We start from the raw sequence: 288358 nt of genomic DNA, 5'->3' as shown, positions 1-288358 counted from the left end.
CTTATTTTAAGACTCAGTACATGTTCCTCTTACATGCTTTCCTAGGCTCCATTAGATGGAGGTTTTTATGATGAGGTTAATACTTTATTCTTCCAGGATCTGAATCCCTAGTTTTATGATGAATAGGTTGAAGCAGTATTCTATGGAGAAAGGCTACTGTACAGAAGGGACCAAACAGATCCAAGAATTCCTTGGGGTACATATAGTCTTCTTTGTTACCAATAAGTACCCACAATGAACTTTTCGTTGTTCATTAAAACAAACCACACCAGCAGGTACAGCATCTCCTAGTTTGTTTATTTCCATTAAGACACCAAGGGGCCAGGGTTGTGGTTCAGTGAGTTAAGATGTCTCCATATTGGAGTTCTGATTTCAGTCCTGTCTGCTCTGCTTCTAATTCAGCTTCCTGCTAATGATTCTCTACCTCTCCCTGTGTCCCCCTCTCTCTCAATCTGTCTTTCAAATAAATAATTAAAAAAAAGAGGAAAATGACTAGGCATATTATTATCTTCCTTATTTATGAAACTCTTGGTCTAATTTTTGATGAAAGCATTCCTCTTTTCAACTCTAATACTTCCAAAAACATTGAAATCAGGATTGTTGGAAAGGAAAGTAAAAATCTCCTTTCTGATTATTACATGCAATTATGAAAAGGATGTCTCATGGTTTTACCTCTTCCTGACTGGTTGTGGGGACAAAATCACATATATTAGCCACTGGTTTCAGGTAAGTATCACCTACAGTAGGAATTTCCTTTAACCTCACAAAATGATACTTCCCACCATAGAATCTTCAGTAAACCATTCAACTATTTTACAGGATCATCTAATTCTTGGTGAAACCAATGGTGCGTTACTAGTTTGTTGGAATGTACTTCATTTTGTAGGATGTGTGAAGAACTTGAGTTCAGAGGCAATACCCTGTACATAATTTGCAATGGGCATTCTGCAACTAATGGAGATAATTGTAGAAATTACAGCTATACACTGACTATGATTTAACTTTGAAGAGAGAAATTGTTTCCCTCTCTATAATGAAAAGTATAGATTCTAATACCATGTTCCCTGACATCAAGTCTTTATTATACCTTGGCTCAAGGTTGGCTTCTGGTATTGCTACATAGTCTACTCTGTAGTAAATATTGCCAGATTAACATCAATGAGAGAAATCCCATGTTTTTATTTTTTAAGACTTCATATTTTCAGAACAGTTTTAAGTTCCAGAAAAATTGATCAGAAGATACAGAACTTTCCCAAAGATTTCCTGCCCCTATACACACATTGCCATTTCACCAGACTGTACACTCGTTAAAATTGAAGAACCTCCATTGAAACATCATCATCATCCATAGTACGTAGTTTACGCTAGTTTCATCTATTGGTGGTGAACATTATATAGGTTTACATAAAATTATGAAAGCATACATCCATAATATAGTATCATACAGAGTAGTTTCTCTAGCCTAAAAATTCTCTGTGCTTCACTTTTTCATCTTTTCCTTCCATCAACCACTTGCAAACAACTCTTGAGCTTTTACTATGTCCACAGTGTTACCTACCTGGGAAATCATATGTAATAGCTATATATTACTTAATAATATGCATTTCATATTCCCCCATGTTTATTTTATGGCATGATAGCTAATTTCATGTTTCCATTGAATAATGTTCCGTTATCTTGATTCCTATAGTATATTGTTCCATTCAACCCCTGAATGACATTTTTGTTGCTTCCAAATTTGAAAAAAATATGAAGAAAACAGCTATAAACCTATATTTTGTGGTAAACATAAGCTTGTTTGGGTAAATTTCAGGGAGTCAAATTGTTGAGTCATGTGGTAAGTGCACCAAAAAAAACCTTCCAAAATGGCTTCATCATTTTCCATTCTCATCAACAATCAATGAGAATCTACATTTTTGTTAGCATTTGGTGTTCTGACAATGGCCATATAAGTAGATAAGTCATGAATCTCATTGTTGCTTTAATTTGCATTTCCTTGAGTGCATATTCTGTGGAATATATGCTTACTTACCATCTGTGTATCTTTTTTAGTGAACTGAAATTTCATGTTTTTGAATCTGTGCCTCGCCTCATTCTTTGCCATCATGAGCACTTTATGCATGAATCCATTTTAATAAGCACAGTATTGGCTGGATATTCTTACTGATATCTGAAGGGTGTGTCCAACTGCTTATTATATATCTATTGGAGTGATAGCCTCTAATAAACTTTAAGGAAGCATTCAATCATCTTTATATGGTAACCCATCCTGAGAGATTCATCCAGATGCATTCTCTGGCTCTTTTTCTCTATTCTCATTCTTAGTCCCCAATCACCCACTCAGCCATTTATCCATGGACTGTTATGACTTTGAATTCTTATTCTCAACCCTCAGTACTCTTGCACACAAAAGATGTCCATAAATACTAAGAAGACATTTGCCTACTAAAAGAATTTTCCCTCAACTAAAGATCTGAAAATAATATGCAGTTTCTGGGGGATGAAGATTAGTCAGTGACTCAAGAAACATTGATTGTCATAACTAATATTTTTAGGAGAGAGTAAGGTCTTAAGATAAGCCTAAAATCCGGGGCCTGCACTGTGGCGCAGTGGATTAATACCCTGGCATGAAGCACCGACATCCCATATGAGAGCCGGTTCTAGTCCCGGCTGCTCCTCTTCTAATCCAGCTATCTGCTATGGCCTGGGAAAGCAGTAGAAGATGGCCCAAAACCTTGGGCCCCTGCATTGCACATGGGAGACCAGGAAGAAGCTCCTGGCTCCTGGCTTCAGATTGGCACAGTGCCAGCAGTTGCAGCCAATTGGGGAGTGAACCATCGGACGGAAGATCTCTTTCTCTCTCTCTGCCTCTGCCTCTCCTCTCTCTGTGTAACTCTTTCAAATAAATAAATAAATCTTAAAAAAAAAGATAAGCCTAAAATCCAACATAAGAAATTTGTAAAAGATCAATAAAAGAAATATGAATAAAGCAAAAACAATAAACAAAAACAGTGCAACTATTGAAAATATTGATTGTCTATGAAGTGAAACAATCCAATTAAAACACAATAAATTTAATGAAATGGCAATTCTATCTGGTAAAAAAAAAATGCCCCAAAACACACAAATATTTCCATACATGAAACACTCCATAAAGAAAAAAAATAAAAGTTCGTCTATACACCAACAATTTAGTAAGCTTAAATGCATGATTTTTGAAATTAGAAACCCTGGATTCATTTTTAATATCAGTGTTGTTTGATATTGTTATGAAAAGGGAGAAATTAATATCAGTACAAATTAGGAAGAAAATTATTTTATTAAGTATATATTTCTATACATTTATTAAGGACAAAAACTAACATAAAAAGATTTTAAAATCTATTCTGAAGTGTTAATGCTAATATTGTAATTATGTCAGCTATCCTTAAATTTCCTTGTATGTTCCACAAAATTCCATTCCATTCAGAATCTTCTTTTTCTTCACCTTAGTTTGCCTATTAGTTAGAATGTAAAGGCCTTGTTTGTAGCTTCAGAAAATAAAGTTACAATTCTTTCTTAAGTAAATTAAACTAAAGATGTGTAAAAATTACTATTAAATAAAAACATGCACATGGATATCTGAAGCTGAAAAATCTGATACTACAGTATCACTTTGAAACATAATGCAAAGAACATTTCAAAAGATAGTATACTTACAGATTTTACTATATATAATTTAAAGAATTTTTGTTATATTAAACAATTAAAACCTTACAAATTAAATATAAACCTTAAAATAATCTGTATAATCATTTGAATTATATTAATTCCTTAATCCCCTAACCACATAAATCATGAATATGTAATCATCAGTTCACAACAGTAAAAATAGACAGCAGGATAAGTAAAGCAGGCAAATAATGTAAATGAGAAACTCAAGACAGAAAAACATATGACTGAAGCTTTTATAAGACTGTTGATTTCATTACTGAGCAAGTACATACAAATTATGGTAAGTGAAATTTCAGCTAATATTTATTGTCATGAAGTTTTAAAATACTAACTCTGTAATCATTATTTATATGTTGGGCTTATAAATTGCCATGGTTCCAAAAGGAATCTTGTTATTATAAATCAGTCTTAAAAATATGTTACAGGCAATTCCATATCTAGGAATTTACTCTAAGAAGATTATGAAGGATGTGAACACAGATTTAGCTACAAGAATATTCAGTTCTTGCATAGCTTTAAAAATAACTTGCATATTTTTATATATCCTATAAAGCAGAAATCATCCATGTCTCTGTGTCATATAATTTAGATAAGAAAAAATATCTACAGGAAAACATGCAAAATATATATCTAATTGAAGCACACATTTCTGAATATCTTTTCCATTTTATAAGAAATTCAAATTTTTTCCACTCTGTTTTTCTACGAACCCACTCCCCCCCCCCACACATACACTCATACACAATCACACAGAAAGGATATTTCAAAAAGTTCATAGGAAAGTTGAATTCAAATATAAGTTCATTTTATTATCAAAATTGTTGAAATCCAGGTGTATTTCTTATCAATACATATTTTCCATGAATTTTGGTAAGCCCCTCATATGTATAAAATCTCATTAAAAATTTGTTCATATATGCAAAGGCATAGGTGATTACATACAAATACTTATACAGAAATATATACATCTGTTCAATACACGAAGTTGCATACATATGTAACTTAGTGAAAAAAGTATTAATTACAGAGATATGAATTAATAAAATTAAATTGGAAGCATATTTTTCAACACTGTAAGAAAATAGACCAGGTGCTGTGGCAGAGCGAGTAAAGCTGCCTCCTGACACCAGCATCCCATATGGGTGCTGGAGTAGCTGGGTCCCTGGTATTCATGCAGAAGACCTGGATTGAATTCGGAGCTCTTGGTCTCAATCTGGTCCTGCCCTGGTTTTTGTGGACATTTGAGAAGTGAGCCAACTGATGGGATAGCTCGCTCATCTGTCTTCAATTCTCTCTGTTTCTGACATTCAAATAAAATAGATAAATTAATTGAAAATGTGAAAAAAATTAAAGTATGTGATATGTGTAAAATTATTTATTTGAACAGAATTTATTTTCCTATTTTTTCACTATTTATACAATGGACACTTTAGGAGAACAAATGTCCTACTAGAAGAGATTTTTTATTTGTGCAATTATGAATATATATATATATATACACATCATAAAATACTACACACAGTAAACTATCATAAAAATATATTTGGGACCAGAGTTATGTTGGGTGCAGTGGGTTAAACAGCTTCTATTTTTTTTAGGATTTTATTTATATATTTTAAAGGTAAAGTTACAGACAGTGAGAGAGAGAGAGACAGAGAGAGGGGTCTCCAATCCACTGGTTCATTCTTCAGATGGCTGCAATAACCGGAGCTGTGCCAATCTGAAGCCAGGAGCCAGGAACTTCTTTTTGGTCTCCCACGCAGGTCCAGGGGGCTAAACACTTGGACCATCTTCTACTGCTTTCCCAGGCCATAGCAGAGAGAGAGATTTCAAAAGGAGCATCCAGAATTAGAATCTTTGTTCATATGGGATGGCGGCACTGCAGAGGAAGAATTAACCTACTGAGCAACAGCATGGGCCTCTAGCAGCTGCTCTTATGCCTGACATTGACAAAGCATATCAGAGGACTGGTTGGAGTCCTGCTGATCCACTTATTATCCAGCTTCCTGTCACTATGCCTGAGAAGACAGCAGAGGATGTCTAAGCCCTTGGGCCTCTGCCACCCAAAGGGAAAACAGCTTGGCCCAGACCTAGTTGTTGTGGCTATTTGGGGATGAATTAATATAGAAAATCTCTCTCTCTCACCTTGGTTTTCAAACAAATAGCTAAAAATCATTAACAAAAGAAAAAATGCATGAGTCTGTGTGTGTGTGTGTGTGTGTGTTAGAGTAGTTAGAAACCTACCAGATTTTTTTTTACTGTATCTCAATGATGTAAAAGAAGGGAATGCTTTTTTATTATAATATCACAACTACTTTGCAATGTAATCTAATATTTCATCCTTGTTTAAAATATTTCATGATAACTAAGTAGGGACCAAAGAGAGTTCATTAAGTCAAGCAATAAATGCCCAGGTGCAATGGATCTCCATATCACAACTAAATCATGTATAAAGTACATGAATGTTAATTCAACTCAGTACTGAAAAGGCATTGTATATGCAAGAGGAAAGGTACTGTGTAATAGAAAATTAAGTCAAATGAACAGTGCTTTAACCATTGGAAAGGACGTGAAGACAGAGATCAGAATTTACCTAAGAACTTACCTGGCTTGCACCTTGCAGTAGAGGAGACATTTATGCAGAAACTGTATTCGGCCCTAAAACAATAAAGATAATATAGAACCATACAATTTTAAAATAGAAAGATTGGGGGCAGGCATTGTTGAACACTGGGTTAAGCCACACTGTACAGCACTGGCATCCCGTACGGATACCCATTCAAATCCTGGCTGCTTCACTTCCTATCCAGATAGGAAAACATGTGCCTGGGAAAACAGCAGAGCATGACCCAAATACTTGAACCCCCGAGTCCATATGGGATATCTAGAACAACCTCCTGGCTCCTGGCTTTAGCCTGGCAAAGCCTGACAGCTGTGGCCATCCGGAGAGTGAACCAGCAGATGGACAGTGTCTCTGTCTCTCCTCCTCTTTCTCTGTAACTCTTTACCTTTCAAATAAATAAATAAATCTTTAGAAAATATCCTCTAATATCACATATAACTTCCCTGTTTTTCTACAATAAGAATAAGAAACTCTAAAGTGTAAAGTCATTGTTCCACAAACCTGGGAATTTGACCTTCCAAAGGGAGAGTAACTGAAGAAAACAAAGTTCTTTGCCATGAACTGTAGACTTGGTATATAAATAATGCCTAGAAAGGCTATCACCTACTGAGCTCTAGGAAAAAAGAACAACTAATGTATCCTCACTGAGCATCATTCACAAGCACAGCCACTGCACGTGGACTGATTAATTATTTCCAACAATTACTGTAGGAGTTAAATGCTATTTTCTCCATAATACCAAATCGAGTATACGGAAGCACAGAAAATTAAATACTTCACTTAAATGTTTATAGGTAGGAAATTGTGTTCCCAAGACTTGACTACAGAGCCCACACTTGCAAAGTAACAATTTTTCCAACATGAGGTAATATTTTACATTAAATTAAACATAAACAAATTAAGATTATGATGTTATATCATTATTATGTCTATCATTGCATCACACAGAGATCTTACTTCTATTCACACAGATGCAACACACCTATTTATACCCTACCCTGTGCAATTTTGTGATTTGAAGTTTGTCATGTAGAAATTAAGATGGTAGATAACATTTCTATGTAAAATCTCATTACAATTTGCCACATGCCATTTTTCCTTTTGTCTTTTTTTAAAATTAAAGTTAAATAAGAGTGAACTTTAAGTTCTGCTTTCCAATTAAATAAAGCCAAATGCCAACCCTAAAACCAGAACTTTGCCAAAAATGTTTTAAGATCTCTTTTGTTGGAGTTTGGAGAGCTCCAACTAAAATACAAATTAAAGAAATCCCCTTAAAAACATTCCATTTGCATAAAACAACTTTTAAAGAAGAATTATTGACTAGTTGCAGAGACATCAGCATGTGCCTGAAAAGTATATATTTGCTTTTTCCAGGCAGATTCTCAAAGTTCAGAATGAGTTCAGATAAATGAATGCCTGTCATTGAAACAGCTTCCTGGTGTCAGGCCTGGCTGTTTGGGGGACTGAGTAGGGGATCAAACTGTGAGACACATTGGGAGCCCTGCCAAATGAATGACATTTCCTGAGAACCTAGGAGGAATTTTAAGAAGTTTCCTTGTCCTTCCTTAACAGTTGGGTTAAAGGGTATTTTAAAAAGAAAAGGCACAGTCAACCTGCTGGGGATACTAGAGAGAAAAGCCAACATAGCTTTAAACTTAACTAAGCTGAAAATAGGCTTCATGGCCAGAAGTAATACATTCCCAGATTTTAGATGCTTTTATTTTTTGTCTTACTTTTCATTAGAAAGGAATGTAAATATTTTATATCTTGTGGAAATTCATATTTTTATTCACATGAATAAATATTTTATACAGCAAAAAGAATTGACTGGATTTGTTCTTATTTTCACCAGAAATATATGTACAGGAATGCAGTAGGGACTAAAATAATTTAAATAAAAATAATCATGAATGAAAATAATAGAAAATGAAGATGTAAAATAAGAGCAATGTATACATGACCTAGAGCTGTGATATATGACTGAGAAACTGAAGTTTCAGGTTTACTGTGTGGCCCAGCAATTGGGTCACAATTTGGGAAGCCTGCATCCCATGTGAATGCTTGGTCAGAGTTCTGAATTCTATGCTTCTGATCTACAGTCCTCCTACAGCGTATCCAGGGAGGAAACAGGTGATGTCTCATTTACTTAAGTCCCTTCTACCAATGTGGGAAGACCCAGATGGTGTTTCAATCTCTGGGAGTAAACCATTGAAGAGAAGATCTCTTTCTATTTTCTCTCACATCGGTCCCTTTTCCTTTCAAATAAAGTGAATGAATGAATGAATTAATTAATTAATATTTAAAAAATAAAACCAGGACCTGTGCTGTGGTGCAGCGGGTTAAAGCCCTGGCCTGAAGTGCCAAAATCCCATATGGGAGCTGGTTCTAGTCCCAGCTGCTCCTCTTCCGATCCAGCTCTCTTCTATGGCCTAGGATAGCAATAGAAGATGGCCCAGGTCCTTGGGCCCCTGCACCCACGTGGAAGACCTGGAGGAAGCTCCTGACTCCTGGCTTCGGATCGGCGCAGCTTGGGCCGTTGGAGCCATCTGGGGAGTGAACCAGCAGATGGAAGTCCTCTCTCTCTGTCTCTGCCTCTCTCTGTAACTCTGTCTTTCAAATCAATAAAATAAACCTTTAAAAAAATAAAAAATAAATAAAAAATAAAAGCACCGATGTTTCACAATGGCTGAGGCAAAAGTACCTACTTTATGCACACAAGTAAGACAGAGTCTCACTTGAACTTCCTGCATAAAGCTGACAGCCTAGAAGGAATTAATTTAACCAAAGTGCCAGAACAGAAGGAAGAGATCAATTCTTAAAAATTATAATGATTTGGGGATGACGCTGTGGCGCAGCAGGTAAAAGCCGCTGCCTGCAGTGCCAGCATCCCAGATGGGCACCTGTTCTAGTCCCGGCTGCTCCTATTCCAATCCAGCTCTCTGCTGTGGCCTGGAAAAGCAGTGGAAAATGGCCCAAGTCCTTGGGCCCTTGCACCTGCATGAGAGACCTGGAAGAATCTCCTGGCTCTTGGCTCTGGATTGGCGCAGCTCTGGCCATTGTAGCCACTCGGGGAGTGAACCAGCAGATGGAAGACCTCTCTCTCTCTACCTCTACTTCTCTATAACTCTGCCTTTCAAATAAATAAATAAATGTTAAAAAAAAGTTATAATGGTTTGTACTTTTCTAGATTTGAGAAAAAAAATTGAATCTTCATATGGAAAAAGCAAGCAATGGAACATGTTAAAAATAAAATATATAGTATGAAAGACTAAATGATGATATTATTAGTAACTAAGTATTCATTTATTTTCATTTTGTTTGAAAGACAGACAGTGAGAGAGACAGAGAGGAAGAGGGATCATCTATCTGATGGCTCACTCCCCAAATGCCTGCTACTGCCAGGGCTGGACTGGGCCAGCTCAAAAGCAGAAGCCCAGAATCCCATCCAAATCTTTCACATGAGTGGTTGGGACACAAGTAATTGAGCCGTCACCTTCTATCTCCCTGAATGCTCATCAGGAGGAAGCTAGATGACAAGTAGAGCCATCGGGACTTGAATCAGAGGCTCCAATATGGGATGCAGGCATCATACGTAGTAACTTAACTGCTGAGACAAATGAACACCTGAAATTATTCTATTTTACCTTTTCCAGATTATTATACATCAGACAAAACAAAAACAGAAATGCCTTTGAAACTGATCGGGGCTAGCATCTGTCCTATTAAACTGCTGCTTAGGATCCCTGAATCTCATTTGAAGTGTCTGGACAGGAGTCCGGACTCTGCTCCCAACACTATGTTCTTGCTTGGGCTGTGAAACAGCAGGTTATTGCTCCTGACTCTAGCTTTATGTTAATGCAGACCGTGGGAGGCAGTGGTGATTATTCAAGTAACAGGGTGTCTGCCACCCATCTGAGGGAGCAGGACTGAATTCCTGATTCCTGGCTTCACACCCTACCCCCCTTTCTTTCTCATTCTCCTCACTGTCGGTCTCTCAAATAGGTAAATAATTTTGAAGATCACCATATTCTTATATTATTTTATATTCTCTTCTCTTAGAGCATCTTGAACACAAAGAAGTGTATTGCTAAATCAGAAATTAAAGATCTATTCCACATGCATAAATAAAATTAAATAAAATGTTCAAGTGATTCGCATTTACTATATTATTTTTCTGAAAATGGTAAAAGGAAAAGTTTCTTTCTTATCTATCTATCTACCTAGCTATCTGTCTATCTATTTTTTCTCCATAAATCTATGTATATCATAAATTCTCAGCACCGTGTCAGTTTGTATTCGTCAATCCTTGTGTGCTACCTATGTCCAACAATGTGAAATCACTCTTCACATTCATTAACATCAAGATGAGTGCATTTCCTAAAGTCGATTGAAGTGCCTGTTGCTCCTGTTGTTGAGATTATTTTTCAAGTCTCATGGTAGCATCCTATCCTGTATCACTCTAATGAAGACTTTATTATCATTCCTCCTCCTCTCCTTCTCTTTGTATAGAATTCCAGAGCTTAGACTGTGTCTAGTATACTACATCACACATTCTGATCCTTTCACCTGCTTGTCACAATTAATGACAGCCTCCAGGTCTTTGCCATTTATACCGAGCATTTCCTGTAGTATTGTCTCCCAAATGATACACATAAGTAAATTATGGAATATATTATAAGATAATTGCCATGAGATAAAAATGCAAGCAGTAAAGATGAAAAAGGAGTTTGAAGGATGGGAGTAAACATGAAACATCACATCTTATAACAACCAAACAGGAAAGGCACAGAGTTAACAGATGTGCATTTACTCCCAAGAAGCTTAAACAATGACTCTACCCCTACTTCTCTTCAAATCTTGTGTTTTTTTTTTTTTAATTCAAAAATAAATTGCTACTCTCACAAAATAATTTGGTGGTTATTAATCCTGTTTGTGCTTTCTTGAATTTGGCTTTCCAGAGCAGACATTTTCTTGACTCAGCAAACTGGTTCCTGATAGTCCTCAGAGCCTGGTCAAAGCTCCCTACCCAACACTATGCTCTTGGGAACCCATCCCTGTATGATTTACTTAACAACTTCCATTTAGATCAAACTTTCTTACAGATCCCAGACTGTGAATGTTATATGTCCACATACAGGAAAGCCTGGATGAAATACAATTTAGGATGATGTAATAACGTCCCAGACATTGGAGAATTCTCACGAGGAATTGCATGCAGGCCCTCCGCCCCCAATTTGTCAGTGTTTCGATTATATACAATGATGCCAAAGCATTTAAAACTCATCCAACTCATCACTTACATTTATCTCTCTGCTCATTCATCTATCTCTGTAATCTTGGACAAATTAAAAAGCAGACATTCCTCTGAGCTATAGAGAACACACTAATAAAAATATGCTCTGACTTTAAACTAATAAAATGAACAAAGCACACTGTTTACTTTCGTGGGAAGGGGATTGCATAGAATTTTAAATTACTTTTAAATAAACTGAGTATAAACTGGAATCATAATCATTATATTGCAATGTATAGTATTTTAAGACCACTAAACATTTTGATTGATGTAATTAGGCATGTAATATCACAATTAAGAATGAGAAAGGGACAAAAAGAAGCTTAGAAACGTGCAAATAATTCTTTCAGTAATTTAATATTTGCTAAGAACCTATTATTTTCCATATACTTGTGTTTATTAATTAACAAATTATAAATGTATTGTAAACCTCAGTTATCACTTGAAGAAAAAATAAAATCTACTGATTTTGTATTGAAGAATACAAAATATAAATTTTCCATAAATAAACATAGTAACATAAAACACCTATTTTATAAGTAAATACATGCAGAATTGAACTGACTTTTGAAATCCTTGAAGTAATTTTTACTAGCAAGCCTTGGAATTTAGAATTCAGTTTTAACAGACTCCCAAATGAACAAAATAATTCACATTTAAAAAAAATAACTTGTCAATTAATTTGTCATTCTTGTCACCACACTGTGTTTGTGTCAACTAAATCACATGAAAGAATTATGTCCAAATTATATTTTGTCATTATAACAAGTTGATTCTGAAGTTTACTTGTGAAGCATTACCTATAATTATGTCTTGGAGTTTAGACAAAGAACAACTTTTTCATCAGCTTATTAGGAGTTCTGAGCACACCTGTGTGCTTGATCATAACTAATCAAGAGACGTGGGTTAAGACTTAAAACATAGGGGTGTACAATTTACATTTTGTAGCACTTTTCACCCCATATTCTAGTAACCGACCACTCTATTTTGCAATGATGGGGGAAGTGGAAGTACAAATTGTTCATGTGATTAAGGAAAAATAAAGGAGCAGAAATATAATCAGAAAGGGATATACTAATTGACTTAATTATAGTAATAATTTTATTCTGTGCATATATATCACAATATCATATTGTACATACTTTATCTATAGTAAACAGACACACAAGTCATTATCCTTCATTGTGGTTTTTGTGTATCTATGTGTTCTCTGCAATTTCCTTAGTTAATAGTCCCTTAATACAAAATATTACTAAATTTCTATATGAATTATACCAGAAAACATATTTAAATCTATTGTATACCAGAGCCAAAAAATGATGATGATAAATGTGGATAATACCCTTTCTACAATAATTTGAGTTTTGATGCTCCAATTGTACAACCACCATTCTCTTACCCTCCCTAAATTCATGATTGGGCAAAGGAATTAGGTGGTTTAATCCCATCTTTCACCAGATTGCCTAGAATTAGGTGTAGCAATGCTCTGTTTTCTGTATTTCTTCTGGAGACAGAATTGAGATAAAGTATTTGAAGGGATACAAATGGAATGGGTATAGGCAGACAGAAAGAGCAAGGCGCCCGGGTGGAGGCAAACCTGATTTCTTTAAATAATTATAGAAAAACAAATAAAAACTATGTCAGATGCTTATCCAGGCCAAATATTTGTGGAAAATTGGTAAAAGTTTACAATAATCTATTGTTGCTTGCTCATCCACAGTAGCTAGTTTCCTAGATGGTTATGTGCTTTCAGATTACTTCCTTTGATTCAAAATGGAAAGGAAATGGTGCCTAACATGTTTCACAAATTGTAATCGCCCTTTACTCTCCCAGATTACTGAGGTAGCACCCAGGACGCATACCAAGTTTAAGTGTCTGGAAAAAATGACCTCGTCTTAAAAGTGGTGCTGTGGTTGATTCCCCACATCATTTCTTTAATGCATCTCTTGAAGGCTTTTGCTTAAGTTAAATCTTACTCCAGCTACAAAAAGTACATTTATAAGCAACTTACCTTCTACTTCTCTTCAGGTGATATATTTCCAGCTATAGAAGCCCCCAAAATGTTCCCACAGCAAGCTCCAACTAAGTTTCTACTATTTACTGCTTCTGAACCCATAAGACATAGTGAAATATATTTAGGGTTATCACCTGTAGACATCACTGTCTTGTACATGTCACCATCTATTCTTTCTTAATCAGAAGTTTTAGCTGAAGCAGAAAAAGAAAATTTCAATGGAGTTGTGAATATTGAAAACAAAACAAACAAGCAAACAAATAAAGAAAAATTAGACCCCAGCTATTCCAATTCTGTCATGCAAAAAAAGTCAATTAGTAGGGTATGAGAGTGCAAATGTTTATATCCCTATGCTTATGCATGTTCATGTGCACCTCCATGGGTAAAAAATGCAGACATTTTGTGAAGAGAAGTAGCTTCTCCTAATGAAAAACGGAAAAGAATGCCATAAGTGAACTATCTCTTTTGCTTAGTTCGATAAGAGGCATGGATATGTATGTGTTTATGCAGTATCTATATCTAAAATCCTATGATTCAGAAACACAGCTTTATCATTCAATCTGTAACATTTTGGAAGATGAAAAGAAATACTCTTAATTATCAGGCTAAGAGAAGAGGGGTAAACCAGCAATCTTCATGGCACACATGATGTATGTGTGGACCCATACTCGCACACATCGCAAATAGCATGTAGGAGGGTATTTCAAAAGGTTCATGGGTGGAATTGAATGGGAGTGAAATGGAACTGAAAGATAACTTGATTTTTAATATAAAAATTTTGAAGTCCACACATAGTTGTTTCATAATTGACATTTGTCCAAAACATTTTTAAATTTTATCTATTTTCATTTTTTATTTGAAAGACAGAAATACAGAGACAGAAAGAAAGATAGACAGTCCCCTAGTTCATTTCCCTAAATTCCTGCAACAGCCAAGGCCAGTTCAGACCAAAGACAGGAAGCCAGAATTCTATCCAGTTCTCCCATGTGGGTAGCAGGGACCTAAGTACTTGAGCCACCACTGCTGCCTCCCATTGTGCAGAATAGCAAATAGTTGGATCAGAAGTGTATTATCCATAGACCACTGCTGTGGCTTAGGGGCTAAGCTGCCACCGGTGATACCGGCATTCCCTGTCAGAGTGCCTGTGTGAGTTGGGATACTGTGTCCTTCTGATCCAGCTATCCACTGACACTCCTGGAAAATCAGTAGATAATAGCTCAGCTGCTTAAAATTCTGCTGCCCAGGTGGGGCCCAGATGGAGTTTCTGGCTCCTGGATTTGGCCTGAAGACCCAGCTGTTATGGCCATTTGAAAAGTGAATTAGCAGATGGAAGATATTCTCTCTCTCTTTCTCTCTCTCTCTGTCACACTGCTTCTAAATATGCAAATACATCTTCAAAAAGAAAAAAAAAAAAAAAAACACTGAAGTAGCCACGTCTCAAACCAGGTACTTCAATATGTGATCCCAGCATCCCTGGGTATCAAATGCCCACCGCTTGCGCATTTTTTGTAAACCCTCTTCATTTGCATTAATTTTGAAAATTTTTGTCCGAAAATAAACTTAGCTTTCAATCAATTTTACACAATTTTTCAAGCATTTTCCGATTTGCATGGATTTGTGCTAATCCTTTCTATTTTCAGATGATTCTTTTAGGACAAACCATGTGTTATTTGCTGAATCAGGCATTTAGTCATTCTACTGAAGGCTGACAAAGGATAATGCTTGACCTGTCATGTCAGAACTCATATTTGTTATAAACTTGCTAGTAACACTACACAATCCAATATTTCTGATGAAGTAATAGCTGAATAAATCCAAGTAATTGAAAGCAATTATATTTATCGACTTTGTAGGTTCACAGTAATTCACAGTGGTTTGAGCTTCTACTACACATAGTTTGAAGTTTGTCTGTAAAAATGGGCATAACACTGAGACCTAAATTAGTGCCAATTTATTTATTTTATACAGTATTTTCTTTTAGGACACTTCACCTTTTTTCACAGTGTTAGTTCCCAAGGAAAAATAACATGCAGTATTTTGTTAGTTTGAAAGGAGTAGAAAGAGATGTTTGAACCTGTAGTTCTTGAAAAGTCTGTGTGGAACATATTGGACTTGAACAATTGGTCCTGAAAGAAAAAAAGTCACTGGAGCCAGTAAGAAGGGTAAAGTGGATTTGTGATCAATATAACCAGTAGTTAAACTTAACCTTCTCCTGATTATTTACCTTTTTCTAAGAAAGTGATATAAGGGAAAATGTAAAATAAGAAAATAATGCTATGCATATCAAAGAAAGTCTTACTTTACTCACAGGATTTATAACTAATTCTATTGCTGAATCTCCAATGCTTGTTCAGCTAAAAGTCTTCTTCAAATGTGTGTAAATTTGATCAATTCTACTGCTGAGTCTAACCTCAATTATTTTCATTTGCTATTATCTTGCACATATGCATTCCAAACATGTATTACACATATAGCCATATGTGCAGGCATATATACATATATTTACATATGAATGAATCTCTATATGCATACAATTGTATGTATCTACCATGCCCACACATACATATATAAAAGAAATAGTGGAGGTAAATAGAAAGCAAAATTGCTCTTGTCTTATTCTTACTTTGAGTTACTAAGGAGATAATCAGAAAATTATAATTTGCATTCATGTAACAAAAGAATTCAGACCTGATGTTTGTTGAAATTTGATAAACAGCTATTATTTGAGTTTAAAAATTCTTTTGCCATATCTCTCAATTTGATCCTTAAAAAACCCTTAACAATATTGCATATGGGGCACTAACTGGAATAAGCTTGCAAATATTTTAGATGAATCAGTGGTGAATGTGTAGTTCAATTGATGGATGACTGAGAAAAGAATTGCTCTTGTTGACCATTTTGTGAAGAATGTATCAGCATGCAATGATTGTTTGAACACCTGCTGGTTTTGTGGAGTGTACACGTTTGAAGTCTCTGCAGTTAGTGGCCTTCTTTGTCACAGCGTGTCCCTCCAGTCTGGAGTAGGGCTGTGCAGGCACAAGTTTATCAATAACTTATCAATATTCAATTTGTACTACTTCCAAATTTTAGAGATATAACTTAGAGATTTGCTTTCATTTGGTAGGTTCATTAACCAAACTGAGAAACTAGTGCCTTCTCTGTCTTTATTTTTTTCCAGTTTATTTGATCTCTATTTTGCAAATGATCCTGAATTGCTTCAGCATTCCTCCTTCCCTTTCTGGGAAGTGTACATCTGCTTCTGACATCTGTCTTCTATCTCCCTTTGTGGATTATGAAGTGATGCCAACTCCTTTTATCAACAAATTGCCCTTAGAAGCATTTAGAGGCCATAATGATTCTTTGATTTCCTTTGATTCTTTATGAATTTGCAAAATGACTCGATGCTTATATTAGCTTTGTTTGTCCTTTCCTTTTTCATATTTAATATTTATAGTTGGCAGGCCCAGATGGTGTACTTTGTTATGTCCTATAAAGTTACTATTTTTTTCATTCCTTAATTACAGTAATGTCAGTCTGTAATATCCCGAGCCTCCATTTCTAGTTGACATTGTAGATTTCACATTTGTTTAATTATTTATTGAACAGACTGTGTGTGTGACACTGTGAGATATGCAGTACTCTTTTCCTAATTTTGTTGCTTTTCTGAGATTGACTTTTTGCCATTGTCTTTATATGATACCTTCAATTAATTGTATTTTTAAGGAACTTAACAGATATTTAGATATAGTATCTCTTCATGAACAAAGCACAAGGGAATGATAAAAGATTGCAGCCAGAAACATTGTAGAAACATATACAAACATTGTTAAATAACCAGAAACATCCTTCCTTCTTATAATTTGGTAATTCAATAGAGAATAGATATATATTCCCATTTCAAATTTTATAAACTCTGTAGCTTTTCAAAATATACCTCATGCAACCTTATAGTTATAGTCCTCAATTATATAATGAATGATATCATTGATTTTTTTTCAAAATTTTATTTGCTTTTCTTAGAATCTATATATATTTTATTTGAAAGTCAGAGGGAAAGAGAGACAGATACAGAGAGATCTCCCATCTATCAGTTCACTGCTCAAATGTCTGCAACGGTTAGGCTGTGTCCAAGCTAAAGTTAGCAGCCCGAAACTTGATTGGACCTCCAAGTCGGTGGAAGAGACCCATGTACTTTGCCTTCACCTGCTGCCTCCCAGAATGTAAATTAGTAAAGCAGAGACTGTAATCCAGACACATCAATATGGAAATACCAGTGTCCCAAGTGGTGTTTTAACTGGAGTGTCAAACAAACACCTTTATTTATTTAGATTTTGATGCAGATTCATGCTTGATTACTCATAGGTAAGTTCTTAGAACATATTTTTTCTCTGAGACTTTTAGAAAATTTAAAGGAATTCACATGTCAATCTGTGAAGGTCTTTTCTAAAAATGATTTATCTCTAATCCTTTATCTTTAATCCTTTTTCTTTACATTTATTTATTTGAGAGGTAGAGTTACAGACAGAGAGAGAGAGAGACAGAGAGAGAAATCTGCCATCCACTGTTTCAGTCCCCAAATGGCTGAGATGGTCAAGGCTGGGACAATATGGAACCAGGAGCCAGGAGCTTCTTCGGGTCTCCCATGTGAGTGCAGCCTGCCAAGCACTTGGGCCATCTTCTACTTTCCCAAGCTGTTAGCATGGAGCTGGATGGGAAACAGGGCAGCCAGAACTGGAACCGCTGCCCAAATGGGATGCCAGTGCTGCAAGTGGAGGCTTAGCCTGCTATGCCACAGCACCGGCCCAAGTCCTCGTTTCTGAGTTATACTCTAAAGATGTACAATAGTTTTTAATTCTGAAACTCCATACAAAATTTTAAATGCTAACTTACAGATTTTATTACAATTAGCATTAATTTCTAGTATTCAGAAACACCAAAATGATTTCTCACTTTTAGTTTCTTCATTTAGGTAGAATTTTTAAAAAGAGAAAAGGAAAAGCATCATCCTTGAGCATTCTCAAAAATTCCCTGAGGGACAGACCTAGAAATAGAAGCCGCCTGTTCACGCAACAAGTCTGCTCTGGGTGAGGAAGTCCGTTCTTTGCCCTTGGTTTCCACATCAAACAAGATTACATAGATTTCTCAACTACTACACCTGACAGCCTCCGCTTTTTAAAAAAGACATCTGTAGTAACACTAGGGACTGCTTTTCTCACAACACAGTGAAAGCTTTCTACACATATCAGAGCTTACTATCTGATCTGTTATCTTTCACAATCATTTTATCATTTGTTTTCCTAATTTAAGTTAGACCAAAGGATATACAATATTCTAAAAGCATTACATGAAAGGAATGATTGCAATGGTGAAATATTTGCAAATTGGGATTTTGTTTTATTTTATTAAGCCATAATACATGTTATTAACATGGTTGACGGTAAGGACACATGATCATGGAATGATCACCTTATTCTGTGCATAAGTAATCTAATTTAAAATTAGAGAAGGTCTCAGGAAAGAAGGCACTGGAGACTAATCATAAAAGTGCATCTAATTAAACAGGAAAAGCTTTCACTTCTTTCACCAGTGTAAAAGACGGTCTACTTGTAACTAGCGCTGATCTTCTTACACTAACATTTGCCACATTTCTTCACCTTCTTCCTACTATTCCCTACATCCTATAAGATTCTGTGGAAAGTTTAAAATTTTACCTCTTGTATCATCAATCAATTTATAGAATGTAATGTTATGGAAGCAATTTTATAGACACTAATAAAATAAGTACATAAAGATGATCATTTTCAAGCTTTTGATTCATATATGATATCAGCTTTGACACTGTTTCCTGATTATTTTTGCACCTGATTGGCTAAGGTTGGAATAAACTCAACAGGCAGCTTAGGGCAGAACCTTCTCAAATATGAGAACTATTTTAATGCCTTCAACATCTCTGTGTAGGCTTTTCTGCATTTCACAGTACAAACAGAACATTTTTGTAATTAAATGGTGTAAGTTTTCACAACAAGGCAATTTACTTCTGCAGAAGGATTTTTGACTGTCTAAACCAAGGTAGCAAGCACACTGGGCAGGCAATCTGCCCTGTCTCTTACTTTTAATGTGCGGAGGGTTTCGGCTTTTCGTCTCACTGGCTGAGGCTCAGGTTTACAATCTACCCCGCTGCATCTAAGCCGAATGAGGATGTGACACTGAGTGGAGATTTCTGACAGCTAGCTTGTATATGTGGCGACACTCACATACAAAACAGGATGCAAAAATGGAACAGCAATTGCTCTGTGGTGTTAACATGGGACAGGCACTGACTTAGACAATTCTCAGAATTCTTTAACTTACATGATTTTTAGAGCTGGGACTTTTTCTTACAAGATAGATGAAAAGCTGCAATCTGAAATAGAATTACTTAGACTTATTCCTCCTACTTTCCCACCAAACCTGAAATTTATATAACATATGGTAAATGAGTTAAATAGAAGATTAGGAAAAGTGTTTAATGGGATAAAGAAAAGGAGACAAGAAATAATAATGACTTAGATTATCTTAGCAAAACATAAGTCTCACAAAATGTGTATTGATTCCGTTTTTGCCTTATCTTCCACTAAAAAGTCTTGACGTGTAATCAAGTCTTTCTCCTGTATACCTGTAATTTCTGGTACCTTTCTGACTCCTTGTGATATTTATAATATTCTGCCTCCTAGACACAGCACTGACTGCTATAGTGTAGGATTGTTTAACCTAGTCATGCTTATACTTTTAGATAATATGCTCAGAAATGTTGCTACAGCAAAGCAAGTGTATTGTGAAGGTGGAATAAGTTAAAAGGTTGAGTTGTATAAACTTCAATTTGAAAAAGAGAAATAAAATTATTTATTTATATGCCATGGCTGTTACTGGAAAACTTGTTTTGTTAATGTGATGAAAAATACCTCAAATTCTTCAAAGTGTCAAGATATTTGACCTTTATTGGCACATTTACCTTTGTTTGGGATAACTACTTCTCATTACTGCATGGTAATCAAAGTAGTACTCCATAGTAAGAAATTAGAAACCAAAAAATTTCTACCTAAATAGTGATTAGAAACATGCATTCACACACAGAGAGATAGGGAAAAGAAAACCTCATTGTAATATTGATGGCAGACAGAGACTCAAAGGCACATATATTGATATGTATGAGAAGCACATTTGTGTACTTTTCATATTTTCAGAGAGATAAAAGGCAGTGGATTAAGCTGCCACCTGTGACACTGGCATCCCATAACAGAGCAGTGGTTCTAGTCTAGGTTTCAATACTCCAGATCCAGCTCCCAGCAAATAAGTCCAAGAAGGCAGCAGAAGATGGTCAAGTGCTTGGGTCCATGCCACCCATGTGCAAGACCAGCATGGAGTTCCCGGCTCCTGGTTTTGGCTTGGCCCCACCCTGACCATTGCTGCCATTTGGAGAGTGAACCAGTGGAGGGAAGATCTATTCATTTCTTCCTTTCTCTCTCTCTCTCTCTCTCTCACTGTGACTTTCAAAAAATAAAATAAATTAAAAAAATAAAAGAAAAGAATTTCTAGACTCCAAGTAACTTCAATGGATTTCCAGGTGCCCTTGAACATTAATTTATTTGAGAACTACATCTGTCATTTCAATCTGCCTACTATTTGTTAACTATGGTTATTTTTTTGTCTAGTTCTTATTTTAACAAAAACAAGAAAATTTTTTTTCTTATGAATATTACCTGAAATGATAACCAGGTAGCATATTTCTTGAATTTAAATATGACAACATTTTATCCTTTGAAATTTATGAGGAAATACATATCTAATCTGAAAACACACAAAACTGATGTGATAATCAAGGCTTGAAATTAATCACTGAATAAGAAGTGTTTACAAACATAACACTGAAACAAAAAGCCGTAGTGGGTTGTGTATGTGTTTTATGAGTATCTTTGCTTTATCTTACATGCATGTTTATGTCTCTGTCATCCTTATTTGGCTTACTACAGATCTGAAATCTTCTGACAGGCTCAGTTTCATAAAAGATGTTCTCAAACATGCCCCTGTTGTATTTCTAGCTGTGAAATGTTTCAAATATCTTTTATCACAACATCTGTAAGAAAAATAGATAACTTTTGTCACAGTATCTGTAAGAAAAATAAATAAATGAACTTGCTTCTAAGAAAGTGTTTTCAATTTGTATTCATTTGAACAAAATTATGATAATTGCTACCATAAAATTCTTAGGAAAAATTTAACTTAATGGTAATTGAAATAGTGCTCCAAAGCAAGTATACAGAAATCAAAAAATTCGAAATTATTCTTCTTTTGAATGGGAGACATTCTATTGGGAGTGAGAACAATTCACTGAGGTGATGGCAGAGGACAGAAGTGCAGTGGGGCAAACAATTATGAAAAATAAGCCATATCATTTGAAACCATTGGATGTATATATGATCCTGTAAATCTTCTGAATGCAAAGTATTTAGTTACATAAAATAATAACATTACTAATAGTAGTCCTCAAATATCAACTCTGAGTCAACTGACAAAGGCTAAAAGTATATCCTTTTTTTTTTTTTTTTTTGACAGGCAGAGTTAGACAGTGAGAGAGAGAGACAGAGAGAACGGTCTTCCTTCGGTTGGTTCACCCACAAATGGCAGCCATGGCAAGCGTGCTGCGCCCATCCGAAGCGAGGAGCCAGGTGGCTCTTCCTGGTCCCCCTGTGCGGGTACAGGGCCGAAGCACTTGGGCCATCCTCCACTGCCTTCCCGGGCCACAGCAGAGAGCTGGACTGGAAGAGGAGCTATCGGGACAGAATCTGGCGCCCAGACCAGAACTAAAACCCAGGGTGCTGGCGCCGCATGCAGAGGATTTGTCTAGTGAGCCGCGGCACAGGCCGCTAAAAGTATATTCTGTGGAACTGTATTGGCTGGGTAATGGAATATTGTATAAATTCATGTATTATATTCAGATAAATAACTATAGCTCTAGACGTACTGGTAGCATCTTGCTGTTCTAGATTAATTACATAGACAAATATATATTTAGAAAATTTAGGTGCTGGCACCGTGGCTCAATTGGTTAATGCTTTGCCTGTGGTGCTGGCATCCCATACGGGCACTGGGTTCTAGTCCTGCGTGCTCCTCTTCCAGTCCAGCTCTCTGCTGTGGCCCAAGAAGGCAGTGGAGATGGCCCAAATGCTTGGGTGCGTGCACCCACGTAGGAGACCAGGAGGAAGCACCTGGCTCCTGGCTTCGGCAGTGCGCCAGCCGTGGCAGCCATTTGGGGAGTGAACCAATGGAAAGCAGACCTTTCTCTCTGTCTCTCCCTCTCACTTTCTGTAAACTCTACCTGCCAAATAAAAAAAAAGAAAAAGAAAAAAAATGAATTTAAATTTAGTATTTTAAACTTCTGTCATTGAGATCTATTATAGCAACCTGATTAATTATTAAGGTTTTTCTGAAAAACAGGTGTATACTGAATTAAATTTTAAATTATGATTTAACAAAAATAGTTCTCTGCCAGTTTACCTTACAATCTGATGTTATCAGGAAAGAGAAAGGAGAAAATTTGGACTCTAATGATTGACACAAACTATGTTTCTGAAAAAATTAAAGAAATAAAAGAAAGAAAGGAAGAAGAGGGGATTGAGGGAGAGAATGAGTTTCAAATTTCAAAATATTTTGAATCAAATTAAATATATCCTTTAATTCCATTCTTCATGAACTTTTTGTAGTGCCCTCATAATTTCTAACCCAAAATAAGTGGCCTGGGAAAGTGGAGGAATTGAAAAGGTGTGCTATGTAATATTGAAGTTGAGAAAGAATAAAATTAAGTGACTATCTAGAAACCATAGTCATGTCTGGACAATAATTGAATAGGCTACTACAAAGTTTGGAATGTACAGGGAGCAATGGTCAAGTGCAGGAACTCTGATATTTAAACCTGCACTACCATAAAGTAGCTGTGTGAATTTAAACAAGTTACTGAACCTTTTGGCTTCTGTTTCTTCATTTGTGTAATTGAAAATAAATAATTTGTCCTTGGACGATTAATAAATTTATTTAAATCAGCATAATACTTAGTAACAATAATGCTAGCACTTATTATTTCTAGTGACATAATCATAGTTTGATAAACTATACTTAATGATTTTCCATTAATTATAGGCCTTGTCATTAAAAATCATCTTTTAGTGGACTCTTTAAGGAAGCTTAATATGCAACCTAGATTTGGTTTTAACATAGCTCATGGTATTTGCATGATTCTAAAGCTATGCAAATTAAAAGCTGTTACATCATGGAGAAAGCAATCATTAACATAGATAATCTCATTGCTTATAAGAACTTATATTTAGGGTGTATAGTGTACTCTCACAACTTTTCTCAAATATAATATCAGAAAATAAGCATTAAAGGTGCAAGAATAAAGTTGATGACTCTATTAGTTACCATAATTTACTAAAGTATTTTAATTACTATGGAGTGAAGCTGCTCTTCTGGGACTATTTATTGTTTATATAAAAATGTCTGTGGTCAGCTATGGATAATATGCATTGCATCTAATCTATATGGAATACAAGTTTTATGCTATGAAAGTTGTTATGTTTCAGAAATAGAATCCATATGTGTATCAGATTTTCACTGACCTTGACTTCATTTTTGGAAGAAAATAATCACCTGAATCTTCCTGAGAAGACTTAATACAATGAATCAGAAGTGGGAGGATCCAGGAGGAATTAGAATCCAGATTATAATAATCACTGTTTACATCCTCTCAACTTTGTGACACAAAATTCAAGGACAAAAAAAATTAAGGCCAAGGATTAAAGCAGAAACAATGTGCCAAAAGTCGTAAAACGTATTCTCTGAAAGCTATTACAATCTATTTGATAGAAAACTGTAATTTAAATACACTGCATCTAGAGTATGTTTTACTCCTCCAAAAAATGAATTTATGAGGCAGTTTTAGACCATATGACCACTATTTGTAATTAAATTCCAAAATTATCTGGCTTTTTTAAAAGGGTAATTCTTCTAAAGCAAGTGTATTTTCTAAACGAAGAATGGAAATGCAGTTCTCTATTTTAATTTGTGAAACAAACAAATATGGGATAGTTTCTATTGAATATCATATTCTAGCAGGAAACTTTAAGAAACATCCCAGTTAACACTCTGCATGAGATCCTTTTTTTGTTAACAGAGGCATTTATAATTTTAACATTTATTTTGTTGTTTACAAATTGCAGAATGATTTTCATTGTTACATGTGAGTAAACTTTTGTTTTTGAAAAAAACCCCGACAGTCTCTGAAATATTCTTCTTTGAACTATTAATATCATGTCTTTTAGAGGAATATATTTAGAAACTGATGGTTCTGAATTTAATGACAACATTATATCTTATACTCCATAGGGGATCTCACCTATTTTGAGATTTTGGTTGCTAATAAAAAATACTACATTTAAATGTCAAAAGTCTCCAAATTATGATTTCACCATGAAATGAAACTATAATGTTAGCCACCTAATACAGTATTATACAGAACAATACTTCTTTTCTATTTCATATTAAATACAATTCTGATTATTAACTTTGTCTTATAAAGTTTATGAGATTGTTGGTCCAATTTCTTTCTCCTCATTACACAAAGTAAATCATTTGTATGTAATTGAAACTATTGAAAATGTAGTGCCATATCTACTACATTATGCCTAATTCTATTTTACTTTTAAAATTCACTCCTTTTTCCTGTGTGTTCCATTTTGTGGCTAGGAGATTGACATTCAGTCACTATTCATGATTTTCAAATTAGAATATTATCTTTGATTATCAAGCTTTTATGTTTTTGGGCTTATGGACATAATTAATTACCATTTTCTTATGTGAAAATGTAACAGATCTCCGCAAGTGAGATCCCAGTGGAAAGAACAGGTCATCAAAGAAGGAGGTACCTTTCTCTGAAGGGAGGAGAGAACTTCCACACTGACTACGACCTTGTCTAAATATGATCAGAGTCAGTGAACTCAAAAGGTTTCCATAGCCTTGGCAACTCATAACAAGAGCCTAGGGTGATTACTGAGGCCATAAACAAGAGTGTCAATTTGTTAAGTCAACAACAGGAGTCACTGTGCACTTACTCCTCATGTAGGATCTCTGTCCTTAATGTGCTGTACATTGTGATTTAATGCTATAACGAGTACTGAAACAGTATTTTTCACTTTGTGTTTCTATGTGGGTGCAAACTGTTGAAATCTTTACTTAATGTATGCTAAACTGATCTTCTGTATATAAAGAGAAACGAAAATGAATCTTGATGTGAATGGAAGGGGAGAGGGAGTAGGAAAGGGGAGGGTTGCGGGTAGGAGGGACGTTATGGGGGGGGGAAGCCATTGTAATCCATAAGCTGTACTTTGGAAATTTAAATTCATTAAATAAAAGTTAAAAAAAATTATAATGCTAATGGAAAAATTGTTTTTGAAAAAAAAATTAAATCATTAATCCCATGTTTCCCTGTTTCTAGAAAGAAGCACTAACATAAGTCACTAATCATAAAAGCACAAACTTCCACTTTAACTAGAACTTGACAAAAGAGACCTTTCTGTCTCTGCCTCTCTCTGTAGCTCTGCCTCTCAGATAAATAAAATCTTTAACAAATATAAATATAAAGTGATGGCATAATAATCAAAATAAATATAAAATTAATACTGAATATATGTAAATAATAAAATAAATAATAAAATAAATAACAATAATATTAATGACAGTGCATAATCCCTGCCAGTACAGATTAGGTAAAATTCAATCCCAGGCTGCCAACCAGCAGTTAGCACAGATGAGGGTGCTTATACTTTTGCTTACATTGTTATGTCTTCTTGGCACCTGCCTGGAGGCATCTGGGGACAAGGCTCAGCTTAATTAGAGGAGGAAACTCATACCCATTGGAAGTCAAAGAAGACAGATGGGAGGTCAAAGTTAAGGCAATGACAGGATATTTGGGAGGCTGGAATGGGCGGTGTGGTTATGTTTCTAACTTGTGCTGTGACCTTGGAGAAACAGTTCCTCATCAAAAAAAAAAAAAAAAAAAAAAAAAAATTGAAGGAGGCCACCAGTGAGTTTGCTATAGTTCATGGGCTACATCTAGTCTCCCATTTGTATTTGTAAATAAAGTTTTATTGGTACTCAGCCACACACACAGAAAAAGAGTCACTGCTTGTCTATTCCAAGAAAGAAACTTACAGAGGCTAAATATTTTTTAAAAGCTTTTTTTTTTTTTGAAGGGCAGAGCTATAGAGAAAGTGTTTGTATGTGGGTAGAGAGAGATTGATCTTCCCTTTGCTTGTTCACTCCACAAATGCCTGCAACGGCTGGTGCTGGGCCAGGTGGAATCCAGAAACCCGGAGCTTCATCCAGGTCTCCCACATGGGTGACAGGAGCACAAACAGCTGTGCCATCTTCCACTACTTTTTCAGGCCAATTAGCAGGAAGCTGGATGGGAACTGGAGCAGCTGGGGCACAAATCATTGCCCATACAGGATGCTATCATTGCAGGCCGTGTTTTAATCTGCTGTTAGAACACAGGCCCCAAAGTTAATCATTTTTAAAGAAGTTTTAAATCATTTTAAATATTTTTCTTGGATAGTAGATGCAATAATTGTAAGATTCCTCTGATATACACACATACACACAGAAACACGCATAAGCAATTTTCTGCAGTGATGTATATTAAATACAGTAATTAATTTATTATTTTCTTTGGTGCAACTAGGAATATTGAGAAATCAAGATCCTAAAACCTAAACTGAATTATTTATATGCAACTTAGAAGTTTGTTACCCAGGTGATGGTGTCATCTATGTTCAGTAGAATAATTTAGTCTTACTGTAATTTGTATAGCAATGTCAGTTTGTTTAATATTCAAATATGATGCCATGCACAGCTTGAAATACTATTTTTATAATTTCCCATCAGCCATTTCTAGATGTGACTTCATATTTTTGTACATAAGATTTAATCCTCCATTATTGAGTTTTAAATGAATAATTCATATAACTCTAAACTGTACTTTAAAAAGTATAACTGTATATGCATATAACTCAACATTATATATGTTTATATATATAAATGTTTATATATAGAGAGAGAAGATAAATAGACATTTAAAAGATTTAAAGCATGTGACAAGGTCAATAAAAGTCACCCTTATCTTTGACATATATGATAACTAAAAATAACATCAACAATAAAATGATACTCAATATATATAAAATCTAAAAGCAATAACCTCTTTTTGTCATTTTCATTGCCTTTACAAGTCTGGAACATCTGGGGATTCAACTGAAGAGCTAAGAAAGCTTTGAAAAACTCTGTTCTTATTAACACCTGATTTTTGACCTTGAGGTTCTCATCTGTTCCTTTGTATGAATTCTGTGCCAGATTCAGAGTATATTTCTAATATAATACTGACTTTGACATATTCTACTATAAAAGAACATTTTAAAAATTAGTCTCTTAAAAATAAAATACATGCTCCCAAGAATGATGTTAACAGTGTTATAATGGAAGCCATGAAATTGATGCTAAGCAAATTTTTGTATTAATTCCAGCAACAAAGTGTCACTTGCTGGTAAATTATTTTAAGAAATCTACATAAGGATGAATATAAGCCCACTGCAAAAAGTTTATTGAAAATAGAATTAAAAAGTAAATTTATTTGGCACAAAATTTGTTGAAATCCATACAAAGATTTTCTCAAAACATCAATTTTCCACTATCTTTCTGAGGCCTCCCCACCATGCTATTAATTGCAATTTGGTGTTGTCAAAATCTTATCACATAAGTGGCTCATCGTTTTCTGTGGTGTTCTCTTCTACAAATGGCCAAGTTCTCAAATTGGCAGGCAAGATAAATTGTGTAGTGTGTGAAAAATTAAATAATAGTTATACTTTTAGAGATCGATCCATTCCTATTAATTGCAGTTTCAGAAGAAACTCAACAATAGTCCAGCAATGATTTTACCTTATTTTCACGTGGAATCAGACATTTCCTTGACTTTGTTCTTTTCAATTTATTCAATTTGCTAGGGTTCATTTTTAATTAATTTTCTCAAAATTGGCCTTAATACACCAAATGCAACCCCAGTATGTTCTTCCCCTGAACTATATTCTTCATTTGAATCTTTTTACATTACATAACCCTGAGGTCTAAAAGTAGCTGAGGGCAAGATCTCAATCTAAACTTAGGGATTCAGTGGTTAATTTTTGAATGAATAAATATTAAATGACTATTTAATATGGCATATGAAGATAAAACATGGTCATTCTCAAATTCTTTGCTCTGACAAGTACCTAATAAGAGGTATTATGAATTGCTCAAAGGTTGCCTGGATACAGGTAGCACACTGCTAGAAAATACTTCTGGTTATCTTCCTTTTCAGCCTCTACTTTCAGCTGCTTTATTTAAAGCTTCTTAAATATGGTAAAGCTTTCCAAATATTTATTTGAGTATAAGAAAAACTATAAAAAGTTCAAATGTATCCCTATGCTCTTAAAGAGTCCACTCTAAAGACAAAATTCCCAATCAGGTATTTTCTTCAATTTAATAATTACTTCAACTCTTTCTACATAAAACATTTCCATTACCAAATATTTATTTGTGAGTGCTACCTACATACAAGTTTTTTTTTTTTTCCTATTGGAGCATAATTCTACCACTGTGAACTCTGCTGTAATTATAGCTGTTTTTAAACTTTCTCTTCACACACACACACACACACACACACACACACTCATATTAATCAACATGCAAGAGAGTTCCAAACAGAACATTTGCAGAAACCTGAAATTTTTCAAAAGCACAGGTGTTACTATGCTTCTTTAAGGTTTCTTCCTTTCATTACTTTATAAAGTCATTTAATTTTCAAGACAAATTTGGATAGCTCAATCTCTTTGCAAGTTCTGTGGATATATGGACTTGAGTCTGAGGTTTCTATCTATGCAGAGTATACACTGATGTCACTCCAACCTATTGTCACAAATACAGATAGAAGATAAAAACATCTTCTAACCTTTGGTGTGACAGATCAAATTTCCTTTTAAAGGCAAATTTTAAAACATTTATCAGAGTATTCAAAAATTGTATATTTGGTAGTAAGTAGTATTAACAGCCATTTGTTTTTTACTACCAAATGTAAAAACATTTTTAACCATCTAGGTTCTGCTTCTTTCTGCTTCTCTCATCTTCCCATCAATAATAATTCATCACATATCATATATGAAAATAATTATGGTTAGTAGTGTAGTATGTCTGTGATTATAAATGCAAAGTATTGCTATTGAAAAATTAAAGGAAAAAAGAAAGTAGGAGGGGGGTTGATGGAAAGAGAGAAGGAGGGAAGCATGGTTGTCTAAGAAATACATGAAATCTCTCTTTGTGATAATACAAATTTTTTAAAATAAAATTAAATGTTAATCAAGCATTAAAAAATGTACTCTCCTGTGTATTTTCACAATTACTAAACCTTTACCTGGATTGCTCATTCCCAGAGAGTCTGTGGCACCTATCCTTACTTCGTTGGAGTTCTACCCAAATATCAAAAAATCTTTCTATCAATTTATTTAAGTAGCATTTAAATAACATTACACAGCTTTACTTAATTAATGTCCTAAAGCTGGCTATAATTGGTTTACAGTCCACAAGTCTTGAAAATTTGATAAGATGTGATATTTGGCCTGCTTTGTTTCTATTTGATCCTTGATATTTAGATTGTGTAACTGGCAGACTGAAGTGCTCCACAAATACTTGTTATAATAATGAACAAATAGATAAATAAAGACCTAGAAAGAAAGGTATTATAATAAGTATTTAATTTTTTGAATTAACGTGTCTGAAGAACTTTTCATTGAAAACATATCATGATTTGGTGATTCTTGTGAAAGTCAAGTTTTAAAATAATTGATATTAGGAGTAAGTATTGAAAGCAGGATAAATCAGAGAGGATAGCTAATCAAATGTGATCTTAGTTGAGAGTAGCTATCTGTAGCATAACTGGCACCACAGATGTAACCTACCATCAAGGAAGGTGGTTCCTGTGCTACTGTGTCTTTCAGTCATTAGTTACAAGTTGGACCCCCAGGGAAGTGTTGATTTACTGGGAAAGTAGTTTCCTCTTTCTATGGGAGAATGTTCTTCCAAAAACCAGGATTAGGGAGCAGAATGAAGGATGAACTTGACTGACGCAGAGTATCTGGATGGAGTATTAACACACAATACAGGCAACTCCTAAGGTCTGCTTACTTCTCATGTTAAGTTTACTCCTGTCAGATTGAATTTAAGTAGAATTTAGTATACCATAATGTTGGTAAAGCATTAGGAGAGAAAAACTTACTTGGCATAGTTTTTTTCTCCTATTACTACATTTGGTTATAACTGACACTCAGCATCATCTATTCTACAGAATCTCCAACTTGGCTGATGTTTTGCTGTTCTACTTGGATTGCTTGATACATAATCCAGACCCTTATCCCTGAGGAGTATAATCTGCCATCCATCATGATATTATCACATAATGGAAGGAAAATATTAAAGACAAAAGGTGTCTTTAAAGACAGGAAGCCATGTAGAGATAGAAAACAAGAGGAAAGAGGGGGGGAAAGAAGAAGGAAGGAAAGAAAAGAAAGAAAGGAAGGAAGGGAAGGAGGAAGGGAGAACTAGTTTAGAAATAGTTATGGCAGTACTAAAGGATGGGTCAGCCTGCCTCATAATGTAGTAGTTGTTGCACCTGCCCATTATGCCCAGAATCATTTATTTCTGAAAAGTTTCAAAATATGGTGACTACTGTTCTACCTGCATGAGTAAATGTAAGTGACCAGCTGGCAGTTGTTGGTTTATGTTTAGTATACTCTTTGGTATATATCTGTCTAAAAGAACCCCAACATGAAAACTAGTACTCATATCCTGATAAAGTATAATGGAAAAAAGCCACTTGTAGCTCAATAGGTCACTGAAATCCAGTGGTTTTCTTTCTTTCCTTTTTTTGGAAAGGTCATATTTACCTCTACTCCTTGGTTATGTGTACTCTACCTAGCAGGCAAACAGTATCAATAATGGTACTTGAAGCATGTTTTTTGTTCTAAAGAATGATAACACATTATCTCAGGATCTCATTTCCACACAGCCATGTTAGCTGTGCTTTTAGTAGACTATTTACAGTGTTTATCAGGTGTCCTATCAGGAAGTTTCTATACGATGTAGTTTGTGATACAATCTGTATCATGTACCCACACCTTTGATCAGCAAAGCTGTTATGTCAGTATCTATGCCAATAGATCTAGCACTTTGAAAATAGAAAATGGTATTGGAAAAGACACTCTGATTAGAAGGGATAGAGCCTTAAGAGTAAAAAAAAGGAAACCGTTCTAGTCAGGATGAAACATTGTTTTTGACAAGAAGCATAATATCTGATAAAATAATCTCGACATCTAGTTCTTTGTTGGTTTCCTCAAGGTATAGCACCATAGTGGAAATACAGTGTTGATCTTATTGGTGACAGGTTGGACATTCTGCAGTGGCTGTAACTGATCGAGATTGGATGAGGAGGAACATTTGCTATGGGACTGAATCTTAGCCTCAAGTTCCGACACTTTATACACTATTTTAATAAGCCCAATATGCGCTCACTGGTGCCAGGAACTGGTTGACATCTTTTGCCTGAACAATTGTGTCCTTTTTTTATGTTCCATTAATTGAATGTTCTCTTGTGGGTATTAATGTATTAATAGATTATCACACTTGATGCCAATGGGTATGTAGACTTAGATGATTCTTCTTCAGGTCTTCTTTGCTCTTCCCATGTTCCTGTATATAATAGCCAAGACATATACCACTGCCAACAACTATAAATCTAACCCTACCTTGAGTGATTTCTTTTCAAATATAGTGGATAATCAGGAACTGTGTCCAAAGTTCTGCCCAACAGGAAGATTTCCCTTCATCACAGTCCTTCAATTCTGCCCCTAAGTGAGATGTAAGGCAGATCCTGCATGTTAAACTTGTACCCACATCTTTGCATACCACATCCTTTACACAAGTTGGAACTTTTTTTCTGTCAGCTGTTTTAATGGAACTCTTTATAGGGCCATGGATAAAAGAGAGTTAAAGAGCCTAAGTCAACTTTCTGTACAGCTTTCCTGTGCTTATGAGTCTTCTTAGCCAATTCTTTTTTTTTTTTTTTTTTTTTTTTTTTTTGACAGGCAGAGTGAACAGTGAGAGAGAGAAACAGAGAGAAAGGTCTTCCTTTACCGTTGGTTCACCCCCCCAATGGCTGCTGCGGCCAGCACGCTGCAGTCGATGCACCGCCCTGATCTGAAGCCAGGAGACAGATGCCTCTCCTGGCCTCCCATGGGGGTGCAGGGCCCAAGTACTTGGGCCATCCTCCACTGCACTCCCGGGCCACAGCAGAGAGCTGGACTGGAAGAGGAACAACCGGGACAGAATCTGGTGCCCCAACTGGGACTAGAACCCGGTGTGCCAGCACCGCAGGCCGAGAATTAGCCTAGTGAGCCGCAGCACTGGCCTTAGCCAGTTCTTACATGCACTATGCCCATGGTGTGATGGATAGACGTTGGGTCTACCAAATGTATGATTTACTAGTCTTACATGCCTGTATACCAGACTGTTTATCTTGGTTTTATGAAACCTAAGTTCCATAACTTCTGCTCTGGTCTTCAACTGTCTCCTCTGGGACCAGGAGATAAACACAGCTTTCAATTATTCCTAAGGAGACTCTTCCATACTTCCTGTCCCCTCCCTCCCCTTTCTTCCTCTCCCCTCCCTTCCTTTTCTTTCCCTCTCCTCCTTTCGCTCCCTTCCTTCCTCCCCTCTGCTCCCTCTTCCCCTCTCCTCCCTTTTCCCCTTCTCTCCCTCCTCCCCTCCCTCCCCTCCTGTCTGCTCCTTTCCTCTCCTCTCTTTTCTGCTTTCCTTTTCTCATCTCTCTTGTCCTTTCTACTCTTTAGGAGAAACAGACAGAAACATGGACAGACAGGATAGCAATTCACTGGTTCATTCCCCAAATGCACCTGACAGACTGGTATGGCAGAAATTGGGAGCCAAAACTCAATCCAGGTGTCCGCATGGGTCTCAGGGATCCAGTTACTTGAATCATTGCCACTGTCATCCAGAGTCTGTATTAGCAGGAAGATGGAATCAGGAATTGAGCCCTTGTGTTCTGTTCACTAGCATCCTAACCTCTGGGTCAAATACCTGCCCCCAAATTTCTGATTAATCAGCCTGAACTTGCCATGTTTCCTTATTGGGTTGCCAATGGTATGTGTCAACATCACCTAATTACATGATTTTCATAATTATTGTTTCCTCCTTATCTTTCAAAAGCTGGAAACATTGCACCAGCTAGTAAATCTTCCCAGGATACTTCAGATGAAATGTGACAATCACACTACTATAGCACTCTATGAACTAGAAAAATTTCACTATCATTAGAATGGGAAAAATAATCAAAACAGCAGCACTCATTTCAGCAAACTAACAAGTTTAGTCCTTTTGTGATGACGTACTGACTGTCCTCTGTGTAGTAATAACACAAGTTTTCTCCTTCTGTTTGTTTTTAAGCTGTCACACTATCTAGAGAACGCATTCCTTTGGAGCTGATAACCTCATTTGTACATTTACATTGATATTCAGGTATGGATTTTATAATGGCTATCAAGAACAAATTTGAACACAGTCTTATGTTTTCATCATTTTTGGATTTATTATAAGTTTAATTTCTTTTTTTGTTTTTGTCAGGCAGAGTTAGACAGGGAGAGAGAGAGAAAGGTCTTCCTTTTCAGTTGATTCACCCAAGTGGCTGCTATGGCCGGCACGCTGCACCGATCCGAAGCCAGGAACCAGGTGCTTCCTCCTGGTCTCCTATGCGGGTGCAGGGCCCAAGCACTTGGGCTATCCTCCATTGCCTTCCCAGGCCACAGCACAGAGCTGAACTGGAAGAGGAGCAACCAGGACAGAATCCGGCACCCCAACTGGGACTAGAACCCGGGATGCTGGCACCGCAGGCGGAGGATCAGCCTAGTGAACTGCGGTTCTAATGTACAGGAAAAAAGAAAATGGGATCCTTATGACAAAGTGTTATGCTTAATTGATTTTTGTTGGTAGAAAGTATTACAGATAACTGAATAATTCATGATAATTCTGCATATAACTGTTCAGTTATTACCAAGAATATTTTCTTCCATTATGTAAATATTATGTTTTTGTGAAAGTTAAATATAAAGATTTAATATTTAGGACTTTTTGCATTCTTATTCACTCAATATACTATAGCAGCTCATTTCTCATAAAATAAAACATTTATTATTAAACTAAAGATTTTAAGTCTGAGGGATGTATTTTTGCTGGTACTTCAACATCAATGCAACGTCACTATAGTGATATACTGTCCTGATAAATCAGTTCAGAGATATCATTGTGATGATATATTATGACTCCCATATACATCATCATGGTCATCATGATGTTTTATTAATATCATATATCACCAAAATGATAGGACTTTGATGATATAGAATTTCTTGGTAAAATAGTGATGACAAAAGTCATCGCTTTTGGAGAAATGTTTTATAACTTCATTCCTGAAAAGTTTATAAATATGTCATCCTACCCTGTTCCAAAAAAAGTACTTTCAGAAATAGAAACCATCTGTGATTCTTTTGGGGCACAAAGTTGAATTCTGCAGTGCAATATGAGCAAGACTTTCTTATTAGAACATACTCTCACATAGATTAATCTGAACTTTCCCCAGTTACCCTAAATTGAAATATTTTCCTGACCTCTCAGCTAATACTAGAATTATTTGTGTTATATGAGTAAATTGAAAGAAATCTCACAATTTGTTCACAGTCCAGTGGCTGTTCTAAAGCAAGTTCTCAGTATTTGTTTCAAAGATTATAGTTTTCAGGATATTCCCAATATAGATATTTGAAAACAAAAGAAAAATAATTCTTTTATCTTAGTGAATTATCATACAATATTATTTGCTTAAAATTTTCATTAAGTAGACAATTCTTTAACAGTATTAAATTCTATATCATTTTTTTAGAATCTAGAATTTCATTTAATTCATACAATAGAATTATTTGCTGATGAATGTATTTTTGTACCAAAGACTTTTTTTAGTAACATAGTTTTGCAATGAAAAAGGTTATCTATTTTTACATTTATAATAATATTATGTAAAAACAGAAATTCAAATATATTTATTATAAATGAATTAAATAAAAAGTATGGTGTGAATAACAATGATTATTATATAATTTAGAGAATTTATTATGTAATCCATTGATTAACATTATATTGTTAAAATGAGATAGGACTCAATCAATTTAATTACTGATTTTTCACTCCTATTGGGTGGTGAGGACTTGAGAAAAGTTTTTAAATTATTTAAGCTCCTCAGAGTTTATATTTATACATGAAATAATGAAAATGATATAAATAAAAATTCCATTAGCTTTTCATTCCTTTTAAAGAATTAAAAGTCTACTTTCCTACAAAAATATGGACTCATCGCCAATAGAACTATGAACTTTGTTAATTCCCTTCCCTGAAAGCCTCCAGAAAGATTAGTAATTATGGCTGTTATCATTTTAATTTTAGTCCTTGGCAACATTCTTGCTCAGTTTTATCAGAGCTAGAGAAGTTTTTTTTTTAATGCTAATTTCAATATATCTGTATCATCATATTTTATGGGAAATAAGTTTATTTTCTATGTCTTTTTTCATATTTTTTGCCAAATCATTCTATGTGTATATTTATATCATCCAGTATAGGAATGAATACATTTACCATATTATATCATAAGTGAAATCATTGCTAAAGCCAGGAGTAAGGTGGCTCCTCTGGGTTTTCCCACGTGGGTGTGGGAGCCTGAGCAGGGCCATCCTCCACCGCTTTCCCAGGCCATAGCAGAGAGCTGGATGGGAAGTGGATCAGCCAGGACATGAATCAGAGCCCATATGAGATGCTGACACTGCAGGTGGTGCCTTTACCCACGAAGCCAACAGTGCCGGCCCCTGGATACCATATTTTTTTAAATGTGCTGGAAATCTAAGTTTGTCAAATACCACAAGTTTTAAAAAATTTTATTTAAAGGTCCTAAAACTTTAATGGCTATTGGAATACCTGAAGACAAAAGTTTTTAAAAAGCACTCTTTGTTGAAATATTTATTTTCTGGCCGGTGCTGCGGCTCACTAGGCTAATCCTCTGCCTGCAGCGCCGGCACGCCGGGTTCTAGTCCCGGTGGGGGCGCTGGATTCTGTCCCGGTTTCTCCTCTTCCAGTCCAGCTCTCTGCTATGGCCCGGGAGTGCAGTGGAGGATGACCCAGGACCTTGGGCCCCGCACCCACATGGGAGACCAGGAGGAAGCACCTGGTTCCCAGCTTCGAATTGGCGCAGCGTGTCCAGCCGCAATGCGCCGGCCATAGCGGCCACTTGGGGGGTGAACCAACGGAAAAAGGAATACCTTTCTCTCTGTCTCTCTCTCTCTCACTAACTCTGTATGTCAAAAAATAAAAAAATAATAAAAAAATCAATGTTTAAAGAAATATTTATATTATTTTCATAATACTTAGATTTGCTTAAATGTTCTCTAACTTTGAGTTAAATAATTGAGGTGCAGGAAATAAACTTTGAAATCTATATTTTTCTAACAGTTGTCATTAAAGTAAATGATTATGCTATCTCTAAATAGCATGTAGTTTAGAAAAATGTGTATTAAATATTCTTCAAGTTTTTGGATATTGCATGTTTAAGGCATAAATAATTCACTAAAAATTGCCTCATGTTTCCATGTACATATTTGTCCCGTCCCGCGGGACAGCAACTGGGGCCGAGCACCTAGAAGGAGAAATGAAAGGGACAGGAGACACAAGGATGGCAGCAAGACAGGTGCCGATCAAGCTGCGACTTTATTTTTCAACCACACACTTATATATCATGGAGGCAGGGTATCGGGAGGGGGAAGGAGGAGGGGCTTATCTTGTAGCTGCAATGCTAATGCAAGTAGGGGAAAGGTTACAAGGCCTTAAGGCACAAGGTCACACAAGATTGCGTTATCAGTACTATCAGGTCTGGCCTGTCCAGCCCTGTCTCTCAACTAAGAGGTCACATGCTGCGTGGTCCCCGACATATCCCCCTTTCTTATCAATTAAACAGAAATGGCTACCGGTTAGGCCAAGCATGATGAGTGAGCAGTGCCTGTCTTAGGAATCGACCCGGGGCTCCATCACCTCTTACCCGTCATTGGATATCCTTGCCAGTCCCCAAGGACTCCTGTCTTAGGTGGGTGAGGTTCCGGGAAGGTGCCCGTCATTGGCTTACTGCTCATTTTATTGATAGGCCTGGGGCCCTTCCTGGGCTCCCGACTGGGGCAGCAGCAGACCGAAGGGGAGAGTCAGTTGTTGGAGGGACTGTGACCTCACTGGCCAGACTTCACCGGCCAGAGAGAGAGATAACGTTTTCCATGGGATCTTCCATGGCCAGACTTTGGTAATGTATTTGAATTGGTCTGGCTGCTAAATTATCTACTTGTTGTCTGATAAAGGTCATCAGCCTATTGAGGAGACAAGGACCTATAGATACCACAACAAGCAACCCAACAATGGGGCCTAAAAGCGGTAGCAAATAGGGAAGCAGTCCATTCCATCCAGTCCAAAAGGGATTTTCAGCCATGGCACGTCGACGACGCTCCAGATCTTCTTGAAGTGTCTTGATTTTATCACGAACAATGCCGGACTTGTTAGCATAAAAACAGCATTTTTCCTGTAAAGCCAAGCAAATACCTCCCCGTTCAGCAGTAAGCAAGTCTAAGCCTCTACGATTTTGTAGAACCACTTCCGCTAGGGAATCAATTTGATCTTGAAGGTCCTGAATGGTGGTGGATAGGGTCTGCACATCATTAATAAGTTGTTGGGACAATTCTCTATATTTGTGGACCGCGATTCCTAGTCCTGTGGATCCTGTAACCATAGCTGAGGAAATTCCCAATGTGGCTAATAAAGGAATAAACTGAATAGCTCGTTTTTGTCTCCCTGCAATATAATCAAGGGAGGGGATAGGAACAGGGGTATCTCCATTGATAATCTCTATATCAGGAAAAAGTATAGCATGCATGCAATTACCGGTCCAATTTGTTGGTAAAATGGTATAAGCTAAATTATCCCTACATACAAAAACGGTGGAATTAGGGGCATAAAGAGGGTAGTTTACTGTTACATTATTTGTACAGAAAGGAGCAAGGCCTACATCGATATCGAAGGGATTGTTGTTGGGAGGTTTATAAAGGCAAGTGATATTTTCCGTTGGGACAGGAAGAACGGGAAAGGGCTGCATAGGGGGGTGGCCCAAGAAACTATTGAACTCAAGGGTATTATTAATCGGTAGAAAAATGGCAAGAGGAAGGGGGGGTCCCTGGCGTAAACAGAGCCAGCAGTCTCTTGCAAGGTTTGGGGCAGAGAGATTAAGCAGTTTATGGGTGTTGTTAAGGATATCGATGGTATTGACATCCAAGTCTTTATTTCCTCTGGAATGAACTTTAGCCAGGGGGTGGTATTGGAGGGAAGGGTAAAGGCTTTCAAATACAGTTTCGAGTACCTTTTGTGTTTTTAATTTAGTAAGGGTATCCTGAGGGCCTCCACCGTCAGACACTCCCACAGGGGCTATAGGGTACCAGCAGGCTACTTGTCCCTTAGTGGGGCAGGAGGGGGAGCTGAAGCGTGAAGAGGACAACTCTCCTCCGAACGTTCCCTCATAATCTCCTGATATAACAGCAAACAGTAAACGCTGATTTCCCTTATTACAGGTTTGATACTGTGTATAACAGGAGGAGTACACGGAGTAATGGATAGTTTTATTGCACTCTGATGGGCACTGATCCCCAGTGCGGTAAGAGTCTAGCTTAGGTTTGGGAACACAGAACCATCGGGAACCCGGGACGGTCAGATAAGCAGTTTTATCTCCGCAGTCTTGTGTAAAATGCGGCTTTTGAGCGGGAACCCGGGACGGTCAGATAAGCAGTTTTATCTCCGCAGTCTTGTGTAAAATGCGGCTTTTGAGCGTGGGAAGGATACTATTATGCCCCCTGAGCAGGTACAAGGGTGATGCTGTTGAAGGTATTTTTGAATGCCCTGAGGGTTGTCAAGCCCTGCAAAGACTGGTGGAGCCCAATGGATGGTGTAGATTGCCATCATCAGGAGAGCAAGGCTGAGGGCCATTGTATTAGGGCCCTTTGGAGGGGTTAATCAGTGAGCCCTCAGGAAATGTAGCAGGGGAGGAGAGAATAGAGAGAAGATAAGATACTCAAATAGCAACAATGGCAACAATTCCAGCAATAATAAGGAGTCCTGTAATGAGTCCCAGTAGCGTCCAGCCAGGTCGTTTCATTCCTGTGGGTATAAAGAAAAGGCGTTCTCAGGGCCAAGTACAGGCTCTGGAACAACATCATTATTTGTAGGAATTGGTGGATTAACTTGTTTAATTAATCTTTCAGGTAGCCATCTTGGTGCCGATTGTTTTTGGTCCAGGATGCAGGCTGAGCCACGTCCCCAAACAAGTACTGGATCTGGGCCGTGCCAGCTACTGGTGAGGGGGTCTCGCCACATTACCATAGGCGGAGCCGTATCAGGGGAAGGGTGCCAATGACGGTCCGCAGCTGAATGATTATTATTATCCAAGGTCAGGAAGTTTAGCACAAAGAGCGCATGATTCAATCGGTCGCGGGGAGAGGCAAAAGACAAGGAAGTGGCTTCAAGCCGAGTGAGCCAAGTTTTTAGTGTTTGATGGGCTCTTTCAACGATTCCCTGTCCCTGTGGATTGTAGGGAATTCCTGTAATGTGGTTAATATGGAGCGCCTCACAAAATTGTTTAAACTTAGTGCTGACATAAGCAGGACCATTGTCTGTCTTAATCTTAACAGGTTTTCCCAGTACAGAAAGAGCTGTGATAAGGTGCGAGATAACATCCTTAGCAGCTTCTCCTGTGTGGGGGGAGGCAAAGACAAAGCCACTATAGGTGTCTATAGAGACATGGAGATACTTTAGTTTGCCAAATTTTGGGAAGTGTGTGACATCCATTTGCCACAGTTGATTAGGGAGAAGACCACGCGGATTGACTCCCAAATGCGGTACAGGTTGGCTTGTAACACATGAGGGGCATTTTTTGACTATTTCACGAGCCTGTTCTCGTGAAATTTTACAAAACAAACGGAGAGATTGAGCATTTAAGTGATGCAACCTATGCAAGTTTTGAGCTTCCTGTACTGATCCCACAATTATGGGGAAGGTAAGCCTTGTAGCAGCATCTGTCTGGGCATTACCTTCTGAGTTCTGAGCTTTCTGCACTGATCCCACAGTTGTGGGGAAGGTAAGCCTTGTAGCAGCATCTGTCTGGGCATTACCTTCTGAGTTCTGAGCTTCCTGCACTGATCCCACAGTTGTGGGGAAGGTAAGCCTTGTAGCAGCATCTGTCTGGGCATTACCTTCTGAGTTCTGAGCTTCCTGCACTGATCCCACAGTTGTGGGGAAGGTAAGCCTTGTAGCAGCATCTGCCTGGGCATTACCTTCTGAGAGTGACCCTGGTACTCAAAAAATGCCTTTAGATCCTTATTTTTAACCCGAACTCCTCGTGTCTTGAGGGCCTCCCTGAGACCTGAAATGAACATTTCCCGTGACAATAATGCCTGTCCCATGGCTGTCACTTACCTTGCGCCGTCTTCACTCCACAGCGTCGACCGATGCTGATGATCTCGGGTGGGCAGTTCCGAGCCGGTCGCACAATCACTTGGATCCAAGTTTTCCTCCTGGAAGGCGGCGTTCCTCCAATCTCACAGGCACTCGAACCCCAAGGGCCGCACTCGAGCCCCACGTTGGGCGCCAGTTGTCCCGTCCCGCGGGACAGCAACTGGGGCCGAGCACCTAGAAGGAGAAATGAAAGGGACAGGAGACACAAGGATGGCAGCAAGACAGGTGCCGATCAAGCTGCGACTTTATTTTTCAACCACACACTTATATATCATGGAGGCAGGGTATCGGGAGGGGGAAGGAGGAGGGGCTTATCTTGTAGCTGCAATGCTAATGCAAGTAGGGGAAAGGTTACAAGGCCTTAAGGCACAAGGTCACACAAGATTGCGTTATCAGTACTATCAGGTCTGGCCTGTCCAGCCCTGTCTCTCAACTAAGAGGTCACATGCTGCGTGGTCCCCGACACATATTTGTAAATTTGGCATCATTTATGTATGCTACATAACAGTTTACAATTCCAAGTGAAAATGCTTTTGTACATTTTTGCCAAAGGAGCTATGTCTTTAAGGATCATCACCTCAGTAGTAATATGCCTAACATAAAATGGAGAGAAATTGACTTAAAATTTAACCAAAGCAAAATCTATCCTATCTATTCACTGAACAAGGAGAGCTAAAATTTAGCTGGCCTTTGTGAATTTATATTGGACCCATCAGTTTAGTTCTAACTTAAGACTAGACCATTCAGGCTGGCATCGCGGCTCAATAGGCTAATCCTCTGCCTGTGGCACCAGCACGCCGGGTTCTAGTCCCGGTCGGGGTGCCAGATTCTGTCCTGGTTGCCCCTCTTTCAGTCCAGCTCTCTGCTGTGTCCAGGGAGTGCAGTGGAGGATGGCCCAAGTTCCTGGGCCCTGCACTTGCATGGGAGACCAGGAGAAGCACTTGGCTCCTGGCTTCGGATCAGTGCAGTGCGCCGGCTGACCATTGGGGGGTGAACCAACTGAAAAGGAAGACCTTTCTCTCTCTCTCTCTCTCTCTCTCACTGTCCACTCTGCCTGTCAAAAAACAAAAAAACAAAAAAACAAAACAAAACAAACAAACAAACAAAAAAAAACCAAAAGACTAGCCCATTCATATAAAACACTTGTTGATCTAGAGTTATACAATATCCATGGCTCTCAAACAATTGAAGAACTGCTTTCATTTGTTGAATCTATACTATATCCAGACATCATATTTTTGACATCATATCTTCATGCATTCATACACTTTTGCATTAGGCACCTTTCAATTCATTTTAAAATGTCATAAATTACAGATGTATTCTGTTATCAATATACTAATAAAAGTATACAGATGACCTAACATAGTGACCTGGAGAAGAGTTTCAAAATAAATATTTTACACTACACATATAAATTGACAATTTTAATGACCTACAGAATATTTTGAATAACTGCATTTCACAATTTTATGTACACTAGGATCAGCATTAGATAAAGGAAACATTTACACTATGGGCATTGTATTTTTGGTAAGAAAAATATTTTCTAACAAGAAATATTTTATTACCTCTAATTCATTAAAGATTTATTTATTGATTCATTTGACAGAAAGAGATTGAGGTAGGGACAGAGATGAGACAGAGACAGACAGACAAACACACACCGACAGAGACAGAGAGAGGGAGAGAGAGACGCTCACTCCTCAAATAGCTACAGCAGCCAGGGGTAGGCCAGGTCAAAGCTGGGAAAACTGGCATCTAGGAATTCCACTGGCTTCTCACAATGGTGATAAGGGCCCCAAGTACTTTTGCCATCTTCCAATGGCTTTCCAAACTCAATAGTAGGAAGCTGGATCAGAAGTGAAACAGCCAAGGGGATGTTTAACCCACTGCACCATAATACAAGACACTCAGGTATTTTTAATTACTACTTAGATAATTCCCCTCCCCAAAAAGAAAAAAGTGATTTACTAATCCACATCGATTTCTAAGTAAACTAGTTACCTAGAAAATAAACACTTGACATTTACACTTGACCAACACAATGGTCAAGAGTATCATCCTATTATAGTTTTAATGATCTGTGATTACTATAAAATGTACTGTATGTGGGTAAATGATCATTTTCCATTAAAATATTGTTTATAGTTGTTGTCTATAGTCCCACTAAACTAAGGTGTTATTATTTTTCCTGGTTAAACTTTGTACTTGATGAAGTACTAAGTGTTTTTGTTGTAATGTCATTTTGAAATATGTTATCTCAAAGACTAAAAAAAGCTGGCGCCGTGGCTCAATAGGCTAATCCTCCGCCTTACAGCGCCAGCACACCAGGTTCTAGTCCCTGTCGGGGCGCCGGATTCTGTCCCGGTTGCCCCTCTTCCAGGCCAGCTCTCTGCTGTGGCCAGAGAGTGCAGTGGAGGATGGCCCAAGTGCTTGGGCCCTGCACCCCGTGGGAGACAAGGAGAAGCACCTGGCTCCTGCCTTCGGATCAGCGCGAAGTGCTGGCCGCAGCACGCCGCCGGTGGCGGCCATTGGAGGGTGAACCAATGGCAAAAGGAAGACCTTTCTCTCTCTCTCTCTCTCACTGTCCACTCTGCCTGTCAAAACAAACAAACAAACAAACAAACAAAAAAACTAAAAAAAGAAACAAAAACAGAAGGGGAAAAAGAAAGAGCATGGGAAAGAGAGAGGGGAAGAAAGGGAGGAAGAGAAAACAGCAATGTTCTAAGAACTATGTCTTCAAATCACATTGGATATGTTAAAGAACAATCAAAATTAAAATTAAAAAGTATGAGAAAAGGTATGTAATGGTAACATTCTGCACTAAAAGTAATATTATTATTTCATTGTACCAAAATTAAGGTTATGGGAACAACTGGAATTTTATTTCCAGTTCTAGTACTTGAAGATAGATAAATACTCTTATTCTCTCAGTTGCATCTAGTTGACTCTCTGATTTTCTTGGATTCAGGTAATAGCTTCAAGAATTTACAATTATTTATTTATGACACGTACTAAAAGTATGAAAAATGACCCATTTACTAAGGAACAGAATCATTTTCCATAGCATCATTGATGGGAGGCCTTCACTGCCAAAGTCCCGGCAGGGTTTTCACAATTCTGTGCAGACAATCTGCCATCCCAATGATGATGAAAGGATGATGATAATAAAGCAAGATTAATACTTACAATTATCAATGAATTGTTTAGCCTGCTATATCATTGTTATTAGAAAAATAATTTGACAATTTTCTCTCATTGTATTAAACACAACTGTGAGTAATTTCCACACCTAATATCATTCTGTATTGGCTGACTAGCTAGCAAATATCCATGAAAATATCCATTAACTACACACATAAAATGCTGCCTTATAGGAGCAGGCATTTAGCCTAGCAGTTAAGTTGCCAGCATCTCACACTGGAGTGGTTACATTAAACTCCTGCCTCTGGCACCTGTCTCCAGCTTCCCTCCAAGGCAAACCCTGGGAAGCAGTGGTGACGGCTGATGTAATCGAGTTCCTACCTAGATTGAACTCTTGTTCCAACTCCCATCCTAGCTCTGGCCATTGCAGGCATTTGGGTAACAAATGAATGGGATCTCTCTCTTCCCCTCTCTTTCTCTCTCTCTCTCTCTCTCTGGCTCTCTCTCACTCATGCTCTTTGTGTGTGTGTTTGTGTGCATGTGCACCTTTCTCCGTCTTTCTGCCTCTCAAATAAATACTATATTATGCTGTTGATTCGGTGCAAGTTACTTCCTAATTTAGCCCTTTGAGAATTTGAGAGTTCATTAACTCCTTTCCTGGATTCTCTCTGGTAGCATGTGAAAACTTGTTAGAGAATCCATGAACATATTTTTTTTTTTACCATTTTCAGCCATCAAAAGCACTCTGACATTCACAACAAAAATACAAACATGTATTAATTTAGATTGTTTTTCTGTTACCCAGCCTATTTTTTAGAATAATATACATCAAAATGTGGATTAAACAACAAGGCAGCACCTAGATACATAATTTAGTGTTCACAAAAAGACTGTAAGATCTTTTCTTATAACATAAATGTCTTATAGACATCTACATTACCTGATACTAACATTCTGATAATAAATGTTATTGAACCTGAGAAAAATATCAAATATTTTCCTCCCTTATGATTTACTTTCCCCTCCATTTAATGCAGAGCCTTCTGATACTGAAGTATTAATTTGTCTATAAGACTCTGGATACCATATTCAGGTCTTAATACAAGGTTATTGATATCTCTGTTGGGTTGGTTTAAACTGACAAGCAAAGATTGGGTCAAATATTTAAGTAGGAGTAGTTTAATTCTGAGATTGTCCAAGGTAGAAAAAGTGAGAGGGGCCAGCACAGTGCCACAGTGGGTTAAAGTCCAAGCTTGAAGCGCCAGCCTTCGATATGGGCACCAGTTCTAGTACCGGCTGCTCCTCTTCCGATCCAGCTTTCTGCTATGGCCTGGGAAATTAGTAGAAGATGGCCCAAGTCCTTGGGCCCCTGCACCTGCGTGGGAGACCAGGAAGAAGCTCCTGGCTCTTGGTTTCAGATCAGTGCAGCTCTGGCTATTGTGGCCATCTGGGGAGTGAACCAGCGAATGGAAGATCTCTCTCTCTGTCTCTGCCTCTCTCTCTGTAACTCTCTTTCAAATAAATAAAATAAATCTTTAAAAAAAAAGAAAGAAAAAGTGAGACACTTGGCATAATGTGACAGAGAAAAATGCTTCGTTGCTACCCCTGAGAAACCTCCTGAAATTGTTCTCAGGAAAATCTGGAAAGTGGCCCTCTTATCAATGCTCTCTATTTTCTATGTACCTAGAGCTGTCTTCAAAGTTAACTCTTTGTACTTCAGGGCAATTCTTAGGTTTAGTCTTTTTTCTTTTTTTCTTTTTTTTTTTTTTCTTATTTTTTTTTTTTTTTTGACAGGCAGAGTGGACAGTGAGAGAGAGAGACAGAGAGAGAAAGGTCTTCCTTTGCCGTTGGTTCACCCTCCAATGGCCGCTGCTGCAGCCGGCACACCGCGCTGATCCGATGGCAGGAGCCAGGAGCCAGGTGCTTTTCCTGGTCTCCCATGAGGTGCAGGGCCCAAGCACCTGGGCCATCCTCCACTGCACTCCCTGGCCATAGCAGAGAGCTGGCCTGGAAGAGGGGCAACCGGGACAGAATCCGGCGCCCCAACCGGGACTAGAACCCGGTGTGCCGGCGCCGCAAGGTGGAGGATTAGCCTATTGAGCCACGGCGCCGGCTAGGTTTAGTCTTAATAGAAATAGTGAGTTGTTTTGGAGAAGTTGTTTGGAGATGAGAGATTAAATATTATTAAATAAATTATTAATTAATTATTAAATATTATGTGAGATTAAATATTATCAATATTAATTTAGTTTAATCTCTCACAAAACTCACACTTGTAGTGTGAGTGATATAGCTAGAGTTAAAGTGAGGATGAGACATCAGAGGTATTTGTAGTGGTATCTTTTAGGTTAATCACTGAACCTGAAATTTCCAAAGACTTTAACAGATGAAATTTAATTATAAATTAATAAATATGAAATATGAAAAATAGTAAGAACTCATTTAACCACCTATTTTTATAGCAAATGTGTAAGCACACACACACAAAATAACTAACTCAATATTTAAATGTTAGGAAAAAATCAAGATGAAAGAATTGTTTGCAGGACATTCGAAGCTAAGGAAGACTGTATGAGTATTTAGAAAAACAGTTAAAAAGTGAGGCATGAATTTTTTTAGATTATTTATTTATTTATAGAAAAGGAACAGATTTCATGTATTTGATATATACAGTTTTAAGAACATAATAATATGTCCCACTTACCATCCCTCCCTTGCATCCATCCTCCATCTCCCTTTCTTATTATTCTTGTGATGACATTTTCATTTTACTATATAATCACAAGTTTAATTCTCCACTAAAGAAAGAATTCAACAAGTCATATGTACAAAAGCTACTGTTCCTCAGGAATATACAAAAGGGCTTTCAACAATAATCACATCTCAAGATGTCAATTTTCGGGCTGGCACTGTGGCTTAGAAGGTAAAGCTATTGCTTGCACTGCAGACATCCCATATGGGCGCCATTAAGAGTCCTGGCAGCTTCACATATGATCCAACACCCTGCAAATGTGCCAAGGAAATCAGAGGAAGATGGCACAAGTCTTTGGGAGACCTGGATGAAGCTCCTGGCTCATGGCTCTGGCATGGTCCAGCCCTGGTAGCTGTGGCCATCTGGGGAGTGAACTAGCAGATGGATGACCTCTCTCTCTCTCTCTCTCTCTTTTATCTCCCCCCTCACCTCTCGGTAACTTTGCCTTTCAGCTAAATAATCTTTTTTTAAAAAAGTCAATTTCACTCATATATGTTACATTTTCATGTTTTGTTTTGTTGAATTGGTATATTCTTAATTTGTGCCTAAATCTATTTTTATGAAATTTTTATGTAGTTACTAGTTTTATATTTATTTGAAAGGCAAAGGGACAGAGAGACAGAAACACCCCTTGAATATCTTAAAGATTTCCTAATAACCTGTGATTTTAAGTTGTCTGATGGCTGTGCAGTAATTTTAAACAATTACAAAAATTTATTGGATCTAATTACATAGTGGCAGTAAATGATGGATGGAAACAAAGTAGAAATTCATAAGGATACACAATGTGGAAAAACATAATGGATAAGAGAAATCAACATATATGAGGAATTGGAAATTGAACAAATCAGTGGCTGTTGAATTTTGAGGCAGAGAAAGCATAAATGTAAGTTCACAAGACTTTAAACATGTGGCTGGCACCGTGGCTCACTAGGCTAATCCTCCGCCTGCGGCGCCGGCACCCCAGGTTCTAGTCCCCGTTGGGGCGCCGGATTCTGTCCCGGTTGCTCCTCTTCCAGTCCAGCTCTCTGCTGTGACCCGGTAGGGCAGTGGAGGATGGCCCAGGTCTTTGGGCTCTGCACCTGCATAGGAGACCAAGAGGAAGCACCTGGCTCCTAGCTTCGGATCGGCACAGCAATCCGGCCGTAGCGGCCATTTAGCGGGTGAACCAATGCAAAAGATCTTTCTCTCTGTCTCTCTCTCTCTCACTGTCTAACTCTGTCTATCAAAAAAAAAAAAAAAAAAAAAAAAAAAAACTTTAAACATGCAACAAGCCATTCAGTGATATGGAATTCTGGAAATGGTATGAGCTTGAAGTCGGGAAAGGGCGGCATCATGTAATTTGGAGAGGGAGATTTTCAACACAGATTACTTTATGAATTTTAAAAATTTAATTAGTTAATTAATTTGAAAGAGAGTTTGAGATAAAGGGAAAAATACATAACAGAAAGATCTATCTGCTGCTTATCTCCCCCAAATGCCCAAAATTAGACAGTTGATCCAGACTCTCATGTACATAGCAGGCACCAAATTATTTGAATCATCATCTCCTACCTCCCAGACACATTGGCAGGAAGCTGGATTGGAAATGCAGTAGCTGCGATTCTAACAAGTACTCCAATATGTGATGTGATTATGCCAAACCATGATGTAACCAATCATTATGCCTTCACAGCTTGGTAAGTTTTTATTTGGTGAAGTTAAATGTACAGATTTCTGTTTTTTATCCTGTGTGGAGAATAAACTACCCTTTCTCTTGCTTTTCAGGAGACTAGTTTGACCCCAGTGGTTTACCAATAGTCTCACTTAACAAGTAAACTGGATGTAGTGATTGCCGGTATTGTTTCAGAGGTTGAAGAAGGTCAAATAAAGTAACTTGGACATATTCATGGCCTTTCACTCATGGCTGCAAAAACACCTGCTGAGGTTCCAATTAAATCCATATTTCCTGCAGAAAGACATATCAGAGAATGATGCATTTTACCAATTAATGTTGTGTCTTATGGGCATAGGAAACTAAAACAGAGTCAGAGAAATGCTTGCTTTTGCTTTAAGCTTGCCTCTTGCTGATCTTCCGGTGGTTTCTGATATTAATGAAGAAAAGATATGGATGTGACTTGGTGTCTGTCATCATCTGGATAGCCCACATCTTTTAACTCCCTTCTTCCCATAAAAAGAGATATCTCAACAGGTACACAGAGTCATCTCAAGTTATTTTTTTAAAGATTTATTCATTTATTTGAAAGTCAGAGTTACACAGAGAGAGGAGAAGCGGAGAGAGAGAGAGAGAGAGAGAGATCCTCCACCAGATGGTTCACTCCCCAATTGGCCGCAACAGCCAGAACTGCACCTATGTGAAACCAAGAGCCACGAGCTTCTTCCTGGTCTCCCACACAGGTGCAGGGGCCCAAGGACTTGGGCCATCTTCTACTGCTTTCCCAGGCCATAGCAGAGAACTGGATTGGAAGAGGAGCAGCCGGGACTAGAACAAGAGCCATCTGGGATGCCAGCGCTTCAGGCCAGGGCGTTAACCCACTGTGCCACAGCGTTGGCACACATCTCAAGTTATTGTAACAGCACAAAATTACAATAAAATTCTTTTCTCCCTTTATGCGGAAAATGTCCTTCTTTCTAATTTTGTGACTTAGAAAATAGACAATAATATACCTATCTCTAATATATCTAAATAAAATTATGGAAGAGACACGGGGAAAATACAGTATTTCTTCAGAAGAGGTGTTATGAGTACTCTGGTATTTGTCTCCACAGTACTCCTAAAAAATCTTTAAATGCTGATGTATTATTGTTGGTGGCTAATGGTATAAAGATGGAGATTTGATCTAATTGTGGTGGCAGAGAAGGGAGGCCAGTGGGAGGCCTCTGGGTCATTGTAAATTGCACTTGGAGGCTGGATCCCAAGAGGGATTTTGTTATTTTGAATTTAAGTTTGGTCTACGTACTTTCTCTCCTTTCTGGCTCACCAGGGACTACACTGGCCATTACAGCCCTCCAGATTATAGAACTGCCCACTACCCAATCCCAACTGTAATCTCCAAAGTCTAAACTGAAATACATTTTCTTTCCCAAGTTTCTCCTTTCAGGTATTTTAGTTAAAGTAATAAAAAGCAGAATAATACAAAAGTGACCATCAGAAACACCTACAATGGATGATTTATAGTAATTTTCAGGTCACACCTGATAGGAACACTAGAAAAACTCTTTGCTCGTTCAACAGATAATAGATCAACCTTGGTTCTGAATGCTACAGCTTAGATGTATATTAGTGATGATGCCTTTCCTTGGTTTAACCCTATTTTCACAGATATATTACCATGAGAGGAAGTTTAAAGTCACTTGATAACATTAAGAATTTGCTTACTGGGGCCAGCATTGTGGCATTGCAGGTTAAAGCTGCTGCTTGCTTTGCAGACATCTCTTATAGGTATTAGACTGGGTCCCTGCTATTCCTCTTCCAATCCAAGTCTCTGTTAGTGTGCCTGGGAAAGCCAGAGAAGACACTCCAAGTGCTAAGGCCCCTAAACCCACTTGGGAGACCTGGAAGAAGCTGCTAGCTCCTGGCTTCAGTCTGGCCCAGCCTTGGCCACTGTGGTCATCTGGGGAGTAAATAAGAGGATGGAAGATCTCTCTGTCACTGTCCCTCCTCCATCTCTCTCTGACTCTGCCTTTCAAATAAATATAATATATCTTTAAAAAATTGCTTATTCTATTAGTTTTTAATTATTTTGTATGGAGTTTTAATTTCTATGAACGTCTCCAGCTTATTGTCTTTGCTTATTGCCATGTGCCAATAATTAAAGCAAATAATCTTCTCAACTCTTAGAACTCTTGAATAATACTGATTTTCCAAATTTTTGTTTAACCTAGCCTAATTTTCACTCATTTGCATTATCATAATTCTAAAAAATATGCTACATTGGAATGAACCATAGTATTCTTAAGACCAGCTTATCCTAAAATTCAATATTCTTTTGGAAGGGAGCAGGAAAGATACTTGAGATAGTCCTGAGAAATTCACTTTAATTTATATTAAAAGAAATGAATGGACTCACCATAGGCTACAGAATCCAAATGATAGACTCCAGCTAATGTTGGTGAAGGAGCCACAGATAGTATTGCTCTAATTACATTTTCTATTTTCTTTGTCTTCTATTTTGAAAACTAGTTTATTTTTCTTTGTTTAAGTAATGCACAGTACAAGAAATAACAACCACATGCCAATATTCCACATTTCCTTGAAATTTCCCAAAAACTTACTGGTGTAAAAGCACTCTGGTATAAAAGCTAATCCTGTGATAAATTTGATGATAATTGGAACTGCTTCTCCTGGTTATGCAGAGATATATTTTCTTCTCCAAAATAGTAAATACATGATTATCATGCAAATATAAAATACCCAAATGTCAAGGATTTTTATTCAACTCATTAGTTAATGAGAAAACCAATAAAATGTTAAAACTGTTTCACCTGAGAATCTAATGTATAGAAATTCCTATTTTCTAGTGGAAAATAATTAGTTTCATGGTTATTAACAGAAGCCATTTGCATTACCATCAGTTTTCTACATCATAACTTCAGTTCCTATGGGACTATAAATGGCCTTGTCATTAGTACGCCAGTAAATAGCACAGTTCTCTAGAATTCAATAATCTCTAGTGATTCTCCTAAACAAGGCACAGGAATTTGCTGAAAGGACGTTCATGTATTTCTTTGGTTCAAATATTGGCTTTTTATTTTCCCATAGATTATCCATTCTCCATGCCTCATTAGTCCATTAGTCTATCCCTTGAGTCTGAGGAACCTGGCACCTGACTGATTTCTTATTTTGGTGAATGTTTCTATGATCAACTTGGCAGAATTGATGCTTTTATTTTTATTCTTTTATTTTTTACAGGCAGAGTTAGTGCGAGAGAGAGACAGAGAGAAAGGTCTTCCTTTTCCATTGGTTCACCCCCTAAATGGTTGCCATGGCTGGTGCGTGGCGCTGATCTGAAGCCAGGAGCCAGGTGCTTCTCCTGGTCTCCCATGCAGGTGCAGGGCCCAACCACTTGGGCCATCCTCCACTGCCTTCCCAGGCCACAGCAGAGAGCTGGACTGGAAGAGGAGCAACCGGGACAGAATCCGGAGCCCCAACCAGTACTAGAATCCGTGGTGCCAGAGGAGCAGGCAGAGGATTAGCAAAGTGAGCAGTGGCGCAGGCCAATGCCTTTATTGATTGACCTCTAAGAATGATGATAATGACAACTTTACTAATATCTTCAATCTCTACATTGTTAATAATTTATACTAGTGGAATTCTTACAAAAAGACAGAATAGCTGGTTATTGGTAGACAAAGTACATTTGAACATGTTAAATATCAATGTCAATAAATAAAAATATGATAAATTGATATTTGCTGTTAAAATACCAAATATTATATGCATTTGCTTAATATCTACTAAAGTAATACTACATAATCAAATGAAGTGCTTTTCATGAACTATACATTCTTTAACTCTTGCTTATGCCAACTAATTTAATTTTCACCAAAATATATATTCTGTGATTATTAGCAGCATTTTAAAGATCAGTTTTCTAAACATGTCTGCATTTTTCTCTTTAAGTCCCAGCTATAATATGTCATAAATACAAGAACATATTTTCACTATCATGACAAGTAATTGAGAGATTACCTACAATGATATTTCTTACAGTTGAGAAATTTGAAAACAAAAGTTTGCCATGAATTCAGATTTTTTAAAAATATATTAAGGAAAATATGCTAAGTAGTAAAAAACGTGACACAGAAGTGCTGCTATATAGTGAATATAGCATCGTTGCTTTGTTTCTGAGCTACGAAATGAACTGTGTAACTGGAAAAAGTTTCATTAATGCTAAAGTCAAGAGAAAATCCTTGGATTTGATTGTTGACAGTGTGGATGAATATATGATACTGCTATTCTTAAAATATCTTAGAATGGATATACAATATTCAAACTTGTACCACCAGTCTTACTATGACTATCATAAAGAATGGTTGTCTTCCTTCTACTTATTATTTATATAGTCTGGAGTAGTCACATATTTTTATTTTTAAGTTATTATTTCAACTGTTTATATCAATTATTTTTTATTTGGACACTTAAAAATAAGGAACATATTAATACATTAGATTCTCAGGATCACAGCAAATACATGATAATTACTACATCACAATTATAAATTCTGATGTTAATGTGATATGAATATAAAGATTCAATGTGGTTCATAGATACAACTATAAGAATATAAATCACTATTTTATAAAAATAGTGTTTTAGGGTTACTTTTGGCATAATCAAAGATATTACAATAGGAACATCTACTTTTCCTCTTACAGAGTGGAAAAGATATTTAAACATGATTCTACAATATATTTAAAGGTCTAGCAAAGTAGCTATGTTTAAGTATTCAATCTATGATGTCCACATCTTGGCTCAAGTTCTTATTAACTCAGTTACTTAGTACAAGTTATTTAACCTTTTTAAGCCTCAAAATCCTCATCAGTAAAATAGGAACAATGATAGTTTTTAAATGAGAGGATTATTTAGGGAGTTAAATAAGATGATGAATTCCAAGAACTAGGTATAATGAATTTGTAAGCCCTCAGGGAATGACTGCACCATATTGTAAAACAATATTCCAAGCATAAATACAATCATTCATTCAAATGTTCCCTTTGTAACAGCAGTGATTTCTTTCACCTAGTCAATACTTAATTACTCTCCATCCTTTTCCCATTTTATCTCTTTCTAGCATGAGTAAATATGTTACTTGGTTCTCTGGTACATGAGTTTGTAATAAGTTAGGTTAATTTTTCAGTGGTAATTTAAACTCCAAGCATGGAGAAGCCCATTGGCTTTATGCCAATAAGTTGTAAATGCATGGCATATTTTTGAATGATGTTTTCTAAAGTCATGTATGGCAGTAGTTAACATATAGTGACTTAACAGAATTAATGTTATTATTGTATTTTAGTTCCAAGTACTTGGAACCATGAAATAGAATACTGACTGTGGCATTATTGAGAATAATGTCTTCATTTAGGAATCAAAATAAACTAAACTGAAGAGATGAAGCAGAGCAGGATTTATTGGTTTAAGAACTTAAACAACGCTATGGGAGATATAATGATAAAGCTATAAGGTGAATTCTTACATTAAGATAGGGAAAACCAAGAGATTGACATTCCAGATATTCTGATTTCTAAGTGAAGTCAAGGTAAAAGAAATAAACTGAAGACCCTTAGAAAACTAAAAGTTGGACCATTAGAAAATTAATTTTAAGTGGGAAATGATACATGTAATTTATCTTTTTTTTTAAAGAAGATTTTTATTTATTTATTTGACAGAGTTACAGACAGTGAGAGAGAGAGAGAGACAGAAATGAAAGGTTTTCTTCCGTTGGTTCACTCCCCAAATGGCCACAATGGAAGCCAGGAGCCAGGTGCTTCCTCCTGGTCTCCCATGCAGGTGCAGGGCCCAACCACTTGGGCCATCCTCCACTGCCTTCCCAGGCCACAGCAGAGAGCTGGATTGGAAGAGGAGCAACTGGGACTAGAACCTGGCGCCCATATGGGATGCCGGCACCGGAGGCAGAGGATTAACCAAGTGAGCCACAGTGTCGGCCCCTTAGCTTCTTGCCTTAACTCTTAAGTTTCTCTTTGTCCCACGATAGGGGTAAATGTGAAAAAAATATTTAAAAACAGTAGAGAAAATTGAAAGTGTATGTTGAGACTAAATTTCAGTTTCACTCCATAAGGAGATCTTGCAGTTTCCCCTAAAATCCAGAATGTGCTATCAGTATTCAAATACGAATATATTGTGAATCATGAATTTTTAGAAGTAACAAAGAACTCAGCTAGGTCCTCTCTTCTCTCCATAATGCCACAGTGCAAGTGGGTAGACTGTCTCCACATTTTGACATGATTCCTGTTCCAGTGGAATAATGTGTGATTACTTATTATTATGTTTGATGTTCAAAAGTAAGTCAGGGCAGGAAAGTGACTAATACCGGAAATGAATGGTTGGGTCAAGTGGCTATGTAGAAGAAATGACTGAGTAAATGATACATCTCAGCAGGAAAAAGACAAGACAATCATAACAGATGTGTGAGAAAGTGTAACACTACTTAATCTATTTTATCCAGAGGACAAAGAATAATGATTAAGTTCCCGTTTGTGATTTGACTTACATAACAGAATCAGACGGACTCAGATATTTCCTATTGTTCTGGCTATTACTTAAAACTTCTAGCTGTGCTTGGCATATGTGTAGCATATGAACATATGCTCTTTTTAGATTACATATTTTCCTCTCTGTTTTAGTTGTTATGTGTTCTATTTTGTTTTATGATGTTTTGGATGATATAGAATTTGTAAAGCCTCTATAAAAATGAATCATTACATATTCCATTTACTTGTACAATCTTCTTTTGAATTTATGTTGGTGTCACCAACCTTTATTAATTTGAAAACAACATATATTTTACTTTATAAAAATTTTCGTTGAAGCAGTCATAGTTATCTTTACTGGAAAGCTGTAGTATGAATGAAGCTATTTGCCAAATATTAAAGAAAGAACATTGAAGCACTGCTCACACTGCTCTTCCATTTCTAAACCTTTAGATGTTTGACCTTTGAAAATTTTGCTTCTAGCAGAAATTCATATATAATTCTCACTTTGAGGAATAATCTGGTTCTATAATTTCCTATCACTTTACCATTCTGATATTTCCATTTAAATTAAATTCTGATATTTTAAATAATAAAAATGCAATCAATGTTCAATTTTTGAACAGTATCAATTTTAGAAAGTTTCATAATATTGAACCTATATGACTTTTCTAACATTTTAAATCTTTATTTCTAGCATTTTCTCATCAATAATATAATAAATGTCTATGGCCTAATATCATTGAAGATAAAGTAAGAGGGCTTAATAGGCACTGTGCTCCTACTCATGAAGTTGAGAATCTAGTAAAGGAGTAAAACAATTCATTCATTTAATAATCTTTTTTACATTGTTTCCATTTGATTACAATTCATGAAACAGAATAAAGCAAAAGCAGAGACAAAGTGAATCCCAACCCTAACAAAATCACCTCAATAGAAGGGACATGTAAGAGAGAGAAGCCAACTAAAATATCAGTTTTTAAGATAATGATGATTTTTAAATAAATAAAACAGATGAAATGATAGCCATAAGTATAACCAAGTCATCAAAAAAGACCTATTTGAGAAAGTTAACTTTGAATAGATTATATCAAATATAAAGCCATGCAAAGGTCTTTGGGAAAGGGTTTTTTATGCTAGGCATAAAGAGTTATAGTTTCTGAAGTCACAAGAGAAAGTCTGTAATATGGAAAATCCTAGCAAAGGACAAAGAGACATAACTAACTGGGGCTTCAGAGACCATGGACAACTATGGCATTGATACTGATTCGAAGTGCTAAGGCATGAGTAAGGCCTAGCTTACACTTCGTCAGACCTCATGAATCTCACTTACCACAAGAAAGACACAAAAACAACAACATATGCCTTAAACATTAGTAAAACATATAAAACAGCACAACTGTGATAATTATACACACAGAGAGGAGTCAAATACAATTGCAGTTAGCTAACTTTTTTTAAAGAAATACTGATTAAGTAGTGAGAAAAGAGCAATCCATGACTGAACACATTTTAAGGTAAGCAGTTCTTGAGCTGTCTGTTAAAGGATGCACAGGAATTTATCAAATTGATTAAAGGAGAAAGATACTTCTGATACAGGAGATGCAATGCCACAGCGGGGTGAAAACATATCGAACATATTTTAATTTACACTCTGATATGCAGTCCAAGTAGTTGAGTCCCCGCAATTTATGTTGGAGACCCTGTTTGTGTTGTTGGCTTCAGTCTGGCCCAGTTGGAGGTATTGCCAATATTTGGGGATTGAACCAGTGGATGGAAATACCTTCCTGTGTGTCTCTCTATATTTGGCATTCAAATAAAATGAAAATAAATAAATATTGCTTTTAAAAAATCAATGTGATTATAAAATTAAAAAAAAATCAATGTGATTATAAACATTAGTGAGAAATACTTGAAAAAGATACAAACAACAATGAGAAACTAGAGATGCAAGCACTATACACCGTTTGTTAGGAAGGCACTTGTCCATCCTGGAGACACATTGAAAAATACTCACCTGTCTGACCATATTTTAAGTAGCAAAACTCAGAAATTCAGAAGCAATCAAATTTGAGGATTTTTGTAGAAAGCAAATTAAAAAAAAAAAGCAAAACCAGATAAAAAGGTAAAATAGTCCACACAGCTTAGGTTGTTTTTTATGTAGTCAGAGAGTATAAAGTGCTTAACATGAAATATGAGTGCAACTAGGGGTCCCAGGTGCACAGGAAAAAATTCTATCAGGAGGACAATGACATTATTATAGATCATAATCTTTCCTACCAAGGAAACAGAGTTTCAATGTCTTGAATCTAGCCAAAGGGAACAAACACAGAAGGAAAGAGGCACTGTTAGCAAAATCTGGTAGAAACACAGAATTAAAATATTTAAAGGTTCTGACACACATTATAAAACAGATTATGATTAGTTTAGACAAATGAATGTAAGGTGCAGAAATATTAACAGAAAATTGGAAAGTAAAAATTGCGCCTCAGCAAAAAAATTATAAAAGAATCAACAGAGAGCTGAATTTAGGAATCATTGAGAAAACCAACGCAAGCTATAAATATAAGTGCAGAAAATTTGAAATAGAAAACACATACAAAAATCAAGTACATAACCCTAAAGTTCATTTAGAAAACATAAATATCTCTTACAGTAAAATACACACATACACACACACACATGCACAAACGCACAATAATCATGCAATCTAAAAGGTCAAAAGATTTGTATATATAATTCACTGACAGGTTAATACAAAAGCTCTTTCATAGATGAAACTGTCTATTTTTACTAGGAACTGGAAGCAAACATCATCTATGAAATGCTACCACATATCCACCATATAGGCCAATAGAGAGAGTGACAGTGTCCATAGAGGGAATACATATTGATATCAGAATTTTTGGTGAATTTGGGAATATTCAAAAACTTGAAGATTCTTGTAACCTCTGTTGTGCTCCTAGAAATATACCATATAATGAAATGAATTGTTGTACTAGAATATGTATATGGGTGATTATAGCAGCTGTGTTCTTAACAGTCCAATGAAGTGTGGTATGTTTATAAAATTGTGCATTATATAGCAATGACTATTAACAAATTTGGAGAAGGGAATTTTTTTTTTTTTTTTTTTTTTTTTAAGAAGTCTTTGGGAGCCAGTGCTGTGACAGAGCAGGTTAAGCCACCACTTACTGATTCAAGTTCTGGTTGCTGCTCTTCTGATCCAGCTTCTTGCTAGTGTGCCTGGGGAGGCAGAAAATGATGACCCAATGGCTTTGATGCCTGCCAGTCCTGTGGGAGACTCAGAACAAGTTCCTGGTTTAGGCTTACCCAAGTCCTGGCTGTTGTGGCCATTTGGAGAGTGAACCAGTGAATGGAAGACTCTGTCCTCTCTCTCTCTCTCTCTCTCTCTCCGTAACTCCTTCACTCGCTTGGATGCTATGACATTCCAAAAAAGAAATAAATAAATCTTTTAATCAAAAGAGGAAAGAGGCCTTTTATCATGAGGGCTGATGTCCTATATCTCAAGATGTGTAATCTTTATGAGTTTTCATTTTATTAAAATATTTATTTATTTCTTTGAAAAGCAGAGTTGCAGTTCACTCCCCAAATGCCCACAAAGGTTAGGGCTGGGCCAAGCAGAAGCCAAGAGCCAGTAGCTTCATCTAAGTATCTCATGTAGGTGTATGGGATGAAGTACTTGGACCACCTTCCACTATTTTCCCAGGTGCATTAGCTGGGAGCTGGATTGGAAGTGGAGCAACTGGGACTTGAACTGGCACCAATATGGATAAGGGAATCATAGACTATAGCTTAACCTGCTACACCACAATGCCAGCCACTTCAATTTATTTTTGAAATACATACATACTATATGATATATTTATGATATGTAAATATTTTATTTATTTTATATTTATCTAAATCATATTATACTTGTGTATCTCATTTTTTCTTTCAGTTTCTTGATATTTTATTAAGGTTTCTTGACCTAAAATTTTGATCACTCATTTACATTTTACCAAAGCCATTTTTAAAATTTAGAATTTAAATCTTGACAAATTAATCTGGTCATTGTCCCCCCAAGGGAAGTATAGTTTTACCCATTAACGTAATAACATGTACATTACATGCATGTCCCTTTTAGTTCTTACTGAGTTTATGGTTAAATGAATTCAATCCAGCTTCCTTTTTATGAAGTTTTAAGTTTTAATCACATGAAAACAAATAAGTTACTAAATAAAAATCAGCCAAGTATCTGGAATATAATAGAATTTGTATCAGAAAGAGTACTGTCCTGAAGTTTTAAATCTCACTTTTGTATGTTGTCTGGCTTTTATTAGCCATGTAATCACAAAATGGTTTTCTAAATGCTGTTATTCTCAGTTTTCTCATCCATGAAATGGTGATAATAATAACTATGAAGAGTTATGTGTATTTAATGAAGCATGGGAAATGAAAGCTTCAGATTTGATGACAAATGATATCTATTAGCATACTTATATTTCAATAATACTAATTAAATTGTTCAAAATAATAATATTTTTCAAACTATGGGGTGTTTTGTTGACTATTCATAGGTATACATTTGCCCAAATATATTTCATTCTAGTTTACACTACTTAAAATGCAAATTCCATAATTCAAGATAAACCTCATTATGAATAATAATGTATATAATAAATACCCTGATTTTTTCTTATATTCATTTATTATGGTAGTATCCATTATTGTTGAACACAAAGAAGCTTAACCAAGCCTGTCTTGTTTTCAATTTGTATGGCAATTTCTGATGAAATTAGATTATAGAGTTGTGTGAAATAAATTCCTGCATTTAATACATTTATCTTTATAAGACCAGATGGTCAATTGAGCATTTTTAAGAATGATTTTAAATTTAAAACTTAAACCAAGTTCTTTCAGTATTATTTACAGATCATTCTCCATGCATCATAAATATTATTTCAAACTAAACTAAATAATACTTGTATTCACAAATTCATAAATAAAAATAGATGGGATATTGTATTATTTCACGGTATGTTGCATTCTCCTTCACTCTTTTTAAAATTTAAGCAGATTATTTCAACAAGTGAAAGTTTATCAAACCTTGCTTTAGCTGATATTTGATTGTGTCAGTTTATTTCCAGTAATGGTGACTGTCAGTTTTGTTGTTTGTAACTATTTTTTTTCTTTTTTTTTTTTTAATTTCAGGTCTCCTTTTAATAATGCAAACTCATCCAGAAGTCCCGGATACAGGACTCACAGTGTTGTGCTAACAGCAGGCCCATCTGCCCTCCGCAGGGGACATTTTCCTCCTGATGCCCTCTTTGGTTACAATGCAAATCCCGAGTGAGTTCGCGGTATTGAGGTTCCTCTCTGGTGCTGGAATTGAGACACCTGTTACCAGCCTTACCGCTCTGTAAGGTCAGCAGGATGTGCCAACCTGGTTGTCCCCCAGGCGTTGCAGATGGCGCTGGAGAGCCTCCTGCCTTGAAGTCCCACCGGTAGGATTCCTCTGAGTCAAAGCTGTGCACTACTCCCGTCCCTTCTTCCTCCAGTCTGCGGAGGATGTTGTAAACAGTATGGAAAGAAGTGTCTTGAGTAGAGTGTAGACAGCAATTCAGTAATTGCTCCTGTGGCCATGACCTCCTGATTGGAAAGCTTTAGTCTGGCTTCAAAAATCTTTCTCAAGTTCCTACAGTCTCCGTGAAAACCGCTGCAGCTGATGACTGCTCTATCTGTTAACGTGTAACATCCAGGGCTGTCCCTCGTGTGAACTGAAAATCCTTCGCTCAATAGTCGAGAATCAGAAACAACAGCGGAGAAATCTGCTATAGCAAGTGCCAATACGGTACATCCTTGAGGCTTAAGGCGTGAAGCCAGCTGCAATGGCCCAGGACACTGTGGGTGTCCACTCCCAGGTCTCTGCCTGGACCGTGTCCATGGCTGCCACAGCTGTACCGGGGTCCTGCTGTCCCAAACCCTGTTCCTCATTTTTAGGATTTTTATCTTCATTTATCTCATAATCATATCTTTCCTTTAAAATTTTACAAATGTGATTACATTTGTAGATTCAACTACAAAATGGATTTTAAATTGTGGAACAGAAACTCCATGGTGACATGCTTTTTTCTTTTCTTGACTCAAATAAATTGGCACTAAATGGATCTTTTGCTGATTGAATGAATGAATGAATGAATGTGTGTGTGTGTGTGTGTGTGTGTGTGTGTGTGACACTAGCAGATATGACAGAAGCAGAGTTGAGGCAGAAAATGTACTCTCAAATGGGTGAACAGACAATGCAAAAACACCGTTAGCTTAGTTACTTTAATATTCACTCTCCATAACACTGATTTTGAATGAGTTTTTGGAGTGAAAACAGCTTCATTCCTTAATAATAAATTTATTAATTGCACTCCTTATGAGTCCTGACAGCAGTCAGCTTTGTGGGTTTCTGATTCCATTCCAAGGGTTTGAGTGTCTCTGTGATTTATGTAATAGACAGCAGTGTCATGAGGAAAGACTTGTAGGATAAAACTTCTTAAAGACAGGGACACAGATGGCTGCCTGTGCAGTGTGTGGTGGGTGTTAATGAAAAAGCATTGAACAGAGCAGGAAGGGCAGCAAACAACCATGGAAAAGTGCCGGGAGCTCTTTAGAGACATGCTAGATAATATTTTGTTTCCTCCTGGAAATTCTCACATTTATTTTTCTTTTTAAATCACAAACATGCATAGCACTGTGCATGCAAAATTTATATTAAAGAATCAAAACAAACACCAGAAAAGGTGAATAAATAACAGGGATCTATCATGCATTTCAGCCATGCGTCTCTGTGCTAAGTAGAAGCTCACTAATAGAATTGCACTGCTGTATCTTAAACGCTATATTTTGAGTCGAGGCTCTTAAAACATCACAAAAGGCCTTACAAAATCTTATATATCATCATTTAGTTTTTCTACATCAGCTGTCGTCTAAAAATTATCAGCCCATAAAATGTTTATGCCCTAGATGCTCAAATGTTTAGTGATTCAGTGTGACCATATTCATTGAATAATCACGTGTACTACCCTCTTTGGATCCAATCTGTTCAATTTCTTCCATATTTTATCCCTTGTTTCTCACAAATGACAATTTATCACCTATTAGTGAAAAAAAAGAGAAATAGATTTAGTAGAAAGATGATTTGGTAAATTTTGTGTGAAACCATATTATATCATAGGCAAGGTATTTTCCGAACATCTTTCTAACACTTTTATATAATACCTCATAAATGGTAACCTTTAATTTGACAATTATAAAGGCTTTTGTTACACATTTCTCTAATGCAAGTCAGCTCTTCATGTCTCATCCAATATCCACTTACTTTATATAACATTTTATGTAACATTATTTTTACCTGTGCAGCCCCATTTTCTTTTAATCTATTTTTTTTTTCTGGGAATAAAAAGGGACAGGAAAGGAACAATTGATATTATATATAGCATTGTGTCCTTCCTGTACTAGAGACTCTGTGTAGACATTCTTTGATCACTTATCTAAGTGTGAGCTCCAAACTGAAGAAGAATGTACAAACAAGCAACATGTCGACTTTAAGCTCTCTGTCTTGGTTTCATTTACAGGAACCACAAAAGAGAAGCCCGTTGTGTACTTTTTACATTTGTTTTTAAACTTTCATTGGAGGGGTCGCCGACCGCAGAGGCCATTGGGGGGTGAACCAACGGAAAAGGAAGACCTTTCTCTCTGTCTCTCTCTCTCACTGTTCACTCTGCCTGTCAAAAAAAATTAATTAATTAAAAAAATTCACATAATCAAAATTATCTTTGTGTACCAGAAGCAGCAATTCCTCCAACTCCTGTTGCCATATTGCAGCACCCCTGCTTCCCTCGGCTTGTCTCTGTAAATGTGTAACTATCGCCAATGTGTCAATGAGTCACTACTTTGTTTTTTAAATAATTATTTGGGGTACATCTTTAACCAAACTAGTAACAAAGTGGTCTTTCCATTGATAAGTTGTTATCCAATAGTTTACAAAAGTATTATTTTTAGTCATTTTGTTACTTGTTTCTATTAACTAACGTTTCTGTCCATTACATCTGCTACAGTATGTCAGCGGCAATGTTAGAAGACAGAACATGATCCTCAGAGCCTGCACCCATCTGTTTAAGTATTCCATGAATGCATTCCTTTATACTGCATTTAACATGTTCCTGAATATACAATCTCCATTTAGTCAGTGGTTCCTGCAAATTTTGTCACAGGAACTATATTATTAATTTTTTTTTTTCGTAGAGAAAAGAGAAGATGGAAGGATTTTACGCCCAATAAAATCTGAGACACTGAGTTTGCTATGCTATCGTGCAGTGGATTTCAGTTAGAAAATACATAATGCATAAATCAATCATTTGTAGGTTAGAGCCAGTATGTATTTCTGAATGTTACGAATGATTTCTTCAAAAGTAAAAGTCTGATCAAATAATTAGCTTCTAACTCAGTTTCTAGTGGCCCCAACGCAATTAATACAATTTCATTGGGGAAAGGGATTTCATGGGGGTTTCAGTCCAACAATTCACTCTTTGGGCAGGGTATTACATTTTGCAGTAGTTATATTCTCTTTAATATTAAATGTTTTAAATAATTGTTTTAAATACATGCATATTTTATTTAAAAGTAAATCGGTTTATTCCATATCGTTAGTGATACCCCATCCTGTACAACAAATTACTCTTCTCTTAAGGATTAAACCATGCTGGCACCACAAAACCAATCGAGAGAAACACTCTTTTCAGATCTTAATAAGCTTCTGTCAGTTTCGATGAGCCATCTGCTTTTCGATCCTGCCAAATGAGACCCTTTTAGAAAGAATTAGTAAATTATTAATTCAATTTTATCTTTTCTAAAATCACTTGAAATTTTCACTTCATATATATACTGATGGATCTCCACGTTGATGCTAGTTTTGCTATCATTTACATTTTTAGAAAACTAAATTATTTTATTACATAACTATCATAAACTGTATTATTTTGTCAATCTGTGTTTATCTACTCTATACTCATTCCGTGAAAATATGTTTTGTTAGGGGGCCGGCGCTGTGGCACAGCAGGTTAAAGCCCTGGCCTGAAGCTCCAGCACCCCACATGGGCGCTGATTCTAGTCCTGGCTGCTCCTCTTCCGATCCAGCTCTCTGCTATGGCCTGGGATAACAGTAGACGATGGCCCAAGTCCTCGGGCCCTTGCACACACGTGGGAGACCTGGAAGAAGCTCCTGGCTCCTGGCTTCAGATAGGCACAGCTCCGGCCATGGTGGCCGTCTGGGGAATGAACCAGCAGATGAAAGACCTCTCTCTGTCTCTATCTCTCTGTAACTCTGCCTTTCAAATAAATAAAATAAATCTTAAAAAAAAAGAAAATATGTTTGTTAGGGGCTGGCGCTGTGGCACAGTGGGTTAAACCCCTGGCCTAAAGCTCTGGCATCCCATATGGGCCCTGGTTCGAGACCAGGCTGCTCCAATTCCCATCCAGCGCTGGGCTATGGCCTGGGAAAGCATGGCCCAAGTCCTTGGTCCTCTGCACCTGCCTGGGAGAACCAAAGAAGCTCCTGGCTCCTGGCTTCAGATTGGTGCAACTCAGGCCCTTGTGGCCAATTGGAGAATGAACCATTGGATGGAAGACCTCTCTCTCTCTCTCTCTCTCTCTGCCTCTCCTTTCTCTGTGTAACTCTGACTTACAAATAAATAAACAAATAAATCTTTAAAAATATATTTGTTAAACACATACTTTTTACATAAAATACATGTAGTTTCTGAAATGATTAAAATGTAATTCAGTCAGGGTAAGAGCCAAAGTTAATTAAAGGTTCTTGTATGATCTGATTCCCCTGAGATCTCTTGATCTCATCCAGCACCACATCCCAAGTTCCCGTCCAAATCTCCTGACTTCTTTCATCCTCCTTGAAAATGTGAAATATTCTTGAGCTTTAGCACATTTGCACTGGTTGCTTTCCTTTCCTAGGATGCTTCTCTGGATATCTGCACAGATAACTGCTTCGCCTAATGCATCTACTCATGCAAATGTCGATGAGACTCTCTTTGCCCACTCAATTGTTTATCACATCCTGTATACCAACTCCAGAGGAAATCATGTTCCTCCACTTTCTGATATCTTTCTCCTTTCCATTCCTATAACCATAACAAACATCAACTTCTAATATGCTAAAAATTTTACATGCTAATTATATTTATCGATTATTCTGTCTGTTTATTAGAATATACACTATACAAATATTGATAACTCTTTTTCTTCACTACATGTTCTAAGGATCTAGAAAAGTCTAACATTTACATGATAGTTACAAAATATAATGCAATTTTAATTTCATTTTTCATTTGGGATAAATTTTGTCAAATAACAACAAATGTTTAAAAAGTACTTTATTCTTCAATTTTAATAAAACATTTTATGTTCAAATAATCCAGAATTTATAATTCAGTCAAAAGTACCTGCGCATTAGTATTTTTATCTTATATTTTGAGGGAGAATATTTAGCTATGTACATCATTATTTGCTGCAAGAGTGCTCACATAATGCACATCTCATCCACTGAATAAATATGACTATTATTGGTTGTAACAACCACAATAAAGCAGACACACTGTAAAATGTCTGATTTCATTGAGTCAGTCTTTCCTAGTATGCCCTTCTAATGCAATGACAGCAGCATATCAAAGCTCTTGGTAACAGACAGATGGTTTAAGTTCCTTAGATGTTAGCAGCATTGCTAATTATCCTTATTAAATCTTTACACAACTTCCAGACAATATTACAGCTCAGTGAGCTTCCCCCAAAGCATTAGAATAACACAAAATCCTGGATGGAGGAATGAGAATTTACGATGGTAGGTAAAATGATCGAGTCCAACATTAGAGTACATGGATTTAACCCTTATCTCTGGTTTCAGACTCCAGCTTCCCACCAATACAGATAATGAGAGTTAGAGGTGATGGCACAGGAATTGTGTTCCTGCCTCCCACATAGAAGACCTAGATTGCATTCCTGAATCCGGGCTCTGTACAACCCCAGTCCCAGCTATACATATACATACATATATATACATATATATATATACACACATATATATATCCCACTTTCAATGATTCATGATGACTTTCAGAAATTCAGGATTCTTAGAAAAATTCACTACTAGGTCAGGAAATTTGTATTGGTAATTTTAGCATAGCTAATACATGTGTTAATATATAATACACATATATTTTACATAACTGTGTTTTAAAGATTTATTTATTTATTTTGAAAGAATTACAAGGAGAGAGGGATAGACACAGAGATATTTTCTTTTCACTGGTTTACTCCCCAGATACTTGCAACAGCCAATGCTGGGCAATTGAAGCCAGGATCTCGGAGCTCTTGGGTCTCTCACATTGGTGCCATAGATCCAAGAAGTTTGGACATGCGCCACTGCCTTTCCCAGGCCACTAGCAGGGATCTCGATTGGAAGTGGAACAACCAGGACACAAACCAGTACACACATAGTACGCCAGCTTTGCAAGCAGTAGCTTTACCTGCTGTGCCACAAGTTCTGCTTCTTTAATTATTGTTTATATCAATCTCAGAATCACAAAAGGAATATTTTTTCTTGAATTCTAGATGGAATATTGAGTGTATGAGGGCTTTCCCATTGCAATTTCATTTTTAATGTCTAATAACTGTTCATAAAGTCACAAAGAGTGGAAAGATACCTGTCAAAGCTTGAGATAGGTCTGGTATATCCTGGCACATTCTAACAGAGGAACGGGGTTTAAATTAAAATTCTGTTCTCTAAGAAATTCCTAAAAAACACACACATTTATCTTTGGACATTAAGCTCATGAATTTAGCCCTAATGCGGGAATGACGTAAAAGGATGAAGACTAATCAACTAAAAAATTAGGGATGCATTTACTTTTTACAAATTTTTATAAAATATTAGATAATTGTCAGATTGTATCTGATACCAAATGTCCCAATCTAATGATGCATTTGTTTTAAGAAACTTGAATTTCTGAAAATCTTGTGTTATGTTTTCATCTTTCTTGAATCTTTGAAAGTATAAAAATAAAAGAAGTTCTAGTATAATCGCTGTGGTTCGAAGTAGTAGGATATGGGCCAGCACCGCGGCTCACTAGGCTAATCCTCTGCCTTGCAGCGCCGGTGCACCGGGTTCTAATCCCGGTAGGGGCGCCGGATTCTGTCCCGGTTGCCTCTCTTCCAGGCCAGCTCTCTGCTGTGGCCAGGGAGTGCAGTGGAGGATGGCCCAAGTCCTTGGGCCCTGCACCCCATGGGAGACCAGGATAAGTACCTGGCTCCTGCCATTGGATCAGCGCGGTGTGCTGGCTGCAGTGCGCCAGCCGCAGCAGCCATTGGAGGGTGAATCAATGGCAAAGGAAGACCTTTCTCTCTGTCTCTCTCTCTCACTGTCCACTCTGCCTGTCAAAAAAAAAAAAAAAAAAAGTAGTAGGATATGAGGATTCATAGCTTCAGTTAGAGTACCCAACTTATATTATAAAAGGCAACACAGGGGCTGCCTCTGTGGCATAGAGGGTAAAGCCACAGTCTGCCGTGCGAGCATCCCATATGGGCACCAGTTCAAGTACCAGCTGCTCTACTTCCAATCCAGCTCTCTGCTATGGCTTGGGAAAGCAGCAGAAGAGGGCCCAAATCCTGCACCCACGTGGCAGACTTCAAAGAAGCTCTTGGCTCCTGCCTTTGGATCGACACAGCTCTGGCTGTTGCAGCTATCTGGGGAGTGAGCTAGCGGGTGGAAGTCCTCTGTCTCTCTCTCTCTCTCTCTCTCTCTCTCTCTCTCTGCTTCTGCCTCTGCCATCCTGCAACTTTTTTCAAATAAATAAATAAATCTTTTTTAAAAAAGACAATGGGCCGGCGCTGCGGCTCAATAGGCTAATCCTCCGCCTTGTGGCGCCGGCACACTGGGTTCTAGTCCCATCGGGGCGCCGGATTCTGTCCCGGTTGCTCCTCTTCCAGGCCAGCTCTCTGCTGTGGCCAGGGAGTGCAGTGGAGGATGGCTCAAGTGCTTGGGCCCTGCACCCCATGGGAGACCAGGAGAGGTACCTGGCTCCTGGTTTCGGATCAGCGCGGTGCGCTGGCCACAGCGCGCCGGCCGCAGCAGTCATTGGAGGGTGAACCAACGGCAAAGGAAGACCTTTCTCTCTTTCTCTCTCACTGTCCACTCTGCCTGTCAAAAAATAAATAAAAAATAAAAATGACAATATACTTCCTTGTTCTGTCTATAATCAAAGCTCTCTGGGTAATTTCCAATTATTGCAGACATTTATCTTAAATTGTTAATACATACCCACACATATACATAAACATACATATATGCAAAAATGGCATGCTTTATGTTTAAATAAATAACATACAGATATGCATGCAAATATAATATTTTATTGTAAAAAGCATAAATAATGTACACATACATTTGTTTTTCATACTGACACTATGTATCAATAGGCGATTGTAATTAAATGAAATGGATTTTGCTTCTTCATAGTTCATCCACATTAGATAAAAAAAAAATCTTGACATTTCTATTTAGAAAAAACTATTGGTCTTTTCTTGTTATAATAGTACATGGACATCAAAAACAAGAAAATTTTAGAATAAAAAGTTCATTATTTGAGCGCTGTTTTCTTCAGAAATATCATCATCAACATTGTGCTTCAGACCTCTTTATGTGTGTGTGCCTGTGTGCTTGTGTGTGTGTGTATTTAGCATTTATTTGAAAGGCAGAGAGACAGAGACAGACAGAAAGAGATCTTCAACACACTGGACCTCCTCAGATGCCTGCAGCAGCCAGAGTTGTGCCTGCATTCGGCCAGGACCCAGGACCTCAATCTGTCTCCCATGTGGGTGTCACATTAGCATGAAGCTGGATTGGAAGCAGAATCAATACTCAAAACCAGGCACTCCTCTGGGATGTTAGCAGGCATCTTACTGCTGAGCCAAATGAGTTCCCCCTTGATATTTATTTTTCTTTCAGTCTTTCTCCTGCAGTTGTTAACTATGTGAGTTCTGATAATAATTAAAAATGCTACAACTATGAACCTCTAATTATGGTAAGATCTTTCCATAGAATAATCCAATACATGTTCACTGATCAAACGCAAAGTAAATTTAAAGAAAAAATTCCTAACGTGTAGATGTAAAACTGCAGATTAAATTGGTTAGATTACCTGTGGTCATGTAACTAAACAATAATTTGACATATGAGGTGAGGCATTTGGTGTAGTATTTAATATGCCTGCAACCTATGTCAGAAGGCCTGGGATTGAGTCCTGGTTCTGCTCTTGACTCCAAATTCTTGCTAATGAAAACCCTAGGAAGAAGCTGTAATAGCTCAAGTAGCTGGGTTTCTGTCACCCACGTGAGTGACCTGGATTGAATTGCCAGCTCACAACTTCAGTCCCGCTGGCTGTTGCACACATTTGAGGAATGGACCAGCAGGAATTTTCTCTCTCTCTTCCCTCTCTCTCTGCCTGAATTACTCTGTCTGTGTCTCAAATGAATTAACTAAAAAAATAACAAAAGTCCTAAATAAATTGTTTGGCAAAAATCATGTAAAAAATCTTTCCTTCTAGAACCCTTGTTATGTTTTCACGTAGAATAAACATGTGTACAGGTCTATGTGTCACTACCTAATTCAAGCATGGTTTACCTGTGTCTGATTATTTTTCTTAGATTTATTTCAAAGTTATAACATTTGACTGCCTCAAGAAGTTGAGAACAAATTGTGTTCTCAACAAAAGATTATTTTTTGTTAAGCAAATACAGTTTAAGCTGTTTTTGATTCTTCATTCAAACAAGGAATCCATTATCCATTTTCAAAGACATTTAGTATAAATGTGTTAGTTGTGCATGATTTATGTTGGATCAAGGGAAAGCTTTAATCTACATAGTTTATTTTATTCTTTGTTGGACAATGATAACCATTTCCTGTTGTTAAAAGCACAACATTTTGTTTCTTTTTCTTAATGCAATTATCTTACATTCATTGGAGACAAGAAGCATAACTATTTGAAAACTCCATTATTTCTTTTGCTTTGTGCCTAAAGCATATAATGTAATCCATACAATAGAAAGGAATTACAGCACTAACTATCAAATATGCTTAACTGCAGATCATGGAATGAGTAAAAATGAGGAGAAATTACATATCCCTTTAAACAATAAAAACATTACATGACTATATTCCTATAAACATCTGATTAAACAGCAAAATTAAAATGACTATTACCATACCATGAACTGCTAGTTAGATTCAACACATCAAATTTTACATGTATTGTTGTGATGATTGGTTACATATAAAATAGATAAGATTTGCAGTTTTGTCACTCTTAAGTCATTTTCCAAATGTAGCCTTGATTGTACTTTTCAAGTTAAAAAAGGCCCGTTAAAAAAAGGGCCTTGAAAAGGAATAGGGAGTAAAGACTCACATCTTCCAATCAACATGTATTTGAAATCTATAATGTATTGCTTTCTTTATAATCAAAACAAAAATCTCACGTGTTTCATTTTATAAGCAATTGAGTTTATTTTGTAGTGCTGTTGGGTTACATTCAGTTTTGATTATGATATTTAATACCTGAAAAGAATGAGAAATATAAATGCTTAATTATACAAATTAAATGTTGTGTTTCTGGTCCAGATGGTATTAGAAGTCAACATTTGTGCCTCTGCAACTTTTGTTATATGCCCTATGACAAACCATAGCAATGACAGATAAAAGAACCATTCCTTAAAATTAACTTTAAAATATCATGTGCAAAGTGATTTCCTAGAAGAAACTCAGACAGAAAGCGGTGATAGAGAAGCTATGTTTCTTTGGGTTTTAGGTTTACACAATTTTAGCTAAAACATGAAGAACTTTCTTAACTACACAGGGAGACAAAAAGCTCCTCATAACTAATCAATTAAACCCAGATCATTATACACACACACACACACACACACAAAGGAACAGGGAGTAAAGACTCACTTCCTTAGGAAAGAATATATATGAATATATATATCATATATAATTGATATATGCATACATATTTATGATAATTATATATATATTATTGTATTGTATTGTGTTCTACCCTATTATGGTTGTCTAATACCATTGTCACCATACCATTCATAATCAAATGCCTGGCGATATAGTATTTATTGAATATCCAATATTTTGAAGGAGATTTTCAAATACTTCTCACTAATAACTTTCAATTAAAAATTTAAAATATGCATGAATTAGTTAATCTTCCTTCATTACAGAGATTTTCTGTTTAACCTTGGGATTACCGTGGATGTACTTGACATTCCAGCCATCAAGAAGAAAACAAAAACATGAAGGAGTAGATATAGAAAATTTTTGTGGAAATCTTATCATCTTCCACTTATAGTTCATTGACTAGAATCTGGCAAGAAGGGCACGAAAGGCAGGAAACTATCATGTAGAAAAATATCATAGCTCTCTACTACAGCCTGGGATAGTTGTAAAAAATGGCCTAAGTCTTTGGCCCCTGCTGTTGTGTGTGAGACCTGGAAGAAGCTCCTGGCTTTAATTTCAGCCCAGCTCCAGTGGTGATGGCCATTTGGGGAGTGAACCAAAGATAAAGACCTTTCTCTCTGTCTCTCCCATTGTCTGTCTGTCACTATACGTCTCAAATAAAAGCAAACATTAGATGTCCTGCTCAAAAATGCAATTGGAAGACTTTTATTTCCTAGAAAATTATGTAGATTCCTCAGAAACCTGAATATAACCCTACCGTTCGACCCAGCCATCCCACTCCTTGGAATTTACCCAAAGGAATTTAAATTGGCAAACAAAAAAGCGGTCTGCACCCTAATGTTTATTGCAGTACAATTCACAATAGCCAAGACCTGGAACCAACCTAAATGCCCATCAACGGTAGACTGGATAAAGAAATTATGGGATATGTACTCTTTAGAATACTATACCGCAGTAAGAAACAACGAAATCCAGCCATTTGCAACAAAATGGAGGCATCTGGAAAACGTCATGCTGAGTGAAATAAGCCAGTCCCAAAGGGACAAATACCATATGTTCTCCATGATCGGTGACAACTGACTGAACACCAAAAAGGAAACCTGTTGAAGTGAAAAGGACACTATGAGAAACGGTGACTTGATCAGTATAGCCCTGACTGTTAATGAACAACTTAATACATTATCCCTCTTAGTAGTTTTTTTGTATGTTCTACTTAATATGACTGGTTTAATTCTGTAATTAATACACAGTTATTCTTAAGTGTTGAAATTTAACTGAAATGTGATCCCTGTTAAACATAAGAGTGGGAATAAGAGAGGGAAGAGATGTACAATTTGGGACATGCTCAAGCTGACTTGCCCCAAATGGTAGAGTTAGAAACATACCAGGGGACTCCAATTTAATCCCATCAAGGTGGCATGTACCAATGCATCTCACTAGTCCAAGTGATCAATTTCAGTTCACAATTGATCATAACGAAAGGACTAAGAGTCGAAGGGAGCACATAAACAAGTCTAGCACCTGCTAATACTAACCAATAGAATAAAGAAAGGGGAGAGTGATCCAACATGGGAAGCGAGATACTCAGCAGACTCATGGAATGGTGGATGTCCTAAACAGCACTCTGGCCTCAGAATCGGCCCTAAAGGCATTCGGATCTGGCTGAAAAGCCCATGAGAGTATTTCAGGCATGGAAAGCCAAGACACTCTGGCAAAAAAACAAAACAAAACAAAACAAAACAAAACAACACCCTAACTAACTAAATGAAAGATCTCCATGAGTGAGATCCCAGTGGAAACAACAGGTCATCAAAGAAGGAGGTACCTTTTTCTGAAGGGAGGAGAGAACCTCCACTTTAACTATGACCTTGTCTAAACAAGATAAGAGTCGGAGAACTCAAGGGGCTTCCATAGCCTTGGAAACTCATGACTGGAGCATAGGGAGATTACTGATGCCATAAACAGGAGTGTCAATTTGTAAAGTCAACAACAGGAGTCACTGTGCACTTACTCCTCATGTAGGATCTCTGTCCTTAATGTGCTATACATTGAGACTTAATGCTATAACGAGTACTTAAACAGTATATTTCACTTTGTGTTTCTATGGGGGTGCAAACTGTTGAAATCTTTACTTAATGTATACTAAACTGATCTTCTATAAAAAAAAAAAAAAAGAAGAAGAAATTATCAATTCCCAACTTGACTCTCACTGGGATTAAACATGACAATAGGTCTGATCTGATTTCATCATCATTTAAAAAATCATCTATTATTTTTCACTTTATGTTTCTGTGTGGGGGCAAACTGTTGAAATCTTTACTTAATGTATGCTAAACTGATCTTCTGTATATAAAGGGAATCGAAAATGAATCATGATGTGAATGGAAGGGGAGAGGGAGTGGGAAAAGGGAGGGTTGCGTGTGGGAGGGACGTTATGGGGGGGAAGCCATTGTAATCCATAAGCCATACTTTGGAAATTTATATTCATTAAATAAAAGTTAAAGAAAAATAAAAAAAAATAAATGGTCCTATATGTGAGGTGATATTTTATGTAGAATGTTTGATGAAACATGTTGAGTGGTTGCTCTTATATTAGTATGACTCTCTGATATTTTTAATCAGGATAACTGCTTTTCCAATGTGTGGAGTTACTGAACTATACAATTAGATCTAGATGGCACAATTTATATTAAGAGGTAATGTGACATAATTGAGATTACCATAGACTTCAAAATTTGAGGAATCAAGCTAAAATGATAAGTAACTTTTAGAGAAAAAAAAATACTTAAGCCAGTGTCCTCAATTCCATCTGCACATAAAATTTAAATGTAGTTTATTTCTAAGTCAACCCGAATCAGAGATGGAATATTTTTAAGACTCCAGAAGTTTTTTTATTTTCTTTTCTGGTCATTACTCAGTTTTTAGGTTATTCTTAATTTTATTGCTTTCTGTTAGTACTTTAAGTTCTTGAAATTGTATAAATTCATGCAATATACACTTTTGTATCATACTTCTATCTATGGAATTAACTCATGTTATTCTTTACTCGGGATTTTAATCTTACTTGTATGTATGTGCTATTCCCCTACTTGAATATACTACTTTCCCCCATTTTCTTGTGAAAATTTTTCAGTTGTTTTAGTTTGGAAATACTGTGAATAAATCTTTTGTGAGTATTATTACACATGTGAGAATACTTCTAAATTGTTCATAGAAAATGAAATTTAAAATTTGTTAGTTTGGGTGCACAATATTTTGTAATTCATGCATATGAGTATCTTCAAAAAGTTTATGAAAAATACATATTATGAAAAACCTAAAAAAAGAAAATTATGTGTTATATGACAAGCTAAATATGTAACCAATTTTATAGAATTTAGAGCATAATAAAATTATTTAGTTAAATAATAATTTTAGGAAGTAATCTTTAAATTGCTTATATATTTACAGGCAGTAAATATACTTTTTTTTTTTTGACAGGCAGAGTGGACAGTGAGAGAGAGAGACAGAGAGAAAGGTCTTCCTTTGCCGTTGGTTCACCCTCCAATGGCCGCCGCAGCCGGCGCACTGCGCTGATCCGAAGGCAGGAGCCAGGTGCTTCTCCTGGTCTCCCATGGGGTGCAGGGCCCAAGCACTTGGGCCATCCTCCACTGCACTCCTGGGCCACAGCAGAGAGCTGGCCTGGAAGAGGGGTAACCGGGACAGAATCCTGCGCCCTTACCGGGACTAGAACCCGGGGGTGTGCCAGCGCCGCAAGGCGGAGGACTAGCCTAGTGTGCCGCGGCATCAGCCAGTAAATATACTTTTAAAAATATCTACCTAGGGACCAGTGTTGTGGTGTAATGAGTTAAGCTGGCACCTGCAGAGCTGACATCCCATGAGGGTGCCAGTTCAAGTCCTGGCTCCTGCACTTCCGAGATAACTCCCTGCTAATGAGCCTAGAAAAGCAGCAAAAATGGTCCAAGTCCTTTGGCCCCTGCTAGCCACATGGAAGACCTGGATGAATCCTGTTCCTGACTTTGGCTTACCCCAGCCCTGGTATTTGTGACCATCTAGGGAGTAAGCCAGTGGATGGAAAACCTCTGTCTATTCCTATCCCTCTCTCTCTCTATAACTCTGTCCTTCAAATAAATACAATAAAATTTTTAAAAAATCTACTTAATAATATGTTACTTGAACAATTGTTATTTGAATAATGTGATGCTATTTTTACACAAATTTTGCTAAGATTTTCTAAATAATGAAGGTCGTCAGTTTATTATTATGACATGAATTATCTTCTACATTCAGCTTATTGTTAAAGAACAAAAGGAAAATTTTCAATCCCGCAATTTAAAAAGTATTATACTGTCAGATTAGAAAATTACATTTTTATTCTATAATATGATTTAATATTGAATATATTTTTGTTATGTTTGTTTTGTTGCATGTATTAATCTGAAAGTCTTATTGTATCAGTTAAGATGACCTGAGAAACTACCATTAAGAAACGACCAGTGGATGTCAGCAAGATGAAAGACTAGTAGGTTCCAATCAATCATAAATAACTATACGCTGGTGAATACGACTGAGGGAGAGCTCCAGAGTATAGCAAAGAAATAAAAGAAACCGTGTGGGCCATGGAAAGTGAAGACGATTGCATAGGAAATAATAAAAACACCTCTATTCCTAACCCAAATTGCCTCTGTATCCCACTCCAAGGGCCAAACTATCACAGAGCTGCTCTGTCTCCCTGAGCTGCGTCACTGCTATCCCTTGTCACTAGAATCCTGGGTCACTCATTATCCCACCATTTCTGGGGTCCGAAGCCCACCTCCCAGACTGAAATTACCACTGTGTTGTGTCCCACTTCCAAGAGCCTATGTTTCAGCTACGTCAGGAAGGGCTGAGCTTCTACATAGCCGCATCGACCCCCGGGCTATATTCCTCTGAGCTCTTGCAGTTTGAGCCTTGTCATTGCTGAAGCCGTCATGATGCTATGAAAGGCAAGCCCATCCTAAGACATTACAGACTCTTGCCATTTCTGAGGGCTTACTGCCACTTCACATTCTGCCTGGGACCTGACATCCCGGGGGGTCAGAATCACCATTGTACAAAGCCCCAACAATCAGTGTCCTATTTAATCATCTCTACTGCATCCCACTCCTGAATGCTGAGCTGCTTTAAGACTCCTCCAACCGTAAGGCCAACCCTGGGATCTCACTGCCCCACTCTCTGTAGCATGAGATACCACAGGGCTGTGCCACTCTAAGGAAGCAAGTTGATTCTGTGCTGATTCCTGCCCTTACGTACTGAGTTGCTGCTTCATCAGAAATCCCTGTCAGTGCAGTCAACTGCATGGAGCCTGTACTATGCATGCTCATTTATTAGAACTTGAATGTTACAACTGTTTTTGACAGTTCCTGAATCTATAACCTGTGCTATGTTGACAACTTGAGTGCCTATGTCCTAGAATATGCCACTGTGGTTTTTGCATGGTATATTTGATCCAGTACAAAGAAAGACCACCTGTGGAGAAAAGGAAAAACAGGAAGAACCCAATGTGCTCTGACAATACTGCATGGTGAATTACAAAAGCCCATACTGCCATTGGTGCCACCATGATTGCAGCCTTGGACTCTAAAGTTTCTGCAATCATCACTGATAATGATCTCAGCTGACGGAACTGCACAGAGAATTCCTTGGAATCAGAGCCACCACACTTAACATACCACCAATATTCCACCTACTTGCAGATGGATTTTTTTTTTCATGGTTGTCAACCTTTAAGGCTTGAGAAAGGTGGCTACCCCATCAAATATGCCTAAAATAATGAAAAACTCTAAGAGTTGTGTAAAAGCTTGGAAACCTGACACCACTAAAGTTATAATTCTCCAACTCCTGTCTTCAAACAATTGGAAACCTATGAATTGTATGAAAATGAATTCAAAATAATTACTTTGAAACAGTTTATAGAATGTAAGAGCATATACATAAAGTACTCTCCTGTAATATCAGAAATGCAATAAGTGAACAAATGAGTTCAACCAAGAGATATAAATTATATAAAAAGAAACAAATAGAAATCCTGGAGATGAAAAATATTCTGTATGAAATGAAATACAATATAAATCTACAGCAGTACATTTGATCAAGCAGTACAAACTGTGAGCTTGAAGGCAGATTTTTAAATTATATAATCAGAGAAAACAGTTTGAGGAAGTCCTACAGGACATACAAGACACCAGCAAATGAACAAATTACATATTACAATATTTCCTAAAGGAGAATATAAAAAGAAAGAAAAAGGCAGAGAGATTATTTGGTTTATGCCTCAAAATTTCCAAAATTTTAAAATCCATATCCAGGTGGCACATATATCTCAAAACAAGGTGAACCCAAACAGAGCTTTGCCAAAACATGTCATAATTTCATAGTCAAATGATAAAGACAATGAAGGTATCCTGGAAGCAGCAATAGGAAAACAATGGTACAAAATACATGGAAATCTGGATAAGGTTATCAGAACTACAAAGGAGAAATCTTAGAAACCAAATAAGAATATAATGATAAATTTAAACTGTTAAAAGAAAATAATCAGTTGTTAGTTGATTTCTGTATGTAAGCTATTCTAACCGGGGTGAGGTGAAACCTCATTGTGGTTTTGCTTGGCATTTCCCTGATGGCTAGTGATCCTGAACATTTTTTCATGTGTCTGTTGGCTATTTGGATTTCCTCTTTTGAAAAATGTCTGTTTAGATCCTTGGCCCATCTCTTAAATGGGTTGTTTGTTTTGTTATTGTGGAGTTTCTTGATCTCTTTGTAGATTCTTGTTAATAAACCTTTATCGGTTGCATAATTTACAAATATTTTTTCCCATTCTGTCAGTTGCCTCTTCACTTTCCTGACTATTTCTTTTGCAGTACAGAAACTTCTCAATTTTGGTTTTGACTTCCTGTGCCTCTGGGGTCTTTTCCAAGAAATCTTTGCTTGTGCCTATATCTTGCAGGATTTCTCTGTTGTTCTCGAATAATTTGATGATGCTGGGTCATAGATTTAGATCTTTAATCCATGCTGAGTGGATTTTTGTGTAAGGTGTAAGGTAGGGGTCTTGCTTCATGCTTCAGCATGTGGAAATCAAGTTTTCCCAGCACCAACAACAGATGCTGGAGAGGATGTGGAGAAAAAGGGACAATAATCCACTCTTGGTGGGAATGCAAACTGGTAAAGCCACTATGGAAGACAGTTTGGAGATTCCTCAGAAACCTGAATATAGCCCTACCACATGACCCAGACATCCTACTCCTTGGAATTTACCCAAATGAAAATAAATTGGCAAATAAAAGAGCTGTTTGCAACTCAATGTTTATTGCAGTTCAATTCACAATAGCTAAGAAATGGAATCAACCTAAATGTCCTTCAACAGAAGACTGGATAAAGAAATTATGGGATATGTACTCTATAAAATACTTATAGCAGTAAAAAAAAAAATGAAATCCAGTCATTTGCAACAAAATGGAGGTATCTGGAAAACATCATGCTGAGTAAAATAAGCCAGTCCCAAAGGGACAAATATGATATCTTCTCCCTGATCAGTGACAACTAATGGAGCACCTAAAAGGAAACCAGTTGAAGTGAAATGGACACTATGAGAAAGAGTGATTTGATCGGCCCTTGTCCTGAGTGTCAATGAACAACTTAATACTTTATCCCTTTTAGTATTTTTTTGTTCTACTTAATACCATTGGTTGAACCCTTTAATTAACCCACAATTATTCTTAGGAATTTAAAATTAACTGAAAAGTGATCCCAGTTATAAATATAAGAGTGGGAATAAGAGAGGGAGGAAATGTACACTTCGACAAATGCTCACTCGGACTTACCCCTAATGGCAGAACTAGAAATGTGCCAGGGGATTCCAATTCAATCCCATCAAGGTGGCATATACCAATGCCATCTTGCTTGTTAAAGTGATCCATTTAAGTTTATAATTGATCAAAAAGATAGGATTAAGTGTCAAAGGGATTACATAAATAAGACCAGTGTCTGCAAATAATTGATAGAATTAAAAAGGAGAGAATGATCCCACATGGGAAGCAAGATACACAGCAGACTCATAGACTGGCAAATGCCCTATAGAGCACTGTGACCTAAGAGTCAGCCCTTAAGCCATTCTGGTCTGGTGTAAAAGCCCATGAAAGTTCACACCCAAGGAAAGCCAAGACACTGTGGCAAAAAAAAAAAAAAAAAAAAAAAAAACAAAAACCAACAAACAAAGACCTAAATCAAAGATCTCTGTGAGTGAGATCCCAGTGGAAAGAACAGGTCATCAAAGAAGGAGGTACCTTTCTCTGAAGGGAGGAGAGAACTTCCACTTTGACTATGGTCTTGTCTAAATAAAATTATAATTGGTGAACTCAAGAATCTTCCATAGCCTTGGCAGCTCATGACAAGAGCCTCAAGTGATTACTGATGTCATAAATAAGAGTGTCAATTGTAAAATCAACAACAGGATTCACTGTGCACCTGCTCCTCATGCAGGATCTCTGTCCTTAATGTGTTGTACTATGCAAATTAACAGTAAAACTACTATTCAAACAGTACTCTACTTTGTGTGTCTTTGTGGGTGCAGTCTGTTGAAATCTTTACTCAGTATATACTAAATTGATCTTCTGTATATAAAGATAATCAAGAATGAATCTTGATGAAAAATGAGATGGGAGAAGGAGTGGAAGATGGGATGGTTGTGGGTGGGAGGGAGGTTATAGGGAGAAAAGATGCTATAATTCAAAAGTTGTACTTTGGAAATTTATATTTATTAAATAAATGTTAAAAAAAAACTTTCAAGCCCAGTAAAAAATAATCAAAACAGTTTAAAATATTTTACTTGCCAATGTTCTTATTCAAACATGATAGAAAAATAAAATATTCCAAGAGAAAATTAAATCAATAATTAAGCAAAACAAAATAAATAAATAAATAACTTTATATATATGAATATATATGTGAATGACTTCAACTCCACCAGACTTTCATTTCAAAAATGCTAAAGGGAGGAGTGAGCATTGTGGCATTGCATATTAATCCACTGTTTAGGATATCTGCATCCCATGTTGAAGTGCCTAGGATTGAATCCTGTCTCCTCTTATAATCCAGGTTTCTACTAATTTGCCTGGGAGACAGTTGATGATGGGTCAAGCACTCAGGTCCCTGTCACCCATGTGGTAGACCCAACTGGAATTCCTGGCTCCTGGCTTCAGCTCCATCTACCTCCAGTTACTGCAGGCATTTGAGAAGAGTACCAGCAGATGGAAGATTGTTCCTTTGCTCTTTGTCTCTTCCTCTCTGTAACTCTTCCTTTCAAATAAAAAAGTTAATAAAACTTTGTTTAAAAGATATGAAAAGTTTTTTTCACACTGAAATGAAAGAATATTAATTACTAATGTGAAGACATATGAAAATACAAAAGTCCCTGGTAAACAAGAATATATATATGTATATATATAGTCAATTTTGAATACTTTAAGATTTTAATGATGTTGTATAAATCACTTTTAACCATGTAGTAAATATAAAATTCCAAAAGTATTAAAATGATTAAATCTATAACATTTTTAGCTGGAATAGATAATATAAATAGATTTTAAATTGTGGCATCAAAAAATAAAAAAAAAATCTGGGGGAATTTAAAAATATGAAAATTTTGTATGTAATCCAAATTAAATTGCTGTTAGCTTGAAATAAACTGTTGTAACAACAGTATGTTTGTGTAATCTTCATAACAAAAACAAATATCTATATAAGATACACAAAAATGTAGTGAAAGAAATCAAAACTTGCCACTACAATAAAAGCATAAATTCACGAAGGAATACTGCAAAAATAATAAAAGAACAAAGGCTGTACAGAACAATGAGAAATAATTAACAAAATAACAACAGGAAATCTTTGTCTATCAATAATTGCTTCGAATGTAAATTTAAATTGAATTTAAATTATCCCCTGATAAAGCACAGAATGACTGATTGGAAACAAAAAACAAACTCACAATTCATCTTTATCCTGACTTCATGAAACCCACTATTTCAGGAAAAATAATATTATATCACAAACAAGTTAAAATTTAAGGAGATGGAACCACATCAAGTACCTTTTTTTGATTAAAGTACTATAAAACTGAAAATTTGTAACTGGAGATGTGTGAAAATTCAACAATATACTCCTTACATATCAATGAGTCAAAGAAAAAATCAAAAGGGATATTTAATATTATCTAGATTGATGGGCATTTGGTGCAGTGGTTAAATCACTGCTTGGGACATCTACATTTCAAAACAGAGTGCCTGAGTTTGAGGCTTGGCTCCAGTCTCCATTCCAGTTCCCTGCTATCATTCACCCTGGGATGCAGCAGGTGAGAACTCAAATACATGAATACCTGCCACCCATGTAAGAGATCAGGACTGACTTCCCTCGGCTATGCCTGGCCCAGGTCTGGCCGTCCTAGCCAACTGGGGATGAACCACAATTTGGAAGACATCTATGTGTCACTCTCTATTTTTCTGCCTTTCAAATAAAACTAATTAATAAATCTTGAGGAAAACAAAAATGAAAATACTGCATATCAAAATCTAAGAGATACAACAATGATATAAAAATGGATAAATTACTAAATCATAAAAGAAGAAAGATCTCAAGTAAATCCAATATTATACTTCCCTGAATTAGAAAAAAGAAAACATACTAAAGTCAATGTTAGAAGGCAGAAGGAAATAATAAAGATCAGAACATAAATAAATGAGAGAAAAACAAAATTAGGAAAATTTAAAGATGGTTTCACTTGCCTATACTAAGGGAGAAGAAAAAGTAGATAAAAACCCCAATAAGTAATGTCATAAATGAATGTAAAAACATTAAAACTTAACCCTCAAAAATGAAACAGAACATAATACCCTATTATGAACAATTATTTACCAACAAATTGCTTAAGCTAGAGGAAATAGATACATTCCTTGAAAATTTAATTTAACAAAATTAAGTCAGAAAGAAATAGCCTGAGAAGATAAATAATAAATAAAGTGATTGAAGTTATTTAAAAACTTCCAGCACAGAAAAACTAGAACCAGATGGTTTCATCTTTGAATTCTACCAAACATTCAAAGAATACTGATTCTTCTTTGAAAAAATAGAAGAGGGGGAAATACTTCCAAGCTCCTTTTATGAGACCAACATCACCCTGTTACTGAAGACATCACAAGGAAAGAAAATTACATTCCAATATTTTTGATGCGTATCAGTGCAAAATCCCAAGCAAAATTAAACAACAAGTTTGCTGAATCAAAATGCACAAAAATTATACATCATAAACAAGTGGAATTTATACCTGTAATGTAAATTTGTGTTAACATATGTAAGTCCATTGATGTAACAATATTACATTACCAGAATGAAAGATCAAAACTGCATTGTTTTGTTGACAAATGCAGAAAAAGAATATTTGGTAAATGTCAACATTCTTTGTCAATAAAAATACTCAACAATGTATAGGCAGGGGTCTGCTTTGTTGTAGAGTATGACAAGCTGCTACCTGTGATTCCGCCATCCCATTTCAGAGAGCTTATTCTGATCCTAGCTGTTCTGTTTCTAAGCCAGCTTCCTGGTGATGTTCCTGGGAGGGCATCAGACTACGTCCAAGTACCTGGTCCCTTGCCATTCCTGTAGGAGATTAGGATGGAGTTCCTGGCTCCTGGGTTCAACCTGTCCCACACCTGACTTATGCAGCCTTTTTGGGAGAGAGCCAGTGATGGAAATCTCTCTTCCTCCCTCCCTTATTCTCTCTCTCCCTCTCTTTCTCTCTCACTCAGTCTTTCAAATAAATGTCTTTAAAACTATACAAGTAAATTTTCTCAATGTAGTAAAGGTCATTAATGAAAATTCAGTGGCTAACACTGTATCTTAATCAATGCAGGGGAATCTGCAATCTTTTCCCTCTTACTATTTCCATTCAAACCAATCTTGGAACTACTAGAAGAGCAATTGGACAGAAGTAGAAACTATTAAATTGGAAAGAGGGAGCACATTATCCATATTATAGATGACATGACACTGTAAAGAACACAAACACAAAAAAGCCTTTGATAATTTATGTCGCTCCCCCTCTTCGCGGAGGAAGAAGAGGGGTTCTTTCGTCTGCTCGGCCCTTCCCGGGTTTGCTGCTGGTCCTTCCCGGGTGGGCTGCTCAGATGTTATCCGGATGTTCCCTTTAGATGTTCCTGATGCATGTTATCTATCTCCTCCTTTATAGTTCTCTTCCACCAATCCCAATTCTGCTACCCACACGCCGAGTACGCTGCTCTCCTCCAATCAGGAGCAGGATCATCTCCTGCAGGTCATCACTCAAGTTGGCGAGAGGCAGCTGCGTAGAACTTGTTTACTCCCTTCTCAGCGCCATATTGTGGGAGAGCAGATGCATAGAATAAGTCTTAATTCCAGTAACTTAGTCTAGTCCGAGTTGCTCCCCACAAATTTATAAGTGAATTTATTAAAGTTATATAAATTGAAATCAAAATAAAAGCAAATAGCTGCATGTCTTTATACTGAGAGTCTGTGACATCAAAAAGAATAACATATTGCCGGCACTGTGGCTCACTTGGCTAATCCTCCACCTGTAGCGCCGGCACCCCAGGTTCTAGTCCTAGTTGGGGCAACAGATACTAGTCCCGGTTGCTCCTCTTTCAGTCCAGCTCTCTGCTGTGTCCCCGGAGGGCAGCTGAGGGTGGCCCAAGTGCTTGGGTCCCTGCACCTGCATGGGAGACCGGGAGGAAGCACCCGGTTCCTGGCTTTGGATCGGTGCAGTGCCGGCCATGGCAGCCATTAGGGGAGTGAACCAACGGAAGGAAGACCTTTCTCTTTGTCTCTCTCTGTCTCTAACTCTCTGTCTGTCTCTCTCACTAACTCTGCCTGTCAAAAAAAAAAAAAAAAAAGAATAACATACTTAGGAATGAAGTTAAGTGTCTGTCATTTATTATTTTTATTTGTTTGATAGTTAAAACAACAAAGAGAGGAGAGAGAGAGAGAGAGAGAGAGAGAGAGAGAGAGAGAAATGTCTTCCATCCACTGGTTAACCCCCCACATGCCTGAAGCAACCAAGTCTGGAATAGTTCAAAGGCCGGAGGCAGGAATGCCATCCAAGTAAAACTGGGTAAAGGATCTCAATAGATATTTCTCAAGAGAAGATACACAAATGATCAGCAAGGGTCCAAAAAGTGCTCACCATTACTAGTCATCAGGGAGATGCAAATCAAAACCATAATGAGACAGCACCAGACAGCTGTTAGAATCACTATTCCCCAAAAGATGAGCCAGTAAGTGTGATAAGGAGAGGAGGAAAAGAGAACCATTGTATACCATTGATAGGAAAGCAAAGTGTTACTGATTTTATGTAAATTATATGAGGTTTCCTCAAAAAATATAATACCCAAAAGAAAAAAAATAAAAAACAAAACCCGAACTATCATGTGACCCAGAAATCTCTCTACTGAATACATTTCCATAGTAAATTAAACCAGTACCTCATAGAGATATCTACACATCCAAGATCACTGCAGCATTATTGAAAATAGCAAAACCATGGAAACAGAGTAAGTGCCCATGATCACATAACGATTAAAGAAAGTGCGGAATGTGTGCACACTAAAATATTATTCAGCCCTAAAAAAAACATGGGATACCCCCATTTGGTGAACTTAGGGGACATCATGTAAGTAAAATAAGCCATGCACGTAGCTAAAACTATTGCATGTTCTTAATTCTGTGTAGAATCTAAGGATCTGAATACAGAGAAACAGAGAATAGAGCAGTGATGATTAGCAGTGAAGGGGAAAGGAGATGTAAGTCAAACAGTACAAAGCTGTACCTGTTTTATTTAATTAACTCTTAGAGATCTAATGCACACCATGAGGACCATAGTTAATATTTTTATATAATATACTGAAAATTTGCTAAGAGATGTTTTAAGTGCTTTTGCAAAAAACATTAGAAACTAGGTGAGACAAGGGATAGGTCAATTTTCTTGACTAAATTACCTATTTCACTGAGTAGATTAAAATATCATGCTGTAAATATTAAATACACACAACGTAAATACATAAAGAAGATCAAAATGTTCCTTCTAAAACTTATAATGCAAGTTTGCACAATTTTTCACCAAGATATTTTAAGCCTAAAATATTTAAAGAACATAAGAAAATTTTACAGATCTGGAATATCATCATTTAAAAATGACTGAATAATTGATATCAGTACAAGAAACAGCTTTCACAACTCATCAAAAAACTTGGAACCACAAGGTAACAAAATTGCATGGTCCCATAAAATATTTAAAATTCATTTCATTTGTCAGCTCTTTTGCTTTAAATAATTAATTACAAATTCACCCTTTAGGTTGAGTGGATACTTTATAAAGACATGTCCATAAAACACTTTCAAGACTTCGTCTCCCCAGAAATATGAGTGAACTTCAGTTGCCTTTGGTTTTGTTGTAATTTTTAAATGGCATGAATAATTTACTAAACACACATGTGCACCCAAACTGGATATTAACATGTTACATGTTGCATAGTTCTGTAAGGTTGTTTTAAATAAATAAAACTGGAGAAATTCAGCCTAATTAAATCCCTACTAGACACCATTATCAAGTTGCTCTGCTTCCTTCACTGGAAGCCGATGATTATTTTTACTGTCTACAATCTTAGCGAGTTATTTGTGTATCTGTAAATAGTTTTCTATGTACATTTTAAAATTTAGATAAATGTTTTATACCCACTGTATTGTTCAATGTTTTGCATTGTTATTTACTACTATATTTCAACATGGTTTTATTTTGATACATATAGATCTATTTAGTTTATTCTAATATATGATGCATAATAATATATTTTATGAACATTCAAAATTTATATATCCACCTTTCTGATAGGAACAAATTTTTCACTTTTATGTTTTTATTAAGCATCCTATAAGGAATGGCCAAACCCATGTGTATTCAAGAATTAACTTTGGGTGTCACTTAACATTTACAAAATATTTTACACTTTTCTTTTTCCAATTAATTTCAGTATGTCACACACTTACCATCATTATACTTGGTTTCCTGTTGACAATACCCTATAATCAGAAAATTAGATTTCTATCAGTATGAATATTATGAAATTATATATTTTAACATTTGTTTCTTATGATTTCTTTTATTATTTCTCCAATTGTGGTAACCTATATATAGTTTTCATAATACATACTTTCCATTAACTTTTTGAACTCCCTTCATATATATAGAATAGAATGAAAAATATTGGATCATAATGGTAGGTCTACAGAAGTATATCCTACTATGCTACTTTATGAAATATTCATAGTCAAACATTATTTAGTTTTAAATGGGTGAAACAGAAGTAAGAATGGAACTCCTGAATTGAAACAGGATCATTGAGCTGTTTGAATGTGATTAAAACTTGGCTGAAAATTGGGAGATTTGTATTAGCACTGGATCAGGAAAATAATGTAACTTATAACTGACAATGTCAATTTAGTAATTATAACCATCTTGGTAACATGAAAACAAAGGACTTACACAGCAGGAAAAGTAGCGTAGTCTAAAACAGATAAGAATGTTTGTACACAGGAGATATTTAGAATATTAAGAGAAAATTAGTACAGACAGATCATGAGATTCCTAAAGTCTTTGAACTTCTCATATATAAAGCAAAGTGGTCCAAAATTTTAACTTTAGATGATATAGGTTATGTATGAGGTATGGGAGAGGTTTGATGATTACTTAATGAAATAATATGAGTGATTTTTCTAAATTACAGTTAGAATCTAAGTTGAAGGAAAATTTTCAGATCTGAATTGTGCATTGAACGTTGCTTGGTGAGCCCAATGCTGTAGCATAGCGGGTGAAGCCACTGCCTGCAGTGTCAAAATCCCACATAGGCGTGAGTTTGAGTCCTGGCTCTTCCACTTCTGATCCAGCTCTTTGCTATGGCCTGGGAAAACAGTAGAAGATGGCCCAAGTCCTTGGGTCCCTGCACCCACATGGGAGACCCAGAAGAAGCTCCTGACTCCTGGCTTTGGATCCTTGCAGCTCTGACCTTTGGGGCCAATTGTGGAGTGAACCAGCAGATGGAAGACTTCTCTCTCTCTCTCTGCCTCTCCTTCTCTCTGTGTGTAATTGTTTCCTTCAAACAAATAATAAATAAATCTTAAAAAAAAAAGTTGCTTGGTATAACAGGTAGAGATCCAATGAAATAGCATTTCATAGAATCCAAGCACAAGAATAGACAAAATATATTGAGCCAAAAGGAGTTTAGTTAATGTGTGTAATGAAAACTTAGAAAGTGCCAGTGATTTTGAAAATTAAAAGGTTATTCCTTGCTTTAAGCATTATAGTTTTAGTGGATTTGAAACCACAATACAGAAAGAATAAGGAAGGAATCATTGTGAGGAAACAAGAATAACATTTGTAATTTAATATTTTAAATTTAGCTATAATATGAAGTAGTCAAGACGATGCTTCGAAAGAATATTTTGACAAAAAGGGATCTGTAGCAGATTTGCAGAGATCGAAGATCTAGTACCAGAAGCCAGATTTGAACTGTGGGATAAAACAGTACTTCAGCTATTTGGAAAAAAAACAGTTCGATGTAACTAGAATGGATGAGAGAGGGACTGAGTTTTGGAAAATGAAAAAAGATGAGAGTAGGAAAAAAATGAAGATTATCATCAGAAAAATGCCTAAATTACACAACATGAACATTTGGCACAGCAGTTCTGATGTAACCAGGAGCCCTCTAACCCATATCAGAATATTTGAGATGAAGTCCCAGCTAATTCCAATTCCAGTTTCTTGCTGGTGTACACCCTCACAGTGGGTGATGGCAGTGTGTGGAGGCAGTGGCTGATGGACCAAGCATTTGGGTTCCCGTTATTCACATGGGAGACCCTGATTGAATTTGGTCCTGGCATGAGGTTGAACCAGTCCTGGCTATTCTTGGCATTTGGGGAGTAAACTAGCTAATGAAATCTCTCTCTCTCTTACTCTTGCTCTCTCTCTCTCTCTCTCTCTCACACACACACACACACACACACACACATTCAAATAACAAATGCATTTAAAAATCCTACAGTTTCGAGCCGGCGCTGTGGCTTACCAGGTAAAGCCACTGCCTGCAGGGCCAGCTTTCCATATGAGTGAACCAGCCAAAGGAAGACTCTATCTCTTTCTCTCTCTCTCTGCCTCTCCTTCTCTCTCTGTGTAACTCTGACTTTCAAATAAATAAATATATCCCTGTTAGGAATTTGGAAAATATTATGCTGAGTGAAATAAGCCAATCCCAAAGGGACAAATACCACTTGTTCTCCTTGATAGGTGACAACTAATTGAGCACCAAAAAGGAAACCTGTTAAAGTGAAATGAACACTATGAGAAACGGTGACTTGATCAGCCCTCACCCTGACTGTTGATGAGCAACTTGAATGTTATCCCTCTTAGTATTTTTTTTTGTTTGCTCTACTTAATACTTTTGGTTGAATACTGTAATCAATACACAATTCTTCTTAAGTGCTGAAACTTAACTGAAAAGTGATCACTGTTAAATATAAGAGTGGGAATAAGAGAGGGAAGAGATGTGCAATTTGGGACATGATCAAGCTGACTTACCCAAAACGGTAGAGTTAGAAACATACCAGGGGATTCCAATTCAATCCCATCAGGGTGGCATGTACCAATGCCATCTCACTAGTCCCAGTGATCGATTTCTGTTCACAATTGATCATAATGATAGGACTAAGAACCAAAGGGATCACAGAAACAAGAATAGTGTCTGCAAATACTAGTTGATATATAAAAAAGGGAGAGAACGATCCGACATGGGAAGTGAGATACACAGCAGACCCATAGAATGGCAGATGTCCTAAACAATACTCTGGCCTCAGAATCAGCCCTTAAGGCATGCAGATCTGGCTGAAAGCCCATGAGAGTATTTCAGGCATGGAAAACCAAGACACTCTGGGGAAAAAAAAAAAAAAAAAAAAAAAAGGGAAAAGAAAAACCTAAATGAAAGATCTCCGCGAGTGAGATCCCAGTGGAAAGAACGGGTCATCAATGAAGGAGGTACCTTTCTCTGAAGGGAGGAGAGAACTTCCACTTTGACCATGGCCTTGTCTAAAAATTATCAGAGTCAGTGAACTCAGGGGGCTTCCATAGCCTTGGCAGCTCATGACAAGAGCCTAGGGTGATTACTGATACCATAAACAAGAGTGTCAATTTGTTAAGTCAACAACAGGAGTCACTGTGCACTTACTCCTCATGTAGAATCTTTGTCCTTAGTGTGCTGTACATTGAGATTTAATTCTATAACTAGTACTCAAACAGTATTTTTCACTTTATGTTTCTGTGTGGGAGCAAACTGTTGAAATCTTTACTTAATGTATGCTAAACTGATCTTCTGTATATAAAGAGAAACGAAAGTGAATCTTGATGTGAATGGAAGGGGAGAGGGAGCGGGAAAGGGGAGGTTTGCGGGTGGGAGGGACATTATGGGGGGGAAGCCATTGTAATCCATAAGCTGTACTTTGGAAATTTATATTCATTAAATAAAAATTTAAAAAATCCTATAATTTTAAGGATTTGCAGTGGCTAATTTTGCTATGATAAAGAAAGTGTTAGAATCCATCTATTGAAAGTAAAATTTTGTGTGTTGTTTTAAGATTGGAGATACTATTTTCTATTAGTATAGAAATTGACCATAAAAGAAAATCTTAAAATCTGGTTCAACCATTTTGTCTGAACATCAGAGAGCTCTGTTAAGGCTTGCCATACACAGATGCTCCAAGAATTGTATCTGGTGTGGATATTGGGATATCTCTATTGTTAGTGTATTTAATTTGTAGAGTGTTCTTACCGAAACAACTTGTTATTTTTATTTAACACTGATACAAACTTGATGTTTTATTCAAACTGAAAGAGGAATATAAATAATTTAATAATGCGGTGTAATATGAGTACATATTACATAATAATGGCCTTAAGAAGACCCATATTTTAAAGATTTATTTATTTATTTGAAAGTCAGGGTCACAGAAAAGCAGAGGCAGAGAGAGAGACAGAGATTTTCCATCAGTTGGTTCACTCCCCAGATGGCTGCAATGGCTGGAGTCCTGCTGATCCAAAGCCAGGAGTGAGGAGTTTCTTCTGGGTTTTCCCATGTGAGTGCAGGGGCCCAAGAGTTGGGCCATCTCCTACTACTTTCCCAGGCTATAGCAGAGAGCTATAGCAGAAGTGGAGCAGCTGGTTCTCAAACCAGCCCCCATACTGGATGCTGGCACTGCAGGTGGAAGCTTTACTCACTACACCACAGCACCAGCCTCAAAAGACCTATGTTTTTAAGATGTCCCCCGAGTTCATCATGGAGGTTCATTTACTAAGCATTGTGGGCAAGCACATATAAATTGCAGATTGATAGTAAGACTTACTGGCACTAGGAGACCTGTAAGAGAATAATTTGTTTTATTTCAGCTTGGGTACAATTATTGTTTTATGGTTTGAAGTTTATAACTAAGTTAAAAAGCAATAGTAAAACCTCCAGATTCCCTTCATTTGTTGCTTTTTCTATCTCTTAACACAAGGAAATAAACCATTTTTTTTTATAAGTTATTTGTTTATTTGAAAGGTAGAGTGACAGTGTAGGAGAGACACAATGAGAGATCTCCACTGATTCACTCCCAAGATTACAGCAATCCCTGGGACTAGTGCAAATGCAAGCCAGGAGCCTGGACCCTCTCTGGGCCTCCTATAAGGATGGTAGTAGCCAACATCTGCTGCTTTCCCAGGTGCATTAGTAAGGAGATGGATTAGAAGCAGAGAAGTCAGAACTTGAGCTGGCATTCTGAAATGACAGGGGTGAAAGCAACAGCTTAACATGTCCTGCCACAATGCCAGCCCCAGGAAGCCATTTTTAACACTATCTAAATATTTTCAGAGAATCTTTAATGATGGAATGGGTAGTTGATTTTATACTTGTGTTAGAACAAATGTGGAAATAAATAAACCAAAACTAAATTCATAAGAAAGTTGTAACAGAGCATTTTAAATGACTCTATTTAGTAACACCAAATTTATTTACATATATCTAGATAAACTTACAAGAGGTCTTCAGGAATTCACGGGAAATGTGAATTCTATGAAACAAAATTCACACCATAATAAATGTACATAATAATTCCATTAACTCTTTGAAACCCCCTTGTTTGATCATGTTATACTTAATGTTGGTTAAAAATATACAATCATTTTCTTACAATATCAGAATATGATAAATTCTAATTATACAAATATATATATATATATCAATTAGTTAAACATAAGCAATGAAGTGTAAATATAGGAAAAGTATTATTGATTGTTGTTACAGCTCGCTTTCTAGAACAGATACTGAGATGGAGCTTAGTTGGCTATTCAGTTGGAGTCAATGTCTTTAGAACAGTGAAGAAGGAAATATAAATCGGCTATGAGAGAAGTTGATATATGATGCTGGCTTGATGACTGCTGCAATTGGTCCAAAGGGAGCTCTGGAGCGAAAATGGTCCATGAGAATTGTATTGTGTTGGTTCAAAATATCCACACTATCTCAGTAATTGGATGAAGGCTGCCCTGGGAGGGTTTTGAGCTTGGATTACATGGCTCTTTAAAGATGAGGCAATCCCAAATGACTGCCAGTTGTCAGACAACAACAATCTCATTAGCTTTCACATGTCTTTACTTCAAGGTGGAGTTGAGTGACATATGATTTCTCCCATAGCCAGTGAAGACTGAATTAGTACAAGATTTTAGCGTACTCCTCCCTCAATCAAACAGAATTTTTGATTTGTGAATAAATTTTATTTACTTATCGTATCAAAAAGAATATAAAGTAATTTTGCAAAGCAATACTTATAATCATGTCAGATTACCAGAGATGTAGATTGAGGGGAAGTTTGCCACATAGTTCTTCTGCATGTTTTGTCTATTATTTAAGAACTTTATATTTCACAAAGAATAAAACTGTAGACTACTGAAGGAATTATGTTAGTCAATCTAGTTGCTTGATTCCAAGAAAGAGAATAATTTTCATCTCAGTATCTCACTATCTTAAGCACTGTTCTCATTATACTATTGACTTACCATTTCTATAGTGATATATGTAATTTTTGATTTTTAAAAGTGATTATTTATTTGGAGGATAGAGTTACAGAAAGAGATGGAAAGATTGGGAGAGAGGAAGAGAGAGAGAGAGAAAGAATGAGCGAGCTTCCATCTGCTGGTCCACTCCCCAAATGGTTGCAATAGCTGGGCTGGGCAAGGGTGAAGTCTGGAACCTGGAACTTCATTGGGTCTCCCATGTTGTACAGGGAACAAGCACTTGGACCATCTTCCACTTTCTCTAACAGGCACCCATATGCTGACCCCAACATTTGATTTCTTTAGCTTCTCTGTAAGAACTTTCCCTAGGACTGAACTGGAGTATTTTAGGGTGTATATTTCATGTAAGAAGCACATGGAGGATCTACTCAAACAGCATGATCACAGACTGTCTCATCTCCATAGTTATTTGTCAGAAAAAATAAACTTTACTGAGAGAAAATAAAAAAAAATTCAGGGTACTTGGTTTTTAGCCCACTGCTCCACCCTACTAGCAATAGGAACACAGACCGCTGGGTCACCCTATATTTGCTATCTTAGGGAGGAAGTGCAGCAGCTGGTATCTAGTTTGAGAGCTTGTAGGAAAGGGGCAGTAGGAAGGAGTGTCCAGGAATATCATCCTTTCCTCCCCTCGCCTTTGTCACCTGGTTCTAGAATTTGACTGTCCTAGGATGCAGATTTCCTGATGGAATCTTGTGGAAATTGGGGGCAAAGAAATATCAGCAAAAAGATTTAAGAGCCAAGAATTCACTAGGACTTTCACACTCAGTGACCAGTGTTGATAAGACAGGTGTCTAAGCGCCAAGCCACAGTTGCTTATTCCCAAGATATCAAGAGGTAGACAAGGTATAAAATCAAAGCCAGGAAATGTTTCCCTTCACTGATCCATCAGGAGGGGAGCTAGTCATAATTGAGTAGCTTAAAGAATCAAGCCGCTAAAGGTAAGGACATGTATGTGCCTGTGTATGAGAGAGATATGTGGTATCAAGTTAGAGCCTGCGGTGGACTCCCCTTTCTGAAGTCATAGTTCAGTCAAATTTTAAAAACAGGCCAGCCCCTGGTTAGATGAGCCATCTGAGAACTTCCAAGGAAAGAGCAGGTCAAGGAGTGTGGTTTCCGGCTGGGGCAGTTACAAGCAAGGTAGCAGGCAAAGGGTCAGTAGGCCCATCCTGTCTTGGGTCTTCCATCTGCCAGAGGCTTCTCCGACTGTTCCAGACCCAGCAGCCCCTTCCGCTGCCACCACAAATGATGCTGCCATCTTACCTCATCTCCATATCTTAAATGTCATGAGGTCACCAATGAGTGGGTGTCATCAAGGATCAAATATTGAGAGTGAACTGAGGAAGGATGAAACATCATTACTGATAATGCATATTGAAGAGAATTGTTTTCATAATTGACTGATTGACATCCCTGACCTAGATGTTATACTGAAGGAATTTAACAATTAAGTTCATGGATAGAACGGGATTCCCTGGAGTTTCTATGGTTCTGTTTGGGTAAGCACAGTACTAAATATACAAAGGATATCCTCTGCAATGGAATAGCTATGTCTTGAGACTATATTGGCAAAGTTGAAGAAGTTTGGTATTATATTAACAAACAACTTTTCCACTTATTATTTAGCATTTTATAAAATTGATTTATTTTTGCTACCTCTATAAAATTTTGATTGAAAAATATACCATTATGGGCAGGCACTTAACAAAGCACCTAAGACAACACATGGGACAACTGCATCCAATAGCACAGTATCTAGTTACAAGACTGCTCCACTCCCAATTCCAGCTTTCTGCCAGTGCATATGTCATGAGGCAGCAGGTGATGGCTCAGGTAGTTGGGTTCCTGCTACTCACAAGGAAGATCAGAATTGACTTTGCAGATCTTGTCAGGGGTGAGGCACAGCCCTGGCTGTTGCAGGCATTTAGAGAGTAGGCCAGCAAATCAAAAAAAAAATCCCTCAAATATTTTTTTAAATGAAACAATTATGCCATTGTCCTAAAACATAAAATAGCCATCCATGTAAATGAGCAAATACAGAATGATTATCATTATTAGATAATAGATTATAATAATAAATTATAATTTATCTATTATAAATTAATAAATTGCATTGCACTTGTCAACAGTGTACATCTGAAGGTGGGCACCATTGTTGATTGCACATTGACCATTGTGAACAGTGCTGCTATAAACATAGCGACACATGTATATTTTGTGACAGTGTGTTCATGTGTTCATGTCTTTCGAATATATATCAAGTAGTGTGATTACTTGATCACACAATAAGTCTATTTCTATTTATTTATTTATTTATTTTTAGAAATTGCCATACTGTTTTCAACTGTGTCTGTGCTAATTTATATTCCCACAAACAGTTTATAAGGGTTTCCATTTCTCCACATCTTTGCCAGAATTTGTTATTTTGGTCATTTGCATGATAGCCATTCTGACAGGGGTGAGGTAATATCTCATTGTGCTTTTGATTTGTGCTTCCCTGATGGGTAGTGACATTAAGCATTCAAAAACTTGTGGGCCATTGTGTATTAAAATTTACCGATTTCTCAACTGGATTGACTTTTGATTGTTGTTGAGTTTTTTGATTGCTAATATATTCTGAATATTAATAATTTGTCAGGAAGCTTGCAGATATTTTTTACCATTCTGTTAGATGTCTCTTCACTCTATTGGTTATTTCTTTTGATGTGCAAGAGTTTCTGAGTTTGATATAATCCCACTTATCTACTTCTGCTTTTTGTTTCCTTTGATTTTAGTGTCTTCTCCTAGAAGTCATCACCGATACCAATGTCTTGAAGTGTTTCCCCAACATATTTTCCTGTAACTTCATAATCTCAACTCTTAAGCTTAGATCTTTGATTCATCTTGAGTTGATTATTGTACATGGTAAGAGGTCAGAACTTGATATCATTCTTTTCCAATTTTGCTTGCACGATTTATTGATGAGATTATTTTTTCTCCAATGTGTGATCTGGACACTTAGTCAAAAACTAGTTAGTTTAATGTGTGTGGATTTATCCCTGGGCTCTCTAGTCTGTTCCATTGATCTATGTGTCGGCTCAGTTTTAATGCAGTACCATGATTTTCTTTCTTTTTTTGAAAAAGATTTAATTAATTTATTTGAAAGTTAGAGTTACACAGAGAGAGAAGGAGAGGCAGAGAGAGAGAATCTTCCATCCACTTGTTCACCCATTCAATTGGCCACAACGGTTGGAGCTATGCTGATCTGAAGCCAGGAGCCAGGAGCTTCTTCTAGGTCTCTTACATGGATGCAAGAGCCCAAGGACCTGGGCCAACTTCTACTGCTTTCCCATGCTACAGCAGAGAGACAGGTCAGAAGTGGAGCAGCTGGGACACGAACCTGCACCCATAAGGGATGCTGACACTACAGGTGGTTGCTTTAGCCACTATGCCACAGCACTGGCTCCCCCATGATTTTCCTTTTAAAAAATATTTATTTATTTATTTGAAAGGCAGAGTTAGAGAGAGAGAGAGAGAGAGGTCTTCTACCAGCTGGTTCACTGGTTACTCCCTAAATGGCTGAAATGGCCAGAGCTCAGCCCATATGCATGAAGCCAGGAGCCAGGAGCTTTTTCCAAGTCTTCCACATGGGTACAGGGGCCCAAGGATTTGAGCCATCATCTGCAGCTTTTCTGGGCACATTAGCAAGAAATTAGATCAGAAGTGGAGCAACCAGGTACCAGAACCAGCACCCATATGGGATGTCAGCACTGCTGGTAGCAATTTATCTGTTATGCAACAGCGTGATATTTTAATTACTGTAGCTTTGTACTGTACACAATAACCAAAATATAGAGTCAGTCAAGGTAGCCACAATTAGATGAATGGACAAAGAGAATATAGTATACATACACAATGGAATATTGTTCAGCTAGAAAAAAGTTTAAATTCTACCATTTGCATAAAAATGTATGCAATTGGGGGAACCTCATGTAAAACGAAATTAGCTAGATACAGAAAGACTAATACCACATGTTCTTCCTCAAATGTGGGAACTAAAGAAAATGAAAAAAAAAAACACACAAAAAAACAAAAAATAAAAAATAAATAAATGTAAATAAATGTTTGTGTATCAGTATGGCTGCAAATATAGCTTTGCCAAGCTTTATTTTATATCTTTCTCCAAACAATGGTTAAGAATGATAGTATAGTATTAATGATCTGTTATTATTTTCAGGTATATTGCATAAGAGTGAAATTGGCATTTTTTCATTTGATTATTGCTAATAGCCCTTACCTATATTCCTGCTGAACCACAAGCATTTTACTTTCTTATAGTGGAGCATTCTTTAGTGCACATCAAGTTTTTCACTATAATTTAAATTAGAAGTATGTTATCTCTGGGTCGGCACTGTGGTGTAGCAGGTAAAGCCTTTCTTTAAAAATAAAAATAAATAAAATGGGTTTTTTAAAAAGCGTATGTTGGAGTATATTCTCATAGTGATTAGTGTGGTTATTCCTTTTTCCTTGATTATTCACCTCTCTCTGAGTTTAAATAACTGTAGATCTGATGCAGCTTGAGACAATTAGACCTGGAACTGTAAAAAGTTTGTTATGATCTTACATAAATTTAATGAGGAAGATTTCTATTCCCTAGTGAGGTTCATTAGTGAAAATACTAAAAAGTATTGGACTTAAAGTTAATCATAAGAATGTTTTATAATCCTCAGTGATATTCAGATCTGTCACCTTGCTTTGAATGAGATTTACAATGGAGAGACTAAAAATATTAAAATCCTTATTTTTTCATGAAATTATAAGTGTGGTAGAAGCATTGACAGTTCATGGAACTTAGTCTTACATTTTAGTTATATGTACCCAAACTGGCCCAAATAGATAAAGTTTTGTCCTATTTTAGTATATCTCTGCTGAAGAAAAAATTAACTCTATTTTCAGAAATTTTCTTTCAACAGTACCAATTACAACACAGTTGGGAGTGTTCGTTGTAATAGATATTTGAGATTATTCAACATACGTTGAATTACAGAATGATTGTAAGTCTCATTTGACATGAAATGGAGAAATGTACATATTATAAATATATATTAAAGGTAACTTCAACATATCTTTACCTTTTCTAAACTAAAGTTCTTACAATTCTTTTAATTTCTTTTTATTGTAACCTATTAAGTTCTAAATGTTTAAAAAATTAGTCTTGGGGCCAGCGCTGTGGTGTAGTGGGTAAAGCTGCCGCCTGCAGTTACAGCATCCCATTTGGGCACTGGTTGGAGTCTGGCTGCTTTACACCCGATCCAGCTCTCTGCTATGTCCTGGGAAAGCAGTAGAATATGGCCCAAGTCCTTGGGCCCCTGCATCCACGTGGGAGACGCGGAAGAAGCTCCTGGCTCCTGGCTTTGGATAGGTGCAGCACAGGCCATTAAAGCCAATTGTGGAGTGAACCAGCGGAGGGAAGGCCTCTCTCTCTCTCTCTCTCTCTCTGCCTCTCCTCTCTCTGTGTAACTCTGATTGTTGAATAAATAAATAAATCTTTTACAAATTAGTCTTTAAAATTTGATTTTTAAACAGAAATAATTTTCTGTAATGAAATAATTTGTGTTCCCACCAAAGAGCTTTCAAATGTCTTCTTTTCTACATCCTAATTCCCACATTTTTATTTTTTTTTACTTTCTTTCATAAGCTTTCATCAGAAAAAAAAATTGACCAGTTAGATTCATTTCTGAAATTCAAGGCTGTATCATAACTTGTCCAACCATCAATATAAATATTTCCATTTAGAGTAGACTGCATTCATTTTTGCTAATTTTCTTTAATTTTATGAATCCCCTTTCTTCTACATAATTCAAATATTATGTTAGAAAATTGAAAAGTTTATAGTGGAAATAAAGTGACACTATGATATTGAAAAAATGTGAAATATTTTAACATGAAGTATTGGTAATTTTTAAAAATTTTGCAAATCATAAGATAAATTTTCACTTATTTTATATGCTGGAAATAGATATTTCCCATAACTGCAGTGATCACACATTTAATTTTTCTAAGGGATGAAATCAGTGTAATAGCTAGTTTTTTAGAACAAGCGGCTCTCAAATGTCATCAATGATTCCTTCATTTCGGTATCTAGGCCACTGTGGAGTTGCCTGACACACTGATTAGGGCTCTCTTTTATAAGAAATGTTATAGAAATGTGACTTCCAAGGCCTTTTCATATAAGACATTGGTACTTCCACCATGTTCGCTTTTGGGTCACTAGCTCTGGAAAAATTAAATGCCATGCTGTACGCAAACTTGAGCAGGCTTATGGAAACATTCAGATGGCAAAAATGATACCTTCTACCAACAACCAGCACTGACTTGCCAGGCTTTTGGGCCAGCATTGTTGGAAGCACACTTGCTAGTTCCAGTGAACCCTTCGATGATAGCTCTTCTCATCTATTAACAACTATCTCAAGACCCTAAGTCAGACACATGAAGAGACTGCAGTTAGATATGTGTGAGATTTTACACATAGATATGATTTTAAGATCCTAGTTTCCAGAGGAGTTTCTTTTTAAAAGCAATTTACTTATTTATTTGAAAGACAGAGTTACAGAGAGAAGGACAGACAGAAAAGAAAGATTTTCCATCTGCTGGTTCACTCCCCAAATGGCTGCAACAGCCAGCGCTGGGTCAAGCTGAAGCCAGGAGACAGCAGCTTCATCAGGTTCTCCCATGTGGGTGCAGCAGTCCAAGTATTTGGGCCATCCTACCCTGCTTTCCCTGGCACATTAGCAAGGAACCGGATCGGAAGTGGAGCAGGTGGGACTTGAACCCGTGTCCCAAAGGAATTCTGGCATTGCAGGTGGCAGCTTAACTTGCCTCCACAGTGTTGGTGTGAATTTGTTAATTAGCAATAGATAACTAATACACTACTCTTATCACTATGAAGAAATAATAGGAAAAGATTGGTTTATCTTCTTTCTTATTATAAAAGGGAATCATTACCTTATTTCCAGAAAACAGTTTTACATTTGATACAATACAAATCAGATGATGCAATGTTGTACTTTTGTAACAGAATGCAAAAGAATCAACAAACAACTTGATACAAATGTCTCCTTTCCTAATGATCAAATCATCCTCTTATTGTTAGTGGATGAGTAAGTAAAATGATAGGTAAGTGATGCTATTTATCAGTTAATGAAAACATGAATAACTGAGTTATATGATTGCAAAATCTTTTTAATTATTTAAATTTAAGAAGTACAATGTATTTTGATATACATAGTGTAGAGGTTGATTGCAACAGTCAAGTAAATTAGCATATCCATCATTTCACATAATTACCATTTGTGTTTTTATAGTAAGAGTAATTCAAATCTACTGTGTTAGCACACTCTCCATATATAATACAATATTACTAACTTTAATCCTCATACTGTACATGGATCACTAGATTTATTCATCCAACATACTACAATTTAGGATATCCCATTAGTACAAATAAGTACCTCTGGATTTCTGGAAACTGAGGTAATTATAGACAGAAGTATGAAACACATATACACAGGGTTTTATAATGAATGAAGGGGATTAAACAAAATCCCCACATGTGTCTGATTGGTGTGATAAACTACACAGAATCAAAAATACAGAATAGGTGCATACCCATACTTACATTGCACTTGATAAGAGATATATTTAAGACTGTGAGGATAGAATAATCACCACCATCATTCCACATACATCACAAATTGGAACTCAGATAAATGAACAAGCCTATTGAGTACAGTGCAAACACGTCCACTCCACATGTGGTGTCGTTGTATACTATACACCCGTGCTACCAGGGGGGGATTTTAAATCAAACAAGAGTTTGTCAACTCATGTTTCTGTTGTTTCAGTCCCTTCTCCTCCTCCTTTCTTTTCCTCTGTTCTTCCCTTGCTTTTCTTCTTTCATTTTCCAAGATGATTGACACACACAGAATTTGCTTCAGGAACTCTTAGAAGACTTTCTGACTTTACTCATCACAAATCAGTTTTTTGTTTGTGAAAGATTTATACTTTACTTGAGAGTGATTTCTAACACAAGCAATGTCACACTGGACCTGGCAGAATTAGAGGGAAAAGCATTCATCAGATGGGAATGGGGGTGGAGACTCCAGGTTCACAAGCAGCTGTGGCAAGTTCACAGGCCAGACCTCAGAAGCAGTTAGTCATTTACCGTAAACCAGTGTACTGGTCAAAATGTTCCTTCCCACTGAGATAAAAGACACTTTCTAAGTTTTTATCTCTACAGTTCTATCCTTGTATTTTCTTCTCATTGCATTGATTTGTCTTTATATTTTTGCCATTTCTACAGTACTTACGAGTTTAGTTTTACTGCTGGTGTTGTACAGGTTTTCATACATTTTTCAACTTGCAATTCTCATGTTTTTTGATACTTCCAGGTGATATTTTGGATAATCTTATCGAATTACTAAATAAAAATTATGGGAGTTTGAAATTATGCTTGAATAATATGTACAGATAAAAGAGGAAATAAGACTGCTTAACAAGATCATGTTTTTCACCCACGACTAAGGTAAGAATCTTTTTATATTTTATTTCTTATTTTTTATGTCCTATCATAAACTTTACTGATTTTTCAGGCAAGTCTAGTTTTTACTTCTCCTATTTATAACTATTCATAAAGTTTAATATAAAGTCTTTTATGTGTGTATGTGTATAGATTTGTGCATGTGCATTTGTGTGTATGTGTATATAGTTGGGGATACTTACTGAACTAATAGGATTTCTGATTTTAGCTTCAATGCATAATGATGGTTTTAATTCTTGTTAGAAAAATTCTCATTGTCTGCATGTGAGGTGCCTTAAATACCAAATAGTCTGGCTGATTAAAGCACTTCCAAGTATCAGCAGTATAGAAATTCAGTAAGTTAATTAAAATGATGAATATTAGGCCATATTGAAAATATATTGATGAAAATTCTGCAGCCTCCAAGATAACCAAGGATATGGAAGTTCATTATTTTCTCAGAAATAGTTTTCTATATGAGGTACCTCTCCTTTAAAATAAATTATCCTGGGGATGGCACTGTGGCGTCATGGGTTAAAGCATCCTCCTGCAGCACTGGCATCCTATGTGCGTGCCAGTTCGAGTCCCAGCTGCTCCACTTCTGATCCAGCTTCCTGCTGGTGGTCTGAGAAAGCAGTAAAGGATGGCCCAACTGTTTGGGCCTCTGCAGCCATGTTGGAGACCCAGAGGAAGCTTTTGACTCCTAGCTTCAGATCAGCTCCGGCCGTTGCTGCCATTTGGGGAGCGAGCCAGTGGATGGAAGACCTCTCTCTCTTTGTCTCTCCTTCTCTCTTTCTGTAACTCTGTCTCTTAAATAAATAAATAAACTTTAAAAAAAGGTAAATTATTCTTACAGTTTTTAGGAAAAGCTCTTCTTGGACAATATTATTCATTATTTGCCTTATTATTGCTTTATTTGTATTGTACTCTTTTATGCCACTCTAGCAGATAGTTTGTATTTTTTGATGTTACCTGTACATATACATATACAGAAACATATATGCACACAATTTTGGAAACATCTTCTTAAAATTATCATATTTGTGAAGATTGTGTTAAAATTATTTTGTATATGACTGAACATTGTAATATATATGAACATCTATTTTTAATCTTTGTGAGGAATGCCAATATTTGCTCATTAATCTAAATATCATTCACAAAATTTAGACTGTTGTACTTTTGTCAGTTTTTTAGATAATAATTTGTTTACCATGATGTTGGCCCTATTTAGATGTAGTTGATGGCAAGGAATTCTGTCTTTGCTGCACAGATTAAACACTCTTATTTTAAATGAGTATGCATTACTTTTCTAGAAATGTGAACTTTTTAATTTATTTCAAAAATAGTCATTAAAGTAACAGGTAAATGCAAAACTTTCTGTTTTAAATAATTTTTCAGCAAAATAAAACATTAAGTGTTTAAACATGCTGATTATGAATCTTTTTAAATTTACTTTTTAAATTAAATTTGTTTATTTGAAAGTCCAAGAGACAGAAAGAGAAGTAAAGAGAGCGCTCCCATCCACTGTATTGTCTTGTATCTTGGTCCCCCTCCCCCGCATAGGTGCAACAACCAGAATCAGGCTGCAACTAGAATCTGGGAACTCAATCCACATCTCCCACAAGAGTTCCAGTGGCCCAAGAGCCTGAGGCATCACTTTCTTCCCCAAGGATGCGCATTAGCAGGGAATTGAAATGGAGAGCAGAACAAAAGCTCAAACCCAGGTACTCTGGTATGTAATGTGGATGTCTCAAGCAGAGGTTTAACAGCTGTGCCAAACTCCTGAACAACTTATCTAAGTTTTGTGCAATCACTGTGAATGGTCTTTCTCATAGGTGTTCATAGACACATTTCAATGGGTTGGCAATATGCTCTAGACTTTATTCAATCAACATACCAGTTCAATTTGTCTTCAACATGGTTCTAAAGATACAAGTAAAATATTTTATTGTTTTCCAATTCACCATGTTCTCAATCTACTGAGTGTATTTTTTTCTCCTGATATTGTGTATACATTATCTTTTGCTTTATATTTGAAATGAATAATGTGCAACTCTCCTTTCTCTCATACTATGCAACACATGATTCTGAACTTGTTTACTTTTGATATAGTAACAACATACATACTATTAGTAAAATGGTGCATTCTTATCTGTGGTGCCATCGTAAGCCCCAAGCACCATCTTAGGCTCTGGACCCATCCTCATTTTGCACAGTTAGCATCAGTCCTAAGCCCATACTGACCTGCTAGAAGTCGGGTGACGAAATCGCCCAACCACAAACATTAGCTCCACACCTCCCTTAATGGGATTCGCTGCACCCACTTCCCTACCCCCTGCAAGAGTATAACAGGACATGCTTCCTGCACACTGGCTCTCTCTCTTGACCTCTCTCTTAATGCATTTTCCCTTCTCACCTCTGTCCCCCTCTCCCTCAGCTTGTGGGGTTTCTCCCACAGACAATAAACCCTTCCTTTAACTCTGGTGTTTGGTGTGTCTTGTGGTGTCCTTACACATATTAAACATTTGATTCTTCTTTTAAAAATGAAGAGTAAACAAAGAGAAAGCACATTCCAGTGTATCAAGATGTTTATTCACATATTTTTACATATTAATAATAAAATTATTGGGGCCTGCGCTGTGGTGTAGCAGGCAAAGCCACCTACTGCAGTGCCAGCATCCCACATGGGTGCTGGTTCGAGTCCTGGACACTCTACTTCCGATCCTGCTCTCTGCTATGGCCTGGGAAAGCAGTGGAAGACAGCCTGAGTCCTTGGGCCCCTGCACCCATATGTGAGACCTGGAAAATGCTCCTGGCTCCTGGCTTCAGATCTGCATGGCTCCGGCCATAGCAGCCAATTGAGGAGTGAACCAGTGGATGGAAGACCTCTCTCTCTCTCTCTCTCTCTGCCTCTCCTCCTTTCTCTGTGTAACTCTGACTTTCAAATAAATAAATCTTTAAAAAATAATAATAATAAATTATCGATCTGCAGTGCAATGTACTTAGTTAGCAGCTATTATTAATTTTAACTAGATTTTCTTTTTTCAGATTCATCTCCCTACCCTGTTTATAAAACAAATACTTTGTTCCAGGCTTATTTTCTGTGTGTACTTACATTATGAGTGTTTGAACATTGCAATTTCTATTATAAAGCTGTTGTAATTCCATTTAGAAATATTGATAAAATTTAATCAATCTCTTTCTTTAATGCCTTGGAGGTACTTTTTGCTTGTTTGCTTCCAATGTCTTCTTATAATCAATGAATGTGAAGTAGTTTGAAATTCAATATTGCTGGCAGTTTTCCTTTAACTGGTGGAACTAATGTTTGTAGCCCATAGTTTCCTATCACAGAAAAACTCTAAATTTTATTCCTACTTATTTAAAGTTTGAGGTCTGGGCAATTAATTCGAGAAGTACCTCAGTGTTGGTATGTGGTTATCACAACGTGCCAGAGAGTCAGAAATGGTTAACAAAGATTTTCCACATTTCAAAAAGAAAATACATTTAAGTAAGGACAATGCAAAGTTTCTGTATTTATGGAATATCTACTTAAAATTTTTTCTTACATATGGACAATATCACACATCAGAGTCAGGCTCATTCAGTAGAAATGAGAGATGGTTTTAAATGATTCTGGTGAATTATTTTATTGAGTGAAGTACGATTGTATTTTGGCTGAGGTGTGCTTCTCAATCACCTCATACTTTACAATGTTAGAAATAATGTGTGTTAAATGAGTTAATAAAAGTATATAAAAATTAAGGTATTACATCTTGTTTATATACTACTCAAACTTAAAAAAGAATGAAATCCTGTCTTTCACAACACAATGGATACAATTGAAAACTATTATGCTTAGTGAAATAAGTCAGTCCCCCAAAGACTAATGTCATATGTTATTCATGATTTGTGGTAATTAATATCCAGAACATAAAGATGTAATGTATATATGAGCAAAATTGACATTTTGATATTTGATTATTATTTATGACCCTGTCTATACTCTTGAGAAACAGTGCTTTTTCCACTTACTACATGTTGTTTCTTTATTTAGTGGAGGGTTAAGCTTGTTATTATAAAGTGAATTGAAAGTATGTCATTGTAAAATTTAAATAAAAATAGACAGGAAGGAGGAAGGAAAGGAGGGAGGGAGGGGAGGATAGGGAATATCATTATACTCTGAAAGCTGTATATATGAAGCACATAAATTTGTTTCACTTACATAAATTAAAAAGATATTACGAACATACAAATAAAATTTATGTATATACTACTATATAGCAGTGAAAGTAAGGAAAATACAGTTATACAATGCAACATGGATAAATCTTAGAAACTCATTAGCAAAAGCAACATAAAGGCAAGCACAAAATGTGATGCATGCTTACCAAATTGAAAACACCATAAATACATATGACTTCGAAAAACTGTTAGGTGTCAAACATTATAAAAACAAAATGAGGCAACACCAGCATTAATTCTAATATGTTGGTTACCTTTGGTGGGGAGGCAGAATTTTTGACCAAGGCATGAAAATCTGAGGAACCGCAACCGTTGTGGTAATGTACAATTTCATAGGAGGATGAGTTAGTAGATAAGTAAATCAAACTACTCTTTCTAAAAATTAATAGAACTTTAGTTTACTATTTCTTAGCATGTAAAATATGTATAATTTTCTAATAAAATGTTTACAAATTTTAAAAAAGTTGTTTTGGCTATCATTAGCTTTATGTTAAGTTTTCAGTTGACAGTTGACAAGAAACTCAGCTTTTTTATTTATTTATTTATTTATTTTTAATTTTTTGACAGGCAGAGTGGACAGTGAGAGAGAGAGACAGAGAGAGAAAGGTCTTCCTTTTGCCGTTGGTTCACCCTCCAATGGCCGCCGCTGCAGCCGGCGCACCGCGCTGATCCGATGGCAGGAGCCAGGATCCAGGTGCTTTTCCTGGTCTCCCATGGGGTGCAGGGCCCAAGCACCTGGGCCATCCTCCACTGCATTCCCTGGCCATAGCAGAGAGCTGGCCTGGAAGAGGGGCAACCGGGACAGAATCCGGCGCCCCAACCGGGACTAGAACCCGGTGTGCCGGCGCTGCAAGGTGGAGGATTAGCCTATTGAGCCACGGCGCCGGCTGATGTTCTGTATTTTGAAAAATGTTATAATAGATGTGAGAATTAATAGTGATTATTGTGTAGTTGTTGCTTTCTATGTGTTGGCCTCTGTTGGTCATACTGCAGAGGGGGACATTTTACAAAATATGTTAATATCTGTTGGTATTTTTCCTATGGATGATCTTCTCCCTTAAGTAGATTCTCCTCCACAACTTGACTTGATATCAAGGACAAGCTCTCCAGGAGGCTATTTCTAATGCTTGATAGCTCACTTCCTTTCAGGTCTTCATTATGTGATCTTTTTTAAAAGATTTATTTATTTATTTGAAAGTCAAACTTACACAGAGAGAGAAGAAGAGGCAGAGAGAAAGAGAGAGAAAGTTTTCCATCCTCTGGTTAGCTCCCCAAATGGCAGGAACAGCTGGAGCTGCACCAATCCGAAGCCAAGAAACCACAAGCTTCTTCTGGGTCTCCCACACAGGTGCAGGGGCCCAAAGACTTGAGCCAGCTTCTAATGCTTTCCCAGGCCACAGCAGAGAGCTAGATCAGAAGTGGGGCAGCCGAGACTCGAACTGTCACCCAGTGCTGGCCCCGTGATGTGATCTTTCCCAGGAAGAACCTGCCTGAATTCCATTTGAGGTCATTGCCAGTATGCTCTGGCCTCTGGTCTCTCCCTTCCTCAGATTAAGTCCAAACCAAAGCTAAAGATTTGTTTTCCCACAATGACTCTGAAGAGATAGCACAGATAAAATGATTCAGAGTACAAGGTAGATCAACTTGGTAAAAGGGAACAACAGAAAGGCAGTCAATATATGTGAATGTATGTTTTACCTTACCCCAACCCCATTTTTCACATAATTCATCATGTGTATACATCAAAAAGTTCATGGAACATTGAATTTAAAGATGTTTCTTTCAGTCCATAAAAAGTTTGAAATCCATTCATATGAAGGGTATTCCAAAAATCATGATAAGCATATATTATGGGAAAAAATATGCACGGACTTAAACAAAATTGCACCAAAATAGGCTCATCTTTCATTCCTATTTTTCTTTGGACTTACTGAAGACCCCTCATACAATGATTCTAAAATGACTAAACTTGCAGAGAGCTATGGTCCTCCCCATACAGTTTCTGTTATCTTTCTCTGACACTTTCCTCATTTCATTTGCTTTTGTTTTCCTGTGATTATATGTACCAATAAAACATTATTACACAAGCTTTAGCCTTGGGTTCTGTTTTCTAAGCCATCTTGGCTAAAACCAGTGAAAAAGTGTTTGCACAAGAAATTAAACGAAGAATTGCTTTGGTTTTTGAATTCTAGAATCTCTAGAGAAAAGAAGAGGTGTGATGGCACAGAAATTTGAGAAATGAATGCAAAGAAAGAAATTGGAAAAAGCAAGAAGTGTGTAGGACTTTGTGCATTCCAAACATAAGCTCCAATAACCAGTCATGACATTCTTAAGTAGCTAACAAACTCCAAATGTTTTGCAGAAGCTGAGAACAATTAGGTAGGTATCCTTATCCCCAGGCACAGTATTCAAGAAGCTGAAACAGTTTAAAGGAGAAATCCTTGCTCCAGAATTTTAAGAAAAGTCTTTAGAATATAAGCATGGCCAAATGGCCCTTTCATTCAGAATTTCTGCAGTTATCATCTATAAATTAGAAAGACATTTGCCATGAAGCATAACAATAATGTATTCAATTTCAGAATTGTACTGATCCATTGATAGTACTAGTAGTCAATTGTGAATGCTGAGAATACCTCATAAACTACTTCAGCTCTATATTTGACTTCTATTATTAACTTATTAATACACAATTCCAATTTTTGTGAAGAAAATTGATTCTTAACTACTTTTTGCAAGTCATCTCTTCTATTGTAGAAGATTTCAATGACATTTTAGAAAATGTAAATTAATAGAAGAGATTCATGTAGTTGAGAATTGCCAGAAACACTTAAAACATTATTCTTCATTCAAGATTTTTTTTCTAAACTGGTTTGCATACCAAGTTTTTTTAAAAATATGAGTCATGTTGGATAACATAGAAAACAATCAGTGTTAAAAAGATATCTGGCAAGGGTGCTATTACTATGTACTATAGACATATAGTATAGCAGTTGAGTGTTACAAAATAATTCTCTTACATAAAATAATTTTCTATGAAAAAGCTTTTATCAGTGATAGACATGGAAATTTTACATAACTTTGTACCTGAAAAATAATATAATTTATTCCTAGGAAAAAACCTTAAGATGAAAAAAAAAAAGATAATTATCTCTATTTGAATAGGAAAGGTAGCAATCCCAATAGGTTTATTGAGCATGAAAACTTGAAATGCTATAATGATTCGAAGGAATTAAATGATCCAGTCATGAATCACAAAGAGGATATAAATTACCAAGTGTTTGTATAATTGTAATGTACAAGTGCCCATTATAGTACATTAGTGCAGCAGCCTTCTAAAGAAATCCTGTAAAAGAGTTCTGCTATCAAACTGCAGAAAATATGTTTCTTCTCTCTGCATATATTAGTATTAGACCTTGCTATGGTTTGAATGTCCCTTCCAAAACTCAGGTTCAAATTTAATTGCTGTTACGATATTATTAGAGATGAAATCCTTAAGAGATAATTAATCTATGAGGGCTCTACTCTAAGGAATAAATTAATGTCATTATAACAGAGATGGATTGCTGTAACAGCCTGAGCTCAGTCTTATTTTCTGTCTCTGTCTTGTGCAGTATCATTTACCCTACTGGCAGGTTACAATGGAAAAGGAAGATCCTCACCAACAGAATGGTCTTGGATACACAAACCGCCATAACTGTGAGCTACATACATTCCTGCTTAATTAATTAATTACCTGTCCTGTAGTATTCTGCCATAAAAGAAAAAAATTTTCTAAGATTATTCTTGTAGCCTTCCAAAATTTCTGCTCAATACAGTATTTTACTCTGTTGAAAATGCAATAAGTTTCTATTCCTATTAGTTAAAAGTGAAAGGTAGACTTCTAGAGTAAGGTAGAGTCTATAAAACAGCCCACCAACAAACACATACAAAATTTTTAAACATACTTTTTAGTTCCTGCTTCATGCCAGCTATGTTCAGGGAATACAGAAATGAACCAAACATATAAATTAACTGCCATATTCTTTTGGAGGGCAATAGCTTACATTCTTTTGGAAGGTAACAGTGTAATATACAAATAATAGTGACTTAAGCAGAAAATAGTATATTAAACATATGGTATTGCAAAGAAAAACAAAGCAAGCTAAAAGTTGTTAGGGAATGGAAATGGCAAGTCATTTTATTTTACATGAGTAGGTTTATGCCTAAGGTATGACATGTTGTTTGAGCAAAGACCCAAAGTAAGTAAGGGCAGATGATAAAGAAACATAAAGAAAAAGGATGTCCCAGGCAAGGGGAAAAACAAGTACATACATCCAGAGAGAGCAGCTTGTTGGTTTCACTTAAGGAAGTTCATGGAGATCATACAGATGTGAACAGGAGCAGAAGTAGTGATGTATCAATTTCTAGTACAGAGAAACGCTTTGAGTTTTTACTTAGTGTGAAAAAGGAAGATTTTGAAGGACTTTCAGCAGTGGAATAAAACCATACGAATTTATTTTTAAGTTCCTGTGTGAAGAACAGACTGGCAAGTAAGGAAGAGTGCAAAAAGTATAGAATGAGGGAACCAATTGAATGAATAACCCAGCCAACATATCCAGTTTCTTCCAAGCTAGAAGTGACACAAGTGGTGAGAGTGGTTTGATCTGTCTATATATTTTAGCGGTAGGTTGATATAATTTTCAGACATGTGAGATGGGCTATATCCAAGACCAATGTGCTGAAATGTAACAAGATTTATTTATTTATTTGAAATACACGCACACACTCAAAGAGAAAGAGAGGGGGAGAGAGAGAGAGAATTTTGCATTCACTGGGTCACTCTCCAAAAGGCTGCAACAACCAGGTTTGTGCCAGGCTGAAGCCAGGAGTCAGGAATGCCATCCTGGTCCCCATATGGGTGGCTCAAGTACTTAGGCCATCTTATGTTGCCTTCCCAATTTCATTAATATGTAGCTTAATTGGAAACAGAGCAACTGGGCTTCAAACTAGCACTACCATAGGGCATGCCAGCTACTTACGGCAGTATAACTGGCTATGCCATAATGCCAGTCCCTTGAAATGTGTTTATCATCACAAAGAGATGAGTGGAGTTTCCATTTCAGAACATGGAAAGAATTTGGAGAACTGTCCTTTTTTTATGAAATAGCACAATATTTACTAGGATTTGATAAGATCATGATTGGGAAGAGCAAATGCAGAGCTCAGCATATGGAAATATCATGGTCAACTTGGAAATGATGCCACAAAAAGTGCTGCATTAGATCTTCCATGTATCTGAATGTATAAATGAGTGAAAGATTTGGTCATACATTGGATCAAGGAAAGCCTATAAATCCACTGCTGCAGATTTCAGTGAAGGAGACTTCAAGGTCAACATGTGTTGCTGGAGTGATCCAATGCAATGAAGATAGATAATTTCAGGTGAATGGAAAATATAAAAAAGCAGAGGTTTAAAAAAGAGCTACAGGAATTTTAAAAACAAATTTCAAAATGACTAAATATGAGGATGCAACATATCTGTGATACTGTGGAGAATGCCATTTGGAAACGTAATTATTCAGCACTTTGAGAAAAGTCAGGTGAATCAAAATCTTCAGGTAAACCATTTTTACTAAGACAAAGAGATGTAATGAATTTTCAATAAAATGTTTTTGAACAAAGCAGGATAAGCAGAGTCTATAGAAAAGACAGTGGAAAAGACTTGGAAAAACAAAGATTATTAAAAAGTAAGAGGGAAAAGATAAATGAGTTGAGAAAATTACACTTTAACAAAGACCTGGCATAACAGGAATTTTAAGCTTTGTGGTTGAAGGCTTTTAGGATAATTTAGGAAGACGCTTCTAACTTCAAAAACTGACTTCCTTTATTCATGTGGCTTCAATATGAAAGTGTTTTAAAAGTAAAAGAAAAATATATTTTAACACTGATCAAAAGAAACCAGTGAATGTATTAATATGATGCAAACTAGATTTTAGAGCAAAACACATTGTTCAACATAAAGTAGTTCATTTCAAAATTATTGAATGATCAGTTTCGCCAAAAGTATGGCAATGCTAGATATTTATAAATGTAAGAACAGATATTCAGGATATATGGATCAAAATGTAGTACGCCAGAGAATAAATAAGTTGTCAACATGCTAGAACATCTCAGTATTTCTTTCTAATAATTTACATAACAAATTGACAGCAAATAAGTAATATTTAGAAGATGTGACAACACTTTTTATATCTAAAATGATTGGTATTGTAGAACATTTACCACCAACAAAAGAGTAGACACAACGTTAATCAATGACCTTGTTTGAAGAAACGAAATTATGACAAAATCTCATCCAGACTGAATAGTTTCAGGAATGAGAGAATTAGCCCATTATTTGAAAAACAAAAACTATTGAAAATCAGGAGAATCATAAACTCTGAATAGATATTACACAAGACAGTGTAGTTCTATTAAAATCATTCCCAACACAAAAGGTCAGGTTGGGAGGCTTCACATGAAGTCCTACCAAATATTTCAGGAAGATTTAATACCAATTCTACACAAATGCTTCAGAAAATACAGGTACAGAGACTATTTCCAGATTCATTTTACAAGGTCAGCATTATTATATCACCAAAATAAAATGAAAAAATCCCTTACATATAATTACACATAGCTATTCATTAACAATCAGGACAAGGCAAATGTCCCATAACATAGCACTGATAAACATGGTATGCATGATGTGCCATGCAAGACAATATGTGCTCACTCCAAAACTCAATGAACTACTTTATATCACTGAATTTTAAAATAATTGTGTTGAATTAAAAAATAAGACAATGAAAATGAAATAGTATGTGATTCTATTGCTATAAAAATCTAGAAACTACACATTAACGTGCAGTTTCTTAGAATCAGTAAATATATCAGCCTGGTTTGGTGTTCTTCTGTATTGCTATAATTTTTTACACCTGTGTATCCTAGCATTTGTCACACCATATTTTGACCTGAATTCTTTTTCTCATTTCATCCTACTGGAGTGAGAGTCCTTGAAGTTGGGGACTTTTGAACTCTCAGTCATTAGCAGAATTTCTATCACACAGTTAGTTTTCAAATATAAAAGCCAGAGTCCTACAATGACATCTAAGCCTTTACATGATCTAGCCACTCATTTAGCCCCGTGACCTCATTTTCTGCTACTCCACTTGCTTACTTCTATAGCCACAATGGCCTCCTTGCTATTCCTCAGACATGCCAGGCTTGATTCAACCTTGAGACCTTTACAATAGCCAATCCCTTTGTCTGGAGTGGTCTGACTACAGGTAGTTCTTAGCAAACTCTCTCACCTTTTCTTGTCTTTGCTCAAATGTCACCTTCATGATGACACTCAAACTAAGCTTCTTTGTAAAGATTTAACTTCCCATCCTTGCAGAACAATCTTGATTCTTATCCTGATACATACGTGTGTGTGTATATATGTATATGTGTGTGTGTGTGTGTGTGTGTATATATATATATATAGGTTTTCTACATTATACTCATCGTCCTTGAAACTGTTCTGTAATTCCTTATTTAGGTCAGTAGTTTTTGTTTACTTTGTCTTCTCTATTAAGTTTGGCAAAGCCAGGTGTTTTTCAGTCAGTGTAATATAAAGTAGCATCTGTTACAAAATAGGTACTCAAAATATATTTGATAAATTATTGCATAAATTATTCTTGGAAGAATGTATTATTTTATAAATCAATTTAATGAAATTTTTCCTCCAACAATAATTTTTTGAGAAAACACTGTATTTGCAGTAAAACAGATACATACAGGCATTTACATTCAAAATTGTAACATAGAGCAGACAAAACACGTAAAGCTTAAAGAAATAATCATATTATTGATAAAGGCCTAATTTTTCAAAACAACAGTCAGAAACATTTCTAGATAGTCTCTAAAGAACCTAGAATAACTCGTCAAAAGAAAGAAATCTTAAAAACTGGAATTTTGAGTAAAATTTTATTAAATGCTTTATTAAATCATATGAAATTTCATTGCTAATCATAATAAATGTTTTTAATAAATGTGAAATGATAATTCTAAAGTATACTAATATTAAGCCGCCAGTTACAGGTGACAAGATGAAAGTAAACATCATCATTCCAAATAAGCAGAATTTAATATCTACTTGAATCAAATCATATGGATTTGTACATAGTGGTAAGAAAATAATGCAGAACCAGAAACCATAAAAGTTATATTGTAAATTTCTAAAGAACACATCTTTTAAATACATCTTTTTAAAAAACACATATTTTAATGTACACATCTTTTAAATGCTACATAATGTAATATGATGACAGGGTGGCAGGTTGTGACAAATAGAATTTTAAAAGCTCAACTCTTAATGGAATTGAAGGTGTCATTTCCCTATAATTTTATATATGTTATTAATTTGCTATATCTGGATACAACATATTACTAAACAGATGTTCATCAAAGACTAAATCAAATTTAATAGAACATAATAATTTGAGCTTGCATCTATTAATCATTTTTTATTCTAAGATTCATCATCTAGCTAAACATTTTATCAGTTGTAAACAACATTAGAGAAGCAGGAGAAAAACTGGTATTTGGAGGAGTATATTCCTTTCAAATCTACATTTAAATAAAAATATTTACCAATTTTTGTTTTTAAAAACCTTAAATGTAATTTTACAATGCTAGATATCTGATGAATCATAAAATACAATATTTGATGAAATATAAAAATATAATGCATATATTTGATTTACATTCAAAGCTTCATAAAGAAAATTTTGTTATATTATTTTGTTTTGGTATAGGTTCATTAACAAAACCTGATGACTGGTATAAAGAAATGATTAATTTAATAGTTTCAGCCACAATTATGAACTAGTTTGAGCTTCAAGATCCTTTCTTCAAAATTAGTCTCAGAAGACTGTACAAGTGAGAAAGAAATGTATGTTTCAGACAACAACAAAAGAACCCTCTGATACAGATAAAACTGCCTTGTTGGATTGATATGTTTTAAGTTCTATTTATGCATTTGGGACAGTTGTGGGTTTTTTGAATTTATCTATTTTTATTGTTTTTCTAGGAAAGGCAGAGACACAGAGAGCAAAGGGAAGAACAAGAACGAGAGAGACATTAACTGACAGGTCTTTCATTTGCTGATTCACTCGCCAACTGCCCACAACAACCCTGGTTAGGCCAAGCCACAACCAGGAGCCTGGAATTCAATTTTGGTCACCCATAAGATAACAGGTATCCAGGTACTTGAGCTATCACTTGCTGTCTAGAGTGCTTTGCATTAGCAGGAGTTTAGATTGAAAGTGGAGTAACCAGGAATCAAACACAACACTCTGATATAGAACATGGAAATCTCAAGCAATGACTACACCAACATGCCTCATGTCTGCTCCTGAAACCATTTGAACTGACACCTCATGCACAAATTAGCACAAATAACAAGAGGATATCAAAGTTGTACAAAACTTCTGAGAAGCAAGGTCTTGATGGAAACTCATTGGAGATACCAGAGTTCTGGTTTGTTTGCTTGTTATTTTGTCCTCAATAGGTTTGCTTTTTTTTTTTTTCTCCAAACACCTATGACAGAGAGATGATAACTTACAGAAATTATTTTCTCCTAATGATGCTTCTGTGTAAGAGTTTCAGCGTGAAACCTTGACAATAGCATTTGGCTTATTGAGTAACATTAAATGGGAGTGATACATATCAGCTCTCAAATACTTGTCATTCTGAAGCCTTGATCTCATTGAAACCCCCATCTTGGTCCTTTTTCTGTTACTATAACAGAATATAAGAGTCTGGGCGCTTTAAATTGAAACAGGATTTAATTAACTTTCAGTGTGGAGGCCTAAGACATGACCCTGACATGCTGGCAAAAGTGCTCTGACTACATCATGACATGGCAGATGACGTCATGGCAGAATGTGTACCAAAGGGGTAGATCCCATTGTGAGCCAGGAAGCTAGAGTTCCGAGGGAAAGTTCTGCATTTTTCACACCACCAAGCTTTTATGGGAACTTTTCTGGGTCACACAAGTACTACATTAAAGCCTTCCAGAAGCAATATCACTGATGATCTACTTACTTTTCATGAGTTCTACCATCTCAACATCCTCAACATCATCACGCTGAGGACCAAGCTTTTGGGGAATGATCCACTGGGGGACACAATGAAACCATATTCAAGCCATAGTATCTTACCAATAAATTGACTAGTTCTCTTACGAAGTGGTGAGTGGTTTTAGTCTCCCCTTGATGCACATCAGTAGGTAGAATTTCCTCAAGAGAGAGATGTGTCATCAAAGAAGGAGGTACCTTTCTCTGAAGGGAGGAGAGAACTTCCACTCTGACTATGACCTTGTCTAAATATGATCAGTGTTGGTGAACTCAAAAGGCTTCCATAGCCTTGGCGACTCATGACAAGAGCCTAGGGTGATTACTGATGCCATAAACAAGAGTGTCAATTTGTTAAGTCAACAACTGGAGTCACTGTGCACTTACTCCTCATGTAGGATCTCTGTCCTTAGTGTGCTGTACATTGAGATTTAATGCTATAACTAGTACTCAAACAGTATTTTTCACTTTGTGTTGCTATGTGGGTGCAAACTGTTGAAATCTTTACTTAATGTATGCTAAACTGATCTTCTGTATATAAAGAGAATTGAAAATGAATCTTGATGTGAACGGAAGGGGAGAGGGAGCGGGAAAGGGGAGGTTTGCAGGTGGGAGGGAAGTTATGGGGGGGGGAAGCCATTGTAATCCATAAGCTGTACTTTGGAAATTTATATACATTAAAGTTAAAAAAATGTAATAGATTAGCCTAAAATTCATATATTAAATGATATTCTGTTTTCTCATTTTATTTTTAAATTATACTTCTTAAAATTTAACAATTTTTAGCATTTTTCATAATTATTTCATTTCTATATATTATATACATACACATATTCTGTTTTTATCTATTCAATGAAAAATATGTTTATGTTGTGTTTTAACAACACAGTATTCTTGTAATAATTAAAAAAAAAGAGAGAGAGAGAGATGTGTGGGCCCAGAAGCATATACTGCCTTTTTTTCTGTGGTTCAGTAGAGGCCCTTGACTGACTTCTGGTCAATGGAATTTGGATATGTGACTTGACTGCTGCTTTCAGACTTAGCCATGAAGAATGAATTCATTTTTTCTTACTGTTTTTTCTCAGTCCTAATCCATTTCATACACTATAGATACTAGAAAGAAGAAAGCTGCTCAATATGTAATGGGTTTAAACTAAATAACAAACAAAATTTAACTGCATTAAGCTACCAAGATTTCATATTTCATTCTTTCTGAGAGAACACTAGCATATATTAACTGTATAGCTTCTTCACAACCACTTGGGCAGTCTCACAAAGAAAAGACACAGGTCCAAACAATTATATGCATGAAATGTAGAAATATATTTTCATGGAAAAAATAGTAGAGGCTCTATCCAAATTGAGCATTATTAGAATAGCCAGAAAAATACCTTAAAATTTCAGTAAAGTTATAAGCTACATACACAATATACATGCACAATACACACATACATTTGGGATGAGAGAGAACACACAGTATCAGCATTAAAACAGATTCATTAACTTTGTTATAAATAGGAAATAGAGAAAAATAATTGAGGAGGAAATATTTGAATATGCTTTGCAGATAAATTTTATGGAATCAAAGAAAGATGAAAGAATGTCAGGAAAGAACACCCACTCATATACATTAAAATATATTTTAGGAATAGCAAAGACAAATGGAATTCATAAACAATGCCTAAGAGAAACAGCAGATTTCCTGAAATGTGCAAAAATCACACAGACAAAATATCCTAGTAACAAGAGCACATACACAAAGACAGAAGAATGTACGTGCATGTGTATTTGTGGTTTTTTGTATAGACAAAATATATTTGAAAATAAATATTTTGCATCAAATGAAACATAAATTAAATCCAATGACTCATAATATATTTTAGAACATTTGTTACAAAACTACACTTAAAAGGCCCACTCAGCTAATATAACAAATATTTGGAGATAGTAGGGATGGAAAAATATTTTGCTAAAATTGATTATTGTTTATAAAAAAGCATGGGAAAATAAAGGATGAATTGTGCTAATAATAACACAGAAGAAAGCTTCCAGAAAGTATCTAAATAATGCAAGAAAAGCTGCAAAGTAAACATGAAATTTTTCTAAGGGATTAGCTTTGTAATCAGTAAAATATAAATGTTAGTGAATATGAGAAACAAAAAAGGGAACTAAATCTGGGTTTAGTACTCAATGGAGGGCTATATACATGAGAAAATTGGAAGGAAACATAAGGGAGAAAATGAGAACACACAGAAAAATCCCAGAAAATCTAAAAAACATGTGAAGTAAAAAAGAAATGATTATCATACAATAAAGTAATATTTACCATAGAAAGTTGTGTTTTAAAATCATCAATTAAAAGACATAAATTATCAGATTGTTGAACAAAATGTCAGACAAAAATGTTTTCTGTAAAAACATCATTAAAGCAAAGAAAAATGGAAAATAAAATAATATTAAATGTTTACTTACTAAAATGACATATTAAATAACATGGATATTATATATTATATTTACCATATGTTTTATACAATTATAAAATTTATATAAAAAGGCAGTTATATATTTATAAACAATATTGAAGAATAGATAAAATAAAAACTACAAGTATTTCTTTAATAATTAAGATATAAATTTTTTAAAATTGACTAGACTTCACCTGATTGTTTTTATTTCAATACACCTCATGACACTTTTTATATTTTCTAAAGAAATTGGCCGGCGCTGTGGCTCAATAGGCTAATCCTCTGCCTGCAGCGCCAGCACACTGGGTTCTAGTCCCTGTTGGGGCACCAGATTCTGTCCCAGTCGCTCCTCTTCCTGTCCAGCTCTCTGCTGTAGCCTGAGAGTGCAGTGGAGGATGGCCCAGGTGCTTGGGCCCTTCACCTGCATGGGAGACCAGGAGAAGCCCCCGGCTCCTGGCTTCCTGGTCGCAGTGCAATGGCCGCAGCGGCCATTGAGGGGTGAACCAATGGAAAAAGGAAGACCTTTCTCTTTCTCTCTCTCTCTCTCTCTCACTGTCCACTCTGCCTGTCAAAAAAAAAAAAAAAATCAAGCAGTATTTGGGATGTTCGTGTGTGCTTACTTGTGTATTTTTCATTTGTAATATACTATTTGATTTTTAAGTGGATAAAATTTTAATAAATACTATTGTTTAAATTTATTTAATTTTTTTAATTACAAAAAGACTTGAGTGAATGAATGACTAAAATCCCCATCTTTAAGAAAAAAATATAGATTGGTTTCTAAAAAGTGTTCCAGGAAGCCAAATAATTTTTTTAAATTAAAAATGACCATTTAATATAATTTATTTTTGCCAATGTGGAACTAAGATAAAGAATATACATTCTGTACCTTTATTTTAATTTCCCTTTTATTACAAATTATATTAGTGCAAGCTTATGACTAATATTTGGGAGAAAACAAATTTTTTCAGAATGAAATTTTTTTTTCAAAATAAACAATAGTTTTACTCACTGTATAAAAATCTCAATGCCAAGATTTTACTTTGTTGAACAATTTTTTAACCATGGATCGAAATTTAAGTCTCATTAGATTGTCTACTAGTCTGAACAGGTTGCCAGAGCAAAATACTATAGACTAGGTGACTTTAATAATAGAAATTTGTTTCTTATAGTTTTGGAGACTGGCAAATCCAAGATCCAGTTTCCAACCACTCAAGTACCAGGTAAGAGCCCTGATCCTGGCTTGTATTTATCTGCTTTCTCTCTGTGTCCTCAATGGGGTGAGGATGAGTCTACTACTCTACAAATAAGGCTACCACTCTGGGAAATGAGAACCCCACTCTTATTATCTCCTAAAACCCTGTCTTCGGAAGGAGTCACATTGTCAGTAACAATTGCAAAATATTAATTGGGAAGGAGAGGCAGACAATACAGTCCATAGCAGATTTCACTGAGATTTAAAAAAAAAATGATGGCAGTTTATATTCTTGGAAAGTAGTATATGGCTATTGTTTATGAAAATAAATTTCCCTTTCCATTAGTCTAAGATATATTTGCAAAAGCCATTCGTTGAATTCAGTTTGCAATAGTCTAGCTCACCATATTATTTTGATGAGTAAAACTCCTTTACTTCAAGACCATGCAGTCACTTAGCAAAAATATATTTTATATTGTATTTATATAATTGTATACTGAACCTGTTTACCAATAAGGAAAATGGGTACCATAATAGTGTCCTCTCCTACAGTTTCATTTTATACAGTTTCAGTCACCTGTGAGCAACCACTTTGCAAATATTAACTGGAAGACAATGTAAATAAGCAATTGATAAATTTTAAAATACATAGAATTCCAGGTAGCCTAAGGGAATCTCTTACCGCCTGCTATACCCACCTTGGGATGTGAATCATCCCCTTGTCCAGCACATTCATGCTGTTTTTACACTGTCCACCTGCTACTTGGTTGCCATCTTGGTTATCAGATTGGTTACCATGCTATGTATTGCTGCTATTCCAATAGAATGCTTGTGTTCAAGTAAGCTCTTATTTTTACTAATAATGATCCCAAAGTGTGAGAAGTGATAATCCTGAACACTCAAGCATGTCAAAGGGAAGCCACCAAGTACTCCCTTAGGGAAAAGATGAGCATTCTCAACTTCATGAGGAAGCACCAAAGCCTCATGTTGAGATGTCAAAGATCTATGAGAAAAACAAACCCGCTATCAGAAGATTGTAATGAACAAAGAAATCTGGGTTAGCTTTTCTGTCATATCTCACGCTTCAGAAAGTTACACTCATTGTATCTACAAGTATGGGATATGGAAAAAGCATTCAGTTACAGGGGAATTTGCAATTTTAGGCACCCATTGGGTTTCTCAAGACTGTAATGTTGTTGGAAAAAAGGGGAGGCAACTGCACTCATTTCAACTGTATAAATGTTAATCAATTGGCACAAATTCATTAAAAATCACATTTATGTGTTAATTATTTGAGAAGCAGCGAGAAAAGGAAAAAGAAAGGGAAAAACAGAGAATGGTAGCATCTGGGAGAGAGTTCTCAACTTACGGTTCACTCCCCGAATGCCCACAGTGGCTACAGTGAAAGCTGGGAGCTGGGAACACATGTCCAGGTCTCGCACTTGAGTGACAGGAACTCAATTACTATTTAAGCAATTGCAGCTGCCTTCCAGGATCCACCTTCACAGGAAGCTGGAGTCATGGTGTGGAGCCACGTGTGGATCTCAGGTACTCCAATTTGGGATGTGGGAATTTTAACCAGTTTTTTAACTACTAGTTCAAAAGCTCACATCTAACATTTTATAGTCAAGAAAATGGGGCATATTGCTTCCAGTAATTATCCACATTCTCAGTCTCAAGTTTTGTTTTGCCATTCTGCTCAGGGTATACACAGAGTGTATGACTTCACCGGGTGGGTGTTGAGGAGCAATACGGTAAGCTGTTGCTGCGAATGCCCACTTCCCACATCAGAGTTGCTGGTTTCTGCCTCAGTACTTCCACTTACCATTCGATTTCCTGTTAATGCACACCTTGGGAGGCAGCAGGTGATAGCTCAAACATTTGGCTTCCTGTCACGCATGTGGGGGACTTACATGGAGTTCCTGCCTCCTGAATTTGACCTGCCCTATCTGAGGTTGTTGTGAGCATTTGAGATTTGTCTGTGTCTCTCCCTCCCCTTCTCTCTCTGTCACTCTTCATTTCAAATAAATAAATAATCTTAAATATGTACATGTATATAGTTTTGATTGTAAGCACATTATATTGGAAATTAATCAATTAGCAAAATTATTATGAATCGAATTGGTTTAAAATTCCCAAACTTGTAGATGTTGCTTAGGCAGAATAATCAAGCATTGAAAAAAAAGTCAATTCCTCTTCAGAAGACCCTGGGTTGCAATATATAAAATTGCCCATCAAAATCTATAATTCAGTTCATTGAGGTGAAGTGTGATGTTGTAAAACTTATTATTCATATTCAAAGTGAATGCTACTTTTTTTCTCCCTATATATCTTAAAAAATGATGCATGACCTATTTTTTTTTGGACAGTACCTCATTTCAGCCTCAGCACTCCCGGGTGTCGAACTACCCATTGCTGAACTTCCCTTCTGGTACTATAACAAAATTTTAGGGCTGCTAATCAATGATTACCTATGCAATGTTTGTTATCATTCACAAGTGGTAAGAAGTTTGTGTAAGGATTTAAATCTCTTTGTGAGTAAATATATTGTTTGTTTCAGGTGAAATTTTTTCCAAAAACGTATTTATTTTACTTATTTGAAAGAATTAGAGAGAGAGAGAGGAAAGAGAGAAAGAGGGAGAGAGAGAGAGAAAGAAAGAGAGAGAGAGAGAAAGAAAGAAAGAAAGAAAGAAAGAAAGAAAGAAAGAAAGAAAGAAAGAAAGAAAGAAAGAAAGAAAGAAAGAAAGGAAGGAAGGAAGGAAGGAAGGAAGGAAGGAAGGAAGGAAGAAGGAAGGGAGGGGGGAAGGAAGGAAAGAGGGAGGGAGAGAGGGAAGGAAGAAGGAAGGGAGGGAGGGAGGAAGGAAGGAGGGAGGGAGAGAGGGAAGGAAGGAGGAAGGAAGAAGGAAGGAAGGGAGGAAGAGAGGGAGGGAGAAAAAATAAGAAACTGTGCTTCCATCTTCTGGTTCACTCCCCAAATGGCTGCAATATCTTTGACTGGGTCAGGCTAAGCCCAGGAGCGAGGAGCCTCTCCCAGGTCTCCCACATGGCTGCAGGAGCCCATACACGTGGACCATCTTCTGCTTCCCAGGCTCATTGGCTGGGAGCTGGATCAGACGTGGAGCAGCTAGGACTCAATCTGGGGTGCATACAGGATGCTGGCATTGGAGGCGATGCTTTTACTCGCAGTGACACAAAGCAGAGCCCCTTAGGTAACTTTTTAAATTGCAGGATTTTTTTTTTTTTTTCAAAAAAAGAGGTAATATCTGTGGTCTTGCTCAAGTTCATGTTGTCTTGAATCAATAACACTTAATTCAAAGGATGCCTATTTTAAGTAATACTATTTTATAAAATTTCTAACAAAATGTTTCATTTAGTGAAATTCTTTCCAACTTTCTTAACTTGATGTAGGTAAAGAAAGATACATACAAAAAGATCATGTTAATTCACAAAGATTTCTAATCTATGTTTCTTGTTGACATTCCTTCATGCAATTTCTAAATAAGACATGGTGAAATATTTTCACAAAACAAACAAAAAATGCCAGAAGCACTATTAGGTCAGCCTTAGGCAAAAAGTGACTCTCAGCCCACCCAGATTTCTCCAACAGTATATATTGTAGAAACTGAATTTATTACCCTGAGGCAAGTGATATCAAATTCCTTAGGTTAGAAAGTTTTAAGAACAGTTTTGGTAGACTGTTTTCAATTACAATTTGACAGATTTTGTTATTCGCACACTTTAAGCTTTTATTTTCAAAGAATAGTAGCTGCTTTGAATTCACTCTGCTATTTGAATTCCGCAGAAAATTTAACTGAAAGTGAATATCCATTCATCCTACGAAATATAAATGTTATAGACTGTTAATCATTTTCAGAGGTGACATTTTTTACTAGTTGATCCTTCAATGTAGATAAAATAGACAAGGTAGAAATCAAGCATATGATGATTTCTATAAATTGATTTAAATGCCCTGGAGGCCTGATATAAACTGAAATGATTAGACTTCAATAAGTTTTATTCTCAATGTAAAGTATGTTTTAATGTGGACTAAACATGTGAACATTCTGGGATATTAATATTAACCACTATGTTGGATCACTTTATTCATTGAGATTGCAAGATCATCCATATTCTCAATCAATAGTCAACATTTTTTATTTTAGAATCTCACCAAAATATATTATCAAAATGTGTAATGTGAATTTTAGAGTCTTTCTGATGAAAAACAAAGTATGAAAAACTGTCGGAAAGTAAGAAAAAAATGGCACCGTTAAGAGTATCTAGACAGTGTACAAAGCTAAAAAAATATTTCTCAAGTTAACACAATGAAATACATGTCCAAACCTATTATTAGATCTTGATTACTTTCTACTTTATTCTTATAGCTCTTTTCAACTTTCAAATTAGAGGATTGAAACACATAATAGGTTATACTTACATAAAAGTGATATCAGTTGAATATTGAAATATCCAATAAGTGATAAATCTAAAGGATTTCTTTTTCTGTTGTATTAACCGAATTAATAAATTAGAAATTAGGTAACCTATTCCATCAAAGTGTTATCAGTAACTAATAACTTAAAAACTTTATAAACTATAACCTGTTATAGTAGATACAATCTTTCAAATACACTGACTAGGAACAAACCAAACCTTCTGTGGTTTAGTATCCATATAAGACAAATTGTTTAAAAATATATATATTTATGTATATAGATATATATGTATATAAATAGAGAGAGAGAGAAAGAGAGAAATATCTTTCATCTGCTAGTTCTCTCACCAAATGGCTGCAACCATCAGGGCTGGACCATTTTGAAGCCAGGAGCCAGGAGCTTCCTCTGGATTTTCTAAATGGGTGTCAGGGTCCCAAATATTTGGGCCATCTTTTGATGCTTCCTCAGGTGCTTTAACAGAGATTCCAGCTGCCACTCCAATATGAGATATCACAATATGAGACATCACAAGCAGCAGCTAAACCCACCACAACACTGTTCTCAGAGAAATATTTTATCCAAAATACAGTAACAAACTGAAATAACCCAGAAATTTTTGGCCTGTTGATAAAATTAATGTAAATTTTGTATATGCAAAAATATTTTATATTGTAAGACCTGTAATAGAAAAGCAGAACTCAATTATTAAAAATTTTCAGGTGATAACTATTAATTATTTTATTTTTATGTGTACCTCAGAAAGTTAGTAAATAATCAATTACAATTGTTTCATTTTGAAAATTTTATGAATATTAACAAATATATTTAATAGAAAATTGGATTCACTTATAAAACGTAGATTTTCCCACATCTTAAGGAAAGACTAAAAACAACAAAAAATAGTTTAAAACTTAACAAAAATTTTACTATATTTACTATTTTATTTTATTGAATAAAAATTTCCCATTAATACTCAAAGAAAAGCATTACAACAATTTGATAGATTATTTTTCACAAATTATAGTGTGCTGGTTTGCTGTTATGTTCAAAATAATGTTATTAAAATTTTAAATTTTTATACAGCATTTCTCAGTTCACAAACAAATGAATCAGGTAGCATAAACTATTGATGATTAGAATTATTATTCAGTGGAAATTATCATCTCTCAATATATTTCAATAGTCTACACAAACCAAAGTAGATCTAAGTATTGTTTGGATAAGAGAAGTTATGTGCGTGCTAAAGTGTCTCTAGGAAATTTTCACCATGGACGACAATAAGATAGGCTTTGTTTGACATAAAAGAGTTATAATGAAAAATGAGACATTATCCCTATTACAATAATCCCACTTTACATGATTATTTAAAAGACAAACCAAATCTCTGTTTTTATTTTTACTTTTTTATTTCAGGTAAATAAATTTAATGTAATTCATGTATACAGATGATACTTCTCATCCTACCCTCTCTCTTGCCCATGTACCCACCTTTCCTCCTCTTCCTTTCCTACCCCCTCTCTTAATTTTTACAATGATCTACTTCTTTAAGAAAATATTCAACAACTCTCATATAGAACTACCTATTGCAATTCTAGACTCATTGCATTTATTTTACCTCATACAAATAGAGGAAGACATACACACACACACACACAAAACTCACGAAATCTTGTTAAGTGTCATTTTCAACAATATTAAGATGACACATAGACAAGTCTAGTACCTGCTAACACTAACCGATGGAGTAAATAAAGGGGAGAGTGATCCAACATGGGAAGTGAGATACTCAGCAGACTCATAGAATGGCAGATGTCCTAAATAGCACTCTGGCCTCAGAATCAGCCCTAAAGGCATTCGGAGCTGGCTGAAAAGCTCATGAGAGTATTTCAGGCATGGAAAGCCAAGACACTCTGGCAAAAGATCTCTGCGAGTGAGATCCCAGTGGAAAGAACAGGTCATCAAAGAAGGAGGTACCTTTCTCTGAAGGGAGGAGAGAACCTCCACTTTGACTATGACCTTGTCTAAACAAGATAAGAGTCGGAGAACTCAGAGGGCTTCCATAGCCTTGGAAACTCATGACTGGAGCATAAGGAGATTACTGATGCCATAGACAGGAGTGTCAATTGGTAAAGTCAACAACAGGAGTCACTGTGCACTTACTCCTCATGTAGGATCTCTGTCCTTAATGTGCTGTGCATTGAGATTTAATGCTATAACGAGTACTCAAACAATATATTTCACTTTGTGTTTCTATGGGGGTGCAAACTGTTGAAATCCTTACTTAATGCATACTAAACTGATCCTCTGTAAAAAAAAAAAAAAAAAAAAAAAAAAAAAAAAGAAATTATCAATTCCCAACTTGACTCTCACTGGGATTAAACATGACAATAGGTCTGCTCTGATTTCATCATCATTTAAAAAAAAATCATCTATTATTTTTCACTTTATGTTTCTGTGTGGGAGCAAACTGTTGAAATCCATACTTGATGTATACTAAGCTGATCTTCTGTATATTAAGATAATCAAAAATTAATCTTGATGTGAATGGAAGGGGAGAGGGAGTGGGAAAGGGGAGGGTTGTGGGTGGGAGGGACGGTATGGGGGGGAAGCCATTGTAATCCATAAGTCGTACTTTGGAAATTTATATGCATTAAATAAAAGTTTAAAAAAAATGACAATTTAACATTTTATACTGTCATAAATGTTGAATTTGAGTAGTTCATTCATACCCAATATTTTCAAGTCCAGAATCATTCAGGCTAGGTTTACTCATCCAAATATATTCAGTAAGATACATATTCAAATTGTATAGTTCGATTTCCTTACAGGTCTTATTGCAATAGTTTTTTAAGATAATTATTATTATAATAGATACATGCAAACATTTGTGATAGATACATACATAAGTATGCATGTATACATTCAAGTGTCCACATGTGTATACCTACTTATTTTTCCTATTTGTTTAAATCTATATAAACAAATTTTAAAGTTAATACAAGAGGGAAACTTATCTGTTGTGTTTCTTAGTATACAATTTTCAGCCCATATTTTGATTTACAATAATTAATCAGTCAAACATTTAAAGTTCAGTAAAAAAAAAAGTGAGTGGACAGATACTTATACTGATTTATTTTACACATCAAAATGTATCTCTTTGATTTTGAATTTCTATATACAAATTTCCTTAGATATGTTACCTTTAGTCTCACATTAAAACAGCTAAGTTTTGCTTATCTGAAAGCTAAAAAGTAAGCCTGCTCCAGTCGCATTCTTCAATATTAATTGAAGACATAGACTCTGGATTGGGATGAAAGAGAGTTTTTTATAATTATTCAAAGTCAAAATTAGTAATCAGAACATCAGCAGCCTCTCTGTGTATATAAGAGAGAGAGAAGAGAGAGATAGAGAATATGAGTCCTCTGAGTATATTCCTACATGACAATGCAGAAGACAAACAAATAATAACTGCAAAGAGAAAGGAGTCATATTAATCCCTATCAAAATACCAATGGCATTCTTTATAGCATTAAAAAAATCATAAAATTCATAAAGAATCACATTAGACCCAGAATGGCTAAAGTCATGCTAAGCAAAAAGCATACTACAAAGCTATGGTAATTAATAAAGCATGGTACTAGCATAAAAATGATACATAAATCAATGAAATAGAATAGAAAGTCCATAAATTAATCCATGTACACACAACCAACTGACAATATATTAGAGTAAGGATAATCTCTTAAACAAATGTGCTGACAAAATTGATATAGAAGAATGAAACTAGATCCATCCCTCTCACCACATACAAAAAGCAACTCAAGATGGTTCAAAGATCTAAATTTATAACCTAACAGTATGAAGTTGCTGGAAGAAAACATGATGAGAAATCCTCTAAGACATTGGTGAAGGAGACAACTTCTTGAAAAGACCTTCAAAGCACAGACAAAAAATTCAAAATTAAACAAATGGGACTATACAAAACACAGATGCTTCTGCACAGCGATGTAAATGATCAATAGAGTCAAGGGACATACAATAGAATGGGAAAAAAACATTTCCAAGCTACCTATCCGACCGAGGATTAAGATCCAGAATATGTTGGCAACTTAAAAAACTGAACAACCAAAGAATACACCAATCCAGTTAAAAAGTGGGTAAAGGACCTCAAGAGACAGTTCTCAAAAGAAGAAATGCAAATGGCTCACAAATATATGAAAAAATGCTCAACATCACTAACCATCAGGAAAATGCAAATCTAAACCAGAATGAGATATCACCTAACTCTTGTTAGAATAGCTGACATCCAAAACACAGATAGTAGCAAATGCTTGTGAGTACGTGGACAAAGGGGTCACTTAAACACTGTTGGTGGGAACTAAATCAGTGCAGCCACTTTGGAAACCAGTATGGAGATTTCTTTGAGAAATTAGAGAAAAAAAAAACTTGAAATATGATGCAGCAACCCTACTACTGGGTATATACCCAAAAGACATGAACACATTGTATCAAAGAAGAGGTCCCTACACCACCATGTTTATAGCAGCATGGTTCACAATAACCAAAATTTGGAATAAGCCAAAGTGTCCATCATCAGATGAATGAATAAACAAAATGTGGAACATATGTACAATGGAAAATTATTCAGTTATAAAAAGAATGAACTTCTATGTTTTGCAGGAAAATAGATGCAACTGCATAACATGATGCTGAGTGAAGAAAGTCAAACACAGAGAGACAATATCACGTTTTCTTACATGTGGGAATTGAAATTAAAAATTAATAAAAAAGAAAGAAATGACTCTGTATAAGAATTGCTGAAAATATGGTTTGCAAAACTTTGTCTTATACCTTTGTCAAACGAATGGTTAAGAAAGATATAAAACTATAGTAATAATTTGTGATTATTTAAAATTTACTATATATTGGTAAAACTGATATGGGGTGAATTAGGTAAACAGTTTAAGTTCATGAGCTGGAAACCACACTTCCATCACTCCGTATTACCATATTCACGTACCTGTCAATCAGATGACCTCTTCCCCAGGAAGTAATTCACCATGCCCTGGGTCTGAGTATAGTACCAGCTACATATTTCCATTTTCTAAGCTCATGATAATACAGATAAAGTAGAAGTGCTCTCTCTCCTCATGGCCCCTAGTGAGAGGTATAAAGTCCCTCTTTATCCTTCCAGGCCCATCTCCAAAAATAAAGCCCTAGTGTGCCTGTGTATTCTCACTCTGTAAATAAACCTATCACATGGCATTTCATGTTTGTGCCTGTACTTATTCTTCTTCTTTAAGTAAAAGGCAAGTGTCTGGGATAGAAATTTAGGTCCAACCTAGCCCACAATATACTGGCAGAGCCAGCCAGGAAAAACTTCATTTCAGAAATAGTAGTAACCTTTTTAAAGCTGTTCTATCCTGTTCTATGCCCTAAAACTTAGTCCTTCTGAAAAATTCTTTGATTCAGAGACTCAAGATTAAATAAAGTGCATTATTAATTTAGGCCAACTACAAAATGTTCTGATAGAGTATGGTAATAAAGTTCTCCCAGTGCCAGATCCCAAAATTCACACTTAGCCTATTTCCTGCAGAGATTTAGTTTTATTAAAAACTTGGAAAGAAGGATCCCCTTCAGCCCAGTTGCAGTCTAAGTGGAAGCAGCCCTATCAGGTGCTGCTGAGCATGCCTTACTCAGTAAATTACAGGACACTCTCAAGCTAGACACGTTTGTCAAAGATTAAACTACTACATCTTGAGCCTTCACAGGTGCACTTGAAAGATAAGTCTGTCTACTGCACTGAACCGAAGATCTCAAATACCTCTTCAAAAGGCAAAAAGATAACTAAATCTTTTGCTATTGTAACATCCAAACTGCTACACTTTAGGAAGACATGTCCTACCTACCTCTTCTGTTGAATTTGTCTAGGAGCTGTTATTGGGAGGAAAACTGCTTAGTAGGTTCTTCTATTATAATTCTAAAAGATCCTTGTATGTCACATGAGACTGATTTTAAAAAACCTGACCATTGATTTAGGCAATCTGGATTACACTTCAGGCCAACTTTTACAAGTACTTGAATCTGTGGACACTCCGTTTAAGGTAGTTATGGATAACCACACACCTTGGAATAAATACAATAGAACAAGGAGGAGCATGTACAGTCATTAGAGGGATCTGTCACCTTTACTCCAACAATAATGTGTTCACTGAAAGAGACATTAAAAATCTCTATTTTCAGGCTAAATAGGTTTATGATTCACAAAGATAGTCTATCACCACAAACTATCTGGGAAGCAATAAAATACATTGTTCCTGTGTTAAAGGGCACTATACTTGCAGTTTGTTTTCATCCAGTTTTGCTCATTCTTATTGATAAATTGTGTTTCATTACTCAATAACATCTGAAAGTAATGATGACCATGTTGGGGACGTAACTATTGGCAGTGATTAAAAATTCTCCAACACTTATAACAGATTCATTAGATGAGATAGAAAGCGATATCCAGACCCAACAGAGGCAGTGTCTATGCCCATGATAGGCACGAAGTAGACACAGAAGATATGATGAGTCTATGTCCTCCAACATCCCCTTAAGATTATGGCTCAGAAATCTGTGAGTTGGAATGATATGGGATAAGTTAGATAGATAATTTAAGTCATGAGTTGGAAGCTACAGCTCCCTCACTCCATGATACCATATTCACCTACCTGTCAATCAGGTGACCCCTAACCCAGGAAGTATTTCCAATTACACAGGACCTGGGAGCATTTTCTTCTCTCTCTTTTTTTTAAAGATTTATTTATTCATTGAGAGGCAGATTTACAGAAAGAGAGAGGTGGAGACAGAGAAATGTCTTCCATCTCCTAATTTGCTCCCCATATTGCCTCAAGGGCCAGTGATGGACCTATTTGAAGCCAGGAACCAGGAGCTTTTTCTGTGTCTCCACATGGGTGCAGGGGCCCCAGCTCTTGGTCCATCTTCCACTGCTGTCACAGGCTGTAATCAGAGAGCTGGATCAAAAGAGGAGCAGCTGGGACAGGAACCTGCACACTTATCAGATGCCAACTCCACAGGCTTAAACTACTATGCCACAGCACCAGCCCCAATACTTCCATTTTCTATATTCATAAGAAGCCAGAGAAAGCAGAAACGCTCTCTCCTCATGGTCCCTAGCAAGCAGGACATGGAAGTCTCTCTTTACCCTTTCTGGCCTTCTTTCCAGATATGAAGCCCTCATGTGCCTGTGTATTCTTCTCACTGTGTAAATAAACCTTATTATGCTGCACGTCATGTTTGTTCCTGTACTTAGAATTCTTCTCTAATTAAAAGCCAAGAGTCTGGGATAGAAATTTAGGCCCACCCTTGTCCACAACAAAATGATCATTTTTCCATTTACTTATTGTTTATAGCAATTTTCTGTATTTTCACTAAACTAGTGTCTTTTGTTTTGTTGTTAAAGTTACTTGGTGAAGTATTAAGCCTTTGGACAGTAATATAAATTTAAAAGATATTGCCTCAAAAACTAAAAAGAAGGAAAGGGAGAGAGATGGAGGTAGGGAAGGAGAAAGGGAATACCTTTATGTTCTTAATATCATATCTATAAACTATATTGAATCTGTTAAAATTAATTAAAACTTACAGTGAAAGAATATTGAAAAGAAGGGGACTGCATTATGGGAGGATCACAATTATGGTATAATCGGAGGTAAGTACGCCTATTGTTACTCCAGAAAGAAATAATTTTATTATTTTGCATTGCAAGCATGTTTGTATTTTGCTCAGGAGGCAAAGACACTTTAACACTGACTGTCTCTAAAGTTTTCTACTATTTAAACTTAGCTTAACACAAACTCTAGAATAAATAATAAGTGTAAAAACACAACTGTCCAAGAGAAAGCTGCCTTCATAAAACACACGTGTATATTTTTACTTTAGGGCAAACATTGAAAATACTCTAAGATATCACAGGAATCAGAATGCTTAATGCTGATTAGATAGGGATTGTGAGAGATCAAATTTGTTTTTACAATTAATGTATTTACTTGAAAGAGAGTTACAGAGGAGGGGGGAGCCAGGGAGGGAGGGAGAGAGAGAGAGAGAGAGAGAGAGAAAGAGAAAGAGAGAGAGAGGGAGGGGGGGAGAGAGAGAGAGGGAGGGGGAGGGGAGAAAGAGAGGGGGAGAGAGAGAGAGAGAAAGAGATACCTTCCACCATCTTGTTTAATAACCAGATATCTATAAAAGCCAGGGTTGTGCCAGGCCAAAACTGGGAACCTGGAACTACATCTCAGTCAATCATGTGGGTGACAGGGGCCCAAGCACTTGGGATATTATTTGCTATCTCCCCTGGTACATTAGCTGGGAGTTCAGTCAGAAGTGGAGAGGCTAGGACTCAAACTGGTCCTCTGACATGGGATGTGGTGTTGAGGTGTCAGCTTAATCAACTGCCCTATCACACTAGCCCTAAAGGACCAAATACCATTAAGTTCTACTTGGACCAGTAAAATAAATGCATTCATTGAAAGACTGTGGCAAGAATCCATCAACTTATGAGCCCAATTGTCCATGGATCATGTTTATAATTCTAGTATAAGTAAAGCTTTTCCTTAGAGACAACATCTTTAATTGAATTGGCATAGTATTTTACCCAGGATTACCCCAATTTACTACGCAAGAGGAATAATATACAAAAGGCAAATGAGAAAGAGTAGCTTTGTGACCTGCAATCAAATATAATAGAATCAACCTCTTTGGGATATATTTGTTCCACATAGGAGTTTTCTCTTGAGGGAAAATTAATTTCCTCAAATATAATTTTAATCAGAGATGTAGCAAAGGAAAAGCTACACATGATAATAAAAGCAGAGGAAATGTCATTTCAACAATCAATACATCTCAGAGTTTTTATTCTTACTGTTATTACAGACATTTTACCCAATACAAATTTTACTTTGATAATGAATGGTGACTTTAAATGTGGTAAAGTGCAATAGTTTACCTTTGCTTTACCTGGCACTAACAATATCACTTACTGGTACCTGGACAGAGCACTGACTATCACTCTCTTCCACACCCCTCCACCCACACTCTGGCAATCAGCACCATTGTGCACACCTGCAGTTCAAGTTAGTGCACAAAGACTGGAAAATGTGACTGATTCTGTGTATAAGCACAAATCAATACACGCATAAAAGGAACGTGAAAAATCAAGGAGACATGACACTGCCAAATCATGTAATACATTTCCAGTAACTAAGGATAAAAAGAATGAAAAGGAATGAAGGAAACCTACAAGACGTATGAGACACCATTACAGGAACTGACATGCACATTGCAAGAGTCTCCAAAACAGAAACAGAAACTAGTAGAAGAATTAATTTACAATAGTGACTCAAACTTCCCAAATCGAGGGAAGGAAATAGATTTTCATGTACAAGAAACTCAAAGAACCCAGTTATGTTGCATGTAAAGAGGTCTGGGGTGATAGATACTATGCTTAAATTTTCAAAACTCAGTGACAAAAGAGAATTTTGAAAACAGCAGAAAAACAGTGACTTATCAGATACAAGGGAACTTACATAAGAATATTAATGGATTTCCTGTAAGAAACCACAATTATGTATTTAAAGTACTGAAAAAAGAAAATAAAATCATAACTCCTAATGAACACCATTATACTTTACAAAATTATCCTTAAACCTGAAGGAGAGGGCCTAGCGTTGTGGTGTAGTGGGTTAAACTGCCACCTATGGTGCTGGCATCTCATATGTGCAGTAGTTAACGTCCCAGCTACTCCACTTCTAATACAGCTCCAAGCTTATGACTGGAAAAAGCAGCAGCAGATGTCCCTAGTCCTTGGGCCCCTGCCAGCCATTTGGAGCCCCAGAAGAAGCTCCTGGATCCTGGCTTCAGTATGGCCCAGCCCTGGCCATTGTAGCCATTTAGGGAGTGAAGCAGCAGATAGAAGAGTTTCTCTCTCTCTTTCTGTTTCACTACCTTTCAAAGAGATAAAATTAAGTCTCAGAGGAGAAAAAAAAAACAACTTAAATAAAAATACACTAAATAACAACACAAAGTCTATGAGCATAGCTGTCAGTGACATAAGTAAATATTCAGATAAACCCAGAATAATATAATACTATTGTAATCATACATGTTATTTTCTACATAAAACTTAAAAGACAGATTTTAACAACTACAAAAACAAAAATGTGTTCTTAATAGATATACAATATAGAAATAACTAACAGTTTGGGCATTTCTCTAAGTGGTTAAGATGCTTGTGGTCTTACTGTATAGTATCTGAGTTCAATGCCCAGCTATGGTTTTTAACTCTTATTTCTTACCAATATAGACTCTGAAAGGCAGGCATGAAGATGCAAACAGGTTAATTCCACCTAATTGAAAGCCAGAATCCCATTCTTAGCTTCCAGATTTGGCTCTGCTCAGCATAACAAGCATTTGATGATTAAACTGCAAATGACAGAACTCTCTCTTTCTCTATTTCTCTCTTTCTCTCTCTCTCCCTCTCTCACTCTCTCTCTTCCCTTGGACCCTGCCAACATCCCCCTGACTTACTGCCTTTCAAATAAACAAGTTAAAAATAAAAATTAAAAGAATCACATGAAGGAGCACAAATTGAATGTGGAGTATGGGAAAGTAAATACACAGTTTTTTTTTTTTTATAATTCATTTATTTGAAAGGCAGTATAATAGAAAGACAGACAATTATGTAGTTGGGAGATGTTCTGTACCATGTGAAAAGATGGTGTGATGGGCTGACTGTTCCAGTTGTAAGCATTGCTTTGTTTAGTTGTCATGTGTGAAATCTGAGTTTTAGTCATTCTGTTGGTAGCTAATAACTAAAGTGTTTCTATAGACCTTCAGCCTTTCCTCTGGTCGCCAATAACATGTTTTTGTAAGAGAAATCCTTCAAGTGTAGGTAGTATAAAATAATATAAACTACAAACTCTAATTTACACTATGAGCTAAAAGCATGAATTCTCTCTTTCTGATCATGTGTATGGTTTAAACTACTTACTGTCGAGGTACATATTTGGTGAAGCTGTTAGATGCCACTTTGAGCATCTGTGTCCCCTATCAGAGGATTTGGCTGAAGCTCTGGCTCCTTTGCTCCCAATCCAGCTTCCTGCTTATGTGCATCCTGGGAAGCAGCAGGTGCTGATCCAAGTAATTGGGTCCCAAAACCAAATGGCAGATCTGAATAGAGTTCCAGTCTCATGGAACTTTGGCCTGGCCCAGCCTTAACTATTGTAAGCATTTGAGGAGTGGACTCAGAAAATGGAAGATGACAAAATTATACTTCACAAAATTCTTCTTGCCTGGGTTCCTTGAAAATTTTCTTTCTGCCTTTATAATATAGAAGATGTAAGAAAATAGATACTGAAATAAAATACTGTCTAATATCAAGAGGGTTATTACACTTTATGCCATTGACTTCAGTAGTGTATGTATGACTTGCTTTGGTCCATGAGTCATTTGAGCAGAAGGTTGAAGAACCAGCTGGTTGGTTGCCATTTCTCTTCTCTCTCTCTCTGACAAAAGACTATCCATGTTCTAAATAAAGGTGTTTCTCAGGTTGCTCTTGGAGCAAAGATGACATGCACTAATTTATATGTGTCTAGACTAAGGAAAAAGAAGATAAACAAAAATAAAACACATGCCATTTTAATGCAGAAAGATTGAGGAGTTACATGGTCCATCAGTATGGCATTGTCTTTTTGACTGATAAGATCTCCACAAGCTTCAGTTGCTTAGGAAAAAAAAAAAAAATTCTCCAAATATATGTCTTGCAAATTCAGGCCCCTTGTCTCTTGATAAAGATAGTTTCTAAGACTTTGTGTGCAGCATACAATACCCCAACCCTGTCCAATGGGTAAATGTTATCAGAGAAAACTTGATAACAGTGGTCCTATATGTTTAATCCTATAACTAAGTATTCTATTAATGAAGACAAAAGGTGTGCGGGCCTGCCGCACCATTCGAACAGAACCTGAAGGAGGGAGTGGGAATGAAAAGAGGGACAAGGGCTCAGAGAATGGATCCAAGACAACAAGGCTGATCAAGGCTTGTTTATTCCAGTGTCTCAGCGATATTTATACATACCCAGCTACAGCTCAAAGAAGCAACATATGCAAGCAGCTTCTCGGGCCTCCAGTAACACAGATAATTTTAACAGAGTGTTCTTGATCATCATCCTCCTTCAGGATGGGAGTATGTGACTTTCTTATCCCAGGAATTCCACAAGCCAAGATTGGCTTGCCTTGTCCATAGGCTGCCTACAAAAAGGTTCTAAATGATCAGGGCTGGGGAAATTTCCTAACTCTTGCCAACTCCTTCCAGAGCCTCTCTTCCTTTGGGAATACCAATTTTATTCTTCTGCTGAATGTTACATAACCGCCTTTCTGGCATCTGGCCTTTCTTTCCTCTCTCCCTTCTTTCTCTCCTCCTTATACTTCTTATTCTTCAGTATTTTTTGAAATCATATATTTCCAAATTATATCCAAACTGTTCTTTCTTAAACATGAATTTCCATCTATCCAAGATATGAAGTTTCATCAATACTTAGAAGTAAAAATTCAAGGCTTTTAATTACCTTTATATTTTATAGTAACTTAATGAAGTATCAGCCTTTTGAATTTAGTTATTTATAGTTTAACACAAACATTTGACTACAGGCATTTTCAAACTATTTTTAAAATTTCTATTAATATAAATAGAAGAGATTTTTTTAAATATTTATTTATTTTATTTGAAAGACAGATTTACACAGAGAGGACAGGAAGAGAGAGATCTTCCATCTGCTGGTTCACTCCCCATTGGCCACAAAGGTTGGAACTGAGCTGACCCGAAGTCAGGAGCCAGGAGCTTCTTCCCAGTCTCCCATGTGGGTGCAGGGACCCAAGCCTCAGACCATTTTCTACTGCTTCCCAGGCCATAGCAGAGAGTTGGATTGGGAAGTGGTGCAGCAGGGACTTGAACTGGTGCCCTTATGGGGTGCCAGCACTGCAGGCGGAGGCTTTACTCACTACGCCACAGCGCTGACCCCGAGAATAGATGTTTGTACACAAAATATGGATGCTATGTGTTTTAAATAATTTTTAAAATAAAGAAAACTTGAAGAAAACAAGACCATGCTTTCAGGAATTTAAATCTATTTTATTGAATATGTTAAATATAAAAACAGTAAAACAATAACATTTAAAAATATTAACCCAGAAAATTTTTCTAAGTTGTGTCTTATTAAAAGTCCCAATAAAATGACCTTTTTCAGTTCCTCATTTAAATTATAAACTGAATGGATTATTGTGTGATGTAGAGGACTTTTGAATTATTTATTAGTATATTGCTTTCATAGGGAGTTCTATATTGCACTCTCTCTCTCTCTCTCTCTTTTTTTTTTTTTTTTTTTTTTTTTTTAGTGAGTTGCAACCAATGTGTTGAACAAAGTTAACCATAAGGTAATTCACAGAAATTCTTAATGGTGTTATGAGGAATGGTCACAGCAACAAGAAACACTGCAGCAGGGCTCACACAAATATTAAATGACCATCACATAACTATCTCAGACTTTGAGTTCAAGTTATACGTCCCCTTATAACAACATCCATTAATTACCAAAACCTCTCTCTTGAAATCATGATCCAGCATTTAGTTATATTCTTTTCACATGTTTCATATATGTAGTTTTAAATGGCCTTTATTATTGATGGTATAATAGAGATCTTTTAATTGCTTGGCTAAATGTATGCTAACTGTATTTGTGCATGTGTGTGTGTGTGTGTGTTTGTGTGTGTGTTTCAAAATATCTTTTCTTTAATGATTCACATTTTAAACCAAGTATATTTGTTGCAAAGGGACAAAACTTTATAGATTTCTCAAATGTTTTCTGGTTCTTAAATTCTTATTGCATTTGTATTGTAAGTTAACTACATAATTTATATGTTAGTCCATCATATGTAATATCTGTTAATTCATCATAAAGCATGCATAGCACAGGCTATACTGAAGAAGCTTTGGATTATTGAATTACTTTTTATCTCAGGAATCTAATATATTCTTTGGCATATATGCCACAATCAACTAAGACCATTTTTTACCAAAAGTTCCCAAATAATAATAAATATGATAGTTTCAATGTAAGTAATGTGTGTAAGTAATCAGTGATGTAAAACATTATAGTTTAATATGCAAAGCATTTCAAATAAAATGCAGTTTTTTATTTTTATTTAGTGAAACATCTCTTCATTCGTTTGCTAAGCATGTATTTATCTGAGTACTGAAGAGACAAAGCAATGCTACTGAATAGAAAATACAGTAAAAGTCATGTAATCCTTGATCATTTTGCCATGATAATTAAGGAAAATAATGTAATTAAAAGATCAAATGTAAGGTATATTTGTGATGGTTGAATAGCTAACTAAAAGTGTGTTTATTATTATAGTTTTAAAACTTTAACAAGATGATAAACAGTCAAATTCAATGAAAATAGGAATCATAAATGGAAACATTCTCAAGTGTCTATGACTTGCAGTAGGTCTTAACAGGTCACACGTTGAAATGAAAGGATTAACAAGATTTTCAGTACCATGCTTATCAGAGGAATAGTCTTTCCTGCAGTGTCCCCCTTCTTGACAGAAGGTTGTCTAACGAGATTCACAAGGGTTGAGGACCATCATGGGGGAATTTGGGTCATTTAACAATCATGACCCTATATGGGACACCTGCATCTTATGTCAGAGTGTGTAGGTTTGATTCCAAGCTCCAATCCTAAATCCAGCTTTTTGCTGACACATCTCCTGGGAGACAGCAGCCAAGGGCTCGAGCAATTGCGTTCCTGCTACACACAGGAGAGACCTGTCGAGTTTCTGTCTGCTATCTTTGGCCTGAACCTTTCCTAGAGAACACTCACCCTCTATTTGTTACCCTAACTTCAAAGTGAGTAAAATTAATTAATTAATTAATTTGTTTGCTTGAAAGAATTGAGAATAATCAATAATAGGTTCAGATATGATAGAGGAAGCAGAATCTAAAATAGTTCAGCAGCTAGTCTTTTTTTTTTTTTTTTCTTTCTTCGTTGCCAGATGGGATTTGTCTGTTTTTGGTTATGGGCCATATCTTATCTTTTCTTTAGGAGACAAAACATTTGTTTCACAAAAAGTTTATTTATACTTTCTATTCCAAGCTAAGTCAATGGCCTGTCTTGAACTTTATGTACTGCATCTGTGTTCCTTTAAAGAACTTGAAAAAAAAAAAATAGAATGAAAAGAGGATACAGAGAATTTACAGATTGAGCACAGACAGCAAGGTGGATAGTTGTTTAAATTGATATTCCTACATGGAGACAGGCACCGGAAAGCCCTGTTCCACCGTTTTTCTGATGAATACCCTCTCCACTTATTTTCAACATATCCCTCTCCTTTGTATTAGTCAACTGTTCATTATTTCCAATGAAATATCTGAGATGCACCAACCTTCCAGATGGTTTATTTCAGCTTACAGTGTGGAGGTTCACTACCCCACTGCTTCAGGCAACTGGTGAAACAGAGGACGATGGAGCGATGATCACGTGGCAGCCTGGAAGTAGAGATAAACAAAAGGAGCACACTCTGCTTATACAACCCACCCTCTTACAATAACTACATTCCGAGGGCAGCCACTGTGGGCTAAATATCTCCTGCTTGATCAACCTTCCAGCCATAATTATGTCAAGACTCCAACCATAATCCATCAGGCATTAACATTAATCTAGTAACTGTAAATGTCAGACTTTGGAAATGAATATGGCCATGAGCTTGGGGAGCCAAAGACTTTTCAAACCATAAAGTGCTTGTTTTGTTTCGTTTTTATTCTTTTTGTTTTTCTTCTTTATCAGTGTGGATCATGTATCATCCAGGTGTCAGCATCTGCATTTCTTTTCCTCCCTCTATTCTAAGCCCTTTTACAACAGCTATTTTTAAGGTTTTCCTGATGACTGATCTATATCATTAGTTATTCAATACATTCAGTTCTTTGATACTAGTAGCTTCATGTTCCAGTTCATATTTTCATAACTTCCCATATCACCTGATGAATGTTTATAGGGTGTGTTTTAACTCCTTGGTATGTCTCTTCTATACTTGTTTAGTATATATTGTTATCCATCATCTTTATGTTGAGGTGGATATGTATTTTGGTATTTAGCTATTTTGCCTTTTAAGCTTGTGTTTTTTCTGAGATTGTCAACTACTCTATCTGGTAATTTAAACTGAGGAGCTACTTAAAGTACACACTAGCCCTGTGATGTTACAGAAAAGGAGAAGAAACTTATATAGTGGAACTAGGCAGGCCAGAGTAAATGGACTGGAAGAATTTCCCTTGATTTCTATCTCCTATCTCCTCCTTTTGACTCCACTCCCCTCCATGCCGATCATGTCCACATTCTCATGTGTCATCTGGAAGTGGGAAGGAGGAGAGACCATGCTGAACATGTGGAAGCTAATGCCACATGGAGACAACATAATGCTCTCAGAAAAACCTAATGCACACTTACAACTTGACCAAATTCCACCACATTTATGTGTACAATTATGGTACTACCCTACACCATAAAGATGAATGCTAGATGTTGGAGTCACCATTACTGGCTTTTCTCTTGCCTTCTTCCTTGTTCTTTCCTTGTAGGAACTTCTCTGTCTCTCTCATAGGAAGCTTTTCACTTTGTGGGGTTTCCTGTACTTGCGCTTGAATGTATTCTCACTTTAATCCAATCCTGCTGTCATTTCTGTACTTTATTTATGCCCCTGTTTTGAATTCTTATCTCATTCAGGGGCAAGGAAGTGGAATAAAAATCAGGATACACATTCCTAAAACAAAACCAGCCCTAGAGGAGTAAGCAACTTCACTTTTATGATTTTTATTTTTTTATAAGGCAAGTCCTGTCTTCAAATTTGTACCTTAAAATGGTTGGGAAATGCAGATTTTGAGAATATCTTCATTCAAATCTTTATACTAACAGGGACTAAATTGGTTGGGTAGGCCATTTTCATCAGGGAACACAGATGTTAGTGATGATTCTTGAACATAATAGACAGGAAATAGAGAAAGCCAAAACAAAACTTTATAAATCTATCCTGTCACACATCATTTCACAGCTGCTATGACAACCCACATCCCTAAAACACACATAAAATCAATTTAAGAGTTTTCAGTTTTCTCTCTGATATTTTACTATATAGAATTGTGGCCATTTAACAAATAAATATAAGGAAAGAATAGAAGGGGTGAGGAAATTTTTCTTTTTTCAGATAAGGCCATTTGGCCATTTGGATATTTCTATCATTGTTATAAGGGCATACAAAATTGCCAATTTAAAAATTAGCCTGCTGTGGCTGGTGCTGTGGCATAGCAGGTAAAGCTGCTAGCTGCAGTGCCACCATCCCATATGTGTGCCAGTAAAAGTCCTGGCTGCTCAACCTCCAATCCAGCTCTCCACTATGGCCTGGGAAAGCAGTGGAAAATAGCTCAAGTCCTTGGGTCCCTGTACCCACGTGAGAGACCAAGAGGAATCTACTGGCTCCAGCCTTTGTGGCCATTTGGGGAGTGAACCAATAGATGGAAGACTCTCTTTCTCTTTCTGCCTCTGTCTCTCTGTAGCTCTGCCTTTCAAATAAATAAGTAATTTTTTTTTTTTTAAAATTAGCCTGCTATAGACTTATTAAATTTCACATCCTACCTACAGTTGGCTTAGCAGGGCCAGACCAAATGATTTCCAAGGCCTTAGGCCAATAGGCTGGGAGTTCCCCACTTGTACAAAGACTGGGAGGCAGAGAAAGCAGTCGAGCTACCTGCAGATGGTAGTGTCTGTTATGCCAAGACCTGTGGGACATGAGTTTGGTTCCCTTCACTCTGAAGATAAATAGACTGCCTGGACTTGTCTCATATCAGTTTACAGGGCTGACCTAGATTGACCCACATCTCATTATACATTCCTTGTAATGCATTAGCATGCTAAATAACACACTTACCCACCGCTGTGACAGGAAACAGCCTATGTAAGAAGCAGAATATCACAGTATCTGGATTCTGAGAAATAGCCGCCCACCTCCTCCCCCAACCGTGAGCATTCCTCCCCATTACTGGAACTCACTCCACCCCCTTTACTAGAATGCACATCACCCTTCACTAAGCAACCCATATAATACTAAACACAATAGACAACGACTCTCGGCCTCTGAGTCAGCCCCAATCTCTGGATTGTGCATCTCCTTTCTCAAAAAAAAAAAAAAAAAAAAAAAAAAAAACACTGGATGCTCACTATTGGCTATTTCCAGATTGCTACAGAATTCTTTCTTGAAATTAAGTCAGTGACCTGGGTCCAAAGTGATGCTCATTGTCAGGTAGAAATAAAATAAAACATTTTAAATAATAAAATAAAATATTAAATCTATTCCAACATCACATGTTATATTTCATTTGTATCCACTATAAATCAGATATCTGCATTTTTCTTATCTAACTATTACTATTTGGTAATTAATGTTTTCAATACATATGCTCCTACACAAATTGTGTCGGAAAATTCTAAACTATTTAAATATCCAAACCAATAATTATTCCAAGAATCATCATCAGTCTTTACACAGGATTGCTTCATCCCTGGATTCCTCATTGGGACCAAAGTTTAGTTGATTGCAACTGACTAATAGCATGCTTTCAATTATAAACAAAAAGAAAACAAAATAAGCAAAGAAAACAAACAAACAATGCATTTAGCTCACACATGTTCATCATTGTGTCTTCTGCTTCCTACTCCGAGATAGGACACAGGTAGATTGTTAGAAGGTGGGCATACTATATTGGCATGTGAAGGAGTGGAGTTAAAATGTGAGATTATGAGTAGAAACGAGGGAATGTAAAGTTACTGAGTGATCACATTTTTCCATAAACATTTTGAAGTAAGATTACACTAGAAACAAGTTACCTTGACTTTCAAATAAAAAATAGATAATTTTAAGGATATAAAAGAATATAAAGTTACTTGGTGAACTTATTTTTCTGTAAATATTTTGAAGTAAAATTATACTATAACCAAATTTAGAGTGTGTGTGTGTGCGCACACACACACACACACACATATATGATGTAAATTTTTACAATCGGTTTTCATGGTAAACTAAGTCAGAATGCTAGTAGTCTGTGATTTGGTGCCAGATATTAATGCCTGGTTAAGAATAGATAATGACTAAACTAAGATATTATCTTCATCATCAACATTTAGTCACTGATCCATTTTTAAAGGGCAAATTATTATTTTACTTATTTGTTCCTAAAGCAGCCAAATTGGTAGTGATATTATCATGATGCAAACAAGTACAAACCATCTTTCTGCAAATATTGGAGTAATGAGCAAATTAACAAATTAGAGGTTGTAGTAAAACATAGAACTAGAAAAGCAGAGGAATTAATGAAGCACACTATAGCTGAACTCAGATGACTGAGACTTTAATTAAGTAAAGCCTCTTAAATTCCAGGAAATAATAATTTTTCATTATATATCCTTCCTTCATACTCTTGAGGTTATAGTTTAGATCCTAAAGCTATCCAAACTAGAAGTGTATGCACTCATCCATACAGAGACATCTTGCCAATGTTATTGAACTGTCTTTGTTTAGACTCCAGTCATACCTTACACCAAAACTGACCTAAAAAGCACAATGAGACCCAAGTTATCATGGGATAGAGTGACACACAGATGTAAAACAGCAAAAAACCCAAGAGAAAGGCAACAACGTAGCCAGCCACTGCGCAGGCTGATGCTGAACAGATATGCAACTTCACATATCTCCAGGCTGCATGTTCACAGAATAACGACGGGCAAATCTATGGTTTGCAGGGCACTAAAGTGCTTGGTGGTTTGCTGTACTACAGCGTGGCCTTCCCAGCAGTTTCCAAGTTGCCCCCCAAATCACTGGCAGGAAAATTTTGCTGCAACTGCATACAAGGCTGTAGAAGCTCCTCTCTGCAGTTAAGGAAGAGACTGTTAACAGATCTGATTGTGCATGGACTGACTGTCCCAGAAAAGGTTGCTCCAAGACTCACTGCTCCAGGTTCCTCCTAGTTGGTCAATTCCAAATCCAGTTGCTCACATAGGATGGTTTCCAGATGTGTTCAGCAGGCATCCCTGGTGTCAAGGAGAGGAGAAGCCTGGGGATTTTGCAAGGGCTGAGCCCTTCTGAGTCATATTGCTGCTAATCTTTGGCCAGTTATTTTCCTGACACCTCTTGCATCCCATGCTTAGGTTCAGCAACCAGGTTTTCACTTGTTTGTAGCTAAGGTCCCCAGGATGTTGGAGGCTTTTTGCTTCTGCTGAAATCTGTCATGGAGGACACACAGCTAGGTCTGGGAGAAGATGATTCTGATGTTCTCTTCCTTCTTTGTGCTCTACTCTACAGAAATGTGTGCCTGTACTCTGGAACTGGTGGAAGAATCAGGGTTGTCATGAATGAGCAGGTCTATGAGGCAGGAAGAGGAGAGGCAGTGTCTGTGTGGGGCTTCTGAGCAGATGGCATTTGTAAGGTTGGATGTAAGGTTACCTTCTTCTGGTCCAGGCACCACAGGCATTGGTGAGGAGTCTTTACCATCAGATCCTTCTGAGCCATGCAGATCTTGTGCAAAACTGGATCCATATTCATGTTATTTAGAAAGAGGCTAAGAGATAGTGAGAAAAGTAAAACATTAAGGGTAGAAGTACACAGAAGAAGCATTCATTCTCTAGTTGGAGGTTACATGAACTTGCTGTGTTGGGCATCTCTGAAACTGGAATCTTGATTAAAGTTTTTATAATGTTTTTATGTGTCAACATATTTGTGTATACATACATCCATGGAAGTGGTGAACATGACAATTAAGTTGAAATCAAATTGGAAGAAGCCTTTCTTTCTGTTTGAACAGACTGAAAATGTAATTAACTATTGAGCTTGCAATAGAGAATTAATTTTTTCAGATATACATTTAGATGTAGAGGATTGTTTAAGCAGTCATTTGGAGCATTAATACAAGTTGTGGTGAAATTATGAAAGATGAATGGCAAACTCACAATTTGTTGCAATATTCAAGTGAGGATAGAATGAATTTCTGAACTACTTGTCTAAATTTGTTATATAAAAAAAGCAAGCTATGAAGTATAAGAACTCACTTTGAGTATCCATGTGAGGAATCTGAGGTGAGAATCTACCTCTTCCTGACAGAAAAGCAAAATTGCACATGAAATAGCAGGTCCATGTAATGTTTTATTTCACAACATGTTAAGCATCCTTCCAAACACATGTGGATTCTAGTGGCCATAAATATGTCCTGTCAGAACAGGCAGACCACATGCGTGTTTTTTAATGTCCATAGTCCAGAAAACTCTTGAAACTCTTGCTAATCTTGTTTCTTTTTAATATCCCATAACTACATAAATAAACACTTCCTTCATCACCTTTGCCAGCCGTTTATTAGTATTTCACCCCTAGCTGCTTTTCACAGAAAAAATGACTAATGTTTAAAGACAGCTTACAGAAACTATTTTTCTCATTTCCTTTCAAGAGCACTTTCAGACATAAAGGATGTTTATTTTATTCTCTATGTGTATTACAAACTTGTTTTAAAAATTTAAGGATAAGAGTTTTGTAAGAGGAACTTCTAATGCAAAGCCCACCTCAGTGAATTAGGGGTTGTCAAAGGGTTCAAGGAACAAATGCATTATGGAAAAACTTTGCATGGATTTCAAATGTTTTTTGCAGCAAAATGATTAAAATATTCCATGAACAGTATAAAATCTCCTAATATTAAGGGAGTATTCATCTGTTAATAAAGTTATAGCAAGTGTGTGTATGAATATCTCCAAGCTGTGTTAAGCAATAAGTGACATTAATTTGATTAAACAAATCTTCACTAGACTTTGGTAGAAGTTGTAATGGAACATATATAATAGGTAAGCATTTTAAAATGCTCTGAAGCTGCCTGGAAATATGAGAGAGAAGTGAGCTTTAAATTCAGCAAACTGAAGAGGATAAGATCAGCCAAAAGAGTAATCGAATTTCACTTTCAAAAGGAGGTAGAGTAGGCATTCTATGAAAAAGTTGGGACATGTGAGCTTCTTTAAAATATTTGATCTTTAAAAAGGATTTCCCCCCTTATTTTGACAGTGAAATGAGTCAATACACAGGACAACTTGAAATAAAAGACCAGAAAAGGCAAAAGTGGAAATTGTGGAAACTTGGTATGAGAAACATGACGACCAAACTGTACTTGGTGTAAAATTCTAGGGAAATAGAATGAGGAATACTATACCTGAACTGTTATTGAACAGTCAAGGGTCCAGAAATTAATTTGTTTTAGTTAGTAACTGAACTCTTTGCTTAGGTTTTTAAAATAGACTATTAATAGAAATCGTCCAATGCATCTGAAGATACGGCAATAATGGTATTGCATTTTAAGTAGATATTAGTGAAATATTAATATTAGATGTGCTTTAAATTGAACTTTCTTAAAGATTTATTTATTTCTTTTTTAGGCAGTAATATAGACAGAGAGGAAGAGAGAGAGAAAGAAAGAGAATGATAGAGAGAGACCTTCTATCTGTTGGTTCATACCCCAAATGACCACAATGGCCAGAGGTGGGCTGATCTGGAGCCAGGAGCCAGGAACTTCATCCAGGTCTTCCATGTGGATACAGGGGACCAAGTACTTGGGTCATCCTCTGCTGTCTTCCGAGGCACATTAACAGGGAAATGGATCAGAAGTGGAGCAGCTGGGAATCAAATTGGCACCCACATGGAATGCCAGTGCTGCAGGTGCCTGCTATGCCACAATGCTGGCCCCTGGGTTGTAGTTTGTAAAGAACAAAGTAATATTTGTCTGAGGAACACACAGATCTCATCCAGCGCTCAACTCTGAGAAAATTTAAGAACTAATTTTTTGATCGTCAATAAAGCTTTTAGAATATAATAAATATTATGAACTTATTCATTCAAAAAGTATTCATCAATTATCAGTCATTGCTTTATGTTTAAGCCATGATAGTACACAATACTAATAAATCTTCACCTTATCTATTGCCGTATTAAAGTGGTATAGGAATTTTGAAATATTTATATTAATTTACTGCCATCACTATAGTGTAATCAAGTAGAGGATGAGAATATATGCCAAAATTTCTCCTGATTTCTATTTTTCTGGATTCATTTATGTAAGATAAATATATACAAGTAGTAATATACACACACATATATACATATATGTAAACATGTATTTCACATGTGGAAAATAGATTTTAGCATGCATAAATATAATTTGAAAAAGCAACAGTATTTTTATGTTCTTATAGCTTTGCATATTACAAGAATTAGAATCTGACAAATTAGTAAAACTTCCTCTTCCTATAGATAGAATGAGATATCAGAATATTATTAAGCAATTTTAAAAGAACATATTAGATTCAACAGATTCTGTGCTTATGAAATTTAAACTATAGATATCTCTGTGCCAATCTTCTTGTATTTAAATGTTTTCAGATATGTATTTAATAAGTTTGTTACTAAGAAAACTTTTATTAAGGTATATAAACTTCAAGCATTTCATAAATACAGTTTTAGGAACATAGTGACTCTTCCCATTCCCCCTTCCACCCTTATTCCTCCTCCTTTTCCTATTTTCATTCTTGTTTTTTACTAAGATGTATTTTCTATTAACTTTATACACATAAGATTAATTATCTACTAAGTAAAGAATTCAACAAATAGTATAAAAAATTTCACAAATTTTTTTTTACTTCACAATTGATACACTTATAGGGCCTATCACTCATCTATAAGTCAATATCTGTTTGTTTTTCCTATAAATCAATGTATGTTCCCTTTTTGATAGGATCTGATGTAGCAGGGTTTTTAGATAATGTTTGGGGTAATTTGCATGATGAATACTGGAAATTGTGATTATTTCCCTCTTCTTGGCAAGTAGATTGATAAAATGGAAGAGGATGGAACATAGAGGTTAATTGATTCAAGGAACACAGAATTCCCTGAAGTTTGAAGGCTACAAATTTGGAAAAGATTGGAGGAAACTTGTCCCTGGAGCGTTGATTACTGGCAAAATACTCTGCCTCAGGAAATCAGCCAGAAAAATATTGTGGCTACACCTTAAAATGAACTGTATAATTTTATGACCAATGGAACATGTGTAGCTATGAAAGCTAAAATAATGGATGGTAAAATAAAAGTGGTAATTAAATATCGTATATCAGCACATTAACCATTTTTCTACAGGAGCAGAAGAAATGTTCCGTTTAAATTTATTCTTATAAAAATTATTTTTTAGTTCCTGTGCCTCAATTTTACCTATTTTGCTGCTTTGTACTTAAATATCTGAAACACACACATACATTCATATTTACAAGTATATGTTACCTATTTCAACAGTTAGCACAATGTGGTAACTCAGGTAAGTTTTCTTTCATTTTGTTTCAGCTCACAACATCTTGAGGCTATAAAATGGTTCACAATATCATATATATCCCCAGATTCTCTAGATTTTACATCCATACCCCTTCCTAAGACTTGAATACTATCAAACATCTCATTTTATTTTCGTTTTCTGGAAGTAAAAGTGATAATATGATTCTGGTGTAACTTGTGAACAAGTTCAGGAAGACATTTCTTAGGTAATCCCAAATGTGTAAAACTTGGAAGGCTTCAGTTGTTTGTGCCTTACTTTGCCTATTTTTCCTTCTTTATTCTCATTTTTTGGGGTTTCCCAACATAACTTCTTCTCCTCTTCCATCTCTGCCACTCTTACTCTGAAACACTCATTTAGTCAACTCATGTAAGTTTAGATAATGTGAACTATTTCATACTTAAATTTGGATTATATTAACTGAAACTGACAAACATTCTTACAACAACATTTTTCACAGTATTATAAAAAAGTCTAATTGGGAGGAAACTCTTATTATGTTTTTCAAGGACACAAACTGTAAACTAAAACTGTTTCTACAAAAGTTTCCTTCATTATGAAATACTGTGAATGAATTCTGTAGACAGTGAAATTGATCCAAGTATTTGCCCTTCTATTTAATTCATTTTATTTCATAGTTTTGTGGTACCTGGCAATCATTCAGTGCAATGGTAGACCCAGTTCATGAAAGTAAAATCAAAAAATTGACAAAAGATACTATGTGGCAGTTTAATAAGTAATAGACTAGATAGAATATATGTTTCGTGCATCACTAAACTTTCAGAAGTGAGCTAATATTCTCTCTTAAAACTGCCCATAAAATTTCGCTAATACTTCATAATAGTAATGTCCCTTTATTGAGTGCTAACTGTGTATGTCAGAAGATGTTTTAGATAATGCATCTGCTTCAACTCAATTAATTGTCATAATCAGTATTTGCATAATCAGTATAATAACCTCACATTACAAGTGAAGCAATAGAAACAAAGGAAGATAAGTACCTAGTCCAAGGTCACCCATCTAGTACTTCATATTAGAACTGGTATTAACTCTCAGATTGGACTCCAAAGTACTTGCTCTTCATTGCTGTGCTGCACAAACTTCCAGGCATATTAATTTCCCTGAATTACAACTTATTTATAGACACCAATATCACAAAGTAAACTTGAAGCTGATTAATGGATGAAATCACAGCTCACTCAGCGTTACATACCTATTCTCTGTCAAGATCGTCATGCACAATGGTTCTGCCATGAATTGGCTGCCAACATTTGGACAAGCCAATTTATTTCAATGTGTCTCAGTCATATAACTTGCAAAATGAGGAGAAAAAGTATGTCTCATAGAACAAAAGGAAAGGTGAGAGAAAAGAAAGCAAAAATGGGCATAAACATCAGCAAGTATCTGGATGTGGTCAACTTGGGAAGCTGTCATTTTGAATTTTTTACATAATGAAATATTGCCACAATATTTCCATCGATTATTGAGAAAATCACTTTTTGCTGGCAAATTCACATGTGAAAATATGAAAAAGACTGATTATGGGCACCAACTATGTATACTACACCAACACAGTTGTATTTCAAATTATTTTTCAGGTCTTGGGAAATGAGAGTAGGAGAAAAGACAGGGAAAAGGAAAGAGAGAGAGAAAGGATGAATATGATATATATATATATATATATACATAATTAATGAGAATATAAGAGTTTGGGTTGTGTTGTAAGTATTCAGTTAATGTTTATAAACAAGATTTTGGATTAGTAGTCTCTACAGTAAGGACTCTGTCATCTCTCAAGGTGAGGAAGAACATTTTAGAAATTCTGTTAATAATTACATTTCCAGTTTAAATTACATAATTCCAAATGTAGAGTAGTGAATATATTTACCTATATTTATCATTTGAATTTTTAACAATCAGTTTATATTAAATGAATCAATTTTATATTATATTTAACAACATACTATTTTTTTTTTGACAGGTAGAGTTATAGACAGTGAGAGAGAGAGACAGAGAGAAAGGTCTTCCTTCCATTGGTTCACCCCCCAAATGGCCGCTACCGCCGATCCAATGCCAGGAGCCAGGTGCTTCTTCCTGGTCTCCCATATGGGTGCAGCAGCCCTCCACTGCCCTCCCGGGCCACAGCAGAGAGCTGGACTGGAAAAGGAACAACTGAGAGTAGAACCCAGCGCCCATATATGATGTCAGCGCTGCAGGCGGAGGATTAACCAAGTGAGCCATGGTGCTGGCCACAACATACTTATTAAAAGTGCTTACATCTCAACTTAAGATCTTTTGTGAACTTGGTATTGTATAGAATTTATGCAAATAAAATCTGGCAATAGATTTAGAGATGATTCGTGAGTTCTGTTTTTATTGGCTGGTGATAAAGGAAGAATATAGCATTCAGTTGGAACAAAAGAGAATGAAATGATCAAAATAAAATGATTTCTAAAGACTCGAACTGGATGTTTATATCACTGTCAGTGATATACTCTCCTGGAGTACATAGGATTTTTTATCAGCTTAGGAAACAAAGAATGGTTTAGGCTAGGAATTGAAGGATAAAGTAGAAAAGAAAATAAAAATTCTTAAAATAATACATTATTTGCTACCTATGAACTATAGCAAACTAAGAAACTGTCATCAGCAATATGCGCCAGAGATAACCTTTAATCATTTCTCAGGATCACATGAACTTTGAAAATGTCACAGAACAAGTACTATAGCCTTTTCAGAATAGAATTTGGGTGCCTCTAGTCATCCCAAGAAGAGTTTCTAAGAAAGTATCACTGTATTTTTCAGCAAATGCCGTTAGAATATTAAATTGATTTTTTTTTCTTTTTGATAGTTATACAATTGAAAGACTTTCAGAGAAAACATATTAAACTCTGTGTCCTGTGAAATTTAAGAAAGTATAATATTGTATATAAATAGAAATTTTAATTATCCTGAGAAAGCAATTCTACAGTGAAAAGTAATTTAAAATTAATTCTCAGTTATGACTTGGTTGACTCAAGAAGCAACATTATCTTATTTTCCGAGCATTTCCTTGTTCAAAAATATGGCTCTTTGTATTCTACATCTTAATATTCTTTTTCAAATATTTAGAACAAAATACAAAACATAAAATAAATCTTTGGTAATATTTTTTGCTTACTTGAACTACTGCCTGAAGAGAAATTAAATTAAAATGTATTATTATTATTACTATTACTAGAAACTCCTTTTTGACTTTGGATAATGTCATCATGAAAGTATGATGTACTATTATCACATTGATTCTAAGCAGAATTAGCAGCCTGCAATAGAGTTACATAGTAGTTTGTGCATATTTTATGCCATCAAACTATTTATAACAACCTAATCATCAGATTCTACCACACCCATTTAGTATGCAGTTTTTATCATGCAATCCATTGCAAAATGAAAATATATTTATATATGTAATAAATATAACATCATGGAGCTTATAAAAGTAACACATATCACTCTGAGTTGAACTATTGATTTTAGAAATATAAAATGATGTGTGACTCTTTAATAAGGCCCTTCCTTCCTGATATCTTCAGAAGACTCCTTCCTTTGTTTGCTCACCTAGGAAGATGGAATCTATTGGCTAATTTACATCAAGTTGAGGCACCTGATAGTATGACAGCAGTCAAGCTTTTCCCCCAAAGGTTCTCATTTACACAACTGTGTTTACTGTGCTTACCTTCCATGAGTCAGAAATATATGAAGAGCTTTCAAACGCGTATAAGATAAAAATGGGAAACAAAGCAATGCAGTGACCATGGAGCTTTATGAGGGCTAAGAAGCACAGTTACTGAGGGAAGTCGCCCACCTCAAATCATCCATCTCAATCACACTTTCCGGTAAAGGTCTCTTAGGTCAGTGACTTTCACGGACACAATCTTTATTTCCAAATTACTTGATTGCAGAGGAGTTAGGAAGGTGGTCTAGTGAGCTGAGAGGCTGGTGTCTGTCTCAGGGAGGTCAGATTCCAAGTTGTAGTGGGACAATGAGCTCCCAGGTTCTCTTTTTCCATTTTGTGAAAGCACTGATGACCACATTCCCTTTAACAATTAACTCACAGAGATGGAAGTGAAAGTTGGCCTGACTTCCAAAGGAAAAACCACTCCACAAGTGCTATCAGGACTGGCACTTTGGAAATTCTGCTTGAGGCAAAATACTTTTGAAAGGAATATTCTTGTTAATTCTATTTTTTAGAGTTTCATTGCTTGAAACAGAAAAACAACACGTCACAGAGAGCAAAGATAGCATGTACTAGCAATGTACACATGGAGAAGAGAGTACACTTTTATGAAATAACTTAGATATCCAAAATGTATTGAAAAAACCTGATATAGCCACCACCCAACTTTATGTGTGTGTGCGTGTGAAATATTATGTATCTCTTTCCTGAATACATTCTTCAGTAACAAAAAACCCTCATTCTTGTGCATTTTAATGCATATCTTTATTATTTATTGCACATGAGCAGATTTTAATGAACTCATTTAAATATATCTCTAATTATTATATACAATTTTTGTTTCTATATTCAAGTTTATGGCACCTTCATTTTAAGCTTATTTTATTCCCCCCAACTCTGTTACATTTATTTTGGTACTTAAATCTATAGGTTTTGTTTTGTTTTTATCATTTTGATCATGGTTTGCTATTCAGATGTAAGCATTTTTTATACTAGATTTACCTATTCTATGCTAATTTAATAGCTCATCCTGATTTCTCATTTTTATAGCTTCCTAATAAAAGCCTCCATGTTTCTTTGAAACAACATATTTTATATAATCTATTACTGAATTGTAGGGTATATTCATCTTTACCATTACTTAATATTTCAGAAATGCACACTACAAGGACTCCCATGGATGTTTGGAATTGGTTGGGCTGCTGCTAAGAGATGTTAGATATTCTAGTATACTTTGAGAGTCTAGATGAAGGTTTATTTCTGGGAGCAAACGTGTAACTCTGTAACTAAAGTCTCCACACTTACTTTTTTTTTTTTTAAGATTTATGTCTTTATTTGAAAGGCAGAGCTACAGAGAGGCAGATAGAGAGAGAGAGAGAGGTTTTCCATCTGCCGATTCACTTCCCAAGTGGCTACAATGGCCAGTGCTGTGCCAATCTGAAGCCAGGAGCTAGGAGCTTCCTCCAGGTCTCCCACATGGGTGGCAGGGGCCTCAGGACTTGGGCCATCTTCTACCGCTTCCCCAGGCCACAGCAGAGAGCTGAATTGGAAGTGGAGCAACTGGGACTTGAACCGGCACACATATGTGATGCCGACATTGCAGACGAGGGCTTAAACCCACTGAGCCACAGTGCTGACCCCTTACTTTCTAAATATTATTGAATAACATCCAAAAGCAGAAACTATTATTAAAACCAATTAACATTTATTTCTATCATCGGTTTAGTCGCTCATCTACTAACATTGTTGATCTAATCAATCTAAAGAAAACTTAAACAGCTACATTTTCATTTATTAGCTTTATTTTATGTCTTTGAATGTTGCATTACATAAACATTCGAAAAATCTTTAAAAAGATCTGAACAGAAGTCTAAAACTTTTTAAATTGCTAGTAAATAAGAAAACATTTTTTCAAAATGAATTTTCACTATTTTCATCAAGTTTTTGCTTGCAATTGCATCTAAAAATATATTTTCTCTCTACCTTAAAATCGTTAGATGTAACTAATGAAATACATCCAATTTTGAAAAAACTAATATTTCTATTTAAGAGACTGAGATTAGTCTCAATTGACTTTTAAATTATAATTTTTTCCCTGTTCAAAAATGATATTACAATTATATGAAAAATGTAGCACTAAGCACTTTTCTTGTGTACATTTCATGATACATATTAGCATTGCACACCTTCAGCATAAATAGAGTTGATAAATTGTCATGTAAAGTTAAAGGATTTTCTTTAAATTTAGTATCATTATTCCTTGAAAGTTTTTTCCTTCCTGAATTACTAATAAGCACAGGTGAAATTGGATTATTAATAGGAACAATTAAAAAACTGAATTATGACAATCAGATGTTTTTGTTTTGTTGTCAAATTATTACTAGATTGATTGTCATGAGGCACTCATCATTTAGTAAAAATATGATTGGATAATTCTGCACTAATAAATCAAAGAATTATACATATCATTATACTTGCCTTATTTTATGTCAATCTGTATGAAGTAGTATTTACACAGGGAAGGAAACAATCAGATTTGCCTAATTTTCACCCTGTTAAACCCTTGGGAGTAATTCAAGCATCTTGACTTGCAAAATGTGCTTCAGTATACATATGAATAATTTTTCTTTGTAGCTCAGCATTGAAGAATGCATGTTGGGTTCTTAAAACACTTCCAGATAAATTTCAAACAGAAGATTGCTAGTTAATAATATGTACTCAGTGACACATACAATAATTCTCTCCAAAGATGTCCATGTTCTAATTTGAAATTATAGATGGATCAGTCGACCTTTACGTGGGGAGATTGTTCTGGACTATTCCTGTAAAACCAGTATGCTCCTATTGATCGAGAAAAGTAGAAGACATTGGCAGAAGGACAACCAGAAATTGCAGTATTAGGACCCTGCCTGACATTGCTGGTTTGGAAATAGGGGACCCTAAGCTATCAATCCAGGGAAGTGGACAGCTGCTAGAATTTGAAAAAGACGAGAGCAAAGAAATAGGTTTTTATTTAAACATCAAAGGGAATGCAAATCTGTGTACAACTTGATTGGAGTCCCATGAAAAGTGTTACAGAGTTAGGACCTCAAGAACTTAAAATAATAAATTTAAATTGTGTAAACTACCAAATTATAGTCATTCCAGTGGCAAAACAAACCTAATTTGTACACCTGAGGAAATTCCATGTTTATGATTTGTGGCAATTTTTGGTATTTCAATGTATGGAATGCTACTCTACACTTATTTCATATGATAACACATATGTATTCATCAGAAAATGCATCCTTTGTTCAGTTGAAATTCACAGACATAATATTCTACTCAGACACATGGATTAAAAATCTGTAGCAACTGGCAGCAGGCCAAGTGAATCTTTTTCTCTCATCAGTTCATTTGTTAGCATTTTGTTCCAAGTGGATAGAATTCACATATTGCCTCTGATATCTCTCCCGACTTTGTGTTTTTTGAATTTTCACTTTGATCTCACTTCCTTTACACCCGACATTTAGCTTTAATAATTTCTGTATACTATTATTTTAGATGGTCATTTCTGTGTTTCATGTTCTCAAGGGTCCACTTTGAGTACAAATCATGTAGTGCAAATTAAAGCAATATTAAAATCAAATCTTTTGTTTCACCATCAGAAAAGAACATTGTTTCTAAACTCAAGTGTGTGAATTCAGTGCTTAGAAACTAAAGTAATTTTCCTGTTTCAAAATTATTAAAATTCATAAATCACTGGTTCCTATGCTAACAATTCACAGCAGATGAATATCATGTTGATCTGAAGGTCTCAGCACTCTCAAACCAGGCATGTCTCCCATCCCAGCATACTTCATCAGACTGTATCCAGTCATAAATGCAAAGCAAAGGGTGTTTTAAGAGAGAATAAGTGGCCAGCGCTGCAGCTCCCTGGCTAATCCTCCACCTGCGGCACCAGCAACCCAGGTTCTAGTCCAAGACAGGGCACCAGATTCTGTCCCAGTTGCTCCTCTACCAGTCCAGCTCTCTGCTGTGGCCGGGGAAGGCAGTGGAGGATGGCCCAAGTGCTTGGGCCCTGCACCCACATTGGAGACCAGGAGGAAGCATCTGGCTCCTGGCTTCGGATCGGTTTCAGCGTGCCGGCTGTAGCAGCCATTTTGGGGGTGAACCAACAGAAGGAAGACCTTTGTCTCTCTCTCACTCTCTCTCTCACTGTCTAATTCTGCCTGACAAAAAAAAGGAGAGAGAGAGAGAGAGAGAGAGAGAATAATCAATAATCACCCTCCAACATAAGTTTTGGAATGGTGAATGTTAAGTCAAATATATAAAATTCTAGAATAAGATATTTAAACTTATTTACAACTTTTTCTTTAAAGAGTGAAACCAGAATGTCACAGATTTCTATAGCTTCAGGAATCCTTTAGTTTCTGAATCAAAAATATATAATTTTTGTTGGGGGAACAAAATATAAGCCAATGTTAATCAAGAACTGAGGACAGGAAGGGGTCCAGTAAATATGCTTCGATTTCCCAAACTCTACACATTTCAAAAAAAAGTGCCCTTGGCTAATCCTAAAAAAAATTATCTTTGAGTTTCTGTGGCTTTCTGCTTAGTATAAGTATTTTGTGTATAGATACGCCATGGGACCATGCTCTAACTTTAACAAAATGATTTATAATGAACAAAATGTTTTTGCTTGGGTAATGTTAGGTAGGAAGTAAGAAATGAGCTTATGTGTGTGTGACAAAGGCCTAAGGCATTGATATCCAGGTCCAGCATCTGCATCTCAAAGTCATCCTGATAATCTTCCAGGTGCAGCCCAGTATCTGCACTTCAAAAGTACTGCCCCATCTACCTGATAACCATCCTTCCTCTAACTTGGGCAATGATAGCCAGGCTTCCCTGTCTGTTAACTTCAGAGGGGAAACTCAGAAAGAAATTTTTGTATTTACATCCAAAGAGTCCTTTCTTCCAGGCGGAGAAGAGGCAGGAAGGCAAGACCCATTCCCTTAAAAACCCCTGGCCTCAACCAGACTGCGCATTCAGCCCTCTGCCTCGATGCTGAGCTGCCCACCTGGCCTGGCCAGGTGTATTCTCTCCATTCAACCATGTAACCTCGTTCTCCTCCTGTCTGAGTGACTGGGCGCTCTCTCTCAGGTTCTGTCTAGAGAGGTGCCCATCCATTCTTACGGATGACACTACCCTAATAAACCTTGCTATGTTGCTTTCCACTCCTCTCTGTCTCATGCCTGAATTCTTTCTTGTGTGAAGGCAAAAACCCTTGCTTCTCTGGTAACAGGTAAGAGGAATGGCTAGAGTGTGGTAAACTAAGTTTGGTTACATACATACTACATGTTGTCTCCAAGTTCAGTTATGGTTCCTCACAAAACCAAACTTCACATGTGTTTCACATTTTGTTACTGAGACACTGAAGGTATGTTTGTATGATCTCACTGGGTACCTAAATGTTTACCTGGCCTCTTCTGGATTGCTCCTGTGTACCTCTTACCCCTTTTATTTTATTTATTTTTTTTAATTTATTTCAGAGGTAGAATTAACAGAGAGAGAGAAGGATCTTCCATCTTCCAGTTCACTTCCCAAATGGCCACAATGGTCTGAGCTAAGCTGATCCAAAGCCAAGAACAAGGAGCTGCTTCAGGATCTCCTAGGTGGGTTCTGGGGGCCAAGTACTTGCACCATCTTCCATTGCTTTCCCAGGCCATAAGCAGAGAGCTGGACCAGAAGAAGAGCTGGGAGTTGAATTGGAGCCTTTTGTATCTGGTGAATTAGATGAACTCACATTAGATGAATGCCAAAGTGAGTTAAGGAAATAGGAGGTAGGACAGGCTGTTCCCCTTGTGGTCATGTAATTGATAACAGGGACAATGTACTTGGATCTCTGCTTTCTGATTGTGAGTGTGATTTGGTTGCTCTATGTGTTAATTGTTTTAGTGTGGTTATTTCTCTGCTGTTGAAGCTGTGATCATGGCAGAGGTAATTTTGTTTGAAAAGGAGAAATTATCCTTGGAAGTGTGGCCAGAGCTTTTGCAACATACAGTGAATAATTTCATATCCCCCTAATACTTGATAATAAAGCTTTTTTTGTTTTAAATTTCCAGAACATTTTCTTTTTTATTTATTTTTTTTGACAGGCAGAGTGGACAGTGAGAGAGAGAGACAGAGAGAAAGGTCTTCCTTTGCCGTTGGTTCACCCTTCAATGGCCGCTGCGGCCGGTGTGCTGCAGCCGGCGCACCGTGCTGATCCGATGGCAGGAGCCAGGAGCCAGGTGCTTTTCCTGGTCTCTCATGGGGTGCAGGGCCCAAGCACCCGGGCCATCCTCCACTGCACTCCCTGGCCACAGCAGAGAGCTGGCCTGAAAGAGGGGCAACCGGGACAGAATCCGGCGCCCCAACCGGGACTAGAACCCGGTGTGCCGGCGCCGCTAGGCGGAGGATTAGCCTAGTGAGCCGCGGCGCCGGCCCAGAACATTTTCAACTGCCTGAAAGCAAACTTTAAAGCAAGGAATTCAATATTTGGAGAAATAAATCACCTATTATATATTTTATTTCAGTTTTAATTGAAAAACTTTCAAAAAGAAAAAAAAAAGGTATCATCAATACTTCATTGAATTGTAATTCTAGTGTTTTTGTTTTTCTTCCTCAACTTGAAGTGACAATTTACCTAATACATCCCCAACCTACAAGAAGGAGCTCCACTTACATAAAAGGTACAGTCAAAATCTATGCACAGCTTTGTTCCAAAAAGGTTCTTTATGTTTCATTCAACAAAGCAGGAAACTCAAAATAAAATGAGATTATTAACTGGATATAGATAGTTCTCTGTGAAAACCATAAAACAGTTATGCCAACATGAGAGTCACTTTAATGTGCCTACCTCAAATCATTTATTTACTCACCTCTTGTCAGTATCTCTGGAGATCAGCAGTGTGAATACATAACAGATCCATCCCTTTTCTGTAGCTAACAACAAAGAAACAACTAGGAACACATGCTGCATCATAGGCCAGCAAAACTCTTACTATTCACTGTAACTCTGCCATGCCTTAGGCACTTCCTAACTTAGAATTCTGAGTGAAGGACAACAATAACCCATGGTTTTGCTTCAGGTATCTCAAAGGAAGTAACTGTTTGCAAGGAATCCAAGCAGAGTCCTATCAGTTAAGAGTCCATGTCTCGAAATGCTCCAGATTTTATCATAGGTGTGTATAGAGCAAAGCATTTCTCCAAAGACAGAAAAAAGGATAAAGTTATGCAAGCCCAATAAGAAAAAATAAGGTCTGATATCGAGGTGCCATTAAGCCTGTACCAATTTATTTCTGTTTGTATTATAAACTGGTGGAAATAAAATGATTAAAGCAACATTTCTTTGACTGTAATAAAGGGGAGTTGGGTAAATGCATAGTAACATTATAAAGTTTCATTTCTGACAGGGGACATGGCTCTGTTCAGGTACCATGGGCCTCACCTGAGTTATCTCAGTGACGTCTCACCTGTGTCTGATTTATGCTCTCATTCCCACAAAACTGCAAACAAAAATAATGCTTCTCTATAACTCTAAGAGTGTACAATTTAAAATGAAAGCAATAACAAATGATTACATTAGTCTTCAGTTTCCTAAAATCTTTAGATGGAGTCCATGGCCCTGGATAAAATAGTGTCATACCATTAATGTGTTATATAGAAAATATTATTTAATTCCAGCCTCTTTCTGGGTTGTTTCCCCAGAAGTAGAATTAAACGTTTCTGTCCCTAGAGTAGACTATCCTCCCTTCAATTAAATAATTTAAAGAATACAATTTACACCATGTTTTAGATGCCCTAATACCTCTGATCAGTTTTTCATTGTTATTTGTATCCCCTTAGCCTGATAAGGAGAAGTGGTTTTTTTTTTTTTTTTTTTGTCTTTTTTTTTTTTTTTTTTTTTTTTTGACAGGCAGAGTGGACAGTGAGAGAGAGAGAGACAGAGAGAAAGGTCTTCCTTTGCCGTGGGTTCACCCTCCAATGGCCGCCGCGGCCAGTGCGATGCGGCCGGCGCACTGCGCTGATCCGATGGCAGGAGCCAGGAGCCAGGTGCTTCTCCTGGTCTCCCATGGGGTGCAGGGCCCAAGCACCTGGGCCATCCTCCACAGGAGAAGTGTTTTAAAAATATATTGGATAGGGGCCGGCACTGTGGCATAGTGGGTAAAGCCACTGCCTGCAGTGCTGGCAACACATATAGATATGGTTCAAGTCCTAGCTGCTCCACTCCTGGCTCTCTGCTATGGCCTGGGAAAGCAGTAAAAGACGTCCAAGTCCTTGGACCTCCGCCACCCGCGTGGAAGACCTGGAGAAAGCTCCTAGCTCCTGGCCATTGTAGCCACTTGGAAGTGAACCAGCAGATGGAAGATGGAAGAGCTCTCACTATCTCTCTCTCTCTGCCTCTCTGTAGCTCTGCCTTTCAAATAAATAAATAAATATTTTACACAAATATATTGGATTGATAAATTAAAAAATACCTTCCCTTCTATGAATAGTTTCTTTTCTACTTTTATTTGCTTTCCATTCACACAAAAGTCATAATACTTAGCTTCCAATCTATAAGATCAGTAACTACCAACACAACAAAATAATAAAAAATTTGGTCTCGGTTAGCTACTTCATCCAAAACCTATGACTTTTTTCCCTTTGTAACATGGTTCGTTCCTCATCGGATCATCCACATTTGATTCTCTACCAGTTCTCTCTTCGATTCATTCTGATCAGAATTTCACAACTACCTCTCCAAAACTCACCTTGTAAAGGTCAGTAATCACCACCATGTGATTAATTCCTGTTTTCAATATTCAGTACATTCCTTGTTTCATTATTGAATTCCACTTGTCCTTTAATGCACCTTCTTCTCATGACTTTCAAGACAACTGCTCTCTTAGGATTTTTTTCTATTTCACCGACACACCCTCAGACTATTGATGAAGAGGTTATTAGTTTGAGTGAGGGTGTCCTACAAGAAAGAAAAGTCTTCATGGATTGTGCTCTGCAGAAGGCTGTAGGTCACATCACTTATCAAGAAAATAATGAATGCATGCCAGAGAGTGTTTTGGCATTTTTGAGGAATTGTTAATGGCCCTCTAACATAGTACTGACAACCAGATTTTATAGTACACGCTGAGCAAGGATGTGTGTTAGCAGTGGGGATATTAGAATCCCAAAGTAGCAGAGACTATTTGGCATTACTTATTTAAGCATCATGAAAAAGTTGTACATGATGGGCAGGGAATTTGAAATGATGGCTGGAAGGGGGGTAATTATTATGAATATATAGAAATAATTGGTCATTCAAAAGATAAATGATAAATACACAGATACATAGATACATATATATGGTTTGATGAAATAAATGGAAAATCATGAGCCAGTACTTGGATTTGGAATCCATCCAGTAGAAATGTGTCTCTAAGGAAATGATTCTGCAATATGATAGAAAGTTTATGGAATATTAATTTCTTCCATTTGAGACAGACTTATGGTCATTTTCTTAGGTCACTTTACAGACAGGAAGGGGAAAATACTGTGCTCTTTTGAGAAGAGTTGGATCCAAGGTCAATGATACCTAGGAAGTAAGAGAAACAGTTAAAATATATTGAAATCATGAATACATTCTCTAGATTTATTTCAAATGGGCCTACAACTTTCGCAGTACCAATAACAGTCATTTTGTTAGTTCTCAAATGTAGGAAGCAAATATACATACTTAGCAGTCAAAATAATCTTATGTAAATTGTTACATCAGTAAAAACTACTGGTGTTAAGTCAGACTCATAAGAGTTTTACCAAAACTGCCATGGTTAAACACAAGAAAAGCAAAATCATTACATACTGGTACATAATATTTCCACTCTCAGAGATGAAAGGATGCAGGCGCAAGGTTCTCTGTTATATTCTCTTTTTAATTCTATGGTGTAGTCTATGGAAAATGACAATAATTTACTGAAAGATATGTCCAAGTGCTAGTCCCAATTGCAGCTACTGTACTTAATGTAATATCCTTACTAGAGAAGTTTAATTCATCTTTCATATGTGATTAGCAGCTATTCATAACAGATGTACTACTTTCCATACATGTCATTAATGGTAAGCAGTTTACACCACCTGTAATTATATATTCACAATCATGCCACAGGACTAAGTTAATTTCTCTACTTCCTGTTATAATGTAATTCAAAATTTTCTGGATCATATGGGCAATTAATACATCATATTGGTTCAATACAATAATGAAAACATATTTAATGGCTTTCATTTTGGAAGTATCTTAGAATCCTTAATAATATAATTATATTCTAGCAGGTGTAATATTAACCCTACAAAGACTCAGAATCCTGCTACATGTAGAAAGTCATTGATCCAGTGGTTTAGGTCAGGCTGGTGTATCTCTACAAAGTAAAGCAACTTGAATCCTATCATTATAAAGAATCATAGTGCTTACATAGAGCTTTTGATATTTGAGAAGCATAATATATTTGTCACAGGACAAGGAAATTTCATTTTCACTTTTTTCTCAGTCAAATAGTCTAGCTAGCCAGTCAATGCTGCAGATAAAACAACCTGGTACTGGACCATACAACAGTTAGAAAGGGATCGTGTGCAATCTCTGGAAAGCCCCAGAAGAAGAATCACAGAAGAGACCCCTAGTTTCCTGTAGTAAGATCATGCCAGCTGCACTAGTCCATTGTTCAGTTGTCATGTTCTAGAAGGTGACCACATTACGGTGGGGATAAAGTTTCTAACTATGGAATATCAAAATACGAGACATTTGAGATTTGGCCATTATTATCTAGTGGAGTCCCGTCTCCCTCCCCCAGGTTGGGCCATTCCAGAAGAAGCTCATCTCTAATTGTACACGTTTCATACAGGCCATGACGTGGGCAGATTCAAAAGGCACAGATAAGACACGGAATCCATTCATTCCATTTCTTTTACTAATCATGCATACACTTTCCTTCAGCTTACACCTTTTGCATCGTATAGGTTCCCTACAATGAGCTGCCAAAGGAGGAAGAACACTAAGCTTGGTTCAAAAATAAATTGACTCCACGTTGTGATGCAAGCTGCTGCTTCATTACAGATACTGACAGGAGTGACCCTCAATGTGTAGTGAGAGAAATCTGGCCTCTGTTTAGAGTTTTAGATTCTGTGCCTGATTATCTACACTTCATTGAGAAAATTTGCCTAAGCTCAGGATACACTCAGACTTAGGGGAAATGGAAAATGATTCATTTGTTTAATTAAAATCTTTGAAGAAGTACGACTTTAAGATGAAATGGAAGTGGTCTGGTAATAGATATTTAGAGCATTTGTTTTGAATAGAAATATTTGCATCAATATTAATCTCCATTAAAATGCATCTGCTGCAGAAGAACTAAAAAAAATATTTTAGGAGGGGACTTCAACAGTTCATGTAAGGGGCCAGCACTGTGGTGCAGTGGATTAATCCTCCACTTGTGACACCAATATTCCATTATTGGAGTGTAATTCAAGTCCTGAGCACTCTACTTCCAATCCAGATTCCTTCTAACTGGTCTGCAAATGCAGCAGAAGTCAGATCTGAGTGCTTGTGTCCTTGCCACCCAGGTGGGAGATCTGGATAGGGTTCCTGCCTCCTGATTTCTGTCTGGTACAGACCTGACTGTTATGGCCCTTTGGCAAGTAAACCAAAGGCTAGAAAACTCTATCTCCTCTCTCTCTCTCTCTCTCTCTCTCTCTCTCTCTATATATATATATATATCCAATTCTGCATTCAAATAAAAATACATATTGTTAAAACTTCATATAAATGCAAATTAGAATATATATACTATATATAATATATATGAGGTCTCTGCCCATATGATGCCATCAACAGGTGCTTAATGATTCTCAAGATAGCACATTCCATCCTCAAGTACAAATCAGTAAGCCTTTGTTATTGTGTGCCAAAATGAATTTATTTAATTTTAATTTTCTGCAAAATTTTTGAAGTCCTCTTGTATAAGTTGGCCCAGGAATTTGGTGTTAATCGACTCATGTGCCCTAACATGTCAATACTTTAAAATTTGACTAATAAACAGGGTAGCCATGGTGGCAGAAATGGAGTCTATATATGGATTTAATAAATGGGCTTCCATTCATTAAAGTTGACTCAAATGCTACTACAAGCTAATGCTTGACTCAGAAACAGATAAGAATTTTAAGCACCCAATGTCTTCAGTGGAAACCAGTTACTTCAGACTCTTTGTCTCTTCTGTTAGAATAAGACCCTGATTCAGCTTGATCACATCAATAAAAATTGAACGGGAGTGAGTTCAACTTCCATGTTTGTAAGTCCTTGAATAGCAATAGTAAAAGATATTTTACAGATTTTTTAATTGATTGACATGATATGCTCCATAACATTTATTGGAATCAAGGGGCACACTTTATGAAACATAACAGATAGTTCAAAAATAAACAAGTGATTTTGTTCTGCACTTGTCCTATCTCACACTTCAACTCTAGAAGTGGGCAGTATAATGGAATGCTGGAGTGATCTCCTAATGATACTGCTGATACCTGAGCTTAGCTATCATACAACACAATGATTTTCTTCATGATGCTGTATACTCCTTAAAAACAATGATTATTTTACAATGCTCTGTCAAATAACTAGAATATCTGGGTTGTAAACCAATGTGGAAGTGGCAACTTTGGGCTCTATGTTTATAGCTGTTCTGAAGGGGTGAACTCTTCTAAGAGGCAAAAAAAAAAAAAAAAGAATACCTATAGATCTAGATCTATAAACAAGCTTTGCATATAAAACAACCAAATAAACAAAGCAGAAAATCTACTGTCTTGTCACTTAGGGTTGTTTGTGTCAGTAGACTATGAGACAGCTCTATTCCAAGTTTGGTAATTAATTCTGTTCTAGCTGAGGAGGTATGACAGCCATTATATATAATGGGAGTTCATTAGAGTACTCCAGAGAAACAGAATCAAGAGGGTGTGTGCGTGTATGTGTGTGTGTCCGTGTGGTTGTATGTGTGTACAGAGAGAGAAAGGAAGCCTACGAAAACAAGGATAAGTATTTTGTGTTTCAACGATGTTCCAGCTAGTCAAGTGGCAATCAATATTACATGTGGAAAATTTTCAAAAGGAAAATCTATAAAAAGCCCTGCAATTATCCTCAGCATCCGAGAGTGATGACAGGCTCCACTTAGGCTACTGAGAATTTAGGGAGACCCATGTTTGATGATAAAACCATACCATAGTTTAAAATGTGCTCAATGGAAAGAAGACTAGAGAGAAGAGATTAAAAACATTGCAGTTTTGTCAATGATTTAAGAAAATGTAAAAATGGTTGGAAATGGTAACATGGTTATTCTTTTAAAAATTCAAATAAAGTAAAAAAAAGCCTTATATCATGCATTATGTACCTTTGGGTTGTTTCTTATTCTTATCCAGGTTGCGTTCAGTAACACAAGTTACAAGTCCTTTATGCCTTCAGGCCAAGGATTTGAATGCCCTCTCCCGTATTTCAGTTTGTTCTGTTTTCCTGATTTCTTGACATGTAGTTCATCAAAAAACCTGATGCTGACCATTATAAGCTATTTACCTGCTGTTGTTTAACAGTTTGTAGCAAAAACAATGACAGGGAGAAAGAAGCCTGTCTAAGAGCACCACAATGATATCCATATTCTCACAAATGCAAGTCATCTTATTGAGGGTACATTTAAAGCTGAAATTTGAAAAAGCTGAAGACCTGAAGACAGTGTCATACTGAGCTTGATTTTGTTTTGTTATTTTTGTTTTCTCCCCAGGGTAAAATTAAATTTTCAGTGTTTTACCTGTTAGGTACTCAGATATGATATTTTGTAGCTTTTAGCAAAGCTACCTGTTCTTTTTATGCTGCTGAGATGTCTGGCTGTAAAAGAGATCATAAATATTTCAAGTTTTTTGCCACTTCTCCCCTTATGGGGACTAATTTTATTCCTTAAAATTCTATTCAATTTGTAGTAAAAATCACTTCATATTTCATTTTAGTAAGCTAGAGATTAAAGAAAGAGTAATTTTTCCCTCGTGGTATTACTACCAGCTTTGATAACCTAATGTGGTAATATACACATATGTATAAGACATATATAAATATATATATATATATATATATACAGTATATGTGTGTGTGTGTGTGTGTGTGTGTGTGTGGAGAGAGAGATAAAGTACTTAAAACAATGGGCCATTACAAATGTTCTTTGACAATAAATTTACTGAAATATTTTATTTCTTTTTTAAAGATTTATGTATTTATCTGAAAGGCAGCATTACAAAGAGGGAGAGAGAGAGAGAGAGAGAGAGAGAGAGAGAGAGATTTTCCATCTACTGATTTACTATTCCCCAAATGGCTGCAATGGCCAGAGCTGTGCCAATCAGAAGCCAGGAGCCTGGAGCTTCTTCCAGGTCTCCCATGTGGGTGCAGCTACAATTGACAACTGCAATGTTTTGAATCTCTTCTCTCTAGTCTAGGACTTGTGCCATCGTCTACTGCTTTCATGCCAGGACTTTTATTGGAACCCATATGGGATGCCAACACTGCAGGGGGCAGCTCTAACCACTTTGCCACATCACCAGTCCCCTGACATATTTTAATGCTTAAAGTTTCTTGCTGGAAACATTGAATCATGTATACACCCATGTTGTTTTATTGCAGATTCAGTAGAATTTAGGAAACATGAGTGTGACTTTATATTAAGAGGACATAATTACCTAAAAATTTTACATATATCAAAAAAACAGACGTTTTTCCAAATTGGCTTATTACCACAGTAGATACTTTTGAATGTTCATTGTATGCGAAGTATAATTCTAAATACTATAGGAAAAAAATGGGACTGGAACTGCAGAGATCAAAAGAGACAATGAGGCTCAGTATGGAAGGAGACTTGTTGACTGTGAATGTCCTCGGGTCCAGAAATATTTTCTCCAAGGAAAGAATCATCATGTATAGTCTGTCATAGGTGGACTTGGAACAGAACTGTGCTATATTAACCCCAAACTGTGTGTAGCACTGTAGTAGCAACAGAGAAAAAGGGAAAAGGCTGCAAGCAGGGAAAACTGTTGGAGGTCATAGGAATAATCAAGGCTGGAGACAGTGTGTTTGTGATGGATGAGTGGAGGAGGTAAGGCACTGAAGAAAATTAGAGGTATTTGCAACCAGAGTCAACAGGATTTGTTGAAGAATTTGATGTAGGTTGTGAGAGATATGAGTCAGGGACAATTCAAACATTTTGTGTTTATCAACAGAGACTGAGAAAAGCCACCTTCAATCATACATGACAGCGAATTTAGAGGAAAACACCTGAGTTTAAGGTAGAAAATGTGGAAGCAGAGATGTGAAACGGCATTTGAAGAAATATAATCTTAATAGTTAAGAGAAATTAAAACATGTTTTATGCTGATGATAAGAATTCAGTAAAAATGGTGGAAAGTGGTTCAGTATAGACGTGGGGAAATTACCTTAGAAATATCCCTGAGGAGGAAAGTGCAGATGGGATATGACGTTGAAGTGTGGATTTGGGACTTGCAGAGGAGCACAGAGAAGGAATAGGAGAGGTGTGTTTTCATCTGAATTGCTTTTTCATGAGAATTCTTTGTGAGATAACATCCTCTAGTGCTATTTTTTTAGAAGATACAATTTAAATACATTGAAATGAACAGATATTAAATATAAGTGCTATAGGTTTTGAAAAATACATCCATCCATATAAAATGCTTTTATTAAAATATGCACCCATCTCTCTTGGACTCAGTTCCAAGTCAGTAGCTTCCACACTCTCACAAGTCCCTAAAAGCCATAACTGTTCTGTTTCCTTTCAACATTGAACAGCTTTGCCAATTTTAGAACCGTATAGATGTATAATCACAAACTATGTCTTTTCTGTATGTGGCTTTCTTTACTCAGCTTAATGACTTGGGGTTCACATGTGTTAATCCATGAGTCAGTAATTTGACCTTTTTATTCCTAACTGGTGTTTCATTTTATGAATATACTGTATTTTATTTGTATCAACAGATAGTCATTTGGCTTTTGTTTTGGTTTTTAGCGAGTATAAATGAATTCGCTAGGAATATTCTTGTAAAAGCCATTCATGATGGAAGCCAGAAGACAGGAAGTGTCACAAACCTATCACTGACATTATCAATGAAAAGACTTTATATTGGAATATTTGAATATATTGGAATAGTGTAATATATTGGAATAGTGGTGTCTTACAACAAGCAGAAGTTTTAATTTCAATATAACCTAAATTAGATTCTTCCTCTGTATCATAATGTATCTTTACAACACTGTGACTAACAATATGGGTAGGGAAGTCTCTAGAGTTGCCTTCTGTCAAAGGCTCAAGAGCCCAGATTCATCTCCTATCACATTAGGATCAGAGAATTATGACTATGTGATAAATTTTAAATGTTACTACTGCCCAGGATTTTCTTTACAGAGGAAGGCCCCAGGGCAGTCCTGAACAACCCAAGATTGTCAATGACTATCTCTCCTCCACAGATGCCCAGGAAAGCCTGCAGTGGACCATCCTCAAGTGCCCACTTGTTCCTTTTTCTTAGTCTCAGACATTCTGAAGCTGTTCCTTTTGCATGGACTGTTCTTACTCTCCTTAAACCTGAAGACTATTTATTATGGAAAACTTTTCTGTGACCCACCCAACTTCCAGAGACTCTGCCATGAACTTCCACCACAATACTGTCCTCTTTTTACACAGAGTACTTGTTTCATTGTCTTTATTATTTTTTTAAAAAAAGTATCTATACTCTATACTACATTTCAGGATCAGGTTAATTTTTTTTTTCTTCACTTCCTCCCCAAATCTAACTGGTACTCCATTTTCATTCGTTCTTAATTTTAATTTTTGTTTTAAAAAGATCACCATTCAAAGTCTATTTGCTTAAATTTATTTTAGACACCCCCTTTAAATTGAAAATATTTGCTAACAAGATATTATATTTCAGCTAGTAAGGCACACATAATCACAAAAAGTCAATAGCAGAGAAGGTAAATATTTAGTAGCCAAAATTTTAAATTAGGGGAAAATTTATTATTGTGTTAGATGTGTTTATGAATTTTAGTCAGATATCAAAACATATAGATATGTACATTTTTGTTGTGAAATTTCTTATACATTTAATTTCACCAAATTGTTTATAATTATGTTGTTCAAAAGTAAACATATAATACACCATTTTCCATGGAATTTCCTCCAGACACTTCTGATTACATGAAACTCTCTTCACTGAGCTAATTCAAACTAATTCTTGGGTAATTCAAAATAGAATCATTATATTTAACATATAATACAATGATAAACATTTAAAGTATTTGAAAAACCCATTTTCAATAAAAGAATATAGAAATTGATGCACAATTATCACTGTAACCAAAATATATGTAGAAAAAGTACATTGCTTTTATCTCAAAAGCTACATAACTCTATTTTGACAAGTAAAGAGCTTGGAATTCATCACTCTCATTCTCAATAATAAGACAAAAGTTGAATAAACTAAAAAACAATTGTCTTGAATCTATCAAAGAACCAAGATTGCTGTGTGTCTGTGTAGGTGCAAACTATTGAAATCTTTACTCAGTATAGAGTTGTTCTACTATATATAAAGAAAATTAAAAATGAAACTTAATGAAGAATGGAATGGGAGAGGGAGTAGGAAATAGAATGGTTTGTAGGTGGGAGAGTGGATATGGGGGAAGAACTGCTATAATCCAAAAGTTGTACTTCTGAACTTTATATTTACTATATAAAAGTTTTCTATTAAAAAAAAAAAAAAGAAAAATTGAGAAACAGCCACAAACTCAGGGACAAAGCTCATAGGAGGGAGAAGCCCAGAAACAGAAGTGGACAGCTGGAGCCAGTATCATTAGGAAAACTTTCAATTTCAATCAATACATTGCTGAAAGCTTAGTATAGATGAGCTGGTGTCTTAAAACTTAGGGGGATCCTGGTTTTAGGGAAGACCCACATTTCTGTGAGGTTAGCACAACGAACCTCCTCGGTGTGAAGACTGGAGAAAAAGCTGATTCCAGCAGATAGGTGTAAGCTTCTTGTCGTGAATGAGCACAATGCTCTCTGCTCTACCTAACAGACTCTCAAAGAAAACTGCTTTAGAAGAGTCTCCCCAACTTGTGGGAAGATAAAAATACAACCACTAGTCCTTGATGTGGAACAAGAGGAAAATCCAATCAGGATCTTTGCAGACTGAGACCCAACCAAAGATATCAAGAACAACCCTCTCCACCAAAACCTTATCACCATATAGTTACAGGTAAAACACAGCAAGAAAGGCTACCTCAGTTCTTGTCTCACGTGAAAGACTTGCCAGGAGGACAAGGCAGAGAGCACAGCAAGATTACTTCCATCAGGAACCTCCTGCTCCAGCAGCCCTGGGGGTGGGCTCCAAGTAAGGCAACCTGAGAACCTGTGAAGGTCAAGTTTTTCAGGTACAATTTTTGTGGGAACAAAACTGAACATCAGCTCCCAGAGACTAGGGACAAAACCCATCAGAAGGCCAGATTTGTAATCCTGGAATCCTGTCCAGTTTGCTCATGTTAAAACACAAAGCCATCAGAAAGTTTCTCCTTTCTATTCTCATATAAACTACAACTCAGAAGGGTAGAATCATTATTTCTTTGCTATTCTTGTGATAAAACTGGAAATTCAGGAGTGGGATTCTACAGTTTCATCTTGCTGAAAGTAGCTTTGGGGAGAAGCAAACATTTTGCACCCTCTTAAAGAGATTTCCCTTTCTCCTCATTCTGACCTGAACCATCCCATCTGCCTCCTCAGGGTCCCTCCCTGAGAACAATGGACCCTAAGGCTGTGAGGGATGGGGGATGTGATTGCTCCGGCTGCTTCCTGCTGAAAGCGGGCATCCTTGAGGGACAGCAGCAGGGTAGTCTTCCCAAGGGTCAATCTAAGCATCCCTGCAGGGTGTGGAACTCCTCAGGGGCATTGTCTGGAGTACCACCTGAAGTTTGATGGCTTCTCCTGGTTTAATCCTGGATAATACAAAGGATAAGAGAGGGCCTCATCTTTTGAGAGTTCCAGCAATTCAGCAGGAAGTCTCAATGCCAAAGAAGTAGTTTTAGAGCTTTACATGCACAAGAATTGTCAGAAGTTTAAGCTATTTGGTCAAAGTAGATTAAACCTGAGTATTTTAACTAAGGCTGTGGGCTAGTTCTAATCAGAGTTATGATAAATGAAGTCAACTCCTTTAAGACTTAAATTTTTAAAGCAATTAAACTCAATAAAGGCAGGAGAAAACACATGAAACTTTCCTGGGATACAGGAAACTTTGTTACCTAGATCAGTCACAAAGCACAGAAGAAACTTAACTGAAAATATTACCATGTGATACCAACATACAAGCCTATCACTCAGGGCAGTTGAAAACAATATCAACAGGGATCCTGTGTAATAACTAGGGAATATAGGTAAAACTATAAATTGAAGACCTAATATAAGAAGTCTCAAGGAGTAGTATTGCCTATAATCCTGAAAGACACAAGTCTGAACATCAGGATGCCAAAAATTAAAGCTTAAAGTACCCCAAATCACAATTTTGAAAGACTAAAATTTTGAGTGTTGAAATTCCAAACTCAAAAATTTTGAAAATCATGATTTCTATGAAATTTTATGAGTGTAAGAGAGGTAGAAAATTGAATTTCCAAGAAAGGGATTAGTGCATTTGCACTTGTATGCAACACAGTTGGATCTTGCTAGAAAGAACAATTTTTTTTAAATTTTTTTTTGACAGGCAGAGTGGACAGTGAGAGAGAGCGACAGAGAGAAAGGTCTTCCTTTTTCCATTGGTTCACCCCCCCCAAAGGCCGCTGCAGCTGGTGCACTGTGACCCAAGCACCGTGCTGATCCAAAGCCAGGAGCCAGGTGCTTCTCCTGGTCTCCCATGCGGGTGCAGGGCCCAAGCACTTGGGCCATCCTCCACTGCACTCCAGGGTCACAGCAGAGAGCTGGACAGGAAGAGGAGCGATCAGGAGAGAATCTGGCACTCCAACCAGGACTAGAACCTGGGGTGCTGGCGCCACAGGCAGAGGATTACCCTTTTGAGCCAGAACAAATATTTAATGGTGAGTTTTAAAACTTAAAAGTAAACTATTCTGGATATTGGCTTTATGAAAACAGAATCTTGCTTACTTGCTTAATAGTCAGGTAATAATAATACTTCTAAATTAACAGTATTACTTGAAAATTTGAGGACTACAACCTCTCTTTGAAAACAGGAGGAGGGAGTGTTTTGAAAAACATAGAATTGACAAATAAAATAAATGTCTCCTGAAAAATTATTCAATAATGCACTACTTATATCATTTCACACATCACCATGCTTGCCTAAATAAATAAATAAATAAATAAACACATCATGGATAATAAAAAGGATTCCCCAGTCTCCAGTAGCTTCTAAACCAAAGCCACTTTATAACAGAAATCCCTCCAGTGTTAAAACATCAAAAGGTGAACTGTTTTTGGCTAGGGACTTGACTGTAGAAGAAGATAGACTTCTTATATTTATCATTAAATGTAACAGAAAAACTGGTGCATATTTCAATTTGGTTAATGGTTGAAACTTTCTAAACTATTTTCACATGTTTCTGTTCATAATTTTTATGTATATATTTTATTTCCTTGAAAGGCACAAAAAGACAGAGAAAGAGAGTAAGAGAGATCTTCCATCTACTAATCCACTCCCCAATTATCTGCAAGAACTAGAGATGAACCAAGCAATAACCAGTAGCCAGAGCACTTAATACAAGTCTCCATGTGGGTGGTAGGAATCCAACTACTTGAGCCATGACCTGCTTCCTTTCAAAATGCACACTAGCAGGAAGCAGAGTGGAGCCCTGAACCCACTCATTCCCTGATACGTGATGCTGGTATTGAAACAGAACCTTAACTAACTTGCTAACTGAAAACCCCTTTTCTTATCTTTTAATGAAATATATACAACTCATGGTGCTGAAAATTCTGGAACTTTTCCACCTACTTCTAGATTAATGATTGGAAGTAGTGAAGCCCTTTGTGAATACTTCTTTCATGATTTGATGGACCCTAAACAGAAAATAGAATTGAATTGCATCCTCAAAATAACAATGACATCTTTGGAATCAGGAAATTTATTTCTAAAAATGAATTTCAAGATGCTATGAATAAAGATTTTTCCACATTCATTCCACTGCAATTGACAGAAAATTCCGATGAATGGATTTTCCATGGTACAGAGCAACAGCGAAAGCTTCGGTTTAAAAATGTGATATTAGTCTGCATTGACATTGCTTCCAGCTGATGAAATTCCAGGGGCATTTAATGGATTGAAACTGATTTGCCTGAAGAAGTTAGGAAAGTTAATAATTGGTTTGAAACTATTTAAAACATACCAGGGTAAGAAGATATTTTCCAAAACTTGTTACAATTCAACCCCAATCTTTTTTTGTCAAAATTGTGGTCTGTGAGCAGGTGCATGAAGAATGATTTCCACACACACCAAACAACACGGAAGCAAGACACAGAAGGTGGGAAAATTTAATAGGGATTACTAATTTCACTTTATATTATATCACAGACTTTGTCCGAAGAGATTAACTCCCTGTATAAATAAATGTTAATGTATTCTCTGAGAAGAGCCATGCCCTAAAAAGAAGAAAACCAGCTATTCATGTGATGCAAAATTTTAAAATATGGCAATTGATCCTGGAAGTCATTCAGCTCTTAAACAAGTGTCCAAAATCTATTTTTGATGTATTTTTTCACATATCAAATTTTCTTTTTAGATTTTTACCATTATTTTAAACTGTCAGCATTTTTTTAAATTCACTATTCTTTTTGTATTTCATCTTCTCACCATTACTAATACTGAAGTATAAGTTTTTAAAACACATTTGAAGATCTAATTCATGTTATTTATTTTTTTCTTTCTAATTAAACTCTCAAAAATGCTATGTCAGGGCAGGTGAAGCCATCGCCTGCAGTGCTGGCATCCCATGGAGGTGCTGGTTCGAGTCTTGGCTGCTCCACTTCCAATCCAGTTCTCTGCTATGTTTTGGGAAACCAGTGGAAGATGGCCCAAGTGCCTGTGTAGGAGACCTGGGGAAAGCTCCTGGCTCCTGGCTTCAAATTGGTGCAATTCTGTCCATTTCTGCCATTTGAGGAATGAACCAAGGGATGGAAGAACTCTTTCTTTCTCTCTTTCTCTTTCTCTTTCTCTCTCTTTCTCTCTCTCTCTCGCTCTCTCTCTCTCTCTCTAAGACAAGCTGGACTCCAAGATAGTGAATTAGGGAGCAACGAACTGAGAAAGGCTAAGTATAAACAGTTGAAAAAAAAGGTAGAAGTACATCCTCTGGGGAAATTGGGAGAGAAAAACACAATGGAAATACTACAAGAGGAAGAGGAGTGCTATTGACATTTATGGAGGGTGTGGATGCACAGAGCAAACACAGACAATGGAGAACAACTTAGCAGTCCAGAGCCAAAGCAAGAGGCAGCTTGGAGACAGAGTTAAGATCGGACTGCAGCAACCCATGGTTGATATAGCCAGAGGGAGAGCATGGCATGAGTCTGAACTGGAGCCTTGGGGGCTACCGGTTGCTGGTGGTTGCTGTGGACTTGGTAGAAATAGAGGTAGCAACTTTATCTCACCCCAACTTCCCCACAACAATGCTAACTGCCCTATTGAGAAAGGGCATTTTGTAACTGTAATTTTAATATTACCAATCTTTTAAAATAAATAACTTTTTAAAATATTTAAGTTCTTAGTTTTTCATGAAAAATACAAATCTTGAATATACTCATATAGTTTCTTAAAGATGTACATGCATTTCAGTCTTGTCCTGTATTTGTGGAATGGTGGAAGCTGAAGATAGATAAGTGTTACCCAGGGCAAATTGTAATTTAAATAATAAAAGAATTTTTAATTATTATTTTGAAAATTAATCTATAAATAATCTACAAATGCATGTTATCATGACTGGTAGTTATGTTCACCCGATTTCAAAAACTCTGATCATCTGAAATATCACAATGAGCATTCTAGATCATTTGATGGGACAGATCAAAAAATCATAATGTATTCCCGTCACAAATGCAGTTCCCAGAAAGCTGAGATCTTGAGAAATTTTATTTTTCAGAAATTCAGAGTATCAAGAAAGACAAATGTTTATTGAGGATGTTTCATTTTTTTATCACACACACGGTGTTTATACTAAAGTCAACACTGTGATGATGCACTTTTTTTTTTTTTAAAGATTTATTTACTTACTTGAAAGGCAGAGCTACAGAGAAGCAGAGGCATTTCTGATTGTTTTTAATATTATATCCCCATAATGAGTATGTGGCAAAATATTTTATTATATTTCTCTTCTAGTTACCATTGTGTTGCTTGTATTTAGCAGACATGTTGAAATTATCAAAAATGATAGTGCTTATTCCATCTGTGTGCTCAGTCATATGTGAAGAATGTCACAGGGGAATGAACAAATTACTTAATTACATTTTTTGTGTAAACCACTCTTATGAATGACTTTTAATTCCTGAAAATAATAAAAGATGTATGTGTTTGCCAAAATACTGCATACTAAATTAACTTATAATGGCCTTGTCACATCCTAGAACCCTAGAAATATTTTGTAAAGGTTTAATGGGCTTAAGCTCATGACAGGTCACTAATGGAGTCTACTTAATGTATGTTTTAAGAAGCTTTTTTATGAAATATTTTATATAAATCACTTCTCAAATAGGTATGTTTCCTTATGATTAATCACATATAGTGTATACAATTAAATTAAATTTGATAAAAAGAGGTATACTTACTCTCACTTAATGTAATTTATACATAAATACAAAATAAATTTCACAGTGTTCTGTGCTTTTATTTTGGTACAAGAAGGTCATGAATTGTCTAGTCCATTGTACTCTCTCCCTGCCCCCAGAAAGCTTATGAATCGGTTATTTTTGGTGGCAGATTCATTGAATTGAGCAAGTAAATATTGATAGGAAACCAGAATTTAGTGACAGGTAACCATAAATATGATGTTGCATTACTAATTACATATCAGTGTTTTATTTGACAGGCTTAAATATGTATACCATATGAAAAATAACATGCAGTCAAAGGATATATTGGCCTTTGTAGGGATATTTACCTTAATTCGGTATAAGCTTTTTCAGTGTTCATATAGTAATTTCATTGACTCTTAAGTTTGTGTACTATATGAGTTATTTACATCATAGATATCCTTAATTTAATTTAAAATATCCATTTATTACATTTTTTTCATTTATTACATTTTTATGATGTTGAGTCAACATAGGCTTTACAATCTTCTCAAAACAAGATTTCCAGGAAATTTTATCAATGTATTAGAAAAAGAATGTGAAATATGATTTGTCTAGGGCAGCTTAAAATAGATCCAATGCTTATTTTTTACTATGCCACGCTGAAATAAATATTTTCTACCAATTATTTAACAAGTTTACTACAACAAATATTTTAATTGGAGATTATTTTGTTAGTTAATATTATTACTATAAGATGTAGCCTGCTATTTATCAGGGGCTAGTGCTGGCTAGAAATGGGAGACATTTAAATTGTTTGTTAAGTAACTAATTATTTTATCACCACTCCATAGAAAATTGTGTTTCCTTTAAAATTATATATGGCAGATAAACTTCCAATTTGTTTCATTCAATGTAGATGTCTTCAATTTCTTTATGGTAGAACTAGAAGAAAGTATTAGAGTAATAAGTGAGTTTGCATTTCTTAGATAAAAATTCATGTGCTCTACACAAACTAGATAAATGAATTTATTATATTATATTTATTAACCCCATGTAATATCTTTATATGTCCATTAGTTCTGAATTCAAAAATTACTATGAATATCAGAAGTTATGCCCTTGGAAACATTTTGAGAGGGAATTCTTTGATATTTAATCATTTTACAATAAATACATTTCCAAGCAATGGTGCTCATCACTTTTTAAGTGCTGCATCCTGGATCATTCCTCTAATATGAGTGATATTTAGTACAGATCTGTATATGCCAAGTTTCTATAAAGGCAAGAAGTAGAAAAGCAGGATTTATATTATATAAATATATTTAATATATGTAATGATTATATAGATTTATATTATAAAATTATAAATGTTCTCTCACTTTCCTAACATTCATAGGGATGAAATTATTCTGTGCAATGGTTGATTTTAGTTGTCAACTTGACTGGCTTAGGGATACCTAGACAGCTAGGAAAGTATTATTTATGTATATCCACATCAGAGTGTTACTAGAGGAAACTGATATCTGAAGCTGTGGACTGAGTGAGGAAAACCCACTTTCACTCAATAGGGGTTTGGCATAATCTGATGGGCGGAAAGCCCTGATAGGAAAAACAGGTAGAGAAAGGCAAATTTGGCCAATTCTGGTATTGAGATACACTCAGTCTCCTGCCCTGAAAAACCAGGCCTCCAGGTTTTCTGACCTCTAGACTCCAAGACTTGTCCTAGTGGCCACTGTGGGGTTTCTTAAGCCCTCAAACTTGGACAATGAGTTATACCATCAACCTGTGTGGTTCTGAAGTTTTGGGACTTGGACAGAGGCATGATACCAGAGTTGCTGGTTCTCCATCTTATAAATAGCCTATTGTAGGATTTCTTATATTGTTTAAATGGTCATCATATAAGAGTTATAAAGCTAGTACAATGAACTTGAGGGAGCCTGTGAGATCATACAGAAATTCAAGATTGAATTGAGCCATTTTTTGAAAAATGCAATAAACTAACTTAGGGAAAATATCCCATTCAGATTTGTCTTCTTAATATGGTTTTACTGTACTGTTTCTTTACTACTCATTTTTTACTCTCTTTAAGGGAATCTGTCCTCTAATCAGCTGTGTAATGTATGAACCAAGAAAGCTTTACCAATGTGAATCTCCCATACTCTGTTGACATTCAAAGTGGCCTTTTCCTGTGCTTAAGCTATCAGTAAATTTTAGAGTGATTTTCCTGTAATTAAATCTACATTATGTAGAAAGATATTAATTTTATTAAAAAATCTAATCACAAGTACTGGTTGATCAAAATACTTGTTTTGTTCCTTCACTAGTACGTGCTTAACTCAAGAATCTTGAACTGCGCCTGTGAAAATGAAATTTTAAAGAATTGCCAAATGTACAATTTAAGGAAATGTGAGATACAGCTAAAAAAGTCTCACTTTCGCTAAAATTATAAGATGAAAGAAAATATGAGTGGAAGAGCTTATGGTTAATGTCTTCTACTAATGAAATTAATCAAAAGTCAAATTCCTTCAGAAATATAATTTCACTCAACAGCTTGTAACAAAACACAGGTGGGATTCTCTCAAGAAAAGTGAACATATTCATTTCAAGTGATATTCTTTAATCCTCCTAAAAAACTCCTTTAATAGCATCTACAAACCTAGGTTCTCACTACAAATCCTAATTCTAGGTTTAACAGGCACTTTAATCCGTTCAGCTAGTAACATCAGCATTCTGTTCTCAATTCCCTGGTTATAAAGTGAGAATATTAAAATCTGCCTTCAGTGTTGTGATAATTAATTATATAATGTTTATGAAGTTCCTTCCAGCCTCAAAGTGTAAAATTGAAAGAATGATTTCTTGTCCTCATAATAGATGTTTTCACAAATGAAAACCATGGTGCAATTATTCTTATTTACTGTAATCAAAATCTAAAATTCTATATTATAAATGAGGGAAGGAAAATATAGTATAGTACATGGTGCATATTATAATTATTTGTTAGAGAAGTGAATTTTCTTGTTTTATGATTTTCATCTCCAAATGTGCTGAATAACATAAATTTCAGAGAAAAGTCAAGTCTATCAACATGGAGTGCTTTAGTGAACCCCAAACCACTCAGTGAAAAACCGATTAAATCAATAGAATGACAAAATATGCCTTCACACTAGACATCTATGCCAGTTGGGCACTGTAAAGGGAGCACATAGGGAAAAGCCTTTTTGATTGGGCCTTGAATACATTCCGTAATCCATCATCAAAGGGTGAATTTATGCCTGTGGATTGTCCGTTTGCTGTTTTGAAGGCTATTGCTAATCAATGGCAATAGTGTGTTTCTTTTTTTTTTTTTTTCAATCTTGCATATTAGTTTCTGTATGTTAAGAAAGGAGAAGAGAGAGAACGATCCTACATGGGAACTGAGATACACAACAGACTCATAGAATGGCAGATGCCCTAAACAGCACTCTGGCCTCAGAATCAGCCCTTAAGGCATGCAGATCTGGCTGAAAAGCCCATGAGAGTATTTCAGGCATGGAAAGCCAAGACACTCTGGGGAAAAAAAAAAATAACCTAAATGAAAGATCTCTGTGAGTGAGATCCCAGTGGAAAGAACAGGTCATCAAAGAAGGAGGTACCTTTCTCTGAAGGGAGGAGAGAACTTCCACTTTGACCATGGCCTTGTCTAAATATGATCAGAGTCGGTGAACTCAGGGGGCTTCCATAGCCTTGGCAGCTCATGACAAGAGCCTAGGGTGATTACTGATGCCATAAACAAGAGTGTCAATTTGTTAAGTCAACAACAGGAGTCACTGTGCACTTACTCCTCATGTAGGATCTCTGTCCTTAGTGTGCTGTACATTGAGATTTAATGCTATAACTAGTACTCAAACAGTATTTTTCCCTTTATGTTTCTGTGTGGGAGCAAACTGTTGAAATCTTTACTTAATGTATGCTAAACTGATCTTCTGTATATAAAGAGAATCGAAAATGAATCTTGATGTGAATGGAAGGGGAGAGGGAGTGGGAAAGGGGAGGGTTGTGGGTGGGAGGGACGGTATGGGGGGGAAGCCATTGTAATCCATAAGCTGTACTTTGGAAATTTATATTCATTAAATAAAAGTTAAAAAAATAATAATAATAAAATAAAAATATTAAAAAAAGAAAGGAGAAGAAATATGAGGAGGTCAACTTTAAATAAAGCTTAAGCTGTTTTTATCTTTTTTTTTTTTTACCAATTTTATAGTCTTAATATTATAGTTTCCTTGTTTTTAAATCTATACTTTGCTACAGCTTTTATGAAATAGAATACAGTAGTATTTTCCTTGTATGCTTTAACATACTTTACAATAATTTTAAAGATAAAGTATCAACATTATATTAGTCACTTACATTTTTTTCTGTAACATTTTGTTATTTTAAGATTTATTTCACTTATTTGAAAGGTAGAGTGATCAAGAGAGATAAAGAGACAGAGAAAGAAAGAGATCTTCCAACCTCTATTTCACTCCCAAAAAAGCTGTAATTTTCAGAGGTTGGACAGTCCAGAACCAGTAGCCTGGACTCCATCTAGATCCCCCACACACTTATCAGGGTTCCAGGTAATTGGGCCATCTAATGCTGCTTTGCCAGGCACATTACCAGGGAGCTGGGTGGGAAGCAGCGTAGCCAGCAATTGAATTCTGTCTCCAATATGGAATACCAGTGTCACAGGAAAAAGCTTAACTCACTATGCCACAAACTGGCCTTGAATGTTCTTTTTGAAACACAGATGTTTGGGGATTAACCTTTGTACTTATATTTTGAAAGATTGTTTCATAACTCTGTCATAGGACAAAAGCTTAATCATAATGTTAAAAAACATTAATGTGTTGTGAATTATGAAAAAATACCTGAACAACAAGCTGTATTTTGTATGAATTAATGGAGGTGTAGTAAGGCGAGAGAGCAACACACTTCGTTTATTATGCCACTAAATCAAATAGCCTTTGAGAAAATGTGCTAGCATTTGTATGATTGCTTTTGAATGTCTTAGACAAATCAAAATCAACTAACATTAAAATGTCCTTTTTATTACTGAACCGATCTGAATGTGTCCCTCAAAAAACATTTCTGAGAAACCTAATCCCTAGTTCAACAGCGTTCGTAGGAAGCCCTTAACACAAGGTGTTGAGGTCTTGCTGGCTCTACCCTTCTGCACTGGATTAATGCCAGATACAAAAGTGCTTGAGGCTGTGAGTTTAATCTCTTTCCTCTCCCCCATGAGTCTTCCTACCATGTTATGATGGGGAAAAGTGGTCCTCACCAAAGCACCCACTCCATGTTGGATGTCCCAGACTCCAGAATCAGAAGCCAAATAAACCACTATTATTTATAAAGTATCCCTGCTGTTTTATTCAGTTACAGCAACACAAACTGGAACAAGACAGGAAATCACATCAAAGTGACTTATTTTAAAAAGGCAATTACTTACAATTCAGATTTTTATACTTTAAAATCCATAAAATATATTGGAATGTATTTGAAAAATAGTATTTGGATTGATATATGCAGTTGTGATATGCCAGAGATTTATTTGGAGAATGGATGAAAATGTTAACCTTTTTCCTTCAACCTTTTGATTGGCAAATAGGGCTGTATTATCACAATGAACTTTTATAGTCATAATTTTAAGAATAATCAATAATGCAAAGCCTGTAATGCTAATGTCATTGCTCTTTCAGAAATGATTGATAGAAAGGACTGTTTTTAAAATACTAAGCCATTCAGTTTGGTCCATGACAAATAGCATTGACATGATTTTATTTCGAATAAGAAACTAAAATCCCTCACAAATGCTTATTAAGTTCTATACTAAATAAAACCCAAAGAACTATATCAGCATTTTGTGTTCCTTAATGACTGGAATTTAATTCAAGCAAAATTGATGAACAAAGAGGATAATGGCAATTTTTTAGTCAAATTTAATTTGGAAGGCTTTTGATCAAACATATAGCTTTGAGCAACAAATTATTCCACATTTGGTAACTTTGTCAGTAATATTACTTTTTGGTTGCCTACTGCAACATAAAAGTGCTTATGTTTCCCATAGAACTATAGAAGAGTAATTAAGGTAAATAAACTAATATAAATATGGTTTTATACAATTTCATGAAAATCAAGTCTTGTTTTGATTTGCTTTTCCTAGCTACATGGCCTTTATTGTTGACATTTTGTATGAATTTAAAATGTAATAATCATTTATAATATTAACAAATGAGCCAGCATTTTAATATCTAGGTATCTATTCAAAGATCAATCTGCTTGTCTAACTTTCGTTTTTTTTTAAGTCTAATAAATAATAAATGGAACAATTTTAAATGTTTAGATATAACTAGCCCCCAAATAATTAATATTTCTTTAATTCCTGATAAATTCTTTCTTGATTAAAAAGTAAATAGCAAATGAGAGATATTGGTGAAATATTATTTATTGTTAAATGTTAATACTACTTATTTATTTAATATATACATATATATGTTGTAATTTCCCCCAAGCTAGTGCTTGATATTTCCATTCTTTTAGCAATATCTTTCAAATAGACCACATTCTAAGTTTCCTTATATTGAAATATAGGTTGTGCCTTTGGTGTCATATCTAAAAAAAATCTCCATAATCTAATATTAGATAGGTTCTTTGTATTTCTCTTCTAGAAGTGTTATGGTCACAAGGCTATGAACTATCTTTGTTTGAGTTTGTATGTGGTGTGAAGTACAACTTCAGATTCAAGTTGATATATTTGCAAATGATTATCCAAAGGTTTGAACATTGTAGGTTGAAAAGATTAACCATACTTGTGAATAGTCTTTGTATCTTTAGCAATCAATTCTCAAATATTAAAATAAAATCAGAAATGCATATGTGGGTCTATTTATGAACTCAGTCCCAGTAGTCTATTTATTTTTATTTCAATGTCATACTATCATGATTACTATTGCTTTACTTACAACTTTATTCTTTTTCAATGTAATTTTGGATTTTCTTGGAATTTTAATTTCTGTAGTTTGGCTGATTCTGAATTTCAGAGTAAGCCTTCCAATTTCTACAAAAATATATTTTGGCATTGTTAATCAAATTTATTTGAATTTATGCATCGATTTGGAGAGAACTGATATCTTAAATAAAAAGCTGTTTCCCCATTTATTAGAATTTTAATTTTTTCCAAAGTGCTTTTTAGATTTTTTTGTAGATTGTGCATATTCATTCCTTTTACCAGACAGATATCTGTGTATTTTAGAGTTTGATGTTAGTTACATGATATTTTTATTGAAAAAAAAAATAGAATGGGTTTTTACTAGTAGTATAATGAGATAGGTTTAATTTTTATATGTTTACTTGAGAATTATCACATATTTACTGATTAGTACATATATTAGAGTGAGAGAAGTAAGAATTTTGCACATAGACAGCACTGTGCCAAAATTCACTATGCAACGCAGCTTTTCAGTACTCAAGTAATGAGACAATATTTCTACTCTGTAACTGATCAAATAGTCATGAATTCATAAAATGAGCAAGGTCAAGTTGATCAGTAGTAACCCTAAAAGATCAGTCTGCTAGGAACAGGAATTGCAACAGGTAAAATATAACTATGATTAAACGTAAAAGGAAAACAAAAGGATCAATCAGAAGCAATATTGATTTGTATCACAAAAAGCCTTCATTTGGGCAGAAATTGGAAAGAAATGTGTAAAAACAAAGCTAAATCTTTCACTCAGGATGTAACATATGTAATCTGATTTTATTTTGATTTTTATGTGTGATATAGTATTAAGTAGCAGTTTTACAAAAATGATAATGGTAATATTGCTATGAAGTTGGTTGCTTTACTCTACATTTTTACATGTTAGTAGTGTTCACTGATTAAGAAAGAGTTTATTTCAGAAACAAGTCCACAAATCGTCCTTTATAAATGGTGTCACCTTTTGAAGTTTAAGTTACTTGGGGTGAAAAAAGCCTAAATATATTAAACAGAAATTTCCAGAGACATACATAATATACAAAGATTTGGTAGCATGCAAGGTGTCAGATATCACTGGTGGCTTGAAATATGTTCCTCATGGGTATGGGGGGAGGGACACTATGAATTTCATTTATGACATAATGATGTTTCTGAAAAGTGGATTTTCTACCTAAGTATAGTTTAACTGAATCTACACCATGTGTTCAAAATTTTTAAGAAAATCAGAAGAAGCAGGTGAATGGAAAAACAAAACCTATCAACAATTAGGAACAATATGAAAATTACTTTCTTAAATTTATTGAACATCCTTGAATCTCTCTTAAAAATGGCTTCCAATCTCAATTTCATTTAGAGAAACTAGTGATTTGGGGCAAATTTTAGTGTCTTAGGTAATTATGTACTTCTATAACAGAATGCCTAAAACTGGGTAAATTATAAACAGTAGATGTTTGGCTTATGTTCTGAAAGCTGAGGAATCCCAAGAGCATGGAGCCAGCAACTGGCGAGGACCTTGATGCTCATCACTCCACGTGGAAGATAGAAAGCGAGACGGCACAAGAGGTCTACATTCACATACGTAACAGCACTCTCTTGCAATAACTAACCCATTCCTGCAATTACAAAACTAATCACACATGAGGCATTTAAAATTGTTCCATGATCTACTTTTCTAGCAGGCACCGCCTCCCATCACTGTTATTGGCAATTATATTCCAAGCACTCGAGCTATGAGGGAAATATCTCGCTATGGTTCCCCAAAATTCATTTCCTTTTCATAGTGGAAAATAAGCAGGTTAACCATTCCAAAGTCTTAACTCATTCTGGTATCAGCGTAAATGCCTAAAGTTCACAGCCTCATCTAAATCAGATATGGGTGAGATTTAAGTGTGAGCCCCACCCAAAACTTGCTTCTTTCTATATGCACATAAAAATAGTCCTGCAGCTCCTTCAAAACAGTTTTGAGATTTCTTCTGCCACACATACTAAGTTATCTACCTTAAATTTTACATTCCAGAAATCCATAAATAACTCAGCCAAGCTCCTAGCAAATTCTCTTCACTCTAGTCCCCAGTACGATATTATTCATTTCCTCCTTAGATTTTATTTCCTTCCGAATCAACTCTACTGTCATTTCATTATAATTATCATCAGAAATCTCCAATTTTCCCTATAAATAACTAGTCTCTTTTTCTGAGCCCCATCAGAATTTCTCTTAATACTCAATTCATGACAATCTAGGCCTTCCTGGACTGCTATTTGAAATCCTCTGAACCACCACCCATTACACTGCCTCACACCTTTTGTATTTTCAGGTATTTATTATAGCAACAACCTTCCAAAAATGTGTATTAATCAGAATTCTTCAAAGAGAGAAAACCAAAATAATAAACAGATGAAAGTATAATTACATAGATGATAGATAGATAGATAGGTAGATATAAGAGGAGATGTATGGGGGATTGGCTCATATGATTTTGGTGGCTAAGAAGCTGTATAACAGGCTGTTTATAAGCTGGAGATCTTAGGAAGTCAGTAGCAAGATTTAGTCTAAGTTAAAACCTTCAGGACCAGAAAGCCAATGTCATGATTTTCAGTCTCAGGCAAAAGTCCTAACAACATGAGGGGCCTGCTGTTGCAAGCCCTGGGGTTCAAAGGCAGGAAGTGCTGAAGTTCACATGTCCAATGAATGACCGTGTCCCAGATCTAGGACAGAGAGTGAGGAAATCTGTCCCCACTTTTGTTCTGTTTAGGACTTCAGACCATTGGATGACTCACACTCATATCGGGAACAAAATTTTTCCCTCAGCCCCTGCCTTACAGACCAAACTTCGTTGTAAACACCCTTTGCAGACATGCCCGGAAGTTATGATAAGACTTTTATCATTATTAATTAATGCAATCAAGCTGACATCTAAAGTTTATCATCAGATTGAGTAACTTTAGATTTCATTTGTGACCTTAATGTTCACTTTTCACTAAATATATTCATTTTAATATTTGAACGTTTAGATTTTTTATTTCCAAATAGACGTATTTAAGTTACAACTATGAAATAAATTTCTCATAATTTTAAATGTGCTAGAGTTATAATATTAATACATGAAAATTTCCTGCCATTATAATTAATTATAATATACTACATTTTATGTGGATGGCCAATTTTTAAAAGATTTATTTTTATTCGAAAATCAGAATTACACAGAGAGAGAAGGAGAGGCAGAGAGAGCAAGAGGTCTTACATCCACTGGTTCACTCTCCAGTTGGCTAAAACCACCAGAGCTGTGTCAAAGCCAGGAACTAGGAGCGTCATCCAGTCTCCCTCATGGGTGCAGGGGTCCCAAGGAATTGGGACATCTACAACTGCTTTCCCAGGCCAAAGCAGACAGCTGGATTGGAAATGGAGCAGCCAGGACTCAAACCGGCACCCTTATGGGATGCCGGCACTGCAGGCAGCAGCTTTACCCGCTACTTTGTTGCACCAGGATGGTCAATTTTTTAAGAGGCAATCCTAGCTAAGTTTAAAAGTAACATGATTTCCAGTGACAATTGAAATACCAAGTGATAATTATCCCAAACGTAGATGAAGTTTAATATTCTCTTTACATAATCTTTCTTGGCATGTTTCTGTTCATGGTCAATAAGTTAATGAGAAATAGGGTAGGGAGAACATTTTAAAGTGTAAAACAAACTTAACACATATATTATTATACTTAAAATATTAAATACTACTATACCAAGACTGATACTGGAATGAAAAATGTTAAGAGATGTTAATGAAAATATCAGAATTTTTAATTCAGTAAAGATAAAAACGTGAAAGTTGATAATTGTGTCTAGAATATTTTCCGGAGTCCTACTCACATAACAGTAGAGTAACAAATGAATTGTAAGAAGTACGGTAAAACACAGGATATTTTTTTCTTATTGCTGGAATTATAGTAGGTTATAACCAAAGGAGATCTGGACCTCATGGACACCTTGATCTTTTGTGAGAGCAAAACTATATCAAGTATATTGCTTTTTTACTGCTTGTTTAACTAATTTAGATATACAGTCAATGTTCTGTCTCAGTGCTGTTCTTTGGAAAAGTCAAAGGAGACCATAATAGCTGTTGGCTTGCAGGGAAAATGATGAAGGATTGGCCCTGTCAGAGGAGAGATAAAACAGGTTACAACAATTTTTTCTTCTAATTTTTTCCAAAAGAGAAAAAGAGAGAGAGAGAAAAGAAAAAAAAAAATTTCGCTGTCGGGGGCCAGCTCCGTGGTACAGTAGGTTAATCCTCCGCCTACAGTGCCCGCATCCCATATGGCCGCCAATTCTAGTCCCAGCTGCTCCTCTTCTGATCCAGCACTCTGTTGTGGCCTGGGAAGGCAGTAGTGGATGGCCCAAATACTAGGGCTCCCGCACCTGCGTGGGAGACCAGGAAGAAGCACCTGGCTCCTGGCTTCAGATCGGTTCAGCTCCAGTCATTGTGGCCATTTTAGGGGGTGAACCATCGGATGGAAGACCTTTCTCTGTCTCTCCCTCTCACTATTTATAACTCTACCTCTCAAATAAATAAATTAAATATTTTTTAAAAAACACAATATTCCTGAAGCAACTACCTTCTTTCTCCTCTTTACTATTGATATTGTTAATTCAAAAAATTCTAGAAACTACGTATACCTTTCAAATGTCTTTAGTGATGTGGATTACAGTGGGAAAATACCAAAGCTTCAAATTCCCACTCCAAAAATGTATAACAACTTGGGAATACGTTATTTAATAAGTGTACATTTCTATAAAAAAAACCTTGATTTCAACTGTGATTTCTTTATTTGAAGTTCTTAAAACAGATTTATTTATTTATTTATTTGAAAAGCAGAGAAGGGGGAGAGAGAGAGAGAGAGAGAATCGTCTATACACTGGGTCACTCCCCAAATGTCTTCAACATTCAAGTCTATGCCCAAACCCAAACCAGGAACTGGGAACTCCATTCAGTCTCCCACATAGGGAATCGTTATCTGCTGATTTTTTCTGGTGGATTAGCAGGAAATTGGATCAGGAGTAGCTAGACCTCAAACCAGTCCTTGAATACAGAATGCCTGTGGTACAAGCAACAACTTAACCAGGTGCCACAATACCTGTCCCTAGCTGGTAGTTTTATGTAAAAGAAAACAGTATGCAAAATAAGCTTACGAACATACATTTTCACTTCATTTAGCTATGTTATTGAAAGGACATTTTAATTTTTTTAATATTTATTTATTTATTTGAAAGTCTGAGTTACACAGAGAGAGGAGAGGTAGAGAGAGAGAGAGAGAGAGAGGTCTTCCATCCAATGGTTCACTCCCCAATTGGCCTCAACGGCCAACGCTGTGCCCATCCGAAGCCAGGAGGAAGGAACTTCCTCCGGGTCTCCCATGTGGGTGCAGTGGCCCAAGGATTTGGGCCATCTTCCACTGCCTTCCCAAGCCATAGCAGAGAGCTGGATCGGAAGTGGAGCAGCTGGGGCTAGAACTAGCGCCCATATGGGATGCCAGCGCTTGAGGCCAGGGCATTAACTTACTGCACCACAGCGCCAGCCCTGAAAGGGCATTTTAATTTTCATGAATTAACTCTACAATGCTGCTTGTATTCACTTTTGTTTGTGTTGAAAGCTCTAACCTAAGAAGAAGGTAAAAAATAAATCTAAGCTTCTACTAATATACATTAAAGTAATCAAAATTAGTGGTCAGGCCTTACTAAAATTATGCATCTAAAAGTAATATGTGGATTTGTTATTTTTAACAAGAAGTAATTTTTAAAAATTGTCATAGAACAACTTTGAGTGATTTGCTCCCCAAGTGGTATGTTTTCTGTATGTTTTCACTGTTTGTGATACTTTTTCCTATTTAATATGTTAATACTTTTCCAGTTTATAAGCAGAGGAAGATAATTTTGTGAAATGGGAACCTTAACTCCAAAATCAGGCTCTTATGGGCTTTTTCTGTGCTCAAGGTTTAACATACAATGGTCTTCATTAAAACCCAACCTATAGAAGAGTAGGAAATGTTTACTAATCATGCAAAAAATATATTTTGGCATTATTTTACCTAAAAAGTTAACTTCTAGAAATTCAATTAATTTTTCTGTGGGAGAAAAAGTTTTATATATAGGGTAAAGCACCATGAATTCAAAACTTAGAGATAAGTGTTAGCTCTATCTCTCATCTCTTCAAGATGTTTATGTGAGTATTCAGTCAAAACCAATAGGGAAAAATTCAATTAAATTATCTCAAGATTTTTCATAATTTGAAGTTTTCCAACTGTCTAATAATATGATCTTTTAACATCAAGAAAGTAGGATATTCTTCCTGGGAATTGTTTTTGTAAGGCACATATCAACTTCTCAGGACAGTAGAGAATCTAACAGAGAAGGGCTCTGCCGGGGTGAAACCATGCTAATTAATAATACTCCACCAACACAGGTACATTGCCACCTTAAGCTCAAAATGCTGAAGCACAATGAATCTAAAGAAAATGAATAGAATAAGAATGTACTCACCACTCATTTTAACTGTATTGGATTTGGAGAATTGATTTAGAGCAATTCTGAGCAATTGCCCAATTTAAAGAAAATTATTTCGGATGGCACTCACTGTAATTTTAAAGTTACTGTCTTTCCTAGAGGTTACTATATCATTCATAACTGAAATTTTTCTCAGAGCTGTTCAATTGCAAATAAACAATTTGAGCTTCACTATTTATAATTCAATGATGTCAGGAACAATGAAAGAGATATTCATCTACTTGGCAGATTTCATAGAAACATGCATTTATGAAATACTGATTTTATATCTACAGTGCGTAATGGCAATATGTAGTCAAGAATAACCTGTTTAGAAGACTATTGTATTATAATCTCAGTCCTCTGGAGAGTTATTTAATCAAAATAGCTCTGCTTAAGTGCACTACAAGAAAGACATGAAAAAAATGTCAGAGGATCAAGGAGAGACAAAGGACTAGGAATTGTAATGCTAAAAGTAATTTAGTGCCTAGAGGCAAGGGAATTTTTTTTTCTTAAACTTGAGGTTGAAAAAATTCTCAGAGAAGTCAGGAATATCAGAGTCACAACTGAGATCTCAATGAATGGCAAAATACATTCTCATACCCAAGAACAACTAAACACCTACATTAAATGTGTTAAATCAAAATGGAAATGTAAGTCACACCGCACTCCTTAAGAATCAGTGTTACTGAAACACTAATTGGAATCATATGATTACAAGCAAATGCACTGGATTTCGTTCTTCAGTCTTTTTAACTCTTTATTGTACACTTAATACTTAATAGGATTTATAACAGTTCTATGAGCTAATTTCTAGTGAAACCCAAGACTTACAACAAGAAGTTAAAGAACAAAATGTCCTTGCACAATAAATCTGGAATTAAGGTATGCACTCTTATCTTATTGTGGAAATCTATGGTAATTACCCTATTAATGAGTAGCATGTGTTTAGCAACATGCCTAATTATTTTAGACTTCAATTATTGAGGTTAAAACAATATAAGACGCACACATATCATTATAGTTTTACTTCTTCATTTTTGTGTGTAAATTCACCATCACAATTCTCCACTGTAAACAAATGCTAGCAATATTCATTTTAACCTATTATAACTATGTCATTTTTTTCCTCTTCACAAGGAAAGCCGATGACATTGATCTTAATTGATTATTGATACTGATACATTTGAATATTTTCTAGAACTGTAGTTTATGCCCATAAACCTTTTTAAAATTTGAAATCTGCCCCAAACTAATCAAGGAAAACATTTTCCTGATGTCTGTTTCTAGCCTTATCTATTATTACAGAGCCACATATTCCTATTGCTACCTGGGAGTGATACTGGTTAAAATCAGGCCCTGACTACTCAGCACCAGTCAATGTATCAGAGACCAGAGTTGATGGAAGGCACTAGGCTTATTCCAGAGGCCTGCATCCTGGGAGAAAAGTAGACTTTCTCAGTTTCAAAAGTGTTTTTCCGGGGCTGGCACTGAGGTGCAGTATGCTAAGCCTTCACCTGTGGCTCTGGCATCCCATATAGGCACTGGTTCTAGTCCCAGCTACTCATCTTCAGATCTAGCTCTGTGCTATGGCCTGGTAAAGCAGTAGAAGTTGGCCCAGTTCCTTGGGGCCCTGCACCCATGTGGGAGTCCCAGAATAAGCTCCTGGCTCCTGGCTTTGAATTGGCTCAGTTCTGGCCATTGCAGTTGTTTGGGGGAATGAACCAGCGGATGGAAGACATTTCTCTCTGTCTCTCCATATCTCTGACTGTAACTCTCCTTCTCAAATAAATAAAACAAAATCTTTTTTAAAAAGTGCTTTTCCCAATTTGCAAGTTAGCAGGAGAATTTTAAAGGAGAAAGGGGGAGATGAGTGAAGTTATAAGATAGATTTCTGCCTTCTATGGCAGTAATCCTGAGGTCACTTTGGTAGAGGCTTCTTTGATATGAAGCTTGACTGTTTTTGATTGGTGTTCTTCAACTCCTTATTATCTGAGTTTAGCCTCTGAAATTCTTAGTAAAGCATCAGTTGAAAAAACATTCTTATCAGTAATAATATTAGTAGTTAGCTTTTGTTAGAATGTGACAAGGTGGGGCTGGCATTGTTTCATAGCGAGTGAAGCCACCACCTGTGCCAGTTTCTCATGTGGGCACTGAATAGAGTCCTAGCTGTCCACTTCTGATCCAGTACCCTGATAATGTACCTAGGAGAGCAGCAGAGGATGGCCCAAGTCCTTGGGCCCCTATACCCATGTAGGAGTCCAGGAGTGGGCTCCTGGCTTAATCCTGGCCCAACCCATGAGAGTGAACCATTTAGAGAGTGAAATCTCTCTCTCTCTCTCTCTCTCTCTCTCTCTCTCTCTCTCTCCTTCTGTAACTCAGTTTTTCAAGTAATAAAATAAATACTTAAAATAAAAGAATGTGACAAGTTAAGAAATATGTACGTTTGTTATATTACAGATAACCATAAGGATAGAATGTGAAAAGTAAAAGGGAAATATATTTAGCATGGTTACAGTGTTATGTTATATAGAAAACAGAAATTATGAATACAAATATGACAGTATTTCTGGTAGCACTTAATTGCTTTGTCTTTGAGAAGTCACTTTCTTGGATTGATCTCCTTAAATTCTCATGTAATCGCTCTGACTTAAAGACCATCAGCTGGCTTATGTACAATCAGTGAGTAGCTACAGGGCCACCCAAACATGACTCAAAACTTATTTCTATAAGATAGTCCATTAATAAAATTCACCTGCATCAAAATACCCACTTTAGATATGTTTTCATATTTTGTCATTAATAAGAAAACTGACAATTTAATTCAAAGTGAATTTCAGTGGTGGAACCACGCCCCCTAAATAGTGCTTTGAATACCAGATACAGTCAGGCCTCAGTATGCTTTAACTTAACTGAATTGGGTGAGTAGTGCAGTTGGCCTTTCTAGGTTATGATCAGATACCTTGATGGCTGGTATTGTCTTGAGAGGTTTCATTTAGGGGAATTCCATGTCTGAACAGTGTAATTTCAGGCCCAGGGCAGAAAGCACTGGAACCTCCTGGGGCATCATAAACATTTTCCAAGGAGTACAGCACTGTTGATTAATCAGGAACTCAGACATGAGTAATGTAACCAGCCAGATAGCCACTATGATTCCAACCAGTCCCTTGTGGCCTGACTGAAGGCCAACACACAGCTGTTCCCATGCAGTTTCCCTTATTCCTGACTCCGCCTTCTTTGCAGCCTCTTTCAAAAGCCCCAAAGACCCTCATTCAGCAGGACAGTAGTTCTGTAGATGTGAGTCTGCAACCTCTGTATCTATCCATGGATTAAACTTTCTTATATTCTCACATCTGTCCAGGTTATATTGCTTGAACATTATTAGAAGAACGGAGTTTTCAGTAATGACAGATGTGGAAATAATATTAATAATGGACATACTTTTAGAAGTTTACTAATTTCCAGACACTGTGCTAAAATCTCTTTATAAATTATCTTATGTATTGCAGAAATACTAACATGGAGGGATAGAAATATTCATTGTTGACAGATCACATTGAACTGGGATTTTAATCATGTTTTAGAATATTAGAGTTGTGAAGCTCCAATAAGAAATCAGATCAAGGCTCATAAAGTATCACTTTTAATATTAGGTGTGATCATTTTTCTTCGTGGTTAAGGTGGGGGTTGAAATGCTTACATTCCTTATTGGAGTGTCTAACTTTGAGTCCTGGCTTCACTTACTATTCTAACTTCCTGCTAATGAGCACCCAGAGGGGCAGTGGTAATGGCTTAATTGCATGAGAAACTGCCACCCATTTAGAGAACCTGAACTGAGTTCTGGGCTCTTGGATTTGCTGTCACCTACTTTTGGCTATTGTGGCATTTGAGGAGTGAATCAGTTGATGGAAATTTTTCTTGTCTGTCTATCATTCTTGTCTTTTCTTTATGTATTTTTTTTCAAATAAATAAATTATATTTTACATGTTGCTCTACCATAGATGTCTTTCCTAACCACCCTGTATAGTGCTATCTCTGTCATTACTGAAGTCTATTTATTGGCCACATGATAGACACAGTCCTACCTACACGTGCCCAGTGAAATGTGTCTGTATTTCTGTTTAACATTTCTGAGTGGATAATTTTGAGAAACAATAGGTAGATTGTTTAATCTCATTTCTCTTGCCATATTGGTGGGCAATATTCTTAATGGTAGAGTCTGCAGTCACTCCTGGAGTGAGGAAATATGAATCAGGACTCCTAGCCAATGTGATACATAAAATTTTATTACAAGCCACAAAGATGTTAAGGATTCTTTTTGGAAAGTAGAGGTTTGATTGTTAATCATTAATTCACTCAAGTTTTTGAGTACCTCTCTTATATAAAGATCTATTCAAACACTAGGATCAGCGAACAAAATAAAAACTTAGGCTTCCTGAGGTATATCTCAGGAATAAAAGAAAGAAACTAAGGATAAATTAAAAATAAACAAGAAAATAAATGGTGATCAAGAAGCACGGAGGCACGATATTCTAATAGAGAGTGGTGGGGGCTAAATTAGTTGGTCAAGAGTGATTTACTAATAGAGTGATATCTGACCAAAGAACTGTGAGATAAAAAGAAACGTGGCATATAGTTAATGGAGAGAGAACATTACATCAAAGGGGGCATGCTTTTAGCATGTAAAGAACAAGAAAAAATACTGGGAAAATGCAATCAAAAAAAGAACTCTCTTTTTTCAACAGAAAACATTTATTTAATAAATAAAAATTTCCAAAGTATAACTTTTGAATTATAGCGGTTCTTCCCCCTTAACCACCCTCTCACCCTCAAACCATCCCATCTGCTACTCCCTCTCCAATCACATTCTTCATTAAGATTCATTTTTAATTATCTTCAAATACAGAAGATCAACTCTGTACTAAGTAAAGATTTCAACAGGTTTCACCCACAAAGACGCACAATGTATAGAGTACTATTTGAAGACTAGTTTTACCTTTAATTCTCATAGTACAACACATTAAGGACAGAGGTCCTACATGAGAAGTAACTGCACAGTGACTCCTGTTGTTCATTTAACAATTGACACTCTTATTTATTATGTCAGAAATCACCCGAGGCTCTTGTCATGAGCTGCCAAGGCTATGGAAGCCTCTAGAGTTCACTGATCTTGTTTAGACAAAGCCATAATCAAAGTGGAAGTTCTCTGCTCCCTTCAGAGGAAGGTACCTCCTTCTTTGATGACACCTTTTTCCTGCTGGGATCTCACTCACAGAGATCTTTCATTTAGGTTTTTTTTTTTTTTTTTTTTTTTTTTTTTTCCACAGTGCCTTGGCTTTCCACACCTGAAATACTCTCACGGGCTTTTTAGCCAGATCTGAATGACTTAAGGACTGATTCTTAGGCCAGAGTACTGTTTAGAGCATTTGTCATTCTATGAGTCTGCTGGGTATTCCGCTTCCCATGTTAGATCATTCCCTCCTTTTTAATTCTACCAATTATTGTAAGCAGACACTGGTGAAAAGAACTTTCAGATAGAAGACAACCTGTGGGCTAATCATTTTCATCTTAATGTAACTTGCTGTGAACAATGCATGGTTGTTGAAAGAATGACAGAACAAACTCCATAATAACAAGATACAAATATTTCTGTTCATTACATACAAATCAAAAAAAAAAAAAAAGCTCGCAGTTAAACTCACCATGTCCTTATCAACCAAATGCAGAACTATTAATAAATGTTTTCATAGGATGTGTTGATATATTCTAATACCATTTTTCATTGGCCTAAAATCTTAATGGAAAAAATTGAAAGAATAAAATAGTGCTATCTATAAAAAAGTCAATTTGTTTACTTGAATGTTTACCATTAATCATACAAAATCACTGACTGATTAAAAAATGTTTTATTTACAGAAGCATTATTTTCTCAATAGTTTCAACAAGATATCTTTATTGAAGTTGTTTTAAAAGAATAAAAATGAAAATAGCTGGTACAATTTGACTATTCTTAAAATGAGCTACCTGTGTTTGAAACTCTGTTTTTATGATTCTTGACTCATCATCCTTGTTCCAACGATCTAATGTTGTGTGACAAATTGTCCAAAAACTTAATTTCTTTTTTGATCACACTACATGAGTCAGCAATTTGGATAAAATTCACATGTTTCTTCTACTTTAATCCTTATTTATAACTTATTTACTTATGAGCTTGTTCTACTTATTTATTGAAATGTCTCTTGACTTTTCCATATGTCATTTTGTCCTCTGAATGCTAGCCTACTCCCATTCACGTGATTGTAGAAACATTTTGAGAAGCCCAAATAGAAGTTACTGAAATGTAATTTTCCATGAATCCCTGACATTTCTTCATGGCTACAAATTTATGACCAATTTAAGAATGTTTACATAAGGAGATGCTGTGCAAAATTTTCCTAGAAGAAAATTGTGTTTCATTCCAGAGTATTAAAATAGAACATCTTCTTTGGAACAAAGTATGATGATGATGATTATGATCATGTCAATGAGGATGATTGGCAGCCCCTTATTTAATAAATGGTTTATTACCTTGGAATTCCAAAGCTGCACCCAGATTAGCTTTGTACAGCATTCCCTTGAGCCTATACTGCGTCACACCCACGGGACTTCAATGAGAACATGAAGTGCAAGTTGCCTGATGTACCAGAAGTAATGAATTGTCTAAACTCAGTTCACAGGATTAGGTCTCTCCCTACGGACCAAATCTGTGATGGTGTAAAAGCCAACATAGCCGCTTTCAGATTACAGACTTGTTGATTGTTTAACAGTTGAAGAGATTTCCAAGGGTTAGATTCAGAAGTAAAACTGTCACCTTTGTTAAATCATATGTCAGATTCACCCAATATTCAAGCAGTAAAAAAGGTAGAATCCAAGTATTAACAGACAAAGTTACCTAGTTCCCTTTCACTACTCACATATATACACAAGAGTGTGTTGAGGTCAACAGAGACCTCAAACGATGCCTGTGGGGTTTTGTGGTTTTTATGTGTTCAATGTTATTGTAGCAACAGATAGCTGATACTGAGTCCATTGCATTATCATACTGTATAGTTCTGAAGAATATATTCAATAAGTAAAAGAATAGCTTTTCTTAAGAATAATGCTTATTTCAATAATCCCCAAAATTATGGAAATGTTAACATAACTAATAAAATATTTATTTATTTTAAGAAGTAAAATAAAAGCATAGTCAACTTATCAGGTCAAGATAAGTTGGAAATATATCTGATACCTGTAGATAATATACAAACAAGAATATTTATAGAGAGGCAGAAATTGTGATATAATCAATGAAATAACTAGTGTCTTGGAATGGTTGCCTCCCATATCAAATACCTGGGATCAAGTTCCATTTCTGATCCAGCTTCCTGCTAATACCCACCTTGGGAGGTAGCAATGATGCCTCATGTAATTGGATTTCTGCCAACCATGTGGGAGACAAGTGTTGAGTCCTGGTTTCTTGCTTTGACCTGGACCAACCCAGGGTTTTGCAGGCACTTGAGGAATTTGCCATCCCACATTTGAAGAATAGGCTGAGTCTTTTCTCTTTCTCTCCCCCCACCGTGTGTGTGTGTGTGTGTGTGTATGTATGTGTGTGTGTAAGTGTATCTGATAAGGAATAGGGCAGGTAGCTGGATTAGGTCCACAAGCTGGAAGTCACACCTCCCACACCCTATGCAATCTATGCACCTACCTGTTGTCAAATAATCTTCTCCCAGGATGTATCTTCCTTCACCTGGGACCTTGAGGAGATACAACATACCCACTCACCTTCCATCCTCTTAAGAGCCCAGCAACTGGGAGGGGCTTGCACTCTGTAGATGAGGATGTGACAGGGTGCTTAGACACCATCTCTATACTTCCTTCCTCCATCCTTTTTCCCTTCCTGGCCCACTCTGTACCTGAGCAGTGCCCATGTGTGTGCGTGTTCCTCAGCTTTATCACTTTGTGCACTGTATTTGTGCTTGTACTTAGAATGCTGCTCTAGGTAAAATGTAAGGACCACGAATAGGAATTTAGACCCCAGCTCACCCACAGCATTTCTGCTTATTTCTATCCTTTTGTCTCACAAATATGTATATATATTCAGATGATATAGATAAGACTGTGGTTAATATCAAAATGATCATTTAATATATTGCCTGAAAATGTATGAGTAGAGTTAAATAAACAAACTCACAAGGGGGTAATGAAGCTATCAAGCAGAGTGTTTATGAACAATAAAACATAAATAAAAGATAGGATATTTCAAAGAGTCCACACATTCTGTGGTATTATGCCTACATAAGAAAGGTTTTGTCATTCTGAAATCTAGGGAAATGTTTTTTAGGATCAAAACAAATCCCACTAGCTTTGATCAATGCTGGTAAGTTCTAATTTGTCAATTTCTATTTTTTTTTTCTTTAGGCACAAGTTGCATTACTTTTTGTGTGGTGAGAAGGAACAAAAATTGAAAATAATTAAGTTCTTACTAGTGTTATTTTGGTTGTATTCTAAAAACTATCTTCTTTAAAATATACTATTCTTGGCATCAAAACCATATTATTCTTCATATATATATATATATATGACATGGACCAAATATTAAATTTACATACTATGCTTCATTCTATCTGCTTTTGTCACTTGTAAATTAAAAGTGTCTGATGGTAACACATATGTAGCAATGAACAATAAAAACACTGAGGAAATGAACATGAAGAGCCTGGCATAATATTAACAATATCCTGCAAATACTGAGACATCCAATCTATTTATTGCAAGTCATCCCTGAAGAAGAGTTTTCATAAATACCATTCATTTTATGTTGCTTTTTCATAATTTTTTCTTCATTTAAAATACTAACTTTCCTTTCCTTTGTCAGGTAGATAGTTAGGCATTAGCGCCTGGGGACCCAAAACTATCATACAGGGAAGGTACCAGGGTCTTTGCTGTTTGTCAAGACCACTCTGAATTTTAACCTGTAGTTCAAGTGTTCTCAGAAAATGAGTGTGCAGCCAAACTAAAGAGGTCTAGTTTGTAGCCACAAGTGCAGAGAGACTAAACATATGCAATTGTCAGATGTCAACTTTAAATACCAGTCATGAGCATTATGGCTCCATCAGTAGTCAATGCCCCTCATGTGTTAGAGACAAAATCCTCAAATTGGGAAGAAAGAATGTCACATTTTCTATTAACTGGCCCTTCTTGGAACAAAAAAAAAAAAATAGCTTTATTATCCCTATTTTCATCTCTCTGATAATGCTCCATCAGTGAAAAAGCAGCCAGGTAAGGTGGCCAGTGTCAGAAGGATCTTCGTCACCATCACACAGTATTCTGGGTCCTATATGAAACACTGAATCCTATACAAAGGTTGCATTTGCCTTCCCATCAAAAGTAATTGAATTAGGAGGCTGGCGCTGTGGCTCACTTGGTTAATCCTCCGCGTGCGGCACCGGCTTCCCATGTGGGCGCGGGGTTCTGGTCCTGGCTGCTCCTCTTCCAGTCCAGCTCTCTGCTGTGGCTCGGGAGGGCAGTGGAGGATGGCTCAGATGCTTGGGCCCCTGCACTCACTTGGGAGACTGGGAGAAGGCACCTGGCTCCTGGCTTCAATCGTTGCAGTACCAGCCGTGGTGGCCATTGGGGAGTGAGCCAACAGAAGGAAGACTTTTCTCTCTGTCTCTCTCTCTCTCACTGTCTATAACTCTACCTGTCAAATAAATAAATAAATTAAAATATTTTGAGAGGTAATTAAATCAAACAGTAATAGTAGATTCATTTGATCAACAAATATTTATTATGCATTTGTTGCTTTATATGACTTGAATAGAAATTCCTCAGCTCATGGGAGTCAACATAAGTTTTCAGACTCTCTATTGTAACCACACGTGTATTCTAAGTGAGCAGAAATCCATAATTTTTTCCACTGCATACTTGCTCAGTCCAGTCTTATATCAGCCCTCCATTCCTTTAAACTGTTGTATCAGCTCATCAATGACATCATAATATTTCTCTTTGTTATGTGCATAAATTCTTACAAAATTGCTTATTTTTTTGTTCCAAATAGATGGAAAAAGATTACAGAGAAAATAGGTATTCAAAACTTTACTGTTACAAAGTTTATGAAAAGAAAATGAGGGAAAATTATTTTATTTCTTCTGTGTGAGGAACTGATGGTATGCTACATACACTAAAGAGAAAACACCACATGGTTTCCAGCATTTTTTAAAAGATTTTATTTATTTATTTGAGAGTTATTTATATATATAGAGAGAGGCAGAGACAGAAAGAAAGATCTTCCATCTGTTGGTTCACTCCCCCAATGGCTGCAAGGGCCGGAGCTGGGCTAATCTGAAGAGACCAGGACTCCTTCTGGGTCACCCATACAGGAACAGGGTTCCAAGCACTTGGGCCATCTTTCACTGCTTTCCCAGGCCATAGCAGAGAGCTGGATCATAAGAGGAGCAGTCTGGACATGCCCTGGAGCCCTTGTGCCCATATGGGATGCTGGGATTTTCAGGCAGAGGTATAGCCAACTACACCACAGTGCCAACCTTGGTCTTCAGTATTTTATCACAAAGGAGAGAGAGCTTGTTAGAAGACAAAATGGAAGTAAATAAGACACCACTAGGAGTCACCAAGGAAGAAGAGACGGAACTGGAAGGTTAAAGAAAAGTTAACTTGAAGCTTAATCAGTACACCACAAGTGTATTATTTATGAAAAGTTGCATAGCTTTTGCTAAAAACGATAACATAGCATTAACAGTTCCCAAGAAAGGTAGAAGTACAGGGAGGAAAAAAGTCTGGCTCCAATAATTCTGCAAACAGCTGTTGAGATGTATCAAGCCAGAACTCCAGCTGCTGGTCTGGATGAACAGTGCCAAAAGTTACACATTCTAAATATATATCAAAACTCTGGGAAAACACCAGTATTTAAATACCTATCAATGAGAGGTAGAAGTCAGAGTTAGCAGACAGAATACAATATTTTTTTTCCTTTGGGAAACATTTTAAATCTGTTGTTTAAGATTAAAATTTGTCATGACCTTGCTAATTGGGAAAAATCATTTAAAATTACTTTTCTCTTTAATTTTATACAAGAAAATGAATCTAGAACCTGCATATTTACAAGTTGTCTGTGGAGATAATACAAGAACAAGTATTCTATAAATCATAAAGTACACAAGTGTTACAAATTTCATTCAGTTTAAGAGGTATTAACTATTGTAAATTGCATTTTAAATGAAGAAATTCATTTTTGTAAAACATTTATTTTTAAAATTTTATTTATTGATTTATCTTAGAGGTAGAGGGACAATAAAACAGAGTGGACAAAGTGAAAAATCTCCTGTCACCTGGTTCACGCCCCAAATTGCTGCAATGGTTAGAGCTAAGCGAGGCTAAAGCCAAGAGCTAGAAATTCAGTGTACATCTTCCATATGTGAAGCAGGCATCCAATCATCACATGCTGTCTCCTTCTAGTAAGATGCTGGAATTAGGAGTGGAGTCAGGGGGCCAGCACTGTGGTGCAGTGGGTTAAAGCCCTGGCCTGAAGCGCCATCATCCCATATGGGGACCGGTTCTAGTCTTGGCTCCTCCTCTTCTGATCCAGCTCTCTGCTATGGCTGAGGAAAGCAGTAGAAGATGGCCCATGTCCTTGGGCTTCTGTACCCACGTGGGAGATCCCAAGAAGCTCCTGGCTCCTGGCTTCGGATCGGCTCACCTCCGGCCATTGTGGCCATCTGGAGTGAACCAGCGGATGGAAGACCTCTCTCTCTGACTCTACCTCTCTCTGTAACTGTCTTTCAAATAAATAAAATAAATCTTAAAAAAAAAAAAAAAAGGAGTGGAGTCAGGATCAAACCCCAGAACTCTAACTTGGGATACTGAAATCCCAAATCAACAGCTTAATTACTAATCCAAATGCCGACCTCTCCCAATAATTTATGTTTAAATCAAAAAATCACCACTATAATGAAAACATTTTCATTTTTTTCTCCCTCTGTAAGTTCTTCTATTGTCTCTGGGAACCTTAGTTTTTATAGCTGCTTATGATAACTATTCTTACCTCCTGAAATAATTGTGAATTGGAGTGGCATGGAATTTTTGATGCATTGTTTCAGTAAATTTATTTGAGACTATTACTATTTTCAAAGATCTTTGATCTTCACTCAAGAAAATTCAGTTATAACTTATTTGAGGTTATAGCCTCATCCTCTGCCTTTGTCTCAAATTTCTTACTTAGATTCTAGGAATAAGCTAAGTATGCTAAAGTTCTGAAGTTTCTTTTGGGGTCTGCATTATCAATTACCATTGATTCAACTCTTCACATTTGCCAAGCTCCAGCCAGCAGTGCTCTACAATATAACCCTCGCCTACTGTATTTACCTTGACACACACTCCCAGGCCCTAATACATGCTGTACATTCACTGTGCAGGATGTTTGATGACCTCATCGCCTGCTGTACAGAAAAAGAAATGGAGATTTTCCATGACTTCCTAAGAATTAGATAATAAGTCAGAGCAGAAACATAGAAACACATACCTGAGGTACAAATGACCATTTATCTCTATGAAAGGCTAATTCCAAAGGCTCCTTCAAAACCAACCTCATAGTTAATGTTTCTAGGAAGCAAACAAAAATGCAACTTCTTACCCTCCTTCACAAAGAGACTTTCCAGACTTCATACAATCTAAATCCAATCCATCCATCAAGCCATCTCTTTGTCATTCATTCATTCATTCAACATTTCATTATTTACTTATTGATGAACAAAGGCACTGAAATGTATGCTTTAGAAGAGCAAATAATACAAAATTATACCCAGCCCTCACAGCATTTGAAACTTAGTGAATGAGGGTAACATTATACAAATAATTACTACTATATCCTCACACAAATAACTAAGCTGGCTTTATTCTAAACATACCCTCTCGGAAGCAGGCATGTCTCTTCCCATACAATTTACCACCTTTCCTAATCAAGATAAGTTGTATGCTGTGGCCCTGCATTTGCCCAGCTGTGGTTTTCCTGTCTGGAATATCTTGGTTTCTTTCTTCTCCTGGCAAAGCACCATGCATTCATCCATTCAATTAATACTTCTATGGAAGCCTTCTCTGCCAGAGATAATTGTTTATTTTTGAAGCTCTGGGTGCTATCTAAATCTTGTGTGTCATGTATTTTGAAACAATCAATTGGTAGTGTGTCTGACTCATTGTTTGAGATCAAAAATTTAGAATTGTGTGCATGAGTTTGAACTTTGTCCCTACCAATTTCTTACTGTGCTACTGAACAAATAATTTATAAATATACTTATAATCAGTTTATCATTTGGGAATTTTATTTGTTTTAGAAGGAAAAAGACACACACACAGATATCCTACTTGCTGGTTCACTCTGAACATGGACACAAATGTAAATAAATAAATAAAAGGGAAACAATTGTTCTGCCATTCTAAAAATGCATATTTCTGTTCTGATAGTCAAACAAACAGAAATTATCCTGTGACATCAGATTCATTTTACATAAACACCACAAGTTTCTCACTCTTGAGGCCTAGTAGTCCCTAAGATTGTGGGTTATAATATCTCCAGTCATTCACAATGCTTCTGCCATCTGAAGAACTACTGAGAATTTCCATATGACAAGACTGATACCATATTGACATATTGAGCTGGAAGCTGTCACTTCTACCTGGGATATTTTCCAACAGGATCTGATCTCATTAAATTGTTTTTTATGATTTATGTATTTATTTGAAACTCAGAATTACAGGGAGAGAGGGAGGGGAAGGGGGCAGAGAGAGAGAGAAAAAGAGAGAGATAATTTCCATCTACTGAATGACTACCTAGACAGCTAGAAAAGCAAAGGCTGGGCCAGGCCAAAGCTGGGAGCCACGAGCTTCATTGGGTTATCCATCTGGGTGGCAGAGACCCATTTGAACCATATTTTTGTGCTTTTCCCAGGCCGCCATCTTGGAAGTGGAAGAGTAGCTGGGGCATGAACTGGCACCAATATGGGATGCTAGCATTGCTGGCAGCAGCTTTACCCACTAATCCACAACATCGACCCTTGATCTCACTTTGAGAGTCAGATAGCTACGGGTCACATGTTCCAGATTCTTTATTACTATGATATGGATCAAAAAGAGATAGAATAGTACTAGTCTTTGAATATAGATCTTTGTATTAGTTTACTAAATTCAATGAAATAAAGAAAATATTTTCAGCTATATGGGTAGAACAGTGGGTTGTGATAGCTTCATTTTGACATTCCAAGAAGAAACTGATTAACTGAGTGCCAGAATAAAACATTGATTAACAATGGGATAAAGAAACTGTCAGCATCATATTAGATAAAATAAAGATAAAATATTATACAGGAAATGTAAGTTTAACTTTTCAAGAGTTATTTGAAGGGTTTTAGAAAATAAAAACTTAAACTTGTTTAAATCTTTGGTATAGTTTTAAGAAAACTAAAAGCAGCTTAAAATATATGGTGCTTACCAATCACCATTTCCTTAAAGCACTATCAATCACTAATAACATGGTCTACATGAAGAATTTTCAAGGTGAAGTATATTAAACACTGAATCTCATTCTCTGACACCTGAGGCTGAATGCTGACTGCCTTTCAGACTGACGTCAAGCACTGAGGATGTAACTTCTACCTCCCATGTGAAAGCAGAGGAAAAATAATACCAATTATTGCAATGTGTACAACATCCATCTTCAGTTGTCCTACGGGTTGTAATTCTAGTCAACATTATCATCCTGCATTTCCTTGGCATCAGCACTAGTGTAAGCTACCTAAGCAGGCTCTTTGCTGAAATTGTAATAGATCCTCTAGCTGAGATCAACAATTTCTATATTGAAGTGGGTATTTAACCCATGTTTCACATCAGAGTCCTTAGGATCAATACTCCATTCCTATAATCAGTCCCTGATTCTAGCTTAGAGGTAGTACAGACTGGTCAAGGTAGTGATGATGGCTGAAGTAATTGGGTAGCTATTACCCACATGGAAATCTGGATGGAGTTCCCGTAGTCACTTGCTCCAGCCTTATCTGAGGACTGTTGCAAGCATTTCGAGAGTAGACCTCCAAATGAAAGTTGTTTTTCTCTCTTTGTCTTCAGATAAATAAATTTAAAAATAAAAACCAAACCCAACTACTATATTTGACCATATCTCTTACGCAGAAACAATTGCTTAACCAGTCAATAGCTCCATTTTTTTTAACTTTTATTTAATGAATATAAATTTGCAAAGTGCGACTTATGAATTACAATGGCTTCCCCCCCATACCGTCCCTCCCACCAAATCCCTCCCCTTTCCCATTCCCTCTCCCCTTCGATTCACATCAAGATTCATTTTCGATTCTCTTAATATACAGAAGATCAGCTTAGTATACATTAAGTAAGGATTTCAACAGTTTGCTCCCACACAGAAACGTAAAGTGAAAAATAATAGATGATTTTTTTAAATGATGATGAAATCAGATCAGACCTATTGTCATGTTTAATCCCAGTGAGAGTCAAGTTGGGAATTGATAATTTCTTTTTTTTTTTTTTTTTTTTACAGAAGATCAGTTTAGTATGCATTAAGTAAAGATTTCAACAGTTTGCACCCCCATAGAAACACAAAGTGAAATATATTGTTTGAGTACTCGTTATAGCATTAAATCTCAATGCACAGCACATTAAGGACAGAGATCCTACATGAGGAGTAAGTGCACAGTGACTCCTGTTGTTGACTTTACCAATTGACACTCCTGTCTATGGCATCAGTAATCTCCCTAAATAGCTCCATTTTATAATCTAGTAGGAATAATTCTTAAGTAACATTTTCCACAGGACTGTGCCCCATAAATTCATAGATTTGACCTTTGATTACCATAAATTAGGGTATATTGCTTCCAATCTTATATCTATCTTTTAAAGGATTTGAGATTGTGGTCTAATATTTAATTCCTTCCTATATCAAGTACAACTCTGTAGAAATAAGATCATTTATGTAACTCACTCAACACATTGACTATAATATAGGAATCATTCAATTCTACTTGCTGTTTCTCCATCCCTAGGAGTATTCTGTTCTCACCTCCCAGGAACTTGAGCACCTATGCTCCAAAAAGAGGGATCTTGTGGTGGGAATAGATCTTTTTTCTATTTCATTCAGCATTTCTCATTGACTGTGTTTATAACCAAATAATTAAGCTAAAGAGAAAAACTGTAAACTGTTCTTCTGCATTGGGATGGAAAACATTTAAGAGTTTGTGATCACATGAGGTTTTCTGTTAGACTGCACACACACACACACACATACATACACATAAAAGTGTGTGAATCCAGATTTTACTGATTTTACCTTTGCATGTAACTTCATGTGAAATTAACATATCTTTTTGCTGCCTTCGCCACTGATGAAACAAAGTCTGTTCTGGCATTCTTCCCAGGTATATCTGTTAGTTCAAGGTCAAAACAGTGCTGCTTAAAGCCACCTGACACCTTTAATAAAGGCTGTTTCCCTTTGCCTTCGTCCCTTCCCTAGAAATTCCCTTGAACTGCGTTCTTACTGGCCAAAAGCCCAGTCCAGTTAAAAAGGGGTTTCTCTCCTTTCACAATTCTTTAGTTTCATATTATGTCCAAAATTTTCTTGTAAGTTACCACTTGCAGATTTCAAGTCATTATAGCTGACTTACAGACATCAACTACCCCTCCAGTTTTGCAACCTATATCAGATTTTCTTTTTTAATGTGACTTTTGAATCTACTCTCTTTCACATATCCATATTCCAGTTATTAATACCAGAAAATACCCTTTTTATGTATAAGCTTATACTTACAAAGTTTTAGCCCGCATTTTAAGTTGGCAAACAATTTCCAAGATCTGTTATAACATGAATAGACAATTTTTCCGGTGTTTCAAAAATAAATATAATTGCCCAGTGTCCTTTCTTATTGACATTAATTTGAATCTCCTTTAGGTGTGGAACTGTCTAGAAATCCCTCTCTAAAAGTCTCTTTTCACTCTAAAGATGCAGCATCTTGCTCCTGAGAAGGAAAAATCAAAAGGGGGGCAATCGATAATACACTTAAAATTAACTACCTTTCTATCTGGTGTCTGGGTTCCAGAAAATCTCACAGAGAATCCAGGCCTACCAATGGCAGATTATTTCTGATATTAATTCCTTTTATCACTTCTGGCTGGTTGCTGCAAAGTCTGATGCTGTGATAGTATGAAACATCTCGCCATTGATACAAAATCATTTGAAATGTTCATCTCTTGTCTTCCCATTGGTATCCCCTAAATTGCAAAGTAGCTCATATTGCATGAGATTGGAATACCCCAGTCTCTCTATTGTTCCTAAAGTACACTCTTTAGATGACTATTGTTCCTTTTCAATTAGGCTACTAAGAACAAACATCAGTGAAGTTTATGAATATGCAAGAAAGGTATTATTATATTCTTGAATTCCTTACATAATTAGCATTCTCAAAAAATCTTCCCAAAAGGAGGAAGTCAGGAAAGGAGTGAGGTTGCGATGCATGCATTTTTCCTCTCTATTTTTCAAATTTCATTAGATAATATCAAGAAAAATTAAAGAACTTCTAAAACTCTGTGTCAACCACTTTATCATGTTCTCATTTGTCATTAATATATATGTATATATTGGCATGTCTAGAATAATTTATATGATATCAATCATAATATTTTTTTCTCTTGCTTTTTTTCTTTATAAAGTAGTTCATTACTCCTAGAAGTACTTACCCATTCAGTCTTCACAAGGTACTAGAACAGTTTTAAATGTTTGAGGTAGCCATTTAGGGCCAGGAACCAAATAGTTAAATGTTATGGTTGAAACAACACTTGAAACATTCTTACATTGGCTGTACCAATGGCCCATTGATGATACTAGGATTATTCTTCCCACATTCACATTTAGGAGTATTAGAAACGTCATGCATTTGGAAAGTATATAAAATAAATCATCTCCCATTGTGAATGTAACCCTAAAACAGATTTTTTGGGAATCTTTTTATTATAATTTGTTATAACTAAGTATATCTAGCAAGAGAAACATGAAAAAATGAGCTAGACAGGTAATCAATTTTCAAATTTGGCCTGCCATAAGCCAAGCAGAAAATCATAAATATGGCTTCTGCAACCCTCATCCAGAATAAGCGTGCTCATCATCATTTATTTACATACCTATTGAACACCCAGTATGTGTCAGAGAATGTACTAAGTACAGGGCATATGATAGCATATAATACAATCTCTGCCTTCAGTGGAACTTTATGTTAATAATCAAATTGCAGAAGAAAAAGAGACAGAAAGAAAGAGGGCAAGAGAGAGGAAGAAAGGAAGAAAAGGAGAGAGAAAAAGTAAGAAAGAAGGGGAGAGAGGGGAAGGAAGAGGGAAGGAAGAGAGGAAGGGAGGGAAGGAAGGGAGGGGAAGAGATGAGCATGAGCATGGGAAGGAGAGAGGAGGAGGGAGGGAGGGAAGGAGGAAGGGACATTATTTTATTCTTTGAATAGTGTCTATGAACTATATTTCATCTTGAAAACTTAAAAAAACTAGAAGTAAAATTTAATTAAAAAAACTGCAGCAAGACATATTTTAAATATGTTAAATATCAGCTTAATATTTCTTTTAGAATAATGAATGGCAGAGAAATGAAATCTGTATTTTGAATCCTCTCCTTGAATAACTTAAAATAATACAAATATTGCTACTTCTTTTATGTATTATGGCTATAATTATGTAGAAGTGTTTCATGAACATATAACACTATACAACTATTTAAAAATCAAAGGAGTTTGGTTTGAGCTATTTATATTTCTAATCAAATCTCTACCTGTGATCCTGCTGGGTCTAATTTTATTTGGGATGCCTGAAAAGACCTCCTAGAATAGCTTATCTGTGTCATGTAGTCATGAGCTCCTACTGCATTATAAGTCATTTAAATTTTTAGACTCAAATTTTAATGGGGAACTTTCAGCATAAAAGCCACGGCACTCAGATTATTGCTGTGAATACTAAATTATTCATATTACCATATTCATATCAATAAATTATCTTATTTTTACCCAAATCATTTTCAATTAATCTCTCATCAGGGCAATCAGAAGTGTTTTGTCATTCTAGAATTAGAGGATTTGTCTACATTTTCTCAATTTCTAATACACTTTCATCATTTTTACATTTACCCTTCTTTTTGAAATGTTTCTACAATACAAAAGATTCATGAGCTGAGAAAATCAAGCAGTGTTGATATGAAATTATCTGTTTTATTTAAAGAAAGGCTCGCTGACAATCCAAATATTCTCTTGTCACTAATGAATACTTTGTCAACCCTATCTTACCTATCTTTAGTAACCAGTTAAATACTTTCATGTTCTTCTTTCTTTAGAATATTTTTCAAGCCACATGGTACTATGATATTTTGGAGCACACAAGTTTTGTTATAGAAGGATTCTATTACTTTGAGAATATATATTCTTCACTATAGGACAAAAATATCTGCCCAGGTATGATGTTAAAGCCCATCTCTGCAATTATCAAGTATTCGATAGGAACTAAATTCATGTATGTTTGTACCATAAAGAAATGCAATAAAAAGAAAACAGAAAACAATATATTTTGTCTAAGCTTCGACTGTATGCTAAGCATTAAAAGATAGTAAGCAGCACAACATGTTCCAGAAGAAATAGGAATTCTCTCTCTGAAAAACAGCTATCATACAGGGAGACTAAGGTTAAAATGCACATAATGCCATATAGTCTCTGAAAGATTCAAGGACTTTAATTTTGTTTTATTTGTTTGACAGGTAGGGTTACAGACAGTGAGAGAGGGAGACAGAGAGAAAGGTCTTCCTTCCGTTGGTTCACTCCTCAAATGGCTGCCACGGCCAGTGCTGCACTGATCCGAAGCCAAGAGCCAGGTGCCTCCTCCTGATCTCCCATGGGGGTTCAGGGCCCAAGCACTTGGGCCATCCTCCACTGCCTTCCCTGGCCATAGCAGAGAGCTGGACTGGAAAAGGAGCAGCCGGGACTAGAACCCAGTGCCCATAAGGGGTGCCAATGCTGCAGGCAGAGTATTAGTAAGTAAACCACGGCACCGGCCCCAAAGAGTTTAAATTTTATTTCAAGCATGTGAACCTAGACTAGAATCCATAGAAAACTAACTCTCTTTTTGTCTCAGGACTGTAGATGTGATCTGCATATGATCCAAAATTCTGTAATCATTTGATAAAAGCATCAAGAACACTCAAGAATGGGCAGGCTGTTCTATAAAAGGTGCTGGCAAAACTCATATCCATATGAAAAAGGACTGGACTACGTCCATGCATCTCTGAAAAATTAACCCAAAATGGATTGAAGTCTAAAGACTTTAAAGTTAAAAATATGACTAAACTAAAACAGTAAGCAACACTTCATAAAATTAGTCTGAGAAAGAGTTCTTAAATAGGATAGGAGCTAAGACACAAGGCAACAAAAACAAAAATAGATAGATGGGATTAAACTGAATGAAAAAAAAAACAGCACAGCAAAAACTCAACAGAGTAGAAGAAGGCAAATAACTTGAAAACTATGCTTCTGAGAAATATTCAAAATAGACAAGCAACTCAGCTCAATGACAAAAAGAAATTTGATTTAAAAATGAGCAAAGGCCTTGAGCAGACATTTCTTGAAAGAAGTCTTCAAATGACTAACAGGTATATGAAGTGATCCTCAACATTATGCATACAAGAGAAATTCAACTCAAAACCAAAACGACATGTAATCTCACACAAATTAGAATGGCTATTACCAACGATAGTTACAAACACTAGTTATCAATGATATGGAGAAGGGAAATGCATATACTGTTTGTGAGAATGTAAATTAATATAACCCTTATGAAAAACAGTGAGGAGGTCTCTCAAAAATCTGAAAATGCTCCAACAATCCTACTTACGGGAACATATCTGAAGGAAATGAAATCAGCATACAAAAGAGATACCTGTCCTCCCATATCTTTGCAGCATTGAAGTCACAAGAGCCAAGACTTAGAATCAATTTAAATACACAACAATGGACAAAAGATCAAAATGTGGTATGTATACAAAGTGGAATACTATTGAGTAATAAAAACAAGTGAAATCATACCATTTGCAATAACATGGATTTACTTGGAAGACATTTTATTAAGCCAGACACAAAAATTCAAATGCTATGTGATTTCACTCATGTGTGGAATCTACAAAAGTTGATTCCATAGAAATAGAGTATAATGGTAGTTACCAGAGACCTGATTAAGCAGGAAGGAATTCCACAATCCTGATGACTTTTGAATTTGAACTGTACAATCAGGTCATCCCTGGTTTCCAGTCTACCAACCTATGCAATCTATACACTTGCCAGTCTTCATAGTTGTTTAAGCCAAATATTTAAAATAATATACCCCTTCTCTCTCTGCCACTCTTTCATCTTTTTTCCTTTTGATTTCCCTTCTCTGAAGCATGCAGACAAGTGCACAAGACCACAAAAGAACCCTGACTAACACATCTGCCATGTGGCCCTTTCCACATCAAGGTGTTTCTGTCTCCTTTAAAGCCAGCAAAAGAGCATGTCTTCCTACAGTTGTCTAGGTTTGAGTCTTATGTAATGTAATATAATTAGGGGAGAGCCATCCTATCACATTTGTCATATTTGATCGGGTTGAAGCAAGTCACAGTTCCACTAATACTAGCAGAGGATGTCACCAGCTTTGAACTGATACTAATTTCATTAGACTCAATTCTGTGATCCTCCAGTTAAAGTATAGGCTTACTGAAGTCATCCTCTGAGCTGAAGACAGTGGGTTTAGATTGCATACCTAACCTAATTTTCCCACAAATCAAAGAAGAAAACTTGGAGGACTGAAAAATTATGAACTCTACCTATTGAACTCAGTTTCTAGTTTAGAAGTGGGAGTTAATGACTGATTTGAGGGAAGTTTCTTCTGCTCTGGTCTGTTCAACTTAGATTTATTCATTAGGCCATATGAAAACAGATATAGCCTTGCACATAACAAAAGTCTTAGTGTGAACACGAGGGTCCAAGACAATAAGGATGGATGCATTTTTTTAACATTTAATAACTTGTATTCCAATTAAAGAGTGAACATATAGCCAGGTTAATTTCAGACTTTTCTGATGAATTTTTCTGCATCACCACTCAAAGAAGTTTCAGCAAAGCTTTAGAATACAGGGAAAAATCCACTTTCCCTGTGGATACCTGAAGAGGTACTACCGAATAATATTTTTATTTTATTTTATTTTATTTTATTTTATTTTAGAGGTAGAGTTACAGACAGTGAGAGAGAGAGAGACAGAGAAAGGTCTTCCTTCCATTGGCTCACTCCCCAAATGGCTGCCACGGCCGGCACTGTGCGAATCCAAAGCCAGGAGTCGGGTGTCTCTTCCTGGTCTCCATGAGAGTGCAGGAGCCCAAGCACTTGGGACATTCTCCACTGCCCTCCCAGGCCACAGCAGAGAGCTGGACTGGAAGAGGAGGAACTGGGACTAGAACCCGGTGCCCATATGGGATGCCGGCACCACAGGCAGAGGGTTAGCTAAGGGAGCCATGGCCCCGGCCTAATAATTTTGTATATTTAATAATATAATTATTATTAACATACCTATTTTCTCATAGTTTGTATCACTGTTTTTGCTTCTTTGATCTCTTCTTGAAGGATTTGGTGCACAGAGAAGGTATGAGTGTACTATTTTAGTCAAGGCATTTCTATAATTAAATTGTTTCATCTTCCCAGTGAACCTCTGGGAACAATCAGGAACATGCCTCCAACTGAGATCCCCAGTGTCATTTCCAATGGCATTCCTAACTATTTGCTGATTTCTCAAGCTGTTAAAGAAATAAGATAAGAATCTAAGAGGAAAGTCTTTGGAACACCAAGCCCTGTTGTGGGTAATTTCATTTTATTGAGAAGAAAAATTGGAGTGACGAGCTTGCTAGTAAGGAAGGGTAATATTAAGCACTCCAGATCTTCAACTGGAAGCCTAGCAATGCACGTTCCAGTAATAACAGTTAGACAGATGTACACAGAGTCTTAAAAAACCTGCAGACCAAAGTCCAGGTATCTCAGCTCCTAATTAAATTGATTTGATCTTCCCTTTAATCCTTCTGGTTGAGGTCTCTCTGAAGAAAAACACAGTCCCAAACATCTACAAATTTTTCTGCAAATCTGCTATTTCTAATAAACAATTGGCAAGTATCCTAGGGAACAAGATCTAAATAGAAAATAGAAAAATGAATTTAAATATTAAAATGGAACCACACATTAATCAAATTTTGGAAGAATAAATGTTTAAGGTAATAATGATTAACTATTAATAATAAGATGAAGATTTTTTTCATTTGTTTTATCTTATTGGACAGGATGAGAGATAAAGAAGGAGAGAGAGAGAAAGAGAGTGATTACTTACCGGTTCACAACCCAAGTAACCAAACGCCCACAAAAGCTTGGGCTGGGCAAGATTGAAGCCAGGAGCTTGGAATTCCATCCAAGCCCTAAGGCTCCATCAAAAACAGATAGTCCACTTAATCTAGAGTCATAGTATAACAAGAAAAAGCACCACAGTGAAGAAACCAAATATCTCCAATATGCCAAATAACAAATGTAAAAACCAAGATAATAAAAACAAGGAAGTCACCATGAAGCCCTCAAATGAAAAAGACACCCCAATTCAAGATTATGAGGATGATGATATAGAAGAAATCCAAGAAGCAGATCTCAAAAAATTGATAAGAACATTAAGAAGTTCTCAAAAACAAATTCTTGAACTACAGAAATCCTTAATGGACAAGATAGAAAATCTCTCTCATGAAAATGAAATATTAAGGAGGAATCAAAATGAAACGAAACAACTAGTACAACAGGAAACTGGGATAGTGACTGAAGTGAAGAATTCAATAGATCAAATGAAAAACACAATAGAGAGCCTTACAAACAGAATGGGTGAAGCAGAAGAGAGAATATCGGACTTAGAAGACAGAGAACAGGAAAGGATACAGTCAGACCAAAGAAAAGAAGAGGAAATTAGGATTCTAAAACATATTGTCGGGAATCTTCAGGATACTATTAAAAAACCCAACATCCGGGTTCTAGGAGTTCCTGAAGGCATGGAGAGGGAGAAAGGATTAGAAGGCCTTTTTAGTGAGATATTAGCAGAAAATTTCCCAGGTTTGGAGAAGGACAGAGAAATCCTAGTACAGGAAGCCCACAGAGCCCCTAATAAACACGACCAAAAGAGATCCTCACCACGACACGTTGTAATTAAACTCTCCACAGTGAAACATAAAGAAAAGATCCTAAAATGTGCAAGAGACAAACGTCAGATTACTCTCAGAGGATCTCCAATCAGACTCACAGCTGACTTCTCATCAGAAACTCTACAAGCTAGGAGGGAATGGCGAGATATAGCCCAGGTACTAAGAGAGAACAACTGCCAGCCCAGAATATTATATCTTTGGCAAATGGCAGGGCAAAGTTACCACTTATCATTAGTCACATTGAATGTGAATGGCCTGAACTATCCACTTAAAAGACACCGATTGGCTGATTGGGTTAAGGAACAAAACCCATCTATTTGCTGCTTACAAGAAACTCATCTTTCCAACAAAGATCCATACAGACTGAAAGTGAAAGGCTGGAAAGAGATATACCATGCCAACAGAAATGAAAAAAGAGCAGGCGTAGCCATCTTAATTTCAGACAACATAAACTTTACCACAAAAACTGTTAAGAGAGACAGAGAGGGACACTACATAATGATTAAGGGATCAATTCAACAGGAAGATATAACAATTATCAATGTATATGCACCTAACTACAGGGCACCGGTTTATCTAAAAGATTTGTTAACGGACTTAAAGGGAGACTTAGACCCCAATACAGTAGTACTGGGGGACTTCAATACTCCACTCTCAGAAATAGACAGATCAATAAGACAGAAGATCAACAAGGATACAGTAGATTTAAACGACACTATAGCACAAATGGATCTAACAGATATATACAGAACTTTCAATCCTACAGCTAAAGATTTTACATTCTTCTCAGCAGTACATGGAACCTTCTCTAGGATTGACCACATACTAGGCCATAAAGCAAGTCTCAGCAAATTCAAAAGAATTAGAATCATACCATGCAGCTTCTCAGACCATAAAGGAATGAAGTTGGAAATTAGCAACTCAGGAATCCCTAGAGCATATGCAAACACATGGAGATTGAACAACATGCTCCTGAATAAACAATGGGTCATAGAAGAAATCAAAAGAGAAATCAAAAACTTTCTGGAAGTAAATGAGGATAACAGCACAACATACCAAAACTTATGGGACGCAGCAAAAGCAGTGTTAAGAGGAAAGTTTATATCAATAGGTGCCTACATCAAGAAATTGGAAAGACACCAAATAGATGAGCTTTCAATTCACCTCAAGGATCTAGAAAACCTACAGCAAACCAGACCCAAATCTAGTAGGAGAAGAGAAATAATTAAAATCAGAGAAGAAATCAACAGGATTGAATCAAGAAAAACATTACAAAAAATCAGCCAAACGAGGAGCTGGTTTTTTGAAAAAATAAACAAAATTGACACCCCATTGGCCCAACTAACTAAAAAAAGAAGAGAAAAGACCCAAATCAATAAAATCAGAGATGAAAAAGGAAACGTAACAACAGACACCACAGAAATAAAAAGAATCATCAGAAATTACTACAAGGACTTGTATGCCAGCAAACAGGGAAACCTATCAGAAATGGATACGTTCCTGGACACATGCAACCTACCTAAATTGAACCAGGAAGACATCGAAAACCTAAACAGACCCATAACTGAGACAGAAATTGAAACAGTAATAAAGGCCCTCCCAACAAGGAAAAGCCCAGGACCAGATGGATTCACTGCTGAATTCTACCAGACATTTAAAGAAGAACTAACTCCAATTCTTCTCAAACTATTCAGAACAATCGAAGAAGAGGGAGTCCTCCCAAATTATTTCTATGAAGCCAGCATCACCTTAATTCCTAAGCCGGAAAAAGATGCAGCACTGAAAGAGAATTACAGACCAATATCCCTGATGAACATAGATGCAAAAATCCTCAATAAAATTCTCGCCAATAGAATGCAACAACACATCAGAAAGATCATCCACCCAGACCAAGTGGGATTTATCCCTGGTATGCAGGGATGGTTTAATGTGTGCAAGACAATCAATGTGATACACCACATTAACAGACTGCAGAGGAAAAACCATATGATTATCTCAATAGATGCCGAGAAAGCATTTGATAAAATACAACACCTGTTCATGATGAAAACTCTAAGCAAACTGGGTTTGGAAGGAACATTCCTCAATACAATCAAAGCAACCTATGAAAAACCCACAGCCAACATCCTATTGAATGGGGAAAAGTTGGAAGCATTTCCACTGAGATCTGGTACCAGACAGGGATGTCCACTCTCACCACTGCTATTCAATATAGTTCTGGAGGTTCTAGCCAGAGCTATTAGGCAAGAAAAAGAAATTAAAGGGATACAAATTGGGAAGGAAGAACTCAAACTATCCCTCTTTGCAGCTGACATGATTCTTTATTTAGGGGACCCAAAGAACTCTACTAAGAGACTATTGGAACTCATAGAAGATTTTGGCAAAGTAGCAGGGTATAAAAACAATGCACAAAAATCAACAGCCTTTGTATACACAGGCAATGCCATGGCTGAGGAAGAACTTCTAAGATCAATCCCATTGACAATAGCTACAAAAACAATCAAATACCTTGGGATAAACTTAACCAAGGGCATTAAAGATCTCTACGATGAAAATTACAAAACCTTAAAGAAAGAAATAGAAGAGGATGCCAAGAAATGGAAAAATCTTCCATGCTCATGGATTGGAAGAATCAATATCATCAAAATGTCCATTCTCCCAAAAGCAATTTATAAATTCAATGCAATACCAATCAAGATACCGAAGACCTTCTTCTCAGATCTGGAAAAATTGGTGCTGAAATTTATATGGAGGCACAAGAGACCTCGAATAGCTAAAGCAATCTTGTACAACAAAAACAAAGCCAGAGGCATCACAATACCAGATTTCAGGACATACTACAGGGAAGTTGTAATCAAAACAGCATGGTACTGGTACAGAAACAGATGGATAGACCAATGGAACAGAATTGAAACACCAGAAATCAACCCAAACATCTACAGCCAACTTATATTTGATCAAGGATCTAAAACCAATTCCTGGAGCAAGGACAGTCTATTCAATAAATGGTGCTGGGAAAACTGGATTTCCACGTGCAGAAGCATGAAGCAAGACCCCTACCTTACGCCTTACACAAAAATCCACTCAACATGGATTAAAGACCTAAATCTACGACCTAACACCATCAAGTTACTAGAGAACATTGGAGAAACCCTTCAAGATATTGGCACAGGCAAAGAGTTTCTGGAAAAGACCCGGGAGGCACAGGCAGTCAAAGCCAAAATCAACTATTGGGATTGCATCAAATTGAGAAGTTTCTGTACTACAAAAGAAACAGTCAGGAGAGTGAAGAGACAACCGACAGAATGGGAAAAACTATTTGCAAGCTATGCAACAGATAAAGGGTTAATAACCAGAATATAGAAAGAGATCAAGAAACTCCACAAAAACAAAACCAACAACCCACTTAAGAGATGGGCCAAAGACATCAATACACATTTTTCAAAAGAGGAAATCCAAATGGCCAATAGGCACATGAAAAAATGTTCAAGGTCATTAGTAATCAGGGAAATGCAAATCAAAACCACAATGAGGTTTCACCTCACCCCGGTTAGAATGGCTCACATTCAGAAATCTACCAACAACAGATGCTGGCGAGGATGTGGGGAAAAAGGGACACTAACCCACTGTTGGTGGGAATGCAAACTGGTCAAGCCACTATGGAAGTCAGTCTGGAGATTCCTCAGAAACCTGAAGATAACCCTACCGTTCCACCCAGCCATCCCACTCCTTGGAATTTACCCAAAGGAATTTAAATTGGCAAACAAAAAAGCGGTCTGCAGCCTAATGTTTATTGCAGCTCAATTCACAATAGCTAAGACCTGGAACCGACCTAAATGCCCATCAACGGTAGACTGGATAAAGAAAGTATGGGATATGTACTCTTTAGAATACTATACCGTGGTAAGAAACAACGAAATCCAGTCATTTGCAACAAAATGGAGGAATCTGGAACACATCATGCTGAGTGAAATAAGCCAGTCCCAAAGGGACAAATACCATATGTTCTCCCTGATCGGTGACAACTGACTGAACACCAAAAAGGAAACCTGTTGAAATGAAACGGACACTATGGGAAACGGTGACTTGATCAGCATAGCCCTGACTGTTAATGAACAACTTAATACATTATCCCTCTTAGTAGTTTTTTTGTCTGTTCTACTTAATATGACTGGTTTAATTCTGTAATTAATACACAGTTATTCTTAAGTGTTGAAAATTAACTGAAATGTGATCCCTGTTAAACATAAGAGTGGGAATAAGAGAGGGAAGAGATGTATAATTTGGGACATGCTCAAGCTGACTTGCCCCAAATGGTAGAGTGAAAAACATACCAGGGGATTCCAATTCAATCCCATTCAGGTGGCATGTACCAATGCCATCTCACTATTCCAAGTGATCAATTTCAGTTCACAATTGATCATAATGAAAGGACTAAGAGTCAAAGGGATCACATAAACAAGTCTAGTACCTGCTAACACTAACCGATGGAATAAATAAAGGGGAGAGTGATCCAACATGGGAAGTGAGATACTCAGCAGACTCATAGAATGGCAGATGTCCTAAATAGCACTGTGGCCTCAGAATCAGCCCTAAAGGCATTCAGATCTGGCTGACAAGCCCATGAGAGTATTTCAGGCATGGAAAGCCAAGACACTCTGGCAAAAGATCTCTGCGAGTGAGATCCCAGTGGAAAGAACAGGTCTTCAAAGAAGGAGGTACCTTTCTCTGAAGGGAGGAGAGAACCTCCACTTTGACTATGACCTTGTCTAAACAAGATAAGAATCGGAGAACTCAGAGGGCTTCCATAGCCTTGGAAACTCATGACCGGAGCATAGGGAGACTACTGATGCCATAGACAGGAGTGTCAATTGGTAAAGTCAACAACAGGAGTCACTGTGCACTTACTCCTCATGTAGGATCTCTGTCCTTAATATGCTGTGTATTGAGATTTAATGCTATAACGAGTACTCAAACAATATATTTCACTTTGTGTTTTTATGGGGGTGCAAACTGTTGAAATCTTTACCTAATGTATACTAAACTGATCCTCTGTAAAAAAAAAAAAAAAAAAAAAAAAAGAAATTGTCAACTCCCAACTTGACTCTCACTGGGATTAAACATGACAATAGGTCTGATCTGATTTCATCATCATTTAAAAAAATCATCTATTATTTTTCACTTTATGTTTTTGTGTGAGAGCAAACTGTTGAAATCCTTACTTAATGTATACTAAGCTAATCTTCTGTATATTAAGATAATCGAAAATGAATCTTGATGTGAATGGAAGGGGAGAGGGAGTGGGAAAGGGGAGGGTAGTGGGTGGGAGGGAGGGTATGTGGGGGAAGCCATTGTAATCCATAAATCGTACTTTGGAAATTTATATTCATTAAATAAAAGTTAAAAAAATGAATTTCCAAGATTTTCTAGAACTAAACAATGCCAAGCAAAGTCTATGATGAAATTAACTAACAAGAAGAGAAATAGGTTCTTTCCATTTACTACATCAAAGGAGAATATAACCAAAAAAGAACTGTAAATTTCTCAAAAAGGGTTAGTTAAAAAACACTCAAGCCTTTTAGGTCAGAGGGAATATAAACTATAATTTGCCTCACAAGTTTCTGGAGACTTCAGAGATTTTATCATGAAACAGGTGAATCTATGCTGAGATCTTGCTAATTCAGGTTGTTTGTGGTTTAATTTTATAAATACTATAAAATTAATACTAGTATAAAAATTAAACATACTGGTATAAAAATTGGAACTCAGTCTGTAATGTAGGAGGATTCTTCTGACAGTTTGTAGAAAAGATAGAGTATGAGAACACTATGCATGAATTTCTAGAATATTTTCACTTACAAAAGCTTATCCTTTAAGTCCAGGTTTGTAGCATCATCTTACATAATGGTTCGGTTTCCTTATTCTACTTTCAGAGTCTCAGTCTAAATAAAAGAAAATGAAGAAAATCCAGAGACAGATTTGAAATGAAATTATGTTATTACATGACAAGTCTGTCATGTACAAGCCACAGATTGGTGGCTCACCACTAAAGAAAGAGGTCATCAGAAAGATGAAAAAGGTTTGAATATGACTCAGCAGTTCAAGCTGTCTCTCAAGACATCAGAATCCCATGTTGTTGAAACAATGATTCAAGGCTTGGGTGTTCTGTTTCCAGTTCAGCTCCCTGCTCATGTATGGGAGAAAGCAGTGGGAGATGGCCCAAATACTAGGGTCCTTACCAACCATTATGGGGGACAAAGATGGAGTTTCTAGCTCTTGTTTCAACTTGGATCAACCAGATTGGGGCCATGCAGTGAGTGAAGCAGTGGAAGCATGATCAATTTGCATGTGGGTGTGTGTGTGTGTCACTCTGCATTTCAAATAAATCAGTTTTCAGTATGTGAATTTGGATGCTATTAAGTATGATATAACGAGGTAACAAACATAAGAAAGCATTTGATTCTTACTATATGTTATTTGGGAAAGATATAAAAATTTAATCAAAATGTGCATTGCTTATTTAAGCTAACTAGTGATTTTCTCTACTTAGTTTTTTAATAAATTAATTTTATTCACATTATACAGTGATTATTAGTTCAATGAAAATTAGAATGCTTTTACAAAATTATCTTCAGCTTTCTTTCATCTATTACTTTATTAATAAACATGAAATAACAAAGTTTACATAAACAATGTAGTAAAGATGAAATGATCTAGAGATGACAGATTCTCAGTCTTCTTAGATGTTTTAAATAATTCCTAAGTTTTGTTTACTTGATTATAAAGTGTCCTATGGGGTTTTGATAATGATGAGAATCTCTAAGGCTAAGGCTGACATGCTGAGATATTAAATTAGCTTCTAAATTAAATTTTGAGTACATCTGAGTTTGACTTTGGCACCACATAAATTTATTAAGAACAGAAGAGCATTGAAGTACATTTAAAAGCATATAATATTTCCATGAGAATAGCAGATATTATATACACAGAATTCCACTTAATTTCTTAAAAAAATTGGAAATCAATATAAACTTAGAAAGTTAGACAGTCATGTTATATAGGTAAGCAAGAAGAAACATCTCTAAAAGTTATGTGACTAAAATCCTGCAGGGTAGAAATCTGTTCACAATTTATGTTTAATCCTATTTAACTGGGGATATAAGAGTTTACCTTTCATGATTTTGTAGTTCATTTATTTCTGTTTAATCTTCTGTTCAGTTCTGAATGCATATTTTTCTACTACTGAATTTCCTCCACATATTCTTGCAGCGTTTATTACACATTTTATTTATTTTAATCTATTTCAAAAAATAGTCAACTACCTTTTTATTGAGTGTCTATGGAACCACATGCAGTGGTCATTGTTGGAAGATATAAGACCAAGTCTACAGTTTTTAGGAACATATAAAGAAGCTGTACAAAAAGATTACAGATTCTCAATCTTTCTCTGCATTCTAATAAAGTGAAGTACAGCCATGTGCAAACACATAAGGTGAAACCTGCACTTATGAGTGCCTGAGGCATCCAGCAGGAGAGTGTAAAGAGTTAGACACATTTGATATAAAAAAAAATTCTCAGAGGAATTTAAGGGAAACTAGATTTTAAAAAAGCAAGAATATCAATTGAGCAAAAATCACATGCACAATGGTGTCTAGCACTGTCTCACAAATACCATCTGTTTCTTGGATCAGTCACAGGTCAAAATGATACAAAGACAAAATCAGTCAAGCAAGTGTGGATGGAGCAAAGAGTATACAGTGGAAAGAATCAAAATAGGAGGTGACAGGCAATTTGAGCAAAATTTCAGGATCTTAGAATGATCTGTTTGAGTTTTGAGACAAATAATCAAATGTAGAATATAATGAAATCAGAGATTATGGTAAGCTGTTCAAAAAGCAATGAATATTCCTGTGATAATCTATACATAGAAAATTGTAGTTGTCATGAGAAAATGCTGCAAAACTTTCTAAAATATAGTCAAATCTGTCAGTCCAGAAGTATTTTGTCTAAAAAAAAATTTAATTTGTTAATATAAAATAATTTTGTCAGCATTGGAATGACAGTGATGACAAAAACAGCATTAAGATCACAAACACTATAATGTGATCTACAATATTTTTTAATTAAAAAGAAATAATTGCAATATTGGCATTATTTTTTGGGTAATAGTGACAAGATTATTGAGAAAGTTCTACATACACATTTCAGGGTATTTACTTGATTGTGCTAGAAATTGCAACTGAAAGTTTTAATTGTATATTGTAATCAATGAACAAATAATTGGAGGGACATGATTTCAACAAAAGTTGATCTGCAAGACTTCATCAACTCTGTATATATGACACTTATATTATGTGCTAACAAGATAGTACATTTTTCCAGACATTTTGTATTTCTGTATATGTTAGTAAACAAATTCAACAGGTGCAATGACCAGAAGCTAACCAAAAGTTTTTCAATATTACTGATTTGATTCCACATTTGAAGTATTGATTAAACATATTTTATGTCCCTGGTATTATGCAACATATCATGATTTTAGTAGTGAGAATGGCGTAATGGTAGGATGAAGAATTTGTAATCTAGAAGTAAAGACAGACATAGAGACACATCAGATACAGTTTAAAGTGCAAGTTGCTATACAGATTAAATATGAGAAGAAAGTATTTAAATACTAAATATTTGGTGCAAAGTATATTGATTAAATAATGCTTTGCTAAAGAAATAATTGCTTATTTCAATTTTGGAGGGCATGTGTGTTCAATCAGATGAAGGCTTTAGGAAGTAGCTATAATTTTTTCTTGCATGTACGAACTCTTCATTCAGTTACACAGATGGCAATAAGTGAGTTAAATAAAAATATCATATGTTCTCCCTGATCGGCAACAACTAACTGAGCACCAAAGGGGAAACTTGTTGAAGTGAAATGGACACTATGAGAAACAGTGACTTGATCAGCTCTTGTCCTGACGGTTGATGTACAATGTAATACTTTATCCATTTTAGTATTTTTTTGTTCTAGTACCATTGGTTGAACTCTGTAATTAACACACAATTATTCTTAGGTGTTTAAATTTAACTGAAAAGTGATCCCTGTTAGGAATTTGGAAAACATTATGCTGAGTGAAATAAGCCAATCCCAAAGGGACAAATACCATATGTTCTCCCTGATAGGTGACAACTAACTGAGCACCAAAAAGGAAACCTGTTTAAGTGAAATGAACACTATGAGAAACGGTGACTTGATCAGCCCTCACCCTGACTGTTGATGAGCAGTTTAATATGTTATCCCTCTTAGTATTTTTTTGTTTGTTCTACTTAATACTTTTGGTTGAATACTGTAATCAGTACACAATTCTTCTTAAGTGCTGAAACTTAACTGAAAAGTGATCACTGTTAAATATAAGAGTGGGAATAAGAGAGGGAAGAGATGTGCAATTCGGGACATGCTCAATCTGACTTACTTCAAACGGTAGAGTTAGAAACATACCAGGGGATTCCAATACAATCCCATCGAGGTGGCATGTACCAATGCCATCTCACTAGTCCCAGTGATCAATTTCTGTTCACAATTGACCGTAATGATAGGACTAAGAACCAAAGGGATCACATAAACAAGAATAGTGTCTGCAAATACTAGCTGATAGAATCAAAAAGGGAGAGAATGATCCAACATGGGAAGTGAGATACACAGCAGAACCATAGAATGACAAATGTCCTAACAGCACTCTGGCCTCAGAATCAGCCCTTAAGGCATGAGGATCTGGCTGAAAAGCTCATGAGACTATTTCAGGCATGGAAAGCCAAGACACTCTGGGGGAAAAAAAAAAAAAAAAAAACCTAAATGAAAGATCTCTGAGAGTGAGATCCCAGTGGAAAGAATGGGTCATCAAAGAAGAAGGTACCTTTCTCTGAAGGGAGGAGAGAACTTCCACTTTGACCATGGCCTTGTCTAAATACGATCAGAGTCAGTGAACTCAGGGGGCTTCCATAGCATTGGCAGTTCATGACAAAAGCCTAGGGTGATTACTGATGCCATAAACAAGAGTGTCAATTTGTTAAGTCAACAACAGGAGTCACTGTACACTTACTCCTCATGTAGGATCTGTGTCCTTAGTGTGCTGTACATTGAGATTTAATGCTATAACTAGTACTCAAACAGTATTTTTCACTTTATGTTTCTGTGTGGGAGCAAACTGTTGAAATCTTTACTTAATGTATGCTAAACTGATCTTCTGTATATAAAGAGAATTGAAAATGTATCTTGATGTGAATGGAAGGGGAGAGGTAGTGGATAAGGGGAGGGTTGCGGGTTGGAGGGACGTTATGGGGGGAAGCCATTGTAATCCATATTCTATACTTTGGAAACTTATATTCATAAAATAAAAGTTAAAAAAAGAAAAAAAAATCAAAAAAGTTTTGTTTGAGAAAGTTTTCTTCAAGAAAAAACAATCTAGAAATAAGGTAGTGAGGTTGAAATTAGAAGTCATGAAAGAGCATTATTTGGTGCCAGCCTTGTGGCATGATGGTCAAGCCACCGCCAGTGAAACCAGCATCCAATATAGGTGCTAGTTTGAGTCTTGGCTGCTTCACTTTTGATACAGTTCCCTGTTATGCATTTGGGAAAACAATTGAGAATGATCCAAGCCCTTGAACTTCTGTCCTCCTGTAGGAGATGCAAATGAAGTTCTAGGCTCCCAGCTTTGGCCTGGCCCAGCCCTGTCCATTTCAGCACCTTGGGGAAGGAACCAATGTATTGAAAATCTCTCTCTGTCTCTCTTGTTTTTTTCTCCCTCTCTGAAACTCTGACTTTCAAATAAATATACAAATCCTTAAAACCACCACCAACAAAACACACAGTACTCTTTGATTAGAGTGTAGGCAGCTACTGCTAGGTACCTTTTAGTCAAAATAATGAAATTGGAAATGGGATGTTAAGTGTTGTAGTGCAATTTTCTATTTTATTCTTTGGGAAATTATGGTGAATTGTTGGAAAGAAGTCCAGGAAAATCTCTCTTCTCTTTATAAATCTTTGCCATGTGATTTTGACATGAATCCCATCAAAAGGTATCATTAATTTTTATTTTGAATGTGGGTACTCTTTCAACTTACTCGAATAGGAAGAACATGAAAGTGGTGAATTAAAGTGACTGGCAGTTTATAACTCAAGAAACATTAGACTTTTTCTCCCATTCTCCTGCTGCCATGAGGTTGCCTTACAGACAAACCCATGCATCTATTTGGAGGCTAATTAGCTAGTAGGCAAGGAAGTCTATCTAATATTTGGATTCAATTGCCAGATATATGAATGAGGTCATCTTATATCATTCAGCTCCATTAAAGCTATCAATGGATTAGCCAGATACAGGACCTAGAAGAGATTAACAGAAAAACTACCCAGAGAACCCCATCTCAATTAACTGACCCATAGTTTGTCCAGAAATAATATGGTCCTTATTTTAAGTCAAAGGTGATGCACACTGAAGGTCTTAAACAAAGATTATAGGAGGAAGATGACCAAATCACTGTTAGAAGTTCACTCTGATTACAGTGGGGGAGAAGAGTTTAGATTTAGTTTACACACAGAGAAAGTTACATAACTGTTGTTACAATCTGTGACAGGTAATGAAGAGTTGAAGTAAGATGGCAGTCTTAAAAAAGTGGATGGATTGAGAGATACTAAATAGTTGTATTGAATAAAAATTAATGACAGATGGTGTTCTGGGGCGGATATGATGTATAATGGAACAAGTGATGGTGGTTAGTTTGTTGTAAGATTCTGGTTTTCTTGGGTCATCACTGATATAAGGTACATATTGAGCTACATTTGTAGAGGGAACATTTGGGAGAAAATTGAGTTTGTAATTGAGATTGTTTTTCCTTTTTTATTCTATCCTCCAAACTGAAATAAGAACCAGTATACTTTAAATGGTACAGTTAGCAAACATAATGAAAAGCACATGCAATGATCAGGCCTGTAAAAAGAAATGTGAATTTTAGAGGTAACTACAAATGAATTGTAGATTAGTACAATGTCAATAGACAGAAGAGAGTGTAGTGTCAGTATACAAAAGGATTCAAAATGTAAATCTGGAGACTTAAAAGTAAGAGTTGAAGATAGAGATGTGAAAATATGATTCTAACGGTTTTGCTGGTTTTTTTTCAAATTTTGATGACAATATCATACTATCTAAACAGTATGTCACCACATGGACTCTAAAATGAATGTGACACAGAATTCTGCAACAAACGTCAACATTGATTTACTAAATATTTATTGAATATTGAGTTTCAGAAATTCTTCTTAGTTTGAAATATAATGTTATATTGAATAAACAAAACTTTTTACTGTCACAGAGTTTGGTAAATAAATTGTAGATAAAGCATATAGAATAATTTTATATAGTTACATGCACTTAAATGAAAATAAGGAAGAATGAGTAGGTCAAGAATAGTTGGTAAGAGATGCTATTGCTGTTAATGTTAAAGAAACATTTGAATTTGTGACATTTGAATAGAGAACTGAATATATGGGGAGAGGAAATGTCATTATTGAAGACAGAACTGATACAAAAAGGAAAGAATATGTGAAAATTTCTTGAGGTCCTAATATGCCTGAGATGCAAGAAGGTTATTATGTTTCATTCACATAGTGCATAGGGCTTAATTGGTGAAAAATATTACCCAATGTAATATATTTTATTCTTTTCCTTAAACAAATATTAGAAGAAATACAAAACTCTCATTCAAATTTAGATAGCATACATAATATGCTCTCAACTCTATCTTGACCAACATCAGCTTTTCTTCCAAGAATCCCTGATTTATTTTCTAAACAGATTTACACTTAAAAAAAATGTTTATTTGCTTGAAATGAGCGGAAGCAGAGAGTACTCCAGTCTGCTGGTTCACACTCCAAATATCCACTACAACAGGATCTGGGTCAAGCCTGAAGCCGGGGTTGGGAACTCAATCCAGGTATCTTACATGGGTGGCAGGAACCCAGTGATTTAAATCATCACCATTGTCTACTAGGGTCCATATGTTGGGAAGCCAGGTACCCAACAGAGGGGTTTCTATGTGAAACTTGTTTGCTCAACAAAAATATAAGTTTATGTTTGCTCCCGCATAGAGACTAATATTTTGCTTCCCCATTTGTAGGGAAGCATCACTGGGAAGTTGCTGCTCAATCAGATCAGCCTCTGGGATATGGGCATGCCAGATGACTTAAGATATATGAAGTTGAATCATTCCAAGCGAATGCACTGAATATATATGTATGCTTCCACTTGGCTCTATTTTCCTCATCGAATTGCTTATGGTGGTGCAGCCATGATATGGAAGGAGTCTGATTCCTCATATCATCTTGAGAGGAACTAAAACCACTAGTCAGGTATTAAAAAGAAATAAGCTTTCATTTATTCTTTCTTAATTCAAGAAGCTAGTGCTATCCTGGATAACATAGATATTGATAATTTGAAGGAAAATTTTATTGGCCCTGTAATGTAAAGCCAGTGGCATTAGCTAGTGGTTAGTTGGAGAATAGGTAAGGGGAAAATAACTGTCCTGGCACAGAAGATGTAGGCTGTTACTTTTATTACTTTCAGCAGTAAAACCAGTGCTTATCAAGTCTGCATCTCTAGGACAGTGATTGGAAGGAACGTGCTTGTTATTATCGCTCATTCTTTGCTCCTCCCCAGTTATAGAAAGTTATTACATGAAGCAGATCGACCCAGACAACAATTATCCACTTTAGTAGAAAATGCTAAAAGGAAATAGAATGTAGAATGTTAAGGACTCAGATTTTTACCATTAGGATTTCCTGTACACAATAGCAGGCAAAGCATTGAAAGTTTTGATTCCATAGGGTCCAATAAAATGTATCAGTTAAGGAAATAAATTTGTCATTTAGGTAAAGATCATACTAAGGCATAATCTTCCTTTCTGAAACCCTCCTGTATAATATGGCTGCCATTTGAGAAAAAAGAAACACCAAGAAAGAAGCAAAATTAGTGAATAAAAATGAACAAGCAGAGATTGCTATCATATGTGGGATGAAATTGCAGATGGCTACTGGCACATGACATAAATTTTTCCTTCTGCCACGGTTTTGTGACTATTTGTGAGTATTGTATTTTATGATAAATGTAAAATATAAACACCTAAATTCATATTAAATTACTTTAAAATGAGAGTATGGATAGAATCATATTGAAAAGGCACAATCATGACAAAAACAATAAATATCATTTTATTCAAAGTTAATATCAAATAAACTAAAATTAATTGGCTCAGGAAAACTCTTAACTGGAAAGCTCTGATATGTTTCTTCTAAGCTTTAACAAAATTCCTAAGAATTAGAACATCTGGAATGTTTATTATTATTTCCAAGTAGACAGAATATTAAATTTAGCAACTTAACCTCTTTTGTGAGTTGACTCACTTTTATTATGCTTTATGAAATACATAAAACAATTTGACCAAACATTAGTTGTACAATTCCAGAGTTGGAGAAATATGTTGATAAAATCTAACTTGAATTCACTGAAAATTTTGTGCTTCCTCCAATAAACGCACTATACAGCTTTATATTATATTTGTCTATGTAATGGCACTTCATATTCACAAGAAAATTTGGACAAAGGATACTATCCATCTCTAATTTCTTGGTACATGAACATAAACACACATGCATGGTTAAAATTAATCTCAAACTGAAACTCTCATCCTAGAAAGTGCTCTTAATAATTTAATCAGTCAATAATGATGAAAACATGATCATTATATAAAGAGCCAGAGGAAAAAGATGTGACAAGGCTGACAAGACAATGAAATACAATATAACTTTTCTCTGTGAGCTGATTATTTCTAGACAGATAAAAACCAAGGAGCAGTAGTGTTGCCACCTCCCTGGAGCAATATCATTGTCTTGTAAGGAATGAGAATGACAGACATTGACGGTGTTCATAGATATGTGAGGCTGTAAGGTCCTCTATGTATTTCAAAAGGACACAAAGGTAAAAACTGACAGTATAAGAGGACAGCATATTTCAAGACTAGGACAAGGATAGGCAAGCTTCAGATTAGATTTTCCCAGTTACTTTCAAGGGTAAAAGTAAATGAGATCAAATGAGACGAAAAACATGATAAATAACTGGAGAATACATTAGTTAAAATTGCCCTTTTCTTTAAGTTTGTGCACAAGCTTCCAGGATCACGAATATGTGTTATTTGAAATACATGGGCCATATTGGACAATTAAAGAGTAATTCTCTCTTGGTTACATAAGAAAGATACATGATTTTATTACTAGCAATTAATGAACCAGATTCCATAAGTTAATTGTTTTCTCAAATATATTCAATTATTTAGTGTGCTGATACAAGTGAATGAAAAATACTTATAGCTAATCAGAAAATAAATTTAAAGAGTAGTAAACTACAAAGATTCATGGATTTCCAACTTTATGCCACTGGAACTGAAATTCAAAAAGAATATTTGGCTTTGACCTCATCCAGCTTCAGCTGTTGAGGCCACTTGAGCAGTGAACCAGTTTTGGAAAGATTTCTCTCTTTCTTTTTGACTTTCAATAACTCTCTCTCTCTCTTTCCTTTCCCCCCTCTCTCCAACATTGACATTCAAACAAGTAAAATAAATCTTATATATATATATATATATATATATATATTTAATATGTTATGTAAAAGATGGAAATTCATCAGCCAAGGTAGGTAGTAGGATTTTTTTTCAACTTTTATTTAATAAATATAAATTTCCAAAGCACAACTTTTGAATTACAGTGGCTTTTCCCCCCAAACCTCCCTCCCACCGCAACCATCCCATCCCCCACTCCCTCTCCCATCCCATTCTTCATCGATTCATTTTTTAATTATCTTTATATACAAAAGATGAACTTAGTATATACTACTTAAAATTTCAACAGACTGCACCCATAAAGACACACAAAGTATAGAGTACTGTTTGATCAATTTAATATATACTAAGTAAAGATTTCAACAGTTTGTACCCACACAGAAACACAAAAGTATAAAGTACTGTTTGAGTGCTAGTCATAACGTTAATTTGCATAGTACAACACATTAAGGACAGATGTCCTACATGGGGAGCAGTGCACAGTGACTCCCGTTGTTGATTTAACAATTGACACTCTTATTTATGACATCAGTAATCACCCAAGGCTCTTGTCATGAGCTGCCAAGGCTATGGAAGACTCTTGAGTTCACCAACTCCGATCTTAATTAGACAAGGCCATATTCAAAGTGGGAATTCTCTCCTCCTTTCAGAAGAGGTACTGCCTTCTTTGATGGCCCGTTCTTTCCACTGGGATCTCACTCACAGAGATCTTTCATTTAGCTCATTTTTTTTGTCACTGTGTCTTAGCTTTTCATGCCTGAGAAACTCTCATGGGCTCTTCAGCCAGATCCGAATGCCTTAAGGGCTGATTCTGAGGCCAGAGTGCTGTTTAGGGCATTTGCTATTCCATGAGTCTGCCTTGTATCCTGCTTCCCATGATGGATCATTCTCTCCTTTTTAATTCTATCTATTATTATTTGAAGAACACTGGTCTTCTTTATGAAATCCCTTTGACACTTAATCCTATATTTTTGATCAATTATGAACTTAAACTGATCATTTTAACAAGTAAGATGGCATTGGTACATGCCTCCTTGATGCGATTGAATTGGAATCCCCTGGCATATTTCTAGCTCTACTATTAGGGGTAAGTCCGAGTGAGCATGTGCCAAATTGTGCATCTCTTCCCTTATTCCCACTCTTATATTTAACAGGGATCACTTTTCAGTTAAATTTAAATGACTAAGAATAACTGTTTGTTAATTAAAGAGTTCAAACAATGGTATTAAGTAGAACAAAAAGTACTCAAATGAATAAAATAGTAAGTTGTTCCTTGACAGTCAGGACAAGGGCTGATCAAGACATTGTTTCTCATAATGTCCATTTTACTTCAACAGGTTTCCTTTTAGGTGCTCAGTTGTCACAGATCAGGGAGAACATAAGACCATATGATTTTGATTTTGATTTTGATCCCCATGACTTTGAAATCTGGATGTTTCCTGTGTGAATATGTTACCTTCCATGGCAAAAGAGGTTTATTTAGATGAAATTAAGTTTTTATGGGTTTCCAACATGTAAAACTGTGAAATAATAATTCTCTTTGTTTTTTTTTTTTTTTTGGCAAACAATAGAAACTAAATAGAAACAACAATAGAAAACTAAAACATCCACACTGGCAATCACACATATACATATTATAAATACATGATTTCATAATATTTTAAAAATTTGAGTACAAAATTGATAGTATTCTAGAGGACTAAAAGAGCTGATTGCTCTTCATTTATTTCTCTCATGGAGTATATTACATTTGAGTGTGTGATGCACTTTAAATATTTCAGGCTACCTACAGTTTCATTGCTTCTTAGGGGCTACTTACTTCATGTCTTTTGATTCTCATTTTGCTTTTAAGATGAAGTCTGTGTACTGCCTTCTGTCCCTCCCTCCCTCCCTCTCTCCCTTCCTTTCCTTACTTTTAATTTAATATGTGTATTTTGGATGAGTTGGGAAAAAGAAGAATACAGGGAAAATTACAGAGACAGTATATAAAATGTAGAACCAATGGAATTTTAGAAAAAGTATTAGTTACACCTGTAGATGATGCTGAAATTAGGTCCAATATATGATTGTGAAATCAAGCATCATGTCTCTTTTCTTTCTTTTCTGTGGTCAATAAAAATGGTCTTGTTGACACAGGGGCATGTGCGCTTCCCATTCCCCTCCCAGTTGTGTTTCAACGATCTGGAGGTTGAAGTCTGGTATTTCCATATATAGAAATATACATGTTATAGAACAACATAGAAAGCTGAGTTCATTGCATACCCTATTGAGAAGGTCACTACCTTTGAAAATGTCTTAGTAATGTCTCAGAGTAGAAATGGCAAAGGAAAAATATTTATGACACTTGATTGTTGGTCAAAATTGGATCTTTCTTTGCAAATACTTGATTGTCAATAGAAAAGAACCATGATATAATATTTTGTTATAGGTAAACATAACAAGTATTGAGGCAAGAATTTTAGAGAATCTTGTAAACTGATTTTGTGTTATTGAAAAAATGAACAGTTTTAAATGAATGTTCAAGTATTCTCCATTTCAGCAATTAAGTTATTTGCTATACATCTTCCTGATCAAGAGTTAATATGGAGAAGAGTTCATATGTCATATGGAGAAGACTGTGAAATAAGGTAGGCACTGGCAACAATCATGTCATATGAATAATAAGGGGAGTGTGTGTACGCAAATGAGGAGCAGATAGATTCTCAATGTGAACAGTTAATCTCAAATTTCCAACTCACATTCTCCTGCAACTCAGTTTAAGCCAAATAAAATTAAATTGCACGATTTATGTTAATCATCTACACTAACAAATATCTTATTCTCAGAAAAGTGAGAACTTCTTATACTTTATTTTACTTTTATTTATTTAATTATTTTTATCTAATTCAGTGGCAGAGAGACAGAGAGATAGAGAAAATTCTGCTATCTGCTGGTTCATTCCCCAACTGCTTGCAGTAGCCATGACTGGGCCAGGCCAAAAGCAGGAGTCAAAAACTTAATCCAAGCCTCACACATGGGTATCAGGAAACCGTGGGTTTCAGAGACCTTCACACGTGGGTGTAAAGTACTTGACCCATCACCTACTCTCTCAGGCTGTGCATTAGTAGGAATTTGTAATTGGAAATTGAGTCCAGACTTGAACCGTGGCACTCTGATATGGAATGCAGGTGTCCCAAGTGACACCCTAACAATTAGGCCAAACACTAGCCCCTTCTTGCACTTCAAATAAGTATCTTATATTTTTATTACTAATTCTAGGTGATTTCCTCACAGTGCTATCCCTGGAAGCTAGGAAACAGCTTAACATATTGCAAGGGTACACTTCTAAGGATGTATAGATCTCATAATAGTGTATTAATGAATGATGAAAGAATATCCCTCACATATTCTAGAATATATATATACATATATGTATTTATATATTCATTCTTAAAGAGTAGAACACATGGCAAAATGTTCTTATAATTATATATCCTCTGGGAAGTATATTCTCTGAATACCCAATGTCATGTCCTTTCTCTCTGCTGTTATTTTGCTCTTTCTTAACAGTTCTCCTTTCCCACTACTGTGATGAAGTATGTTCCTACTCAGAACTGGAGCTTTTCACTTTCTGCTGTTCACAGGCTATTTAATTTTAATTGCTCCCCAAGCATAGGCCAATTCAGTATGGCAAGGGCTGAACAAGAATCCTTCACAGATCCTTTGAAGTTTGAAGACTGCTATTCACATTGCCTCAGGCTTCCATTCCCATATTTGTGTAAAAATGTAGGCAGCTGAACACCTCTGTGTACATACTCAATGCTACCATAACTGAAACTGTCTTGTGAAGATTTATTTCAGGTTTTTAAACTGTGCACATACATTTTAGAATATGAAACTGATGTTCTTTTGCTGTATGCATTGAAAATGACATTAAAAACACATGATCATGAAAGAATACCAGAGTTTGGATTAATTAAGCTAAACAGAATATAAACGTTGAACGTTCTATTTGCATGTGAGAGTTTGAGGAACAGGGTTTTGAAGAGTTTCATGGCATCTACACACTGAACATTAAAATTGTTTACTTTGTAACTTTGCACATTTAATATGTGCATAAATATATTGGATAGCATTGATCTTTATAAAATAAATCAGTTTCTCAAAGTATTTAATTTCTTGATTTTTGTCAAAAAGAAAAAATCATAGATATATTTTCCCAGTTGTTTAAATGTGTATATATAAATTTATATCATATATATTTATTTCCCCATATGTGTGTGTGTGTGTGTGTGTGTGTGTATAAATACTTACCGCATATATATGGAAGGTAGAAAGTGATATATATATATATATATATATCACTTTTTTAAAAAGTTTTATTTATTTTACTGAAAGGCAGAGTTACAGACAAGCAGAGGCAGAGAGAGAGAGAGAGAAGGGTCTTCCATCTGCTGATTCATTCCCCAGCTGGCCGCAAGGGCCGAGCTGTGGAACTTTAGTCCAGGAGACATATGAGAGCATAAGTACTAGAGAGTTTCTTCATTTTTGATTATTTCACAAGCAATAATTTTCGGATGCAGGAGGAACATGTTTGAAAATCGTAAACAATTCTTACTGGAATGCCGGAAACTTACTAGACATTTCATTGAAGAAGTTATTTTTGTTCTTATTTTGTGACATCAAATTCTAAAGTACATTCTGTGCATTTATTTCCTTCTGAAAGACACACTATCAAAACATAAATCACTAGGTATATATCTTCATCAAATGTAAGATTTATTGACCCTGAAGCTGCATGTCCCCTTTAGTTCTCAATGTTTAGATTCAGAAGACTTTGTTTGAGTCTTGTGTTATCATCTTCTAAGAGTTTTTACTTATTCTATTTCAGCAAGAAGGCATCAGAGAATTTTTTGGTTAGAGTTATCCAAGGTTATAGTTGAGGACTTACTTCAAGGGCACCTAAGATATATTTTTCCTGTCAGATTGTATTTTAATAGAGTATTCAGCTCAGTTGTTCTTTTGATGTTAAGAAATCAACAGAGCAGCCACTTACACAATATACCTTTATACCAGTTTTTATTTCTGTCCCTTCCCCTGCATCTTGGTTCCTTAGGAAGGCATGGATATTAACTACCTCAATTCAAATTCTTGCCTCCGGCTGCCTTTGGGAAACCATAACCTGAAAAAGAGGAGCCTCCTCTCCAAGCACAGCTATCCAATTTTAAAAGTATCACGTTTGTGTGTTCCGATTTTGTAGGTGATTTTGGTTTTGGTTTTGGCAACATTCTCTTGTAAATATATGCAGCATAGCTAGAAATAATGATTTTTCTGATTCTACGTGGTACTTTTCTGATAATACAAAAATATTTTTCCTCAATATTATGATATTTTCTGATGGTAGGCTTTTTTTTTTTCAGTTGATGTTGTGGCCAGCTCTTAAACTGCAGACTGATAATAGAGTCTGACTACTCTTCCCTTATTTCTCATTCTTTACACTGGTTGAACTGCTAAAAGTAGCAACGGATTCAACATAGATATATCTAAGAGGAAAAATAAAGGTCTTAGATATGACACAAAGGTATTTCAAAAGTTCATGGAAAATGGAACTTACCAAAAAGATTATTTTGGTACAAAAATTGAAATCCATGTGAAAAATGTTGTAGTATGCATTTCCATGAACTTTTAAGCAAAATGACCCAACAAAGCAAAGAGAAAGAGCAAGAAATTGCTGCTTTCAGTAATGGGAAAACCTTGCTTTGTTGGTTACTTCTGAGGATTGAGAAGGTTTTGAGAAAAGTTAAAAGGGATTGCATATCCATATTGTACTAAGCTGTGACAGAAAATCCTTTATGTTGTAAAATAACTGAATTTGGTTAAGTTGTGAAATGATGCCCTTTCTCATTTTTCCTAAGCCAATCTTCACTTTTTGTAAACTGTAGTCAGGTATGAGAAGGATCCCATAATTATATCACTACTAGGAATTTTTTAAGAAGAAAAAGAAAACTTTCTCCTAAATTAGTGATAAAATACAGTTTCTTTTTTTATCTAAGGCAAGAAACATTGCACCTCTTATCCAAGTCCAATCCCAATTCCAATGCTTGCACTTTTATAAATTTCTGTTTGTTAAAATGCATTGTTTAATGTCTGTCTCTGCCTCTCTACCATTAATTTATCCATTATTTCAACACTTAACAACTTAAAGTAGCAATAATATTAATTCACAATCTTTGTTCATCAGAGGTCAGCTCTATGTCTTGTACTCAGGGTCTCGAAGAGGTTGCAGTCCAACTGTGAGAGGGGCAGATGAGTAAACCCAAAACAAGATATAGAGGTGCTGAGTTTCCAAGCTCACTCTGCCTTCTCAGCTCTTGATTCTGTCTCCAGAGCCATTTTTCCTTTCTTATGAAAGTCAGCATGCATTTTAAACTAAGTAGTTGTTATCATCGGCTTTCTCTTAGGAACTTTTTTTTTTTTTTCAGTCCAGTCTGGCTACATTTCCTAGTGATGTGCATAATCTTTTAATTCCATTTTCAATGAACTTTTTCAAATAGGTTTAAATATGTTTAAAGGTCTCCATGTTTCCTTTATAAATCTTTTTGGTGTTTACCCTCTTAGACAAAAGATATATGACAAAACTTCTTAGATATGTCTATCTTTACTTTTAGTTCCTATTGAGAAGACTAAGAGGAACCCCTTATATTTCATAGAGATCCCATAGTTTGAGTAAAGGATTTGGGTAGAATACCTTTGATTTCTTTCTTTTTTTTTTTTTTTTTTTTTTTTGTGATTTAGCAATACTCTGATACATCATCTGTATGGGTTAGGGTTCTGCAGTGAAACAGACCAAATGCCATCTGTATAAATATACACAGGGTTTTCATAGAAGGAACCGGTTCATGTGATTATGGAGGATGGTGAGTCAAAAACCCTCAGTAGGGGTTGGCAGAAATTTAGATTTTTCTATGTGTTGTTTGATTGAAATTTGTATTTTGGACTTATCTGTCATCTTCTGCTTCGTTCCCAGGGACATTAGTAGGGAACTGGATAGGAAGTGGAACACCCGGGACTTGAACCTGCACCTATATGTGATGTCAGTATTGCAGGTGGCAGCTTTACCGGCTATGCCACACCACTGGCCCCCATTGTTTTTATGGATTAGGAATTTGGGTGTGGTTTAGCTGGCTGGTTCTGTCTCTGGTATCTCAGTTGTCTGTAATTAAGCTATTTGCTGGGGTTCCAGCCATCTTAAAATTCTAATGAAGTAGATCTGAATTCCAAGCTTAATCCCTTGGCAAGCATCAGTCATTGCTACTTTTGTTACAGGGCAGCTAACAAAATGACAGGTGGGTTGCCATGAAAGAGTAAGATAGTAGGAGAGAGCACCTAAAAATGAGACTGCATTCTTTTTGTAATCTAACTCCAGAATTGATATTCCATCCCTTCAGCCAAATTCTTTCCATAAAAAAATGAATCCCTGAGGATAATCCATTCACAGGGAAGGTATTATACAAGAGTGAAGATTTTGGGGGCCATTTTATACCCTTTATACTACCACATAACTGCATTCTTAACCTCTCTCATTTAAGGTATAATCACATTTTTGAACAGTTAATCTATATCTGCTCTCTTATCTTTCTCATTTGTGAAACACTCAACCAGCCATATTGTGTTGTCATTGTTTCCCTAAAAGTACTGACATTATGGTCACCACTGACCTGATTGAAAAATTCAGTGCTCCTTTTTTGAGGCTCTCTCTTAGAGAAATAATCAGTCTTCTCAAGATCTCTCTATACAGTGTTGAAATGCCTGACATTATTCTAACTTCAATATCATTTTATAGACTCTTTTTTCTGTTATGATTATTATAAAACTGTGGGGAGCAATCCGGACTGGACTAAGTTACTCGAATTAGGACTTATTCTATGCATCTGCTCTCCCACAATATGGCGCTGGGAGAGAAGTAAACAGCTTCCGCACAGCTGCCTCCAGTTCAACCAATTAACTGTAGGACTTGCTCCTGATTGGAGAGCAGCGTACTCAGCCGAGTTGGGATTGGCGGAGGAGGACTATAAAGGAGGAGAGAGACGGCATGCACGAGGAAGATCTATGGGGAACATCTAAGGGAACCCGTGCAGCCCCCGAAAGAGCCGGCCGGCGGTGTGCCGCTCCCCTGCGGAAGTGGGGAATGTGGCCAGGGGGAACTGCCCTTCCACGGAGGTGGAAGGGATAGTAGCCAACCCGGGAAGAACCAGCAGCAAACCCGGGGAGGGCCGAACAGACGAAAGAACAGCGCAGGGTCCTGTGTCGTTCCTCCACGAAGAGGGGGAGCGACATAATGGTGCCGTGACTCGGATAGGAAACCTGACTTGGATAGAAAACCTAGGACGGATAGGAAACCTGACTTGGATAGGAAACCTAGCTTGGATAGGAAACCTGACTCGGATAGGAAACCTAGCTTGGATAGGAAACCTAGGACAGATAGCAAACTTAGGAGGGAAGAAACGGGAAGAATTGGGAAAATATCGGAGAGAGAGACTAGCAAACAGCCTAGGGAAATTACCGGAGAGAGAGACTAGCATACAGCCTAGGGAAAAGCCGGACGAAAAGGGTGCCGGAAGAAGCTATTGAAAGCCTAGGTATAGACTCGGATACGGACTACGGGGGGAAGCTGGGAGAAATCTCTAAGGTCGAAAGCGAAAGTGAAAGCTAGAACAAACAGACTCGGATGCAGACTGTGGGGAGAGGCCAGGAGAAATGAGGGAGGAGTATTGTTGGAAGAAAGCTTGGGGAAACATACCGGGTAGAGAAAAATGCTAGGGAAATTGAAGCCGCGGGGGGCAGGCCGAGGCGGAAACGAAAGCCACTTTGGGGTTCTCAAGTTAGCCCGGGAATAGGGGGCGAAAAGTTGAAACCAGAAGCTGAGACGTAAGCCAGATTGGGATCCGTCTGATTAGCCCGGGGAGCAAAGGACGGGAAGCCAAATCGTGGGGCGGAGACGTACGCTGGGTTGAATTCGCCAGGCTAGCCCGGGGAACTTAGATTGAATCCTAGTGGCGGAGACGCAAGCTACGCTGTGTTACTCGCGGAAGCCGCCGCGTGCAGAGAGAGCACGGGGCGTGAATAGATAGGGAACGCTGGCGTAGGCCGTGGTTCAGACGCGAAAGGGTTAAGCGTGGAGACCGCGGAGCGCGCAAAGCCGAGCCGCGCAAAGCCGGGAAGCTGCGCAGATGAGAGAGGCGCGCGGGCTGAAGCGGCACAGAGCCGGGAACCCGCCGGCGGGGCGAGGTGCCGGAAAGCTGCGGGGATAAGAGAAACAGAAGTTTTAGAAGTAAAGTGAGAGAAATAGGAATGCTGGAAGATAGAAGTAAAATGGGAGAAATAGGAATGCCCGGAGATAGAGAAATAGAGAAATAAAAAGGCCTCCCTACAACACTGCAATGTGAGAGCTTGGATTCGGTCTGCCCGATTAGTGAGGCGATGAGCACCTGGGCGGCTAGCCGCAGGTCACCGAAGACAGGCACGAATTAACATCAGTAAAGCTTCCCCACAATGCAACAATTAGGAGGCTTGGATTCGGTCTGCCTGATTTAAGGCGGTAAGCGCCAGCAAAGCTCGACCAGAGTATGAGCTGCAGGTCACCGAAGATAGGCACGAACCAACACTAATAAGTCTCCCCCACAATACGGCAATGAGAAGGCTTGGATTCGGTTTGCCTGATAGGTTTTGTAAACACCTGCAGGCAGTTCTAGCAGAGCAGAGCATGCGCTGCAGGGCACCGAACACAGGCACGCATCAGCGCCTAAAAACCTCCTCACAATGGCGAAGAGAGGACCCGGATTCGGTTTTCCTGATTGATAGGACTTGTAAGAGCCTGTGGCAACTCTAGCAAGTAGAGCAGAGTGTGTTCCGCGGGACACCGAAGACAGGCGCGTATCAACGCTAAAAAATAAAAAGAAAGGGGGATCTGTGGGGAGCAATCCGGACTGGACTAAGTTACTCGAATTAGGACTTATTCTATGCATCTGCTCTCCCACAATATGGCGCTGGGAGAGAAGTAAACAGCTTCCGCACAGCTGCCTCCAGTTCAACCAATTAACTGTAGGACTTGCTCCTGATTGGAGAGCAGCGTACTCAGCCGAGTTGGGATTGGCGGAGGAGGACTATAAAGGAGGAGAGAGACGGCATGCACGAGGAAGATCTATGGGGAACATCTAAGGGAACCCGTGCAGCCCCCGAAAGAGCCGGCCGGCGGTGTGCCGCTCCCCTGCGGAAGTGGGGAATGTGGCCAGGGGGAACTGCCCTTCCACGGAGGTGGAAGGGATAGTAGCCAACCCGGGAAGAACCAGCAGCAAACCCGGGGAGGGCCGAACAGACGAAAGAACAGCGCAGGGTCCTGTGTCGTTCCTCCACGAAGAGGGGGAGCGACATAAAACAATCCAAAAGATGACAGAGTCCAAAATACAAATTTCAATCCAACAATACATCGAGAAATCTAAATTTCTGCACTTAATTTCTCACGTTACACTAAGATTGGTGGCTGTTGGTATCTGAGAAGCAAGATTCTAAATTACATTTTTTTTCTTACCCTCAATAATTGCTTCTCTTTCTATAGTATTTGTATATAGTGAGATCACCATTTGCCTATATAGTCTAGTTAATATCTGGGATATTGCAGCTTTCTTTTCTGTTTATTTACACCTTCTTTAACTTGTTAAAATTACATACAGCCAACATGTATAATAGGTTAAAATGACATTTGATCTCCATTCATAGCTACTAAACAATCTGGATGATTACAAAAGAATCCTAATCAATCTACTATTCTTACTCAATGTGTCTGTCTTACTACTTTAATTTCCTAACAAGATATAAAGCATGTAATGCAACTCTTCCTTGTTTTCAAGATAAATTTAAATGCAAGCATAGTATGAGACATTTCATGATCTACACTTTTCCTAAGTCCCAACTTATTATTTTCAGAATGTTGTTTACCACAAGCATTCTTAATATTTAGGCTTTTTTCTTCCCAAGAATATACTTACTACAAATAAATTTATAGAAAATGACTGTCAATTCCACAAGGCCAAAAATTCTGAAAGTGTTTGCTCTTTAATCATATTTTCAATTTTTCTCATGCATACATAATAAATACATATTGCATGAAGAATCATGGAATTAAATATTTAGGATGAGGGGTCTTATTTGTACTATTTCAAATCAAACAGTAAATCTTTAGTTTGTATTAATTATTGCATTATATAATCTTATTATCTTACTAATGCTTTTGCTTTGGTTGTATAATGAGTGTCTTTACATTTCTCTTTACTTTAGGGATACATTATATTATGATTTCCAATTGTTTGACCACCTGCTGCAACAGTGGTTTACATTATAAAGATATTTGGTCATTAGTCCATACAGTTATTTCACGCATGAGAATTATCATTTTTAATTTGGCACCAGTAAACTAACACCCAGCATGTGTTCAAAACTACCACCTCCAAAGAGCAATAGAGAGAGTTGACTAAGTTGATTAAGACAATAAAACTATCAGAACTGCTTCAGGGCTAACAAAAATGCTTACATCAACTCATACTGTTTATAATTGCTACTTTTTTCTATTTTTCTTAATGATAATAATGTAAGCTACTAATTCAGGTTGTAAATTAAAATGTACATAAAATGATAATGTAATTCGCAAATTTAAGAAATCACTCGTTGAAACTTTAATTATCAAAATATTTCAATGTAAAATGTGCCATTATAAGACACTGAGCTAAATATATTCAAGTAACTAGTATTCAGTCTTCATATACCAAGACAATTAGTAATGAAAATGTAAATGAAATGAAAATGTAATTGGAGAAAAAATGTGTACAATAAAGGAAAAATTTTATCCCTTTGCTTCAGTGCAGGCAGTTATCTAAAACTACACTCTCTTTTGATAGCACTCTGTAGTACAAAATGGAATTGGAAATTTTTTTTGTTACCTGCAGATTACAAGTTATATAAACAATTAGGCCGGCGCCAAGGCTCGGCTCAATAGGCTAATCCTCCACCTAGCAGTGCCACCACACCTGGTTCTAGTCCCGGTCGGGGCGTGGGATTCTGTCCAGGTTGCCCCTCTTCCAGGCCAGCTCTCTGCTGTGGCCCGGGAAGGCAGTGGAGGATGGCCCAAGTGCTTGGGCCCTGCACCCCATGGGAGACCAGGAGAAGTACCTGGCTCCTGCCATCGGATCAGTGTGGTGCGCTGGCCGCAGCACGCCTGCTGCGGCGGCCATTGGAGGGTGAACCAATGGCAAAGGAAGACCTTTCTCTCTATCTCTCTCTCTCACTATCCACTCTGCCTGTCAAAAAAAAAAAAAAAAAAAAAGAAAAAGAAAAGAAACAACTAATATAAATTTTATAGAGACTTCCAGTCAGAAAAGAAAGCATGATGGTTTTATTAAATAGATAATAGACAATTTGCAAGAGCATGAGTATCATAATAATGTGCTTTGCTTTATTTGATTATCATTCTAATGCCTGGTTCACAGCAATGACTATAAATTAAAACCTACCCAGGGTGTATTCATGAATACCTGGATCATTTAGACCAATCAAATCAGAATCTCTGATAGTGAGCCACAAGCATCCATAGCTTTCAAAGTTTCTCAGCTGATTCTATGGAGCAGCCACCATTTCTTATAATATTTTTATGGTTTTGTATTTTCATATTTTGTAGTTTTATATTTTACGATTTACTACTTTATAGTTTTTATATTTCCCGTAATTCCTGAAAAATCTTTCAAGTGTCTGAGGCTCTGGGAGATCTACCTGGCAACTCAGAATCTATGCTTAACATGGGGAAAAATTGCTTCTGTGCATACAAGTGAGTGTAAGTGAAGATTTTGTTCTTTTACTTTATTTGAAGTACAAGTTTCTCCTGGGTTACTAAGAGTGAGTCCAGGTAAGCTTCAGTGAATTCATAGGGCCACACTTGGTACAGATCCCAGTTTCACCTGGAATTCCAACTAAAAAGATAAAATCAAACAATGTAAATCTTCATTTTGAGACTAAGATGGCATATACTATTTGTACTGTGTAATTGTCCCATGGTTTGGAAGCAGGTGCACATTCCTAGAGCTGATTGTTCTTATTATTTTAATTAGACAGAATGCTAAATTTCAAAATATGAAGGTTGCTTTAAACAGGACTTTAGATTTATTGTGAATGTTCTTTTTACACAAATGAAATGATTCATGTTTGCCTAGGGATATTCCATAATTGGAGAGAAAGTTTTTTTTTTTTCTTTTCTTAAAACTGGTAGTTCAAAAGACAAACATAGCCTAAATATGAAATGTCATCTTAGAGGAATAAGAAAACACACTCATCCATTCAAATACAGGAAGTGTGGGACACATCTTTTCCTTGTAGGCTAGTGGTTCAGGTGCTGCTTGGGATGCCTTCATGCCATACCAGAGTGCCGAGACGTGAGTACTGGTTCCACTCCTCATTCTGGATTCTTGTAAAAGCATGCTGCGGGAGGCAGCATGTCATATGCAATGGCTCAAGGAGTTGGCTCCCTCATACCCTGGATTGACTTCCTGGCTCTTGGCTTCAACCTGAAACAGTTGCTACCATTTGAGATCAGGAGTAAATTGGCAAATGGGAGGGTTTTGTTTTGTTTTGTTTTCCCTCCTCAACATACATACATGAACACATACATACATACATAAACAAACCTTACTGTTAAAGTGGTGAGGCTTTAACTTCAGTGGGTTAAGCTGCCACCAATGACACTACCATCTCATATGGGCACCAGTTTATGTCTTCACAGCTCCATTTCCTATCCTTCTCCTAGCTTATGGGCTTGGAAAAACTGGGGATGACTGCCAAAGTGCTTGGACCCCTGCCACCCACATGGGAATCCTGAATGGATTTCCAGGTTCCTAGTTTGGCTTATCCCAGTCCCTGCCCTTGTGGCCATCTGGGGAGTGAACTAGTAGATGTAAGATATCTCTTTGTCTCTCCCTCTGTCTCTCTGTAACCCTGCCTTCCAAATAAATAAATAAACTTATTTAAAAAGTGTGTGTTATGTTGTATTCTCTTTTGCATATGAAATCTAATGAGATAAACAACAAATAGCTGTTGTCCCAATAATTTTATAGTTTTAGTGATACAGAAAGTGAATAAATAAAGGGACTGATATATTAATAGAGGCTAAGGAATTAAAAGGTTTATTGCTATTTAGACTTCATTACTTAAATTTTAAATATGACTGCATATTAATTTATATGAATACATTTAAATACCAGTGTAAGTTTTCTTTAAAAAATAGACCTTTTATTTGTTTGAAAGAGAGAGAGAGAGATGTGGAGAGAGAGAAAGCGAGAGAGAGAGAAATCTTCCATTTGAAGGTTCATTTCCCATGTGAACCAAAAGCAAGGGCTGGGCCATTCCAAAGCAAGGAGCCCACTACTCAGTTTGAGTTTTCCACATTGGTTGCAGGGGCCCAACATTCAAGCCATCATCTGCTGCCTTATAAAACAAATTAGTAGGAAGCTAGATTGGAGGTAAGGAGCCCATTACTTCACGCAGGCACTACAATATGGAGTGTGGGCATCCTGTGTGATTGCTTAACTTCAAAACGAAATGAACTCTCCAGGAAAATTCTTCCAAATTTTCCTCACCCCAATTATTTGAAACTTTTTTTTACATTTTTAAGCTCTATGAAGATATAAGCCAACTTAAGTTTAAGGTATCTTTAGGAATCACAAAATGATGTGTTCTTTTAGAATACATTGCTGCTTTTTTTATTGTTTTGAATACAATAATCTTTGAGATTTCATCCTCCAATTAATGTGGAAAAGATAATAGAATTTTAAAATATTAGATGTGAGTTTATTCATTTATTAGCTCAATAACTTTACTGAGAAATATTATGTGATGGACATTGTCTTAAATATAAAGATACAACTCAGTACAATAGGGTTTCAAAAAATACATAGTTAGTCTCGAGGAATATTTTCTTAGAAATGTTCTATGGACCATCTGCTTCAGGATCTCCTGATGGGATAATCTCAAATTGATTATTTCTGAGTCCTGAGAGCAAATTAATCAAATTATCTGGCCATGATTCCTAAGAATATGTACTTTAGCAAATTCCTTGAGTACTTCTGAGCATAAATTACACACACTTTTTTGGATCTAAGTTTGTATAGTTTTGGAAAATAGGATATTATTAGTCTAGACTTGATAGTAAAAGAAATTTGGGGACCAATAGAAGCAGTAGAATAATTGGCAGCTTCTGACTGTGTTTAAAGTTTCCCTGAAATATTTCTGTCTCCAGTTCCATAAAAAAAGCACCAATTCTAACTTTTGATCATGTTTCCTTCCTTTGGTATTATTTCCCATGGAAGGGCTTTGGACTTAATCAAATTTCTTTTGCTATCACAAATAGACATAGATTTTACAGATAAATAATTTTATTACTAAAACATAAGCCAAAATCGATCCATTTTTGTCCATTAATCAAGAGGAATAAGAGTTTTAATTTCATTACATTTTGTTTTCATAAATCTAACAAATAAAAAAAAAACTTTCATCAATTGACATCTGCTAAATATTTTAATGAAATTGATATTTATTTAAACAAATAAATTTTCCAAAGTCCCATGATAAGCTCAAATATTATAAGCTCAAATTTTGCTCAAAAAGATCAAATGACATTTTAAAGAAAGGATATGCAAGTACACAGAGTAAAATGTTCTTAGTCTAGAGTTTGATACAATTAACATGTCCTTTGAATATTCACTAACTAGCATTTTATAAACAGTTGACCAGCTTGACAGAAATGGTTGTGTTTTTAGTTAGAATTGTAGCTCATGAGAAAAATACAGCCAGGGTATAATGTTCCGTGTGTGTTTCTGTGTGCATGCATGTGCACATCTATACTTGTGTGTACAATAACATAGTTGTTGGACATAGCAAACAATTTTAACACATGTGGTATATTGTGTTAAGAACTAGGAACTAAGAAATAATATTAGAAATGTTTTCAGTTGTACTTCTTAAATTTTTAAAATATTTATTTAGTTATTTGCTTTGCAGAGTTTACAGAGAGAGGGAGAGACACAGAGAGAAAGAAAGAGAGAGCTTCCATTCTCTGGCTCACTCCCCAAATGGTCACAATGGCCAGAGCTGGGCTAGTCCAAAGCCAGGAGGCAAGAGCTTCTTCCAGGTGTCCTAGTTGGGTGCAGGGACCCAAGCACTTGGGTCATCTGCTGCTGCTGTCACAGGAGCATTAGCAGGGAGCTGGATCAGAAGTGGAGTAGCCAGGTCTCAAACAGCACCCATATTGGATGGCATCACCACAGGCAGTGGCTTAACTCTCTGTTCCGCATTGTCAGCCCTCAGCCTCCAGTTGCATTATTTTAAATTTAAGGGATTCAGAAACAAAAGTAAATGCTTATTTTATTGTTAATGAAATTTGCTTTAAACCTCTGGGGTAATATAATTATTTAATCCAGTTCCTAAAAGTTTCATTAATGCAACTTGAAAACAAAAGGGATATATAATGTGTAAGTACCAGTCAGAGTGCTAAGGATGAGCCGCATAATAAATCAATCACCAGTGCTTTCAGGGACTTCACAATCACATCCAAGTAGCATCTGTTACATTATAACTGTTGAGTGGTTCATTAACAGAATAACTTCTTTTGCTTGGTCTGCAACATAATCTGTCAACTGCCAACATCTCTAACTAGCCTAGTAGGGTCTGTTTATTAATTTCCTTTTTTATTGTTTTTTTTGTTCCATCAGTAAGCCTGTGAATATATTCATATAGTTCAATGTCCAGTTTGGTTAACTGTTAAAACACAGTTTACTTCCTGAATAATCATTTTTGCAGTCATAAATTCAGTTCCTTAAAAAGAATTTCTTGTAGTGGGGAATTAAGCAGGCAGTTAAGTTGCCAGTTGGTTTGCCCACGTCCCATTCAGAATGCCTGGGTTCAAGTCTGAGGTCTCTTCCCGACTCTAGCTTTCTGCCTATGTGTGTGCTTGGAGGCATGGTGATAACTCAAGCAGTTGAGTTTCACCACCTACACTGGAGACCTAATTGAGTTCACAGCTTCTGTCTTTCACTCCTGCTCAGCCCTGGCCCTTTTAGGGCCAAAAGGGCCTTTGAACATCTGGGAAGTAAAGCAAAGAATAATAACTCTCTCTCTCTCTCTCTCTCTCTCTCTTTCTCTCTTTCTGTGTGCATTTGTCTCCATCCAAAATATGTTTAATAAAGAGTTTACTGCCAAAGCATTATTTTCATTTTTTAAAAGATGAATTCATTTGAAAGGCAGCTTGAGAGAGAGATGGAGAGAGAGAGAGAGAGAAAGAGAGAGAGTGATGTTTTATCCACTGGTTTACTACCCAGATGGCTGCAACAGCCAGTGGATGGCCAGGCCAAAGCCAGCAGCCAGGAACTCTATCTGGGTCTCTCAAAAGGGTGGCAAGGACTCAAGTACTTGGGCCATCGTCTGCTATACCAAACGCATTAGCAGGAAGCTGGATTAGATGAAGAGCAGGAAAGACAAGTACTGGCACTCTGATATGTGGTGCTGGCATCACAAGGGAAGGATTAACCAGCTGCACCAAAACCCTGGCCCCATCTTTTTCATTTTGAGAAGTAAAGAAAATAGTGATTGACATCATGAAGCAAATAGAAAAATTTAATGTTTGATGGCTTTTACAATTTGTTTAATTGTTATTTCTAATTGTTCCCTAGTTAAAAACTCCTATTATTATAAGTCAAACAAATTGATATTTTTAGGGGCCCATGCTTTAAAAAGGTTACTGTGTAGAAGAGTTAATTCTCCAAGGGAGTAGAAAGAACACAATGGACAGCGCAATCTTTCTGACTCTTCTAGAGACTTATTAGTTCAATATATACAAAGAATTGAAGTAATAATTAAAATGATAGTAAAAGCATTATTCCTATCTAGCTATTAGTATAACCCCACAAATATTTTACATGTTTAGATACATAAATTTTATTTTTCACAAAATCTCCCTATGATGGATACTATTACAGTGCTTATTTTACAGAAGAGACAAGTCAAACTTGGAGAATTCATGTATCTTGCACTAATTTTACACAGCTAAGAACTGATAAAGTTATGATTAAATGCAAGCAGTCTAGATCTTGAAACATAGGTAGAAGTCTGGGTCAATTATAATTATTCAGAAAGAAACTTTGGGTTAAAAAATGAACTAAGATTAAAAAAACCCTAAAACTTATTTAGTTATTGTTAAGTGGGAAGGATTTTGAATTACTTAGTTATAGACCAACAATACAAATTCAAATTATGCCTATGAGTAATATTATTATTTCCATTTTACTAATGAGATTCAAGCACAGAGAAATTCTATATATATGCTAATTTGGTAGAGCAATAATAGGAAGAAGATACTATTTTTGTATAATGTTTCAATGTGAACAAAAATATGAAATATATCTCTCTATTTTTTGAAAATATTATCTTGGAGTCACTATTGTTTTAAAGTTTATTAATTTATTTTTATTTACTAAAAAGAAAGAAAGAGAGAGAGATCAATCTTCCATTTGGTGTTTCACTGCCCAACTGCTCAAAACGGTCAGGGTTGGGCCAAGATGAAGCCAAGAGCCAGGAACACCATCAGCATTTCCCGCATGGGTGTCAAGAGCCCAAACACTTGGGCCATCATTTCTGTTTCCCAGAGAGCATTAGCAGGAATCTGGATTGCAAGAGGAGGAGCTGGGACTTGAACAGGCACTATGATGTGGGATGCAGATGTCCAAAGCAGCAGCTTAACCCACTATACCACAATGTCTGCCCCTGCAGTTATTATGAGAACAGGGTGCCAAAGAAGTTCAGTGCTACTCTTCTCTATCTTTTCATTTTCCTGATCACTATGCCATTCAGTGGAGGAACTTTCTATCTGTTTGCACAGAATCTAGAAAAACATGCCTCAAGTTTTCTAACATTTACCAAAAGCATGTTAACTAACTTCTAGTTCACATTGTTGTTTACATTTAAACAAAAATATTAAATACATACTGCATTAAACTTTAATAGAGATGTCATTACAAAGTAACACAACAATTTCATTTTCTTACAGGTCTGAAGGTTAGAAGTCAAAGATCAAGACTGCATGGTTGGCTCATTCTGAGGGCTTTCAGAGCTGGCAATGTGGTGCACCAGGTTAAGTTGCTCCCTGCTAACCCAGCATCACATATGGGTGTCAGTTCATGTCCTGGCTGCTCTACTTTCAATTCAGGTCCCTGGTAATGACCTGAGAAAAGCAGGAGAAAATTATCCAAGTGTTTGTATCCTAGCATCCATGTGGGATACCTGGAAGAAACTCCTAGCTCCCGGCCTCCCCCTGGCTCAACCTTGGCTGTTGTAGCCATCTGGAGAGTGAACTAGCAAATGGGAGATTTTTCTTGAAGTCTCTCTGTAACTCTAACTTTCAAATAAATAAATAAATAAATTTTCAAAAATAAATAACTCATTTAAATAATGAATTCAACTAATGAGGATCATGATCCATAAACACAGTCTTCTAGGAGAGACATAAACCAAGAAAGCAATGTGTTAACCTCAGGGAAGAAATGGTAACGTTTCCATTTAAAGGCTGCAGACAATATTATTCTTTCCCCACACATATTAAAGAGCAATACACTGACCTATTTATACATGATTAATTAAAATAAAATTCAATGAAAAATATCATTGAAGTGATAAATTTAAGATATCATATTTATCTTCCTAAAACACATTGAGCCATGATAATAGATATTAGTTTCTAATGTGAAAGTGTTTATGGAATCTTGGGATAAGTATGATTTTATGTTATTTAGAAATGTTGTTTGTAGATAGCATCTGCACTTTTGTGCAAATATAGAGAACATTCTGATTTTACTGCATTTGGAACATTAGTGTTCTATATTAAACAACTTTCTACACAGTCATGTCCCTGATTATGTTTTTACCAAGACAGCTAATTAATAACCAATGGAGTTAACACACTACATTCCAGTCAATAAAGAAAAGAAATCTAATTGTAATAGACTAAAATGATTTCCATTTGGAATCAAGATTGTCAAAGAAAAGTAAAACAAATTATCTTTTTTATTTTTTTAAGATTTCTTTTTCATTTATTTGAAAGAGTTACAGAGAGAGGTAGAGACAACAGAGAAAGAGGTCTTCCACCTGCTCGTTCACTCCCCAGATGGCCACAACTGCCGGAGCTCCACCGATCCAAAGCCAGGAGCCAGGAGCCAGGAGCCAGGAGCCAGGAGCCAGGAGCCAGGAGCTTCTTCGGGTCTCACATGTGGGTGCAGGGACCCAAGCACTTGGGCCATCTTCTACTGCTTTACCAGACCACAGCAGAGAGCTGGATCAGAAGAGGAGCAGCCGGGACTAGAACCAGCGCCCATATGGGATGCCATCACTTCAGGCCAAAACTTTAACCAGCTGTGCCACAGCGCCGACCCTAGTAATAGAAATTTGCATCCATCACAAATATAAAATATTTTTCAAAATAGTATCCAAAATTTTATATATATATATAAAATTTTATACATATAATATATGAGATTGCTTTTTGTGAGCTTTTGATTGTTTCTTGTTCCCAAATCACCTTGACATTCTCAATGTTAGTTCACTGAATGGTAACTATAGGTCTGACTCTACTAAGGAATATTAAGACACTTTTCTCCATAGGTAGATATGGAATACAATTAGGCACAAAAGTAGATGTTCTCCACAAATAGTTCTATTGAACAAACAATGCTTTTGGCTGATGCCTAATTTCCTTATGACTAAAATATTCATTAAATCATATTTTTCTGCTTTCAATATATTTTGTTCAAATACACAGTCAATAGATTTCCACCCATGACTAGGTCACATGCAGAAAAACTAAAATATTACTTGTTGATTACTAATGCAAAAAGAGTGCACTAATTTCTATGCAGTAGATCTGTCCTTGGATTTAAGTAAACATGTATAAAAATATCCTATTTTAAATATATGCTTATCCAGAAAAGTGTTATGCAGTATAATTCAGCAGCAACATTTACAGCCAAGAAACTTAGTCAGGAAATAAATAAACAAAAAGGATGTAAATAGAATAAAAAAGATTCTATGTGGGTTAGTTTGACAAGTCTAAATAATCTAAGAGTACAGCAAAGTGGATAGAATATAAATGATAAATGTCATTATTATTAGTAAACAATAATAATAATATTATAACAATAGTAATACCGGGTTTTGTACTCTATTTGTATTCAGCAGTATTTAACACCAATGCATTTATTAAGTCTTGAAATACATCATGCCTTGAATTCTCTTATTTTGATGGACTATCACGTGAGTTGCTATATTTTTGCCTTAATGCATGGTTTCAATAACTTGGGTTCATTTTGTATAATCCATCTCCTCTGTTGCATGTGCAATTTATTTGAGAACTTGAAAGTTCTGTAATTAAACTCTACTTTCAAACAAATATTAGAAATAGCTGCTCTATAAACTATTTATTCTATGTTGCATTGAGTGAAATCTGAATCTTACAGTTGGCTTGGACCATTGACCAATTACATACTTAATTTCATGTGGTGAATGCCTATAATATATACACAACTGTAACACCATGTCTTTTTTTTTCTTGACTTATATTTCATTCTTGAATGTACACTGAGGCCCAAATCTATTTATCTCATCATTAGAGTAACTGTCCCACAGTTTGTGACTTAGAGAACTTAATGATATCTTTCAGTTGGGGAAACAAGTGCAAAATACTCATCATCAAGTCTCATAATAATGAAGCATATTAATTGATTTATGCCACAATCACCATATTTGAACTCACATTTTCATATGAGGGGAATGTTGCAACCTATGTTTCCAAAGGCTGGTTTGGTTCATTTTAATTTAAGCCACTAAGTTGATAGGGCTCAAAGGAAAACAAAATGGATTTATCCATCACTGCACACAATTAATTGTATATTGGCTTTTTTAGGAATGGAGTTAGATAAAATGACTTAATCACAATTTTTCAAGAGGAAAATTATAAATAATTAACCACTCTGACTAAAACTCTGATAAAAGAAAGTGAAATTCAGCACATTCAGGCAAATGCCAATCAGATAAGGAAAATACTTACAAGAGATTTTTCATTAATGTAACTCATTCTGTCCCAAACAGCAACACATATTGGTAAAGTATATTACTATTTAATGTGAAACTATGTGGAATAAAATTAGAAGTCAATTTAACTATATTAAGTGTCTACAAAAAGTTTCCATAAGATGCATACTATGAATCATTATGCTTTTAAAACTGCATATATGAAATCCGTGAAATCTGTCCCTAAGTGGAAGGATATAAAATTCACACACAAAAATCAATAGTGTTTGTATACACAGAAAATGTCATAGCTGATAAAGAACTTTTAAGATCAATCTCATTCAGAATAGCTATAAAAATAATTAAATACATTGGATTAAATTTTTTTTTTAGCTGTATGAAAACTTTTTTATTTTTTTTTAAACTTTTATTTAATGCATATAAATTTCCAAAGTACGACTTATGGATTACAATGGCTTCCCCCCATACCGTCCCTCCCACCCACAACCCTCCCCTTTCCCACTCCCTCTCCCCTTCCATTCACATCAAGATTCATTTTCGATTATCTTAATATACAGAAGATCAGTTTAGTATACATTAAGTATGGATTTCAACAGTTTGCTCCCACACAGAAACATAAAGTGAAAAATAATAGATGATTTTTTTAAATGATGATGAAATCAGAGCAGACCTATTGTCATGTTTAATCCCAGTGAGAGTCAAGTTGGGAATTGATAATTTCTTTTTTTTTTTTTTTTTTTTTTTTACAGAAGATCAGTTTAGTATACATTAAGTAAAGCTTTCAACAGTTTGCACCCCCATAGAAACACAAAGTGAAATATATTGTTTGAGTACTCTTTATAGCATTAAATCTCAATACACAGCACATTAAGGATAGAGATCCTACATGAGGAGTAAGTGCACAGTGACTCCTGTTGTTGACTTTACCAATTGACACTCCTGTTTATGGCATCAGTAATCTCCCTATGCTCCAGTCATGAGTTTCCAAGGCTATGGAAGCCCTCTGAGTTCTCTGACTCTTATCTTGTTTAGACAAGGTCATAGTCAAAGTGGAGGTTCTCTCCTCCCTTCAGAGAAAGGTACCTCCTTCTTTGATGACCTGTTCTTTCCACTGGGATCTCACTCGCAGAGATCTTTTGCCAGAGTGTCTTGGCTTTCCATGCCTGAAATACTCTCATGAGCTTTTCAGCCAGCTCCGAATGCCTTTAGGGCTGATTCTGAGGCCAGAGTGCTATTTAGGACATCTGCCATTCTATGAGTCTGCTGAGTATCTCACTTCCCATGTTGGATCACTCTCCCCTTTATTTACTCCATCAGTTAGCGTTAGCAGGTACTAGACTTGTCTATGTGCTCCCTTTGACTCCCAGTCCCTTCACCATGACCAACTGTGATCTGAAACTGATCACCTGGAACAGTGAGATGGTATTGGTACATGCCACCTCGATGGGATTGAATTGGAATCCCCTGGTATGCTTCCAACTCCACCACTTGGGGCAAGTCAGCCTGAGCATGTCCCAAATTATACTTCTCTTCCCTCTCCCATTCCCACCACCATGTTCAACAGGGATCACATTTCAGTTAATTTTCAACACTTAAGAATAACTGTGCATCAATTACAGATCTAAACCAGTCATATTAAGTAGAACAGATAAAAAAACTACTAAGAGGGATAATGTATTTAGTTGTTCATTAACAGTCAGGGCTATGCTGATCAAGCCACCATTTCCCATAGTGTCCACATTGGATTAAATTTAACCAAGGGTATCAAAGATCTCTATGATGAAAATTACAAAACACTAATGAAAGATCTAGAAGAAGATACTCAAAAACATGGAAAAGTCTTCCAAGTCCATGGATTGGAAGAATCAATATAATCAAAGTATCCATACTACCAAAATCAATTTACAGATTCAATGTGATTCCAATCAAAATACCAACAACATTCTTCTCACATCTAGAAAAAAAATGATACTAAATTTTTAGGAAACATTAGAGACCCCTGAATAGCTAAAGCAATCTTAAACAACAAAGCAAAGCTGGAATCCTCATGATACCAGATTTCAAGACAGGCCTCAGGGCAGTTATGATTAAAACAGCCTGATACTGGCACAAAACTAGACATGTGCACCAATGGAATAGAATACAAACTCCTGAAATTAATCCACACATCCGCAGCTAACTTATTTTTGACAAAGGAGCTAAAATCAATTCCTGATGCAAAGGCATACTCTTCAACAAATGGTGCTGGGAAAATTGGATATCCACCTTTAGAAGTAAGAAACCAGACCTCTATGTTACACCTTACATAAAAATCCACTCAAAATGGATCAAAGATCTAAATCTATGACCCCATACCATCAAATTACTAGAAAATACTGAGAAAATTCTGCAAGACATTGACATAGAAAACAGGAAGAGGAGAGTGAGAGAAAGAGGGAAAGAGAGAGAGAAGTGCAGATTTATACCAATACCCTAACAGGTCGTTGGAGTCTGGATCTGATTAGGGAGACTTCAGGCAACACCAAGGAGATGCCAATGTCAGAAACCTTCAATTACTCCATGACCTTACTCCAGCCTCATCCACTAAATGGATTTCCATGAAAGGAAACCAACATTCCCAGCACCAAAAGGCAGGAGGGGATTCATCAGGACTTCCCCAGCAACTCTGTCCTCTGCATCTTTAGCAACCACTCTAATCACTTCTAACTAGCTGAGAGGGTCCTGATCTTTGTAAATGATAATGGACTATGATGGAGAGCTTGGTTTTCCAAAACAAGGAAGCAGAGGCAGCCCGTCTCTACTCATCCTTCCTACAGTCCCAGATGAACCCCCAAGAAATGTTGCAGCTTTTTCATATTCTAAATGCTAGGAAGAATTACGAGCACAGACAAGGGAGAGTATATAAAGCAAAAGCAGTCTGTTGAAAGAAGTAGAGAAAGCTCCCTATCCCTAATAGAGGTCCCTGAAGGAGGAAACCATTGAGAGTTGATCATCTAGTAGTTTTTATATGATGTGAAAGAGGACATTCTCATGGTTGGTAATAGAGAGACAGTGAGATAAGTTGGTTCTGACTGGCTGATTAGATGAAAAGTTAAATCCCAATCTCAGAGGTCCATCAGAGATGCCAGCTGTTTGTCTTTTCTCAAGCCCTCTGAGACTCATCTCAAGATGGTGGGTAGGGGCCCCAGTCCCTTTCTACATAGCCTGGAGTCTGGATAAATAATAAATGAAATATATTTTTCTGACCTCAAGGAGTGTTAGTGTAAGAAAACAAATAGTAAAAATTACTCAAATACAGTTTGATGGCTTTATCATAAGGTACCCATCATGGAACATTATAGAGCCAGGAAACTGCTGTAATAATATGGGATTAGAGCTTTACATGTTAATGAAAACGAAGGTTACGTGATTGGAGGTCTTCCCAAGGTTGCTATTTTGTTTCACCGCTGTAACTCTTATGGATGTAAAAGCTGAAGATTATTTTTTGGTCTCTTGTTTGAGATCTTGCATGTAGTTTTATTTTAGTAACAATCAAAACAGTCATTTAAAAACTATCTTTGTAAGACTTTTAGATTTTCTGCTAACTGTATGATGTCATATAAGATTCAGGAAAGGGTGATAAGAAAAAGATACAAGAAAGAGAAAAGAGACAAAACAAAAAAAAGGAAAGGAGGAAAGGGATGAAGTCAGGGAAATCTGTGTGTTTTAATTATTTAACAGGAGTTTTAACCCAATAAACTTAGAAATCATAATCTGCATACTCTACTTACTTATTCATGAACCCAGGCAAAACTATCGAAATTCTTTATCCTTTCATCATCTATAAAGTGAGAATAAAATTGTCAACTGTATATCAAAATATATGTGATTGTTTGCTGTAAACCATTCTTTGTATAACTATAAATAGTGATAACAGTGTATCATTGACATAACTACTCAGATATTATAAATTATAGTTAAAAGGTAAAAGGAGTCATTATAAAAATTGTCAAAGCAAACTGCATGGTCAAAAATAACTATTAGAGATAACCTGATCTATACTCAGAAATTTTCCAAAAATACTTAACTCAATACTACTGGTAAATAGATAAGTGGATAGAGATAATAATCTATTGGAAAGTTAATAGTGCTCTCAGGAGAAAATCAATGACAAAGTAAATGCTAACCTTAGTTTTGAAAGAGAGTAATACAAAAGAGATCCAGATTACTATCAGTGACCAAGAAATTTCTGAGATAAAAATGTTCATTGATGGCAGAGAGGAATTATTAAGATAAATTTTTAGTGCCTCTGTATATTGTTAAATCATCATTATTATTTGAGCATTATCCTTTTATTTATAAAAGCCTGTTACAATTTTTAACTTATTTAAATTTTTTCCAGTTTGTATTGTAGAAGATAAGGGACCAAAATCATCATTTTGAAATGGAGGAAAAAAATAGAATCTGGGATTTTAGCAACCTCTTCCAAGGTTACTCATCCAGATACTAATACAAGTGAGATTACTATTCATTTTGACATAGGCCAATACTTAATTTCCTTTTCAGATATTAAGTATTAGCTAGGTGCTACTAATGCAGATGTTGTTTTCTGTTTTAATTTTATTAATTTAACAATTATTAATTGAGCCTGCTTCATGCATTAAGCTTGTCAGGTATTAAACTTGGCACTGGATTTATATAGATTAATGGTAATCAAATGGCCATTATGTTTGAGAAACTTGCAAGAGTAAGGGTCTTTTTTTCCACCAACAGTCTTTTGGATATTCGTCACATTGTTCATGGGCCAGTCCAACTTAAAAATCACCCTGCTATAGATTTATTGAATTTCAAGTTCTTCCTGCAGTTGCCTTGGCAAGACCACATCAATTGTTTTTGTAGGCCTTATATGGTCGGACATTCCCTAACCCAAATGGAAGGAAACTGACAATAGCAGGTTAAAAAAAATGAAATGATCTTATGTTGTGTAATGAAGACAGTGTTGTGGACAAAAAAAAAAAAAGAAAAAAGAAAAGAAAACCTGAGTTGATAAATTTATGGTATGATTAAAGAAGCTGAAGAAGCAGAACTCATTGGGACCAGCAATGCATTGCAATGGGTTAAATCACTGTTTGTGTTGAAGGCATCCAATATCTGAAAGCCTGCTAATATAACTGGAAAAGATGCAGAGGATAGCCCACGCGCTTGGGCCACTGGGAGACCTGGATGGAGTTTGAGGTGTCTAACTTTCGCCTGGACTAGCCGTGGCCATTGTGGTCATTTGGGTAGTGAACCAGAGAATGGAAGATCTCTCCCTTCCTATCTTTGTCACTCTGCTTGTCAAGCAAATAAATAAATTTTAAAAACAATAGAAACCATGATATGAGAAGTTGGGCTATTTGACAGCAGAGAACATGAATTCTGCAATGCTATTCATATAGAAAAATGCATAAGTGTTGGTTGATTCCAGAAATGAACTGAGACTGATCTGGCCATACAAACTGAGTGATAGCAGACGTCAGCAGGGACAGATCCTAAAGGAATCTATAGATTGTAGAAGGGGGTAAGAATTTCAATATATTTTAGATTTATGACTTCCTCCTTTCCAATTTGTATCCCTTTGATTTCTTTCTTTCGCCTAATGGCTCTGGCTAAATCTTCCAGGATTACATTAAATAGCAATGGTGAGAGTGAGCATCCTTGTCTGGTTCTGAATCTTAGGGGGAATGCTTCCAACATTTCCCCAACAAAAGATGCAGGCCGTGGATTTGTCAAAATTGCTTTGATTGCTTTGGGGAATGTACCTTCTTTACCCAATTTGCTTAAGGTTTTCATTATGAAAGAATGTTGTGTTTTATCAAATGCTTTCTGTACATCTATTGAGATAATCACATGGTTTTTGTTCTTCAGTTTATTAATGTGGTGTTTCACATTTATGGATTTGTGAATGCCAACCCATCCCAGCATATCAGGGATAAACCCCACTTCATCCAAGTGAATGATCTTTCTGATGTGTTGTTGGATTAGATTAGTTAAAATTTTGTTGAGGATTTTTGCAGCTATGTTCATCAGGGATATTGGTTCTACAGTTCTCTTTCTCTGTTGTATCTTTCTCTGCTTTAGGAATTAAGGTGATGTTGGCTTCATAGCAGGAATTTGGGAGGATTCTCTCCCTTTCAATTGTTTTGAATAGCATGAGAATTGGAATTAGTTCTTCTTTTAAATATGTGGTTGAATTCAGCAGTGAATCCACCCAGCCCTGTGCTTTTCTTCCTTGGGTTGATCTTTATTACTGATTTTATTACTGATTTGATCTCTGTCTTGGTTGTTGGTCAGTTGAGGTTTTCTATGTCTTCATGGTTCAATTTTGGTAGATTGTATGTGTGCAGGCATTTATCCATTTATTCTAGGTTCCCCAATTATTTGGCATACAGCTCTAAAGAAGAAGCCACCACAATATACACCAAACACCAGTGTGAGGGAAAAGGTTTATTGTCGGTTCTGGGAAACCTGACAGGTTGCCTCCCCGTGCACAGAGAGAACAGCCACCTGTATTGGGACAACAAGTCTTATATAGCTTTGCAGAGGTAAGGAAGTGGGAGGGGCAAATCCTGTTAGGGTAGGGGTGGAGCTGACACTTGTGATTGGGCTGTTGGTTCCCTGACTTCTCTTAAGTCAGGGTGGGCTTAAGAAGATAGCACCATTTTACTAACACAGCTCTTTGTAGTAATAACTGATAATTCTTTTTATTTATGTGGTTTTTGCTGTTACGTTTTCTTTTTTTATTTCTGACTTTATTGATTTGAATCTTCACCCTCTCTTTTTTTGGATAGTTGGTCCAACGGTGTTTCATTTTTTTTTAAATTTTTTTCAAAAAACAGCTCTTCATTTCACTGGTCTTTTGTATTTTTTGTTCCTATTCTATTTATTTCTTCTCTAATTTTAATGATTTCTTTCCTCCTGCTAATTTGAGTGTTGATTTGTTGTTGTTTTCTAGGTACTTGAGACACATCAATAGCTCAATTTTTTCATGTAGGCAACCAACTGCTATAAATTTTCTTCTGAATGCTGCTTTTGCTATATTCCATTAATTTTGATATGATGTATTGTCATCTTCATTCACTTCCAGAAATTTCCCCTCTCCCCTTAGTATGACCATGAGAAGTGTCTCAGAAATGCCATTATTTAGATATTTCACCCAGTCTCTAATCTGTAATTGGAATAACTTGTTTTTTACACATGCTTCCCTGACCACACTGGAAAGCCCAACACTGCTTCTGGGAAGAAATATCTTAGTCTGAATGTGGACCATCATCCTCATGGTCCAAGGGCAGTCCTTATGCACTTGTCTAATTGAGATAGATATTAGTCCAGAGGTTTGGGCAACCCAGAGAGAGGTTGTCTGAGCAATAACTGCACGACCAGTACAAATTCATGTTAAGAATCCCACCCCCTTCTTTTTTTCCCCATCACCTAGTAGCTCTTGTGGATAGATACCTTCCTGCATTGGTGGAAGCCTTACCCCTGTAGAACGACTACTGCAGTAGGCATGGTGCTGCTCTCTGAAATAGTTCCTCCTTCAGGGTGGTAATTACTCAGTGAAGCTCTGAGGTACTAGGTATACAATTTCATCTCCATCTTGCCTTGAGGTTCCAGGCATCAGGAAAGGTAGAAAAGACTTATGGCACCCTCAAGAGACTCCTCAAGAAGCTATTTCTGGAAACTCACCTTCCCTGGATCTCTCTCCTACCCAAAGCCTTAGTGCATATCAGGAATAACCCATAAAAGTTAGGTTTGAGGCCTTCTGGAATGTTGTACAGTCATCCTTTCCTCAATATGATCTTTTCATGGACAATGACAACTTACACACCACAGATCTTTCCAAATGCCAGCATGCCATTCAAGACCTCTCAGAGACAACACACAAGGGATCTGAAAACTCTAAGTATAACCCTGGACCATCAGGGTTAGTCAAAGCCTTCCCAACTCACTCTCCCCTTTTAGAGAGGTATAAGGGATCTTATACTGTAATTCTGCCTACTCCCCACATGGAAAAATTCACATTGTATTGCTGTATACACAATTTCTGAATAAAAGCATAGGTTTCTGAAACAAATTCCAATTGCATCCTGGAGGACAACTTCAACGCCTCTGTTGAAGAGAAATACTACTGCTACTGATCCATCAAAGGACTCAAAGTTCTTGTTTTTTTTTTTTTAAGATAAAAGATAAATAAGATTATTCTGCACATGTTCCCCATCACTTCTTCACTAAATTCCATCATCAGCTGAAGTTATTTTGGGAATGGCTTTGCTACTCAGAGTGCAAGCTTTTTCAGCTTATTGCTCACCTACTTAGCTACACTAACAGCACAGTGCCATGGTTTTAACCCCATTGACTATATGCAACACAGTAGGGGCTTGCAAACATTTTCTTATTTCAGGGGACATGCTCCTGGCAACTGCCTCTTACAAAGACCCATAGTGAAACACTGTGCTTCCTGAGCCCTCTTTTGGTTTTTTGGTATTGTCACCTTGGATGAATCCATCATAAATGTCACTCATGGGTCAAAAAGGATTGAAGGCCACAATAAGAGCCTTTAAGGCTCAAGAAACCTGTATTAACTCTTTGAGTTCTATGATCTTGCAAGATTATCAGACATTAGAAATCGTCATGGTCCAAATGGGCATTATTAAATGAAGCAGGCTGCATTTAGATTAATGCTGTCCCATGGGTGGAAAAAAAACTACAGGTTCTAGAATACAATATCAGGCTCAGAATTACCCTAAAAGAACCAGCAGGCTCAAGTCCAAGAAGACTCCAGTCCTAGCTGGCTACAGTGTCTTTGTTGTTAGGAGTTTCTAACATATGGACATCTATTTTTACTTTTCTAGCTCCTCCTTGCATTTTTTTGTTACTGCTTATGTTTTGGATCTATATATTCAATCGTTTTGTACAGCTTTCTCCATGTCTGAAGGCTGTCAAACTACATATGGTCCTAACGATGGAACCACAAATGTAGGTCCTCTACCAAGGACCCCTGGACAGACCTCTGGAGTAGGAGTCCTGACTGTTCTTTCCAACATCACCCCTATACAGCTCAAAATAGCCAGAGCAGTAATCACTCGTCCAAGGGAAAGGTTGTCAAAATCATCACCTCTTGATGCCTCTCCTGGACCAATCTTGAGAATGTCCTTTTTTGTACATTCAGCCTTCTCTCCCTCAGTGACCCTTCCTGAGGGCTGGGAGCATTCTCTACCTCTTTCAATAAACTATTTCTGGTTTACGCACTCTTTCTTGTCCATACTTCCAATTCCTGTGGCCACAAAACATAAAGCCAAGCAACTAGAAGAGCAAAGTATGTCTACACTTTTGCATATCATTCATACTCCCTTAAACCTAATCAGGCTCCCTTGCTCACACTGAGCTCTCAACAAGATCTGATCGTTTCATAATTATTTCCTAGTGCAATGAAACCAAGGTTTTTTTTTTTTTTTTTTTTTTTTTTTTTTTTTTTTTTTTTTTGACAGGCAGTGTGGATAGTGAGAGAGAGAGACAGAGAGAAAGGTCTTCCTTTGCCATTGGTTCACCCTCCAATGGCTACCGCAGCCGGCGCGCTGCAGCGGGCACACCGCGCTGATCCAATGGCAGGAGCCAGGTACTTATTCTGGTCTCCCATGGGGTGCAGGGCCCAAGTACTTGGGCCATCCTCCACTGCACTCCCTGGCCACAGCAGAGAGCTGGCCTGGAAGAGGGGCAACCAGGGCAGAATCCGGCTCCCCGACCTGGACTAGAACCCGGTGTGCTGGCGCCGCAAGGCGGAGGATTAGCCTAGTGAGCCGTGGTGCCCGCTCAAAACCAAGTTTTAATATTCCATACCTCATGCATTTTAAAATATCTTTAGAAGTTATATAGAATTATTACCTTGCGTGTTCAATTTATTCCCCATATTTCTCTTGATAATTTTATCACTTCTATTGTATTATGTGGCATTCTTTCACAATTACTTCTCCCAATTCCAGAATATAAAGACTTGACCTGAATTCACATCTCAAAGGTCATTATTGTGCTAAGAGTTTCCATGAATACTTCTGAGACTGGGTATGTATTAACATTCAACTTCATATAAACTACTATTATTGTAGATAAATTACATAATTTATGTTAAAATTCCAAATTGCCTTTAAAAACTAATTTGATTTTTTATATTATTACTCATGTAAAAGTTCCAAAATTGTGTGGTTCTGAACTGGTAGCAGGAAAATCTGTTTTCAGATTCCTCATATTACCTCAGACCAAAACTTCCTTCATGGACCACTTCTATGACACAGTTTTGTTTTGTTTTAAGTCTTCCAGTGTTTACCAAATTCCTTTTAGCTGAATCTAGCTACAGTAGACTCCACTGATTACTACTAAGAACTCTAGCATTATGTATAACTAAAGAAATTAATCATAAGATTCGGGTACTACAATCTGGGACAAAAGAATTCAGTACAGCATATTTTATAAACAATAAAATTTACTCTTTGTACTATGAACTATAATTCTTCCTAATACCACTAACTAATCTCAATACTATGAATATCAATTATCTCTATAGCACTTTATATGTGGCCTCAAATACTATAGAGATTATCTCCATCACTAAAATAGATAAAATTTAAGACATTTATTTCCTTCTCTTTTTGTTTTATATTTATTTTTCTACATTAAAATAGAGGTGAGTTATCTTTGTTTTCTCTTAATTTTGGTTATCGTAACAATGAGACACTCATTAAAATAAATACTGTGAAAGTTTTTGTAATGAGTAACAGGAAATTATTCACCTAGGAGTCGTTTGAAACTTGTTTTAGCCTACTATTTGACTATTTAGAAACTGTTAAGTCACAAAAATAAAAACATAAGTTGTAAAGAAGAGAAATCTCTACAAAACAAAGATAATGTTTTTATTAAAAATGATATTCCTGTTTAATGAAATAATAGAAGTGTGTTTCTTCAAAAGATAAATGGTAAAAATAATTTCTTTTAACATAAACAGAGAGGAGTATGTGTAAATACAATTATATACTTATTTATAACTTTACGTATAAATTACATACATTTTCTGGTTTAGAAGGAAGATAATAGGGAGGAGTAAGTTAAAATGTCCAGGAGAGACACACTGGCTGTTGTCTCCATCATATAAATCTAAAAAGAATTCATCTGGGAGTTAGAGAATTTCCTGGAAGACATTGTTTTTTTGAAAGGTTTATTTATTTACTTGAAAGGCACTTAATACTTTATCGCTCCTAGTATTTTTTTGTTTGTTCTACTTAATACTATTGGTTGAATTCTGTAATTAATACACAGTTATTCTTAAATGTTGAAATTTAACTGAAAAAAGGATCCCTGTTAAATATAAGAGTGGGAATAAGAGTGGGAAGAGATGTACAATTTGGGACATGCTCAAGCTGACTTGCCCCAAATGGTAGAGTTAGAAACATACCAGAGGATTCCAATTCAATCCCATCAAGGTGGCATGTACCAATACCATCTCACTAGTCCAAGTGATCAATTTCTGTTCACAATTGATCATAATGATAGGACTAAGAGTCAAAGGGATCACATAAACAAGACTAGTGTACGAAAATACTAACTGATAGAATAAAAAAGGGAGAAAATAACCCAACATGGGAAGTGGGATACACAGTAGACTCATAGAATGGCAGTTGTCCTAAACAGCACTCTGGCCTCAGAATCTGCCCTTAAGGCATTTGGATCTGGCTGAAAAGCCCATGAGAGTATTTCAGGCATGGAAAGCCAAGACACTCTGGCAAAAAAAAAAAAAAATGACCTAACTGAAAGATCTCCACGAGTGAGATCCCAATGGAAAGAACAGGTCATCAAATAGGAGGTACTTTTCTGGAAAGGGAGGAGAGAACTTCCGCTTTCACTACAACCTTGTCTAAATATGATCAGAGTCGGTGAACTCAAAAGGCTTCCATAGCCTTGGCAACTCATGACAAGAGCATAGGGTGATTACTGATGCCATGAACAAGAGTGTCAAATTGTTAAGTCAACAACAGGAGTCACTGCACTTACTCCTCATGTAGGATCTCTGTCCTTAATGTGCTGTACATTGTGATTTAATGCTATAACTAGTACTCAACCACTATTTTTCACTTTGTGTTTCTGTGTGGGTGCAAACTGTTGAAATCTTTACTTAATATATACTAAACTGATATTCTATATATAAAGACAATTGAAAATGAATCTTGATGTGAATGGAAGGGGAGAGGGAGCAGGAAAGGCAAGGGTAGCAGATGGGAGGGAAGCTATGTGGGGGGAAAGCCATTGTAATTATAAGCTTTATATTCATTAAATAAAAGTTAAAAAAAAGAAAGGCAGAGTTGCAGAGAGACAGAGTCAGAGGGGGAGAGAGAGAGAGAGAAAGAGAGAGAGAGCGAGCGAGCTGGTTCACTTCCCAGATGGCTGCAATGACCATAGCTATACTGATCCAAAGTCAGGTGCCAGGAGCTTCTTCCAGGTATCCCACACAGTTGCATGTACCCAAGGACTTGGGCCATCTTCCACTGCTTTCCCAGGCCACAGCAGAGAGCTGGGACTTGAACTGGTACTTTTAAGGTATACTGGCACTGCAGGCAGCAGCTTTATCCACTATGCGACAGTGCAGATCCAAAACATGTATATTGTTTCATAAGAATAATTTTAGATTTCACATTCCTCTTGATTGAAAATGAAATAAGGCAGTTTGTTGTTTTTAGATAAAATTGACCTTTCTATGCAAAATGAATTGGCACTCAATGATCTCTTATGTAAATGAATAACAAATAAGAGGAAAAAATGGAGTTATTAAGGAGCACTTCAGAATTAGGACTTGGACGAAGATCATCTACAAGGCAAACCAAAGTTCTGAATAATAAATATCATTGAAGAGAGGCTGGGATAATGCTGAACAAAAATGTAGTCTGATTCAATTAACAATACCAAGACAAGCATTCCTCAATGAATTTCTCACTAGCTGTGTACAATTTCTCAATTTCATAATAATTTTCTTGGACAATATATAAATTTGAAGTTGTTTTATGAACTAAACTGATTCTTCCTATTTATGGCTTTTGATTCAAGATAATACATCCCATTGCAATTTGACCTTTGATTAACAGTACAATTGAAATTTTCAGCTCCCCTACAACATTAAAATAAACTTGGGAAGTTTTACACTTTATTTTACAGTAGGTATGATATTTATGTCTTTGTTCATTCTCTTACCACACTTAGTTCCCCCAAGTGAATAAAATAATGATCCATTCATCAATACTAAAATCTTTTCTGAACTAGAAAATTCCCCAAAAACTGAAGGTTGTATGAGACATGACAAAAATGTTTTCCTTTCAATTTTGTTTGGATTGATAATATCTTTGGAGAAATAATTTCTCAATGCCAAAAGCTGTAAATAAAATTTTAATCTTCCTTATATATTCATTTGGGGACATAATTGTACTGATTCTCATCTGATGTTCGCTCAATTTGAAATTCAAAGTAAAGCTTTGTATTTTATAAAGAGAAAACTTGCAAAGGTAAATATTTCCATCATTTAGTTTATAGAATTTCAATCCCAGGTGTTTCATTGAATGTAAAGTAATTAAACTACAAAGATAAAAATTAGAACAGCAGAAATAGAGAAACTTTTTTACAAACCAGTTTCAATCTTCTGTCAGTAAAATAAAATGTTTGGAATATGATTTTATCTGATGAAAATTCAACCTGAAAAAGAAATATTTCTACATTAATACTTGATCAACTTCACTATTTTGAATTTTCAGATGCATTTATCTGTTCAAATTATACAGCATATACAAGTAAAGCAAGTTTTTGACTAATGCAAACAGTACAACAAATAGTTTTGAAATTTATTATTTCAGGATAGCAAATAAACAGAGTGAGGCTGTTTGCTAAGATGCTGCTATCTTTTATCCTCACTGCCTTTTTTGTTTAAAGATTTACTTATTTCTTTGGAAGACAGAGATACTGAGAGACAAGGAGAGACACACAGTGAGAGAGCAATCTAATATCCTCTGGTTTATTCCAAATAACCACAACAGCCAGGACTGGGCCAGGCCAAAGCCAGGAGTCAGAAGCTTCATCCAGGTCTCCTACATGGGTTCAATGCCCCAAGTATTTGGGCCATCTTCTGCTAATTTCCCAGGCACATTAGCAGCGAGCCAGATCAGAAGTGGAGCAGCTAGAACTTGAACTGGAACCCATAAAGGAATGAAGACAGGGCAGCTCATAGCTTAACCCACTACTACTCACCACTAGCCTCAATCCCTTTATTTTTTTAACAAAACACACAAGTTTAATGCTAATTTGAGTATACAATGCTAATTTTTAGAAAAACCATTTGTTCTCATATATACTAAAACATATAGAGCCAGTACACCTCACTAAAGAGTAGCTACAGGCAAAATCTGAGTTTTGATATTCACCAACACTAGAATTGCTATGGCCCATGGAAAAAAATAATACCATATACCTCCTCCAGTTTCCTAACTGGAGAGTTGTGTATGGCTTTAAAAAAAGGATTTTAGAAACTATTCACCTCTAGGTTAGAACTAGGAATAGAAAATACTTACTGTAGTTTATATTTCAAAGAAAAAATTATCAAGCAACTTAAAATATGACTAGAATAAATTCCTCTTATGAAGAATTTTTCTGTTGTTCTTCACAAATTATTTAATAGCTATTTTTAGTAACTAACTTTTAAATACTGAAGTATGTGGAATAATATTGGACTATTAGTAATAATAATTACTATTTTTAGAAATTAATTATTATATTTAAAAAAAAACAATGTGGGATTAAAAAGCAAAGCACAGTAATTTGTCTATTATTTTGTAGACTAGGCTTTTAGGCATGTCTCCAGAGGAGTATTTACTGGGAAATCTGAATTCAGTAAATTCAAATATCTTAGAAAACTTAACGATATGCTAGGTAACTCAGTATCAAGACATAAAATTAAAAACAAAAAGTTAAGGAAGACCAAGGAAGATCCTTTCCTATTTAGTACATATCCTCACCTTTGCTTTGTACTTGAATTTGTAATTATAATCAATAATGTCTGTCCTGATTTGGAGTTTAGACAAAGCTGTATTTTTCCAAGGACAGATAATAAATGAGAAAATTCAAACCCTATTTCAGACTGTATTTGCTTAGTAAAAATTATGCATTTTAATTTAAAGTAGTGTATATGGTAGGTTGAGTTTTTTTAGTGAAGGGAAAAACCTAGCATACACAGTTAAACAGAATATTGTAAATCAATAATATCTAGATGTAAAATTCCCCTGTCGAAGAAAGAATATCTCATATTAATCAAACTAAATATTTCATATAATTTTTATTTTGTGTTCTTAGTAACTTAACTGAAAAGTTAGAATACATGTTTTTCTATATTATTTGAGAAACAAACCAAATTACTATAAATATTTGCAATGCTGTAATAAATTGCAAACCAGACATTTGTGTATCAAATAATTTTAATTGGTTGTTGATTTTTTAACTTAAATACCATTTTACTATCTGATATCTTGAACACTCAAAAATGTATTTTCTTCTAAATATTTTATTACTTTTTTTTAAATTTTTTATTTTTTTTAACTTTTATTTAATGAATATAAATTTCCAAAGTACAGCTTATGGATTACAATGGCTTCCCCCCCATACCGTCCCTCCCACTCGCAACCCTCCCCTTTCCCACTCCCTCTCCCCTTCCATTCACATCAAGATTCATTTTCGATTCTCTTTATATACAGAAGATCAGTATAGCATACATTAAGTAAAGATTTCAACAGTTTGCTACCACACAGAAACATAAAGTGATAAATAATAGATGATTTTTTAAATGATGATGAAATCAGATCAGACCTATTGTCATGTTTAATCCCAGTGAGAGTCAAGTTGGGAATGGATAATTTCTTCTTCTTCTTCTTCTTTTTTTTTTTTTTTTTTTTTTTACAGAAGATCAGTTTAGTATACATTAAGTAAAGCTTTCAACAGTTTGCACCCCCATAGAAACACAGAGTGAAATATACTGTTTCAGTACTCGTTATAGCATTAAGTCTCAATATACAGCACGCTAAGGACAGAGATCCTACATGAGGAGTAAGTGCACAGTGACTCCTGTTGTTGACTTTACAAATTGACACTCTTGTTTATGGCCTCAGTAATCTCCCCATGCTCCAGTCATGAGTTTGCAAGGCTATGGAAGCCCCTTGAGTTCTCCGACTCTTATCTTGTTTAGACAAGGTCATAGTCAAAGTGGAGGTTCTCTCCTCCCTTTAGAGAAATGTACCTCCTTCTTTGAAGACCTGTTCTTTCCATTGGGATCTCACTCACAGAGATCTTTCATTTAGGTTTTTTTTGTTTGTTTTTGTTTTTTTGCCTGAGTGTTTTGGCTTTCCATGCCTGAAATACTCTCATGGGCTTTTCAGACAGATCCCAATGCCTTTAGGGCTGATTCTGAGGCCAGAGTGCTGTTTAGGACATCCGCCATTCTATGAGTCTGCTGAGTATCTCGCTTCCCACGTTGGATCACTCTTCCCTTTATTTATTCTATCGGTTAGTATTAGCAGGTACTAGACTTGTTTATGTGCTCCCTTTGACTCTTAGTCCTTTCATTACGATCAATTGTGAACTGAAATTGATCACTTGGACTGGTGAGATGGCATTGGTACATGCCACCTTGATGGGATTGAACTGGAGTCCCCTGGTATGTTTCTAACTCTACCATTTGGGGCAAGTCAGCTTGAGCATGTCCCAAATTGTACATCTCTTCCCTCTCTTATTCCCACTCTTATGTTTAACAGGGATCACATTTCAGTTAAATTTCAACATTTAAGAATAACTGTGTATTAATTACAGAATTAAACCAGTCATATTAAGTAGAGCAGACAAAAAATAACTACTAAGAGGGATAATGTATTAAGTTGTTCATTAACAGTCAGGGCTATGCTGATCAAGTCACCATTTCTCATAGTGTCCATTTCACTTCAACAGGTTTCCTTTTTGGTGTTCAGTCAGTTATCACCAATCAGGGAGAACATATGGTATTTGTCCCTTTGGGACTGGCTTATTTCACTCAGCATGATGTGTTCCAGATTCCTCCATTTTGATGCAAATGACTGGATTTCATTATTTCTTACTGCGGTATAGTATTCTAAAGAGTACATATCCCATAATTTCTTTATCCAGTCTACCGTTGATGGGCATTTAGGTAGGTTCCAGGTCTTGGCTATTGTGAATTGTGCTACAATAAACATTAAGGTGCAGACTGCTTTTTTGTTTGCCAATTTAAATTCCTTTGGGTAAATCCCAGGGAGTGGGATGGCTGGGTCGAATGGTAGGGTTATCTTCAGTTTTCTGAGGAATCTCCAGACTGACTTCCATAGTGGCTTGACCAGTTTGCATTCCCACCAACAGTGGGTTAGTGTCCCTTTTTCCCCACATCCTCGCCAGCATCTGTTGTTGGTAGATTTCTGTATGTGAGCCATTCTAAACGGGGTGAGGTGAAACCTCATTGAGGTTTTGATTTGCATTTCCCTGATTGCTAGTGACCTTGAAGATTTTTTCATGTGCCTGTTGGCCATTTGGAATTCCTCTTTTGAAAAATGTCTATTGAGGTCCTTGGCCCATCTCTTAAGTGGGTTGTTGGTTTTGTTTTTGTGGAGTTTCTTGATCTCTTTCTATATTCTGGTTATTAACCCTTTATCTGTTGCATAGTTTGCAAATAGTTTTTCCCATTCTGTCAGTTGTCTCTTCACTCTCCTGACTGTTTCTTTTGCAGTACAGAAACTTCTCAATTTGATGCAATCCCAATAGTTGATTTTGGCTTTGACTGCCTGTGCCTCCCGGGTCTTTTCCAGAAATTCTTTGCCTGTGCCAATATCTTGAAGGGTTTCTCCAATGTTCTCTAATAACTTAATGGTGTCAGGAGGTAGATTTAGGTCTTTAATCCACGTTGAGTGGATTTTTGTGTAAGGTGTAAGGTAGGGGTCTTGCTTCATGCTTCTGCACGTGGAAATCCAGTTTTCCCAGCACCATTTATTGAATAGACTGTCCTTGCTCCAGGAATTAGTTTTAGATCCTTGGTCAAATATAAGTTGGCTGTAGATGTTTGGGTTGATTTCTGGTGTTTCAATTCTGTTCCATTGGTCTATCCATCTGTTTCTGTACCAGTACCATGCTATTTTGATTACAACTGCCCTGTAGTATGTCCTGAAATCTGGTATTGTGATGCCTCCGGCTTTGTTTTTGTTGTACAAGATTGCTTTAGCTATTCGAGGTCTCTTGTGCCTCCATATGAATTTCAGCATCATTTTTTCTAGATCTGAGAAGAATGTCTTTGGTATCTTGATTGGGATTGCATTGAATCTATAAATTGCTTTTGGGAGAATGGACATTTTGATGATGTTGATTCTTCCAATCCATGAGCATGGAAGATTTTTCCTTTTTTTGGTATCCTCTTCTATTTCTTTCTTTAAGATTTTGTAATTCTCATCGTAGAGATCTTTAACGTCCTTGGTTAAGTTTATTCCAAGTTATTTGATTGTTTTTGTAGCTATTGTGAATGGGATTGATCTTAGCAGTTCTGTCTCAGCCATGGCATTGCTTGTGTATACAAAGGCTGTTGATTTTTGTGCATTGATTTTATATCCTGCCACGTTGTCAAACTCCTCTATGAGTTCCAATAGTCTCTTAGTAGAGTTCTTTCCATCCCCTAAGTAAAGAATCATATCGTCTGCAAAGAGGGATAGTTTGACTTCTTCCTTCTCAATTTGTATTCCTTTAATTTCTTTTTCTTGTCTGATGGCTCTGGCTAAAACTTCCAGAACTATGTTAAATAGCAGTGGTGAGAGTGGGCATCCCTGTCTGGTGCCAGATCTCAGTGGAAATGCTTCCAACTTTTCCCCATTCAATAGGATGCTGTCTGTTGGCTTTTCATAAATTACTTTGATTATGTTGAGGAATGTTCCTTCTATACCCAATTTGCTTAGAGTTTTCATCATGAAAGGGTGTTGAATCTTATCGAATGCTTTCTCTGCATCTATTGAGATAATCATATGGTTTTTCTTCTGCAGTCTGTTAATGTGGTGAATCACATTGATTGATTTGCGAATGTTGAACCATCCCTGCATACCAGGGATAAATCCCACTTGGTCTGGGTGGATGATTTTCCTGATGTGTTGTTGTATTCTGTTGGCGAATATTTTATTGAGGATTTTTGCATCTATGTTCATCAGGGATATTGGTCTGTAATTTTCTTTCAGTGCTGCATCTTTCTCTGGCTTAGGGATTAAGGTGATGCTGGCTTCATAGAAAGAATTTGGGAGGATTCCATCTTTTTCGATTGTTCTGAAAAGTTTGAGAAGAAATGGAATTAGTTCTTCTTTAAATGTCTGGTAGAATTCAGCAGTGAATCCATCTGGTCCTGGGCTTTTCCTTGTTGGGAGGGCCTTTATTACAGTTTCAATTTCTGTTTCAGTTATGGGTCTATTTAGGTTTTCTATGTCTTCATGGTTCAATTTAGGTAGATTGAATGTGTCCAGGAATCTATCCATTTCTGATAGATTTCCTTCTTTGCTGGCATACAAGTCCTTGTAGTAATTTCTGATGATTCTTTTTATTTCTGTGGTGTCTGTTGTTACATTTCCTTTTTCATCTCTGATTTTATTGATTTGGGTCTTTTCTCTTCTTTTTTTTAGTTAGTTGGGCCAATGGGGTGTCAATTTTGTTTATTTTTTTGAAAAACCAGCTCCTTGTTTGGCTGATTTTTTGTAATTTTTTTTTGATTCAATCCTGTTAATTTCTTCTCTGATTTTAATTATTTCTCTTCTCCTACTAGATTTGGGTCTGGTTTGCTGCAAATTTTCTAGGTCCTTGGGATGCGTTGAAAGCTCATTTATTTGGTGCCTTTCCAATTTCTTGATATAGGCCCCTATTGCTATAAACTTGCCTCTCAATACTGCTTTTGCCGTATCCCATAAGTTTTGATATGTTGTGTTGTTATCCTCATTTACTTCCAGAAAGTTTCTGATTTCTCTTTTGATTTCTTGAATGACCCAGTGTTCATTCAGGAGCATGTTGTTCAGTCTCCATGTGTTTGCATACTTTCTGGGGTTTCCTGAGTTGCTCATTTCCAGCTTCATTCCGCTGTGGTCTGAGAAGCTGCATGGTATGATTCTAATTCTTTTAAATTTGCTGAGACTTGCTTTATGACCTAGTATGTGATCAATCCTAGAGAAGGTTCCATGCACTGCTGAGAAGAATGTAAAGTCTTTAGATGTAGGATTGAAAGTTCTGTAGATATCTGTTAGATCCATTTGGGCAATAGTGTCAATTAAATCTGCTGTTTCCTTGATCTTCTGTCTGGATGATCTATCTATTTCTGAGAGTGGAGTATTGAAGTCCTCCAGTAATATTGTATTGCAATCTAACTCTCCCTTTAAGTCCCTTAACATATCTTTTAAATAGACCGGTGCCCTGTAATTAGGTGCATATACATTTATAATAGTTACATCTTCCTGTTGAATTGAACCCTTAATCATTTTATAGTGCCCCTCTTTGTCTCTCTTAACAGTTTTTGTATTAAAGTTTATTTTGTCTGATATTAATATGGCTACATCTGCTTTTTTTTTTTTTTTTTGGTTTTTGTTGGCATGGAATATCTTTTTCCAACCTTTCAATTTCAGACTGCATGCATCTTTGTTAGAGAGATGTGTTTCTTGTAGGCAACAAATAGTTGGGTGTTGTTCCTTAAGCCAGTCAGCTATTCTGTGTCTTTTAACTGGACAGTTCATGACATTCATGTTTAATGTGACTATTGATACATAGTGACTTTGCCCTGCCATTTTCCCGGAGATATTTTCTAGTATATGCTTTGAGCTTCCTACGCTCTTTTACTGGTAGGTGTTCTTCCTTTCCCTTCTTTCATATTGATGGCCGTGTTTCTGTGTTTCTGAGTGTAGCACATCTTTAAGTATCTTTTGCAGGTTCGGACGAGTGGGCACAAAGTCTTTCAAATTCTGTTTGCTGTGAAAGGTCTTTATTTCACCTTCATTCACAAATGAGAGCTTAGCAGGATATAATATTCTGGGCTGGCAATTTTTCTCTCTTAGCACCTGTGCTATGTCTCGCCATTCCCTCCTAGCCTGTAGTGTTTCTGATGAGAAGTCTGCTGTGAGTCTGATTGGAGATCCTCTGAGAGTAATCTGACGTTTCTCTCTTGCACATTTTAGGATCTTTTCTTTATGTTTCACTGTGGTGAGTTTAATTACAACGTGTGGTGGTGAGGATCTCTTTTGGTCATGTTTACTGGGGGTTCTATGAGCTTCCTGTACTAGGATGTCTCTGTCCTTCTCCAAACCTGGGAAATTTTCTGCTAGTATCTCACTAAAAAGGCCTTCTAATCCTTTCTCCCTCTCCATGCCTTCAGGAACTCCTAGAACCCCAATGTTGGTTTTTTTAATAGTATCCTGTAGATTCCCAACAATGTTTTTTAGATTTCTAATTTCCTCTTCTTTTCTTTGGTTTGACTGTATCCTTTCCTGTTCTCTAAGTCTGATATTCTCTCTTCTGCTTCACCCATTCTGTTTTTAAGGCTCTCTAATGTGTTTGTCATTTGATCTATTGAGCTCTTCATTTCATTTTGATTTCTCTTCATTATCACACTTTCCTGCTCTAGTAGTTTCTGCGTTTCATTTTGATTCTTCCTTAAAATTTCATTTTCACGAGAGAGATTCTCAATCCTGTCCAATACGGATTTCTGTAGTTCAAGGATTTGCTTTTGAAAACTTCTAAATGTTCTTATCATAAATTTTTTGAAATCCATATCTTGCATTTCTTCTATCTCATCATCTTCATAATCTTGGCTTGGGGTGTTTTGTTTATTTGGAGGCATCATAATGTCATCGTTGATCTTGTTCCCTCGATTTCTGTGTTTATTGCTTGGCATGGTTAATTCTGTTTTCCTCACTGTGAGGTGTGTTTTTTTTTTATTTTTTATTTTTTATTTTTTTATTATACTATGTCCATGTTAAGTGTACTGCCTGCTGATGGAGGAGCCTTGGAGGCTTGAGATGGGTGTGGCCTCAGAGCTCTGGTTGGTTCTTCAAGGTTACAGGTGTGCAAAGGTGACACCCTCAGGTTATGCATGGTAAATCTCTCTTTATTTATTTATTCATTTATTTATTTTATTTTAGTTTATTTTATTTTTTGTTCAGGAGGTAAGTAATACTGCAAGGCTGAGCAGAATGGATGGTATTTAGCTTTGCTGGCTTCTACCCAAAGAGTCCTGTGGACTCCCACTGGGTTCCCTAGGCTACTGAATTGTAGTCTTAACTCTCCCCTTTTATTATGTATATCCCAGCTCTTTGTCTCTTGCTTTCCTTTGCAAGGTTGGAGGAGAGTGGAACTTGTCTGTACCAGTATGCCCCCACCTTTTATTTATTTATTTATTTATTTATTTATTTATTTTTCCTTCTCTCCTGTAGTCTGTTGGACTTTCCCGCTTCAAAACTGCGTCCCTCTAAAATTCTGTTCGCCCTTTCCCCGCCAATGTCTCTGGTTACTAAGCTCACCTCTGCTTCCAGCGCCGATGTGTGGACTCAGAGCCCTGGGCGTCTCTCCTCTCCCCGCTGGTTTCTTTGTCACATAGACTCCCCTTCCTGCACTGGGGCTCAGACTCTGCAGCTCCCGCGGTTTGGCTTCCGCGTGGTGGGCGACCCTGCTCTCCCAGTAGGTCCTTTGAGTGACAGCAAATAGCTCCGGGAAGAGTTTCCTCTGCAATTTTTTGCTGATCCTTTTTCTGAGGCTACCGTAACTCCGCTTCTATTAAACTAAATTTTCCCGGACTATTGGTGCGCGCCCTCACTATTCCACCATCTTGGCTCCGCCCCCAGGAAAGATAGAGAGATAGAGAGAAAGAGATTCCAACTGCCTGCAATGGACAGGGATAAACCCAAGCCAAAGCCAAGAGTCAAGAGCCAGGGACAGGCCTGCGCGGCGGTTCACTAGGCTAATCCTCCGCCTTGCGGCGCTGGCACACCGGGTTCTAGTCCCGGTCGGGGTGCCGGATTCTGTCCTGGTTGCCCCTCTTCCAGGCCAGCTCTCTGCTGTGGCCAGGGAGTGTAGTGGAGGATGGCCCAAGTGCTTGGGCCCTGCACCCCTTGGGAGACCAGGAGAAGCACCTGGCTCCTGCCATCGGATCAGCGCGGTGCACCGGCTGCAGCACGCTGGCCGTGGCGGCCATTGGAGGGTGAACCAATGGCAAAAGGAAGCCCTTTCTCTCTGTCTCTCTCTCTCACTGTCCACTCTGCCTGTCAAAAAAAAAAAAAAAAAAAAAAAGCCAGGGACACCTTACAAGTATCCAGGATGTGGCAAGAAAACAGTTACATGAGTTCTCACTGTTGCCTCTGATGGCCTGCATTAGCCTGAACCTGGAATCAGATCTTGAGGTAGGTATCAGACCCAGGCACCCCAACAGAGAATGTGGTCATCTTAATCTCTGATTTAAGCACTAGGCCAAATCCCTCCTCCATTTTTTTAAAAATGAACTGGGGTAGATAAATATAATTAACAATAATACAAAAGTAGAGAAATAAAACTATCAATAATACAAAAGTGGAGTGGCTGGACTATAGTGATTTCAAGAGTGTAAAATTGAAAAAAGCTCTACAATTTCTTAGAAAATCTGCTTATTGTCCAATGCAATCCCTCCATTTATTTTCTGTGAGGATATGGAAGCAATTTGAACGTCAGCCAGCAGTATCTGACAAAGACCTCTATATAATATAATTCAGTATAATTAGATACTATATAAGAAAAACATTTATTTCATCAGTTTCTGTGGAAATATCATAATGGAGAAATACATATTGTCACAGTTTGAAAGATGAAGGATAATATTATCTACTAACTGTACAAATAAAAATAAAAAAATCTTACCAGTATCAGATAAAAATATTTCTGATTTTTTTCCCAAAATCCAATCTAGAATGCAGTGAGCCTTTATGGAGACTTATCATGTAGCAGTCTGGAGATACTAAATTTAATTTCTGTTCAAAATTGTTTGAAATTCTATTTGATCATTAAATGTGATAACAATTTTGCCAAAACCTCACAATCTGTTAGAACACATGTAGAAAAATAGCTACTTCCAGTTTTATAAAAACTGCAATATATTGTTAAAAAAGGTAAGATTATTTTATTACTATGAGATGATAAAAAGAAAAAAAACAGATATTGTACAGTTTAGGCACTACTTCATTCTGAAGTAATCAGTAAATTTATAAAATTTGCCAGTGTTGTGATTACGAAGTAACAAATACTCTGACAAATCACTGCCATCTGGCTATGAATTATATTTTTGTTCAGAACTTCTGTAATATTACATAGCACATCAAACTATTGAATATCTTAGAAAACTCGATCATGTATTTCAAAATGTTAAATACTTTTGTTGTTGAAACAGAAAGCATTTCTAAAAGAGTCTTTCAAAAATTTTATATGCCAAATAGCATCATTCAAAAAAGCTTTCTTAAATATTTATTTATTTAAATGGTAAAGGGGCAGAGAGAGGGAGAGAGAGAGAGAGAGAAAGAGAGAGAGAGATCTTTCATTCACTAGTTCGTTCTCCAAATGGCTGTTAACTGGCTGAAGCCAGGAACCAGGAATCTATCACATCTCTCATGTGGGTTGCAGGGGCCCAAGCACTTGGGACATCTTATGTTACATTCCCAGGCAAATTAACAAGAATCTTAATCAGAAGTGGAGCAGCCATAATTTCAACCTGTCCTTTGATATATAATGCCACTGTCAAAATTGGTCTCTTACCCTGCTAACCCACAATGCCAGCCCTTCAGGAGATCTTAAATAGCCCTGTAAGAATTAAAAATAATAATTTCTAAAAATCTGAGACAACTAGGTCAAGGTTGAAAAATATTTGCATATAGCCTGCAGTATAGTCAAATAATCAAGCCTGGGGAGGGTGTTTAGTATAGGAGGTAGGATGCTGGTTTGGAACACCTACATCTCATATTAGATTCAAGGGTCAACTCCCTTCTTGATTTCAGCTTTGCGCGAATGAACACCTTGGGAAGTAGCAGGTGATAACTGAAGTGATTGAGTGCCAGCCACTCATGTGGGAGAACTGAATTGAGTTCCCAGCTCCCCACTTTGGTCAACACAACCTTAGTAGTGGCTATTTATAGAGGAAAGATCTCTCTCTATCTCCCTTTTCCTCCCTCTCTCTCTCCTCTGCTCCCTGTCTGTTTTACAACAAAATTAATAGATTCTTTTAAAAAGTCAACTCCCTGGAGAAAGGACAGTCTCTTCAATAAATGGTGTTGGGAAAATTAGGTCTCCACATGCAGAAGTATGAAACAAGATCTTTACTTTACATCTTATACAAAAATCAACTCACAATGGATCACATATTTAATCCTAAGACCTAAAAGAGTTAAATTGTTGGAAGAAAACATAAGGCAAACTAGGTAAGACATTGGAATAGGCAATGACTTCTTGGATAAAACTCTAGAATTACAGGCAATAAAAGCAAAAATAGACAAATGGGATTGCATCAAGCTAAGAAACTTCTGCACAGCAAAGGAAGCACTCAACAAAGTGAAAACAAAAGAATGGAGAAAATATTTACAAACTATACATTTGATAAGGGATTAATATCCAGAATATATAAGGAGCTCAAGAAACTCAGCAACAACAAAACAAACAATGCAGTTAAATAATAGGCTAAGGATAAGGATAGGCATTTTTCAAAGCATGAAATACAAATGACCAACACATGCAAAAACGCTCAGGATCACTATCCATCAAGGTAATGCTAACAAAACCACATTGAGGATTGGCATCACCACAGTTAGAATAGCTATTCATCCAAACATTTAAAAAATAATAAATGCTGACAACAAAGTAGAGAAAAAAGTTACCATAATAAAACTGTTGGTGAGATGAAAAACTAATACAACCATTATGAAATACAGTATGAGAATTTGTCAGAAATCTCAAAATAGTTCTACTATATGACCCAGAATTCCATATAAGAGTTATGTGTATCACCATGCTAAAAACAGCTCAATTCACAGATAAAATTTGGAATCAATCCAGATCTCTACCAACTATTGACTGATTAAAATATATAGTATTCCATACATACTATGGAATACTACTGAGTCATAAAAAATGAAATCCTGTCTTTTGCGACAAAATGGATGATATTGGAGACCACCATGCTTAATGAAACAAACCAGTCCTAAAGACAAAATTCATCTCTGATTTGTGATAACTAATATATACAGTAGTAAAAAATAAAAAAAAAAGACATAATACAGAGCAGTTATAACCAAAACAGCCTGGTACTGGCATAAAAACTGATGTGTAGACTAATGGTACATATTAGATACTCAGGAATCAATCTATGCATCTACAACCAACCTATCTTTGACAAAGGAACTAAAATTAATCCCTGGAGCAAGGGGAGTCTTTTTAACAAATGCTAGGGAAACGATCTCCACATACTTGACCACTACCCTACACCTTATGCAAAAATCCACTTAAAATTTATCAAAGACCTGAATCTATGACTTGATAACATCAAATTACTAGAAACCTCTGGGGAAACTACAAGACATTGGCATAGGCAAAGACTTTTTTGGAAAAGACCCCAGAAGAATATGAAATCAAAGCCCAAATTGACAAATGAGATTACATCCAGCTGAGAAGTTTCTGCTCTGCAAAAGAAACACTCAGCAAAAAGGGGCAACCAACACAGAGAAAGTATTTGCAAACTATGCAACTGATAATAGGTTAACATCTAAAATCTATAAAGAGCTCAAAAAATTCAACAACAACAAACAAACAATTCAGTTAAGAAATGGGCAAAGGACTTGAACAGGCGTTTTTCAAAAGAGGAAATTCAAATAGCCAACAGACACTTGAAAAAATGCTCAGGATCACTAGCCATCAGGGAAATGCAAATAAAACCCATAGTGAGTTTTCACCTCACTCCAGTTAGAATGGCTCTCATACAGAAATCAACAAACAACAAATGCTGGCAAGGATTTGGGGGAAAAGGTACCCTAATCCATTGTTGGTGGGAATATAAACTGGCACAGCTACTTTGGAAATCAGTATGGAGATTTCTCAGAAATCTGAATATAGACCTACCATATGATTCAGCCATCCCATTCCTTGGAATTTACTCACACCAAATGAAATCAGCATCTGAAAGTGTTTTATGTACCCCCATGCTCATTGTAATACAATTCATAATGAGGAGATTTGAAATCAACCCACATGTCCATAAACTGTTGAATGGATAAATAAATTATGGAATATATATATATATATATATATATGGAGTGTCACTCAGCTTTAAAAAATGAAATCCTGTCTTTTGCAACAAAATGGTCACAATTGGGAACCATAATACTTAATGAAATAAGCCAGTCCCCAAAAGACCCATATTGTATGTTTTCCCTGATCCAAGGTAACTAATAGAGTGCCTAAAATGCAATGTATTGAAGTGGACATTTTTAGATTTGATGATTCTTTCCAGCCCTTGTCTCCTCCATTGAGGAACAGTGTTTTTTTTTTTTTTCTTCATAATATTTATTGAACCCTTTTACTTTGTGTAAGGTTAACTATATGACTGCTAAGTAAACTCAAAATAGATCTTTATAAAAACTAAGAGTGGGTAATGTGAGAGAGAGGAGGAAGAAGGGTTGGAGCATGGGTGGGAGAGAACATAGCAGAGTAAGTATCACTATGTTCCTAAATCTGTATATATGAAATTCATTAAATTTGTATAACTTAAATAAACTTTAAAAAGAAGTGACTAATGCATTACAAATTTCAGTAATCACTATTCCTTCTATTTTTACTGATAACCACCTCTATCACAATCTTGCCTAGTAATACTAATTATTAATATTTACTGAGGCTTATTTTCTTATTGTTTACCAAATACCAGGTTCATTCTTTGTATTGTCTGATTTACTACGACTTAAATCCTTTGAGATAGGCATGAGTGCTTTCACTCTCTGCCTCAGTCAATAGATACAGAAGCTCAGTCTCAAAAAGTTGAGGCAGCTCACCTCTTATCACATTCTTTTAAAGTGACAAGGCCAGGATTTAAGTCAGTTGGTCTTATTCCTGAGCCTATAGCCATTATTCCCAAAAGGGAAGAAGAAGGAAGATGAACAGGAGGAAGATTAGAGTATCACTCATTTCACTCTTGGCAGACTCCCTATAATGAATACACTTATGTTACTATGTCTGTCTCCAAGGTCAGTTTTCTTCCATGGCAAGTTATCATCTTACATATGCAGAAACTCCAATTGGAAACATCACTAAAGATAGTGCATTCTTTGCCAAAGCATCTAAAATTGTGACTCTTTAGACTCAAATAAGAACCCTGCTAAATGCAAATGACTGTATAGTAAATTATTTTAAGATTGCAGGCAAAACAGTCTCTGCAAAAATTATTCAACTCTGCAGTTGTAAAGTAAATGTAGTCATAGACAATCTGTAAAAGCAGGGTGGGAGTCATTTTCACAGACACTGCAGTGCAGAACCCTGAGTTTAAATGCCTCCTTAAATTTTGTAGTCCAAGGTTTTTACCTGCCTCATTCTAGTCCCATTCCTAAGTACAGAAATGGATGTGGCTGTATTCAAAAGAAATATTATCTATAAAAATATGCGGTTAAGAGGAGAAATGGCTATTCAGTGGTGGTTTGTAGAACTCAACATCACATACATATGTTTTCTCATTGGCTCCAAATGTCTACTTGTTAAGAAATATATGAGCCAGCACCACGACTCAATAGGCTAATCCTCCTCCTGAGGTGCAGGCACACTGGGTTCTAGTCCCGCTCAGGGTGCCGGATTCTGTCCCGGTTGCTCCTCTTCCAGGCCAGCTCTCTGCTGTGGCTGGGGAGTGCAGTGCAGGGTGGCCCAAGTGCTTGGACCCTTCACCTGCATGGGAGACCAGGAGAAGCACCTGGCTCCTGCCTTCGGATCAGCGTGGTACGCCGGCCACAGCGCGCCGGCTGCGGCGGCCGTTGGAGGGTGAACCAACGGTAAAGGAAGACCTGTCTCTCTGTCTCACTGTCCACTCTGCCTGTCAAAAAATAAAAATAAAAAAAATAAAAAAAATTAATGAAAATAAATAAATACATGGTTCACAAATATGATTTCATCTGCATATCCCATTGACTACTTAACTTAGAATGGAGATGACAAGAAATTAATCAGTACAAATAAAATATTTTGATAAATGTAGACCTCCTTACAGCCTTTGAAATTAATCAATAGTTTACTTTTTTATTTATTTGACAGGCAGAGGGAGAGAGTGAGCATGCAGCTCCCAGATGCTCATTCATTCTGCAAATGTCCAAAATGATACAAACTAAGGGATGAAGCCAGGAGACAGGAACACAATTCAGATCTTACATGTAAGTTCCAGAACTCCAAGCACTTGAGCCTTTTGACTCTCAGGGCTCACATTATCAGGAAGCTGGAATTGGGAGTAGAGATAGGACTTGAAGCAAGGCAATCCAGTATGGGATTTGGCATCCCAAATGGTAGCTTATGTACATCCATCCAATGCTTCTGATCAACTCTTGGTAGCTCACTGAAATGCAAATAACTCTAAGTGGGAAAAATAAATTTGTGATCTGAAATAGATTGTGCTGCTTCCTTACCTCTCATAGATTCCTTGGAGGATATTGACAAAGTATGAGAAGACAATATAGCATTAAGTTTTTAGGAAAAAAAAAAGGAAGAGAAAATAAAAAAAAAAAAAACCTGAATTTCAAACAGAATTGGATGGGATGTAAACACTGCAACAATTCTGGGTAAAATAAACAAAGTTAGGAATAGTAATCAGAACTCCAGGCAGTCAAAGTTGGATTTTTCTCCCCAATACAGCTACTGCACACTTAACATCACTGGTTAAACTTGAAAAACTTGAAGCTGGTCTTCACCAGGACTGAGCCATTGTCACATGTCAAGTGCATGAGCTCTCGCTCCCTCTCAATCTCTCTCTCTCTCTCTCTCTCTCACACACAGACACACACACACACACAGAGAAACACACACACATAAAATATTTATTGTACTTTGGACCTTAACAACTTTAGTTTAGCCCTATTTTCCTTCCCTTTATTAAGTCAATAATTTTCAGGTTTTCACTTGAAAGAAGCACTTTGCTGATTTTCTTTGGTATATCTAAATTTCCCACATCACTACTCTTACACTTTGGTTCCATTATTAGGTAAAATGAATGTTACTTAAATACAATTAGTATAACACATCAATAGTATATCTGATAACTGAGATAATTGCTAAGAGACTAATAGTTGGGTAGAAAATACAACATGGATACACTGGCCAAAGCTATGATTTATATCCTAGGCAGGGCAATATGGGATGGCACAAGACTGCATCATAATGTTCAGAACAGCAGGTAATTTACAATTTATAAATCTGGTATTTCTGGAGTTTTCTATTTAATGTTTTTGAACTGCAGTCAACCACAGGGAATTTAACTGGCAGAAAGTAGTTTTAAACCACATTACAAGGGACGATAGTGTTTGACACTTAAAACATGATCACAAAGCTGGTGCCCATCAGTAGTGAAGCAGGCAGGCTAAAATTGGTTAGATTTGTGAGCTGGAAGACCATGCTTTCGCCATGCCCCTGTGTGACTTCACGCCCTACCTGATACCCCCACCACCCCGCCATGTGACATCAGGCTCTACCTGACCATACCTGAGCGCCCACCTGGCCACAAGCCACTCCCCTGTAGAAAATATATAAAAAGGCAGCGAGGGTCGCAAAAGACTCTCTACCTCTGTGTTGCTGCCGGTGATAAGCAGTGGATAGCAACACAAGGTGCTTGCTGCACGTGTCTTTGGCTCTCTGAGTGGTATGGATGCTACCCTAGTTTCCAGACTTTCCGCTCTCTCCTACCTGAACTAAAGCCTTCACTTTCCTAGATACCTCTTGCACTTAATAAAAGCTTAAAACATACCATGCTGCCTCGTCTATCTGTGCCAGTATTTAGAATTCTTCTCTAAATTTTAGGCAAGAATCCTCTTGGGCTTATTAGTATTGGGATTTAGTAATAAGCCCGTGGTGAAATCGTCTGGCACCCCAAATTCTGGTAGTATATGTGGCACCCGGATAGCAATTCTATGGAACTTTAAGGGGCCACATTTTAGTGTAAATTTTAGGGGGTCTTTTCTAATTTCAGTAGTAGATACAGGAGAATAAGACAGATACTAACTAACTTCAATAATAATTCCTGAGTGAGACCTTACAAGGGAAAGCACAATAGTATTGAAGGTTCTGGTACGTGCTATGAAGTGCTAGTTATATATTCATTCAAAAATCATATATGTATATTAACCATAAATGCCAAATTTTTATACAAGTAAAACATAAGAGAAAACTATTCTCTTCAGAGGCCTCATGTAGTCAACTGGCAGAATACAACATATAAGTAGTGTTTTTAATACTACACTTATTCTTCACTCTGTCCAGAAGTGACCTCATTACGGGAAAATGCGTGGAAAAATTATTGTTATTTCAGTTCTTTGTCTCACAGAATTTTCAAGCAGATGGCAAAGAGATTTAAAAATACTTATTAGAATCAATGACCTCTAGCCAGAGCAGCTTGGAGGAGGGGCTTCAAAGAGAGGAAAACCCAAAGGGACTCCTGGCAGTTATCTTTAAGCACAATTTTGAAGAAAAAAACTGACAATCAGATTGGCATCCAGTTACCAGGCAGGGACAAAAAGCATCAAAAGACCTCATTTACAATTCTCCATCCAGTCTGACCTACTAAGAGTGCGATAGGTAACTTGTTTTCACAATAAGCTGTGAGCTCAGGAAGAGCTCCTTTGCTATTCTCATGGTAAATTTGGAGATTCTGAAGGAAGGAGGGGTGCCTGTTTGTTCTCGCTAAAGATAACATTTTGGGGAAAGAAGCAAATATTTTACACCCCAAATTTCATTGGGATCCCCTATTTATTAACCCATCTGACTCCTCACAACATCAGTACAAACTTGAGATTTTCATAAATTTAGTGATTTAATTTTAAGATCATTGGAAAAATACTAAGAAATAAACAGGCTGTGCAAAATTTTGGAGTCTATACACAAGACCTTATATGACTAACAGCACCTAAAGACAGAAGGAAAAACAAAATGTTGCTAAAAAAGATTTTCAGTGTCTTTATAGTTTGAATGAACATGAAAATGAAATCTCATTTGGTATAGTTAATAAGTCACTTTTACAAATTGTGCCACTATGAACTGTCTACTTTATAATCTGAAAAGTACAGCAAATTCTAAAGGAAAAGAATCAGAAGAAAATTGTTATGAAATACTTGTGAGGTGTTTTCTTATACCAACCAGCTCTAACAAGGAAGCACATATACCTTTTCTTCTTAGCAGTAGATCTACTCAAGATACTCATAGACATGATAAAGTTGTAATTACTAGAATTTTTTATATTGCTTTTTGTAATATAGTAAGATTGACTGTCAATTTCATTTGACAATTTAAGAATATTTTATTATATTTGAAATTAAACATATAAGGCACAAGAAATAGTGTTATTCAATGTTTGTATGTTTAACTTTTCCCTAATAAACCCAAAGGTGCAGTCTGGATTTCCTTAGTTTCTTTTATATTAGAAATTTAATTAGAACCAACAAGTAAACCATATGACCAGTTAATTTGATTCTCATTTGCTGAGTCCTAATGAGAAAATGCTGACTTTCAAGAATATATTTCATTGTACTGCCAGAAACAGGAAAGAAGAGAAATCAAATATTCATCTCACAAAATAAAAATGCAGACACAACTTGAGAGAAAGAGAGGTAAGGAGGTACATAGAATTAAAAAGGAGAGAATGTTCTAACATGAGAAGCAGACTCATAGAATGACAATTACTTTTTTTTTTTTTTTTTACAGGCAGAGTGGACAAAAGAGAGAGAGAGAGAGAGAGAGAGAGACAGAAAGGTCTTCCTTTTGCCGTTGGTTCACCCTCCAACGGCCGCCGTGGCCGGCGCACTGCAGCTGGCGCAATGTGCTGATCTGAAGCCAGGAGCTGGGTACTTTTCCTGGTCTCCCATGCGGGTGCAAGGCCCAAGGACAATTACTTTAAGGAACACTCTGACCTCAGAATCACACCTTAAGGCTTCCTGGTCTCGCTGAAAAATCCATGAGAGCATTTCAGGCATGGAAAGCCAAGACACTGAGACAAAACTTGTACTACATGAAGGATCTCTGTGAGTGAGACCCCAGCAGAAAGAAGTGGCCATCAAAGAAGGATGTACTTTTCTCTAAAAGGAAGAGAGAACTTTGACTTTGCTTATGGCCTTGTCCAAATACTGACAGAATTTTTGGACTAAAAAGGCTTCCACAGCCTAGGCAGCTCATGTCAAGAGCCTGGGGTGGTCACTGACATCATACATAAGAGTGTTAATTGTTAAATTAACAACAGGAGTCACTGTGCACTAACTCCCCAGACAAGACCTCTGTCTTCAATAAGGTGTAATATGAAAGTTAACTGTAAAACTAGTTCTGAAGCAACTTTGACTTGGGTGGGTCTGTGTGTGTGTACAAATTGTTTAAATCTTTATTGAGTATAAAGCTGCTCTCCTGTGTACAAAGTTAATTGAAAATGAATCTTAATGGAGAATGGGACTGGCAAGGGAAGAAGGAGGAAGAGTGGGAAGGGTGGAAGTGTTGGGGGGAGGGCGGGTGTGGTGGGAAGAATAACTGTATTCCTAAAGTTGTACTTATGAATTTGTATTACTTAAAAATAAAATAAATAAATTAGTTTTTATTTTCTTCCTCTGTCAGTGCTGACATCATCCTTAGGAAATAGATGCTTTCTATTTAAATTATATTTAGTGCTGATCCTGCTTGTAAGTTACTGTTTCCTGTCATCATTAGAGTGGCTCAGTAAGAATCAAAAAAATCAAAAGGTCATTCAACACACAGCCTTTTTAAAAGATTTATTTATTTATTATTTGAAAGTCAGAGCTACAGAGAGGGGGAGAGAGAGAGAGAAAGAGAGAGAGAGAGAATAAGTCTTCAATCTTCTGATTCACTCCCCTAATGGCCACAATGACAGGAGCTGAACTAATCTGAAACCAGGAGCCAGGAGCTTCCTCTGGGTCTCCTACTTGGGTTTAGGGGTGCAAGGACTTGGGCCGTTTTCTACTGCTTTCCCATGGTATAGCAGAGAGATAGATGGGAAATGGATCAGCTGGGACTCGAACCAAAACTTCTAAAAGTTTATTGTAACTTATTTCTCTGTGCTTTCTTATAGATTAAAATAACTGGTCCCTTTACAATTCTTTTTACCCTTACTACTTTACTCACTAAACTATTACAAATATATTTAGTTGTCAAACTCAAGTTGGATCAAATCCCACAGTAAATCAAGTTCAGAATTTTTCATTTTTGTTTTGTATGATCTTTGCTTTTGATGAATATAAGAGAATTTACAAGTATGCCCTTTCATGGAATGGAATTTAGCACAATATAAAACTTGCTTTTCTTTCTTTCATCACACTATGCATTAGAAATCACAGCATAATGTAGAATACAAATGATAATTTACCTGGTTAAAAAAAACTATGACCATTTTTTTTAATGTGACAAGGCAATTAATACGTAGTTATGAGACTTTACTGGTTAAAAAAAAAAAACAAATTCTAGAAGATAATGGATAAATTGCAACAAAGGAAGCATTAAGAATATGTCTCCCCATCTAGACTAAAATTATTTGGATAGAATTTGTCTATTAGTTATTTTGGAACTTTGGAATCTATTCATGGGTCATAACATCCAGAAAAAGGTGATTTTAGTCACTTTCAGCATTTAGCACAATAGTAGCTACCTATTCTTCTCCCCAGTCTTATGGCACGCAGTTTGAGCAGCTACCTTGGAAATATTCTAGGAGCAGCTGTTTGAGGGAAGCAGGCGGGCAAAAATCTCATTATCTACATTATTGGAGAGGAACCAAGGAATAGAAGATCTCTCTCTCTCTCTCTCTCAATCTCTCTTTCTATCTCTCTCTCTCTGTCATTCTCACTCTGTGTGTGAGATAAATAAATGAATATTTTTTAAGGTTTATTTATTTATTTGAAAGGCAAATTTACAGAGAGGCAGAGTCAGAGAGAGAGAGAGAGAGAGAGAGAGAGAGAAAGAGAGCGGGAGAGAGAGATCTGCCATCCACTAGTTCACTTCCTAAATGGCTGCAATGGCCAGAGCTGCGCCAATCTGAAGCCAGGAGCCAAGGAGTCTCTTCCTGTCTCACACATGGGTTCAGGGGCCCAAGGACTTGGGCCATCTTCTACTGCTTTCAAAGGCCATAACATAGAGCTGGATTGGAAGAAGAGCAGTCGGAACTCGAACCGGCACCTATATGGGATGCAGCACTGCAAGCAGCAGCTTTATCCACCATGCCATAACACCAGTCCCAAAATGAATCATTTTTACGCAATAGAACTATAGTAACCAAAATATTATGGTGCTTTCATGAAAATAGACACCTATACAAATGGAACAGCATAGAAATTCCAGAAATGCAACTGTGCATTTAGAGTCACCTGATCTTTGCCAAAGATGCCAAAAACATGCACTAGAGAAATGACAGTCTGTTCAATAAATGGTGCTGAGAAAACGGGATACCGTGCTCAGAAGATTAAACTTGATACCTATCTCTGAAGGAGTCTGCCACAACTAGCCCTGTCATACAAAAAAAATGCATTCAAGAGAGCCCTGGAGAGTGACATGAAGGATAGTAGGCAGTGACTCCAAAACATATGAAGAAATAAAAAAAGAAATTAATGAAAGAGGAAAACTTACTCCAGTTACTTTGGGCTTTGCCATTCTATGCATTAGAGATATAAATCATAGTCTCCCAAATTGGTATAGCAATCTTCTTCTACTCTCATTTTTACATATATTTCACTCACAACTTCAGCCAGATGTGGACTGAAAATTCTCACAGAGAAGACGAGGATATTTCTTTACTTGTGTTTTGAAGGGTAAAACGTAGGCTGTTTAGGGGGCCAGCACTGTGGTGCAATGGATTAAAGCTCCAGCCTGCAGCACTAGCATCCCGTATGGACGCCAGTTCGTGTCCCTGCTGCTCCACTTCCAGTCCAGCTCTCTGCTATGACCTGGGAAAGCAGTGGAGGATGGCCCAACTCCTTGGGTCCCTGCACCCCTATGGGAGACTGGGAAGAAGCTTTTGGCTCGTGGCTCTTGGCTTCAGATCAGCTCAGCTCTGATAAGTGCAGTCATTTGGGGAGTGAACCAACAGAATGCAAGATTCTCTCTGTCTCTGTCTCTGTCTCTGTCTCTCTCTCTCTCTCTCTCTGGCTCTACCACCCTCTGTAACTCTATCTTTCAAATACATAAAATAATTCTTTAAAAAAAATGCTGTTTCTAACAGCACAGTGTTCCAACTTCTTTCCACTCAGGGATCGAGCTTTCAGGTCCCTAGAAACTGTGCCTCCTCCATCTTTTTACACAACTAGAACATTCTCCAGTAAAAAATCGTTCAATGTAATGAGTGTGACAAAATAAGCTGTCATGTACAAGCCTATTGAAGAGTGAGAGATCATGCTCGCTTCTTCTAAAACCAGACCCTG

At 36.3% G+C, this 288358-nt stretch overlaps 1 protein-coding gene and 2 pseudogenes across 1 annotated transcript; all 3 read right to left on the bottom strand.

The window, feature by feature from the left end:
- Window positions 1-38149: 38149 nt before the first annotated feature.
- Window positions 38150-39930, bottom strand: LOC149127708 (syncytin-1-like). Its single transcript, XM_089326987.1, has 2 exons — window positions 39787-39930; window positions 38150-39697 (listed from the first exon to the last, which is right to left on the bottom strand). Exons 1-2 carry the CDS (start codon window positions 39928-39930, stop codon window positions 38150-38152), a joined length of 1692 nt encoding a protein of 563 aa, XP_089183113.1.
- Window positions 39931-60842: 20912 nt separating this feature from the next.
- On the bottom strand, window positions 60843-142031 carry LOC100348295 (proteasome subunit beta type-1 pseudogene; annotated as a pseudogene).
- Window positions 142032-143819: 1788 nt separating this feature from the next.
- On the bottom strand, window positions 143820-279843 carry LOC127485968 (homeobox protein NANOG-like; annotated as a pseudogene).
- Between the last annotated feature and the right edge of the window lie 8515 nt (window positions 279844-288358).

The sequence above is a fragment of the Oryctolagus cuniculus genome, chromosome 2 (assembly GCF_051225735.1).
Source record: "Oryctolagus cuniculus isolate XC-2025 breed Fujian yellow rabbit chromosome 2, ASM5122573v1, whole genome shotgun sequence".
In the NCBI taxonomy this organism is placed as follows: Eukaryota; Metazoa; Chordata; class Mammalia; order Lagomorpha; family Leporidae; genus Oryctolagus; species Oryctolagus cuniculus.
Note: the sequence above shows the minus strand (reverse complement) of the source record. Positions and strands in the feature narration are given on the sequence as shown.

What these genes read in the sequence shown, in the direction of transcription:
- LOC149127708 (XM_089326987.1), bottom strand. Translation starts at nt 39,930, where the DNA reads ATGGCCCTCAGCCTTGCTCTCCTGATGATGGCAATCTACACCATCCAT. An exon ending in CCTGCTCAGGGGGCATAATA is followed by an intron (nt 39,698 to 39,786) that starts GTATCCTTCCCA and finishes CCCGCTCAAAAG; the next exon opens with CCGCATTTTACACAAGACTG.